The following is a 278,085-nucleotide window of genomic DNA, read 5'->3' on the forward strand; positions in this document are numbered from 1 at the left end:
CATAGGCAAGACACAACCAGTTGGCATGCACAGGGTATAGAAGAAAGCTACTTCCCTGGGTAAGGGAGATGAGAATTAGCTTGAGTTTGTCACTTTTCCTCTGTAAATGTTGAAGTACTCTCAAAAGAATCCATCCCATACCACAGCCCTTCTAATCATCATGACTGCCACAATGGTCAAGCGCAGTAGACACTCAAGTTTCAAGGCATGTGCTTTATCTGGCTTTTCATCACAATCAACCACAGCTGGATTAATTGTGATGCCACAGCATGTCATGGGTTACTAGCATCCCATTTTCCATCAGTGCTCAGCACTAGCGCTCAAGCCATTGATCAACCCAATCCCCAAATCCTGAATTTCTGGGACCATTCCCATTCTATATCAGTCTAAGCCCAATTAAGAGACAGAAACCAGGCCCTGATTTGAAAAGGGGAGGTTCAATATTAAGAATAATCAAGCTATGATAAAAGACTAAGTGTAAGATGTCAGTACCCTAGAGCTGAGGGAAGGTACGCAAGAACAGACAAACTGGTACAAAGGGAGTCCTCTCCTGAAGACTGGGCTTGGATCTTGTTGGAAAAGGTATAATGGCAACACACTCAATGGCAGAGACATGTGCTGATTTTCCCAAGCCAGAACTGGTCAAGTTTCTGGGCAAATGGGGACACAACCATTTGGAAGTGAGAGTGGCCTGTAAAGGGAGTCAGTGGAGGTGGGATGTCTGGAGACCACAGTATATCAGGAAAAGTCACACATTTTCAGGGATGTAGAAGACAAACATCTGGGGAAGGGGTAGAAGCCAGCAGGACTGAGAGGCTGGTGCAGGTAAGATGTTTGGAGGGCACAGTGTCTGTGTTGAGAGAGTTACAGGAAGAGCATCAGACTCTGCTGGCAGCATGACTGGGGCAAAGCAAGACACTGACCAATGTACAGCAGTTAGAACTAGTCAAAGAAGCCCTTTTCTCCTGCAGCGTCACTCTAACGCCCTCTACTGAGAAAACTTAGCAGTTTGCTCCCTTTATGTAAAGAACAAATGCTTAAAAGGAAGCTTTCCATCCAATCCCATAGAGTTCAGTTTAGTTCAGTCCAGTCACTCAGTCATGTCTGACTCTTTGTGACCCAATGGACTGCAGCACGCAAGGCTGTATAGAATAAGTACTAATGTGTAAATTTAGGGCTGAGAGGTAATAAATTGATAACTAGTACACCATTGAATGAAAAGGTGGCTATCTTCAGGAAGTAGGACCTGAAATACCACACAAAATACATACTCAAATTCCCCAGACCTTTCCCAAAGGGATCTTTGGCCATTTGCTTGAGTGACTGTATAGTGAGGAAAGAGAAATAGCAATACATTTTGAAAACTATTGGAATAGGATCTGACTTTTGGCATCAATACTGTAATATTTTATTTTATTTGTCAGCGTGGCAAAACTACAGTGCCCAGATATTTGGTCAAATATTAGTCAAGATGTTGCTCTGAAGGCATTTTTTCAAGTATGACTAACATTCAGATTAGAAGACCTTGAGCAAAGCAGATTACCTGAGTGAGCCTCAGCCAGTCAGTTGTAGGCCTTAAGAATAAAAAGAGGTGCCATCTGTAGGAAAAGGAATTTTGCCTCTAGACTGTCTTTGGGCTTGAGTTACAATATCAACCCTTGCCTAGGTCTCCAGCATGCCAGCCTGCCTTGCAGAATTCAGACTTGCCAGTCCCCATAATCACATGAGCCTATTCCTTAAAATCTTTTTCTATATATACACACACATACACACTATTGCTTTTATTTCTGGAAAATCCAGACTAATATGGATACCTAGAAACCCAGTATTATCACAACTTTCTGTAGAGTGGATGCAAAAGGTTAGTCAAGCAATAAATGGATTCTTGGCCAGGCATCCCATAGACAGGGAAGCCTGGTGTGCTGCAGCCCATGGGGTCGCAAAGAGTTGGACAAAACTGGGTGACCGAACTGAACTGAACTGAACTGGCCAAGTGAAAGTGTTAGTCACTCAGTCATGTCCGACTCTTTGTGATCACATGGACTGTAACCCATCATGCTCCTCTGTCTATGGGATTCTCCAGGCAAAAATACTGGAGTGAGTTGCCATTCCCTCTCCAGAGGATCTTCCCAACCCAGGGATTGAACCTAGGTCTCCTGAATTGCAGGCAGATACTTTACCATCTGAACCACCAGGGAAACCTTCTTGGCCACAGTCTGACATAAAATCTGTATACAAGGTCTGTGCACTCGCTCTGCAGTTATTTCCCCATTTCCTGAATGTATAATTCACATTGACATACTTGGCATTTGGAATAACACTTAGCATGTAGGGTAAGGAATATGACAGTAGGGAGGGCCAAGTGGAGGTCTCTAAAGTTCCCCCACTTCTAGCCACCAATCTAGATAGAAACAACACTGTATCCCAGGGAAGATGGAGTGGATTAGTACCACTCTGAAGTATCTCAAGGATACAGGGGTAGTAGTCCCTACCAGACCTCCATGTGTCTAGTCAGTCAGGTTCTGGAGAATGATAGCACACCACTGCAAGCTCAACCAAGTTATAACCCCAATTTCAGTTAGCATACTGAACATTTATGAGAGCAGATTAATTACGGCATTAAGGATATGGTACGTGATCATTCACTTAAAGGATGTATTCTTTTCTATTTCAGTCAAGAAAAGGGACTGGAATCAGTTCACATGGAATGGACAACTAGATACAGTCACAATTTTTCCCCAGGGTTATATTACCTCTTTTGCTTTTCAACATTAACACAGTCTTTGCAGTATATTCAGGAGTTTCTGGATGTTGGTTGTTCCACCAAACTCTATGAACTATTTAGACATGCTATCTCTTACATCATATTATTGGCTTCTTGGTGCCTAGGACAGAGTGTGCAATAGAAATTTGACTTCATTGGAAAGTCAAAGAATGCTTGCATTGAAAAGATGATACCTATACCTCAATACTGAATCAGTTCAGTTCAGTCACTCAGTCGTGTCTGACTCTTTGTGACCCCATGAACCACAGCACGCCAGGCCTCCCTGTCCATCACCAACTCCCGGAGTTCACTCAAACCCATGTCCATCGAATCGGTGATGCCATCCAACATCTCATCCTCTGTCATCCCCTTCTCCTCCTGCCCCCAATCCTTCCCAGCATCAGGGTCTTTTCACTGAATAGGCAATAGCTAGAGAAAGAGCAGGAAAGGGGATCCCATGCAGAGGGAAAGGCACATCCTAAGGTACTTGGTAGAGGACTGCATGAAGATTGGGAGGAACTAAAAGAAATCCAATGAGTTAGAAGCACAAAAAGCAAAAAAAAATAAACTGGAGAGGTAGGTAGAGGCCAGAACACGCAAAATCTGTAGACTAGATTATGGCCTCCTTGTTTCATCCTAAAACATATAGAAACCATTTAAAGATTTTAAGCAACTGAGTAACTCAATTGGATTTGGAGATTTAAAACATCATTCTGGCTGCTAGGTGAAAAAACTTGACGTAGACAGATTCAAGAAGCATTTTTAAATAGAATTAATGGAAATTAAATTCAGCAAATATAGAAGCAAGCTAAATGTACATCAACAGATTAATGGATAAAGAAAATGTGATACATATATACAATAGAACATTACTCGGTCATTAAAAAGAATGAAATAATGTCATTCACAGCAGTATGGATGGACTTAGAGATGATCATATTTAAAGAAGTAAGTCAGACAGAGAAAGAAATGTCATGTAATATTGCTTATATGCAGAATCTAAAAAAAAAAATGTTATAAATGATATTTACAAAGCAGAAACAGATTTACACTTAGAGAACAAACTTATGGCTACCGGGAGAGAAGACTTTGGGGGAAGATACACTGGGAGTTTGGGATTGACAGGTACACATTGCTACATTTAAAATAAATAACCAACAAGGACCTACTGTATAGCACAGAGGACTCTGCTCAATACTCTGTAATAACCTAAACTGGGCAGGAGGAGAAGGGAAAAACAGAAGATGAGGTGGCTGGATGGAATCACCGACTCAATGGACATGAGTCTGAGCAAACTCTGGGGGATAGTGAAAGACAAGGAAGCCTGGCATGCGGCAGTCCACTGGGTCCAAAGAGTCGGACATGACTGAGTGACTGAACAACAAAAACAATTGGGACAAGAATTTGAAGAAAAGAACAGATACATGTATGGGCTTCCCTGGTGGCTAAGCTGTAAAGAATAAGCCTGCCATTGCAGGAGATGCAGTTTCAGTCCCTGGTTTGAGAAAATCCCCTGGAGAAGAAAATGGCAACCTACTCCAGTAGTCCTGCCTGGGAAATCCCATGGACAGAGGAGACTTGTAGACCACAGTCCACGGGGTGGCAAAAGAGCTGGACACAACTCAGTGACCAAACAACAGCAACAGATACATATATGCATACAACTGAATCACTTGGCTGTATATCTGAAACTAACACAACCTTATAAACCAACTATACGCCAATATAAAATAAAAATTAAAACATATTTAAAACTCTACAAATAGACATGTCTAGTGATGAAATGGTTAAGTGGGTCCTTCCCCCTTAAGTGTGTTTCTGCTTAGACTTGATGTCAGTGATACCAATCATTGAAACAGGGACCACCAAAAGACAACCAGGTTGGGCAGAGTGCAAGGTGGGTTAGAAATAGTGAGTTGGTTTTTCAGACATACTGAGACTGCAGTGCATTTGAGACTCCAAGATAGTAAGCACAGAATCAAAATAAATGTCAGAAGAAAGGTCTTGGTTGATGAGACACATTTGTGAGTCATCTGCAAATAACATAATTTGCATCATGGGTGTATATGAGAATGTCTGAGAATGTCTAATAATGTAATGTGGAGAAGCCAATGGCAACCCACTCCAGTACTCTTGCCTGGAAAATTCCATGGACGAAGGAGCCTGGTAGGCTGCAGTCCATGGAATCGCTAAGAGTCGGACACAACTGAGCGACTTCATTTTCACTTCTCACTTTTCACTTTCATGCATTGGAGAAGGAAATGGCAACCCACTCCAGTGTTCTTGCCTGGAGAATCCCAGGGACGGGGGAGCCTGGTGGGCTGCCGTCTATGGGGTCGCACAGAGTCGGACACGACTGAAGCGACTTAGCAGCAGCAGCAAGAATGTAATGAGGAGGGAAGAGGCCTGGGCCAAATCTTGAGAACTAACAGCATTCACAGCCAGAAAGAGGAGGAGGAGCACACAAATGTAACAGAAAAATAGCAGCCTGTAAGTGGAATACACAGAAGAACTGTACAAAAAAGATCTTCACGACCAAGATAGTCACGATAATGTGATCACCGACCTAGAGCCAGACATCTTGGAATGTGAAGTCAAGTGGGCCTTAGAAAGCATCACTACGAACAAAGCTAGTGGAGGTGATGGAATTCCAGTGGAGCTATTTCAAGTCTTGAAAGATGATGCTGTGAAAGTGCTGCACTCAATATGCCAGCAGATTTGGAAAACTCAGCAGTGGCCACAGGACTGGAAGAGGTCAGTCTTCATTCCAATCCCAAAGAAAGGCAATGCCAAAGAATGTTCAAACTACCGCACAATTGCACTCATCTCACACGCTAGTAAAGTCATGCTCAAAATTCTCCAAGCCAGGCTTCAGCAGTATGTAAACCGTGAACTCCCAGATGTTCAAGCAGGTTTTAGAAAAGGCAGAGGCACCAGAGATCAAATTGCCAACATCCGCTGGATCATGGAGAAAGCAAGAGAGTTCCAGAAAAACATCTATTTCTGCTTCATTGACTATGCCAAAGCCTTTGACTGTGTGGATCACAATAAACTGTGGAACATTCTGAAAGAGATGGGAATCCCAGACCACCTGACCTGCCTCTTGAGAAACCTGTATGCAGGTCAGGAAGCAACAGTCAGAACTGGACATGGAACAACCGACTGGTTCCAAATAGGAAAAGGTGTACGTCAAGGTTGTATATTGTCACCTTGCTTATTTAACTTATATGCAGAGTACATCATGAGGAACGCTGGGCTGGAAGAAGCACAAGCTGGAATCAAGATTGCCGGGAGAAATATCAATAACCTCAGATATGCAGATGACACCACCCTTATGGCAGAAAGTGAAGAGGAACTCAAAGGCCTCTTGATGAAAGTGAAAGAGGAGAGTGAAAAGGTTGGCTTGAAGCTCAACATTCAGAAAACAAAGATCATGGCATCTGGTCCCATCACTTCATGGGAAATAGATGGAAAAACAGTGGAAACAGTGTCAGACTTTGTTTTTTTGGGCTCCAAAATCACTGCAGATGCTGATTGCAGCCATGAAATTAAAAGACGCTTGCTCCTTGGAAGGAAAGTTATGACCAACCTTGATAGTATATTAAAAAGCAGAGACATTACTTTGCCAACCAAGGTCCGTCTAGTCAAGGCAATGGTTTTTCCCGTGGTCATGTATGGATGTGAGAGTTGGACTGTAAAGAAAGCTGATCGCCGAAGAATCGATGCTTTTGAACTGTGGTGTTGGAGAAGACTCTTGAGAGTCCCTTATACTGCAAGGAGATCCAACCAGTCCATTCTAAAGGAGATCAATCCTGGGTGTTCATTGGAGGGACTGATGCTAAAGCTGAAACTCCAATACTTTGGCCACCTCATGAGACGAGTTGACTCACTGGAAAAGACTCTGATGCTGGGAAAGGTTGGGGGCGGGAGGAGAAGGGGACGATGGAGAATGAGATGGCTGGATGGCATCACCGACTCTGTGGACATGAGTTTGAGTGTACTCCGGGAGTTGGTGATGGACAGGGAGGCCTGGCGTGCTGTGATTCATGGGGTCGCGGAGAGTCGGACACGACTGAGCGACTGAACTGAACTGAACTGAACTGAAGTGGGGTGAAAGGGAGGCCAGGGAGAGAGTGTTTAAAGGACAGAAGGCTGAATTGTATTGATTGCTGCCTAAAAGGCTGAGTTAAAGTAAAGCCATAAAAAATAATCATTACACTGAGCAACAGAGAACTCCTTAGTAACTTCTACAAGGGCAGGTGCAGTGATGTGGTGGAGGTGGAAGCCCAATCAAAGTGAGTTGAGGAGTGGATGGAAGGTGAAAACTGGAGTCAGCTTTCTCTGTAGGCTGGGAAAGGAAGTACATTAACTGTGGGATTGGCTGAGGACAACGTACAGTAAGAAAGTGAAGTGAAAGTCGCTCAGTCGTGTCCGACTATTGACGACCGCATGGACTATACAGTCCATGGAATTCTCCGGGCCAGAATACTGGAGTGGGTAGCCTTTCCCTTCTCCAGGGATCTTCCCAACCCAGGGATGGAACCTAGGTCTTCTGCATTGCAGGCAGATTCTTTATCAGCTGAGCCACCAGGGAAAGGGAGGTCTTTTGAAGAGGGGAGGCGCTTCACTGGTGGCCCAGATGGTAAAGAATCCGCCTGCAATTCAGGAAAACAGGGTTTGATTCCTGGGTTGGGAAGATCTCCTGGAGAAGGGAATGGTTACCCATTCCAGTATTCTCACCTGGAGAATTCCACGGACAGAGGAGCCTGGTTGGCTACAGTCCACGGGGTCACAAAGAGTCCGACACAACTGAGTGACTAGTACTTTAAAGATGGAAGCACATTCTGAATGCAGTTGAGTGAGACAGGTGATCATTGCAAGGAGGAGGGAGAAATAACAAGGAACCAACCCTGGAGAAGTCCAGATGTGCTCTGAGGAAACAGCCACCGACAGAAGGGAGACTTCATCAAATGAAAGAGGAGAGAAAGAGGTGAGGTGGGCAAACACAGATGGGTTTCTTGATCTCGTGATAAGCTTATGAAGAGTGCCCATCTGATGGTTTCTACTTTCCCAATTCAAAATGAAGAGTGGTCATCAGTTGAAGATGACAGCGATGGGGATGAGAAGTTTGAAGGTAGTCTATGAAACAGATATCTCAGACAATACGAAAGAGAGCTTATGAGAGAAACATAGCCTGACGGTTGGACAGTGCTGACAGATCATTTTACTCATCAACTGGCAACATTACTGTTCTTCTGTATTTAATTTCCTAGCTTGTAAAATTAATCCAAATTGATCTCTGCAAGAGTTTGGTCTGAATTAACCAGATGATGGTTTCAATTTTCCCCTTTATTAATGTCCTAGCCTAAATCTTCCAGAAGCAGAGCCTGAAGCAGAGGACTTAAGTGCTCTTATTTTATTAAGGAGTACAATTCCAGGGAAGAAGAGTGAAGGCAGGCAGACTGCAGCAAGGAAGACAAGAAAGCCAATGTGAGTATGTTGTATGTTACTTATTGCAAAGTATGATTGATGGCTAGTTTCAAAAGACTGTGCTCTTAAGAATCAAGACACAGTGTATCTCAGGACTGTCTACTTAGGAAAGAATCTGGTAGAAGAGAGAAAGATTTTGGCCATTGACTATAATCTGTGAGATCCTTGGTTCACCATTATGCTTCCAGGTTACTATGTCTTGGTGTCAGCCCTTGGAATTTCCTGGATGGCACAGTGGTAAAGAATCCTCCTGCCAGTGCAGGAGACATAGGAGACCTGGGTTCAATCCTTGGGTCAGCAAGTTATCTGGAGTAGAAACTGGCAACCCACTCCAGTATTCTAGCCTGGAAAATTTCATGGACAGAGGAGCCTGGCAGGCTACAGTACATGGGGTCACAAAGAGTTGGGCACGACTGAGCAACTGAGCACATACACATGCGTATGTCTGGATGTCAGTCCCCAGTAGGGGCCAGAAGGGGCTGTAATACAAGGAAACCCTGGGATGGGAAGAGAGAAGCGCAGCAAGTCCAGGAGGCAAAGTGCTTTCCACTTCGGCTTTTTTGAAGTTTGCCAGAGCCATGCAGAGCTGGCTGACCCCACAGCAACTAGAATGAGAGACAAGTACCTCCAAAGAAGGAAATGATACAACTTACAACTAAGAATACAGCTTCCTTGATTTGACTAAACTCGCCTAATACTTCAGAATCACAGACAAAATGAAAATCAACTAGTCTGCCTCTAATGTCATACTGAAATCCTCTAATCTGGATGGTGAGCCAATTAAAGATTTTTATAGGAAAAGGAGTATGTCAAGGCTGTATATTGTCACCCTGCTTATTTAACTTACATGCAGAGTACATCATGAGAAACGCTGGGCTGGAGGAAGCACAAGCTGGAATCAAGATTGCCGGGAGAAATATCAATCACCTCAGATATGCAGATGACACCACCCTTATGGCAGAAAGTGAAGAAGAATTAAAGAGCCTCTTGATGAAAGTGAAAAGAGAAGAGTGAAAACGCTGGCTTAAAGCTCAACATTCAGAAAACTAAGATCATGGCATCTGGTCCCATCACTTCATGGCAGATAGATGGGGAAACAGTGGAAACAGTGACCGACTTTATTTTTCTGGGCTCCAAAATCACTACAGATGCTGATTGCAGCCAGGAAATTAAAAGACGCTTACTCCTTGGAAGGAAACTTATGACCAACCTAGACAGTATATTCAAAAGCAGAATATACATTACTTTGTCAACCAAGGTCCGTCTAGTCAAGGCTATGGTTTTTCCAGTGGTCATGTATGGATGTGAGAGTTGGACTGTGAAGGAAGCTGATCACTGAAGAATTGATGCTTTTGAACTGTGGTGCTGGAGAAGACTCTTGAGAGTCCCTTGGACTGCAAGGAGATCCAACCAGTCCATTCTAGAGGAGATCAGTCCTGGGTGTTCATTGGAAGGACTGATGCTAAAGCTGAAACTCCAATCCTTTGGCCACCTGATGTGAAGAGCTGACTCATTGGAAAAGACCCTGATGCTGGGAGGGATTGAGGGCAGGAGGAGAAGGGGACGACAGAGGATGAGATGGTTGGATGGCATCACTGACTCGATGGACGTGGGTTTAGGTGGACTCCAGGAGTTGGTAATGGATGGTGGGGCCTGGTGTGCTGTGACCCACAGGGTCACAAGGAGTCGGACACAACTGAGCGACTGAGTGACTGAACTGAAGATGCTTTCATAGCAGGAGGATTTCAGGTTTGTGTTGCGCAGGCTCATGCAGGAGACAACTTTATAACTATTATTTTAATAGAGCAGAAGAGTCTTGCGTATTCTGCTGCTGCTGCTGCTGCTGCGTCACTTCAGTCGTGTCCGACTCTGTGTGACCCCATAGACAGTATTCTGAAGGCCCCCTTAATCGTAAACACTCTGTTCTGCCATCTAGTGTTCACTAGTTTATCAGATTTGTAAGGACTGGCTTTATCTGTTTCTCAAAGGCAGTACAAACAACATTTTGTGTCAGGACAGTTTCTAGTTATGAGGAGTCATCCACAATTGTGAATATCCATGTCCCTGACCCCCATCCCACCCCCTTATTAATAGCAGTAACCACCCCCAGTTTCTGTGAGGACTAAAAGCACTCCCCCACAGTTTCAAATGTGCCCTGGGACCTCAACCATTGAGAATCACTACAGGAGGTGTTGATGGTGAGTCCCCACTTTTCAGATGAGGAAATCAGGGCTTAGAGAAGCTAAATGACAAGGTCACGTTACAGAAAAGCAAGTACTCAGTACACACGAGTCTTTTCTAACTCCTACATTTCCCTTTGCAGAGGGTAACTTAAGCATTCTTGTTGTTTAGTCACTCAGTCGTGTCCGACTCTTTGCAACCCCATGGACCATAGCCCGTCAGGCTCCTCTATCCATAGGATTTCCCAGGCAAGAATACTGTAGTGTATTGCTGTTTCCTTCTCCAGGAGACCTTTCTGATCCAGGGATCAAACCCAAGCCTCCTGCATCTTTACTGACTGAACCACCAGGGAAGCATTCTTAGTGCATTTGTAAAATGACACAATCTATTAAAAAAATTATTTTCGCATGGTTGTATTTTATAAGGTAAAGTTCAATTGTAAGATCATCAGGGTAACAAAAATAGAACAGTTGAGAGATCAAAGTGACAAAATACAAAGATCACTGAAAGTTTGAGAAAGAGTTTGTGGGAGGGAATTTTAAACAAACATAGTTATTGGGCCTAAAAATCAGAATGAGGATTTGATGATGAAACACCTTCTAGCATGTGAAGGGTGTTCACACAGAAAATGGTGTGTTTATGTGACTATATAGTCTGAGACAAAACGAGTTCATGGTGACTGTATTGGAGTATCACTTGTACAGCACTTGAAATCTTACCAAGCACTTTTGTATATGTTACCTCATTTTAATAATTTTTATAGTACTGAGTCAAGGTAAAAATGTCAATGTCAGATATACTTTGTTATATACATATGTAAAAGACTAGAAGAAAACATTACTGATAAAAATGAGGAAGAAAGTCACTGAATACAAACATATCCAGTGACCAAATTTTAACTAGGTAGGAAGATGGGCATTCACATGGGCCCATACCTGACCACCTAACATCTGGGCTCTTTGGAGAACTGATTAATCAAAGGCAGAGGTATGTATTACAAGACTTAGCTGGCTGAACAAACAAACAAAACAGCCATCAGAGTGAAATCAAGTTCAAAAATAAAGTATACATTCCTGACACATTGCAGAGAATCTGTGAAAATAAACCAGACAACAGTGAAGTTAGAGACACAGGGTTATAGAGAATGCATGAGGTACACAAAGACAGAACAAAAAAGATAATACTTGAGAAAAGCCTGAAAAAAACAAGTTTTGAAAACTCCTTGAGAACAAAACTACTACTAATTCATTATCTGTGAAGAATTGTCCATCCAATTACCCACATTTGTTAGTCTGAATAACTAGAAATGGCCATCTGATATAAGAGATAAGAATGATTCACTATGCATTGTGCATGAATATCTGTTTTCATAGTCATAGTATTGATCAGTTTTTTACATCAGGAATTACCTTTTGTGATGGTGTTCCTATACTTTCCTCTTTGACATTATTTATTCAACAAATAGAGCACCCACTATGTGCCAGGCAGCATTCCAGGCACTGGTGATACAGCAGAGAACAAAATAAATATATTCTTACCCTCATGGAGGTTACTTTCTCATGTGTATACGAGGCAGGGGAGAGGAGGAAGAGAAGATAGACACACAAAATAAAGAGGTAAAAAAAAGTGCAGTGTGTTAATAGTGTTGTGTTACTGAGTTAGTTAAGCAGGAAAGGAGGTAGACACTGCTGGGCATCAAAGGAAAAAATAACATTTGCTGCTTAGGCTAAATATTAGGTGAAAAGAGCAGGACTGAAAACCACATATAAGCATATTGCCTATTTTATGCAAAAAATACATTTATAAAATACACGTAGAAAACAGAATCAGAGGAAATATTAAATACTAAAGTGGCTATCTTTTTTGTTGGTGAATCTAGGAGTAATTTTTTTTTTGGTAATTAATTTATTTTTTATTGGAGGCAAATTATTTTACAATATTATATTGGTTGGTTTTGCCATACATTGACATGAATTCGCCCCGGGTTTACATAAGTTCCCCCTCCTGAATCCCCCTCCCACCTCCCTCCTCCCTTTATCCTCCCTCTGGGTCATCCCCGCATGCCAGCCCCGAGCATCCTATAACATGCATTGACCCTGAACTAGTGATTCATTTCACATATGACAACATACGTGTTTCAATGCCATTCTCCCAAATCATCCCACCCTCACCCTCTCCCATAGAGTCCCAAAGACTGTTCTATACATCTGTGTCTCTTTTGCTGTCTCGTATACAGGGTTATCATTTGCATCTTTCTAAATTCCATATATATACGTTAGTATACTGTATTGGTGTTTTTCTTTCTGGCTTACTTCACTCTGTATAATAGGCTCCAGTTTCATCCACCTCATTAGAACTGATTCGAATGTATTCTTTTTAATGGCTGAGTAATACTCCATTGTGTATATGTACCAAAGCTTTCTTATCCATTCGTCTGCAGATGGACATCTAGGTTGCTTCCATGTCCTGGCTATTATAAACAGTGCTGCAATGAACATTGGAGTACTTGTGTCTCTTTCAATTCTGGTTTCCTATGTGTGTATGCCCAGGAGTGCGATTGCTGGATCATATGGCAGTTCTATTTCCAGTTTTTTGAGGAATCTCCACACTGTTCTCCATAGTGGCTGTACTAGTTTGCATTCCCACCAACAGTGTAAGAGGGTTCCTTTCTCTCCACATCCTCTCCAGCATTTATTGTATGTAGACTTTTGGATAGCAGCCATTCTGACTGGTGTGAAATGGTATCTCATTGTGGTTTTGATTTGCATTTCCCTGATTATGAGGGATGTTGAGCATTTTTTCATCTGTTTGTTAGCCATCTTTATGTCTTCTTTGGAGAAATGTCTGTTTAGTTCTTCGGCCCATTTTTTGATTGGGTCATTTATTTTTCTGGAATTGAGCTGCAGGAGCTGCTTGTATATTTTTGAGATTAATCCTTTATCAGTTGCTTCATTTGCTATTATTTTCTCCCATTCTGAAGGCTGTCTTTTCACATTGCTTATAGTTTCCTTTGCTGTGCAGAAGCTTTTGGTTTTAATTAGGTCCCATTTGTTTATTTTTGCTTTTATTTCCAATATTCTGGGAGGTGGTCATGGAGGATCCTGCTATGATTTATGTCGGAGAGTGTTTTGCCTATCTTCTCCTCTAGGAGTTTTATAGTTTCTGGTCTTACATTTAGCTCTCTAATCCATTTTGAATTTATTTTGGTGTATGGTGTTAGGAAGTGTTCTAGTTTCATTCTTTTACAGGTGGCTGACCAGTTTTCCCAGCACCACTTGTTAAAGAGACTGTCTTTTCTCCATTTTATATTCTTGCCTCCTTTGTCAAAGATGAGGTGTCCATAGGTGCGTGGATTTATCTCTGGGCTTTCTATTTTGTTCCATTGATCTATATTTCTGTCTTTATGCCAGTACCATACTGTCTTGATGATTGTGACTTTGTAGTAGAGCCTGAAGTCCGGCAGGTTAATTCCCCCAGTTCCATTTTTCTTCCTCAAGATTGCTTTGGCTATTCGAGGTTTTTTGTATTTCCATATAAATTGTGAGATTATGTGTTCTAGTTCTGTGAAAAATATCGTTGGTAGCTTGATAGGGATTGCATTGAATGTATAAATTACTTTGGGTAGTATACTCATTTTGACAATATTTATTCTTCCAGTCCATGAACATGGTATATTTCTCCATCTATTAGTGTCCTCTTTGATTGCTTTCAGTAGTGTTTTATAGTTTTCTATGTACAAGTCCTTTGTTTCCTTAGGTAGATATATTCCTAAGTATTTAATTCTTTTCGTTGCACCAGTGAATGGAATAGTTTCCTTAATTTCTCTTTCTATTTTCTCATTATTAGTGTATAGGAATGCAAGGGATTTCTGTGTGTTGATTTTATATCCTACAACATTACTGTAATCATTGATTAGCTCTAGTAGTTTTCTGGTAGAGTCTCTAGGGTTTTCTGTGTAGAGAATCATGTCATCAGCGAACAGTGAAAGTTTTACTTCTTCTTTTCCAATTTGGATTCCTTTTATGTCTTTTTCTGCTCTGATTGCTATGGCCAAAACTTCCAGAACTATGTTGAATAGTAGTGGTGAGAGTCGGCACCCGTGTCTTGTTCCTGACTTTAGGGGAAATGCTTTCAGTTTTTCACCATTGAGGATAATGTTTGCTGTGGGTTTGTCATATATAGCTTTTATTATGTTGAGGTATGTCCCTCCTATTCCCACTTTCTGGAGGGTTTTTATCATAAATGGATGTTGAATTTTGTCGAAGGCTTTCTCTGCATCTATTGAGATAATCATATGATTTTTATTTTTCAGTTTGTTAATGTGGTGTATTACGTTGATTGATTTGCGGATATTGAAGAATCCTTGCATTCCTGGGATAAAGCCCACTTGGTCATGATTTATGATCTTCTTAATATGTTGTTGGATTCTGATTGCTAGAATTTTATTAAGGATTTTTGCATCTATGTTCATCAGTGATATTGGCCTGTAGTTTTCTTTTTTTGTGGGGTCTTCACCAGGTTTTGGGATTAGGGTGATGGTGGCCTCATAGAATGAGTTTGGAAGTTTCCCTTCCTCAGCAATTTTCTGGAAGAGTTTGAGTAGAATAGGTGTTAACTAGTCTCTAAATTTTTGGTAGAATTCGGCTGTGAAGCCATCTGGACCTGGGCTTTTGTTTGCTGGAAGATTCTTGATTACAGCCTCTAGTTCCGTGCTTGTGATGGGTCTGATCAGATTTTCTATTTCTTCCTGGTTCAGTTTTGGAAAGTTGTACTTTTCTAGGAATTTGTCCATTTCTTCCAGGTTATTCATTAGGAGTAATTTTTAAAGAGCTTTTCTTTATGCATTGCTATTTTTATTAGTTTTTCTATGATTAGCATATATTTTAAAAATCAAAAACAATAAACATTTTGTTATTTTTCTCAATGTTTTTCATCACAGCTAATTACAGTGGCTTAATCACCAGCATAATATATTTGTGTTAGATGTATAGAAGAATCATTTTTCAAGAGATAAAATAAACCCTCCTGAAATATCCTGTATTCTCTCTTTAACACTATTAATGCTTCTGTTAATATGTTATCGGTGTTTACAGTTCTGGACCATATACGCCTGACTTCTTTTCCCCATTCACTTATTGCTTAAACCACTCATAAGATGCTTATCATTTATTTTCTTGTATCAGTAGCCTCCCCTTGAGAGGTAGTGTGATAGTCTCGAGATCCCTTATGTTGCCACAATTGGCATTATTTCATTCTTTTTTATGGCTGAGTAAAAAACATCTATTTCTGCTTCATTGACTATGCCAAAGCCTTTGACTGTGTGGATCACAATAAACTGTGGAACATTCTGAAAGAGATGGGAATCCCAGACCACCTGACCTGCCTCTTGAGAAACCTGTATGCAGGTCAGGAAGCAACAGTTAGAACTGGACATGGAACAACAGACTGGTTCCAAATAGGAAAAGGAGTATGTAAAGGCTGTATATTGTCACCTTGCTTATTTAACTTATATGCAGAGTACATCATGAGGAACGCTGCGCTGGAAGAAGCACAAGCTGGAATCAAGATTGCCGGGAGAAATATTCATAACCTCAGATATGCAGATGACACCACCTTTATGGCAGAAAGTGAAGAGGAACTCAAAGGCCTCTTGATGAAAGTGAAAGAGGAGAGTGAAAAGGTTGGCTTGAAGCTCAACATTCAGAAAACAAAGATCATGGTATCTGGTCCCATCACTTCATGGGAAATAGATGGAAAAACAGTGGAAACAGTGTCAGACTTTATTTTTTTGGGCTCCAAAATCACTGCAGATACTGATTGCAGCCATGAAATTAAAAGACACTTGCTCCTTGGAAGGAAAGTTATGACCAACCTTGATAGTATATTAAAAAGCAGAGACATTACTTTGCCAACCAAGGTCCGTCTAGTCAAGGCAATGGTTTTTCCCGTGGTCGTGTATGGATGTGAGAGTTGGACTGTAAAGAAAGCTGATCACCGAAGAATCGATGCTTTTGAACTGTGGTGTTGGAGAAGACTCTTGAGAGTCCCTTATACTGCAAGGAGATCCAACCAGTCCATTCTAAAGGAGATCAATCCTGGATGTTCATTGGAAGGACTGATGCTAAAGCTGAAACTGCAATACTTTGGCCACCTCATGCGACGAGTTGACTCACTGGAAAAGACTCTGATACTGGGAAAGGTTGGGGGCGGGAGGAGAAGGGGACGACGGAGAATGAGATGGCTGGATGGCATCACCGACTCTGTGGACATGAGTTTGAGTGAACTCCGGAAGTTGGTGATGGACAGGGAGGCCTGGCGTGCTGTGATTCATGGGGTCGCGGAGAGTCGGACACGACTGAGCGACTGAACTGAACTGAACTGAACTGAATATTGCCAAAGCCTTTGACTGTGTGGATCACAATAAACTGTGGAAAATTCTGAAAGAGATGGGAATACCAGACCACCTGACCTGCCTCTTGAGAAACCTGTATTCAGGTCAGGAAGAAACAGTTAGAACTGGACATGGAACAACAGACTGGTTCCAAATGGGAAAAGGAGTACGTCAAGGTTGTATATTGTCACCTTGCTTATTTAACTTATATGCAGAGTACATCATGAGGAACGCTGCGCTGGAAGAAGCACAAGCTGGAATCAAGATTGCTGGGAGAAATATCCATAACCTCAGATATGCAGATGACACCACCTTTATGGCAGAAAGTGAAGAGGAACTCAAAGGCCTCTTGATGAAAGTGAAAGAGGAGAGTGAAAAGGTTGGCTTGAAGCTCAACATTCAGAAAACAAAGATCATGGCATCTGGTCCCATCACTTCATGGGAAATAGATGGAAAAACAGTGGAAACAGTGTCAGACTTTATTTTTTTGGGCTCCAAAATCACTGCAGATACTGATTGCAGCCATGAAATTAAAAGACGCTTGCTCCTTGGAAGGAAAGTTATGACCAACCTTGATAGTATATTAAAAAGCAGAGACATTACTTTGCCACCAAGGTCCTTCTAGTCAAGGCAATGGTTTTTCCCGTGGTCGTGTATGGATGTGAGAGTTGGACTGTGAAGAAAGCTGATCGCCGAAGAATTGATGCTTTTGAACTGTGGTGCTGGAGAAGACTCTTGAGAATCCCTTGGACTGCAAGGAGATCCAGCCAGTTCATTCTAAAGGAGATCAATCCTGGGTGTTCATTGGAAGGACTGATGCTAAAGCTGAAACTCCAATACTTTGGCCACCTCATGCGATGAGTTGACTCACTGGAAAAGAGTCTGATGCTAGGAAGGATTGGGGGTGGGAGGAGAAGGGGACGACAGAGAATGAGATGGCTGGATGGCATCACCGACTCGATGGACATGAGTTTGAGTGAACTCCAGGAGTTGGTGATGGACAGGGAGGCCTGGTGTGCTGTGATTCATGGGGTCACAAAGAGTCAGACACGACTGAGCGACTGAACTGAACTGAACTGAATATTGCGTGTGTGTGTGTATTTCACATCTTGTGTATTTATGCATCTGTCAGTGGTCACTTAGGTTGCTTCCATACCCTGGCTATTGTAAATAATGTTGCTATAAACATTGGAGTGCAGGTATCTTTTTAAATTAGAATTTTTGTCTTTTCTGATATATGCCCAGGACTGGAATTGCTGGATCACATGGTAGTTCTATTTTTAGTTTTTATCAGGAACCGCCACACTGTTTTCCATAGTGACTGCACCAATATACATACCAACAACAGTGTAAGAGGGTTCCCTTTTCTCTACACCCTCTCCATCATTTATCACTTGTAGACCTAAAATTTTTTATTTTTTGGGGGGGGCTGCCCTGGGTCTTCATTGCTGCATGTAGGCTTTCTCTAGTTACAGAGAGTGGGGGCTACTCTCTAGATGCAACGCACAAACTTCTCTTTGCAGTGGCTTCTCTTTTTAAGAAGCACAGGATCTAGGCACAAGGGCTGTAGTAGTTGCAGCTCAAGCACTCCAGATGTGGCACAGGGGTTACATTGCCCTGAGGCATGTGGGATCTTCTGGGATCAGGGATCAAACCAGCATCCCCTGCATTACAAGCCAGATTCTTAACCACTGGATCACCAGAGAAGTCCCTGTAGACTTTTTGATGATGGTCATTGTGATCAGTGTGAGGTTGATACTTCAACGTGGTTTTGACTTGCATTTCTCTAATAATTATATGCTGAGCATCTTTTCATGTGATTGTTGGCTATCTATATGCCTTCTTTGGAGAAATACAAAGAATATTCTTCTTTGGAGAATTCTGTTTAGATATTCTGCACATTTTTTTGGCTGGGTTGTTTGGTTGTTGTTTTTGTTTTTTTTTTCCCTATATTGAGTTGTTTGTATATTTTGGAAACTAAGCCCTTGTCGATTGCATTGTTTACAGATACTTTCTCCTAATCCTCAGTGTATATTTTTGTTTTGTTGATAAATATTAATCATTATTATTCTAAATTTAATTTTCTAAAAGGCAGGGGTCACATTTTATATTTTTCTTTATTTTAGCTACAGATAAGCACATAGGAAACTCACCCACCCATTTTTTGTAACCATTCAGTTTATTTCCCTAGGACCTAACATGACGGCAACTGGTGAGATTTGGTGTGGGAGTGGGGGAAAATAAAATGTCAAGCAGTTTTGTGTGTTATGCTTGTAAACCACCCTATCTTTCTGTGAGATAGATAGCAGATACGAAAACTGAGTCTCTGAGAATTTAAATAACTTGCTCGAGATCACCCAGCTGTTAAGTGTAAATTAAATCCATGTTTGTTTGTTCCATTGTACTGTGTGTTGGAAATAAATATGAATAAATGGGTGAGTGAATTTGAGAAGGATCTGGAATTGTATTTTGAGCTCCTTCTGTGTTTATTTACCACTGTATTCCCAGAACTTCCCACAGTGACTGCTTCACAGGAAGAGCTCAATAAATATTTATTGTTAAATGAATGAACAAATAAATGAAGAAAAGGACAAAAGAACGAATCAGGGAATGAATTGACAAATGACTGCTCAGAAAGTAGTTTTCAGCCTTGCTATCCAGTCTCCTACATTCAGAATGTGACACGTTTATGATACATGCTCCCACTCGGAACCTAGAGAAAGAGGAGGAAGTGATACATTACCAACTTGCTACACGTACGATTTCAGACCAATGATACACAATCACCTTTGGTTTTATTTTATGAAATGAGGAGGTAATATGTCTCCAGCTGTGCAACCATAAGCTTCATTTGTTTGGCTATGGGTTCACTTGGAATGGGCAAAGGAATTCAAATAAATCTGTGAGGTGTATCCCAAACATATTTTCCTTTCTGGTTCAAGGAACTTTGGGAAAACCCATTTGTTTGTATTTTACATAATTGTGTTCAACTCCCCCCATCCCTCACTCTAAAAAAAAAAAAAAAAAAAAAATCAGCCTAAAGCTGGCAAGGGTCTTTAGGGACTCCTGGAAGGACCATATCAGATACTTCTTTGGATTCAAACTATTCCCCTACTTCCTCTTAACATAAGCATAAGGGAAACACCATAAGCTTAACTTAAAATGGATTTGTTTATAATAAGATGTCAACATGATAAAAACACATTAAAACATCTGCAGGGTACAATGAAAAACTACTGCAAAAATCAGCTGTAAAAATAATCTTCATTTAGATGAAAAATACCAGATAGCTCAGGAATGAGACAATATGTGTCTTTGTGAAGGAAGTTTGTATCCCACTGGTGCTTATAAAACATTTCTCAAGTTTTAAAAATATGCTTTCTTGCATGATTTTAGAGGATATAAAATACTCATACTGGAAATGGCATAATATCATTATGTTTTATATGGTTACATTATCTCTACTCATGCATATTAATTGTCAACTTTATAATTAACTTTGGAACAGGGAGATTGCTTTGAGATAGCCACATAACTAAGATACACAAATACTTTGTAGTGAGAACAGCAGAAATATAAATGAGTGCCATAAGTGAGCAGTAGATGATTTTCAAGTTTTCTAATGCACAGCATTGAAGAATTCTTTTTCAGTGTTAGAACTAGAACCTCATTCCAAATGAGAAAATTGCTAATGTTTAGTATGATTATTATTGATATTTTTATTATCACACATATACAAGTGTATAATTATATGACATTATATTCATAAACATAGCTTCTTTGCTTCCTGTGATCATGGGTGGATAGTGAAATAGAAGCATTTAATAAATTCAAAGTTCTATTTTAGTAGGGTGAAGCTCCCTTTGTTGTTGTTCAGTTCTTAAGTCATGTCTGACTCTTTGTGACTCCCTGGACTATAGCCTGCTAGGCTCCTTTGTCCATGGAATTCTCTAGGCAGGAATACTGGAGTGGGTTGCCATTTGCCTCTCTAGAGGCTCTTCCTGACTCAGGGATTGAACCTGGATCTTCTGTATTGCTGGCAGATCCTTTACCATCCGAGCCACCAGGGAAGCCCTGAAGCTCCCTTAGCTCGCTTAATTTTCTGCATTGCTTAGATTAATGGCAATAAACTTCATTGTAAAAATGAACCACTGTCCTTTAGAATTTTATAATCTAAGAATTGTGACAGAAACATAGCTATTAATTATTTACGCAGTCATACAGATACACAGATATACCTGTAGAATATTTCCTGGCTCCTAAAATTTGCAACTCATACATATACTTTGGTACTAAAAGGGAGACACTGTATTAAGGTTGAACAAATGGAGCACATTACACAATCAGTGTACAACTTTAACTTCTTGTATTGAATGTCCCTTCAAACAGTCTGCCTTTTGTTTATATTGCTTAAAGTTTTTCATGAATATGTGCTTATAAAGTTTATTCTTGCATTAATCTTATTTGCTGCACAACAAAATATTTACTTCATACTCATAGGCCTATGAATTGCCTACAGCTTTTTAAAACAATTTATTTTTAATTGGAGGATAATTGCTTTACAATATTGTGTTGGTTTCTGCCATAAATCAACATGAATCAGTCACAGGTATACATATTTCCCTTCCGTCTTGAACTTCCTTCCCACCTCCAACCACTCTAGGTTGTCACCAGATCTGAGCTCTCTGCGTCACACAGCAAATTCCCACTGGCAATCTATTTTAGATTCGGTAATGTATATGTTTCAGTGCTGCTCTCTCAGTCCGCCCCACCCTCTCCTTTCCCCACTGTGCCCACAAATCCGTTCTTTATGTCTGCATCTCCATTGAAAGTAAGTGAAAATGTTAGTCACTCGGTTGTGTCCAACTCTTTGCAACCCCAATGACTAGCCCACTAGGCTCCTCTGTCCATGGAATTCTCCAGGCAAAAATACCGGAGTGGGTAGCCATTCCCTTCTCCAGGAGATCTTTCGGACCCAGGGATCAAACCCAGGTGTCCTGCATTGCAGGCAGCTTCTTTACCGTCTGAGCCACCAACATTGCCAGCCCATTGCTGCCCTGCAAATAGGTTCATCAGTACCATCTTTCTAGATTCTCTCATTTAAATTAATACACAATATTTGTTTTTATCTTTCTGACTTATTTCACTCTGTATAATAGGCTCTACATTCATCCACCTCATTGGAACTGACTTAAATGCATTCCTTCTTAGAGGTGAGTAATAACATTCCATTGTATACATGTACCACAACTTTTTTTATTCATTCATCTTTCGAGAGACATCCAGGTTGCTGCTCCAACCAAAAGACACAGATTGGCTGAATGGATACAAAATGAGATCCCTATATACGCTGTTTTAAAGAGACACACCTCACACCTAGAGACACACAGACTGAAAGTGAGGGGCTGGAAAAAGATATTCCATGCAAACAGAAGTCAAAAGAAAGCAGGAGTAGCAAGACTCATATAAAATAGACCTTAAAATAAAGACCATTACAAGAGACAAGGAAGGACACTACATAATGCCTTCAGCTTTGACAGGCTCTGTATTTTTTCAGTCTAGGGATATCTGAGGACAACTCTTCTTTTGGCAGAGGTAAGAAATTCAAGAGGCCTTGCCAAACTGTGCAAGTATATTTAATACCTCTGCAAAGATGGGGTGTAGGTCACATCTGCCCACGTTCCATTGGCCAAAGCAAGTCCCAGGGGAAGTACATTCCTCCCATTGTGGGGGAAGGGGAACCGGAGGAGAGTTATAATAATATTAACACACTTTATCATGACTACAGATTATAAAGTTAAATCATATCCCTGAGCTACAAAAAGAGGTAAATACTAAAATATCATCACAAATGTGAGTAAGAGTTTAATATCTCTTTTAACAGCTACTTACCAGAGACATTATTGTTTGGGAGCCAGAGTGGAAGGTGAGAGAAAAAAGTCCAATAACTAATTAAATCTATTAAAGTACAAAATGAAACACATTCTTTCCTCTTCGGGGCTTCCTTAGTACCTGTGCTTCTCTCTATCATGTTGCTTATCACTCTGCTTTCTGATTGTTCATTTCTAAGACAGAGCATTATTGATTATCTTTGTATACCTACTAAAATCCCTGGCATAGAGTAAGCACTCAATGACTATTTGTTGAATGAGTAAATGAATTCATGCATACATAACCCAGACTGTGTTGTTCTATTGTTTCTTTTTTTAATGTGAAATTATTTACATTTTATAACATTGTAGAACTAACATAATTTTTTTTCTGCTCCCTGTTTTCTTTTCCTACCTGGGACTTTTTATTTTTCCTTCTCTCAAGGAGGTTATTTTAAATAAAATAAGTTGAACATGCCTGGTTTGATATATCTCAAGTGTTTTCTTGCCGACAAACATGTGTGCACCTGGGTGTGGGTGAGTGTGTTTGTATGTGTGTGAGGGAGAGAGAGATCTGTGAAGTTTTTACACAATCAGGATATTAACTTTAGAGTATTCACTATACTATCAATGAAAATCAATTCTTGAACCAAGTTCTTGCCACATTTATTTCTTGTGTGATTTGCTTATTGGGAAAACCTCATAACCGTCACATTATGTTGTTATGAGCCTGTCAGGTGGACAATTACCATACTAGAACAGATAAAAAGATTTCAAACAGGTTGTATAATGCAGTGCCTTCATAGTAAATAGCAGACAACATAAAGAAATGAGAAAGCTGATGATAATTCAAAAAAAAGTGAAAATGGAAATAGCAGAATGTCAACTGGTTTCTATTACCATTCAACACAAACAATAAAACTTTAAATCTCTTTAAAAGTATTGTTAAATTCACTTGGCTAAACTGTGTACTTTTCATGATTTAACTTCACATGGAAGTATTTTCAACTGAAGTTCATAAAATTCCCATCTTTGCAAGCCATCCAGAAATAATACAGATATCATTTCTATAGTTCTCCCAAACTACAACATTCCAATTCTGTAGCTGGTTTTAGATAGACTATGTATGTGACGAGAGTGTAAAATATTATTTTAATGTAGCTACACAACAGGAAACAGAATTTGCTCATGATTTTTACAAATGTATATCTATAGAAAACTTTATTGCTCATGACAAAACTTTTGAGGACTCAAAAGGATGTGATTTCTCAGTTCAAGTGATCTTGTCCTTTTTCCCTCATAAGTTAAAATGTGATAACAGTTTAGAGACTAGATGAATTATCCAAAATCACACAGCAAAGCCAGCTTGCCCCATGAAATATCAGATTTGTCATGAACATTCAGAAGGAGACGTTAACTTTGGAACTTGGACATATTGTGTCAGGAATAGTAAAGTGATTAAAAATCGTTAACATTTGAAATCTCAAAATTCTTTGCTGGGTGTTGAGAAATATTTGCAATACAGTAAGATTGTAAACAAGAAAGATTTGTTTTTATTTGATGATTGACTATTCTAAGGATGTTATCAAATATAAACTCAGCTAAGATTCATGACATAAACTCATGATAAAGAATTCCCAACAGTAAAGGAGTGAGAACATACAAATTCCTGAAGGAACTTATTAATTTATATTTGAAAAATGTTTCTAACAGATGGGAAAAAGTAAGGAGCTATTCACAAATCTTTGGCTTATTCCCATTAAAATGCTCCATTTATTGAATAGGAAATAAGGTATCCAATGTACTTTTAACCAAACTAAGAATTAATTTCTCCAATTTATAAAAGCTGTTCATTGCTTCTACTAACGGTCCAAACATTTTCTCATCTGATATCTCTCAGTAGGCTGGACTCTTTAACCAAGCTCAAAAATAAATGTTTTTGGCATCTTCTTGCATGAAGAAGAGAGAAAAAGCCATCTCTTTTCCAAGCTGATAGATTCTAGTGAGTGACAAGGTTGGGGGTCATTTAGTGTGACAAGAAACTTGCCAGACTGGCATGTTTCTGGTTTATTCGATACTATGGCAACCTTTTATTCAGGTGAAAACCTGGAGTTTGCTAGGGTGCACCCAATGTTTTTAGAATGAATTTTGAACCTGTGAAGATAAGCCAGAAACCTTTAAACTCTTGAAACTGTTCTTGAAACCTTTAGACTCTGGATTAAATAGGAATGGAAAACAGGGGTAAACATAAAAAATGTAGAATTTACTGGCAAACTAAGAGGGAAAGTAAGGAACCACTGGTGAGCCTTGATTTATGACTAACGCAGAGAGCACTTCCAGCAATAACTCAGCGTTGAAACTGAATTTTGGATTCAAGGAACATAATCAATGTTGTGACTTAGAAACAGATTTATTACAGACAGATTTGATTGATTCTGTCTCAAAAAGTGTCTTTGCCTTCCAGCTTGTTTTCACTAAGCAATCATCATACCAGTTAGCTTTGTTCTGTGGGCATCATAAAACTATCATTAGATTTTAAATTGAAGAAGTAAAGATAAGGTCAGGAAAAAATGCATAATCACAGTCTTCTTTTTTTTTTTTACAAGTCTATGTTTCTGAGGGCATTTATATTAGATCTAACAAAAGTAGGTACCAAAATCATGTTACTTCTCTCCTATGTAACTAAAGAGAGTTTGGTGAAAGAAATATAATAAGCTTCTGTTTCATCCATGAGCAGTTTTAATCCATGAGTTAAAAAACAAGTTACTGGTCTCTAAATTGTTTCCAGAGTACAAATTTCCTTGAGAAGGTAGGAGCCTTCAGGGCATTATTCATGAGATAGTTCTTTTATATCTAGCAGGGCAGGCATTCAAAAATCCTTGAAGCTTGAATTATATTCTGAAAAATAGCATTTAACTTACTCCAGTTCAGTTCAGTTCAGTTGCTCAGTCGTGTCCGACTCTCTGCGACCCCATGAATCACAGCACGCCAGGCCTCCCTGTCCATCACAAAACTTACTCCAAAAGGTCCTCTAATGATTCAATTTTATAATAAGCCAAAAAACAATTAACTGGAAAAAAAGTCATGTTAAAAGTAGTTGTAAATTTGAGACAAGTGAATTGTATCAGTTAAAAAAAATCCCTCCAGTTTAAAAAATCTTCATTGTTCCTCAAACCTTTGAAATAGTTTGTAAAGGGCTTGAAATGTACTTTTTAAAAAGAGAAAGTGAAAGTTGCTCAGTTGTGTCTGACTCTTTGCGACACCATGGACTGTAGTCCATGGAATTCTCCAGGAGAGAAGAATGGAGTGGGTAGCCTTTCCCCTCTCCAGGGGATCTTACTGACCCAGTAATCGAACTGGGGTCTCCTGCATTGCAGGCAGATTCTTTATCAACTGAACTATCAGGAAGATACTTAAAGTGCTTTATTTTAATTCCTTATGAGGATAAACTCAAAGCCATATTTCTAAGAATATGGTTTAAGATAGCTTCAAATTCTTTTTTTTTTTTTTCTGGAAAAATTCATGAGAGATGCTGTGATGTTTTCCATTGTACATCATAATTGTTAGGATTTCCCTATGTCTGTAGCTAAGTATGTCTGAAATTCTACACAACTTATTACATAATCTATGTGAGATATCAGGTAGATCAAGTAATGAAAGAGTAAAGGAGCAGAATCATTGTGGAGATGCCAACCACACGCTCACTTTTAGAATTCTGGCAAGGGCACCAAAGTGTCCAATTTGCAGACAGTCCTTCCCCCAACATGCCTTATTCTCCCTTCTCCCTTTATCCCAATAACAGGAGAATTCTAGAAAGCCTTCTAGAATGATGACACAAAAAGAAAACACAAAGTGGATGTATCACTGATCCTGTTCGTGACACCAATTGACCTGTGCTGTTCACACTGTCCGCACTGTCCACTGAACCCAGGGTAGGCAAGGTGTGAGCTAAGAGGCTCGAAGGAGACTCGAGGAGCCGTAGGAATTGCAGACACTTTTATTCTCTCCTGGCTGGCATGGCAGCCATAACACAGCCTCTCTCATGGCTGATGTAACAGCCATAGCAGCAGCCATAACATAACCTCATATAACCATGATGTCACTCCAATGTAGCCCCAATGCCATAGCAGCCAGGGCTTTCATGGTGGAACTCTTATAGGCATACCGCACAAAGCAGCTTGTGAGCAGCTCATAACCGTTTGGGTTACCTTCACCAGGGACATCCTCCACTTTTTCAAAGAGCAAGAGGCTGTGGGGTGAGAGAGCCTGACCACACAGGCCATCGTGGCTAATTTGCTCTTTTCCTATAGAGGGGGAAATTAAAGCTGCCTCCAATCTTTGGAAAAGTGGAAGATGTCCCCGATGAAGGTAACTCAAATGGTAGAAGAAAGCAGAAAAGACACATACAATTGACTTGAGCTACTCGGTTATGGGGTATTCCAGTGGCTCAGTGATAAGGAATCTGCCTGCCAATACAAGAGACTCAGGAGAGGCAAGTTCAACCCCTGCATCAGGAAGATGCCCTGGAGGAGGAAACGGCAACCCACTTACAGTGTTCTTGCCTGGAGAACCCCACGGACAGAGGAGTCTAGCGGGCTGCAGCCCGTGGGGTCACACAGAGCTGGGCACGGCTGAGCCACTGAGCACACACACGCACACTCAGTCCCTGTGTGCAGGGAGCAGGGACGTGGCTTACGACTGCATGTGGCTGATGTCCTCAGAGTGTTGCTCAGTCCTTTCCCTGAGAAATCCATTGCAAGCTCTGCACTGTAACAAGGGCCCAAAGACTAAGAGAACAAAGTCACCTTCTCAACTATTAGAGCTGTTGCTGGGAAGAGCAAGAAAACAAAACAAAACCCTTCCTCCTTAATTTTGAGGATCAGGATGGCAGTAGAGGGCGCCAGGTGGGCAAACTGTGCTGAGTATCACTGGGAAGTGGAAACAAGTGTGGGTCAGCTGGGCGCCACAGAGGTCAGAACTCAATAAAACCTCAGGGGGTTCCTGAAATAGTTCTGTTTGCTTCCAAGACAAGCATGACCTGAGGAAATAAGCCTCATTTTAAAAGTAAAACTATTATTTTCTTTAGAATTTAGTTTATGAACGACATTATTGTATCCCTCTAGCTCACACAAATAATTATTTCTGGCTCTAAACAGTAACAGATTAAATGAGTGTACTTACTTTGAACAAAAGGCCAAGTCTGAATTCCCTTTGGACTTGGTAGTGGAAGCAATGCTCCTTCCTTCCTTCTTTTATTCATTCATGAAATATTTAAAGAATACCTGCTGCTGCTGCTGCTAAGTCACTTCAGTAGTGTCCGACTCTGTGTGACCCCATAGACGGAAGCCCACCAGGCTCCCCCGTCCCTGGGGTTCTCCAGGCAAGAACACGAGTGGGTTGCCATTTCCTTCTCCAATGTGTGAAAGTGGAAAGTGGAAAGTGAAATTGAAGTCGCTCAGTCGTGTCCGACCCTTAGCGACCCCACGGACTGCAGCCTACCAGGCTCCTCCATCCATGGGATTTTCTAGGCAATAGTACTGGAGTGGCTTGCCATAGTGGATGGTAAAGCTGAAACTGCAATACTTTGGCCACCTCATGCGACGAGTTGACTCACTGGAAAAGACTCTGATGCTGGGAAAGGTTGGGGGCGGGAGGAGAAGGGGACGACAGAGAATGAGATGGCTGGATGGCATCACTGACTCTGCGGACATGAGTTTGAGTGAACTCCGGGAGTTGGTGATGGATAGGGAGGCCTGGCGTGCTGTGATTCATGGGGTCGTGGAGAGTCGGACACGACTGAGCGACTGAACTGAACTGAACTGAACTGAGTGAATGAGACTCAGTGGAGCAAAAGATGATCATAAGTAGTTACTAATTTATGCAAATACTATGCAAATACAGTAGATTAATCGTTTAACAAAATAAACCGTAACAAATAGAAGAGTGTTCTTGACGGCTCTCGCCAGTGGGAAAGGGTAGAATTATGCCACGTGATCTAGGAACAGGTGGTGCTGTGTGCTACCCAGGGGTAGCTGGTTCACAGAAAAGGTGAGAATCACAACACACAGGCAATCAATGAAGAATAAAAGCTTTCTTATTCTCAGGCTTTTGTTGATACCCTATATCAATAACATCCCCCAAAGTGATAATTACACAGAAGAGATATATTAATAGCCCTAGTAAGAGAACGCCAGAGTGAAAGATTAATTCTAGCCAAGAGTGATTAGGGAATTCTTTGCGAAGGTGGAAAAAGATGGGCATGATTACATGATATAAGACTTTAAAAGGTAAGAGAACTCTTTAATTATTGAGCAATACATTCTTAAAACATTTATTGAGAATCTAGGTACTTGGGATACAAAGATAAGCAGGATAAAACCCACACCCTTGACTATTTCAGGCAGGGAGAAATGTTTTTCTGCCTGAAAACGGAAAAAAAGCAAACAGTGCCACAAAACAATGTTATAGTATAACTCAGTGCCAGAAAAGAAATGACAGAGGGCCTTATAGGAATAAACAAAAAGAAGCCTTTAGTGCTTCTAGGAGGGAATAGGTAAACTGAGATAAAGTTTTGCCGGAACTAAGATGTCATTCATATATTACTTGTTCAATTAATATGCATGAAGCACCTATGGTTTTCACAGTGCTTGCTCTCAAGGAATTAATAGTCAAATAGTGGCCCAGACATATAGGTAAGTACAGTGATGGATCTAATTAAGTGTGATTTAGCATTATTATTAATAGATGCAGGATGGTCAAATGCATCCGGGAAGTTGAAGAAAGCCTACCAAGAGAAGATGAATTTTGAATAGAGGAAGTGAATGTGTTACTGATACAGAGTCCAAGCTCACTTGCTCTGCTTCCCACACAACAGGCCAATGAACCCAAGAGAAGAGGGGTTGAGGTGAGGAAGAGACTAATTGGGGAGCCGGCTGACTGAGAAAATGGCAGGATACCGCCTCAAAATAACCATCTTATGGGAGCTGAATGCCAGACTTTTTTATAGATCAGAGATGGGGCCAGGTGAGGAAGCAAAGCAAAAAGATCATTAATTTTGCAAGCATCTCCCAGAATGGCAAGCCTCAGGCAGGGAATGTGTTAATTTCATCCTTCCTGCCATCCACTGGTGGACAGGGTTCTGAACAAAGTCACTTTAAACAGTTAGGCAGAGGGGCAGGATTCTCTGAGGCCAGGCCATTCTGTATGATTACAATAACAAAAGCAACCCAACGCAAGTCAAATAAACAGTTCCAATATGGAGTCAGAATTGGCTTCTTCTCTGCAACAAATGTTGAAACTATGTCTGTTAGGCAGACTATGATTTAGAGTACCAAGGATTAAAGAGGTTCCAGACAATGAGAACAAAGGGAGCACGGGTACAGTCTTACCACAGTTTGGTGTGCACAAAGAACAGAAGGAAATCTGATATGAATACAGCTTTGGATAAGGAACATGAGGTTGTCAGGGATCAGATAGAGGGCCTTGAATGCAGACTTAAAGACTTGGAATTTGATGCTGTAGACCAGAACTTTTTAAACTGGATTTCACAAAGTCCTTGAGTTCCAAGGACATATCTCAGGAAGATGAAGGTACTTCCCCTAAGGGGCAGATTTTAGGGGTCCATGAATTCTAGTATAGAGTTTTAAACATTTAGTCTTTAGAAAATGTAAAGTGTTTGAATATTCTGAAGGAAGTGATAAGCTAAGAAAGTTTTTAGAAGATTCAGCCATCACAATTTCATCATCCAGAATTGTCCCATTTCTCTAATTTATAAATAACCATACTAAATCCTATTCATTCTTTTTCTTAAATATCTCTAAATTTCATCCATTCCTCTCCTTTCCTACTGGAACTGTCACTGCCATTTTTTCTTCTGGTTAAACACAAAAACCTTTAACTGTCCTACACTCTTCAGTCAATCCTATCCACAACTTTTTTATTACTTATTGCACCATTTTTGCAGCCATGAAATTAAAAGGTGCTTGCTCCTTGGAAGAAAAGCCATGACCAACCTAGACAGCATATTAAAAAGCAGAGACATTACTTTGCTGACAAAGGTCCATCTAATCAAAAATACAGTTTTTCCAGTAGTCATGTATAGATGTCAGAGTTGGACTATAAAGAAACCTGAGCACCAAGGAATTGATGATTTTGAACTGTGGTGTTGAAGAAGACTCTTGAGAGTCCTTTGAACAGCAAGGAGATCAAACAAGTCAATCCTAAAGGAAATCAGTCCTGAATATTCATTGGAAGGACTGATGCTGAAGCTGAAACTCCAATACTTTGGCCACTTGACGTGAAGAACTGACTCATTGGAAAAGACTTTGATGCTGGGAAAGATCGAAGGCAGAAGGAGAAGGGGGCAACAGAGGATGAGATGGCTGAATGGCATCACTGACTCAATGGACATAAGTTTGAGCAGGCTCTGGGAGTTGGTGATGGACAGGGAAACTTGGTGTGCTGCAGTTCATGGGGTTGCAAAGAGTCAGAGACAACTGAGCGACTGAACTGAACTGATTTCACCATTTTGAAATTTACTAATTTAAGTGTATATGTTTTCCATTTGAGTATAAGTTCCTGAAAGCAGGTATGGAAGTTCCTTAAGGACTGCCAACATGGGATCCACTAATAAACATTCTACACTTCACTTTATCATACACCATCATTTTTTCCTTTTCTACATGATCATTGCTATCAACATATAGCATGTTGTATTTTTCTTCACCCTAAAAAAACCCACCCTTGTATCCAAATTCGACTTTGCTATGGCCCCTTCATAGCAAAACTCAAAAATTTCTCTGCTCCCTTTCATGACAAAAGATAAAAGAATTGTATATAATCACTTTCTCCACTTCTTCAACTTTCTCATAAGCTTACTCCATTCTTTAATCTTCAGCATTCTGCTGCAAAGTCACTTGTCAACAAATCCAACCAGCAGCTCTTCACTCTCATTTCATCTCTTGGTATCATCAGACATGGTTGATAAGTTTGTTGAAATGGTTAATGATAGTTTTTTAAATTTCTTCCCGTTTTATTTTTTGATCACATGGCATGTGGGATCTTAGTTCCGTGACTAGGGATCGAACCCATGCCTTCTGCATTGGAAGCACAGAATTTTAACCACCAGACTGCCTGGGAAGTCCCTTCCTTCCTCTTTTCAGCATCTTTTGCTAACGTCTCTTCCTTTTACATATCTCTCAAGGAGATCCAACCAGTCCATTCTAAAGGAGATCAATCCTGGGTGTTCATTGGAAGGACTGATGCTGAAGCTGAAACTGCAATACTTTGGCCACCTCATGCGACGAGTTGACTCACTGGAAAAGACTCTGATGCTGGGAAAGGTTGGGGGCAGGAGGAGAAGGGGACGACAGAGAATGAGATGGCTGGATAGCATCACCGACTCTGTGGACATGAGTTTGAGTGAACTCCGAGAGTTGGTGATGGACAGGGAGGCCTGGCGTGCTGTAATTCATGGGGTCACAGAGAGTCAGACACGACTGAGCGACTGAACTGAACTGAAAACCTGGGATATCTCAGTCTGAGAACCTCTTCCTTTTGCTGTTTATATTTATTTCCTAAGTGATCTCCAGCTGACTATTTTGAAACATTTTCAGACTGGACTTGTCCCTGGAAGTTCAGTCTTGTGGTCAGCTACCTACTTGACCACCTCATGTGAAGATTTGACTCACTGGAAAAGACTCTGATGCTGGGAGGGATTGGGGGCCGGAGGAGAAGGGGGCAACAGAGAATGAGATGGCTGGACGGCATCACCAACTTGATGGACATGAGTTTGAGTGAACTCCGGGAGTTAGTGATGGACAGGGAGGCCTGGCGTGCTGTGATTCATGGGGTCGCAAAGAGTCAGACACGACTGAGCGACTGAACTGAACTGACTGCCCTACTTGACATATTCTTTAGAATTTATGTTAAACATCTCATGTTCACCATGATCAGAACAGAATTTTGTCTGTCATCCTTCCCTTCTTCCCAACTAATTTCTCATGAAGTCTTCCGCACATCAGTCTATGGCACCCTTGTTCGCCTAGTTGCGTGGACCCCCAAACCTAAGTCTTCGGTCCCTCTTTTGTGATTTTTCTTACATCTCTCATCCAACTATTAGCAAATTCTCTTGGTGCTAATATAAAAATATATGCCCAATCTGAATGCTTGTCACCATTTTCATTGTTACTACCATTGTGTCAACTACTATAAGCACTCATCTGTTCTACTACAATGGCCTCTTAATTAGCTGCTTTCTTCCACTTTGTCCCCTTAGACCCTTTCCCACACAGCCATCTAAAGAGATCCTTTACATTTATAATTTATATCACATCACTCTTCTGTTCAAAAACCTTCCCAAAATATGTGATTACACTGTGAAAGAAAATTCAAATTTTTTAACATAGCCTACACCAGATGACCTGGCTCCAGCATTCTAACTGCAAACCCCACCATTCTCATTCTTGTACTTACCACTTTGGACACACTATTCCTCCAATATGCTATTTGAACTTCTCAGGGCCTTTGGGCTTGTTTTTCCTTCTGTCTGGAATGCTCTTATCCCAGATATTTCAATGACCCCTTTCTTCCTTATGAGGTCCCTGCTCTACACATTCTCAGTAAGACTTTCTCTGACAATCTATATGAAATGCGTACTCAATCTTCCCACTTCCCCATTTTCATCTTTGTATCTATTTATTCTGCTTATTTTCCTCTACAGCTCTTGTCACTAACAGTATATTATATGATACATCTGTTTGCTTGTTTATTGTCTGCCTCTTCCACTAGAATGTGAAAAAGACTCTCTTTGACCTAACTCTTGTCAGGCTCCTCTGAACCCAATTAGGTCCAATCATTGGACATGTCCTCAAGAGCCCAGGTTTAGCAAGAATCCTGTTAAGCTGGTGGCACTAGTCATAAATAACCCACCTGCAATGCAGGAGACCAGAGTTTAATACCTGGGTTGGTAAGATCCCCTGGAGAAGTACATGGCTACCCACTTCGGTATTCTTGCCTGGAGAATCCCATGAACAGAGGAGCCTGGCAGGCTACAGTCCATGGGGTTGCAAAGATCTGGACAGGACTGAGCGACTAAGCATATACACCTTCACACACTGTTAAGTTTGGTTTAGCCAATCACCCTCAATATCCAATAAAATTCCTTATCTCACTATCACCTTGGTCTTCTTTCAGCAAGGATTCCGTTTGTTTAGTCGAACAAAGAATTACCCGAGCTTCCCAGGAACTTTCTACTCACTGATATTCCCATGCAGCTCCTTGGCTACAAATCCCCACTTTTCTTTGCTGCATTCAGAGTGGAGCCCAAGCCAATCTCTCTCATCTCCTGTAACAACCCATTACAGTAGCCCCTACAGATAGAGTCAACTTAGCTTCTTTAAAACTGCTGTGAATAGCTTTTCTTTAACAAATGATAACACTGTGAGTTGTAAATGAGACAAGCAGCAGATGTCTTGTTCACTACTATATCCCCAGTGCCTAAAATAGCATCTAGCACACAGTCGGCACTTAGTACATCATTTTTTCAATGAATGCATATATTTAGAACAAGGAGCAATATACCCAAAGAATCTGGGAATCTTTACTTGGTAAGATCACTAGTTTTATACCACTTTAAAAACTGTTCAACATTTACAAAAATAAAGGGTGAAAAGTTTATTAATGAATGCATATGCGCTCAGTCACTTCAGTTGTGTCCAACTCTATGTGACCCCACGGACTGTAGCTCACCAGGCTTCTTTGTCCATGTGATTCTCCAGGCAAGAATTCTTGAGTGGGCTGCCATTTCCCTCCTCTAGGGGATCTTCCCAACCTAGGGATTGAACCCACATCTCCTAAGTCTCCTGCATTGCAGGCAGATTCTTTACCACTGAGCCACCACGGAAGCCCCTTAATGAATGAAACACAGTTAATCTCATAGAATCAGAACCTCAAAGTTAAGAGCCCTTGAAGGGCACCTAGTACTTGCCCACAGAAAAGAAATAGAAATCTCTATTTTTTTTTTAGGTCTTTAATCTTGGAGGGAGAGTTACTTTAATATATATGGAGCATTAGGAAATTATTTTTTATTGAGATATAATTGACATATGACATTATATTAACTCTAGGTGTACAGCATAATGATTCAATAGTTGTATACATTGTGGAATGATCACTACAGTCACTCTAGTTAACTTCCATCACCACATAGAATTTTTTTCTTGTAATGAGAATTTTTTTTTTTTAAATTAACTAATTGGTCTTAAGTTTGCACTAATTAATCATGTTAAAGCTTTGCAGTTAATGTTCACAGGATTGAACCAAAAAGCCAAAGCATTAACAACCACTGGGGGTCATTAAAAGTGTTTCATAAAAGACTTCAGATAATGTGTATACTAGTTTTGTCTAGGGTTGTTTAATTCCAACACACAGCTATAATATAGATGATAATCATGCCAAGGTGACATTGGTATCACTTTATTCAAACCTCACTAGTTTAAAAGCACAGTATAGCTAGGCACTGAATCCATGCTAGGAGGGAAATAATTGACTTAATTGATCTAAAAGTATGTTTGAGGTTGTTTTTTTTTTTCAGACAAGCTGTCAACCACACATGAAAGCAAGATTCTAAAAATGCTGTTGGATCCATAATGTTTATACAGCAAAGTAAACAACCTTTGTTATTCCAATTAATGCATCTGGCCATGGAGAAAACCTGATCCAAAATGTTATATTTTTCTTAACTACACTGAAAAAATGTTGACTCATATTGAAGCAATTTAGAAACATACTCAGATGAAAATGAAAATGGATTACATTAAATTTAATATTTGTTATTAGAATACCTGCTAAAAATAACATCACAAAGTTTTACACTTCCTTTAAAGGGTTTTAACGGTTGTCACATGTATTGTATCTACTTATTTTTTGGAAGACTGTTGGGCCAGGTAATATTATCCTCTCAACCTTATACACCAATAATAATAAATGTCAAGAGGTAAAACATGTGTAGGGAAAATAATGTACCAAGATCAATTTGTTGAGATACCTTGGACTATAGCCTATAGTACTTCATAGTAATCTCCCTTTTTCCTTTGATAGTTTCATTCTAAAATGGGCAGTAGATTTGGGAATTGAATTTCCTAACACTACTAGTTTTACCAATGAGATGTAAATCGATCTGTTTAAGGACACACTAAGTGATTAAGCTGAGACATGAACTCAGGATTTTTGTTTCTAAATACTATGCTTCCTACAACACCATACTACCTTTGATGATCAAGAATAATTGTTAAACTAAATCCAACAGGGTTTAGAATATTCAACAGGTAAAATGACCTACTTATTAAACAACAAATGACACGTTTTAAAGAGGGAGGAAAAAAGTCACAGATTAAAAGAAACATAAGATGCATCTCAATAAAATGCTATTCAAAAATCTTGATTATAATAAACCAAATGTACAGTTATTCTGAAGACAATCAAGAGAAATTGAGCACAGAATGGGTGGTTTATAATAGTAAGGAATTATTGTTAATTTTGTTAGATATGATAATGGTAGTATCGTTATGCTAAAAAGAAGTCCTTATCTGTTAGCAGTGTATACTGAAGTATTTACCAGTGAAACAGCAAACAAATAATTTTAATAAAACACCCTATGAAACAGAAAAAAAGTGGAAAAATAGATTGGTAAATGAAATAATACTGATAATCATTAAGGGTGGGAGTTATCCTACTTTGGTGTATATATGAAATTTTTCATAATAAAAATAAAAAAGAAGCAATTACTGAACTAATACTATCTATAAGACACCATCAGCACATTTTATTAATCAGTGAGTATTCAACTTTCTTCTTATTTTAAATTGGAGAATAATAATAGGAAAGAATACCTTATCATGAATCTCTAAGGTCCTATATGTTCTGGGTTCTGCCCGTCTCCAATCTCACTAATGACTGCTATACCAAAAATTCTGCTTTGTATTTAATATCAATTTGATTTCACACACACATGTATATTAAGTTTGACTTATTTTTCAAATGCTCTTCCCTGTATTCTTGTTACTTGGTTCTGCATTTTGGTAATATTTTTCTTTAATCCAATTCAATAAATATTTTGGGAATGATATACTAGGTTCTGTCAAGCCCCAGGAGCAACAGAATGGGAATGCTATTTTCACATGTATATGAAATATTAGTTTGTATATGAAATGTGAAAGGTATATGAAATATTCACATATATAATAACAGAATTGATAGATGCTACATTAATTCTATGGAAAAAGTGCTATGTGGATCCTGAAGAGGAAAATGTGAACAAAAGTTTGATCAATCATGTTAGAGGAAGAACAGAATTATCTTTCTAGTCTCTCTATAAAAATATAAAATATGAAGAGGCAATCAAAGAATACACAGCCAAAATATGTAGAAAGCAAGTATTATAGAGATAGGTGGAATAGTTAATTTATAAAAATGTTATTTTTCTGGATTTGGAAAGTTTGTGTTATTTGTTAACTTCAAAATTTTGTAGATTTAATTTCAAATATTTACTTACATCCCCAACTTTGTATTTTTTCATTAACGAGGTTCTGCCTCATTGTATAAACTTCAGGCGCCACACAAGCTTAATCCACTGAAAAAAGAGCGTGTGACTTATTAGGGTACATCTGTGCTGAGGGTATATCCATCAGTGAATAAAAAGAGAGGGGAAGAAACTCTTTTGTGAAGCTTACCTTCTAGTTGCAAGAGACAGACAAAATAAAAATGTAATAAAGAAGTAAATTAAACAGTATGTCAGAAGGTTAGTGCCATGGAAAAAGCAGAGAAGGGCTAGGGGAATGGAGAATGCAGAATAGAGACTGCAGGTGCGTGGTCAGAGGAGGTAAGCCTCAAGGAGAAGCAAAGAATCGAAGAAAGTGGTTACTGATAATAGCAATGGAATCTAGTTAAGTGTATTTGTATTGTTCTCTCATTCAGGTCCCCAGTGTAGAGGATTTGAAGTCAAGCAACTCCAAAGTTACTGTAGTAAGAGGGTAAAGCAGTAATAGCTGGACCTGGTGAAGAACTGAATAGCTTCCCAGGGAACAGTAATCTTAGAGACAGGTACTGAACAACAAATGGACACTAAAACATCACTGGAAAACAATAAAAGGGGGTCTATTGTATTTACTAGAACTTCTTGGGGGGTGGTGAGACTCTCCCCAAGTGGCATGGCTCTTTAAGGAGATTCAATCTGATGAATTCTCATCTTGTACTGTTGGGTAGGAGAGGTAAATATGGAATCACAATTGAAATTATTCAGGCAACAGAAGGCTGAGTGATGCCACCAAGAATTGTCCTTTCCCATTGTCATCACCCACTTAGCATTCCATCTATCCTCTAAACGAAAGTCATGAAAAAAATACAAGTTTAAAGTACATATTGTTGACATTCCCTAAAAATAATAACAATGGAACTATAATTGTAAAAATTTTATGTTTTTAGAGCAGCACATACTCTTTTTTATATGGGTAGCTGTTTCATAGTAGAAACACAAAAGGACAGGTCAGAACTCGATATGAGTTCTGAGTCTGCCACTTAGCTGATTAGCGTTGGGCAAATCAGAAAAGGGAAAATCTAGGTTTTATCATCATAAAATAGGGAAAATAATAAGTTTCTTTTATGACACCTTACTGAGATAATTGCATTTAAATGAGCTTTTTAATCTATGAAAGATCATCTACTTGTTTGGTATAATAATAAAACTACAAAGTAGTTCATAGTTGCTAGGTAAGGATCATAGTTATGTGGCATATAATAATTAAAGTTTAATTATCCACCAATAGTTAAGACAGTAGAGAATACTTTAAAATTTCTTTATAGGCTGTCTTCATAAAGTGTCAAGAAAGCAATCTAATAGTCTTTAATATCTTTTACTGGGATGCTAAAACAAGTGACACATTCATCTTATTTCTCAAAAGCAGAACAGATATATTTTCTTACTTTAATAAATACTGAAGGAGTGATCCTTAACCAAATACCAGTATCAAAATAACTGGCTATTTTCCTCCAATTGCCAGCTAGGTAGGGTGATTCTTAAATGATACTTCTTGTCAGCAAGAAAGATGATCCCAAGAATGAACAGAAATAGCCTCTGTTCAACAGCTGTGATGTCTATAATTTATAAACCATGATCATCTCTCATCAGATTGGCTTGGTGTGCAGAATAGGTGGAAGTTTGCCATTTGCATAGTCATCACTTTTCAGACAAGGAACTTTTGTTACATCTTATCCTTTTTAATACATTTTTCTCTTTACCTATAAATAATGCAATGAGACTTACTATTTGAGGAATGTGACCTTGAAACTCTACTTGTGATACACAAAGGTAAAAGATGTTCAAGTAATCCTTAAACATTTATTCCCAATAGGCAAATGATTTTTAAGCACTGCGACAGGCAACCCTGGAAACTAGGAGACTGAAGGAAGGAAAGAAGAAAAGAGAGGGGAAGGGAGGGCGGGAGGAGGAAGCGATAATCACTGTACTTACTATATCTTGGCGGTTTTTAAGGCTCTGCCTGCTTCTAGTTTCCTCTTACCGTTTCCTCACTCCCCCTTCAATCTTTACCTTTAATTTGTGCCCTTACATTGCCCTTGTCCCTTAGGTAGTTTACTCCCCAAGCTCACGACGTTGTTTCCCTCTTCAATTTCTTTCACTATTTCCCTCTTGTGCAGCCACAATTTCTGTGCTATATACACTTGATTAGTCGTGTCTGACTCTTTTGCGACCCCATGGACTGCAGCCCGCCAGGCTCCTCTGTCTGTGGGAATTCCCAGGCAACACTGCCGTAGTGGATTGCCATTTCCTTTTCCCTGGGATCTTCTCAACCCAGGGATCGAACCCCTGTCTCCTAGGCGGATTCTTCACCACTGAGCCGCCTAGAAAGCCCATATATTCATATTACTGTATGTCTAAAATACAGTTGAGCAAATATTGGGACTGACTGGAGCACTCTGTGCAAACTAGTTAGAACCGAGAGCTCTAGAGAGGGTCTGTCCTCCGTAACTGAGAATTAGACAGTACGTGGAGCCAGCACAGACTTGGCTTGTTTTGTTTGTGCCGTGGTGACCTGTATGAAAACAGTGCATGACTCCAAAAACTTCCTTGAGACTCTCCTCCGACTGACCTTCGATCAAGGCCCTTGCCCACTGCCGCCAGCCCTGAGTTCCCTCGGACCCACACGCTGCTTTTCACGCCACTCTCTCCCCTCACTTCAGGCCTGTTTCTCTTCTCCAGGTTCTATTAATACTTCATCTCTTTCCACTCGCCAAGATTCGGCCCAGATCTCACGCTCTCATTTGCACCGTCAGGCTCCGCTCGAGGGCCCCTTAACCCGGCGCCCACCCCGCCGGCCCCTCCTCCAGGTAGCGAGGCGACATCCTTCCCGCTCCCCGCTCCGCGCACACCTGTCGGCCTCCGACCTCGCCCGCAGCGAGCGCCCACCCTCCCTCCGCTGCGCCCCCAGGGCCCTGGCCCCGGCCCACGCCCGCCCCGGGGCCTCGGTGCGCCCCCGCCCCCACCTGCGCGCGCCCCCTGCCCCCGCCCAGCCCCGCCTGGTCCCCAAGTCTCGGCTCCCGCCCCCCGCGGCCCGCTGCACTGTGGGTAGGCGGCGGCGGCGGCGGCGGCCGCACGGAGGCTCCCGCGGCGGCGGAGCGAGGCTGCGCGCGCCGAACATGGCTGAGAAGCAGAAGCACGACGGGCGGGTGAAGATCGGCCACTACGTGCTGGGCGACACGCTGGGCGTCGGCACCTTCGGCAAAGTGAAGAGTTGAGTACGCCGCGCCTCGCGGGAGGCCGAGCCCCGGAGCCCGGGAGCGCCGGGCCGCGAGCGGGCAGCGGGTGGCGGGGCCTGGCGGCAGGTGGAGCGGCCGCGCCCGGGCCGCGCGGAACCTGGGGACCCAGGGGCGGCAGAGGGTTCCGCTTCGCCCCGCGGCCGCGGCGGGGGCCCGACGAGGGGGCTCGGGCGGGAGCGTCGCGAGGTCCTGGGACTGGCGTCCAGCGCGCTTCTACTGCCCGACCTCAGTGCCCCCCTCTGAAACCCGGAGACTGGGTTGTCGGGCGAGATGCCTTTCAGCTGGGAGGCTGTAAGGATAGGGTTGGGGAATGACCCACGGTCCTGATGGTGGAGTTCCCATTTCGTGCCAGGTATCCCGTTAGGTGCTTCACGTGTAATCTCCTGGAATCCTTACAGCAGGTGCAGGTGTTCTGTTCGCCTTTAACGTGAGAAAACGGGGACCCCCTAGGAGGGACGTGTTCAAGGTCACACCGAAATTGGCAGAACCGGGATGAAGGTCTAAAATGTCCTCCAGTTTTGGCCAGGCTGGGAAGTCCTGCTGACTGGATTCTTTCGTGCTCCCTGACTCTGGATTAGTGGGGCTGGTAGTTTATGGGGGGATCCCGGGGCGCGAGGTGGGTGGGTCTTTCTGCTGGCCGTGGGAAACGCTGGGATGCAGCTGGTTTGGGTTAGGGCTTAGTTAGAACTGGGAGGTCTGAAGGTTGCTTGGTAAAATGGTTCTAGGAAGGGTTCTAGGATGGAGGGAGAGGAAAAAGGGACTTTGGTGTTGGATGTTGGAGGATGTAGGGCTGAGGCCAGAACTGCTAAGACATACTCTGATGAGCTCTGTGTTCTTAGGTGATGGGATCCCATTTTGGGTGTAGAAAAACATGTTGTTTTGATTTTTTTTTTTTTTTTTTACTGGTTACTACTTAAGTATTGAACTTTACTGTTTTTCTTAAGAGTCATGTGGGATTAATTAACTTGTCCTCTCTTCAGAACTAGAAAAACTTATTAAAAATACTTCTTTTGGATGTTGCTTTTTTCTTTTTTTTTTTCGTTTTGCTGGAAAAATGTTGGGTAGGCAGCTTGAAGATTTTATTGCGGCCTCTATTTCCTTAAAAAATCATAATGAAAAAAATTTAAGTTTTTAAAATTAGAGTGAATTACTCTACAATTTTGTGTTAGTTTCTTCTCTGACATTGTGAATCAGTTGTAAGTATACATGTATTCCCTCCTTCTTGAGCCTCCATCCCACCCTGCTAGGTCATCACAGAACACCCAGCTGAGTTCCCTGTGCCATACCTTAGCTTTCCACTAGCTAGCTGTTTTACACATGGTAGTGTATAGATCAATACTACTCTTTCAGTTTGTCCAAAAATCCTATTTTAACCTTGAATCCGGGCTGTAAGTGGATAGAAGAGACTCGTTCATTCGTATGGCAGGAATCAGCTCTTATTGACTTGCACACATCTGATACCCTTTCTTTTGTTCAGTAAATACTTACTGAGTGCCTACAGCGTGCCAGGCACTGTTCTAGGTAATGAGGATACCTTAGGAACAAAATCATTAAAATCTTTCCTTTTGTGGTGCTTATATTCTAGTAGGGGAAGATAGTAATCACTATATATATTTATGTGTGTGTGTAGTATTTTTAGCACTGTGAAGAAAAATGAATCAGAGTTTTGTGCAGTTAGCAATTTTCAGTAAGATTGTCAGGCCTGGCCTTACAAATAGGGTAGTATTTGTGTAAAGACCTCAGGTTTGTAAAATTCTTTCAAGTCCTGTGAGGGCTGTGAAGTCCTGGCTTAGGTTTGCAAGACCTCATAAAGTGGTAAGTGAAAAGAATATGTTTAGAGTGAATATATCTAGATTCAGGAACTGGATTAATGCTGTGACATTACTAAGGACTATTGTGTTTTGATGTTATACACTTAAGTCTTCACCATCTAGGCATGTACACTTTCCAGGTTATATAATGTATACTGTTCCTTTTCAAATTGTGTTAAAAATTGCTTTTTAAAAAATTATTGTGTAATCTGATTGTTGGCTAAAATACCCATCAGGTAGATCATTTGGTCCATTGTCACAGGACAACTTAAATCTCTTTTTGTATATACCCTTGAACTGCTTCTAGGCACTGACTGAAAATATAAATCAACAGAAGGTACTTGGATTTATGAGAAATCCTTTTCCTGGAAGACTCCTTCCCAGTGAGCAACTAACTGGGAAGATTTCCTAACACTGTATGAGCACCTCTCCAGAGTTAGACAGTGCTCTCCCATCCAAAGTTAGAATTAGTACAAGTGCTTAATAAAAATTATATAAGTTGCAGCAGTCTAAAGTTACTTATTTACAGTGGACCCTTGAACAACATGAGTTTGAACTACAGAGGTCTACTTTTACAACAGATTATTTTTGTCCTCTGAATAAATACTACAGTATTATACAGTCCAGGTTGATTGAATCCTAAAATGTGGAACCATGAATACTGAGGGATGAATATAAGGTTATACACAAGTTTTCAACTTCCTGGGGTCCAGTGCCCCTGACTCCAGTGTTGTTCAAGGGTCCATTGTAATTCTTTAAGGGACTAGAAACAAAAGCACGTTTATTTTTAAACACAACTTTTTTTCAAGCATATTTAACATATCATAAAAGTTACCCATCTTAAATGTATTATGTGTAGTACAAGTCAGTGATTTTTAGTGACTTTACTGAATGGTGCAACCATTTTATAGATTGGTTTATAACATTTTCATCACCACAATAAAATTCCTCATGCCATTTATAGTTAAACCCTTAGCCCTAGGAAACTGTTACTGTGTTTTCTGTCTGAATAAATATGCTTTCTTTGGACATTTATTATAAATGAGTTAATTGAATATGAAGTTTCTCATGTCTGACTTCTTTAACAAGGCTTTTGATGTTCATGCATGACATAGCATTGTTCCTCTTCATTACTGAATAATATTCCACCTTGTGAAAATGCCACATTTTGCCTATGCAGTCATCTGTTGATGACCTGTTTTCAGTTTGGGTCTGTTACAGATAATGCCACCACAAACGTTGTATGCAAGTCTTTATTGTGGATATATGTTCTCATATGTGTTGGGTAGATACCTAAGAGTAGAAATGTTGGCTTGTATCATAATTTTGTTTTTATCTGTTGGAGAAACTGCACACTTTTCCAAAGTGGTTGTACCATTTTACAATCCCACCAATAATGTATATGTATGAGGGTTCCTATTTCTCCAAATCCTCACTGACATTTGTTTATTGTCTTCTTATAACTTTTCTAGTAGGTGTGAAATGGTAACTTGTTGGAGTTTCAATTTGTTCTTTCCTAGTGATGACACTGAACATCTTTTCATGTACTGAATAGCCATTTGTGTATCTTGGGTGAAATGTCTTTTCGTATTTGTTCATTTGTTGGATTGGTTAAGTTGAGTTTATAAGAATTTTTTTAATAAATTCTGGATACAATTTCCTTATTGCAAATATTTTCTTCATGTCAGTTGTCTGACATGTATAAGTGTTTTGAATTTTTATGAGGTCCTGCTTATTGACTTTTTCCTTTTATGGATGATGCTTTTGGTGTTATGTTTAAGAAATCTTTGCTTTGGGTTTCAAGGATTTCTTCACATTTTTAAAAAAAATAGATGTTATTGTTTTAGCTCTTATAGTTACATCTAGAACCCATTTTGAGTTAACATTTGAGTATGGAGTAAGTAAGTTGAGATTCTAAGGTCAACTTTTTGAATATGGATATCCAATTGTTCCAGGACCGTTTATTGAAAATACTTACATTTTGATTTGCTATTTATTTAGACTTTATAAATTTAATTTCTACTAAAAATTCATCTAAAAAACTAGATGGTTTAGTTTTATATGGCTCTAAAAACATGGAAATGGAGAAGTGCTGAATATTTTATGTGCCTGCTCTCTTTAGCTTTCTTTAGCTATTATGTTATTTATAGATATTGAAATTTTAACTTCAGTTAATGTATCAATTTACAGATCAAAGTTAGGTACAATGAACAAAAATGGAAATAACTAGTTTTCATTTAATAGCACTTGTTTAAAACTACTTTAAAAAACATATTGGAAATCCTTCTAATTGGTGATAAATAATTGAAACCTTATTTAAAAATTTTGAGTTGATTTTTCTCCATTGTTGTAGTGTAAGAGTACTAGGGGGGTGCTTATGGAAACAGATTATGTTGGCTGTCAGTTTGAAGTAGTGCATTTTATCTACTTAAATGTTTTTCTATGTATTGTTTTGGTTCTTACTCTTTCCCAGGTAAGGTATAACTGCTGTTTAAGAGCTCTTGTAATTAGACTTGCTCAGTTCTTACCTAAGTAATGAAGGTCATAGAAATTCTAGAAGAATAGATCTTGTGTATGTGTTTTACACAGACCAGTTGAAGAAAAAAAGTGTTTTAAATATAATGGTAATTATATTTTAAAAAGAAGCTTGTATTTTCAGGGTGAGAACTGATAGATTTGATTTATGAAATCATTTTTCTTCATCAGAATTGTACACCATAGGATCAGTTCAGTTCAGTCGCTCAGTCGTGTCTGACTCTTTGCAACCCCATGGACTGCAGCACTCCAGGCTTCCCATCTATCACCAACTCCCAGAGCTTGCTCAAACTCATGTCCATCAAGTTGGTGATGCCATCCAGCCATCTCATAGGATGCTTTCAGTCAAAGTAGCCTTTTCTTGTCAGCAAGGTCTCATCAAGGCTTTGTTTTTTTGTTGTTTTTCAAATAGTTATGTGAATGGCTCACAGAATTGGCTTTCAAGAAATTAAGTAAATATTTTATTATATCTTCACTTCTGTGTAAGATAACAGGAAAGATAAACAAATGTAGAGCTTGTATTCAGTTGTTCAATTGTATCTGGCTCTTCACAACTCCATAGACTGTAGCCTGCCAGACTCTTCTGTCCATGGAAATTTTCAGGCAAGAATACTAGAGTCGGTTGCCATTTTATTCTCCAGGGGATCTTCCCAACCCAAGGACTGAACTCCTGTCTCCTGTGTTTCCTGCATTGGCTGGTGGATTCTTTACTACTGTGCCACTTGGGAAGCCCTAGAAATATAAATACCAAGTCCTAAGTGATAAATTAGATCTCAGACAACTACCTTGTCAGTTTGTGGACCTCAGAGTTATACCTGTGGTATTTCTGACCTACACTGGCATTGGTTTTGACTCTCATGTAGTGTCAAGTCCCTTGAACTGCAAGGAGATCAAACCAGTCCATCCTAAAGAAAATCAGTCCTGAATATTCATTGGAAGGAGTGATGCTGAAACTGAAGCTCCATTACTTTGGCCACCTGATGTGAAGAACTGACATTGGAAAAGACCCTGATGCTGGGAAAAATTGAAGGCAGGAGAAGAAGGGGACAACAGAGGAGGAGATGGTTGGATGGCATCACGGATTCGATGGCCATGAGTTTGAACAAGCTCCAGGAGTTGGTGATGGACAGGGAAACCTTTCTTGCTGCAGTTCATGGGGTCGCAAAGAGTTGGACGTGACTGAGCAACTGAACTGAACTGTAGTGTCAAGGCCCTAAAGAACACTTGAAACTTCTCTGGGCTTTGTTTTCTTCTTCTTCTTAGCAACAACGCTGGAATGTGAAATTTATTTGCATCCGATTTTTTGAAGATTTAATTTCAAAAAATGGATAAGTTTAATTGTTCCTTCTGGCTTGGGGGAAGTTTGAATTACTGAAGACCAGAGTTGAAATCACTGCAGATGTTGATTGCAGCCATGAAATTGAAAGACACTTACTCCTTGGAAGGAAAGTTATGACCAACCTAGGTAGTATATTAAAAAGCAGAGACATTACTTTGCCAACCAAGGTCCATCTAGTCAAGGCTATGGTTTTTCCCGTGGTCATGTATGGATGTGAGAGTTGGACTGTGAAGAAGGCTGATCGCCGAAGAATTGATGCTTTTGAACTCTGGTGCTGGAGAAGAATCCCAGGGACGGGAGACCCTGGTGGGCTTCCGTCTATGGGGTCACACAGAGTCGGACACGACTGAAGTGACTTAGCAGCAGCAGCAGCTGGAGAAGAATCTTGAGAGTCCCTGTACTGCAAGGAGACCCAACCAGTCCATTCTAAAGGAGATCAATCCTGGGTGTTCATTGGAAGGACTGATGCTAAAGCTGAAAATGCAATACTTTGGCCACCTCATGCGACGAGTTGACTCACTGGAAAAGACTCTGATACTGGGAAAGGTTGGGGGCGGGAGGAGAAGGGGACGACAGAGAATGAGATGGCTGGGTGGCATCACCGTCAATGGACATGAGTTTGAATGAACTCCAGGAATTGGTGATAGACAGGGAGGCCTGGCGTGCTGTGATTCATGGGGTCTCAGAGAGTCGGACACGACTGAGTGACTGAACTGAACTGAGAGCTGAAATAAAGATGTAATGTAAAACAAAAGAAAAGGGAAACATATTTGTGACAATTTAGTGATAAAAGCTACAAGTTGATTAAGTCGATACTATGTTTACTATATATGCACTTGGTTTTATTTATTCCCCAAAGTAATCCTGGATTTGGTATTATCTCCATTTTGCAAATGTAGATATTGAGAATTTGATACTTTAAGTTGCCTAAGGTCACAGTGCTAGTAAGTTGCAGAAGTGGCAAATTTAGGGTTCTCTGGCGTGCTGTGATTCATGGGGTCGCGGAGAGTCAGACACGACTGAGCGACTGAACTGATGCAAGTCTGTCCCACTCTTTGCAATCCTATGGACTGTAGCCTGCTAGGCTCCTCTGTCCATTGGGATTCTCCAGGCAAGAATACTGGAGTGGGTTGCCCTTTGCTCCTCCAGGGGATCGTCCCCATCCCTGGATCGAACCCCTGTCTCATAAGTCTCCTGCATTGGCAGGCAGGTAAATTACATATGGTTGATTAAAGATTATATTTTCGGATAAATTTTACTCTTGTGTCTCAATCCATTCCATTTTTTTATATGATAAGTTTACTGAATTCTGACACTATTAACCCAAATTTCTTTAAAATACCAGGTATTTCAGGGTTGCCCCATCCCCATTATGAAAATAACTTTGACTGAAGATTGCCAGTGGCATTTAGTAACCAGACTAAAGAGAATTTGTAAAAAAAAAAATATAATAATAACGATGTCCTAGGATGAAGGAACATTGGTTTTGGAAGGCATTAGCTGGGGATTTTCATTTCATTCTGCTGCCAGTTATATGAATTTGGGAAACCATTAAACTTCCTTGAGCTTGTTTCCTCTTTTGTAAAATGACAATAACAATACTTGGCAACCTACGTTCCAAGTTTTTTTTAAGGATTAAATGAATTGAGGCACATAAAATGGCTTAAGAGAAAATGAGTTACTTTACAGATAGATGGCTGTTGTGGAGATGACTAGATACATGGCCATTTTGAGTGAATCCTGTACCCTGTGTGAGGTATTATTAATCATAAATGTTTACTGATTGTGATTCTGATTGCAACCCTGATTGCAACATTGAGACTTAACTTTAATAATTTGCCCCAATTTTTTTTGTTGCCTGCATTGGAAAGTTCCTAATGATTAACTCATTTGTGCTATGTGATATTTAGTTTTTAGTGTTTATATTAAAAATCCAGTATCTTTTTGGGTAAAGTCATGAAATTTGTTTTTTCACAAATATGGAAAATGAAAAAAATAAGAATGAAATGGAAATAACTGTTGATGTTCATATAAATTGCTAACTGAACTGATTTTACTTCTGAAAATATGTTATTCTAAACAGCTGTTAAGCAATACTTCCAACTAATGAAGCTATATATTTTCTAAAATACTAGACCATTCATGTTGGAATGAAAATGAATTCATCATCTTTCTTAAATAATCAAGTAAATAGTGTTCTGTTTAGGGTTTTTCCCCCTGATTTATCATATTTTTATGATTTCAGTGTTTTGTCTTTAATGCTGAATGGATTTTGTTCATTTTGTGTAACGGATTGATTCTTGAAAGACACTTTTCCATAGGAAACAATGTTATAAATGATGGATAGATTCAGAGGAAGTCCACAAAGACAGCATGGTATACAGTATAGAAATACTGGATTTAGAAGGCCTCCTGTGTGGAAGTTTGCTGTTATAAGCCAAAGTCACTTGATCTCTGAAAAAGGGAATAAAACTTATAAGTTCTTTTATACTTTTGTGAGTAATACAGGAGAAAATGTAGGTGAAAATATAGAAGTACTTAACTTTTATGTACTTGTATACTTGGGCCCTATTATGGCCTTAAACCTGTAATTGGCTGAACTCTGAGAATAATCTCTGATCTGGTTCTGAGACCAGGATTTATTTGATGTTGAGAAGAAAGAGTTTGCTATATTCTATTTTTCTCTGGTCTTTTTTCATATTTCATTTGTGTATGTTTATTAATCTAATTCTCCAGACACCGCTCACTTATCACCCTCTTCTGTATACCATGTATATGTATGCAGTGTATATATGCAAGCATGTAACATATCTATTCCAGGTCTCATGGTAGTGATCATAGAACTTTTGGATAAAGGAGGCAAAGCTGGGAAAGGGAGGAGGATATGAGCGGCAGCTGGCAGTTTTTATGTGTGGTTTGTTGTTAAGGTTCTACTTGGAGTAGAACCAAAATAATACACACAGTTAATTTTTTTCAAACTTTGAAAAATGCAGACTCTGAGCTAAAAATGCCTTTCTATAATCTTTCTCCACACATGTCTATGTGAGTTAGAAAGGATTTTTGTAGTTGATCATATACTGAGGAACTTGCTTCAATTCTGTGGACTTTCTCCCTTTCCCATGCTGACACAGCACTGCTTTATCTAGTTGAAATGTGCCAAAATAGTCACTTACCTTGTAGTCCATGTTAGCTTTCCTTAAAGTGTTTGTACTGCTTTGTAGTGATTATACTGTCGCATTTACTCTTCTGAGATTCTTGTAGTTTCATTAATGATAGGGAAAGTACTTTATAGAGAAAGTAGTTAACATTTTGAAGCCAGGTAGATAATTTAATTGGATCTAACAGAAGATCTAATCTCAAATGAGAAAGTGGGTGGCAGAAGACCCCTAAAATATTGAATGTGTTATGAAAGTGGGATCTAGTCTCCCCAGTGTGTTTATTAGTTGCAAATGTAAGAGAAAACACTTTGAATCAGGTTAAATAGATTTTTATCTATTATTTAGACCATTGAAATGCATATGCAAAGCAATGTGTTTATTTTGAAATGTGGCAACCATTTTATTTTTAGTATAGTGTTATTAAGGAAAGAATTTGAGGCAGCTCTTATCTCTGCTAATAATAGAAACCTACACCCCTTCAAGGGAACAGTATTCTTGCTTAAGTGGTGTCTTATGGTTGACAGTGTTTGCCTCTGATAAATTTTACTGTATTTCTTTTGGTAGTGCTTTTATTTTTTAAGTGTTAATAATCCTGTTTTAAATTTGCCCTTAGTTTTTTAAAATGCCTTTTATAGAATCATCAAATCTTGCTATAACATCTCTTATCCTGAATGTTAGTGTATTAATTTATTGAAATACTTTTTTTTATCTTTATTCTTCATATTATTTTGTATTGACATTTTATGCACTATTAAAAACATAGTGAGCAATATATTCTCATTTAATCTCAATTTCTTAATTATAAATTAGTTATAAGATGGTTATATAGCTATCATAATTGAAAATAATGGAATTAAAGTTTTAAGTATGCCATAGTTTTTTTCTGAATTCTCACTTTACTTCATAAATACCATAAATATTATTTCATTGTTGTTTTTAATGTGTTGGGGCATAACTTGGTACCATATGTATTCCATAATTGACTTGAGTTCTGCCAGACTTAGTTCATGAGATAATAGAACCAATTATGTCTTAAGCACCTACCGTGTTTAATCATACAAGATTTTAAGCAAACTATTTATGTCATTGTCAAAAATGTGGCAATGATACTACAAATTGGGAGCATCTGGAAAAAGGGAAGAGGGAAATATTCAAAACAGAATTTACTTAAATGATTCTTCTCTCATGTTTGAATTCTATGTCAAATATGATATAATGAATCTACCTTTTACTCAGATTTATACCAGGCCTTCTCAGTGCTCTACTAATTCACAGTTAAGTAGTATAATAGTTATACTATATGCTATAAATTTGCTTTTAGTAAGAAATTTGGCTTTGTGTCTTATGATATCTTTTTGGTTAAGATAAAGAAATGTGCTTTGGAAGAACATTTTGCAGCTGAAGAACTATTCCCAAAGAACTTAGGTGTCATTCTAAGGGAAATCTTGGTCCTTTACTCTATTTAATATGTATAGTAAGATTCCTGTTTGGGATAGAACAAAGCCAGATGAGATAACTGATAGACAGATCACAGAATGAGAATTTAAATTTGCACTGACTCTGAATTGCTAGGTAGAATTAGATAGGGATAAGTGTCAAATCTAGGGTAAAAACAAAAATGAAAAGCAGGTATGTAAGAGAGTAGAACAGTTGACAGCAGTTCTAAGATATTGGAAGTTTTATCTGACCATGAATTTTGGAAGTATGAGTACTTAAGTGTAAAAGATTGTTATTGGGTAGAAAATAGACATATAGATTGATATTGATGAACCATGTTAGTAGATAGTTGTAGAAGTATTAATAGTATAGTTCTGTACTTTGTATTAAGCTAAATGTTGAATATTGACTTTAATTCTTGGTTCCACAGTTTGGAAAAAAAAAATCTTAGCCACATATATTTCATTCAGAGAATGATCATTATAACTAGGGGAGTTCAGAAAGTATGCCATGTGAGGTATGGTAAAGAATATTTTCCTAGATTTTATCTGGAATTTATCTAGATTTAATCTGGAAAAGAACCTGATGCTGGAAAAGATCTAAGGCAGAAGAAGAAGAGGACAACAGAGGATGAGATGGTTGGATGGCATCACCGACTCGATGAACATGAGTTTGAGCAAGCTCCGGGAGCGCGCACGCGCGCGCACACACAAACACACACACACATGCGGGCGCGCATACCCACACGCACACACACACACACTTACTTTAATGTGAGATTGTCTTCCCTATCTGGCTGTGATTCCTAACTTGCATCAAATCAACTTTCTAGTTAAGGTGGAATTGAAAATCTGGAGAAAATTAAAAATCTGAAGGCAGCCAGGACTTGAGTGGTTGATATCCCTGTGAGAAGAAAAAGTGAGTCTGACATTGGAGTGAGTCTGACATTTTGTTTGGCTTTTCTCTTTGAGTCATTTGCTAATTTGTAAAGATGGTAAATGTAAGAAGCCAAACAGAGAACAGTGGAAAAAGGCAGAAAACTTAGGCATAGTTTGAATCCTGGGGAGACAGCAGTTGGAGTTCATAACTTACCAAGGAGAAGAATTGCAGGTAAGCAGTTGGGTTTTTGGTTGCAAGCCCCTGAAGACTGAAATCCTTAGAATCAGCTTAATACTAGACATACTAAGATGGTTTGCCTCCTGTCTTTATTCTCTGGAGGAAAATAAAATCAAGTAGGTCCTCTATAGTTTTTCACACACAGTGTTCAACATTCTAGGAAACAAGGGCAAGACAATAGAAAAAAAAAACTCATAGGAATTCAGATATTAAAGCTATCAGACATGGACTTTAAAATAATTACGATTGAAGTGATGTCAGTATCATGATGGTATGAGTCACTTCTTTTTTTCCTTTCCCCTTCAATGTACATCTAATTGGACATGCATAACCAAAAAAAAAAAAAAAAAAGCTCTTCTGCATAGCATACCGGGACACTCGAGATCCATCCATCTTTGTACCTGAAAGTGGGTGGATTGGAATGCAGAAAAGGCTGAGGGAATGTTGCCAGAAGGTCTGCAGTGGGCCTCCTTTTTTGGCAAAGGAGGTGGAGGGTGATGGTGGTGAGTGGGGGTCTGCCCAGCTGTGCATGCCGCAGCTTGCGGGACCTGTTGCTCTCTCTGTAGAGAGTGCTCAGTGCCTGGAGAGAGGGAAAGGAAAGAGAAAAGGGCAAAGAGAATGGAAAAAAAGCATCTCCTGTGGATTGGTCCTATGGTTCTGGCCATAAGACTATCCATGGGCTGGTGGGACCCTCACCCCAAACTTGGGGATCCCTCTGCTAGGTTGTGGGCACACCCGAAGCCCAAAGATTAACATACATCTCCTTCAATGTGCCACCAGCTACCCTCTCCTCTTTTAATTTCTCTGCCAACTTATTTTTGTTGTTGATGCACATTCCCAATTCCCAACCTTGTACTGGTAAGAGAAATAGAAATAAAAATAAAAATAACCTGTGTTATAGCACCACCTTCTGGAAAACAAAAGGAAGACTTCTAATTACCAACCTACTGAATTGTTAAGAGTAAAGTGAACAAAGCCTTGCCTAAATAAAAATCTTTGCTACTTCAAATGTGAGAGCAAAGTCTCATTTCATCAAGCACCATGGGAAAATATCATTGTAATCTTGTTATCACAAGAAGAAAGTGACAGTTTTCCCACAACCAAACCCAAAGATCTGGAATATTGTGATCTAACTGATAAAGAGTTGAAAATAGCTATTAAGAGGAAATTCAGTGAGCTGCAGGAAAACTTAGGCAATACAGTGATCTCAGTAATAAAATTAATAAATGGAAGGAGTACTTTACCCAAGTGACTGAAAATCTAAAAAGAAACCAAACAAATTATGGAGCCGAAGAACTCAGTAAATGAGATTAAGAATTAGAATACAATGGAAATAGAGCAGGTCACATGGAAGAATTAGCAAGCTCAAGGGCAGGGGTATAGAGATTATTCAGATGGAAGAGAGAGAAAGAGAAATAAGATTTTTAAAAAGTGAAGAAACTGCAAAAACTCTCACTTCATCTGGTGAGCCAAAGGAACAAGAGAGGGAAAAGGGAGCAGAGAGTGTTAAAGAAATAATAGCTGAGAACTTTCCAAACCTGGAGAAGGAACTGGATATACACATCCACAAAGCTAATATAACCTCTACTTATTTAAACACAAAAGGACATTCTCCAAGACATATTAAAACTGACAAAAGTCGATGATAACTTTAAAGACTGCAAGGAAAAATAGTAACCTACAGAGTTACCTCATGAGGCTATCAGCAGATTTATTAGGAGAAGAGTGGAATGACATATTCAAAATGTTGAAAAATAAAAGCTGCCAACCAAGAATACTCAATCTGGCAAAATTATTCTTCATATATGAAGGAGAAATATGGGCTTTCCCAGACAAAAACTGAGTTAATCACCGCTAGACCCGCTTTGGAGAAGGAAATGGCAACCCACTCCAGTGTTCTTGCCTGGAGAATCCCAGGGACGGGGGAGCCTGGTGGGCTGCCATCTATGGGGTCACACAGAGTCGGACACGACTGAAGTGACTTAGCAGCAGCGGCAGCAGCTTATTTAGTTGGAGAAGGCAGTGGCACCCCACTCCAGTCCTCTTGCCTGGAGAATCCCATGGGCGGAGGAGCCTGATGGGCTGCAGTCCATGGGGTTGCGAAGAGTCGGACATGACTGAAGCGACTTGGCAGTAGACCCGCTTTACAGGAAATGTTGAAAAGAGCTCTTCAAGTTGAAAGTGCACAACAGATGAAAGTACACAACTCTGATTATGATGATAGAAAAGTAACTTTTTGCAGTAATATGTTTAAGTCCTAATTATAGCACAAAAGTTAAAGGAAATGAAGTAAAGGTAATTTGTGATGTCAGAAATGTAAAAAAGAGTTAAAGAATGGAACTTTTATAGCAAATGAAGATAAGTTGCTATCAGCAGAAAAATAACTGTTTCATCTATGAAAAGTTTTATATAAATTTCATGGTAACCATAAAAAAATGTAGAGTGGAATATGAAATATTTTTTTTAAGTGGGAGACTGTGAAAACCACCAGCTTACAAAGGTAGAAACAGAAGAAGAAATAGTAGAGCAATGAAATAACAAAAGATAAAGGACAATATGGCAGTAGTATGTTCTTACATGTCAGATAGTCACCCTAAATGTAAATGGATTGAATTCACCAATCCAAAGGCACAGAGTGGCTGGATGGATTGAAAAAAAGCGAGACCCAATTATATGTGATCTACTTTTTAGCTTTAAAGACACAGAATGGCTCAAAGGAAAGGATGAATGGTGATATTTCAAGTAATTGGAAACCAAAAGAAGGTGGGCATAACCACACTTATATCAGACAAAGTAGACTTCAAGTCAGAAAGTATAATGAGACAGAAAGAGGCCATTGTATAGTGATAAAGGGGTCAGTATATCAAGAGGTTGTGTGCTTAGTTACTTAGTCGTGTCTGACTCTTTGTGATCCCGTGAACTGTATGCTGCTAGGCTTCTCTGTCCATGGCATTTTCTAGGCAAGAACACTGGAGTGGGTTACCATTTCCTTACAATCATAAGTAGATAGGCTCCCAACACAGAGGCACCAAAATGCATTAAGCAAATCTGAACTGAACAGATATTAAAGGAGAAATAAACAGCATTGCAGTAATTGTAGGATATTTCAGCATTCCACTGTCAGGAGTGGATAGAACATACAAACCAATTCAACACGGAAACATTGGAATTGAATCACACTTGAAAACAAATTGTGCGGTAGTTTGAGCATTCTTTGGCATTGCCTTTCTTTGGGATTGGAATGAAGACTGACCTCTTCCAGTCCTGTGGCCACTGCTGAGTTTTCCAAATCTGCTGGCATATTGAGTGCAGCACTTTCACAGCATCAACTTTCAAGACTTGAAATAGCTCAACTGGAATTCCATCACCTCCACTAGCTTTGTTAGTAGTGATGCTTTCTAAGGCCCACTTGACTTCACATTCCAATATGTCTGGCTCTAGGTCAGTGATCACGTTATCGTGACTATCTGGGTCGTGAAGATCTTTTTTGTACAGTTCTTCTGTGTATTCCTGCCACCTCTTCTTAATATCTTCTGCTTCTGTTAGGTCCATACCATTTCTGTCCTTTATCGAGCCCATCTTTGCATGAAATGTTCCCTTGGAATCTCTAATTTTCTTGAAGAGGTCTCTTGTTTTTCCTATTCTGTTGTTTTTCTCTATTTCTTTGCATTGATCACTGAGGAAGTCTTTCTTATCTCTCCTTGCTATTCTTTGGAACTCTGCATTCAGATGCTTTTATCTTTCCTTTTCTCCTTTGCTTTTCACCTCTCTTCTTTTCACAATTGCCGAACAATTGCACTCATCTCACATGCTAGTAAAGTCATGCTCAAAATTCTCCAAGCCAGGCTTCAGCAGTATGTAAACCGTGAACTCCCAGATGTTCAAGCAGGTTTTAGAAAAGGCAGAGGCACCAGAGATCAAATTGCCAACGTCCGCTGGATCATGGAGAAAGCAAGAGAGTTTCAGAAAAACATCTATTTCTGCTTCATTGACTATGCCAAAGCCTTTGACTGTGTGGATCACAATAAACTGTGGAACATTCTGAAAGAGATGGGAATCCCAGACCACCTGACCTGCCTCTTGAGAAACCTGTATGCAGGTCAGGAAGCAACAGTTAGAACTGGACATGGAACAACAGACTGGTTCCAAATAGGAAAAGGTGTACGTCAAGGTTGTATATTGTCACCTTGCTTATTTAACTTATATGCAAAGTATATCATGAGGAACGCTGGGCTGGAAGAAGCACAAGCTGGAATCAAGACTGCTGGGAGAAATATCAATAACCTCACATATGCAGATGACACCACCCTTATGGCAGAAAGTGAAGAGGAACTCAAAAGCCTCTTGATGAAAGTGAAAGAGGAGAGTGAAAAGGTTGGCTTGAAGCTCAACATTCAGAAAACAAAGATCATGGCATCTGGTCCCATCACTTCATGGGAAATACATGGAAAAACAGTGGAAACAGTGTCAGACTTTATTTTTCTGGGCTCCAAAATCACTGCAGATGCTGAATGCAGCCATGAAATTAAAAGACGCTTGCTCCTTGGAAGGAAAGTCATGACCAACCTTGATAGTATATTAAAAAGCAGAGGCATTACTTTGCCAACCAAGGTTCGTCTAGTCAAGGCAATGGTTTTTCCCATGGTCATGTATGGATGTGAGAGTTGGACTGTGAAGAAGGCTGATCGCCGAAGAATCGATGCTTTTGAACTGTGGTGTTGGAGAAGACTCTTGAGAGTCCCTTATACTGCAAGGAGATCCAACCAGTCCATTCTAAAGGAGATCAATCCTGGATGTTCATTGGAGGGACTGATGCTAAAGCTTAAACTGCAATACTTTGGCCACCTCATGTGACGGGTTGACTCACTGGAAAAGACTCTGATGCTGGGAAAGGTTGGGGGCGGGAGGAGAAGGGGACGACGGAGAATGAGATGGCTGGATGGCATCACCGACTCTGTGGACATGGGTTTGAGTGTACTTCGGGAGTTGTTGATGGACAGGGAGGCCTGGCGTGCTGTGATTCATGGGGTCGCGGAGAGTCGGACACGACTGAGCGACTGAACTGAACTGAACTGAAAATAAATGAATATATGTAACATTCTGTCCAACAGAATGCACATTATTCTCAAGTACACATGGATCATTCTCCAGGATAGATCACATGATATTCTACAAAACAAGTCTTAGCAGATTTAAGGTTGAAATCATACCATCTTTTCTGATCACAATGGTTTGAAACTAGAAATCCACAACAAGAAAATAGTAAGATGTGAAAACTAAACCACACACTTATAAGAAACCATTGAGTCAAAAAAGAAAATGGAAATAAATTATCTTGAGACAAATGAAAGTGGAAATAGATATTGTGGGAGGCAACAAAATTACATCTGAGACGAAAGGTTATAGTAATATATACACATAACCTCAGACATGCAGGAAATACACCACCCTAGTGGTAGAAAGTGAAGAGGAACTAAAGAGCCTCTTGATGAAGGTTAAAGAGGAGAGTGAAAAAGTTGGCTTAAAACTCAACATTCAAAAACTACGGTCGTGGCATCCGGCCCCATCACTTCATGGCAAATAGATGGGGAAATAATAGAAGCAGAGACTTTATTTTCTTGGGCTCCAAAATTACTGCAGACAATGGCTGCAGCCATTAAATTAAAAGACACTTGTTCCTTGGAAGAAGAGCTATGATAAACCTAGCCACTGTATTAAAAAGCAGAGACATCACTTTGCCAACAAAGGTCCACCTAGTCAATGCTGTGGTTTTTCCAGTAGTCATGTGTGGAAGTGAGAGTTGGACCATAAAGAAGACTGAACACCAAAGAATTGACACTTGAACCGTGGTGCTGGAGAAGACTCTCGAGAGTCCCTTGGACTGCAAGGAGATCAAACCAGTCAATCCTAAAGGAAATCAGTCCTGAATATTTGTTGGAAGGACTGATGCTGAAACCGAAGCTCCAGTACTTTGGCCACCTGATGCGAACAGCCAACTCACTGGAAAAGATCCTGATGCTGGGAAAGATTGAGGGCAGGAGGAGAGGGGAGTGACAGAGGATGAGATGGTTGGATGACATCACTGACTCAATGAGCATGAGTTTGAGCAAGCTCTGAGAGGTAGTAACGGACAGGGAAACCTGGTGTGCTGCAGTTCATGGAGTCACAGAGTCAGACACGACTGAACAACAGTAACACGTGTATTAAGAAATTAGATCTCAAATAAGCAACCTAACTTAATACCTCAAGGAATTCAAAACAGGAGAGCAAATTAAGCCAAAGTTAGTAGAAGGAAGGAGATAATAAAAATCAGAATGCAAATCAATGAAATAGTGACCAGAAAAACAACAGAAAGGATCAATGGAACTAAGAGGTGGTTCTTTGAAAAAAAAAAAAAAATTGACAAACGTTTAGCTGAACTAAGAAAAAAAAAAAGACAAGTAAAATTAGAAAAGAAAGAGGAGACATTGCACCTGACTACAGAAATACAGACTCATAAGAGACTATTATGAATAACATGCCAACAGATTGTATAACCTAGAAGGAACCGATGCATTTCTAGAAACACAGAATGTACCAGGACTGAAAAGGACACCTTTTTCAGTTCTAAGAGGTCTTGTAGGTCTTCATAGAACTGTTCAATTTCAGCTTCAGCATTACTGGTCGGGGCATAGACTTGGATTACCACAATATTGAATGATTTGCCTTGGAAACGAACAGAGATCATTCTGCCATTTTTGAGACTGCATCCAAGTACTGCATTTCGGATTCTCTTGTTAACTATGATGGCTACTCCATTTCTTCTAAGGGATTCTTGCCCACAGTAGTAGATATAACAGTCATCTGAGTTAAATTCACCCATTCCAGTCCATTTTAGTTCAGTGATTGCTAAAATGTTGATGTTCACTCTTGCCATCTCCCGTTTGACCACTTCCAATTTGCCTTGATTCATGGACCTAACAGTCCAGGTTCCTGTGCAATATTGCTCTTTACAGCATTGGACCTTGCTTCCATCACCAGTCACATCCACAACTGGGTGTTGTTTTGCTTTGGCTCTGCCTCTTCATTCTTTCTGGAGTTATTTCTCAACTGATCTCCAGTAGCATATTGGGCACCTACTGACCTGGGGAGTTCATTGTTCAGTGTCTTAGCTTTGCCTTTTCATACTGTTCATGGGAAAAGTCCATCTAGTCAAGACTATGGTTTTTCCAGTAGTCATGTATGGATGTGAGAGTTGGAGCATAAAGAAAGCTGAGCGCTGAAGAATTGATTCTTATGAACTGTGGTGTTGGAGAAGACTCTTGAGAGTCCCTTGGACTGCAAGGAGATCCAACCAGTCCATCCCAAAGGAAATCAGTCCTGAATATTCATTGGAAGGGCTGATGTTGAAGCTGAAACTCCAATACTTTGGCCACCTGATGTGAAGAGCTGACTCATTTGAAAAGATCCCGATGCTGGGAAAGATTGAAGGAGGGAGAAGAAGGGGAAGATAGAGGATGAGATGGTTGGATGGCATCACCGACTCAATGGACATGAGTTTGAGTAACCTCTGAGAGTTGGTGATGGACAGGGAGGCCTGGCATGCTGCAGTCCATGGGGTCACAAAGAGTCTGACACGGCTGAGCAACTGAACTGACTGACTGACCAAGACTGAATCAGTCACTCAGTTGTATCCGATTCTTTGCGGCCCTATGGACTGTAGCCTGCCAGGCTCTTCTGTCCATGGGATTCTCCAGGCAAGAATACTGGAGTGTGTTGCCATTCCCTTCTCCAGGGATCTTCCCAACCCAGGGATTGAACGCAGGTCTCCTGCATTGCAGACAGATTCTATACCATCTGAGCCACCAGGCGTCTATTCCCTTCATTTTTTGTTCTCTTTCCTTGTGATTTGATATCTATCTTTAATGTTGTGTTTGCTTTTTCTTTTTTGTATGTGTATCTATTATAGAATTTTTGTTTGTGATTCCCAAGAGATTTTAGTATAGCAGTCTGTATATGTACAAAATTGTTTTAAGTTGCTGGTCTGTTCATTTCCCATACATTTTCAATATCCTGCGTTTGTACTCTTCACAATCCCTGGTTTTGATATCAGATTTATGTATGGGTAATTTCCTGCCTTTCTTTTATGTTTGCCTTTACCAGTGATCTTTCTAATTTGTATTGTTCTCATTTCTAGTTGTGGCATTTTATTTTTTGCCTAGAAAAGTACCTTTAGGATTTATTGTAATGCTGGTTTTGATGGTGCTGATGTCTCTTTTTAACTTTTGCTTGTCTGTAAAATCTGTTGATTTCTCTGTCAAATCTGAACAATAACCTTGAAGGGTAGAGTATTTTTGGTTTTAAGTTTTTACTCGTCTGCACTTTGAATATATTGTAGTCCTCTCTTCAGCCTGCAGAGTTTCTGCTGAAAAATCAGCTTATAACTTTATAGGGATTCTCTCGTATATTATTTGTTGCTTTTCCCTTATTATTTTTAATATTTTTTCTTTGTCTTTAATTCTTGTCAGTTTGATTAATATGTGTCTCAGCAGGTTCCTCCTTGTGTTTATCTTATAGGGGACTCTGTGCTTCCTGTATTTAAGTGAGTGTTTCTTTTCTCAGGTTAGGGAAGGTTTTGTCTGTAATAGCTTCAGATATTTTCTCAGGCCCTTTCTCTCTCTCTCCTCCTTCTGGGAGCGGTGAGAGCCCAGGATGGTAGTGATGGCTTGTGCCTGTCCCTGGAGCTCCTGTAGGTGGTGGTGGTGTGTGTGTGGTGGGGGGAGAAAATATGCACACTGTTCTTCTTTATGCGTTCATTCATTTGTTGATGGACACTTAGGTAGTTTTCATATCTTTGCTTTTGTGAATAATGCTGCGATGGACATGGTAGTGTAGAGACTTCTTTGATATCCTATTTTTATTTCCTTCTAATACCTACAAGGGTGTTGCAGAATCATATTGTAGTTCTATTTTTTAGCTTTTCAGGAACCTCTATACTGTTTTGCATAGTGGTTACACTAGTGTATATTTTTGCCAACAGTGCACAAGGGTTCCCCTTTCTCCACATCTTCACCAACATTGTTGTCTCTTCAGTTTTAATGACAGCTATTCTGGTAAGTGTGAGGTGATCACTCATTGTAGGTTTGATTTGCATTTACTTGATAATTAGTCATGATTTACCTGATGATTACCTGAAGGATTTGTGTATTTGGCTATTTGTATACCTTGTTTGGCAAAAAGTTTATTTATTCATTTTTCAAATCAGATTGGTTTCTTTGCTATTAAATTGTTAGATAATTTACGTAATTTGGAGATTAACCCCTTATCAGATGTGTAATTTGCAAATATTTTCTTCCATTCGGTAGGTTGCCTTTTCATTTTGTTGATGGTTTCTTTTGCCATGAAGAGGCTTTTTAGTTTGATTTAATCCTACTCAATTATATTTGCTTTTGTTGCCTTTGCTTTTGTTATCAAGTTCAAAAAATTATTGCTAAGGTCAATTCTAGGAGATTGCCTCTTATGTTTTTCTCTGGAAGTTTTATGGTTTTTTGTTTTAAATTTAAGTCTTTAATCAAGTTTGAGTTGATTTTTGTTTAATGTATGAGATGGGTCTATTTTCATTCTTTTGTATGTGGCTATCCAATATTCCTAGTGCCATTTATTGAAGAGATTATTTCTTCCCCATAGTATGTTTTTGAGTCATTTGTCATAAATTAATTGACCTTAATTATGCATGAGTTAATTTTGGGGCTGTCTATTCTATTCCATTGATCTCTGTGTCTGGTTTTATGCCAAGACTATGTGGTCATGTATGGACGTGAGAGTTGGACTGTGAAGAAAGCTGATCACCGAAGAATTGATGCTTTTGAACTGTGGTGCTGGAGAAGGCTCTTGAGAGTCCCTTGGACTGCAAGGAGATCCAACCAGTCCATTCTAGAGGAGATCAATCCTGGGTGTTCATTGGAAGGACTGATGCTAAAACTGAAACTCCAATACTTTGGCCACCTCATGTGATGAGTTGACTCACTGGAAAAGACTCTGATGCTGGGAAGGATTGGGGGCAGGAGGAGAAGGGGACGACAGAGAATGAGATGGCTGGATGGCATCACCGACTCTATGGACATGAGTTTGAGTGAACTTCGGGAGTTGGTGATGGACAGGGAGGACTGGCGTGCTGTGTTTCATGGGGTCGCAAAGAGTCAGACATAGCGACTGGACTAAACTGAACTGATGCTGTTTTGGTTATTATCCCTTCGTAAGATAGTTTGAAATAAAGAAGTGTGATACATCTAGTATGTGCAAAATACTGTGCTAGACACTTCCTAGCAGATTCAGATGAATACTGTCTTATTTGAGGAGGGTAAGAGCTGGTAACTCTTAAACCATATGATTTTTCAAGAACACAAATATATATAACAGCCTAAAAATGGTAAAGGAACATGAACATTGTCAGTATACTGTGAAGGTTTGAAAGAAATAAGAGATTCTGTCAAATGTGAGAAAACAGGAAACCTTTATAGAAAAGGTGAAAAAGGGCTACATGTGAATTTTCTGATGAAATGGTACTGAAACTAGTTATGAGTTTTAATTTATTACACCAATTATTTATTCTTCCATAATACAGTGATTGAATTAACCAGAGAAGAGGAAGAGAGGAACAAAACATAGTAACTCTGTTCTGTCCAAAAGATGTTTCAAATTCATGCCTATAGTTTTAGGTATGAAAACGGAATTCAGTAATCCTTTCCACAGATGCTTACTTAACATCTCTGTGCTGGGTGCTGAGGACACAGAGAAGATAAAGATACCGTTTCTACCCTTCCGGAGCACATACTCCAGAAGGGCAGACGGACGTGAGAAGAGGTCATTTTCTGTTCTACGCAATGTGATATCACAGTGGTAAATATGAGGGAAAAAACTTGGGGTTTCAGTGGAAGGAGTCATGAATAAATGATTACATTGCTATGATGCTAAAGTTATTTTCCTTTTTCTTTTCTCTAGTTGGAGAGCATCAATTAACAGGCCATAAAGTGGCAGTCAAAATTTTAAATAGACAGAAGATTCGCAGTTTAGATGTTGTTGGAAAAATAAAACGAGAAATTCAAAATCTAAAACTCTTTCGTCATCCTCATATTATCAAACTGTAAGTATTTCTACACCTGATTACATAAGAGAAACCATTTCAAAATATCATATTTGAATTTATAATTATTTATTTTTAGTTAAACTTTTATAAATATACAGTTTTTCATATTTATATTTAACAAATGTAATTCATTTAACCTCATTATCCTTTTTCTCATGCTTCTGGTTTAGAATTAAAAGTCTAATTGTAGATTGACTCTTATCTCTAGTATTCATGTTGAAGGTAATTTAGGACTTTGCTATTTCTAGATTTATTTTATAATTGTTTTCTAGCCACTTTTAATGAACAGGGTATTTTCTTTTTGGAAAAGGTAGAAAGTAACCATTAAAGATTATCTGCCATAATATTATTTGCAAAACTTCAATCATTACTTTAATTACTGAGAGTAAAGTCCTTAGGAAGGCAAATTAATTTTATTTTTTGGATAAAACAAGTTACAAAGTTAGAAGATAAATTAAGAGTTCAATAAATAATTAATTTGAAAGATAATTTAATATCATCTAGACCTATAGAAAATTTAGACATTAAGTATGCAGCATTATTCTTTTACATCATTTGAAGTTGTGTTTAAAGTGGCCGAAATAGCTCAGTTGGGAGAGCATTAGACTGAAGTTGTGTTTAATATTAATTGTGAAAATGTAATATGCTAAAACACTGAAGGCTATCTTTATTTTTTATCTTAAAGCTTGGACAGAGTTTAATAAAGTAAATATTAATCTTATTGAGTACCTGATAATGGCTAGAAACTGTATTGAGCATTTTACATATATAATTTCACTTCATCCTCTCAATAAGTGTATAAGGGATATTATTATCTTCATTATACAGATAAGAAAATCACATGTTTAAAGAGTATCAGCAACTTGACCAAGGTCAAATAGCTAGTAAGTTGCAGAGCTAGTCGTTAACTTCATATCTGATTTCAAATGCCATACTATTAATCTCTATTCCAGGACTGAAAAAACTGAGAAGAAAAGCAGTATTAATATCTTTGAGACTTTGCTAGTTCGTTAGAATCAGAGGTTATATTTAGTCTAAACTTTTTTAGTGAGCTGTCTTTAGGTATCAACATTGATGAGGAACAATCTGATAACCCTGTAGAGGTACTTTATTTACCCATAACAAGGTTGCATAACAGCTGTGGTAGACAATAGTGCCCCCCCAACACGCCCCACCCCCCCAAAAAAGGGAAGATGTCCTAATCTCCAGTGAGTATGTTGTATTACATGGCAAAGGAGAATTAAGGTTATGAATGGATTTAAGGTTGCTAATGCTAAAGCTGAAACTCCAATACTTTGGCCACCTCATGCGAAGAGTTGACTCACATAAAAGACTCTGATGCTGGGAGGGTTTGGGGGCAGGAGGAGAAGGGGACGACAGAGAATGAGATGGCTGGATGGCATCACTGACTCGATGGACATGAGTTTGAGTGAACTCCGGGAGTTGGTGATGGACAGGGAGGCCTGGTGTGCTGTGATTCATGGGGTCACAAAGAGTCGGACACGACTGAACTGAACTGAATCAGCTGACAAAATAGAAAGATTTTCCTTGGTTATCTGGGTGTTTCTAGGGTAATTCAGTGGTCCTTAAAAGTGGACAAGGGAGTCATAAGCCAGAGATAAAGATTTGAGATGGAAGCAAGGTCAGAGAGAAGGGATATGAAAAGGATTCAACTGGCTGTGCCTGGCTTTGAAGGTGGAGGAAGGGGGCCATGAGCCAAGGAACGCAGGTGATTTCTAAATACAAAGAACTAGATTTCCCCTAGAGCCCCCAGAAGGCAAAGCCCTGCTGTGCCTTGATTTTAGCCCAGAGAGGCATGTATCAGACTTTTCCCTTTAAAACTGTAACATAATACAGAATACATTTGTGTTTTTTTAAGCACACTAAGTTCTTAGTATGGCAGCAATAGAAAACCAATAGAGTAGCATTCTTGAAATCTTTAAGTGAATGGCTGATCCAGTTATTGCTAGGATTTGGGACACACATTTAGTCTTTTCTATAACTAGATGTATTTAGTGCTAGGGAACCAGTGCAAATTGGTATGTTAAATGAGGGGGCCCCCTCAGTGTATCTTACTAACAGCATAAATATGCCACTAACTGTTCAGAGGAGGCTTTTGCGGGGGTTTGGTGCGCCATTGGACGACCTGTGATGTCTCAGTTCTCTCATCATAATGATGAAGACTTCATTCTAACAAGCTTCAGTGTCATTTGATCTTCATTTGAAGTTCACTTGATCATAAGCATAAATAAGAAATGATGTCCCTGAAATTGCATGGCTGTACTTGATTTTAAGGTTATATTATCTAGGACCTGTGGTTTAGATGATCCAAAATTTGTATATACAGGTTTTTAAAGATATCACAGGAATTAAAATATCACCTATGATTCACTCATCTATTGTTTGTTTCCTTAACTTTAAAATGGGGATACTTCATGCTGCTGTTTGAGAATTACTGTGTTCTCATTGTTATAATGCCTGCTGGTTGAAGTGCATTGACCCAGAAGCAGGGTCAGTGATTTCACTCCTATCATGATTCCAAATGATTTTCAGTTAACTGAACCAGTTCATGTCTGACTTCAACTCCACATTAATAATTTTTTATTCAAGTTAATGAATAACTGAGTGGATGAGTTTAGCTTCTAAGATAAATCTCTTTGCTCTTCCTTAATGAGTGGTCACTTCCTATAAGAGGTGAAAGCTGCTAAACCAGGCTAAAACTGTCACATGCCAAAGTGAGAAGGGAGAGATCTCTGTATTCTTCGTTTCTTGACCTCATCACTTATATAATGCAAACCCTGAAAGATGCCACGGAAACTTTGTTCATTTAGAGCATGAGTTCTAGTTGCTATTTTGTTCCTATAAATAAATCTTTTTGTCAGTAAACAGTTGCAATTGTCAAAAGGACTTAAAAGCTTCTTTTTGATGTTATAGCTACTGGTGTTTTCTTGCTTCCATTTCTATAACTATAGTTGTCTGACTTTGGTTTGACTACTTACCCCATTCTGTTTCAGAATTATTTCATTATGTTCTGTTTTGTGAAGGAGTACTAGGATGTTCTCAGGATTGGTCAGAAGGTAACTGACAGAGGTGAATTTAATGTTTAAAGTTTCTGGCTACCAGCCTAAGTTTAGTCCGTTTAACCACATTGCCTCTTTAATTGTGGATTTGATTTTTTGTTGTAAAAAGGCACTCATGTATTCTTGCTTCAGAATAAACTTGCTGACACAGCCTTCTAACAGTGTTAGTGATTCAAACAGGGAGAAAGACCTGATCCTTTTAGTGGTTTTGTTTGTTTTCTGCAATCTTGGACTACACAAGTGAGCCAAGAATAGTTTCCTTGCTGGCTTCTAGAATAAGCAAGAAAGTTTGAAAACTAAATACTGAAAATGAAGGTTGTATGTTGCACAATTTCTCTATTAACTCAAAATTTAAAAACCCACAGGGAGAAAATTAAAAGGAATAAACAGGATTGAAAGGAAACTCCAAACTTCCCATGGACTAGAATTTGTTGAATTGATTTTTGTCCTGGTTTTTCATTTCCCCATGGTTCTTAGGGAAATTTCACTTTAACTGGTCAAAGGATCAATACTTTCTAATTTGGCAAAGATGGTTTTTGCCTACCAACTTTTAAATATCTTTATCTTATCCACCCCATGGATAGCTTTTAACAGTTTTCATGAGCACCACCTGAAAATGTAGTCCCTAGGTTTCTATGGCACCACGGTTTTCTGATTTTCTTTTTACCTTCTTGCCTTTTCTTGAAACTTTCTTTTATGGGCCCTTCATTATCTGCCTGGCCATTAGATACTGATATACTTCAGCATTCTAAGCTAGTGTAATCTTAGTGAATCCTTTTTGGGTGACCCCATCTGCTACCCGGAGAAGGCAATGGCAACCCACTCCAGTACTCTTGCCTGGAAACTCCCATGGACGGGAGGAGACTGGTAGGCTGCAGTCCATGGGGTCGGGAAGAGTCAGACACAACTGAAGCGGCTTAGCAGCAGCAGCAGCAGCATCTGCTACCATGGTGTGATTTGTCATCTCTATCCTAAAAATTTACAAATCTATGTTTCTGCTGAATTCTGAAGATATTCATTGAACTATTTATTGAGTGTTTCCATTCTAAAATCAAAGAGCCATTTGAAATTAAGTTGAATTTTTTCATATATATGTATATGAAAAATTCATATTAGTTTATTGAGTTCAGCTTAGTTTACATATGTATATAATTCAACTTAGTTTATATATATGTTTGTGTGCATGAATGAAATAAATTTGTGTGCATGAATATTAGTTTATATACATTTGTGTGCATGAATGACAATACCGATCACACAATTTCCAAAGCCTAAAATTTGAGCATCATATTTAATTTCTCTTCCCTTACCCCTTACATGCATTTGATCATTAAGTTCTACTACTTTTTTTTGAGTGTTTCCTAAATCTGCCCATTTCTCTCTGCTCTTATTGTTACCATATTCTTACTTTTTGTATTTCAAATGTTGTTTCTGCTTGGAAAACTTTACCTATATCTCCCTTCCCTAAGCTTCCAATTCCAACTTGTCCTTTAAATGCCAGCTTTTAAATGCAGTTACTTCTGGAAAAACTTGCCCTAGCCGTAACACACTGGGTCAAGTTTCATCCGCTCTGTTCCTAGAGCACCCAGAATGTCAGCTTTTCTAAAGCCTTGGACATTACATTGCAATTGCTCATTTTCTTTTTAGTATCTCCACAAGATTGAATTCTTTAGGTGCAAAAACAATATTTGTTTTCATCTTTTATTCAGCCAATTTTTATCGGGTACCTAGTATCTGATAGGTGCTGTTCTAAGGCTTTGGGGGTACAGTAGTAAAAGACAGGGTCGGTCTCTGCCCTTGCGATGTTTATGGCTGGCCTTATCTAGCAGTTCGCAATAGTAAGTAAACAAATTAGCCAGACTGTTTTAGGCATTGATAAGTGCTATATGGAGAGTGAAACATGGTGCTGTCCTAGGGTGTGACAAGGAAGGAGGAGGTGCTAATTTAGATTAGGCTGTTAAGAAAGCCTCATTGAGCAGAGATAGGGCTTGAGCTAAGACCTTAAGGATTATAAAGATTTAGCCATTTGAAAATCTGGGGACAGTATTTGTAAAGGAACCTCAGAGGGGTGAAAGAAAGATTGAGTATTATAGGAAAAAGAAGATGGCTATAATTTATAATGTTGAGAATGGAGTGAGTGATGGAACCCAGGTCTCCTGTATTACAGGCAGACTCTTTACCAACTGAGTCACCTTTTAATCTGTAATCTCTTCAATATCTACTTTGGAAGGTAAAGGCTGTATTTTAATAAAATAAGCACAGTTTAGTATCATCTAATATTTTATTTTCTTTCTTTTTTAAAAAAATGTATTTATTTTAATTGGAGGCTAATTACTTTACAGTATTGTATTGGTTTTGCCATACATTGACATGAATCCACCCCGGGTGTATATGTGTTCCCCATCTTGAACCCCCCTCCCACCCCCCTCCCCATATCCTCCCTCTGGGTCATCCCCGTGCACCAGCCCCGAGCATCCTGTGTCATGCATCGAACCTAGACTGGTGATTTGTTTAACATAGGATAATATACATGTTTCAATGCCATTCTCCCAAGTCATCCCACCCTCGCCCTCTCCCACAGAGTCCCAAAGACTGTTCTATACATCTGTGTCTCTTTTGTTGTCTCATATACAGGGTTATCATTACCATCTTTCTAAATTCCATATATATACGTTAGTATACTGTATTGGTATTTTTCTTTCTGGCTTATTTCACTCTGCATAATAGGCTCCAGTTTCATCCACCTCATTAGAACTGATGCAAATGCATTCTTTTTAATGGCTGAGTAATACTCCATTGTGTATATGTACCACAGCTTTCTTATCCATTCATCTGCAGATGGACATCTAGGTTGCTTCCATGTCCTGGCTATTATAAACAGTGCTTCAGTGAACATTGGAATACATGTGTCTCTCTCAATTCTGGTTTCCTCGGTGTATATGCCCAGGAGTGCGATTGCTGGATCATATGGCAGTTCTATTTCCAGTTTTTTAAGGAATCTCCACACTGTTCTCCATAGTGGCTGTACTAGTTTGCATTCCCACCAACAATGTAAGAGGGTTCCCTTCTCTCCACACCCTCTCCAGCATTTATTGCATGTAGACTTTTGGATAGCAGCCATTCTGACTGGTGTGAAATGGTATCTCATTGTGGTTTTGATTTGCATTTCTCTGATTATGAGGGATGTTGAACATTTTTTCATGTGTTTGTTAGCCATCTGTATGTCTTCTTTGGAGAAATGTCCATTTAGTTCTTTGGCCCATTTTTTGATTGGGTCGTTTATTTTTCTGGAATTGAGCTGCAGGAGTTGCTTGTATATTTTTGAGATTAATCCTTTATCAGTTGCTTCATTTGCTATTATTTTCTCCCATTCTGAAGGCTGTCTTTTCACCTTGCTTATAGTTTCCTTTGCTGTGCAGAAGCTTTTAATTTTAATTAGGTCCCATTTGTTTATTTTTGCTTTTATTTCCAATATTCTGGGAGGTGGGTCATGGAGGATCTTGCTGTGATTTATGTCGGAGAGTGTTTTGCCTATGTTCTCCTCTAGGAGTTTTATAGTTTCTGGTCTTACATTTAGATCTTTAATCCATTTTGAGTTTATTTTTGTGTATGGTGTTAGGAAGTGTTCTAGTTTCATTCTTTTATAAGTGGCTGACCAGTTTTCCCAGCACCACTTGTTAAAGATACTGTCTTTTCTCCATTTTATATTCTTGCCTCCTTTGTCAAAGATAAGGTGTCCATAGGTGCGTGGATTTATCTCTGGGCTTTCTATTTTGTTCCATTGATCTATATTTCTGTCTTTATGCCAGTACCATACTGTCTTGATGACTGTGGCTTTGTAATAGAGCCTGAAGTCCGGCAGGTTGATTCCCCCAGTTCCATTCTTCTTCCTCAAGATTGCTTTGGCTATTTGAGGTTTTTGTATTTCCATACAAATTGTGAGATTATTTGTTCTAGCTCTGTGAAAAATATCGTTGGTAGCTTGATAGGCATTGCATTGAATGTATAAATTACTTTGGGTAGTAGAAGCTTTTAGTTTTAATTAGGTCCCATTTGTTATTTTTGCTTTTATTTCCAATATTCTGGGAGGTGGGTCATGGAGGATCCTGCTGTGATTTATGTCGGCGAGTGTTTTGCCTATATTCTCCTCTAGGAGTTTTCTAGTTTCTGGTCTTACATTTAGATCTTTAATCCATTTCGAGTTTGTTTTTGTGTATGGTGTTAGAGAGTGCACTAGTTTCATTCTTTTACAAGTGGTTGACCAGTTTTCCCAGCACCACTTGTTAAAGAGATTGTCTTTTCTCCATTGAATATTCTTGTTTCCTTCGTCAAAGATAAGGTGTCCATAGGTGTGTGGATTCATCTCTGGGCTTTCTGTTTTGTTCCATTGATCCATATTTCTGTCTTTATGCCAGTACCATACTGTCTTGATGACTGTGGCTTTGTAGTAGAGCCTGAAGTCTGGCAGGTTGATTCCCCAGTTCCATTCTTCTTCTTCAAGATTGCTTTGGCTATTCGAGGTTTTTTGTATTTCCATACAAATTGTGAAATTATTTGTTCTAGCTCTGTGAAAAATACCATTGGTAGCTTGATAGGGATTGCATTGAACCTGTAAATTACTTTGGGTAATATACTCATTTTCACAATATTTATTGTTTCAATCCACGAACACGGTATATTTCTCTGTCTATTAATGTCCTTTCTGATTTCACAAGTGTTTTATAGTTGTCTATATATAGGTCTTTTGTTTCTTTAGGTAGATATATTCCTAAGTATTTTATTCTTTTCATTGCAACATTGAATGGAATTGTTTCCTTAATTTCTCTTTCTATTTTCTCATTATTGTGTATAGGACTGCAAGGGATTTCTGTGTGTTAATTTTATATCCTGCAGTTTTACTATATTCATTGATTAGCTCTAGTAATTTTCTGGTAGAGTCTGTAGGGTTTTCTGTGTGGAGGATCATGTCATCTGCAGTGAGAGTGAGAGTTTTACTTCTTCTTTTCCAATCTGGATTCGTTTTATGTCCTTTTCTGCTCTGATTGCTGTGGCCAAAACTTCCGAAACTATGTTGAATAGTAGTGGTGAGAGTGGGCATCCTTGTCTTGTTCCTGACTTTAGGGGAAACACTTTCAATTTTTCACCATTGAGGATAATGTTTGCTGTGGGCTTGTCATATATAGCTTTTATTTTTTGAGGTATGTTCCTTCTATTCCCACCTTCTGGAGGGTTTTTATCATAAATGGATGTTGAATTTTGTCAAAGGCTTTCTCTGCATCTATTGAGATAATCATATGGTTTTTATTGTTCATTTTGTTAATGTGGTGTATTACATTGATTGATTTGTGGGTATTGAAGAATCCTTTCTTTCTTTGCGATTGAAATGAAGACTGACCTTTTCTAGTCCTGTGGCCACTGCTGAGTTTTCCAAATTTGCTGGCATATTGAGTGCAGCACTTTCACAGCATCATCTTTTAGAATTTGAAATAGCTCAACTGGAATTCCATCACCTCCACTAGCTCTGTTCATCGTGATGCTCTCTAAGGCCCACTTGACTTCACATTCCAAGATGTCTGGCTCTAGGTCAGTGATCACACCATCGTGAATATCTTGGTCGTGAAGATCTTTTTTGTATAGTTCTTCTGTGTATTCTTGCCACCTCTTCTTAATATCTTCTGCTTCTGTTAGTTCCATACCATTTCTGTCCTTAATCGAGCCCATCTTTGCATGAAATGTTCCCTTGGTATCTCTAATTTTCTTGATGGGGTCGCAAAGAGTCAGACATGACTGAGTGACTGAACTGAACTGAACTGACTGAAGAATCCTTGCATCCCTGGGATAAAGCCCACTTGGTCATGATGTATGATGTTTTTAATGTGTTGTTGGATTCTGATTGCTAGAATTTTGTTAAGGATTTTTGCATCTATGTTCATCAGTGATATTGGCTGGTAGTTTTCTTTTTTGGGTGGCATCTTTGTCAAGTTTTGGTATTAGGGTGATGCTGGCCTCATAAAATGAGTTTGGAAGTTTACCTTCCTCTGCAATTTTCTGGAAGAGTTTGAGTAGGATAGGTGTTAGCTCTTCTCTAAATTTTTGTTAGAATTCAGGTATGAAGTCGTCTGGACCTGGGCTTTTGTTTGCTGGAAGATTTCTGATTACAGTTTCAATTTCTGTGCTTGTGATGGGTCTATTAAGATTTTCTATTTCTTCCTGGTTCAATTTTGGAAAGTTGTACTTTTCTAAGAATTTGTCCATTATCTTCCAAGTTGTCCATTTTATTGGCATATAATTTCTGATAGTAGTCTCTTATGATCCTTTGTATTTTTGTGTTGTCTGTCATGATCTCCATTTTCATTTCTAATTTTATTGATTTGGTTTTTCTCTCTTTGTTTATTGATGAGTCTGGCTAGTGGCTTGTCAATTTTATTTACCCTCTCAAAGAACCAGCTTTTGGTTTTGTTGATTTTTGCTATGGCCTCTTTTGTTTCTTTTGCATTTATTTCTGCCCTAATTTTTAAGATTTCTTTCCTTCTACTAACCCTGGGATTCTTCATTTCTTCCTTTTCTAGTTGCTTTAGGTGTAGAGTTAGGTTATTTAGTTGACTTTTTTCTTGTTTCTTGAGGTATGCCTATATTGCTATGAACCTTCCCCTTAGCACTGCTTTTACAGTGTCCCACAGGTTCTGGGTTGTTGTGTTTTCGTTTTCATTTTCATTCATTTCTATGCATATTTTGATTTCTTCTATGATTTGTTGGTTATTCAGGAATGTGTTGTTCAGCCTCCATATGTTGGAAAATTTAATAGTTTTTCTCCTGTAATTGAGATCTGGTCTTACTGCATTGTGGTCAGAAAAGATGCTTGGAATGATTTCAATTTTTTTGAATTTACCAAGGCTAGATTTATGTCCCAGGATGTGATCTATCCTGGAGAAGGTTCTGTGTGCGCTTGAGAAGAAGGTGAAAGTCATTGTTTTGGGGTGAAATGTCTACAGATATCAATTAGGTCTAACTGGTCTATTGTATCATTTAGCATTTGTGTTTCCTTGTTAATTTTCTGTTTAGTTGATCTGTCCATAGGTGTGAGTGGGGTATTAAAGTCTCACACTATTATTGTGTTATTGTTAATTTCCCCTTTCATACTTGTTAGCATTTGTCTTATATATTGCGGTGCTCCTATGTTGAGTGCATATATATTTATAATTGTTATATCTTCTTCTTGGATTGATCCTTTGATCATTATGTAGTGTTCTTCATCTAATATTTTAAACAATTAAATATTATCAACCAGTCATTCAGACTTTCTTTTCTTGTTTTATAGTTTTTAAAGTTGGTCTGTTTGAACTAGAATCAAAACTAGTCTATACAACATGTCTCTTAATTTACTTTTAATCTATACCTTCCTTCCCTTATTTTGCATTTTGTATTTTGAAGACAGGATCATTTGGCAACTTTAAGATTTTGCTGATTGTATCCATGTTGATAACATTTTCCTTTCCAAGAATATTTTTCACTGTCATTTAAATATAACACACCTCAACTCCATAGTTCAGTTCAGTCACTCAGTCATGTCTCTCTGTGACCCCATGGACTACAGCATGCAGGCTTCCCTATCACCAACTCCCAGAGCTTTCTCAAAGTCATGTCCATTGAGTTGGTGATTCCATCCAACTGTCTCAGCAGCCTCTGTTGTCCCCTTTTCCCCCTGCCTTCAATATTTCCCAGCATCAGGGTCTTTTCTAATGAGTCAGTTCTTCACATCAGGTGGCCAAAGTATTAGAGATTCAGCATCAATCCTTCCAATGAATATTCGGGACTGATTTCCTTTAGGATTGACTGGTTTGATCTCCTTGCTGACCAGGAGACTCTCAAGAGTCTTCTCCAACACCACAGTTCAAAAGCATCAATTCTTTGGCACTCAGCTTTCCTTATAGTCCAACTCTCACATCCATACGTGACTACTGGAAAAACCAGAGCTTTCACTAGACGGACCTTTGTCTGCAAAGTAATGTCTCTGCTTTTTAATATGCTGTCTAGGTTGGTCATAGGCCATCTCCATAGACTACAAACAAATTTTTGCTTAAATGGAAAAATTAATTCTTAATTTAGTTGTCGAGGAATAGATGATTTCCTAGATTTTGTAAACATGAAAGGTGGGATCTGGAGGGAAGTCTGTAAGCTCCAGAACCTACCTGAGTTTTATGAACCTCCATGTTTATAACTCTGATTATTTTGATAACACTATATAATTTGTTGACATCTTAAAGTATTATAAAATACAAGAGTATCAATTTATAGTAGGAATGAACATACTAGGCTGATTTTGGTTAAAGTAATATTTTTATTATTTTTTTCATTGGCAAAAAAAGATACCAGGTGATCAGCACTCCAACAGACTTTTTTATGGTAATGGAATATGTGTCTGGTGGTGAATTATTTGACTACATCTGTAAACATGGACGGGTGAGTAACATTCTATCTAGTACAATAAACCCTTAAGCAAAAAAAAAGAGGAAAGTAGTAAGAAATAGCAAACCACAAAGATATCTTCAAAGTCGAGATTGTTTCTGTAATAATGTCTAACTAAACATATTAGAGTATTAGATTTATTTTCTTTCTTAAAACATGCACTTTATGACATACTGATTTTAGGAAATATATTCCACTTAATTGCCAACATGAAAAGCCTATGCTTTTCAAAGTGCAAAATCAGTTCCATAACATCATGCTGAAGCTTCAGATATTTCCTTTTCTTAGCAGTTTCACTTAAATTCTGTTTTAGATTGTTTTACTTGTAAAACAGTGTAATGTGAAACATTAGTAATATTATTTGAAAATAAACTGTGACATCTAACAGCAAAGAAAAGCCTGTCGATTGATATGTTGAGCTTGAATGCAAGTTTTTGGCTTGTTTAATTTGTTGAGAATTCTAACACAATTCTAATTGCTTATTACTCAGTTATATTCAGGTTGATTGTGAAACTAAAACTTGCTATGTAGATGTCCCAAATGTTCTTGGTATACTTTTTTTTAATACCTGATAGGTTGAAGAGATGGAAGCTCGGCGGCTCTTTCAGCAGATTCTGTCTGCTGTGGATTACTGTCATAGGCATATGGTTGTTCATCGAGACCTGAAACCAGAGAATGTGCTATTGGACGCACAGATGAATGCCAAGATAGCTGATTTTGGTATGTAACTCTAGAGCTGTTCCGAAGTGTGCTAGCTGCCTTTGCAAGTGTGGCAGTACCAACTCTTAATGAGTTAAAACTTTCAGTTTCAAGGATGTAAATCCTATATTGTGAAAAGGGATTAGTCACACAGTCTGCACACTAGTTTGTTCTGTTCATTTAAACCACTGTCTAAAAATGCAAGTACATCTAGAGAAGTTAGAGAACTGGTATCAAGGTAAACCTACTCAATCTGCATTCCCTCCTGAGGAAATGAGACTTGACTGTTTTTTGTGAGTGTTAAAAGGTTTCAAACCCCCTTTGAAAATCTAATGAAAGTACGGGCTTTTTCCCTGATAAACGCACTTAAATGGAGGTTCGTGAAAATTCCCATGCAGTTGTGGAGGATTGTAATCCTTCTGAACTGATGGAGGAGGAATGTCAGTAGACTGCGGAGTAACATCTCACAGCTGTTGATGAAAGAATAGGAGTTTTTGTTAGGGATAAAATAAAGGATAAAACGTAATTTTTATGACCAAACATTTTCTGGGATCAACATACCTGGACAGGGTGCCATAGTAGGGGAAAGGGTTTAGGAAGTGAGAGATTATAGAAAGAGATGAAAAGGTACCAGAGTTCAGCATTATTTAGTTAACATCTTTGTCTGTACCTTGTCTTTAATATAAAAGTCAGGAAATTCCTTTTCCTACTTCTCTTCTCTAAATCATAAACCTCATTTAGTGCTATAGTTCAACTAGATTTTGGTTCAATAGAATATTTTTTATGTTGAATTAAAGCTTTCCAAATTAAAAACTTTTGGAACATAATCTTTATAAATTGGAGCCTATCTGATTTCTACCTAGAGATTTTTTTTTAAAGGCCTATGAAAGCAGAGGATAAAAAGGTAATAGTAATCTCTGTTTTCTTTCACTTGGAGAAATGGGTAAGTAAGATTTTGATGCTTTTATGTTTGAAAAAGTATGCATAATTTAGAATAACCTCATATTTATGAAGTGAATCAACATTCTTATTTAGGAAAGGAATTTCAGTCTTATGTGTGATGTGCTTTAGCTTTTTTTGTCATGTATAAGCACTCTGAAATGGTCTCTTTCTAGTCTAACAAATACCTTCTACTGCTTTTTAAAATAAGTAAACATTATGATATTTGAGGCACTACAGACTTGATGTTTTTCCTTTTGTATTAATCCATATTTACTTTAAATGTATTTAGTACCAGCTAAACATACTACTTTTATTTTTAGGATTATCTAACATGATGTCAGATGGTGAATTTCTGCGAACTAGCTGCGGATCCCCAAATTATGCAGCACCTGAAGTCATCTCAGGCAGGTAATATAGTATATCAGTGAAGAGTAAGCTTTTTGTAATGTTTTGTTCATTCTGATTACATTTAACTTTAATATATTCTCTTTGGAAGATAAGGATTTTAGTAGAAGCACATTGTCCCTTTAATTTTTCTGTCATTGAAGACAGAAGAGTTACATTAAACAGTTTTTAAAACATTTAATTTTGATTTTGTTATGAATATATTTAAGGAGTTTTTCCATTAAAATTGAATAAACTGTTGGTTTTTTTTTTTCTTTTCATTTTAGGCAATTGCAGCTAGGAAAGCAAGCATTTGCTTGTGTCATTATTTACTCATCAGACATAGTCTTTTAATCATACTTTATATACTCTTATAAAGCATGCACAGTATATTTATGTTGTCTTTGGAAGAATGAGGTTTTGAGGGGAGAGGTTATTGTCATTTCATGAAAGCAGACTGCACAAGAGAAGACTGTAATTATTCATGTAACTTACTCATTGATACATTTTTTAAATGTTTATACAGATTGCAGTGATAAACTCAAGTCTTCTTTGGTGACCAGTGTCTGATCTTAAGTTAACAGAATTCTGTGAGAGAAAATATAAAACAGTTATCACTGCATATATAGGAGCTTGGGCTACACAGCAAACACTATAAACATTGGATAGTGATTTTTATTGAAATGGATTATACTGTTTTAATTGGAATTGTAGAGATTTACTCTATTACCTGAGGCTCAGTTTGAGTTTGGTAATGTGCTGTCAGGGGAATTTTAACACTGTAGAAAGGTGAGAGAGAAAAGGAACAACATTCTAAGCATAGGTTTTCTGGATAAAGGTCATCTCAGCCCCATGAGTTACCTGGTGATTTGAATGAAAGTAATAGGTATGCAGGATAATATGATATAGCATGAATACCATGAAAGAGATTGCTATACTAGTTGGGTACTTTACTATTTCAAATATTCTTTACAATAGTCTGCCAGGCATAAACATTTTATTTTTTATGCATTGTCTTGTCTTTTGATTGCTTTATGTAAGAAGATTTAGCCTATACATTATATAGTATTGCTTTTCTTAAAGTTTATGGTGATGTACTTTGATGTTTCTATCAAAAATCAACCATAGAAAATTTTATACTTTTTAATTAGTAAGTTCAGTTTAGTTTGTGTCAAGTACACATAAGTACTATTTTCTCTTGGGAAATTTGAATAGCAATGGGTTAGACCAATTGTTCTCTCCGGGGAACAACCATTGAGTGTCGGGGAGTGGACATGGATTTCGTTCAAGAGCTTGGAAAGCAATACATTTGGAGTCTGCACTGTGTATACAGGTACATGGAGAAGAAGAAGGGTACATGCAGTTGAGAAGCGACACTTGCATTTCAGTTTTGTGTTGTCATCTTCCCCTAGGCTGTATGCAGGTCCTGAAGTTGATATCTGGAGCTGCGGTGTTATTTTGTATGCTCTCCTCTGTGGCACCCTCCCATTTGATGATGAGCATGTGCCTACACTGTTTAAGAAGATCCGAGGGGGTGTTTTTTACATCCCAGAATATCTCAATCGTTCTGTTGCCACTCTCCTGATGCATATGCTGCAGGTTGATCCCCTGAAACGAGCAACTATCAAAGACATAAGGTGAATATATTTTTGTGACTATTAAGTACATATTCTAGTATTAATATTAGTACCACTAACTGAATGCTTGCTTTATGTTAGGCACTGTAACACTTTATACGAATTTTACTTTCCTTATTATATAAACCTGGCCCTGTCATTCAACTTTTAATTATTTCAGATTGTGTCCCAAACTTTTCAGTTAAAGTAGCAAAGCATACAAGGCCTGTCATAGTAAGGCTGTGCTGACTTCTTCCTGCTGTTACCCCTTGTACCAGAACTCCAGCCACAGTGAACTTTTCCTTGTTCCTCAAATATAATGATGCATATTTTATGCCTTCATGTCTTTGTTTATATTATTCCTTTGCCTCTAATAACTTTTCTGCCCTTTTGGACCTGAAAGATTTACATTCATCCTTTAAAATTCTGCTCACTTATCACCTTCCTTGTGAAATCACTCCTGATTCTCCAGGGCATTGTCAGTTGCTTGCAGTTCTGTGATTTCCACTCTTGGTTCATGCTTTCATCCTCATTTTGTATCTAGCCGTTTTCAGTGTATCTCTCTCCTCTCTTGTAACTATAAAAGGGTAGAGAGAGTATCTTAGCACCTTTGTATATACAGCGCTAGAAGGCCTAGAAATACAGTAAACATTCAGAAAGTATTTGAATACATTTCAAATGGAAAAAAACAGGGTGAGAGTTATATATTTTACATAGAGTTGATGAAATAAACCATAAAGAGTTTTGCTGAGATTTTGAATCCAAAAATAGCCACTAGTGGATTTGCTGTGAAGGATTTCTTGTTATGTGAGAAACTTTGGAAAGTGCAGTTGCTGGTGCTACTGTGAATATGACCTTTATGTAGCACACACAAGTCAGGATGATTCATTGCCCTCTGTGTTTTATTTATCAGTCATATTTCTTAGAGGGTTTTTTGTTCTTACCTAACATTTCATCAGATATTTATTTGCAAATGCATTCTTTTAACATCTTTCCTGAATACTCTGCCTTGTCTTCATAAGTCAGATTATGACTCTTGAAATATTTAAATGATGGCTGAGGTGGGTGGTTGTGTGACTGCTGCTGATCTCTTTTGCATTCCTGTTGCATTTGTGTCTTCTTCCTTCAGCCTCTGTTAGTGTTCCAGGCCTCATACATAAAAATGTAAAATTGTAAATTAATACCATATTTAGATTGAATGGAAATGAACAACTTAGGGGAAAATTCTTTTGTGTTCATAGTTCTTTAGAGTAAATAGGTCACTTAGTTGGCTTTTCCTTAGAGCATTAAATATGCATATATGTATATATACTTGCGTCTGTTCACATCAGCACATATACTTAGAATAATAAAAGTACTGATTCTGTTATACTAAACAGGTACCTGTATATTCACAAGCTTTAGAAGAACAATGTCAATAAAAGCCTACTAGGATAAGTTAATTTACACACATGTGGGTGGCATAAAAGAGTGGCAGCCATCTCAGTACTTAAAATTGTTGTTGTTCAGTCGCTCAGTCACGTCCGATGCTTTGTAACCCCATGGACTGCAGCACGCCAGGCATCCCTGTCCTTCACCATCTCCTGGAGTTTGTACAAACTCATGTCCATTGAGTCGGTGATGCCATCCAACCTTCTCATCCTCTGTCATTCCCTTCTCCTTCTGCCTTCAATCTTTCCTAGCATCAGGGTCTTTTCTATTGAATCAGCTCTTCATATCAGGTGGTCAAAATATTGGCGCTTCAGCATCAGTCCTTCCAATGAATATTCAGGACTTATTTCCTTTAAGAATGACTGGTTTGATCTCCTTGCAGTCCAAGGGACTCTCAGGAGTCTTCTCCAACACCACAGTTCAAAAGCATCAATTTTTTGGTTCTCAGCCTTCTTTATGGTCCAGCTCTCTCATCCATACTTGGCTACTGGAAAACCATAGCTTTAACTTTAAACCATTGTCGGCAAAGTAATGTCTCTGCTTTTTAATATGCTGTCCAGGTTTGTCATAGCTTTTTTTCCAAGGAGCAAGTGTCTTTTAATTTCAGTAGTAACTTGAATTTATAATTTTCACCATTTTAAAATTTCTTCATATTCTGTATTTAATGTTTGGAAATTCTTCATTTGACAAAATACATTTCAACAGAAAGAGTTACTAATTTATTGAATGATTTTATATAACAGGCATTTTGCTAGATACTTGAAATATTTTCTTGCATTGATTCTTAATAGGTAGCTCTTATTTTTTTTAAATGCTTATAGTATTTCCATTAAAATATATATATATATATTTATTTCCTTTTTGGCTGCTTCGTGTCTTAGTTGTGGCACATGGGTTCTTCATCACGACATGCAGGATTCTGTCTAGTTGTAGCACAAGGGCTCAGTCGTTGCAGTACTCGGGTTTTCTAGTTGTCTGTGGACTCAGTTGCTCTGTGGCATGTGGGGCCTTAGTTCCCAGACCAAGGATTGAACCCATTACCCCTGCATTGGAAGGCAGATTCTTAATCACTGGACCACTAGGGAAGTTCCAAGTCTTAATAGGTAGCTATTGTTATTCTCATTTTACAAAAGTAGGGCTGAGAAATTGCCTGATTTCAGAATCTGTACTACTTCAACTAATCCTCATTGCTACAAAAGTCCTATGACATCCATCCTTTCTCTAACATACCGTGATAATGTTATATTTCTGTCATGCTGCGACATCCTCTTTTATAGTTACAGGAATACCTAGTTTTATTGTGCTTCACTTATTTTGCACTGTGTAGATACTGTGTTTGTTTTTTGTTTTTGTTTTTTTTTTACAAATTAAAGGTTTGTGGAATCCTCATCTTATCTGATGATGGTTAGCATTTTTTAGCAATAAAGTGTTTTTTGATTAAGGTACATAAATTGTTTTTTGGACATAATGTTTTTAAAAACTTAATAGTCTATAGATACTCTAAGCGTAATTTTTTATGACATTCATTTATTTCAGTAGAATAAAACTATAAGCAACATGAAAATGTAAAGTGCTACATAAAAACCCCATAGTAATAAAATTTGAAAGGTTTTATTGGCTTAAACAGTTACAGGTAAAAGAGGCTTTATATATATTTTCAAGCATGCTATTTTAACTACCTTGATATGTGCTATGTTAGTCAGAGAAAAGGCCAATGAGTTACCTAAATCTGAGGACTGAGGGAAGGAATCCTAAGCCTTTACCTACTAGATCACACATCAATTTTGGCCTTATCCTATAAATAAGCCCCACTATAAACATAACTTTTATATGTAGTGGGAAACCAAAATATTGGTGGCTTTCTTTATTGCAATGTTCTAGAACCAAGCCCTCAATATCTCTAAGGTATGCTTTTATTTTTGTACATATCTTTTTTTTTCTCTTAAGATGGTAGGCTATTGGAGGTTAGAAAATATATCTGTACTTATTTGTTCATTTAATCATTTTTATTTACTTTTTGATAGTATATTAAAAAGCAGAGACATTACTTTGCCAACAAAGGTCCGTCTAGTCAAGGCAATGGTTTTTCCTGTGGTCATGTATGAATGTGAGAGTTGGACTGTGAGGAAAGCTGATCGCCGAAGAATTGATGCTTTTGAACTGTGGCATTGGAGAAGACTCTTGAGAGTTCCTTGTACTACAAGGAGATCCAACCAGTCCATTCTAAAGGAGATCAATCCTGGGTGTTCATTGGAAGGAGTGATGCTAAAGCTGAAACTGCAATACTTTGGCCACCTCATGCGACAAGTTGACTCACTGGAAAAGGTTGGGGGTGGGAGGAGACGGGGATGACAGAGAATGAGATGGCTGGATGGCATCACCGACTCTGTGGACATGAGTTTGAGTGAACTCTGGGAGTTGGTGATGGACAGGGAGGCCTGGCGTGCTGTGATTCATGGGGTCGCGGAGAGTCGGACACGACTGAGCGACTGAACTGAACTGAACTGAACTGAACAGTTATTTAACATCTGCTTTGTTCAAGGTCCTATGCTAATTGCTGGGAATATTGGTAGGCAGGACAGACACTGTCTTCAGGAAACTCACATTTTTAGATGCTTTAAGCTTAGTATTGCTGTTAATGTTGTTATGGTTAAAATGAAAGATCTGAAGTTCAACTGTCTAATCACAAATTCTGATTCTTTGTTTCCTAGCTGTTGGCATATTTCCTGCCTCTTTGTCCTTTAGTTACATCATTTTAGTGGATTTGTTTGGAGGATAGTCTTAGGTTAAAAACATAAGAATTTACTATTTCTGTAGGTCTAGACACAGTTGAATGTTAGAAACTACAAATACTCATTCTAATATAATTCAAATTTTTAGAATAATGCCAAGCATATAATATTAGCCATTAATACTGTCCTAAAGTGAATAAATGGCAACCCACTCCAGTGTTCTTGCGTGGAGAATCCCAGGGACCGGGGAGCCTGGTGGGCTTCCGTCTATGGGGTCACACAGAGTCGGACACGACTGAAGTGACTTAGCAGCAGCAGCAGCAGCAAAGTGAATATATATATATTGGAGAAGGCAATCGCAAGCCACTCCAGTACTCTTGCCTAGAAAATCCCATGGATGGAGGAGCCTGGTAGGCTGCAGTCCTTGGGGTCGCTAAGGGTCGGACACGACTGAGTGACTTCACTTTCACTTTTCACTTTCACACATTGGAGAAGGAAATGGCAACCTACTCCAGTGTTCTTGCCTGGAGAATCCCAGGGACAGGGGAGCCTGGTGGGCTTCCGTCTATGGGGTCACACAGAGTCGGACACGACTGAAGTGACTTAGCAGCAGCAGCAGCAAAATGAATATATAAGGACCTTTCAGTTGCATTTAAAGAAGTTTGCACACATTGTGAAATTTATACAATTTGATTGGAGTCATTATAGCTCATTTAGTCTTAAGTCTTATATGAAAATCAGGTATTAGGCAGCAGTGACAGAAAGATGGTTTCTGGAGGCTGTGTAGTAACCCATCTGAAATGAATTGATTTTGTTTCAAGTGAACCTTCATAAACATCCTGGTTACTACTTACCTTGTTTAGAAATTGACTCCTTAAAATTAAAAGCTGGGTGTATGACTTTTTTTTTTTTTTAACATGCTCGGAGTTGCTTCCTTATTATTTAAATTTTTAAAAAATTTTTATTGAAATAGGTTTACAATGTTGTGTTACTTTCACATATATAGCACAGTGACTCAGTTACACACACACACACACAGACATATACATACACACATGTATATATCTTCCTTTTCAGATTCTTTCCCCTTACAGGTTACTTCAAAATATTGAATATAGTTCCCTGTGCTGTACAGTAGGTTCTTGTTGGTTATCTATTTTATATATAGTACTGTGTATATGATAATCCCAATCACCTAATTTATCCTACCCCCATCTCAAAGTATGGCTTTTTAATTGGCACTGTTATTATTATGAAGAACTATGGTTCTTTTCCTGAAATAATTAGAAATGAATTTAGATTATTTCTGTTGTTTTTTTAAAACATTTATTTTATTGATATAATTCACATACCATAATTTTGTTTCTTTAAATTGTGTGATTCAGTGGTTTTTAGTATGTTCACAAAGTTGTATAATCATCACCACTCTCTGATCCCAGAATAGTTTTCTCATCCCCCAAAGAAGCTCTGTACTCACTTCCTCCTCCTTGCAGCCCCTGACAACGACTCATCTACTTTCTCTCTTTATGGATTTGCCTATTCTGGACATTTCATATAAATAGAATCACAGCATGTGACCTTTTGAGTCTGGCTTCTTTCACTTAGCATGTTTTCAAGGTTCTTTCATGGTGTAGAATATCAGTACTTAACTAATGTTTTGCTTGAAAATATTCCGTTGTTTAGATAAACTACATTTTGTTTATCCATTTATCTTAATGGATATTTGAGTTGTTTCTAATTTTGGTTTATATAACGTTGCCATGAACATTTATGTATACATTTTTAAATGGTCATATGTTTTTATTTCTCTTGCATAGATGCCTGGAATTTATAACTGTTGTACACTGTTGTTGCTGTGATTTACTTAGTGAATTTACTTAACTAATTCTGTTAAGTCTGTACTCTTTGTCAAGGGTGGCCACTGAAGTCTCTGCTTCGTTAGCTTAATGGTCAGCTAATTGCTAGAGAAAGATTTCCTTAAAGTCCTTGATCTCATCAGTCTCCCAGCCTTTGCCATAGGATTCTGTGTCCATGTTTGGGTGTGTCTTCAGCATTTTAATGAGAAGTTTATAACTCTGCATTAGTCTTGATTCCTTCTAGCTTAGAGCCTCAGTCAATCAGTGATAAGAAATCAGGGGCTTTCTTGGGCATGAACAACAGTCCTGCATTTGTGAATTCTAGAATTTTAAGAGTATTTTAAGGACTCCTATGGAACTTAGTCCCTAACTTTTCCTTTCAAGGTTTTTGATCAGCTTCTTGTTTGCTCCAGTTCTTTTTGCTGCTTTGGCAGCTGGGATGTTAGACAGTTGCCACTGATTGTTTCTGACAAGTGTTCTGGTCAAAAGGCTGTTTGCACATGGAACTCTCAGTCAGGTCAGATGAAGACAGGGCTTGACAGAAGAGCTTTCCAGAGATCTGCCAGCCCTGTCTAATAATGACAGTTCTCTGGGGATAGGACTTTGGAGAACTCTGAGCCTGTTCTCCCCACTCGCCTCCCAGTGGTTCTAGGTGCTGGTTTTGGGGGTTAAAAAGATTGTGAGGCTGTTGGTTTGCAAGGCCACCATAGAAATGGGGAAGAGGAAATGGATACTGGGTAACTGAAAGTGTCACAAATCTCACTCTTCTTCCTGAGACACAACCATTTTTTAAAAAACAAACACTCCTCAGATTATTACAAGCCTTTGGTTAATTTCCAGAGTTCTGAAAAAAGTTAATATTGACAGTTTCCACTAGGAATCTCATTGCTTTAATAGAAGAATGAATTTTTGGAGTTTATTCAAAAGTGTTTATCTACCCTATTTTAAAATTTGATGTTTTAAAAATGCTGGATATGTAGCAATTTATTTTTTATATTATTTCTTTTCAAAAAATTAGTACTTACCGCAAGGAGATCCAACCAGTCCATTCTAAAGGAGATCAGTCCTGGGTGTTCATTGGAAGGACTGATGCTAAAGCTGAAGCTCCAATACTTTGGCCACCTCATGCAAAGAGTTGACTCACTGGAAAATACTCTGATGCTGGGAGGAATTGGGGGCAGGAGGAGAAGGGGACGACAGAGGATGAGGTGATTGGATGGCATCACCGACTCAATGGACATGAGTTTGAGTGAACTCCGGGAGTTGGTGATGGACAGGGAGGCCTGGCGTGCTATGATTCATGGGGTCGCAAAGAGTCGGACAAGATTGAGCGACTGAACTGAACTGAGTCATTTTATTACTAAATGTTTATTTGTGCTAGTACTGTTCAGTCACTTCAGTCATGTCTGACTCTCTGTGAACCAAGGAATGTAGTCTGCCAGGCTTCTCTGTCCATGGGATTTTCCAAGCAAGAATACTGGAGTAGGTTGCCATATCTTTCTCCAGGGGATCTTCCCAACCCAGGGATTGAAATTGCATCTCTTATATCTCCTGCGTTGGCAGGCGGGTTCTTTACTGCTGGCACCACCTGGAAAGTCCAAATGTTTATTTAGGTGCTATAGCAATTAAATACTTTAATGAATTCATTTTTTACTTTGTCTGTTCATCATTCTGCATTTATTGAGTATTTGCTCTGTACTGGCTACTGAAATGCAGGTGAATAAGGCATGGTCCCTGTTTCAGGGAGCTCTCAGTTTAGTATAAAAATCTGTAACAACTGTGAGGAGGTATGAGTGTTATAACAGCATCATTTACTAGCTGTAGAAGTTTCACCTCTATATATATCCACAAGACATGGCACACCATATTTCTTACTTGGACTATCGCACTAGCGTCCTCCTCCTCCTCCTCATTATTAGTTTTATCTTTTCAATTCAGTTACTTTATCACGAGCAGAATGATCTTCACAGAATGCAAATTAGATCATGTCACCCCTGCCTCTTTAACAACTTTGTTACTATCATCAACCATAGGTTCAGTCCCAAAACCATTTTTATAGCCTGCCGCTGTCAGAAAAACCTGATATCTTTTGCCACTCCAACCAGGAACTTAGTATGATTTCATGATTCTGGCCTCAGTTCAGTTCCTTGAACATAGGAAAACATTTTTTTAACCTCAGAATCTTTGCATATATTGTTTGTTTTGCTGGGAATATCTATTCCCCAGCTCTGCTTAGCTGACTTCTAATCACTCTGATTTCTGCTTAAATATTACTGAGAGTGGCTTGCTTAAGCACTCACCTCCCATTCTGAGTTATACACTCTTATTTTACCTTGTGCTTTTTACTCATAATTTTTATCACAGGGTTTTTGTATTTGTGTATTTGTAATTCTGTGTTTATTTTTGAGAATATTTGTTTAGTCTGTTTTCAGCTAGAATGTAATCTCTGTGTGAATGAGTGTGCATTTTTACCATAGTATGTCCTTAGTAAATATTCATAAATGGATTAATCATTCAGTAGAAGGTATTTAGGTAAAATATATACTGATCTGAATTTAGCTTGGGGGTGCCCAGTTTACCCTGTAGCAGTGGTTACACAGTCTTGAAGAAATAGTATATGTTAGTTAAATGAAAAGGGATGGGATATTCTAGGGTGTCAGTAGTAAACATCATGTGTAAAGACCTGGAATAGTGTGAAAATAAGATCTAGGAGACTAGGTTCTCAAATGTTTTGGTTTGAATACTGCCCCCGCCCCACCACAGTCTTAAAATCGAGGACTCCAGAGGGTCCTTTTTTTAATGCAGGTGATTTTTATCAATTTCATATTAGAAATCAAAAGTGAAAAATTTTTTAAATAGTTAATTCACTTAAAAATAATAGTAAACCTACTACATGCTATTCCGAATAATATGTCTCCTATGAAAAATAACCTTATTTTCCAAAACAAAATATGATGACAAGAGTACCGTTATTTTACATTTTTCAAATCCTTTTAATCAGAAATAGCAGCTAGATTTTCATACCTACTTCTTCATTCATCTGTTACAGTATGTTGTATTAGTTGAAGTCTAGGAAACATATCTGACCTCAGATATTGCTAGAAAAGGGAGGAACATTCTCATAACCTTTCAGATAGTTACAGATATTTTTCTTTGATATTAAATCAAAGTTTAATATGTTAATTGCAATATGAAATCAGAAAACATACCAGTGAACTTTTGTACTTTATTACATTGAAATCCACAGGGTGTTTTGCATTTTGAGTAGAGCTTCTGCCCGTGTGTGATTATGTAACATCTTGCATTGGTCATATGGAAAATATTGGGTTAGTGGGATAGCCTAGTGTTCAGAGTGGTAACACATTTCATTATATACTATCGAATCATAGTCATTATCCTCTTCACTCTAAAAGTAGAAAAGTCTCTTAAATATTGAGAAGCTGTCAAACTTATGGAAACATACATATTCTGTTATATACAATTCTATATATAGAGAGAGAATTCTGTTATAAGCAGAATTCTAACATTTTACTTGAAAGCTTGAATTTCATCACTGGCACCAAATACTTTGAAGTGACAGACTTCTTTTATTTCTTTTTGTGAAAATGTCAGCAAAATACCCAAGTCTGAATAATCATAGTTACTCTTAAGCAAGGGTTAATGGACTTACTCAGGGTCCCATAGTTAGTAAGTGACTTAGAGACCCAGGTCTTTCTGATTCTGATATATTGTATTGCCCCCTGTCTAAATTATTTGGGACTTGCCAAAGCATGTTCTTACAATAGTGTATTGTGGTATCTTTCCTAGAGAGCATGAATGGTTTAAACAAGATTTGCCCAGTTACTTATTTCCTGAAGACCCCTCCTATGATGCTAACGTCATTGATGATGAGGCTGTGAAAGAAGTGTGTGAAAAATTTGAGTGTACAGAATCAGAAGTAATGAACAGTTTATATAGTGGTGACCCTCAAGACCAGCTTGCAGTGGCTTATCATCTTATCATTGACAATCGGAGAATAATGAACCAAGCCAGTGAGTTCTACCTCGCCTCTAGTCCCCCAACTGGTTCTTTTATGGATGATAGTACCATGCATATTCCCCCAGGCCTGAAACCTCATCCGGAAAGGATGCCACCTCTTATAGCAGACAGCCCTAAAGCACGATGTCCACTGGATGCACTGAATACAACTAAGCCCAAATCTTTAGCTGTGAAAAAAGCCAAGTGGCATCTTGGAATCCGAAGTCAAAGCAAACCATATGACATCATGGCTGAAGTTTACCGAGCTATGAAGCAGCTGGATTTTGAATGGAAGGTAGGAAATTGTAGTATATGAAGATCATTTGTAGAAGCCATTTTCTGTATAGTAAGCCTGTCTGAGCTGCTGAATTGAGTACTAAGATCAATAAAAAGTTGGTTTTGATATGAATTTAGTGGTCTCAATAAATAAATGGGCTGATAAATCCTATTCTTTCCAATAATGTACCATGTGCATTCAAAACAAAACAGATCTTCGTAAGGATGAAGAACTGTTGATGTTGGGGACCTATATATTTTTGAATTAGAGAATAGCATTCTTGGCTGAGAAACATGGTTTTAATCAACTTGAAATCCCTTGAGAAAATAGTCCACCTGTTTTAGCCTGCATCATAACAGTAACAAGTCATATGTCTTCAAAGATAGTATATTTTTACCTTTCTCTGTCTTTTTAAGGGCAGGGTTTTTTTTTTTTTTCTTTTCTTTTTCCCAGTAGCTGTAGCACAAGTGGTTGATATACATTATACCATCAGGGCATGTTTATTTAGTAAACAAATACTTTTCTGTAAGTTGAGAAAATTTCTTATTTGGCTAGTATTTTTAGTCGTTAGTTGTGATGTATTTTTGTTACTCTCAGCCCACATTTTGCTTTGTTAGTATTTTTTTGTTTTTTATTAGTACTCAAATTCATTTCAATTCTATTTGACTATATGTGGGGGGATCTGTTTTTCAAGTATCTTTTACTCTTGTTCCTTTCTTGAGGACTGTGAATGTACTTTTAAGGGAAGAAAAACATATTCAAACATACCATGTAAATATTCATTTGACATGTTTTTATTTCATTATTTGTATATGGAATGAATAAACAATAGTGAAAGTGAAAGTTGCTCAGTCATGTCTGACTCTTTGTGAGCCCATGGACTATACAGTCCATGGAATTCTCCAGGCCAGAATAGTGGAGAGGGTAGCCTTTCCCTTCTCCAGGAGATCTTCCCAATCCAGGGATCAAACCCAGGTCTCCCACATTGCAGATGGATTCTTTACCAGCTGAGACACAAGGGAAGTCCAAGAAGACTGGAGTGGGAAGCCTGTCCCTTCTCCAGCAGATCTTCCTGACCCAGGAATCAAACCAGGGTCTCCTGCATCGCAGGCAGATTCTTTACCAACTGAGCAATGAGGGAATAAACAATAATATTTCCTTAATACCATTTAAGAAAGATCTCCCTTTTCTGAGCAGTTTTATTTAGTTAGTTAAAAAAGACATGTTAGTGTCTTTAAAAGTCCTTATTGAGAAATGTTTGGAACTAATTTGATAAGGTATTTTGAAAACTAGAATCTTCTTTATCTGAGTTGCAGTTTTATTATCCTCAAAAGGCAAATAATACCTTCCTCACAAGATGACTATGATATTAAACTTTGCGACAGTACCTATTAACAGTGCCTGATTCAAACCATTAACAAGTTATATCTCCTTCTTCTGTCTGTTCTATATTCATAGTTAAAGGTATTCAAATTGAGACAGGGAAACCAAAATACTTTGGCAGCCAAAATATGGTTTAGAGTGGAGGCATGTCTGGAAAGAAGGCTAGACTCTTAGAGTCTCTGAGTTCCCTTTCAATTTAATTGTTGTACATAGTACTGTTGAAAGTGAAAGTCAGTCAGTCATGTCTGACCCTTTGCGACCCCATGAACTGTAGCCTGCCAGGCTCCTCTGTTCATGGAATTCTCCAGGCAAGAATACTGCAGTGGGTAGCAGTTCCCCACACAGTACTGTTAGTAGGGATTAAATAAATACTAAAGTACTATGTAACATAAAAAACAATCATTCAGAAACTTGTTCTCTACCCCACCCCTTCCAATTATTTGTTTATATATTATTCTTTGCAATAAAAATAATGGAAATATTTTATAGTTTTTTATTTTGAATGTTTTTCCATAAAGAAGATTTTTCATTTTAGGTAGTGAATGCATACCATCTACGTGTAAGAAGAAGAAATCCAGTGACTGGCAATTATGTGAAAATGAGCTTACAGCTGTACCTGGTTGACAATAGAAGCTATCTTTTGGACTTTAAAAGCATTGATGGTAAGGAAGCCATGCAAGCATGAGCTCTGAGAAGATAAAACTTGGCACTAGTTGACAAGATGTTAAATCATCTCAAAGACATGGTGGGTAGTCTTCCGTACTGATTTTTAGTACTCTAGATTTAACTAAGAATGTAAGTGAAACAAAAAGGATTGAAGATAAGGAAAATCTCTAATCTAGCACTTCTTCTGGAGAAGTGCTTCCTTGTTTAAGAAAAATGTCATTTGAAGTGTTGACTGTGGAGGAAAATAAGGAATAATAGGGAGATAATTTTTACCTACAATTAGCTGAATTAGGTTCTTTGTCACACTTCTCCTTTCATATTTTATCAGTAAACATTATAATATCTAAAATTCCCTGTTGATTAGCTTCTTTTATCTTGGGTGGCCATGGTGTCCAGATAGGCCTCTCCTGGGATTTAGGTTGGATTTTATGCCCATGGCCATCCAAGAGGCAAAGGAGTCAGGGGAGGTGGTCATGTCCAAGGATCTAGTATGAGTCGAGAGTCATACTTGGCTGAGCAAATGTGCTTATTCTGCTCAGAGGCCCAAGTGGGATGTGAGCAGAATAAACCAAGGGTCCTCTGCTGGATGGAATCAGAGGAAAACTGAGTTCAGAGTTAAGGAAGCTGTTTTCAGCTGTTTAAACTTTATTCTTAAACTGCCATCAACTATAGCTGTGTCTATATGGTCCCTAGAACACCTTTATCAAAATTACCCAGGGTTCTTATTAAAATGCAGATTCTTGGGAACTCTCCCAAACTTAGCAAATCTGACTCTCTGGAGATGGGTCCTTGAGAAACTGGGAATCAGCATTTTTAACAAGATTTCCTTTGCCCCTTCCCCCAGGCAATTGCAGTGTGCTCTGAAAAATCAGTGCAATTGTAATTTCTGTTTTTATCTTAATTATTTTTTTTTGTTGTTGATATACTGTAAGAAAATAATTCTCCAAAGGTGTGCTTTCTTCAGATAAAAGGGTATTAGGAAGCTTTGGCTTCAAGGTTGCTGTCAAACAGTATGTTGAAAAGGATTTAGTCATCACATTTTGACTGTGTGGCAGTGTTACGGTTGGTTAGTGATGTCCTTCACAGTTGTGGGAGGGAAAAGTTTTTGTCACCCCTACTCCTAAAACACTGCAACATGACATTGGCTCCCAGGATGCCCTAGCTCAGATGTGTTCACTTAATATTCTGAATAAGATACCTTCATGGGAAGGGCTGGGGTGAATACACTGTTCATGTAAATTGCTCTTCTTTGGTCCATTTCAGATGAGGTGGTGGAGCAGAGGTCTGGTTCCTCAACGCCTCAGCGGTCCTGTTCTGCTGCTGGCTTACACAGACCACGGTCCAGTTTGGATTCTGTAACTGCAGAGGGCCACTCACTCTCTGGCTCTCTCACGGGCTCCTTGACCGGAAGCATGTCGTCCTCTGTCTCACCTCGCCTGGGCAGTCACACCATGGATTTTTTTGAAATGTGTGCCAGTCTGATCACTACTTTAGCACGCTGATGATCTTTCCCTAGTTTTTTTCTTTCTGTCATTGCACTGTGAAAATCAGATATATTCTTTAAATTATTATTTTACTTATGGATATCACATACTCTGAAGTACTGGTTGAGAGCCGTGACTGTCTTCAGGGGACACAGTACCATTGAAATTTACTGAAAAGGAAAAGTCTGACATTTATTTACTGTAGACATCTGTAAATCTGTTTTGCCTATTATAAATTCACATAGGCAGTATCTTTAATATGTGAACACTGATGAAGATTATTGTTAACCTAAAATTGTGGATTCACTACAGATGATTAATATACCTTTACTGGTGAACCATCTCAGTCAACAGGTAGTTTGGCAACATCTTGCTTTACTGTTTAGTGTAGATAAATCCAGTTTGCTTCCTAAATTTCAGCAGGCTTTAAAATGTGCTTATGCCCAAGATTTAAAAATAACATAAATATTAGTAAGATAGTATTTAAATGTTGAAATCTTAAGAGCCAGCTCCCCCTCCCCCAAATTCTAGAACCAAATTCTACTAGCAGTTTCTGCAGATATTGCCCAGTGTTCAACAGAAGGGCTGTGGTCCTGAAATGGTAATGGTCATTTCCAGGTTCCTTCAAAACAGCTATAACCAACCAGAGGTTTTATCTTGAGATTTTCCTGAATAACATATATAAGAGCCTTCAAGGTTCTACTCAGTACTGGAACATCTGGAATTACAACTTTTGTCTTTTTCATAAACTTGTATCATTTTACAACATGCCTTCAAAATCTACCTTTCTCAATTTCTTTTTCACTGTATTTATTTTTGTACTCCACTGAGCATGATAAAATAGTTAAATGAAACAAAGCAAAATGTCAACAGTCCCTTAAAGAGAACTCTTGTCTTTGGTCTCTTACTGTGTGTGGTGGTGAGGAGTGTGTGTGTACCTGTCCTTTTGCATCCTGTAATGCTCATTACTCATCAGAAGTTTGTTATTGTAGTCACCCCACTCCCTCACCTTCCCTCGTCACCTTTGTCTTTCTTTATTGTTTGATCCCTAGTGGCTGATGGACTTAGTGTTGAAATCTTCTCTGGTTCTCTTTCTTTGTTCTACATCTTGGTTGCTAGCCATCCAATTTGAAACACTGTTCTGGCCCTAAGGGCTTTTGTGTACTTCCAAAGCTTGGTAGGCTTGTGACCTTCACTGTTGAACCTGTTAGGGCAGGGAAGCCTTAAACATTCAAAAAAATTCTCTCTTGAATAAATATATATGTTGTTTACATATATACATATATGTATTTGTATACCAGTGCTTTTAAAGGAAAACCAAACTTTTTTTTTGGCTTTATGCAAGTTTTTTTATGGCTTTAAAAAAAAAAACACCCTATATAAAAAGCAGGGTAGATAATAGCCCGTTGATTATATTATGTTTTAGTAAAAAATATTTAATTTTTAAATTGTGTGTAATTTATCTAATTTGTATTTATTCATCTTGTTCAATATGTTGTAATTAACAATCTCATTCACCTGACTTATCCTCGAAATGATTAAGTGATTAAGTTCTTGAAAACAAAAAGTGAACACTTCCTTGACAGGTTTCTCTCTCTTTGCCAAAAATAATGTGTTTTCTACCAAGAAGCGAATGAGAATGTTAAACCAAATTTCTCTTGTGTTTGGGAAAGACAAGTATGTCTGTCTTTAAAGAGTTTTGAGTCAGGAGTTTGCAGTGTGTCACATAATATTGTTTAGCAGAACTTTAAAAAATGGTATTACATAACTTTTAAGTATGACTTAATATCAAAATACAAGGAATCCGTGTTTGGCAATTTGAGAAAGAGAGTGGGGTTGCAGTTAAGGTGTTTTAAAAATTTAAACCTTTGAAAGATTGCCATCTAGTGGCATCAAAATATACTTTTTTGTGTATATTTGTATAGGGATAAGCAATCCTGCTGCATTAATCTTGATGTGTATATACATCTGGCAAAATTTTGGCCCCAACAAATGTGTAAATACCTCTTTTGGGAAACACAGGGCCACCTCATAATATTTGCCTGTTAATGGGATGACCTTCAAAATAAATTAATCTGACTCCTTACTCCCAATGACAAAATCCCTAATAATTTTGAAGGCAGAGAAACAGTAGGAAGAAATCCAGTGGCATTTTAACTTCCTTAGTGTAATGAATCAGATGTTAGAAACATATTAAAATTGCTTTATATGGTTATTATGTTTTTTAAAGTTAAAGAATTATTTACTATTTTTTCATTCTTGCCAGTATTTATGAATATCTACTTTTTGATAGCTGCGTGTTTTCAGAGAACCAAGGGTCACAGTTTGGGTTCTTATGTGCTGAAGTTTTTAGAGACAGCTCTTCTGTGAATGTAGATGGTGTAATACATTGGTCTGCAGAGAGAAGATTACAGGAGGCTCAGTCCAGCATAATAGGTCTAGAACATTTTCATAGGAGTCTCTTTGCTGCTCATGCAGGGCGAGGGAAAGAATCAGTTGCTAAATTTCCATATTTCAGTCTTGTAACCTGGGTGAGTGTGGATGTGGTATGTGGTAGACAGACTGGGGGTAGAAACACTTTCTTCATGTTATGATTTTGAAGGAAAACTCTATTATTAGGCTACAGATAAAGTCTTAGCTATATCATGCAAATGGAGTCCATAGTGATTCTAGAACAGCATTTCTGAAACTGCATTCTGTGAGATGCTCTGCAGAAAGGGGTTTTCATTGAGCAAGTCTGATAAATAAAACATGTTACTCTCCTGCTTGAAGATGACAAAGGATGTGACCATTAAAGACTTTGACCAGTCCTTCTATGGAAAAAGAAAATCATTTAAATTTGTTTAATCCTGCTTTGTCCAAATTAATTTAAACATTGCTTTCAACTTACTATCCCCTGGGGGGAAAAGCATATTCAGAAAATATGATTTTAAGAAAATTATTTACCAGGTTGCCATAATTAGGTAGATAAAAATAAAACTAAGATTTCATTTGCCCTTATCAGTTGTTGGAGAGAATCTGATTCAAAATCAGAATTATTTTAACCTGTATACATATTCATCTTGAGCGAACACTGGATTAGTGGAATTTTGCATGCCTACAACTTATTTCATAGCACTTTGTCTTAATCAGGTTTGGTATTTTGTGGAGAGCAAAATTTATTCTTTTTTGTGTTGAATGGATAGCTGAAAAACCTTAAATAAGATTACTTCTAAAAATGGTGTAAGAGACTAGTGACTAATGCTTTGGCTCAATGGGGAATGAGTCAATAGCTTTGATTCCTTCTTTCAGAAAGTGTAATCAGTGAACATCTTCTGAACACTTTTATATAAGAAGACACCAAATTTATATCTAATTCTGGTTATTCTTCAGTGAAGGAACAAACAGCATCCCAAATTACATATGTAGGGTGGGAGGCAAGACTATTACAAGTTGGGCTTTTGTTTTGATAAAGAGACTTTTGAGAAACTTTTGTAACCTCTGGTGTTTGCATTCCTTGATCCTTGCTAGCCTTAAAGAGAATACAGGAGCCTAAATTATACGGAAGTAACAGTATTCTATGTCAGGCAATTGGCTATATGTAGTACAGACAGTTCTCCCCTTGCCTTTCTGCAAATAGGTTTCCTGTGACAGTTACATAATCCTGGGCTTGCTTTCTCTTATTCCCTAGCCAGTTTGTATTCAGGGAATACAATTGATTTTTATATTAGATGAGACATAATTGAGAAAATAATCATAGACACTTACAGATTCTTTGACTATTTGGATTTATCTGAAAATTACATTTTATTGAATAATCTAAGCAATGTACCTTCGATTTTATAAACTAAATGATCTTGGAATCTGCCTGCCATAGGCACTGCATCTTTGTCTCTTCACTGATTAATAATTTAAAATCTTGTTAATGACTGAAATCTAAGTATCTAAATGCTAGACATATTCACAGTTTTGTCTGCTTTTATTTCTTTTTAAAAGACCTCCATGTTTTCAGTTTGGCATTTCTTTACCTGATACTTTTGTCACTCTGTGACTTTTTAAATAGAGAATGTACTTTTTTAAAATAATAGATCTCAGAGACTCTAAAATTCTGGATGAGGGATCTGTGCAATTTGTTTGTAAGTCACATCCTGTGTTGGGCCTCATTTTTATAACCTCTGAAGTAGAAGGGATAGATTGAAAGACCTCTGGGTTACCTCTGAGCTTTAAAATTGTCTCTTCTCTGCCTTTTCATATGATTTGTATTAGCGTTGACTTTTTACATGCTGAGAGATTGTATACTAATGTGAATGGTCTATATTTGCTTGGCGAGGTGTTTTGAAGATACATACTTGAATGTTTTTCTAAACACAGCTGCCCCCCTGGAATACAAATGACAAAACCATCCAGAAAACCAAACATGTTAAAATATTAATATCATGTGTCTATACTTTCCATAAAGCAAAAGATGACAAGTTTGGAGTGATGGAGGTGTTCCATACATTTTAATAGTTATTGTGGCTCAGCTGATAAAGAATCCGCCTGCAATGCAGGAGACCTGGGTTCGATCCCTGGATTGGGAAGATCCCCTGGAGAAGGAAAAGGCTACCCACTCCAGTATTCTGGCCTGGAGAATTTCATGGACAGTATAGTCCATGGGGTCGCAAAGAGTCGGACAGGACTGAGCGACTTTCATGTCACTTTAGATCCAGATACCCTCCATATCTATTAACTTATTTAATACATTACAGTCACCTTGTGTGTTAATGATTTTCCAAATGAGAAAGCAGGACCAGAAAGCTTTTCACAAGCTTTAATGCCATATAATGTTCAATGATGATCACTGTTCTTTATGTGCCCCCTTCCCTTGGGGGAAACAGTCTGAATCACTGAAACATCTTAGTAGCTAAGTAGTAAAAATAAACACAGATGCATTGCTTTCAAGTCTTAGAGTGACATGAAGTAGTCTTAATATTTTTTAGTTTATTTGAATGAGTTGATTGTACTAACTAAATGTATTTATGGTTATATATTAATTTTTGTTAAGTACTTCTAAGTTATTGAGGGTGCTTAAAACTACTGAAGAAACTTTTTTAGGCCATGATTCTTCCTTTATTTATGTGATTCTTATAGCACAGTGCTTTTTAAAAAAGTAAAACCAGCCCCAACTCCTATCTTAAATTATCATAATTTTTTTACTATTAATCTAAATTAGGCTTATCTAAATTTCATATACAAATTGGTAATTTTTCATTTCATATGCATATTATATAATAAAATACTAGTCTCATAGAGTATATTTCTATTCACAAACTACCAAGTATTATCAACTTGATACAGATTCTTCCAGACCTTATAGAAATTTGAAATGTAATTTATGTTTGCGGTTTTAAGAGTATATCTCATTTACACAAGTTGCTGGCATCCTTACCAGCCTTTTCCATATACAATTATAATGCATTTGATGCCACTGAACAGAAGAACAGGACCCACAGTTGTAGACTGGATTAAGTTTTAATTCAGCTTCTTCAGCCATAACCTGGTAAGAATCAGGCTGGGTCTAGAAGTGATCAGACTGTGGGACTGTATTATTTTGTGAGTCAGTGTTTACTGCCTGCCTTGCACAGCGGTGCCAGTTTGCAGCCATGGTTGTGTATGTGACTTTCTGTAACTGCTGTTTATGTGTAAAGCAGTTCAGATGTTATGGAAGTAGCTCATGATTTTATCTGGACAAACAGGGTAGGTAAATTTAAGTTACATTCGAAAAAGTGCAATTAAGGAAATCCTAGCGTAGAAAGCTCTTTGGAGGAAAAAGTGAAGTGTTTATAGAACATTCTAGCATGACAGCACTTTGAAACATACATAGAATTTTGACAAGGTTCATACAGTGTGAATTTTTTAATTCAAAGTTTGCTACTTTGTGTTGATTTATAATTTCAAGGAAGGAATAGGAACATTCTACCCAAGGAGAACTGCACAGTTAATTTTTTGCTGTTAATTTAAGCTTGCATTTTTCACAAGTAAAAGTCCTTTTTAAATTTTGTTACAAAGAAAAACCATTTTTCTAGACAGGTTAATGATTTCCTAAGGTGGAAAAGAGAAATAGATCCCACTAAAAAAGCAAAACACCTTAATTAATTGTGCCTTCTCTCTTAAATTGTAGGAATAATAATTAGTTAAAAACTTATTTAAACACTTGTCTGCCTTCCACAGTCACCTTGTTTGTTTTTGCCTGTTTGTTTTTGGGTTCCTTTGGCCAGACCTCACTGTCATTGTCAGAAATTGTTCACTAGATGTGTCTGTTTATGTCGCTTCACTTTTTAAGTCACCTTGGTAAAAGTTTGGCTGCCTTCCCATGGTTTTAAAATGAAAGCAATGAATAGCAATCTTTATATTTCAACCCTTTAAAAAGTTTGTAAAGGAAAGAAATAATACAGAGCAAAGAACAAAATCAAATTTGGAATCTGATTCTCAGTTTGACTGCTGTGGCAGCAGCAGGTCATTTAACCTCATTTAATGTTTTCATCTATAAAATATGGGTAATAACCTACCTCACAGATATGTGTGAGAAACTGTTTGGAGGCCCTTGTTTAAATACAGGGTTTATCATATTTAATGTAAATCCCCTTTTTTTTCCAATAGATATCTTTGATACTGATAGGATGTATATCTTGATTTTAGATAAGTTATGTGGTAAGAATGTAGAAGAATGCTTAGGAACACAATTTCACAAATTATGGTATTCTTAAGTGACTTAAAATTTCTTGAAAATATCAAATATTAAATTTGTATTTTGTTGCAAGAGATATTCAGAACTTCTTAATATGTTGGCTGAAGATGCCTTAACATACCAAATTACAGCTTTTTTCTCCAGACTACTCACAAATATCTATGATTGTACAATGTTTTGAGTGTTTAATGTAAAATTGTTATAGAACTGTGAACTCTGAGCATAGTAATCTTAATACTGTTTTAGGAAGAATGCTTGTGTTCTGTATCATATATACTTAAGTATCATACAGTGACTTTGGAGTGCAACAAACAAAACTGAAAGTTGACAGCCGTTAGGTTGTTGTGTCCGTGACAATCATAAGAAAATATAAGATTGGGAATTGTTCAAAAAATTTTCAAGAACATCTTTGAGAAAAAAATTCCATAGGCTGATATATTTACCCATCAAAGCACTTGATTACATATCTCGTAAGATAATTTTTTTAACTGTTAAAACTGGGATCATGTTTTATAATTCATTTAAGAAACGGGAAAAAAAAAAGACCAGACTCTTAGTGCTTTTGTGTTTTAAACCATAGATGCAAGTTTCAGTTTTGTTATATATATATATATATTTTGTGAATGTTAAATGATCAGCGGAAGGATCTGTCTTCCAGCAACTGTGTGCTATGGATGTCCTCTTGAATTACACAGCATTTCATAGTTACAGGTTCTCCCTAGTTAATATTTGCACTGTACAAGCTCACAGGTAACACAAAAGAGAAATGATTGCTTCCAAGCTTTTTTCACAAAATCAAATTAAAGTCTCTGGTTAATTCGAAAGCTCTTTTGTTTCTATTCAGTCATTGATACTGTGCACGTCAATTAATAGTCGCAGACAAAGCTGTTGTAGAACTTGGTTGCCTCTGACCCCTTGGCGATTCCATACCATCTTTTCCACTTTTGTCTTCCTTGTTGTGCACTGTAGTTTCTAACTTTAGCCACTGTATTAGTTTCCTATGGCTGCCATAAGAAGTTACTATGAACTTAGTGACTTAACACAAATTTATTATCTTACAGTTCTGTAAGTCAGAATTTCGGTGGGCTTAGCTGCTGTTTCTGCATCAAGTCAACACAGGCTGACAAATCACAGCAGCAGTAGGGAAAAGCTCTGGGCAGAATCTGTTTCAAGGCTTATTCAAGTTGGTGGCGAATTCAGTTCCATGCTGCTATGGGACTGCAGGCCTGTTTCCCTTCTGGCTCTTCGCTGGGAATCACTTGCAGTTTCTAGAGACCAGCATCATTGCCTGGTCCATGGCTCCTTTGATCCTCAAAGCGAGTAACAGAGGGCTCATGCTTCAGACATTTCCTGCCTCTTCTTCACTACATCTCTGACTGGCTGACTGTTCTGGTTGTCAGGGTCCATGCTATTAAATAGGGCTCACTTGAATAATCTCCCTATTTTAAGGTCAACTGGTGAGCAAACTTCAGTTCATGTAAAAAGTTCCTTTTTCCCAAGTCACATAACACATTTATAGGTATTAAAGTCAGGATAAGAAGATCACTGAAGCCAAAATTCTGCTTATCATAGGAGAAGAAGGGAAAGGCTTAGATGACTTCAGGCTTACAACAGAGTTTTACACTGAAAGCTGCTGAGAATAGAGAACAATGTAGATGTGGTCCTATGTGCTTATGACGGTCACCTCCTATATACTTTCGGAAAAACATCCAAGTTGAGATTTATAAGATTTCTATTTGCTTCCTCAAACGTCTTATACTTTTCTGATTTACTACAATAAGCATCTATTACCTATACAATTTAGGAAATAAAGGGAAAAGGTATTCAGTAACAAAAACAAATATATTCTCTTCAAATTTTGGATAAGGAAAATAGAACTTATAAATCTCAAATTGGATGTTTTTCAGAAAGTATATGGGAGGTGACCATCATAAGCACATAGGACCACAGAAACAACCACTTCTTAGCAATTTGTCTTTATGTATTGACTTTTTTCTCTTATCTTCTTCCCTCTAGAATCCTATGTTTTAAAAGTTCTGAACATATGTGGGAGAGGCCCTGCTGGAGAGAATGCTATGGAGGCTTGGAAGACCAGGTGTGTCGGAGGTACTGGAAAGGAGGATGGACGGCTCTATCGGTACATGTTAGCAGGTTGCTGGTGGCCTGGCCTATACATGAATGAGGGTGTCGTTAACCTCTGTTAGGTTCACGTCCCTTTGCAAGCTATCTTTTTCTCTGACAGAGTGTTGTCATCTCTAATGATTATCTTTTGATACAAAATTAAAAAGTTAAATAGAAACTCAGTCTTTCCATTGAAATGTTTTGCTAGATTAGGGTTTCTAGGAGACGGATGACATCTGCTTGAGACATCACTGAAATTATAGTTATAATGTTTGCATTAAGGATAGTAATGAAACTGAACTTCAGAAGGAATGTGGCTGATGGATGAAATAGAAATAACTACTATGATGTAGATGGAATGTTTTTCCTAAAAATGTGTTCCATATCAGTAGTTATTAGGTATTTGTTTGTATTAGACCAAATGGTTTATACTTTAAAAACATAGGAAAGTGTTGTTTCAAAAACCTGTTAGGTATATCTATGTAGAATATTTATATCCTAGCCATTCTTGTTTTTAAAGCCTGGATTATTTAATTAACATCTTAGTATCATCCAATTTTAACAGAATTGACTGAAGCCAACATGCTTCTTTTTCATTATATGATTTTCATCCTCTTTTCTTGGCTAGTAGGTTTACTAGCATGAAAGATTTCTTACTAAATTATAGTGACTCTCTTGCTGTCCCATGGACTGCAGCCCACCAGGCTCCTCTCTGTACATGGGATTTCCCAAGCAAGAATACTGGAGTGGGTTGTCATTTCCTTCTCTGGGGAGTAACGATGACAGTTTTTCCCTAACAATGTTTCCGGTAGCCCTGGGGTCCATCAGAAGTGGCTGCACTTCTTAGGAAATAGAGCAGATAGCCTGATGCACCCAAGGACACCTTGAATTGATTACGAGGCCATATCACACTCACAGGGTTTATGCAGTGATGTACACATCAGCCTTTTTGCCTTGATCTCCCTTACAGATGATTTTCTGAATTTGAGAGTTTGAGATATCCTAGCCATTCTTCGAAGAATAATTTCAGAAACCCTGTTTTTGTGTTCAACATCTTCCAACTTCACAAAAGCCCAGGTACTAAAATAACCACACTTATACAGTATTTTGTATTAAGGGATTTAGGACACTTATTTATTTATATTATTACATTACAGCCTGACAACAATCCTGAGAAGCAGACAAGGTGAGTGCTATTAGCGCTGCTTTACTGATGAGGAAATGAGAGACTCAGAGCTAAGTCACGGACTCAGAAAACAAGGCCATGCCATGAGACAGAACGTGAATGGGACAGAGCTGTCAGGTAAAATTGAGTCCCACTGTCACCTCAGGATCTAAGGTCAGGTTTTGGTGAGGTGGCAAGCGTGATGTGGAGGTTTTGGTCCTCTTTTGAATAGGATTCTTGCACGAATGGTCTCTGCGTGGCACAGCCTTGCACCCCCTCACTCAGCTTGGGCCACACCTGCCCTCGTCTCCTACAGTGCCCATAATGTGGGAGAGGGCTGCAGCGGCCCGGCTGCCCTGCCTCTCATAGTAGTACATGTAACTCGGGGGGCTGGGGGGGTCCAAGCAGAAATATATTCCCAGTCTTTGGTGTCAGTCTTAATCTCATCTCCCAAAAAAGAAATTTCATCATCACATCTCAGTTCTGTTTCTCTTACCCCTCCCTCTAATGGGGCTCCTGTACTATATATACTTCTCTTGTGGCTGTCTTAAATTAAGGTCTAGTGCTCTTTCGCCTTGAATATTGCAAAGATGACTAGTCTCTCCTTGTTCTTATCTGTCATCCATAATCAGTCACCCATATTGCGTGATATTTTTTTCCTTTTCTCTCTAGACATCTGGTGCTGTCTTCCTGCTTAAGACCTCTGGATGGTTCCTCCTCTCTAGAGGAAGAAGTCCAAGTGACCTCTGTTACATTCTAGCCCTGGCCTACCCCAGGGCTTTCAGCTCCTGCTACTTCCTACCAGATACACTAGACTCCTTCTACTTTGAATTTCTTCCTGATCACCAGGGAGAGCATCGACTTCTGTGTGTCTTGTCCAGCAAATATATTATGTTTAAAGACCAAGTTTCGGTGTTACCTATATGTTATAACTATTATTTGTAATAATCTCTCCACATATTTTACTCTCTAAGCCCTATGAATACTTTTGATCCTTTTCATTTGGAATAAGCTTGGCCTTTCTTGGCACATGCCATTTGGAACAAGAAAAAAAAAAAAAGATAAAAGAACCTAGAAGCTTAAAAAATAGTGTCACAGTATAGAGGATGAGGCAATGGATCATACCCTTGAAGGGCAGAGTCACCCTGCCTAACACGCCGTGTACATCATTTGAAAAATAGAATGTTATTTAAGCTCAGCTTATTTTTACTCTCTGTAAGTAAAAATACTTATAAGTTATTTTAATACATATTAAGGCATAAACAAAATAATATCCTGTTGTCTAAAGTAAAAAATGGTTATTTTAAACTGATACAGTATATAATTTAAATGTTATTAAACATATTTAGGCAATTCTCAAAATGTTGGGTGAATTTAGGAAAAAACTACTTTTCAGCATCCTATTCCCAAATAAACCAATTTTTGGCAACATTTGTTAGATTGTTAGTTTTATGATAAAAATCAATGTAGAAATGTCTTCCTGCTTTAGGATTATACCTGAAATTGGAATATTTGAAAGATGTTGGTAACACTACTTACTTTTCAGAATTAAATTACACCCAATTTAAATGCACAACATCTTCTTGAAATTATAAACACTCATGTACTAATATTAGAAGCATTAGAAGCAAACTAACCATCTGCACAACTAACTAGGTGCCATAAGGCGTGATTTCTAACTTTGGACATGGCTCATTAAACAAGTGCTCAAATGCCAACACACACTGTTTCACATTTTGAGCCAGCAGTGAAATACATACTGAAATAGACATTGAAAGATAACTGTTTAGTAGTAAAACCAACATCTAAATGTGGAGGATTTTTCTTTTCTAAGTTGTTAAGGAAAATTTCCACAGATTCCACCGTCTCATGCTGGCAACGTAAACTAATGTAAAGCAGGGCTGAGACCTTAGAACTAGTTCACACTTGAGCAGACCATACCATTTGATCTTGATCTCTCTAAGGTGACCAAACTTGTTGCCTGAGGGAAAAAAGGAGAAATAAACAAACACTTAGAAATACAAGCCCGTGGAAGAGTAAGAGATTTGGGGGGAATTTCTTATTCAGTTTAATAGTCTTATACTCCTTTAAAATGTTTACAAATATGCTCTTTAGAAAAGTCTGATAACATACTCAGAAGTGGCAGACAAAAAAAAATTACTCTTCCAAGTAATTTTTATAGAAGAAAGAAAGAATTAGTTGCTCAGTTGTGTCCAACTCTTTGTGACCCCATGGACTGTTGTAGCCTGCCAGGCTCCTCTGTCCATGGGATTCTCTAGGTAAGAATACTGGAGTGGGTTGCCGTTTCTTTCTGCAGAGGATCTTCCTGACACAGGAATTGAACCTGGGTCTCCCACGTTGCAGGCAGATTCTTTACCATCTGAGCCACCAGGGAAGTCCTCCTTATAGAACAGAGCATTGCATATTTACAAACTTTTCCTAAAGTGTATATATATGCAGTAGTCTTTCCTTGAGACTCATGTACACAGTAATGTATTAAGTATTCAGAATTTGATTTAAAGTATAAAGTCAAACCACTTACTTGAAATCTAGATGTTCAATTAGCACATATCCATCTATAGAAATAAAAATCACTATTACTAATATGAAAGTTATAATGCTTTGTGTTTTTTTCAAAAGCAGTGATTGAAATCTTACGGGCAATAATCTAGTAACTTACATTTGCCTTCAGAATTGCGGCATATTACTAAATTTTCTTCAGTGATATCAATAACGTCCACTTCTTCTCCAGGGCTTATTGGCAAGTCAGATATTCCATTTCTTGAATTATTGGAACACACCACTGCTGTGTTGATGACGGTAATCTCTTTGTCATACTGAAAGAAAAAATTGCTAATCAGAATATGCTTGCATAGATTTATTCTTTTTCATTGTAACAACATTAATGGAGGACATACTATGGTAACCTCAAAATAAACTCAAGAGGCCAGGTACTTGTTAACTAATGTCTAAGGAAAAAGAAAATAGCAAGATATTGAGGGAAAAAAGGTTATTTAAAGAAATAATAGTACATTTGTTTATTATCACAACCTTTACATGTGTTTGGTAAGATCATATTTTCAAACTGCTTTCATACCCATTATCTAATTGTAGTAGAAGGAATTCTGGGAGGTGAGAAGGTGGTAACATTGGTGTAAAGTAAGTATTGTGAGTGATATATTAATTGTTCCAGTAATGAAGTCAATCAGTAAACCCAGGACAAGTTATAAAAAGAGGGAAACAAAAAACCTCTTTGTGCAGTAGTGCTTTAGAGTTTATAATGTTCTTATATATGTAGCATTTCTAGATGGCACTCTTTCCACCCTTCCTGTCTAGTGGGCTCATATATTCTTACATACATGTATTAATAGCTGCAGCACACATATTTTAAAGAGGTAGGAATGGTGTGGGCTTCCCTGGTGGCTCAGTTGGTAAAGAATCCACCTGCAATGCCGGAGACCCCGGTTTGATTCCTGAGTCTGGAAGATCCTCTGGAGAAGGGATAGGCTACCCACTGCAGTGTTCTTGGGTTTCCCTTGTGGCTCAGCTGGTAAAGAATCAGCCTCCAATGTGGGAGATCTGGGTTCAATCCCTGGGTTGGGAAGATCCCCTGGAGAAGGGAAAGGCTACCCAATCCAGTATTCTGCCCTGAAGAATTCCATAGACTAAGTCCATGGGGTCGCAAAGAGTCACACACGACTGAGCGACTTTCACTTTAGGAATGGTGTGTGGGAGCAGGTCCCACTATCCCTTTATGGTTAAAGACAAGCACTTGTGGAACAACTGAGGGTTCGAATTCTGGCCTTAGGAGAGTTTTTTTGTTTTTGTTTTTTCTGTGTTATAAACTTGCCAACCTATCCATGTACAGGTACACCACCTTTTAATGTATTGAAATCCACTTATTGGAAAAAGTTCTAGAATATGTAGCTTATACTTGCAGATGTCTGCTTCACTAAATTAGGGTAGGCACACATCTTCCTTTGCTCAGGATAGTCTCTGTTTATATTTAATGTCTCTAGTTGTAAATACTTACTATGATTAAGTGTGCCTCCTTCCCCTCAGAAGTGTCCTGGATTTGGATGATGGATGATGAATTATGACGGGTACCAAATGCAGTCTAATCCACAAGATAGGTTTTTCTTTTGCCTCGCAGAGTAATCGCTTCCTAACTGATCTTACCCTTTCCAGATCACTGTTCACAATGATTTCTTAAAATGCAAATCTGATTTTTTAAAATAAAATTCTAAAAACTCTTCATTCAAACTCATATTTCTTAGTTTGACATTTAGGTTCCTTTGCACAACATCATTCTCCATCCCCCTCTCTTTCTTTTCCCTTCATTGAAGCCTCATCAAGCTATATGATAATCCTGAATGCACTGTGAACCTTCCATATTTCCATGCCGTTGAACTTACTGGTTCCTCTGCCTGAAATGCTTTTCTTTCTCTTAAGCACTATTCATGAAGGCTTTCATGACTGCCGTGTATAATTAACTGTTTTAACTACACTTTGTATATACCTCATGATGGCATTTAATCAAAATATTATCTCATAAAATAAAAATGGGAAGCAGTTTTATCCATCCTTGCACCCTCAATGCCTGACACAAATGAAGCACCCAATATTTTGGTTGGGTGTGATTTGAGATGAGTAAAAATTATTGAAACTGTATAGTTTTTCTAATGATATATCAAGGAGACTCATCACAGGTGATTGGGAAGAATGGACTCAAGAGAATGGGATTTTCTGCTGTCCATGAGAGCTTCACAAATACAGTGGGGAATAAAAGCACTAGATGTAACATAGGGTCCTTTCAACAAATAACTGTTATATACTTGTTTTTCAACTAATCAAATAACATCATGGTTTACAGTAAGTAATTTCATATTACAATTTATAGATCTAGTAACCCGAATTAGCTGGGTTCAAGCAGAAGTTATTAATGATTAAGAAGTATTTGTGTTTATTCCTGAGTCCAAAACCATTTTTATACAGTGTTCAGTTTAGTCGCTCAGTCGTGTCCGACTCTCCGCGACCCCATGAATCACAGCTCGCCAGGCCTCCCTGTCCCTCACCAACTCTCGGAGTTCACTCAAACTCATGTCCACAGAGTCGGTGATGCCATCCAGCCATCTCATTCTCTGTCGTCCCCTTCTCCTCCTGCCCCCAACATTTCCCAGGATCAGAGTCTTTTCCAGTGAGTCAACTCGTCGCATGAGGTGGCCAGAGTATTGCAGTTTCAGCTTTAGCATCAGTCCTTCCAGTGAACACCCAGGATTGATCTCCTTTAGAATGGACTGGTTGGATCTCCTTGCAGTACAGGGACTCTCAAGAGTCTTCTCCAACACCACAGTCCAAAAGCATCAATTCTTCAGCGATCAGCCTTCTTCACAGTCCAACTCTCACATCCATACATGACCATGGGAAAAACCATAACCTTGACTAGACGGACCTTGGTTGGCAAAGTAATGTCTCTGCTTTTTAATATACTATCAAGGTTGGTCATAACTTTCCTTCCAAGGAGCAAGCATCTTTTAATTTCATGGCTGCAATCAGCATCTGCAGTGATTTTGGAGCCCAGAAAAATAAAGTCTGACACTGTTTCCACTGTTTTTCCATCTATTTCCCATCAAGTGATGGGACCAGATGCCATGATCTTTGTTTTCTGAATGTTGAGCTTCAAGTCAACCTTTTCACTCTCCTCTTTCACTTTCATCAAGAGGCTTTTGAGTTCCTCTTCACTTTCTGCCATAAGGGTGGTGTCATCTGCATATCTGAGGTTATTGATATTTCTCCCAGCAGTCTTGATTCCAGCTTGTGCTTCTTCCAGCCCAGCGTTCCTCATTATGTACTCTGCATATAAGTTAAATAAGCAGGGTGACAATATACAGCTTTGACGTACTCCTTTTCCTATTTGGAACCAGTCTGTTGTTCCATGTCCAGTTCTGACTGTTGCTTCCTGACCTGCGTACAGGTTTCTCAAGAGGCAGGTCAGGTGGTCTGGTATTCCCATCTCTTTCAGAATATTCCACAGTTTATTGTGATCCACACAGTCAAAGGCTTTGGCATAGTCAATGAAGCAGAAATAGATGTTTTTCTGGAACTCTCTTGTTTTCTCCATGATCCAGCGGATGTTGGCAATTTGATCTCTGGTGCCTCTGCCTTTTCTAAAACCTGCTTGAACATCTGGGAGCTACACGGTTCACGTGTAGCTGAAGCCTGGCTTGGAGAATTTTGAGCATGACTTTACTAGCATGTGAGGTGAGTGCAATTGTGCGATAGTTTGAGCATTCTTTGCCATTCCCTTTCTTTGGGATTGGGATGAAGACTGACCTTTTTCCAGTCCTGTGGCCACTGCTAAGTTTTCTAAATTTGCTGGCATATTGAGTGCAGCACTTTCACAGCATCTTCTTTCAAGATTTGAAATAGTTCAACTGGAATTCCATCACCACCACTAGCTTTGTTCGTAGTGATGCTTTCTAAGGCCCACTTGACTTCACATTCCAAGATGTCTGGCTCTAGGTCAGTGATCACGTTATCGTGACTATCTTGGTCGTGAAGATCTTTTTTGTTAGGTACTATTATTATGCTTGCTACATGACATGATACATAATATAAACCCTGTCCTCCAGGAATTCATAGTTTAACTGATGAACATGTATTGCAATAATGCTAATGTTTTGTGATAGGCTTGAGGTTTGCTCAGGTATAAAGTATTGTAGAGGAAGAGTAATTTCTTTAATCAGCAAGTGTGAGTTCCTAGAGGAGATGCCTCGACTAGGTCATCACAGATGAACAGGTGCTAGTCAGATGGAGAAGTAGCAAGGGTATACCTGACAGTGGAACGGATCAGGTCAATGTCTAGAGGAAGGAATCAGCAGGACAAGGATGGAGGTGGATGTTCATTCAAGAAACAGAACGATGAACAATTTGTTGCTGAAGGCACAAAGTGCAAGGTGGAAAAATGGCAAGAAATAAAACCAGAAAGACGAAGGTCATGACATGAAGAGCTTTATATAACTCTCTCTCAATCCAATGTCTGGTATGTGGGAGGTGTTCAATATATGTTTCATAATAATTCTCACTGTGACAGTACATGAAATCAAAAGGGAAGAGTGTCTGAACCTTGAAATTACAGAAAAATGCTCCATGGACTCAAGGACAGAGTTGTTTAATCATTCCGGGTATCCATTTTTATGTTGGGAGCCAAGGGGGAACTTGAACAAGACAAAAATCTGTCCTTTAAAAGGGACTCAAGACTTTAGTTCAGACTACACAAACACACACACTCTTTGGCTCAAGAAGTTAGGAAAGAGTAGATGACATTTGAACAGTCTTAAAGAACAACTTAGCAGTTTTTCCAGGCAGAGAAAATAGCATGTCCAAAGGCATGATAATATAGAAATGTATCGGGAAAAATTAACCTACCACATGTTTAATCAAAGGTCATGACAGTCCCAGAGAGGCAGATGTGCACCACACTTAACAGAATCTTTAAAAAAATTTTTAATTCCTCTGTTAATGTTTACCTTCAGAGAAGAACATACCTTGAATCTTTCTCTAAAAAGTCTTTCTTCTCTTCTCATCCTGTCCTTTTCTAAATTTTTCTTCTTGGTTTTGAAGAAACTCCTAGAGGATGGCAAGAAATGTGCAGTGAGGGTTAAGTATTACTATATATAAAAAACTCTCTAAGCTTCCAAAGCTGTAAACTCATTCTACTTCAGGATAAATTCAGGTATAATTCTGTGTATAATTTTATATCTTATTGTTGCCTCTTCTTTCTCAAATCCATCTGCATACCTGCCTCCAGAGCCACCTTTCTAAAATTTAATTGATCATATCACTCTCTTGCTTAAAACCTTCCGGTCTGTCTCTGCTGCCTCTACTGTAAGATAAAGTCAGATCCCATTGTGTTGTACACAGGATATTTTATAATCTGACCCAACCCACCTTTCCAGCTGTCCTTTTCCATATAACATTCAAAGTGTCCGGGGCAGATTCATGTCAATGTATGGCAAAACCAATACAACAATGTAAAGTAATTAGCCTCCAATTAAAATAAATTTAAAAAAATAAAAAATTAAAAAAAAATTCAAAGTCTACATGGAACATCTTAGAAGGTGGGCTGTCATTTCCATGCCTTTATACCAAGAAACTGCCCTTAAACTTCTCTGAGAACTGGCCATCATCCTGATTAATAAAGGGATAATAAAAGGGTTGCACTAAAATTACACTAAAAAAGTAATCCTTACTTATTGCTAGAATAAGTTATGGTAAAAAAAAATCATTTAAAAAGGAACAAAGAATGCATAGAAATTGATGCATCAATCTACACGAATAATGTTAAACTCAGTATTTGCATTTTCAAATTACTCAGTTGAGGAAAACAACTATAATATCAGTTTGTTTTAAGAAATAAAGCACTTGAATATTGTTTTACAATAGGATTTATGCATAGTCATTAAAATAGTTTTACAATAGGATTTACATATAGTCATTAAAATAGTGGGTTTCCCCAATGGCTCAGAGGGTAAAGAATCCGCCTGCAATGCAGGAGACATAGGGCATGCAGGTTCGATCCTTGGGTTGGGAAGATCCCCTGGAGTAGGAAATAGCAACCCACTCTAGCATTCTTGCCTGGAGAATCCCATGGACTGAGGAAAGCTTTTTGGGGGGCAGGAGATGGGGAAAGTAAAAAAATTTCACTGATATTTCATTTCTTGGAATTTTGTTTTGCTATGCTATGCAAAATTAAAAGATGCTTGCTCCTTGGAAGAAAAGCTATGACAGACCTAGACAGTGTATTAAAAAGCAGAGATATCACTTTGCCAACAAAGGTCTGTATAGTCAAAGCTATGGTTTCTCCAATAGTCGTGTACAGATATGAGAGTTGGACCATAATGAAGGCTGAGTGCTGATGAATCAATGGTTTCAAAGTGTGGTGCTGGAGATGATGGTTAAGAGTCCCCTTGGGCAGCAAGGAGATCAAACCAGTCAATCCTAAAGGAAATCAACCCTGAATATTCATTGGAAGGACTGATGCTGAAGCTGAAGCTCCAATACTTTGGCCGCCTGATGTGAAGAGCAGACTTATTGGAAAAGACCCTGATGCTGGGAAGGGCGGAGGGCAGGAGGAGAAGTGGGTGACAGAGGATAAGATGGTTGGACAGCATCACTGACTCAATGGACATGAGTTTGAGCAAACTCTGGGGGATGGTGAAGGATGGAGAAGCCTGGTGTGCTGCAGTCCATGGTGTTGCAAAAAGTTGGACACGACTGAGTGACTGAACAACAAAATGCAAAAGCAGAAGTGTGATGTTTCAGGCAGAAAGATGCTTTTCTAGTCTTGAATACATCTTTCCAGCTTGGGAAAAGTAAATTACATCAAGTCTGAACTTAAAAACTTAGAGAAGGACCATCCTCACCCTATGCCATCCTCTGAGCTTAAATTTGGTATAGACTGATGTCTGATTTCTTCTGGGGTGCCCCTTTAGGACTTTTCTAGACAGATTTCCCAGAGCAGACAGACCATACAGTGTTTTCAGCTCAGTGACTGTTTAGACAAGGATTTCCCCAAGACATTAGTTAAAGTGCCGCAGCCCCTGCCCTAGATCCCAGCAGCTGAGAAGCACAGAGCACTAGTAAAAAAAAAAATCACCTCCCCCACAGCCACCCAGGAATTTGAATCACATGAATAAAGGATAGATCTTGAGTCAATAAAACATTCTTCTACTTCTAACACTCATGATCACTAGAATTACATTGTATCAATATGTTAGGGAAACCAACCTTGCTATATGATACCCAGTTTCTCTTCTCAAGGCATCATTCAAGTTCTAAATGGTATATTTAAGTTCATTCTTACAGGGAAAAAGTTCCTACAGCCTAGAGGAAAACGGGAAATATTTCATCCTTTGATGAAAAATGATGGCTAGAAATCTTTTCTTGCCCCCTATCTACCAAAAACAGGAATGATAAATGTGTGTGACACTTTACATTTTCATATTCTCTTTCTCTTTCAATCCTCTCTGTTGTACTGTAATATAGATGTTACTATTCTCATTCAGTAGATGAGGAATCCAAATATCAAACTTAATAACCGGACAAGATCACACACCTAGTAAGAGGTATAAACTGCAACAGAAAACCTGTAGTGTGAGTGCACTTGTGTGCTTACCTTTCTGATTCTTTAGCACCGTTTTTCTTTTTTTCTTTCAATGTCAAAAACTTGGGCTTCCAAGATTTTCCTTTATGTTCATCACTGAGAAGAAAAATATTTTGTGCAAGTAAATTAAGATTGAACTAAAGTCTTCATGGAATCATGACTACTTTTTGGGCAACTGTGTTTTACCAAAAAATTAGAAAGTCATCTAGAAGTATGTTTTGATAATCTATGGCAAGGCCAGAGAGTAAATACTTTAGGCTTTGCAAGCCATGCTATCTATCATAACAATTTGACATTGCTGTTGTGACTATATTCACAGAAACAAGTAGCTGGCCATATCTGACTCCCAGGCCATAGCTTGCTAATGCCTGATCTGTGGCAGTCCAAATTTGAAGCCAGAATCTGAAAAATAATAGATATACTATATTCCTTTGCTATACACCCAGAACTAACACATTGTAATTCAACTGTACTCTGATATAAAAAAAAAAACAAAAAGCAAATTTGAAGCCAGAAGCAAGAGATCAACTTGTTTATAATCATACTTTCTCTCCTTTCTCTTAGTTTCTTCACCTACAGAACATGAATGATAAAACGGACCCTCACTGTGAGACAGGACTATACCAATTAGTGTTCAGCAGAAAAGGATGCAGAGTGGAGAGGGTATTACAGAAGAAACAATATTTTTGAGTACCTGTGTATCAAGTCTTATGCCTGGCATTTTACATATGTTAACTAATGTGTTTTTTACAGGAAGCACGGTAACAATCAGTGTTTCATAAAGTTTTACAAAGGGGGAAATAGATGATCTTCATAACTTATCATGGTCACAGAAACAGTGCTTTGAACCCAGTGGCTTTGTATCCAAGTGTGCTTGACAACAAAGTCTACAGTCTTTAATTATGCCTGCTGCTTCAAAATGTTTCTTCACTTGTTCAGTTCAGTCACTCAGTCGTGTCCAACTCTTTGGGACCCCCATGGACTGTAGCACGCCAGGCCTCATTTTCCGTCACCAACTCCTGGAGTTTAACCAAACTCATGTCCATTGAGTCAGTGATGCCATCCAACTATCTCATCCTCTGTCATCCCCTACTCCCACCTTCTATCTTTCCCAGCATCAGGGTCTTTTCCAATGAGTCAGCTCTTCGCATCAGGTGACCAAAGTATTGGAGTTTCAGCTTCAACATCAGTCCTTCCAATGAACACTCAGGACTGATCTCCTTTAGGATGGACTGGTTGGATCTCCTTGCAGTCCAAGGGACTCGCAAGAGTCTTCTCCAACACCACAGTTCAAAAGCATCAATTCTTCGGTGCTCAGCTTTCTTTATACCCAACTCTCACATCCACACATGACTACTGGAAGAACCATAGCCTTGACTAGACGGACCTTTGTTGACAAAGTAATGTCTCTGCTTTTTAATATGCTGTCTAGGCTGGTCATAACTTTCCTGCCAAGGAATAAGCATCTTTTAATTTCATGGCTGCAGTCACCATCTGCAGTGATTTTGGAGCCCCCAAAAATAAAGTCTGCCACTGTTTCCACTGTTTCCCCATCTATTTCCCATGAAGTGATGGGACTGGATGCCATGATCTTAGTTTTCTGAATGTTGAGCTTCAAGCCAACCTTTTCACTCTCCTCTTTCACTTTCATCAAGAGGCTTTTTAGTTCCTCTTCACTTTCTGCCATAAGGGTGGTGTCGTCTGCATCTCTGAAGTTATTGATATTTCTCCCGGCAATCTGGATTCCAGCTTGTGCTTCCTCCAGCCCAGCATTTCTCATGATGTACTCTGCATATAAGTTAAATAAGCAGGGTGACAATATACAGCCTTGACGTACTCCTTTTCCTATTTGGAACCAGTCTGTTGTTCCATGTCCAGTTCTCACTGTTGCTTCCTGACCTGCATACAGGTTTCTCAAGAGGCAGGTCAGGTGGTCTGGGATTCCCATCTCTTTCAGAATTTTCCACAGTTTATGGTGATCCACACAGTCAAAGGCTTTGGCATAGTCAATGAAGCAGAAATAGATGTTTTTTTCTGAAACTGTTGCTTTTCGATGATCCAGCGGATGTTGGCAATTCATATGTTCATCATTGAAGTGAGCAAAACTGACCCTTCCTCTGTCAATCATTTGTATGTATGTGGTGTCTGCACATCAGAACACAGTAACTCTTCACTGGGTAAATTATAACCACAAAGATACTATGTCAGAGGAATTTAAAAAGTTCTCAGTGACACTGTGTCACCATTCCCTTCAGATTATGGTCCAAGTGTCTAACAGAATACCAAGGATACAGCATCTAACCAGCATTAAAGATGCAGCCTAGGAATATTAGATTAACAGATATAGACTACTATATGTAAAACAGATAAGCAACAAGGATATACTATATAGCATAGGGAATTATATTCCGTATAATACCCTGAAATGGAACATAATCAGAAAAAACTAAACTGAATCACTGTGTTGTACACTTGAAACTAATACAATATTGTAAGTCAACTATAGTTGAATAAAATAGATGTAGCTTAGCCAAGGCTTTCAAGAACTTGCTTAGGGATCTTGCCTACAAGGCTTTCCAGGACTTGCCTAGGGATCTCCTATCACTCTTTGCTCAACGTCCATTGCCTTTGGAGTCTATAACAAGGAGCTCAGCAGTTACTTTTCTACCTGTCTGATGTTCACTCATTTATCTCTCCATTTTAGGTTTGCAAAAGATGGGATCCAGACAAGCTTTCCAGATGCATCTACTACAAGCTTATCACAATGTTAGGCAGAGAGGAAGTGTTCAGTGAGAAAACATGCATGGACTTGTTAGGAAGGAGCTATAGCTATGTGGGAGAAGGCAATGGCAACCCACTCCAGTACTCTTGCCTGGAAAATCCCATGGACGGAGGAGCCTGTGCAGTCCATGGGATTGCTAAGAGTCGGACACGACTGAGCGACTTCACTTTCACTTTTCACTTTCATGCATTGGAGAAGGAAATGGCAACCCACTCCAGTGTTCTTGCCTGGAGAATCCCAGGGAAGGGGAAGCCTGGTGGGCTGCCATCTATGGGGTCACAGAGTTGGACACGACTGAAGCGACTTAGCAGCAGTAGCAGCAGCATAGCTATGTGGGCAGGGAAGAGACAAAGCAAATGCCTACTGAACAGTTTATTTTCTTTACCGATTATAAAGCAGTGTATCCTGAGTATTTAAAAAACTGGAAGCAGAACTAGAAGAGAGACACATTAAGCATAATCTGACCTCTCAAAGGTCCAAATTTCCTTCTAAACATTTTCTAAGTACTTTTAGAAACTGAATTGCGATCAAAACTGTATATATAATTTTGCATTCTGCTATTTTTCAATTATAGTGAAAGCATTTACCCATGTCACTGGAAACTGTTCTACATACACTGAAGTGGTAATGTTGACTAATATTCCTAGTGAATTTGGGTTGTATTAAACATTTCCTTTTATATACAGCCTTGAGATAGACATTTTATATATAATTTTAATGTTTCCTTTATTTTTTACTAGAGCTAATTGCTTGTAGCAGAATTACAGAAAGGGTTTGGGCATTGTAGATACATAGTACCATATTGTTCTTTTGGAAGAGTCGTAACAATTTTTACCCCTGCTAACCATGTGACCATTATGGTCAACTCTTTGCCTCTCTGCAACTTGTTTTACCTTTTATAGGAATCTAGTTAGAGAGCTTAATGAATCTGACAGGACATGGATTGCTTTTTTGTCATATCACAGGTTAAGAAACTAAGATTCAGAGAAGTAAGATGACATGCCATAGGCCCTACTAGTACCAGATTGTAGAAGTTATTCCAGTGTCCTTTTCAAGATCCCCCTCTTCTTCCTTTGCTTGGTGACTCTCTAGGAGAAATTCTAATAAACAAAAGGAGATGAAAAGCAGAGGTCTGGATTATCTAGCAACAATTTAATCCAGAGTTGTTTAGGCATCTCTTCAATCTAATACGTATCAGGACATGATATACAAACTATCCAAGCTTACAAGAACTCAGATATCATCTTCCATCTCCCTTTTCATCCCAGATTGTGCTGTTTTCCATCAGTGTTCCACCTGCTACAAATGTCTTTAATAACTGATTCATCTGAGGCCATACTACAGAAGATATACTCCATCATATGAAATAGAAATTAGGTTTCGATAGGCTTAAGTGACTTGGTAAGTATCGTTTAATCATAAAATGTCTTCATTTTTTTCACCATCTGAGAACACATTTTGATCACTTTTTCATCTGAGCAACTTTAATAATATTCTAATAAATATTTTGCATCCAACCTTCCCTCCAAGGCTTTCTGCAGAAGGGTCTAGGTCGAGTTACTCTTCCTAAAGTGTGACTCTGATTATATTGTCCTCTTGCCCATAGTTCTGGACTCCCTTATTCAGCAGAGAAAGTGTTAGTCACTCAGTCATGTCTGACTCTTTATGACCCCATGGACTACAACCTGCCAGACTCCTGTCCATGGAATTCTCTAGGCAAGAATACTGGGGTGGGTTGCCATGCCCTCCTTCAGGGGATCTTCCCAATCCAGGGATTAAACCAGCATCTCCTGCAGCAGGGGGATTCTTTACCCACTGAGCCACCTGGGAAGCCCTGTTTGGCAGTTGGGCAAAAGAATTTTCTATAAATAGGGCTCTCCCAATACAAAACTACTGGGTCTTGGATAAAGGTTGTTTGTGTGTGTTTGTTTTTAACAAATTGCTATACTTTGCTCTTGTATTAAGTCCTGCATACTATATTCTAATAACCCCCAGCAAATAAATTGAAACTAGACAGAGCAGTAAGCAATATGCAAGCACAGAAGACAAGTCTCTCCTGAGGAAAATGCTATCAGCACCATGATATTTCAGAAGATTAAACTTTACATCAAGGGCAAGGTAGGAGTTAAGACAGGTCATTATATTAGATTTTTTTTTAAAAGCCAATTCAGCTATATTTTATTTATACAAGACACGGTGAGCAAGAATATGGAAATCAGAAAAAAGATTTAAAAATGTATACTAGGGAAATACTAACTAAAAGAAAGATCAAGATAAAGATCATGAAAGATCAAGAAAAAGTATCACTAGGAAATTAGCTTAGTGTTGCAGTGAAGAGAATGGATTGGGAGTCCAGTTGCCAGGGTTTGAATCCTTATTGGCTATATGAGCTTGGGCAAATAACCTAACCTCTGTGTTTCAGCCTCTTTTATTTATTTATTTTTTTTTGGTAAGGATGGACTTCTATTTTTTGTTGAAAGTCTTAAGGACTTCAAACTACAAGCTAAAAGTAGATCACTATGTTGAAATGTAATGAGTATATTTTGCCAGTGTATAAAAGCTTTATCAAAGTCATCCCTTTAATAATTTCACCCCATTCACAATGTATCAGTTATAAAATGCTCTTCTTCATAAGGTTATTATACCTTTATTTCAAAGTATATTACATGCTATTCCCTCAAGATAAACTTTTAAACACCAAATTCTTGGCTCATAAGAATGGCGCCTGTGAAAGGGCAGTTCCCACTCAGTCTGTGCTGGCATTATTCCAAGTTGGTTTCTTTCACCAATCAAAAAAGCTTTCAAAATGTTCACTTTTAATATGAAGTCTTTCCACCAAAAAGTATGGCCACATTTTGTTTTCTTAGAACTCCAATTTTATATTCCAGGGCTCTCCTCCATCTCCTGCCAAGTAAACATTTCCTGCTCATAACACCACTTTCCTGATCACGTGCCTCATGGTCCAGTGAAGCTTCCCAAACACACGTCTTCCATTTACACAGCTGTCCACCTCTCTCCCACAGCAAATCATCCACACTTCTCTCTCTCAATCCCCAGTCTCCACTGACAAAAGATTTCCTATCCTTGCTTGCTTGCTTCAACTTGACACAGGCTTTCTGGATCCCCTAAAAATGGAAACGTCTGCCTATTTTGACCTGAAATCATTTTGCAAAATTTTTGAAAGCAGGTCTTTCTTCATTAACCAATTTAACAAACTATCTTTTGGTATGAGGCCACATGATACATTGGATTAGAAAGCCAAGGCCCCACCTCAGGAAGTTTCCATCTAGAGGAGGAGACAGGGAAGAAATAAGACCAATACAACTGTTAAAAGAATGTTCTGATAAAAAGGGGTACATAACCCCAAATAGGTAAGCTCAGAGAGCTTTTGCTTCCTGGGGAAAGCAAAATTTGAATTCAGGTTTAAATAATAAAGGATAAAGTACTCAGCCAAGCAAAAAGCATGGCAAAGTGTGTTATGGGCAGGACAGTTCTTTCGTTCTTAAATTCTAACCTCCTTGGAAAACCTTTTCCCAGATATCTACCCTAAAATGACTATCAGCCTCCTCCCAACACACATAGCATATGCCCAGTCTCTTTCAGAATATCCAAAGAAATCAAATTCCTATGTTTAATGATCCATCATTTATTTATCTATCTCTCCAATCAGAAAGGAATACGAATAATAACTGTTTTGTTCACTGCATTATACCTAACACTTAGCACAGTGCCTGGCATGTAGTACCTGCTCAGTAAATATTTGTTGGATGAATTGAAGAAGTTGGAGCAAACATGAAAGTTTAGACATGCTGGGTAGCTTGATGAGTTCAAGGACTACCCAGATAATACAGTATGGATGGAACTCAGGAATAATGGGTGAGTGGCAAGCACAGCTGACGCTGAGAGTTTGCCAGGGCTGTATCAAGAATGCATTTTATGTCTTCTTAAGCAGTTTGGATTTCATTCTGCCATGGCAGTAATCCAGCTGAGAAACAATAGGTGCCTGCATGTGACTGGTTGAGGATGGGAAGCAGGCACACTTTGACAGATTTAAGTTATTTAGGCTTTGAGAACATTGGTTCTGCCAGTGGTGCTTGCCATCCTCATAGGAGGTTATTAAATAAGTGTTGTATTGAAATGAATTTCAAGTCTATAGATTCAAAGGTAAGAAACAAAGCTCCAGTGAGTTTTGAAACACCTACCACTATTCAGTTCAGTTCAGTTCAGTCGCTCAGTCGTGTCCGACTCTTTGCGACCCCATGAACCACAGCATGCCAGGCCTCCCTGTCCATCACCAACTCCTGGAGTTCACTCAAACTCATGTCCATTGAGTCGGTGATGCCATCCAGCCATCTCATTTTCTATCGTCCCTGTCTCCTCCCACCCCCAATCCCTCCCAGCATGAGACTCTTTTCCAGAGAGTCAACTCGTCGCATGAGGTGGCCAAAGTATTGGAGTTTCAACTTTAGCATCAGTCCTTCCAATGAACACCCAGGATTGATCTCCTTTAGAATGGACTGGTTGGATCTCCTTGCAGTCCAAGGGACTCTCAAGAGTCTTCTCCAGCACCACAGTTCAAAAGCATCAATTCTTCGGCGATCAGCTTCCTTCACAGTCCAACTCTCACATCCATACATGACCACGGGAAAAACCATAGCCTTGACTAGACGGACCTTTGTTGGCAAAGTAATGTCTCTGCTTTTTAATATACTATCTAGGCTGGTCATAACTTTCCTTCCAAGGAGTAAGCGTCTTTTAATTTCATGGCGGCAATCAGCATCTGCAGTGATTTTGGAGCCCAAAAAAATAAAGTCTGACACTGTTTCTACTGTTTCCCCATCTATTTCCCATGAAGTGATGGGACCAGATGCCATAATCTTCGTTTTCTGAATGTTGAGCTTCAAGCCAACCTTTTCACTCTCCTCTTTCACTTTCATCAAGAGGCCTTTGAGTTCCTCTTCACTTTCTGCCATAAGGGTGGTGTCATCTGCATATCTGAGGTTATTGATATTTCTCCCGGCAATCTTGATTCCAGCTTGTGCTTCTTCCAGCCCAAAGAATGCTCAAACTACCGCACAATTGCACTCATCTCACACTAGTAAAGTCATGCTCAAAATTCTCCAAGCCAGGCTTAAGCAGTATGTGAACTGTGAACTTCCAGATGTTCAAGCAGGTTTTAGAACAGGCAGAGGCACCAGAGATCAAATTGCCAACATCCGCTGGATCATGGAGAAAGCAAGAGAGCTCCAGAAAAACATCTATTTCTGCTTCATTGACTATGCCAAAGCCTTTGACTGTGTGGATCACAATAAACTGTGGAAAGTTCTGAAAGAGATGGGAATCCCAGACCACCTGACCTGCCTCTTGAGAAACCTGTATGCAGGTCAGGAAGCAACAGTTAGAACTGGACATGGAACAACAGACTGGTTCCAAATAGGAAAAGGAGTACGTCAAGGTTGTATATTGTCACCCTGTTTATTTAACTTCTATGCAGAGTACTACCACTATTAGGTCATCTTTATTATTCACTGTTCCCCCTTCCTGCTGCTGCTGCTGCTAAGTCACTTCAGTCGTGTCCGACTCTGTGCGACCCCATAGACGGCAGCCCACCAGGCTCCCCCGGGATTCTCCAGGCAAGAACACTGGAGTGGGTTGCCATTTCCTTCTCCATCCCCCTTCCTAGTGGAAGCAATATATTACAACTTGACTTTTCACCCAAGGATCTAAAGAGATGGTCCTCTGACCATAACAAAACATCAGGAAATGAGTTAAACACCAGCAGAGGTGACCAATGCAGTAAATTGACTTACTTTGGCTGTTTTCCATTTATGGCCACATCATCGTAGATAATAACTTCCTGAGACCTAAGTTCTAGCGTCAAGATAGGATAAAAATAGTCTGTTATTTGATATGGTTTATACAATCCCTGACTTTCCAAATTATACACAATTCATTATCCACATGTATCTCTGAGCCTGTTTTATCAAAATTTGATCATAGACTATAGATAGGCTGAAAGGATCAAGGAACAAAAAAACAATCCATTTGGGAAAAATTCAACTGAGGATTATAAAAGAGGTGTCCTGGTATCTCAAACACATGCATAAATATTTATATCAATTTGATTTCATGCAGCTTTCTAAAAACTATGAGTTGTTGAAGGAATCATTTTAGACTGGGTTCCCATCAACCTGGAACTGGACAAAGATGTTATACTGCTAGAACAAGAGGGCTGAATTTCAAGGGGAAATCACCAACTTAACAGACATTAATGTTGACTTTTCTTCCATGATTTTAATTTCAAACCATTCACAACTACTTCTCTATAATAATCTTGTGTAAAACTGAATCTAACTTAGTACATAATCATAATTAGACATTTTCAGTTTAGGATATTCACATTCCTTGGTGCTCTATATAGAACTCCATAACATTCAAGTGACTCACCACTTGAACTAGTTAGAAACCTTTTGGCATAATTATTCACAATTCATGTTCAATTATTCATAAATTTGGATGGAGGTAAAATGCATGCCTGCTCTAAGTAGACTTTAAAAAAAAATAGACCAAGAATTATTTTGGGAGATGTAATTATACCAGGTTTATATAATTATTTGTTATTTAGTGCAGCAAACTCATATTTGTGGAATGTAAAATACACTCTAATTGCCAAGTCAGAGTAAAATCAAAGGAGCCACAATCACTGGAGCCCATAAACTAAACCTAACAAACAACAAAACACATGGCCCGCTCTCACTGACACATTCAACTTACAGAATGTGATTGAGTGAGCACACTGTATGCCAGGCATTGTGCTAATCTGTGCACTATTGCTTTCAGAGCAAAGCAAACAATATTCTAGTGACTCACCCTCGATTCAGTTAGTCTGTATACTGGAAAGTGTTCACGTTCAAATTACTGTGTCTTAATTCAGGTGGGCTGACTGTGGTAAAGTGTAAAACACACACACTTTGTGTATTCAGAGACTTGAGTACAAATCCTAGGTCACTGAAATATGAATGTTAGTCCGAGAGTCTTCCTACAAAGAGATAATGCATCTATTTCTTAGATATTATGGGGCGCTTGGTCTATAGGAGGCACTTGAGAAATGTCACCCATCTTCCCCAAAGTAAGTAATACTATGATGTAAAATATCTTCCTTGATTTTAATGTATCAGTTTTTCATTACATGTGGAATTCAGGGAGGATTACTACTTCTTTCTTAGACTGAAAATGTCAGTGCTGAGTAATTTTGTTCCAGCAATAAGTGAATGTCACTTACTTAAATCAGGCAGCGAAAGGGAAAATGCCCTGTTAATTGACAAAAGACACAAAGGGTTAAGGGAAAAGCCATATTCAGAAATGTTCATTGATAACATCTCAAACAACATAGTGATGACTAGGTTTCTTGATTTGGATGCTTTTGGGGGAAAAAAATGTCAATATGAAGCAAACCTTCCCTGCAGCTTTATTCTGATCACTTCTCCCCCTCCTGTAAATGAGCTTATTTATCCCCAGTGACTGTCCTTACCCACTTTCCTAATGGGACAGTCTTAGGCTCTCCCACAGCTCTTCTCTGTCCACAGGATCCTGTTTCTCCTTTCTAACCTTCCAGGATGTCAATCAGATATATCCAGTGTGTGGGACACAAGGTGACAGAGATGACCCTCTGGAGACGCTGGACCCTGACTATGTACAGGTTTAACCAGAGAGGTACTTAAGGGGAGAATGCCAGGCCAGATGGAGATGGAAGATGGTAAATGTGCCAAGTAGGAGAGGACACTTGGCTAAGTAGATGGTCCGGTTTTCCTCAAATCTCATAGTTAAGGAGATCACATGGAAGGAAGTATGATGTGGCAGAAAAAAAACTCATGTGTTTTAACCAATTAATTTAAGCTCAGTCCTATAGGCCTGGGGACAAAAGGTAAATAAAGTTCTGTATTATCTTGGTATGTCTCCATGGCAATAATTGAAAAATTAAGGTAAAGAGGCAAATTTTGGCAAAATTTAAGGGGAAAATATCTTTTCAGACCTTACTAAAAATGGCAGATTTTCCCCTGAACGTAGTGAATTTATCCTTATAGAGGTATACAGACATAGAGATTTGGCCTCTTAGGAACAGCTGCAGAGAAGCTTGTGTAGTGGGTTGGACTAGGTAATATGGACCCTTCTTACCCTGAGATTCTCTGACTGTAAGGAAAAGGATTTCTTCTAATAGATCTTACAAAATTTGCACAGGATGTTTCAGAAACACAGAAGAGAAACCAGTAACACAGGTTTGGGATTCACGGAATGCATCCCAGAAGAGAGAACATTTGACTAAATTTTAAGAGAAGGCTGCTGCTGCTGCTAAATTGCTTCAGTCATGTCCAACTCTGTGCGACCCCATAGACGTCAGCCCACCAGGCTCCCCCGTCCCTGGGATTCTCCAGGCAAGAACACTGGAGTGGGTTGCCATTCCCTTCTCCAATGCATGAAAGTGAAAAGTGAAAGTGAAGTCGCTCAGTCATGCCTGACTCTTCGCGACCCCATGGACTGCAGCCCACCAGGCTCCTCCGCCAATGGGAGTTTCCAGGCAAGAGGGCTGGAGTGGGTTGCCATTACCTTCTCTGAAGAGAAGGCTAGAACTCTGATAATCGAAGGAAGATAGAAAAGCTCAGAACTTCAGACCTATGGATATCATGGTTAAAAGCACGGAGGCATGACACACCATGGTGTCCACATAGGGCCTGTGTTATGGGGTGGAGCTGAGAGCAAATCTGAGTAAGGTGGAGCTGGACACGTAGGAAAGGGACTGCCATAATACTATTTACTTGCAGTGAAAAAGGATTGGATATTTGTTCTAAAAGCCATAAACAGTCACTGAATAGTTCTAAGGAAAAGGAAATCACATTTACATGTAGAAAACATCAGCATTCTTACCTGGATTAAATTTTTAAGGGGCTGCAGGCACCATGCTAATAATTTTTGTCAGAAACATCTAACCTGCTAAGGTCAGGGTATGCCTTTAAGGGTCTCACCGGCCACTAGAACTAGACTCTGTCTTCCATGTTTAGGATTGCAACTTGCAAACCTCATATACTGTATAAATCTCTTGGTAGATCTAGATACAACATACAATTAGACTTAAATTCATGTTAATTTAAGGTTTTATAATTGAAAAGAACTTAAAGATAAAATAACAGCTTCCATGTCAATATATATAGTGACCTGGGGCGAATTATTTTACCATCCCCTACCCTCATAAAATACAGATCTATGTTTCTCTCCCTCCCTCTCTGAAGTGCCTTCAGAGACCACACAGTCTCCTATTATATGCTAAAAGAAACATGGTCCCTATGGATGCAAATGGAAGTGACTTGCCCATGGTTGCATACGGAATAAATGGAAGAGCTGAAACTAGCATCCGGAATCGGGGCATTGAGTCTCTTTCCCCTACCCATGAACTGTAACCTTCCCAATTCCCATCGGTAATTAGCTACGGTTAACTTGGAGGGTCCCTTCCAGAGCTAAGACTGAGATACATGGACCATTCAGCTGAAAAGTTCATCTCCCCTCTCCACACACTACCTCTCCCAAGAGAGGCAAACTAGAATATGAAAGTGTAGACAGAAACCACTGGAGCCTGTAGGACTGAGAAAGCATAAAAGAACGTAATTAATAACGTAACGCTCAGTAGTAACAACAGGAAAAGGTGCCAAGGATGATGAGGAAGTTCCTCTCCCGGACTTTCTAAGGCTCGCCCTCTACCTTTGTTCACAATCCTCCCTCGTCAGTTTCCCAAAAAGGTCATTGTCACTTTCTCACTAGCGTGTGTGTGTGTGAGTCACTCGATACTGGCAAGGAGGAAGCAGGTGATAACCAGGGCTTGGTTTTAGCTTCTGGTACCCCTTTCACTAGAAGAACAGGATGGAGACCATCAGCTGCGTAACTACCAGGCTGGCACTGCTAATCCTCTCCTAGAAACAGAAATAAAAAGGGACTTTTTACCTTATATTTTCTTTTGAATTGATCTTCTTCACTTTAAGTCTATCCTTTTCTTTCTTGAAGAACCTCTGCAGTCTTTTAAATGATGCTTTTCCATCTGAACTAAGAGGAATCCGAGAATATAAATAACGCATAAACATAAACACATAAACATATTTACAAACATAAATACTGTTTGAGAGAGTACTGGGGATGGGAAGCTGCTGTAGTAAAAAAGATCAGAGACTTCAGTCTCATTACTATTAACAAAACACACCGACTCAAGGAAGAGCAGGAAAATGCCTTGTCAACCCCTATGTTCTTCTTTTTTTAGATGCTGATAGAAATTAGCACATACCAGCTATGAAGGAAGTTATTATATTTCAATACAAACTTTCACCTACTCCAAGTGGTCTTTATTTTACAGAGTTTATGGAGCAGAGTCTTCCTTTTATAGACCATGACTCAGGGACCCATACGTTAGTGAAATTCCGGGCTCCTGAGATTCATATCACTGATCTTTAACTTACAGGATAATAATATAACAGTGATGCTACCCTGACTGCCTGCCTGATGATTAAAATTTTTCCAAATACGCCCTGATTTTCTGGGGTGGGGGAAAGATTAGGGAAAGTAGATGATACACCCACCTCATCCCACCCAGCATAAATGCCCTATTTTCCTTTCAAGCTTCTTTGGACTGCTGCTATTTTCCTTCCCACAGTGTGCCCCTAATCACTGAATTTGACTAATAATCCCCATTTGAGCAAATATTGATAACACAATTATTACATATTAAATTAAGCCCCAATCCCAGAGATAGCCTCATTAGCTTGAAAAGACACAGGTAAATTAAAAGACACAGGTAAATCATAAACATTGATTTCTTCCTGAAAAAAACTGAAGCATTTTATTGCTATTTATTTCTTCTTTCTCACTCCCTAATGCAATATCAAAGTCTTCTACCTGGGGAGACGGACATTTTCTCAAAAAGCAGCATGCTTAAAAATTACAAGATATGATTATATACAATTACAATACCCTACTGATAACAGTATTTTATTACAACAGCTTATCTCCACTCTCTATGAAAATCTTCCCTAAAGATGGGGTGGGTAGTGATGGAGGTCATTTCTTAAACTTCGGTTTTCCTAGACTAGCAGGAAATACCGTTAGGTATGAAGCCAAGAAAAAGAGAAACTTGCTCTATCTTTGGGTGGTTGCTCTTTGTTTTGTAGACATCTTCATACATTTCTTCACTACTTTCTTTTGAAATTAAAATATATCTAAAATGGTAGTGATACAGATTCATATTTGACACAAAATTATGGAAACCTACCAGGTGCTAGGTACTTTGATCTTTTGTTTGTGAAATAGTTTTTATGGCAACATATGCACATGTTTTTACAAGCAGGTGGTAAAATTAAGTAAACTTTATAAAACTATGTACAAACAAAAATTAATATTTGCTTCTACCCTGTTTCCAAGTTTGTTCTCATGTAGTGAGAGAAAGTTAATTTATTAACAGATTCCTTCCTTGACCCTCCCCCTTTGCATATTTTACATTTAACAATCAGTCTACTAAACACCAGACATTGTGCTGAATGCTGGAGAAGTAAAGGAGACAACCAAACACATCTTGAACAATCCTCCTCATAGCATGGCTTTCACCTAATCCAACACATAGGCTTAAAATACACAGATATACTTTGAATCTACCCTGGCAATGGAGGATTTTCAAGTTCAGAACTTGATTCACATTGAGTTTAGGAGAGTCACTTAACTTCTCTATGTCTCAATTTCCTTTTTTAAAAATGAGGGTACTGTGTTAATGATCTCTAGACTGCTTCTCCATCTCTGACATTCTAAGAAGGACAAAACAGAAACAAAAAACAGTAGCATTTGATTATCCCTCCTCCGTTACCTTTTCATTCATTCAAAAGATATTTTTTGAATATCTTAACATGTGCCTGGCATTATGACATGGGTCAGGAAAAATGGTAAGTGTGAAGAAGAAAAACATCTAAGAGGGAAGACTAATAAAGCTAATTAAGAATCACATAAATATAGAATTACTAATAACTGTGACAAGTGCTATTAAAGAAAGGGTAATGGTAATACTATAAGACTACATACTTAGGAGAATATTCCCTAGGGAATAGTGATTGAGCTGAGGTCAGAAGAAATATTAAGAGTTGCTTAAACAAAGGGGCACAGAAGAGGAAAGAACATTTCAGGAAGAGGGGGTAGCATATGCAAACACTCTGCAGTGGGAGCTTAGCAAGTCAGAGCAGTTAAAAGGTCACCATGACTGCATCTCAAAGATGAAGATTAAGCATGTGTGAGAAGAGGGTGGAGGGTAGATAGGGACACTCAAGTCCTCTATACCATGTTAAGGTCAATTGTAAAAGTATTGGGAATATACTACAAAGCTACAGTAATCAAAAGAATATGGTACTGGCACAAAAATAGACACATAGAGCAATGGAACAGAATAGAAAGCTGAAAAACAAACCCACACACTTACGGTCCATTAATTGATGATGAAGAAGGCAAGAATATACAATGGAGAAAAGACAGTCTTTTCAATAAGTGGTGGGAAAAGTAGAAGAAAACATAGGCTCTTTGACATAAGTCTTGGCAATGCATTTTTGGATCTGTCTCCTCAGGCAAGGAAAACAAAAGCAAAAACAAACAAATGGGAGCTAATCAAACTTAAAAACTTTTGCATGGCAAAGAAAAACATTAACAAGACAAAAAGACCACCTACTAAATAGGAGAAGATATTTGCAAATGATATGTCTGATAAGGGATTAACATCCAAAATATATAACAAGCACTTACAACTCAATTAAAAAAAAAAAAACAAACAAGCAACTTAATTAAAAACAGACAGAAGGCCTAAATAGACATCTTTTCAAAAGAGACAAACAGATAGCCAATAGGCACAAGAAAAGATGCTCAGTATCACTGATCATCGAGGAAACACAAATCAAAAGCACAGTGAGATATCACCTCACATCTGTCAGAATGGCTATTAAAAAGATGGCAAAAGATGTTGGTGAGGATGTGGAGGAAAGGGAACCTCACACTGTTGGTGGGAATGTAAATTGCTACCACTACTATGGAAAACAGTATGGAGTTTCCTCAAAAAATTAAAACTGTTGTATAATCCAGCAATTCCACTCTTGGGTTTATCTGAAGAAGATGAAGACACCTAATTCAAAGAGATACAGACCCTAATGTTCATAGCAACATTATTGACAATGGCCAAGATAAGGAAGCAACCTCAGTATCCATAAACAGATGAATGGATAAAGAAGATGTAGTGTACACATACACACATAAGAATACTAAGCCATTAAAAAATGAAATTTTTACCATTTTCAGCAACATGGATGAACTTGGAGAATAGTATGCTTAAACAGAGAAAGACAAATATCGTTTTCACTTACATGTGAAATCTCTGAAATAAATAAGTAAAAGAATGAAACACTTGCAGATACAGAGAATCAATGGTTACCAACCTGTAAGTGTTTGAGGGTCTCCTGTAGAGGTGTGAGTCAGCAATGGCCTGCCACAGGGCCAGGGCCACTGGCAGCAGCAGTCTTGGGAGGCACAATGTGTGGCATAAATTCTCTTGGAGAAGGTCACCATTAGCCCTACCATAGAGCTGCTGGATGGGTGACCCACAAACTGGAGAACAATCATAACAAGTTCTCTTACTGTTGAAGGTTCTAGGTTCCACATCATACTCCCCCACCTGGGGATCTGGAAAAGGGACTGGAAATCCCCAGGGACTCTGAAGGTCAGCAGGATTTGATTATAGGACTTCCACACTGAACTGAACTGAGACGCTTGGAGGGCACAAACAAAACCTTGTGTGCACCAGGACCCAAGGGAAACTCAGTGGCCCATAAGAGACTGAGCCAGACCTGCCTGTGAGCATCTGGGGGTCTCCTGCAGAGGCGTGACCTGCGATGGGGTCGGGCATCAGCAGTACTGGGAGGTGCGGCGTGTTGGCAGAAGTCCTTCTGGAGGAGGTCGCCATTATTCCTACCATAGAACCTTTAGCTCTAACATAGAGACTGCAGACTCCCAGGACCAGGTCACCTCAGGCCAGACAACTAACAGGGAAGGAGCACAGCCCCACCCATCAGCAGAAAACTGGATTAAAGATTTACTGAGGGCAGGTGGTTCAGAGGTTAAAGCATCTGACTCCAATGCGGGAGACCCGGGTTCGATCCCTGGGTCAGAAGATCCCCTGGAGAAGGAAACGGTAACCCACTCCAGTATTCTTGCCTGGAGAATCCCATGGACGGAGAAGCCTGGTAGGCTACAGTCCACGGGGTCGCAAAGAGTCGGACACTACTGAGAGATGGAAGGGAAGGGAGGGCAGACAGAAAAAGAACTATAATCCCATGGTCTCCAGAACAAAAACCACAATCACAGAAAACTAACCAAAACAATCACATAGATCACAGACTTGTGTAACTCAATGAAACTATGAGACATGCCATTTAGGGCCACCCAAGACAGACAGGTCATGGTGGAAAGTTCTGACAAAATGTGGTCAATTGGAGAAGGGAATGGCAAACCAGTATTCTTGCCTTGAGAACCCCCACGAACAGTATGAAAAGGCAAAATGATATGACAGCAGAAGATGAGTCCCCCAGGTCGGTAGGTGTACAATATGCTACTGGGGAATAGTGGAGAAATAGCTCCAGAAAGAACGAAGAGGCTGAGCCACAAAGTGGAAATGATGCCCAGTTGTGGATGTGTCTAGTGGTGAAATAAAGCCCAATGCTGTGAAGAACACTTTGCATAGGAACCTGGAATGTTAGGTCCATGAATCAAGGTAAATTGGTTGTGGTCAAATAGGCTATGGCAAGAGTGAACATTGATGTTTTAGGAATCAGTGAACTAAAATGGATGGGAATGGGTGAATTTAATTCAGATGACCATTATATCTACTACTGTGGGCAAGAATTATCGAGAAGAAATGGAGTACCCCTCATAGTCAACAAAAAGAGTCCAAAATGCATTACTTGCTCCTTGCAAGACAAGTTATGACAAATCTAGACAGCATATTAAAAAGCATAGACCTCACTTTGCTGACAAAGGTCAGTACAGTCAAAGCTATGACTTTCCAGTAGTTATGTATGGATGTGAGAAAAGTGAAGTTGCTCAGTTGTGTCTGACTCTTTGCGACCCCATGGACGCCAGGCTCCTCCATCCATGGGATCTTCTAGGCAAGAGTACTGGAGTGGGTTGCCATTTCCTTCTCCAGGGAATCTTCCCAACCCAGGGATCAAACCCAGGTCTCCCACATTGTAGACAGCCACCAGGGATGTGAGAGTTGGACCATAAAGAAGGCTGAATGTCAAAGAATTGATGGTTTCAAATTGTGGTGTTGGAGAAGACTCTTGAGAGTCCCTTGGACAGCAAGGAGATCAAACCAGTCAATCCTAAAGGAAACCAACCTTGAATATTCATTGCAAGGACTGATGCTGAAGCTCCAATACTTTGACCACCTGATGCAAAGAGTTGACTCATTGGGAAAGACCCTGATGCTGGGAAAGATTGAGGGCAGGAGGAGAAGGGGGTGACAGAGGATGAGATGGTTAGATGGCATCACTGACTCAATGGACATGAGTTGGGGCAAACTCTGGGAGACAGTGAAGGACAGAGAAGCCTGATGTGCTGAGGTCCATGGTGTTGCAAAGAGTCGGACACAACATAGTGACTGAGCAACAATAACAGTGGTTACCAGAGGGGAGAAGAGAGGAGGAAGGGGCAGGTTGGGGAGGACTGGGAGGGCATTAAGGTATACAAACTGCTGCCTATAAAATAAGGTCCAGGATATAAGGGTGTAATGTACAGCACAGGGACTATGGCCAGTATTTTATAGTAACTTTAAGTGGAGCATAATCTTTTAAAATGTTGAATGTTCTGTGTTGTACACTTGAAACTAATGTTGTGAATCAACTATACTTCAATTAAAAACATACTGAGAATCCATAGAAGTGTTTTAAGTAAAACACATTCTATCATCAGTCTTGGATTGTGAGGAGATCAGGAAGTTTCATACCAAAGTTGCTTCCTCTTCACAAAAGACCCATTACCAGGATCTTCCTGATTCTAAACGCATCTGTTCACACATACCTTGAACCACTTATATTAGTTTATCATCACTTCACCCAAATGGCATTAATACAAATATATAAATATAAGATACCTTATTACTAATGTGCCACAGAAACTCAGCAATTCCTACTGACAGTTTCAAATATCTTCTTACACTTACCATTATGTGAGATAAATGAGTTAGAGAAATCTGACTTTGCTTTATGGGGAGAAAAGATACAAAGGCCATTGACCTATTGTGTTGTACTTTTTTTTGGTCATGCCAGCATTTGTGATCTTAGTTCCCTGACCAGGAATCAAATCCATGTCCCTTGCATTGGAAGCATAGAGTCTTACCCACTTGACCACCAGAGAAGTCCATGTATTTGGAAGTCTCAGCATATTCATCTCACTGCAAGGCTGAAATGCTTACCTCCTACTCCCAGAGCACTCAACATCATCGTAGTTCTCTGAAATGGAATTTGGCTTAATGGCTCCTTGGCCTTGGGTTTCTTTAGTCATCTCCAAGGCCTTCACATAACCACCTGCAAGGAAAACAGAGAACCCCCTGAGAATATTTCATCAACCACTCTCCTAAATGCATTCACGCACATCAATAGGAAAAGGCAGATTAAATAGGCTAACACTGGGTTATAGCTTTGGTTTGGCTGACCCTGTGGCAAACCACTTCACCTTTCTGAGCCTCAGTTATGGTTCTCAAGCTGGGATAATGATGGTAACCCCTACTCTTAGATGGCTGTGGCAAGGATTAATGCATCTTTATGAAGGGCGCCAATTACCCAGTAAGCCAATGACCCCTCCTTCTCGGAGGGTTCTTCCTCTAATCCCCAACCTCAAATGTTGAAGTCTGCCAAGGTACAGCCCCTGGGGTTTCTCTTCCTACATTTAGGTGCCTTTATCATGAGTTTGAGTGAACTCCGGGAGTTGGTGATGGACAGGGAGGCCTGGCGTGCTGTGATTCATGGGGTCGCGGAGAGTCGGACACGACTGAGCGACTGAACTGAACTGAACTGAACTGATCCAGTTATGTAGCATTTTTTTTCCTTAAAGTAAAATATCTTAGGTTGACTGAGTACATGCCAACATTTATTATTCATTAATGAGAGCATCAGCGAGATAGTATGCCAGGTTGAAAAACGTCTAGGGATTGTTTGCACAAGTAGCTAGCCTGTTAACTGCAGAAGTTGGTTTATTTCACAGGGCTATAAACTTGTCATAGCCATAAAACTGCCACCATTTTATCAGTTGGCATAGGTTAATATTTAGAACATTGGTGATTCAGAACCATTTTCAGATATGAACTATTAATCAGAAATAAGTAATTAATATATCTGATAAATAGCAACAGGCACATTGAATTTTGTCTATTAATTAAAAGCACTAGATAACAAGATTTTATCTTCTGATAAGTCAATTAGCACATCAGCCCCAAACCATCTCAGTGAATGTCAGCTCCCAGAGGCACAAAGGTCCTGCTTTTCCTTACAGAGTTATCAGTAAGCTTCTCTAGCACAGATATTTTTTAAAAATGAAGAATGCCATTTATTTTTTTAACTTTTTATTTTATAAGCAAAGATGCTCATATTTCAGGATATTTCTTTTCTTTCTTAATCTTTCCTTTTGGCTGAAGCAAAATTTTATGGTTTTGTTTTAAAAACATAAAGAAGAAAGTGAAGTCACTCAGTCATGTCCCACTCTTTGCAACCCCATGGACTGTAGCCTACCAGGTTTCTCTGTCCATGGCATTTTCCAGGCAAGAGTACTGGAGTGGGTTGCGATTTCCTTCTCCAGGGGATCTTCCTGACCCAGGGATCGAACCCGGGTCTGGTCTCCCACATTGCAGGCAGACGCTTTACCGTCTGAGCCACCAGGGAAGCCTTAAAAAAACATAGACAACTTAAAAACATAGACAGCTCCCAAATTTACATCTCTAACCTAGACATCTCTCTCATGAGTTCTAGATACTTCGTCAGCCTTCACACGGCTTCCATTTGGCTGGCTCAACATATTACATTTCAAACCAAACTCTTTACTTTCTGCAAATGTGCTCTTCCTGAAGTCGGCCTCAGCTCAATGATGAGTGGCAACCCACCTTTCTAGTTGCTTAGGTCCAAAACCTTGAAGACATTCTTGACTCCTGTATTATACCCACCTCCAATCACAGCCATCCATCAGCTTGACTTTCACACTATATCCTGAATCCAAACATACATGTCTCAACTCGACCATGGTACCCTCCTCCAAGCTACCATTGTCTTTCACTTAAATCATTGCAACAAAGTTGTAACAGGTCCTAGGTTCTTCCTCTACATTCTTCTTTCAAGACAGCAGTCAAGATGATTCTTTAAAATACAAGTCAGATCATTTCTGTTCTTGTGCTCAAAACCTTTCTCTGTTTTTTTGTTTTTAATATTACTTAGAATAAATGCCAATGTTCTTCCAATGGTCTACAAAAGTCCCTGGTCCTTTGTTATATCTCTGACCTCATCTCCTTCCACAAGTCTCCTTCATCACTGCTCCAGCCTCCTAGCTATTCTACCAGCACATCTAATAGGCTCTTGCCCAGGATAGCTGCTTTCCTTCCGCCCTCTCCCTAGAATATACTGGATAGATATGGCTGTCTTCTTCATCTGCTTTGTGTCTTTGAGGTCATCTGTCAGCCCTTTAAAACTACAACGTCCACTTCCTTTACCTATTTCCCTAATTCTTTTTTGCTTTATTATTTTTTTCTATATTTATTACAATTCCACAGTGAATATTTTATTGTTTGTATATTTATCATCTGTCTCCTCTGATCAGAATGCAACCTTCATAATTTTTGTCTGGTTTGTTTACTGCTATACTCCCCAACACCTAGAACAATTCTGGGGGCATAAAAGGCCCTTATATATTTTTAATATTGAATGATTTGAAGGCATATGTCCTCTAATTAGAGAGTTTTATGTTTATAGTGTTTACTGATATTTTGAAATGTATATTTAGTGTTTCATTACATACATTTCATTTGTTTTGTTTTCCCCTCATTTTCCTTGTGTTTGACTGACTGAGGTTTCTTCTCTTTTTCTTCATTCTGTTTGTTTGGAAAGTACACATTCTACGTCTGTCTTTTGACAATTACTTTAGTAAAATTACAATAAGACAGGAAAGGGCACAAATCATGAGTAGAGCTCAATAAATTTTCCCAAAGTGAGTATGAGGATCAGCTATGGTAACAGATTTTTTTTCCTTTACCTAGCACCAGGAGCAAATGAGCAAATTTCCTTCTGCTCCCTGGGATTTGTCTTTAATGTTTTTTTTTTTTTTATGGAAGGAAGGAGTTCATTTTTTTTCAAAAGAGACCTATTTAGAAGGAATTAGAAAAACAACTGTATTTTTTTTTCTCAAAACTTTCCTGTTTTCATGCCCACTTCCCTTGACTAAGCATTTTGTGCCTCTCATCACAGGTATTGCAGAGAACTATTCAGGGGGATTAGCACAAGTTTATTACAGACTCCCTTTGTGCATTAACAGTATGTCAGATTACTCAGAAGAATTTTCTTCAGACTGTTTTCAACATAGTGTAATCCCGAAATCGGTAGTGACTCTTCAAGGACAATACATAATTGCTTGAAAATGGCTTTCAGCCCCATGTTTAGGCCTCTCCTTTAACTCTTACCTACTTCAGCTTGTTTTCCTCCCTTTCCGCCCTTCCATTTTTTCCTATAGTCAAATTAGTCTATCCATTTTTCATCTAAAGATGTGGTTTAATTCAGTACTGCCTCTGTGCTTTCTCGTGTGTCATTTATCTCATTAGAAATATTTGTCCTATTCCTTAATTTAAAAAAAAACTTTTATGGTTTAAGAGCACGTGAGGTCTACTCTTGTAAATTTATAAGTACATCATATAGTATTGTTAACAACAGGCATAGTGCTATCCATTCTGTGTGGACATAATTCTTTGAGGTCACAACTTTATACAGGACTCTCCTATTGTATGGGCTTCCCTGGTGGCTCAGTGTTAACGAATCCACCTGCCAATGCAGGAGACACAGGTTTGATCCCTGGGTCAGGAAGATCCCCTGAAGGAGGAAAAGGCAACCCACTCCAGTATTCTTGCCTGGAAAATCCCATGGACAGAGGAGCCTGGCAAGCTGCACTCCAGGGGGTCACAGAAGAGTCGGATTTGACTGGGTATGCACACATGCACGCTCCTATTATACACTCACTTTGGGCAGGCCCTGGGATATAGCTCCTGTCCTAGCTCCTGTCCTCGGCGCACCACGCAGTCAAAACAGGAGAACAAAGGAGTCAGAGCACAGTGAAAGGCCTCAGGGCAAGAGCAGTTTTGGTGCTCACTCATTTCTCAGGGTTCCTGGTTCCTGCAGGCATGTGGATACTTCCTTTTAAGTCAATTCTGTGATGCTTTAATGAATTGTCCCCCAACTCCCAATTTTCTTCTTCACTTTAGTTGTTTTCATCAGAAGAATCCTTAAGACTGTCAAATCTACCATACTGTCTCACTGAAGTCTGATTTATTATTTCATTCTTTTCTTTAACAAAGTTTTGTTAGTTGCAGGTTGCAGAGATACAGAGAAAAATGTCAAATGGTCTCTGACCCCAAGGAGTTCACAGAGAACCACGGGAAACAAACGTGTACACCATGAGTTATAAAGTAAAGCATGCTGTAATTGTTTTAGAAAGCAAATGAGCAAAGAGAGCGGACAGTTATTTAGCAATGAACCAGATACTTTATATGCACTGACAAAGAGCCCTGGAAAAGAAACAGTACTGTCCCCGTGTGTGCATAAAAGTAAGTGAACTTCCCAGGGTTGTAGGAGCAATACACAGTGGTTTGGGGTTTCAGAAATGCTTGAATCTAAAAAAAACCAAATACATCACTTCTCTGACAAAGGTCATTTCCGGTAGTCATGTACAGATGTGAGAGCTGGATCTTATAAAGAAGGCTGAATGCAGAAGAATTGATGCTTTTGAATTATGCTGGAGAAGACTCTTGAGAGTCCCTTGGAAAGCAAAAAGATCAAATCAGTCAATCCTAAAGGAAATCAACCCTAAATATTCATTGGAAGGACTGATGCTGAAGCTCCAATACTTTGGCCACCTTGCAAAGAGACAATTCACTGGAAAAGACCCTGATGCTGGGAAAGATTGAGGGCAGGAGGAGAAGGGGATGACACAGAGGATGAGATAGTTGGATGGCATCACTGACTCAATGGATGTGAGTTCGAGCAAACTGTGGGAGATAATGAAGGACAGGGAAGGCTGGCATGCTGCATTCCATGGGGTCATAAAAGAGTCAGAAACGACTTAGTGACTGAAGAATGAAAACCTAATATGGAAAACCGGTCATTCCATTGCTGTTTTGTTGTCCTGGAAACAGAGAGGAGTGAGCAATTATGGTCCCTGGAGAGTGGGAAAGTGGAGTACAGATGTAAGGAAGGTAAGGAGGGCCTCAGAAGAACTGACTTTGGAGATAGATCCTGAAAGATGGCTAAGACATCAGCAGGTAGAGGGTGAGCAGAAAGGCATTTCAGACACAGGAAAGAGTTCAGGCAAAGTGATGGGGCACTTAAACACATGACACAGTCAGTTAACTTAGAATTAACAGTGTGTTTCAAGGAGGTGCATGGCAGGGATGCAGTCAACTAGCCTAGAGGCAGATTTTATGGGGCCTGAGTCAATCTTATGATTGTAATATACTCCTATAACTTTGATTGTAACACGTTATGACATGTCAGTGGTTTGCCGTGGCTTATTGGACTGGAGTAGACATCTGTTTTGTCTATCCAGTGTCTACTTTTTCCCCCATGATAACAGTTCTTAACTTGGGAAATCCTTCAATATGAAATGATACTGTTTTGGTAGAACTAATTCTGCCTCCAGCTATGGATATGAATTTATGACATAGGCCTTGGTCAGTCAGAGCACCCTATCACACATTCATGATTATTGGATCAAGATTGGCATGTGACACAATCAAGCCAGTAAGACTCAAATCTGGGCCTTTTCTTAAAACTGTTGCTAGCATAACCATTTCCAGCTTTCTGTTAGGGTTCCTAAGAGGATAGATAGCATGCAAATCTGTCACTGCCAGGTGCCAACTTGTCTCCACAAGGGTAGAGTTTGCTTGAAGATGGAGCCAAGAGGGAGGGGGACAAAGCGAGGAGCAAAATAAAGTAATACTGCATCCCTGGGATACTGTTTGTGTCCCTGAGTCCAGCCATGTCCAGACCTTCTGCTAGGTGAGCCTCCTTCTCCTCTTGTGCTTAACACAGTATGATTTTATTACAGTTTCTTGCAATCAAGAGTTTTGACTCTCATGAAGATAAGATTCAACCTGAATAAAGTCAAATAATAGTATCATACTATGTCATCAATGTGTCAATGTCTTGAGTCTACAAAAAACAAGGTTCTGGGAGATATAAGAAGAAATGAGTAAACATTCAACTGTGTACCTATTATGCAACATACTGTCAGATTTGGTCTGTGCCAAACCCCAGTGAGATCTATATATTATGATCCCTTTTTATAAATGAAGAAATTGAGGAATAGATTATGTTACACAGCTAATAAGTATAAGAGCCTTGATTTGAACTCAGGCCTTCTAACTCTAAATCTAGTACAGCTTCCTCACTCAGGCAAGTGACTTGATGTATAATAGATGCTAGGTGAATATTTATAAAATCAATTAAAATCTTGGTCACACACAGCTTTAAAATAATTCAGTAATGGTAAAAAGAACCAGGAGAAAATGAAACTCACAGTAGCCTATGGAGTGCCTGGCTGGCTGGAAGTCCTCAGGGCAAGCCTCCACCTGGATGATGTCCATCGCAGCATCCTGCTTTCTGGCCGGCATGGTTCTCCCATCTCTGTGGTCTTCTGCCATCTGGGTTTTCCCAGGTATCTCTTCATAGATATCCACCTAAACCCATACAGCAAGGACAGTCCTGCACTGTTTTGACTGTAGGTTTTTCACTTACTAATGCTATTCTGTATTCATTCATTCCTCCCAGCTAGCCATTGTTTGTTGTTTAATTTAACACAGTCTCATTTCTCTTAAGTTTCACAAGGGCACATACAATGTCTTTTGTTCCTCTCTGAATAGCCATCAGATGTCTGGCTTGGAGGCAGGCCCACAGGATGCAATCAGGCTATAATGGCAGGCTGACCATGGAATAGGTTCTTGATATATCTTATCTTAATTGATCTTCATGACATCTCATTCAAAAAATACCATGATTTCTCTTGATAAAGAATTTAGAAAGGTTAAATAACTGGCCTTTGGTCTCACAGCTAGTCATCTGCCCAGGCAGGACTGGATCCCAGAGCCCTGTGCTCTTGGCTACCAGGGATACACTGAAAAAGGGCGCATCCGTGCTTTTGCTCTTTCATGGTCAGTATCCTCAATCATATCAGATTTCTCTGGTGGTTCAGTGGTCAAGAATCTACCTGCAATGCAGAAGCTGCAGGAGATGTGGGTTTAATCACTGAGTCAAAAAGATTCCCTAGAGGAGGACATGGCAACCCACTATATTCTTGCCTAGAGGATCCCATGGACAGAAGAACCTGACGGGCTACAGTCCACAGGGTTGCACAGAGTCGGATACAGCTGACCGACTGAGCATGCATACCTCCTTACTCATGCTCCTCTGCTGCCTTTCTCATCATGGAACGTTCCTGATGAACCCCTTCCTGATCTCTGGTCTCACCACCTATCTTAACACATCAAGCCACTCCCCTGTCTCTGGTCCCTATCTTTTATTATTAATGACTTCTCTGAATTATGCTGCTTTTTTATATTCTGTAAACACTCAAACTATTCCAGTGGGGCCTCTGGGCCTACACTTCAGTTCAGGCCCATACCACTAAGATGCCTGATTTACCCAAGCCCTGCATGTGGGACTGGAATAATTTGATGTGATGTGATAGGCACATCTCAAACAGGCATCCTAGATGTTTTGAACCCTGGTAACAGCCCCAGTGGTATCTATTGTTTAAGTCTCTGTTTTGAAGGAGATAGTGTCCATTGGATGTGGATATACAGTGTTTCCTATCAACAAACAGTGTTAACTGATCAGTTAATTAACAACAATATACTTCATTTTCATGGTAGCTTACAGCTTACAAAGCACCTTCATCTACATTATTTCATTATCAAAAATAAGACAATTCGGATGGGAGCGGGGATGGTAATCAGGTAGGGGTTATTTATTCTCATTTTACACATGAGATGCCTAAGCTCAGAGATTACATCCCTCTTAAGCAGAGCCTCAGAGCACAGAACTTCAGGAGGCCCTCCCATCAGGTTCCACAAGAGCAGGGTGGGCACCTGAGTTGTCTCTGAATTTCCCTCCGGGTGTCTGAACTCATACTAATCTCAGCCCAGTTTATGAGACCTGCTTCACAGCTAATAAGTAAGAAATTGGAGGCTAGAGTTCAGTGTTCTTGTCCTGTCAATTTCTTTTCTAAGACACCCAACGCCCACTCCATCTTCTGTCTTTCTGGAGAGTTGCATGGTTCAGCCTCTATAAAAAGTCCGTGAAGTGAACCTATTATATGGTGACCTGGACTGTTTGATCTGGAACCCTAGAATTACAGATACCTTGAAAAGATGGTCTAAGTGTAGATCTTCTGTGTTTTGAAGTTTCAATTGGTATGGTTCTTTTTCATTCATTTGTTTATCTTCATCTTCGTGTTGGGGTCTGAAATGTGAAGCAATACCAGGGAAAAAGTGAAGATGAGAGTTTTGATGATAATGCACCCCTCAATCCTAAATGAAATGAATGAGGGAAATGAATTTAAACAGAGCTGAATCCTCCTCTTCCCTTTCCCCCTTCTCCTTCCCTTTCTCCTCCTTTTCTTCTTCTTTAAAGATGAGAGGACCAGGATCAAGTCAACATTGAAAATTTCTCTGCATTTCTGGCTGTTCCAATTAATGCCAGGTGAATTCCTGCTTAAAATCTAACTTTCCATTGGCTGATGGATAAAGTATCAGCCCACTGTGAGTTGGCCCCCACCCTTCTTTCCAACTCCATCCTCTCTGCTTCTTCTCTCCATGTTTATGCTAATCTACGCTCTAATTCCCCAAACTTTTCCTATTTTGAGCAACTCTTCCTTCAAATTTGCTAGTTCCTTTTCCAGTCACGCCTTCCACTTCTTACACTGCAGAGAAACAGAGCACCCTTTCCAGTCTGTCTAAATCAGCTCCCCTCTGAGAAGTGCTGCCCAATTCTCACAAGCAAGTGTTGCCTGACTCTGTATTAAAATGTACAGTCTACAGATCTGCTTCTGGCTCTTCCATTCTTCCTTGACACGAACTAAAAATCAGAGCTCTGTTAATTCATGCGTGTACCCCCAGCACTAATGCTTCGTAACCCGCAGTAGCAAAGTCTTCCAGCTAGTATTCCCTCATGAAAGGCATGACTGCCACACACCTGCATACTGACAGCAGCTGCAGAGGAGTAGAGGAGGGGAGTCAGGGTGAAGAGCAGGGTCAACAAGCTGAGGGCCGGGGACGGAACACTGAGGAGCATCAGCGTCCAGAGGGAACGTCTGCTTCTGGCAACACAGTGAAGCAGATAGTTCTTCAACCACTTCCCCATGGAAGGCAGAGACAGAGAGCCCTCAAAGCCAAGCAGAAGAGGTGGTCATGCAGGAAGGAGACACATCAGGAGAGAAAAATACTCTGTGACAATGGGAAGAATTTGAAAGAGCTTCATTCATCCAATGACTGGTGACTTATCCACCATTAAGGCCACTAGTTATAGAACAGGGGCTGTGTAGGGAGGGCTGGGATCCAGCCCCTATTCTGCCTCTAAGAACCCGAGATGAACCTTTCTAAAAGTCAAATGTTTCCATCTATAAATGAAAAGTCATAATGCTAGTCTCCACAGTTGCCGTGAAAGTGAAATGTGATAAAAATGTTGAAAGCCTAACTCTGCTTACAGCGTGTAATTGGCTCTCATAACTGTCAGTGTCCTTTTCTTCATCACAGCATCTGCTGAGTTAGAATTACCCAAGGCTTCTCTTCCCACTGCTGACATTTTTCCTAAGGCATTTACCTGCCTTGCTGATGTACACGTCCTTTGTAATCCATCTTTCTATCCCCCGGGTTTTGTCCAGTAGTTTCTACATGGCTGGATCTCCATAAATAACTGTCAAATTACATTTAATGTTGTGACTCCTAGGAATGCTAGGGGTATATTATGTCTGCTTTAAAACTCTTTTGTGGCTTCTGCTGACTTATAGAATAAGGTTTAAAACTGTGCCATCCAAGAGGTCACTGTTCACATGTGACTTTTGAACATCCGAAATGTGTATGGTCCAAACTGAAGCTGTTCGTGTAAAAACACATCTGGATCTTTAAGATTTGGTGTGAATAAAAGGATCTAAAATATTTCAGTAAAAACTTTAATACTGATTACATGGTGAAATGATAATGTTTGGGATATATTAGGATCATTTTTTTTTTTTTTTTTGCTTTTTAGAAGATAGCTACTAGAGACATTTTAAGTGACATATGTGGTTTGCACTGTATTTCCACTGGACAGGATTGGTCTGAATGATTAACTGAGGAATGCAGGTCCTCCTGGATCTTGCTCTGTATATGACCCCCGGCCTCATTCCTGCTGTTCCACACCGCACTTTATGCGCAAGCATCATCCAGCTCTTTGTGGACACCTGTGCTGGCCTCACTGTGCAATACTACGTCTTTGCCCCCCACCTTATTCTCTGCCTGGAACATGCATCCTGCCATTTTCACCCGGCCAGCTCCTACATGTATTCATGATTCAACTCAGCTGTCACTCTTGCAGAAAGCATGCCTACCACCTCACCTCTGTGTTTTCATAACTTTTTAACAGTGATTATCTGATATTGTAAATTCCTACTTCCATGGTCATTTTCCCCTCCAAGTGACCCCCTCATCCCTACCACTCTGTTCTTCATTCTTAAGCTGAACTAAGTATAGAGAATACATTCTATTCATTTCTGTACCTGAGAATCTAGAAGTGTCTGAACAGAGAAAAAGCTCAATAAATGTTGAACTAAGTTGCTAATCATCTGATATGTATTTACTCTGTGCCCAGCACTGTGTTAGGTGCCAAAGGGTAATCACAGTACTCATGAATTCAAGGTCAGGCAGGAGCTCAAGGAGAGAGATAAAGCAGGGTTTTCCTCCATGATCCAGCTTATGTGATTTTAGCCTCATCCAGGAAATGGTGATACATGTTCCTCCAGAGCTCACAGTCCATGTTTATTTTAATGCATTATAAATAAATTCCACAGGCAGGTGGTGAAAAGGACAGGCAGACTCTGAAGGATCAGGCAAAAGCACTGTTACATGCCAAGCCCATGTCTGGATCAAGACGAGAAAAATGGGCCCTGCCCACAAGGAGCTCAGAGAAGGGGAGAGTGAGGATGAACTGGCATCTTAGCAAACAAAGAATGGACATGATGTTAGTGCAAATGTGTGCGTGTGTTACAGCAGCACCACAGGGAAGGGACTAGAGGAGGAGAACGAGGAAGGCTTCTTACAGAAGGGGTCATTTGATGGTTAGAAGTCTGCCAGATCATTAAGTTGGGCTGAGTGAAATAAATGAGCAAAGGCAAAGAGACCTGAAACAGCATGGTGCATTTTGGAAATTGTCAATTCTTTGGGACCCATGTGATTTTCATATGCCTGTTTGACTATATTTCTCTCACTGGGGAACCCCCAAGGGTAGTGGCTAGCTCTCTGTCACTGCCCCAGCCCTTGAAAGTCGCTCAGTCGTGTCCGACTCATTGTGACCCCATGGACTATACAGTCCATGGAATTCTCCAGACCAGAATACTGGATTGAGTATCTGTTCCCTTCTCCAGGAGATCTTCCCAACACAGGGATTGAACCCAGGTCTCCTATACTGCAGGTGGATTCTTTACCAGCTGAGCCACCAGGGAAGCCCAAGAATACTGGAGTGGGTAACCTATCCCTTCTCCAGCGGATCTTCCTGACCCAGGAATCAAACTGGGATCTCCTGCATTGCAGGCGGATTCTTTACCAGCTGAGTCACCAGGGAACCCCCAGCCCTTGTGGTTAGCAAATGGCCAGCATGCTGGGGACTCACAAGCCTTTGCTGAGTGAGTGTAGAATGAGCTAGAACGAGGTGAACCCATAAGGCCAGGCAGGACCCTTGAGCACCTTCTCTGTACCAGACACCTTGCAGGGTACTAGGGGTGCTGAACCAGGTCAGGCACTAGATTCAACTGGCCCATTAAGGAAAAACAGTTCTGTCATCAGAGGGTCAGTGGCTAATTAATGCTTTTCCTTTTGAAGATAAAACTCACCTAAGTTCTTGATGATAAAAACTCTTCCAAGCCTGAAAGTAAAGAGAAAGATGGTCATTTTCATAAATCTACCCACGTCAAGCCCCAACCAGGCCTCTGTTGTTTGGTTACAGATCATTAGAGACATGACCAAAGGGTGAGGCAAGTGAGGTCTCAGTACAGAGCAAAGTGGATGCTGATGACAGAATGCTTTATGAACTGTTGCCAGTGGAGTTGAAGATCAATCAAAAAAAAAAACAAAACAAAACAGGCATTTCTAAAGTCATGGTACATGCCAGAGGTAATGCATAATTTGACTTAGAAAATTAAATTGTTCTCTGCACACCCATCCAGGAATGCATCTGTAGAATAAAGAACTTTTAAACCTCACAAGCAAATAGGTATTGCAATATTTGAGTAATGTTCCAGTGAGCAAAATTGGTACAGGCAAGTATGCAAGCCATGCTGGGCATTCTTCCTTTCCTGATCACACACCACCTGATCAAAAATCAGCTCTTGTGTGATCTAGACTTGGCACCATTAAACTTAGGCCTCAGTGACCACAACCTAGCCCCTCATTTAGTCATTTGTCACATATCATTCACAATCTGGAATCTAGCCAAGAACCTGAAGAGAACAGAAAATAAGCATCCAATACGCTGCCACAGAGTCCATGCCCAAGAGCTCATATCCCTTCCTTTGAGGAGAGCCTCACAGTTTACATTCAAGGATAACTGGCTCTCATTTTCCACACAATTCTAACAGATTGGATGGCAACACTTGTAGAAAGATAAGTTAGATGGACCTTGCTTTATATCTCTGCTATATTCCTTACAGTTATTTAACTTCTCTGAGCCTTGAGTTCTCATCTGTAAAAAGCAGCAATGCCAGCTCACAGGGTGACTGTGAGGATTACATGATGCCATGCATACACAGGTGAAAAAGTGAAAGTGTTAGTCACTCAGTCGTGTCCGACTCTTCGTGACCTCATGGACTCTAGCTTGCCAGGCCCCTCTGTCCATGGGATTCTCCAGGCACGAATACTGGAGTGGGTGGCCATTCCCTTCTCCAGGGGATCTTCCCCACCCAGGGATCAAACATGGGTCTCCCACATTCCAGGCGGATTCTCTGCATCTGAGTCACCATATACACAGGTACCTGCCCCCAGACAGGGACCTGGTGTGTGCTGGACCACGTGGAAACTCACTGCTAGACACAAAGAGGTGGACAGGAGAAGGAAATAACAATCGATAGAAATAATAAAACAACTACAGTATATAGACAATGGCAGTTTGGTGTGAAGGTAACTCATTCTGAACACCTACAAGGGCCTAAAAGCATCTCAAGAAAAACATGAACAGTGCCCATTCAGCCCTTTATGTTTCAGAGAACTCCAAGTCATCAAGAAATGGAGAAATCAGATTCCAGCCACCAAGCTCAAGAACATGAGATGACCATAATACATACCTGAAGGTTGAAAGAAAAATACTTTCATGCTTTTTAAATTTTGAAGGGGATAAAATTGTGGTCACTTGGAAAGCTCCATTGTGCAGAAAAGTTTGTCATTTGCTGATACTGCCAGGTAAGTGAAGCATCTTTCTGCTTTCATTCATAGGAATAATAATCATTTCTAGTTTTCTATCTCTAAAGTGTATCACAAATGAACAATCCTTTTAATTAATCATAAGATAAACAAAGCAGAAAGATGAAGGACCTCGAGTAAAGGCACCCAGTGAGGAAGGAGTAGTCCTTAACTGACCCAGTTAAAACAGTAAGTAAGTACCTACTGTGTGCTGAGTGCTAGACTAGGTGCTCACCTGCTTCATCTTGCTTAGTTCACTCAGCAATTCAGTGAAACAACTGTTAGTCTCATTACTTACTGAGCATCTATTACTGCACAAGGCTTATGCTTCCTGCCATTCCAGAGAACACACCATTTTACAGAAGACACAGCTGAAGCTCAGAGAGGTGAAGTGCTTGGGGTAGATTCCGGCACTTACTATTAAACTGTTTGCCTGAATTTACCTCTTTTCATTCTCACAATGACTTCTGATGGGGGTGTTCCTATGACCACATGTGAGGAAATGGAGGTTCCAGGTCACATAGCCAGAAGCCAGAACCAAAGCCTGTGATTCTGCTTGGGCCCTAATCAAGTTGCTAGCACTATGCCCACCAGAAGTCCAAAAAATATGCCTTCAAGGGTCTGGTCATTCTCATGGAAGCACATGATATACAAATTTGGCATGTGATGAGGAACTCTTCTCTCCTGAAGGGACAGTTACTAAAGGCTAGTTGGTACTGACCACCTTACATCAGGTGCCAGGAATATGTTACTACCACCTTCTCCCATCCTAACACGTTTTCTGTCTCTGATCATACTGGGCTCAGACTTCAGAATCTTAGCAGGTGAAGTCTAAAAATGCCTCTGAAATTGCAGGGAAACACAAAACAAAGAGCTCTCCTCTCTCATGAAAGAAACTACTTAAGAATCAACTCTGTACGCTTGCTTTAGCTATGAAGCTGATAAGAAGAAAAGAAACTGTACCTTTTGGAGTTCTTCAATTCTGACTTCATAAGTTGCTAAAATAAACATGAAACAATTATTTCAAGACAATTTCTCATAGCATCCATTTCTTATACAGGACCCTGGACTAAAGCAATTATGGACGGTGGCAGAGTTCAGTTTTCTCAACCCTCAGAACAATCAATGTATGGGAAACTGGTCCACAAGGTTTAGGAAATCTCAGGTCATTGATCATGGTATCTTTCCTTTGGAGATTTCTAGGATGGAAAGTACAGTCAATGAAAACATTTGAAACAGTTGTCAGTTTCCTTTTTGTTAAACAGATTCATACTTCATTATGAAGAGAAAGTACTGCAATTGAGTGGTAGCAATCAGAAGGCAGACTTGAAAGGAAAAGGAAAGGAAATAAGGTCACAAAAGCCCAGGTCCCACTTCATCAAATACAACTATACAGTGTGCCTAAAAGTGGCTCCATAAGCATTTTGTTTCCATGGTACAGCTAGCTGTCAACTAAGGCTCAAATGCCTTTCAATTTTTCCAAAAGTTTTGTGGATTTTATTTAATGACATGACGCCAAATTTAATCATTAATTAATACAAGTAGTAGCAAGAATTGGGGTTCAGAGCTCAGTCCTGCCACTTCCTACCTGTGGAATTACAGACAAATTACTTCCTTTTTTGAACCTCAGATGGCTTATCGGTGAAATGGGGCCAATGGTATCTGCCTTCCAGAATTCATGGGAAGATTAAAGCAGATGATGTAAGAAATGTAAACCTAGAAAAGCACCAGACATTGTACAGAAAATGATATTTTTAAAATAAAATTGCTAATTGAATTTTTCTTTGCTTAAAAGTTTTCTATAAACATTTCACCTACTGATATTGAATACACATACATAATAAATAAGACTTTCCCTGTTCCTTTTCTCTTTCTTGCTGCTGGAGTGCTAAAGGTTTAGTTTACAGAACTGACCAAACAACAACACACATTTCTAAGCCACTTTTACTCTACATATACAATTGACTCATAAGTTACTTAAATGAAATCAGTTTCTCTTTAGGGACTATCTGCATGCGATTGTTGACACAAGGACCTAAAATTCTCTGTGGCAGATTAACAGCCTGTACTTCAACTTTGGTTATTTTCACCAATTTCTGAATCAACATATTTTATTCTACTACTTGCTTTAAAAACATTTAAGAATATCTGTTTATGATGCAGTTGGCCTCATCCTTTTCAAGTATGGATTTATTTTCCACTTTTAAAAATTGATAATCTCCTTTCTCTCCCTCCTTCAATTTATTCACCCTTCTGTGTTTTTGAAAGAATTAACAAATCATGATATCTTTGCTTCTAAATGTCACCTGATGGGGAGGGAAATATTATTCTTTGAGAAAACCAAGGCCCAGAGAGAGCTTACTTGCTAAGGCTAATAAACAAAGATAATACACATACAATTAATAATGCATTCATTACTTGATACTTTTTTATTTTTTATTTAAACAAAGTAGAGGTTCTCTCACAGTAAGTGTTGCCATCAAAACTTGCTCCCAAGGTAGGAATATAAAGTACAAATGATCATACCTCAGGGGGTCAGGAAAGGACTAGGAATTATAATAGGAGGATATAACCCAAAGCATCAGAGCCCTCACTTAGTTTCCACAGGGTATTCTATAACTCTTTCCACTGAATAGCTCTGTCCCAGCTGGGAGAAAAATGGGAGTCGGCAACCCTTCACCTGTACTCCAATATGGTACTAGTACCGCATCATGGTCATGTCTTCCAGACCCTCAGCTCTTTGTCCAGACTAACCAACCAGGAAACTCCCTGTGTGAGTTTCTCATTCCCTGTGTCACTTTGGAAAAGTCCCTTTCCCATGTTTTACACCAGGAGGTGAGACAATTATTACTAATAATAGAACAATAATAATAATAAAAATAGCTGACAGTTTTTGTTTTTTTTTTCGCGATAATCACTGCTATATCTGATATACTGATGAGGAACAGACACTCAGAAAAGTGAAGTAACTTGCCCAGGGTTGCTCAGTTAGGAAATAGCTTTCAACCTGTCTCCTAACCAAGGAATCATTCATTCATTTAAACACAATATTACAGGAGCATAAACGAAACTTCTCTGGTTGAAGTTATCCCCAGGGGTTTCTAGGACACCGCCCTCCCGCCCCCGGCCTTAGGACAGCCCTTGGCTCTAGGAAGCAGTCTGAAAGGCACTGTCTAGATGAGCTCTGAGGACAATTCCATAGAGCTTCCAGAACAGCCTAAATCCTGCTTACCTGTCACCCAGTTGGTATGAAAGGGTGACGTTTCAGAAAGTCACCTCTGCTGAGTTAGGCACCCTGAGGGGGTGACCTTCTGTTTTTCTTGGCATTGTTCAAGAGACAGACTCACCCAAAGGTGATGGCAAAAGGCTTCTCCTCCTTTCCTTTTTTTTTTTCCCTCCTTTCCTTTCTTTCCTTCTCCCTCTTTTCTTCCTAGAAAGGCAGTATTTAAAGATTCCTCACCTTTGGTGAGCAGTTCAGTTCAGTTCAGTCGCTCAGTCGTGTCTGACTCTCCACGACAAGGAAGAAATCCATTCTGAGCTAATTTTTTCTCCAAGTTTACTGATTCTTCTGTTCCCTCCATTCTGCTGTTGAGCTTTTTTTCTTTACTGTAGTTTTTAGTTCTAAAATTTCCATTTGTGTTTCCTTTACATCTCCCATTTCTCTACAGAGACATCCCCTATTTTTGGATAAGACTTTTTCCTCAATTTGCTTCAATCATATTTATAATGCTCACTGAAGCATGTTTATAATAGCTGCTTTAAAGTCTTTGTCAGATCATTCTAACACTTCAGTTATCCCAATGTTGGCATCTGTCAATCATCTCTTTTTGTTTAAGTTGAGACTTTCCTGGCTGTTGATATGATGAGTGATTTTCGACTGAACCGTGACCTTTTAGAGTATTATGTTGTGAGACTCTGGATACTATTTAAGCCTTCTGTTTTAGCTAGCATGGTAGCAGAAGTGGAGAGGACTGCCTTTTTCCTGCCAGGTGGGGGTAGAAGTGTAGGTTCCCCACTTCTTGGTCTTGCTGATATCCAAGTAAGGCAAGGGTTCCTCATCACTTCTGAGCAGGAGTGGGTGCTCTGGCTCCTTGCTAAGACTCTGCTGTTAACACTTTGGCTGGGAGGGGTGGGAGTGCTTGTTATCACTCCCAACCTAGCCTCTACTGATACCACAGGGAGAGGGTGCCTTATTGCTGAGAGAGTGTGAAAGTCTTGACTCTCCACAAGGTCTGCTCTGGTACTATCCTGATAGGGAGGGGAAGGGACACCTTGTTTTTGCTGGGTGGAGGGCTGGAGTCCGTGCCCCTATGTGGTCTTCACTGACCTTCACTGTAGATGGAATTTGTTACCCTGGCAGGAATGAAAGTCCCAGCTCCCTACTTAACCTTCTTGACCAGCAGAAGGGTTGGGGTGCATCATCACAGCCTGATAAGGGTGGATGTCCAGGCTCCCCACTCAGCCTTGGCTGGTGGTGGTGAGGCCAGTTTGTTATTTTCTGTGACATTTAGCTGGGATAAAGTAGTTGTTGTCTAGAAGCTTTCTGTTTTTCTAGGCTTCCCTTTTACTAGTCCTTTGGCTAGAAAGAGTAGGCTTCTGTTGGAGCTGCTTTGTCTGTGCCCTGTGGTGTTTCTGGGTTGCCAGCTTCTTCATCTCCAAGGCTGGGATATATGAAGCAAGAAGAAAACCCAGGGAATCCACCACTTATCCTTCCTTGGGTCCAGAGGTGCCTAGCTCTTCTACCTTCTTTCTACCTTTTCACAGTGTTCTAGTTTTCCTATGTTTGTATATAAAAATATACAATATAAATATATATGTATATATTTGTTTTAAATATATAATATCCAGGGGTTTTAGTTGTACTTAGCAGGAGGACTAGGGAAAAGTATATGTGCTTCATCCTCTCAGAGCAGAGTTCTCTTGACTTTACATGTATTACCTTCTCAAACACATGGAACAGTTAAACAAAGAAGATATTATACCCATTTAGTAGATGAAGAAACTGAGATTTGTACATCTTTCAAACAGTACGTGTAAAGAGGATGAAACGCATGGGGGAAAGTCAAATGAACATGGACAAGTGGGGATGAAATAGCCTACTGCCTTCCCTTTTGCTGCCTATAGGGTAACCATCCCTTGCCTCTTTAGAGAGGAGCAGTGAAAGGCATGTGGGCTAAATCTTTCCATCCCAGATTAGGGGTCTCTGGCTTCCGCAGAGAATCTCCTGGCAGTCTTCTATCCCATCCCCCACAGGACGCCATCCTGACTGGGGAAGCCCTCACTATCCGTGCCTTTCTCCCTCCCTCCCCGCTTCCAAGTGTCCTTTTCACAGTTACCTCTCAATTACATCAGTGGCTTATTTTCTGAGCGCTTTCTCTTTTCAGTCATAAGCACTCGTCTCTTCAGCAGCACTGAGGGACATAAAGGATTCCTCATTGAAAGACTGAGGAAAGGCCTGGGTTAGCAGCTCCTTCGTTAGGTACCCCAAATGATACCCCCAACAGACCCACCTTGATCATCTGTGGCCTGCAGAGAACACATGCAGGCCTCTGGTCCAGCTTCCTTCCTTCCAATCCTCAGCTTCACCCTACACACGAAGGACCTTGCCTATGTCACCCTCATCCTCTCCTGCCCCACCACAAACAGATCTCTCTGCAGCTCCATCTGTCCTGAGATGGAAGGACCCAGGGAAGAGACCCAAGCAGCATCTTAGAGACCCACCTGCGTGAGGGCACTCTGGGGGTCTCATGAAGTCCAGAGGGAAGCTGCAGGGGAGCATCCCCTTGACCCTGTGAGCACTTAGCTTTGTAGGAAAACATGCAGCTGGAATGCAGTCCAAATGGGGCTCACAACCTTTCTATTCAAAGTGTAGTCTGTGGACCAGTGGCATCAGGGCATCTTTAGAAATGCAGAATCTCTAGCCCAAACCAGATCAATTGACCCAGAATTTACGTTACAACAAGACGCCCAGAAGATTCATGTGAACATTAGAGTTTAAGAACCCTTGCTTTTAAGGCAGGGGCCCAGGCACCCCAACTACGAGGCAGCACTGCCTTCTGGGTTGATGCAGACAGGAGTTCCACTTCTTAAGCTAGTATTTTACAAGCCAGTTTGGAGAATCTAGAGCTTATTCAGTCTAGGAGAAAGTTCTTCCAGTAGTTTTTGACCCCTTATTTCTTGGGGGGAGAATGGAAATTTCAATGGGTTCTAACTCTTACCCATGAACTTCCTAAGCACGTGTTCCCAGGCAAATGACTTCCTCTCCCAGAGCCCTGGGCTTCTTGTCTGTACAATAAAGAGGTTGAAGCAGGGGATCTCTAACTCTCCTTTCAGGGATGTCAAATACTCTTGAATGAGAAGCAGCATAAAACTGTGGGACAAGCATGGATCTTAGAGGCAATCTGGGCCGTTGCACAGTATAGCCCTTCCACATATTACTTGTGTGACCTTATGCAACTCGGTCTAACTTTCAGTTTCCTGTCTCTAAAAGTGGGTGAATACAATGGCTATATCAAAAGGCATGTGCACAGAGGACCTTTAACAGGACTGTGGTCCACAGCACAGCTCAGTAAATACTAGTGTTTATTCTAGCACTAATATTTATGCCTTTTGTAGAGAACTGGTTGATTCTATTGATATAGGCAGAACAAAGACACAGAAACCTGAAGAAATGCTATGAGTTTCTGATTCTTCATCATCTTGCCTGAGATAGTCTCTTTTTTTCACGGAAAGGTCTGAGCTTTGTCAGTAATACCAGAGGCAGTAAGACCCAGCTCCGAACCAGTGGTCAGATCCATTTAATGAATTCTCTGCTCCTATTCAGGTTAAACATGAGGACCTCATTCCCCTAGACTGTTATCTCCCTTCTCCACACACAGAGTTACCAGGGGACTTCAAGACAGACACCAAGAGAAGAGAGATGAAGTTTCTGTGGGAGGAGAAGGAAGAAAACTGAATCACCATAACTTGATTTTCCCTCCCGTATATCTAAAAGGCAAAGTGTCTAAGTAGATTGGTGAAGGAAAGAAGAAAGTAAAGAGCAGGCAGCACTAGGAGCTGGGAGCTAGCACTGATGCACAGCTGGGTTTATTTATATAGTTAAGAGGCTAGAAGAGCAGAAAAAAGAGAACTGTGACAGTAAAGCAGCATGGCTGTTAACATTTAAACCTAGAGTTAACTGGGGGAAATACCATTTTGGAAATATTTTCATTCCATACAGGGCTACAATATTAATTGGCTTAGCACACTTACAATCAGCAAAGTTTTTTGCGGTGCACAGGTTAATGGAGTTGCTGGAGTGTCTCAGATAGGAAATTGTTGCCTCATAATTATGTGGTTCTTCAAATTCAGCACTGAGAAGTGTGGAGAAAAAAAGGTTACTTAAAGCAAAACATTTTTAAAACACATTTTCAAACTCTGGGTATTTTTTTTCCTCATTAGAGAAGTAATATAAGTCAGTCTGGCCAATGTGGTGACCTATGGCCAATATGGAAGGCACACCACCCCCACTTTAAATACAGAAGATTTCTGAATGAAATATAACAATGTAAAGAATTATATCAAGAGCCCATAATTTACCTAGAAATCAGTAAGGTAAAAACCCCCAGGTGCCAGACATAGGAAATTCGCAATTAAAGTGTCAGTGAGAATTGCAGCCAAGGGACTCCATGGGAAATTGGGATCAAATGAAAAAAAAAGGTCCCAGTGACTGGATGGCTGGGGATTAAAACTGTCTGAGCCTCAGGCCTCAACTGAATGGGAAGCTGGAACTGAGCTAAAAGAATAAGGTCCAGGGTCACAAAACGCCATCCCATCTGTAAAACTAATCGTAATAACCATGCACTCTCCCAAGGAACAAGCAGGAAAGCCTCCTATCTGAGGAGGGCAGTTGTAGCTCCAAGAGTCAACCAGGAGAAGGCAGAAACCCTGCAGCCCAGCACCGAGGGGACGGGCTTCTCAATGCAACACTACCTGTGTGTTCCTGAGACACGAAGCCAACCTGCTGTGAGAAGCCAAATCCCCACCACCACCACCACCAGCAGCTCCCCTGTAAAGGAGACCTGAAGTCATTCTGTAAAGACGCTCTCACGCCCATAGCACCTGTGGTTTCCCAAGGGAAGAATCCCCACTCAAAACAGGCTTATAATGGAAAACTGCTAATCACACAAGAAGATGAGCCACTATAGGTAGTCAAATGATCGAATGAAGAGCCCGTTGTTCAGAGTGAAGTAAGCCAGAAAGAGAAAAACAAATATCATACATTGACGCATATATATGGAAACTAGAAAAATAGTACTGATGAAAATATTTGCAGGGAAGGAATGGAAATGCAGACATAAGGAACAGACTTATGGACACAGCAGCAGCAGGGGACGGTAGAACGAACTGAGCAAGCAGCACTGACATGCATACCCTACCACGTGTAGAACAGATAGCTGGTGGGAAAGTGAAAGTTGCTCACTCATGTCCGACTCTTTGTGACCTCACGGACTATACAGTCTATGGAATTCTCCAGGCCAGAATACTGGACTGGGTGGCCTTTCCCTTCTTCAGGGGGTCTTCCCAACCCAGGGATTGAACCTAAGTCTCCCACATTGCAGGCAGACTCTTTACCAGCTGAACACAAGGAAAGCCCAAGTATACTGGAGTGGATAGCCTATCCCATCTCCAGCAGCTCTTTTCTGATTTATTTGACAAATTTCCCTAAAATGTGGCAAATTCTGACCTTGGAATCGAACCAGGGTCTCCTGCATTGCAGGTGGATTCTTTACCAACTGGGCTATCAGGGGCAACAGCTAGTGGAAAGCTGCTGTTTGATACAGGGAACCCAGGCAGGCACTCTGTGGTGATCAAGAGGGGCTGAAGGGGAGAAGGGAGGAAAGTTCACAAGGGAGGGGATACATATAAATAGCTATGACTGATTCACGTTGTTTTACAGCAGGAACCAACACAACACTGTAAAGCAATTACCTTCCAAATAAAAAATAAATTAAAAAAGAATAAAGTAGAATTAAAATGCTAAATAATAATTATTGAAGATCGTGAAACAGGGCTATTGGAATTATTCTCAGCTACTATTCAGGAACAGGATAGAGATTTTGATTATCATTAGACTTAGTTAACTGTGGATGTCAAATTTTGTCACCATAAAAAAGAATAGAAATAGAATATTTAACTTCTTAAGTGGTAGAAGTTCAGTTCGGTCACTCAGTCATGTCCGACTCTTTGCAACCCCATGGACTGCAGCATGCCAGGCCTCCCTATCCATCACTAACTCCTGGAGTTCACCCAAACTCATGTTCATTGAGTCGGTGATGCCAGCCAACCATCTCATCCTCTGTCATCCCCTTCTTCTCCTGCCTTCAATCTTTCCCAGCATCGGGGCCTTTTCAAATGAGTCAGCTCTTCGCATAAGGTGGCCAAAGTATTGGAGTTTCAGCTTCAGCATCAGTCCCTCCAATGAATATTCAGGACTGATTTCCTTTAGGATGAACTAGTTGGATCTCCTCGCAGTCCAAGGGACTCTCAAGAGTCTTCTCCAACACCACAGTTCAAAAGCATCAATTCTTCGGCGATCAGCTTTCTTCACCGTCCAACTCTCACATCCACACATGACCATGGGAAAAACCATAGCCTTGACTAGACAGACCTTGGTTGGCAAAACACTATTTCTGCTTTTTAATATGCTGTCTAGATTGGTCATAACTTTCCTTCCAAGGAGCAAGCATCTTTTAATTTCATGGCTGCAATCAACCATCTACAGTGATTTTGGAGCCCCCAAAAATAAAGTCTGCCACTGTTTCCCCATCTATTTGCCATGAAGTGATAGGACCGGATGCCATGATCTTAGTTTTCTGAATGTTGAGCTTCAAACCAACTTTTTCACTCTCCTCTTTCACTTTCATCAAGAGGCTTTTGAGTTCCTCTTCACTTTCTGCCATCAGGGTGGTGTCATCTTCATATCTGAGGTTATTGATATTTCTCCCGGCAATCTTGACTCCAGCTTGTGCTTCCTCCAGCCCAGCATTTCTCATGATGTACTCTGCATATAAGTTAAATAAGCAGGGTGACGATATACAGCCTTGACGTATTCCTTTTCCTATTTGGAATCAGTCTGTTGTTCCATGTCCAGTTCTAACTGTTGCTTCTTGACCTGCATACAGATTTCTCAAGAGGCAGGTCAGGTGGTCTGGTATTCCCATCTCTTTCAGAATTTTCCACAGTTTGTGGTGATCCACAGAAAGGTTTTGGCATAGTCAATAAAGCAGAAATAGATGTTTTTCTGGAACTCTCTTGCTTTTGCGATGATCCAGTGGATGTTGGCAATTTGATCTCTGGTCCCTCTGCCTTTCTTAAAACCAGCTTGGACATCTGGCAGTTCACGGTTCACATATTGCTGAAGCCTGGCTTGGAGAATTTTGAGCATTACTTTACTAGTATGTGAGATAAGCGCAATTATGCAGTAGTTTGAGTATTCTTTGGCATTGCCTTTCTTTGGGATTGGAATGAAAACTGACCATTTCCAGTCCTGTGGCCACTGCTGAGTTTTCCAAATTGGCTGGCATATTGAGTGAACCACTTTCACAGCATCATCTTTTAGGATTTTAAATAACTTAACTATTATATTTTAAATAGCTAACTATTATGAGCTAATTCCATTACCTTCTCTAGCTTTGTTCATAGTGATACTTCCTAAGGCCCACTTGACTTCACATTCCAGGATGTCTGGCTCTAGGTGAGTGATCACACCATCATGATTATCTGGGTCGAGAAGATCTTTTTTGTACAGTTTTTCTGCGTATTCTTGCCACCTCTTCTTAATATCTTCTGCTTCTGTTAGGTCCATACCATTTCTGTCCTTTATCATGCCCATCTTTGCATGAAATGTTCCCTTAGTATCTCTAATATTCTTGAAGAAATCTCTAGTCTTTCCCATTCTATTGTTTTCCTCTAAGTGGTAGAAGGAAAATACTAAATGAGAAAACTCAAATATTAAGAAGTCAGGAAAGGAAAAGTGCACATAAGGAATTGTATGGTAAGTCTAAAATATAAAGTATAATAGGAAAAAGTCCAGACTGATCAAGAATCACAAAAAATGCACATAGATTAGTCTACTGTTAGGAAAATGGAGAGTATCTGACTTGATGTTGCAAAAATCTTGCTAATGCTGATAAAAATTGCCAGATAAACCAAAGTGCCCATATCAATGGAGAAAGAGTGTAAAGCAAACTTTCCAAAAGAAAGCTTCAGTTCAGCTCAGTTCAGTCGCTAAGTCCTGTCCGACTCTTTGCGACCCCATGAATCACAGCACGCCAGGCCTCCCTGTCCATCACCTACTCCTGGAGTTCACTCAAACTCATGTTCATCAAGTCGGTGATGCCATCCAGCCATCTCATTCTCTGTCGTCCCCTTCTCCTCCCGCCCCCAACCTTTCCCAGCATCAGAGTCTTTTCCAGTGAGTCAACTCGTCGCATGAGGTGGCCAAAGTATTGCAATTTCAGCTTTAGCATCAGTCCTTCCAATGAACACCCAGGATTGATCTCCTCTAGAATGGACTGGTTGGATCTCCTTGCAGTCCAAGGGACTCTCAAGAGTCTTCTCCAGCACCACAGTTCAAAAGCATCAATCCTTCGGCGATCAGCTTTCTTCACAGTCCAACTCTCACATCCATACATGACCACGGGAAAAACCATAGCCTTGACTAGACAGACCTTTGTTGGCAAAGTAATGTCTCTGCTTTTTAATATACTATCAAGGTTGGTCATAACTTTCCTGCCAAGGAGTAAGCGTCTTTTAATTTCATGGCTGCAATCAGCATCTGCAGTGATTTTGGAGCCCAAAAAATAAAGTCTGACACTGTTTCCCCATCTATTTCCCATGAAGTGATGGGACCAGATGCCATGATCTTTGTTTTCTGAATGTTGAGCTTCAAGCCAACCTTTTCACTCTCCTCTTTCACTTTCATCAAGAGACTTTTGAGTCCCTCTTCACTTTCTGCCATAAGGGTGGTGTCATCTGCATACCTGAGGTTATTGATATTTCTCCCAGCAGTCTTGATTCCAGCTCATGCTTCTTCCAGCCCAGCATTCCTCATGATATACTCTGCATATAAGTTAAATAAGCAAGGTGACAATATACAACCTTGACATACTCCTTTTCCTATTTGGAACCAGTCTGTTGTTCCATGTACAGTTCTGACTGTTGCTTCCTGACCTGCATACAGGTTTCTCAAGAGGCAGCTCAGGTGGTCTGGGATTCCCATCTCTTTCAGAATGTTCCACAGTTTATTGTGATCCACACAGTCAAAGGCTTTGGCATAGTCAATGAAGCAGAAATAGATGTTTTTCTGGAACTCTCTTGCTTTCTCCATGATCCAGCAGATGTTGGCAATTTGATCTCTGGTGCCTCTGCCTTTTCTAAAACCTGCTTGAACATCTGGGAGTTCACAGTTCACATATTGCTGAAGCCTGGCTTGGAGAATTTTGAGCATGACTTTACTAGCGTGTGAGATGAGTACAATTGTGTGGTAGTTTGAGTATTCTTTGGCATTGCCTTTCTTTGGGATTGGAATGAAGACTGACCTTTTCCAGTCCTGTGGCCACTGCTGAGTTTTCCAAATCTGCTGGCATATTGATTGCAGCACTTTCACAGCATCTTCTTTCAAGATTTGAAATAGCTCAACTGGAATTCTATCACCTCCACTAGCTTTGTTCGTAGTGATGCTTTTTAAGGCCCATTTGACTTCACATTCCAAGATGTCTGGCTCTAGGTCAGTGATCACGTTATCATGATTATCTTGGTCGTGAAGATCTTTTTTGTACAGTCCTTCTGTGTATTCTTGCCACCTCTTCTTAATATCTTCTGCTTCTGTTAGGTCCATACCATTTCTGTCCTTTATCGAGCCCATCTTTGAATGAAAATTTCCCTTGGAATCTCTAATTTTCTTGAAGAGATCTCTTGTTTTTCCTATTCTGTTGTTTTCCTCTATTTCTTTGCATTGATCGCTGAGGAAGGCTTTCTTATCTCTCCTTGCTATTCTTTGGAACTCTGCATTCAGTTGCTTATATCTTTCCTTTTCTCCTTTGCTTTTCACTTCTCTTCTTTTCACAGCTATTTGTAAGGCCTCCTCAGACAGCCATTTTGCTTTTTTGCATTTCTTTTCCATTGGGATGGTCTTGGTCCCTGTCTCCTGTATAGTGTCACGAAACTAATATCAGATCACACTTTAGCATGACTGATCAAGACAATGAGGGAAGGCACACGCATATCTGTACACACACAAATTACAGATACGAAAGGGGACAAAACTACAGTTTGCTTCAGATTTTCAGAAGTCTAAGAAAATATCAAGATCAGCTCTCTGCCAATAAATTTGAAATTTTAGGGAAATTTGGCAAATTAGTAGGGAAATATAAAATTACCACAGTGACTGAAGAAGAACCTGAGAGACTAGAAGGCCAACAAACCATTAAAGGGTTGGAGTCAACAGCACTCACCCCACCTCCACATTCAATGCATCTCTCTCCTTTTCATCCACTATGTTTTATGAGAAAATCTTAGCAAAGTTTCAGAGGACAGAAAAAAAGAAAAACTACTTTACTCATTTTCAGAGGACAGTGTAATTTTGATATGAAAATCACAAAAAGTTCAAACAATGAAATAAAAATAAAGCCCAGTTTCATGTAAGAAAATATAGCCCAAACTCATTAAGTACTAAATAAATGAATTAGTATTAAAATCAATTTAAGAATAACTAAAGTTTATTCCAACTTCAGGCATGGCTCAACATCATAAAATCGATCACTGCAATGAATCACATTGAAACAACAAGAGAGAAAAACTCATAACTATTTTAATAGATATAAAATTTCAATGTAGATAAATTCTCTCAATAGGTTAAATGCCAACAAATAGCACCCTTAATAATGAAGTCTAATAAACTTCAGTTGATATCTAAACTCTATTGGGAATGCCTGAAATAGGAAAAAGTCAAATCCATAGAAAATTGAACAAAAGGATATGACAGACATCATAGAAGAAACAAATTGATCATTTACAAAAGTAAATTTGAAGTCTTATGGTTAACAGGAAGATGGAGTCAAGACAATGAGAATTTCATTTACATCCATCAACTTAGCAAGAATCCCCCAATTGGAAAAGCACACCACATTTGGCAAGAACACAGAGAAACTCTTTATACTGGTTTAAAGGACAGCCATTTTGAGAGATAAGTTTTCAATACCTATTATAGTAAAACTGAAGTTTCTTATTTACTATTATTTAGCAATTTCTACTTTAAGTAAATAACCTAGAGAAACTTGCTTATATTCACCTGGAAATACATGAGGATGATCACTGCAATATCATTGGAAAATGTGAGGATAAGAAACAATTTCAATGTCCCTCAGTCAGAAAATACATGAATTATGATACATTCAGAGGTTAAAGCGTCTGCCCGCAGTACGGGAGATGCGGGTTCGATCCCTGGGTAGGGAAGATCCCCCCTGGAGAAGGAAATGGCAACCCACTCCAGTATTCTTGCCTGGAAAATCCCATGGAGGGAGGAGGCTGGTAGGCTACAATCCACGGGGTCGTAAAGAGTCAGACACGACTGAGTGACTTCACTTTCACTTTCTTTCACATGATGAAATATATATATAGCATGCAATTAAAAAGAATAAACTATGTACATGCATCAGCATAGACAGACTATGAAAACAGCTTTGAAAAAATTCAAGTTTCAGAAGGATAAACAAGATGCTGTTCATACAAAAATGTAAAATTCTGTATCTTTCACAGATATCTTAGATTGTAGCTGAAGAATAAGAAATACAAATGGATACACTCTAATATTCATAGTTGGAGTTGCTCTTGGAAGAAAGAAACAGGACTAGGGAGTGAAAGGAAGAGGGCTTCCTATAATTGCATCAACAGCAAACGGAAAACCACTTCTTCACCCTGGACTGTGGATAGGAGAGAGACAAACAAATCACCCATAATCCTTCCACCATCACACAATGAGCTCTTTTCATCTTGGTATTCTTCCAGATTTCCGCCCTATTTCTACAGCTATAGACAATGAAAAGCCTGGATTTCCTCCTTTGTTTCCCTACATTTTGTTTTATATTGTAAGCATATTCCACTCGATTCCCTATCTATATTTGACCACTTTGGTTATTTCAGGTTTTTCTTTCATAATCTCTGTAATATTTTAAGATATGTATGAACAGTCATTTTGCTGAAGAGGAAAAATTATGAACTCTAATGCATCAGTAATTTCTCCCCTCACTCTTTTGTCCCCCCCCGCCGCATAAAATAATCAAGAGAAATGTTCTTAAATTATAGACTATGCCATGCATCTTATGCTCCAGTGACCTAACAATCTCCATGGGTCTATGGTAAATTAACTTTATTAATTAGAAACAATTTGTGGAGATGTTGAAAGAAGATGTCTAATCAATTTCTTGAACTACTTTTGTCAGAAATGAATAAATGTCTGACTTCAGATAATCAGAGAAAATTTCAACAGAGCATAAAAAGTCATCTTTCAGATCACTTGTCTTTATAGAGCGGCAGTCCTAGGATTTATGTTAAAAAGGAAAAAAGACACTATACATGTATTTAAACTTCCTTTTCTGCCATCTGAGAATGTCTTTCATCTTTTTCCTGGTCCATTAAAACAAGATCTGAGATACACCTTGATTTAATATGACATGGGTCAATATAATGAACCTGGATTTCTGGGAATAAATAATTCTATAATTTAAATATATCTATATTTCAATTTCTTTGTTTCCACATTTATTAAAATAATTGCATGCAGTCTGTATCTAGGACTTTAGACATCACTGAGAGGCAACACAGAATTACTGACAGACTCGGAGCTTGGGGTCAGACGAATTTGAATTTGAATCATCTCTCTTCCATTTTCTAGTTTTAAAAGTATTGAATAAATACCTTAAATCTTCAGTTTCCTACTCCACAAAACAGTAATAATAAAATCTACTTGAAAGGTATACTATAGATATTTAATGAAATATCTGCCCTCTGCATATAGGCATTCCACCAAAATTGTGCTACAAATTTATTATATTATTAAAATTCCAGTATTTTAAAAAAGAAGTGTTGAGTTTTGCATTTTGGAAAGTTCCCTTTATTACTTGCATATAGCATCAGGTTTTTATCTTTTCTCCCTTTCTTATAGAAAACCTCTAGTAATTTAAATATTACATAATAAAACATGAATGTTTCTTAATGATACCTTCAACATTATGTTCCTGGAGAAATAAGAACTCTGTAAATGCAGTGGAAATGTTAAAGATGACTTATAAAAGCAAATATTTTCTAACTGTATTTGGACCCTTAGAAACCTATCTTCTAAACAGATTTTTGGACTCTCTGGATGAAACACAGACTTGTGACTTCCTCTCATGGTTGTTTCCACTCGCCACATCCACCCCTGGGCCACCACCCTCCTTTGAAGAAAATAATTAATCAACCTCTGTATCAGACTGTACATGCTTGGGAAGCAGCTAGCTTCATATTCAAACACCTATTCACTTGGTCAAACAGTGAAGTTTTCCACGACAGGATCAGCTGCTAATTGTTGAGGGTACTACATGCTGGACACTGTACCTAGATTCATCCCATCTACCTCTCACTGGTCGTGTGATCTCACTGGTTGGGTCATCAGCAGTTCAGTGGTGGAATAACTGAGTTAACAGGTGGGAAATGCCTGACAGGTACATTTCCATGCTCATCTTCTCCTATGCTACACTGCTTGCTGCTGCTGCTAAGTCACTTCAGTCGTGTCCGACTCTGTGTGACCCCATAGACGGCAGCCCACCAGGCTCCCCCGTCCCTGGGATTCTCCAGGTAAGAACACTGGAGTGGGTTGCCATTTCCTTCTCCAATGAGTGAGAGTGAAAGTGAAAGTGAAGTCGCTCAGTCGTGTCTGACCCTTAGCGACCCCACGGACTGCAGCCTACCAGGCTCCTCCATCCATGGGATTTTCTAGGCAACAGTACTGGAGTGGCTTGCCATTGCCTTCTCCGACACTGCATGAGGAAGAGTCAAAAAGTTTCGCTGCAAGACAGTTCTGGAAAATCTAAAGAACCTGAATTAAAAAAGAAAAGACAGACTTACACAACAAAACCAGTGTGCTCTACTTCTCATCTGTTTTATTAGGGGTGTGGACCTAAGTTGAAAATCCAACTTATTCCATTTTTTTCATTGGTCCACCAGTTCTAGAAATAGGAAGAAGAGTTGTAGCTTAACCAGCAGCTGCTCCCTGTGACATTCTACAGGTTCCTGGTGACAAGGAAGGATGAGACCATCTGATCTCTCAATTACCCTAAGTCCCAAAGTGGAAAAGTTTCTATCTCCAATAAATACTTCTTGTAAGATTAACCTCCCCATAGGCTTTTACCCTAAGAAATTCCTGAATGAAAGAATTAATTCTTGAATCAAATGACTGGTAATTACACTACAAATAATGGCATCCATTCTTTCTAAACTGGATCTCAAAATACATTTGTGCGAGGTTTACAAAACTGCATGGAAAAATTTTATTTATATTTTTCCTCATAAGCTATTCCAACCTCTGTCTTCTAAATATTAGATAATGGTTAAAGATGAAGTAGTTGACCAGAATGGCTATAAGGAGAGACACACTTCTGGAAATAGAGGCTTTTAGGGTGTCATCTCCACACCTCTAGCCAGCTTTACCTGGCTGTGACCCTCATACATAGTTGGATCCAAGTCTCTTCTTCCTTTAATCCTGTTTCTGTTGAGGATGAGATGATTGTCATTATGCTGCGTTTAGCACAGTGCTTGGCACAAAGAGTTCACTACTTCCATTGTCAGTGATATTTACTACCATTTCCCCCTCTACACACATCAACCACTTGGACTTTTGCTTCTACTGCCTCTGCCACCAGTTCTTCCACTTCTACCATTTTTACAGACACATACACATACCTCTACATATACATCTTTGTATATGATTTTACCATCATTTTATATATGATTTTATGTATCCTATATATGTTTATGTACATACACATGTATACACGTGTGTGTATGCATGCCCAATTTCTACTCCTGCATGTTTCATAACTTTAAAGATTCTACTACGACTCTACAATAGCATCAACAACAAACAATGTCATTCAGCCCTGGACACTAGGTATTTGTTTCTAACTCATGAGTGGGTAAGTCAACTCTCTGTATATAAGAGCTACAAAACTACAATGACTAAAGGGATGGTTAATTTTATGTGTCAACTTGACTGGTCACAGAGTGTCCTGATAAATATTATTTCTAGAACTGTTTAGAGGGTGTTTCTGAATGAAGTTAGCATTTGAGTCAGTGGGTTCAGTAGAGCAGACTGCCCTCCCTAATACAAGTAGGCATCATGCAATCCACTGAGGGTCTGAACAGAACCAAAGGAGGAGGAAAGAGGAATTCACCCAATTTGTCCTGGCTCATCTGTTGATCTGGATCATGTCAACTCATCTTCTCCTGCCCTTAGACTGGTATTTATACCATTGGCTACCCTGTTCTCAGGCTGTTGGACTTGGAATTATACCACTGACTTTTCTGCTTATAGATGGCACATCATGGGACTTCTTGGCCTCTATAACTGTGTGAGCCAATTCCTCATACTTAATAAATGATGAAATATTATATATGTAATATATGCAATCTAATATGTAATACATAAATACATAAAATACATATCCTACTGGTTCTGTTCCTCTGGAGAACCCTGACTAATACAATGACCAGATTAATGTTATTAGAGCAATCTCAGTTTCAGGAGTAATATTATTAACTTTGAAACTACTTTGTCAAACCACTGATCTCATTCATAAGGAGGGCATGTTAACAATAATAATAGCTAATAACTTTTATTCCCTTACTTCGTGCTAGGCACTGTTCCAAGTATATTTCTCAATTTATTTGATTCTCAAGTGACCCTATGAACAAACTTTCACTTTTTCCATGTTCAAATGAGAAAACTGAGGCACAATCCAGGTCACAGAGTAGTAAGCAACAGAGCAGAGATTAGAAACTAGATATTTGAGTGCAGAATCTTGGGTCCCAATCACTCTGTTATAGAATTTCTCAGAAAAATGGAAGCACCAGCTGAGGTCCAACAGAGCATGAACAGCTCCCACAGCAATGGAAGGCATTACAGGAGGAGGTCATTGGCACACACCGCAGAGAGGACCCAAGAGGACCAAACAAACTATGAAGCAAAGCCATGACGAGAGACCATCATGTGTGCTGAAGATGGGGAGGTACGGAAGCTCTGAGATTTTTCACTCATTAACTCACTTGCCCTCATTCCCTCTTTGACCAAAATCTGCTCATGCTAATGTTATATATGTTCCCTCCCTGAATCCTCTCAGTAGCACATGTGGAAACTGAGGCTTGGAGAGCTTCAGTAACTCACTCAAGACAGCACTACTGTGGGTCAGGAAAACAGGCCTTCTAATTCCTAGTCCATTGCTCTTTTCCTTCAAACTACAGCTGGTTTTAGAAAAGGCAGAGGAACCAGAGATCTAATTGCCAACATCCGCTGGATCATCGAGAAAGCAAGAGAGTTCCAGAAAAACATCTATTTCTGCTTTATTGACTATGCCAAAGCCGTTGACTGTGTGGATCACAATAAACTGTGGAAAATTCTGAAAGAGATGGGAATACCAGACCACCTGACCTGCCTCTTGAGAAATCTGTATGCAGGTCAGGAAGCAACAGTTAGAACTGGACATGGAACAACAGACTGATTCTAAATAGGGAAAGGAGTACGTCAAGGCTGTATACTGTCACCCTGCTTATTTAACTTATATGCAGAGTACATCATGAGGAACACTGGGCTGGAAGAAGCACAGGCTGGAATCAAGATTGCCGGGAGAAAGATCAATAACCTCAGATATGCAGATGACACCACCCTTATGGCAGAAAGTGATGAACTAAAGAGTCTCTTGATGAAAGTGAAAGAGGAGAGTGAAAAAGTTGGCTTAAAGCTCAACATTCAGAAAACTAAGATCATGGCATCCTCCTATCACTTCATGGCAAATAGATGGGGAAACAGTGGCTGACTTTATTTTGGGGGGCTCCAAAATCACTGCAGATGGTGAAATTAAAAGATGCTTACTCCTTGGAAGGAAAGTTATGACCAACCTAGATAGCATATTAAAAAGCAGAGACATTACTTTGTCAACAAAAGTCCATCTAGTCAAGGCTATGGTTTTTCCAGTGGTCATGTATGGATATGAGAGTTGGAGTATGAAGAAAGCTGAGCGCCAAAGAATTGATGCTTTTGATCTGTGGTGTTGGAGAAGACTCTTGAGAGTCCCTTGGACTGCCTCGTATGCAGGGTTATCATTATCATCTTTCTAAATCCTATATATATGCGTTAGTATACTGTATTGGTGTTTTTCTTTCTGGCTTACTTCACTCTATATAATAGACTCCAGTTTCATCCACCTCATTAGAACTGATTCAAATGCATTCTTTTTAATTGCTGAGTAATACTCCATTGTGTAAATGTACCACAGCTTTCTTATCCATTCGTCTGCAGATGGACATCTAGGTTGCTTCCATGTCCTGGCTATTATAAACAGTACAGCGATGAACATTGGTATACATGTATCTCTTTCAATTCTGGTTTCCTCGGTGTGTCTGCCCAGCAGTGGGATTGCTGGGTCGTATGGCAGTTCTATTTCCAGTCTTTTAAGGAATCTCCACACTGTTCTCCATAGTGGTTGTCCTAGTTTGCAGTCCCACCAACAGTTTAAGAGGGTTCCCCTTTCTCCACACCCTCTCCAGCATTTATTGCTTGTAGACTTTTGGATAGCAGCCATTCTGACTGGTGTGAAATGGTACCTCATTGTGGTTTTGATTTGCATTTCTCTGATTATGAGTGATGTTGAGCATCTTTTCATGTGTTTGTTAGCTATCTGTATGTCTTTTTTGGAGAAATGTCTGTTTAGTTCTTTGGCCCAAAAGAGACACAGGTGTATAGAACAGTCTTTTGGACTCTGTGGGAGAGGGCGAGGGTGGGATGATTTGGGAGAATGTCATTGAAACATGTATATTATCATATGTGAAATGAATCGCCAGTCCAGGTTTGATGCATGAGACAGGATGCTCAGGGCTGAACCAGACAGATGGGATGGGGAGGGAGGTTAGAGGGGGTTCAAGATGGGGAACACATGTACACCCGGGGCAGATTCATGTCAATGTATGGCAAAACCAATACAATATTGTAAAGTAATCAGCCTCCAATTAAAATAAATAAATTAAAAAAAGAAAAAAGAGAGTCCCTTGGACTGCAAGGAGATCCAACCAGTCCATCCTAAAGGAGATCAGTCCTGGGTGTTCATTGGAAGGACTGATGCTGAAGCTGAAACTCCAATACTTCGGCCACCTGATGTGAAGAGCTGACTGATTTCAAAAGACCCTGATGCTGGGAAAGACTGAGGGCAGGAGGAGACGGGGACGACAGAGAATGAGATGGCTGGATGGCATCACCGACTCGATGGACATGGGTTTGAGTGAACTCCGGGAGTTGGTGATGGACAGGGAGGCCTGGTGTGCTGCAATTCAGGGGGTCACAAAGAGTTGAACACGACTGAGCGACTGAACTGAACAGGAACAAGGGAAAATAAGAAATGAAAATGATGAAGCCCAGAGTGATGGTGAAGGTCACGGAGCTTAAAAGTGGGTTTTAGATGATATTTTTCAAAATTTCGTTAGGCTAATCCAATGGTTTCACAGATCAATTCTTCTATATAGCAATCATTATATGGGGAACATGTGACAAGGCAGTTACTATATTTCTCTATGCCTGATATTATCACTTATAAGAATAGCATTACTTAACCTTAATAGTATTACTTAACAGAATCAATGAAATCACTGATGAACTTAGAAATGACTCTTTAAACGGACCCTGACTTCTACTAATGCAACCACTAAGCAATTTCTCAATAATCCAGTGGCAACTTTTACCACATGAATAAAAGATGACCCCACACCCTCATTTTTATTATTAAGGCCAACCTTTAAAATACCTGAATTTCAAATTTCAGGGTGTCTGCTTTGAGGTGGGATATCATATCTGAGAACATTTGTTTTAAGAAGTGAAAGGCAGGGTCATCCTCTGAGCTACTGGCAGGCTTTCCTAGGAAACAGACCTCCTGAAACCAGCCACTGCCTGCAGCCCTAGACCTTGTTACAGACAAACCCTGCTACTCCAAACACACAACAAATCGCTGCCATTTATCAAGTGTTTACAACACTGCTGGGCACTTTGTGGAATTATAGATACATATCTTGATCCTCACAGCGACCCAAAAAGGTAGGATTTATTGATTTCTCCATTTTCCCATGTGAGGAAATCGGAGGCCCAGAGATATTAAATAACTCTTCTAAGATCACACAGCTAGTGTGGAGCTCAAAATATAAATCTAAGGCTATCTGACTGCAAAGTCTATGCTCTTAACTCCTTATAACACATTCCTTTGATCTTATCTTCAAGTATTGTTGTGTTGTTCAATTTAAACAAATCACAAAATTATGCAGCTGGTAAGAAAGAAGTATTTGATTCTCTCCCTGTTTTCAAAGAATTTATAATTTAGACAGGGAGCTGAACTACACCCAAGAATCTAGAAAATAACAAAAACAGACTGTATATAACTGAGTCTCACGCTAAGAACCATCTAAGTCCATTGTATTATTCAGCCAGTATTGGCTGAACTATTGTTACATGCTACACAGACTGCCACTATGCATTCTAATTATGTCAAGTTACCTTGGTTCCTCAACACACCAGGATGTTTCTTGCCTCTGGGCTTTTGTATGTGTGGTTCCTCTGCTTGTAACTACCTTACCTCCAATGTCCTTTCCACAAACATTCACTTATTCTTTTTTTTTTTTCCAGTTTGGTAATTTCCTTTATTATGATGACTAACAAGTGACTAGGTCTTTTTTTACATTACTTTTTTTATTGGAGTACAGTTGCTTTACAATGTTGTGTTAGTTCCTACTGTACAGCAAAGTGAATCAGCCATACATATACATGTATCCTCTTTTTTTTGAATTTCTTTCCCATTTAGGTTACCACAGAGTATTGCGTAGAGTTCTCTGTGCTATACAGTAGCTCTTACTTATTCTTTAAGACACTAATTAAGTATCATTTTTCTCTAGTCCTTCAACAGTTTATTCTCCACACAGCAGCCAGGACGATCTTTTAAAAAGATAGCTTAGACCTTGTCACAATCTTGCTTATGTTATTTAATTTAAAAACAACAAAACAATGTTAATTCACATTGATGTATGGCAAAAATCATCACAATATCATAAAGTAGCTATATTCTAATTAAAAACAAAACAAAACATCGAATGCCTCACCTGTATGATCTCAGCCCTAGCCACCTCTCCAAACTCCTTCCTCTGACCCTCTTTCTCCCTCGTTAGTACTCTAACCACACTGGCCTCCTCTCTGTTTTACAAGGATGCTATCCACTTGCCTACATCAAGGACTTTGCAAATGCTGTTCCTGCTTCCTGGAATGTTCCTGTATGGCCAGCTACCTCTCAACCACTAGGATTCACCTTAGCAGTGTGGCCATGTCAAGTTATTTAGCCTGTGACTCAAGTTTTCTCATTTATAAAATCTATAATAGTTGTGTCTACTTCTTAAAGATTGTCACAAATGAAATCATTTACAACTTAGAATGGACACTATGTCAGCATTAACTGCTATTTCTAATACTGTCATTGTTTCATTGTTGTCACAATGGCTCCCTAGGCTATCTGACTATTTCTACCTGCTTCTCCACTATATGTTATTTATACAGCATCCAGATTGATCTTCCCCAAATAAATGTAAGCTCACTACCTGGATTAAAACTCCTCTGGCTTCCCAATGCATTTAGAGCAAAATCCAAACTCAGTCCATGGCTTCTAAGAATCACCACTGCCACTGCCCTAGCACACTGTGTTTTAGCTCTACTCCTTGCCTTTTTGGTTCTTGAAACTCATCAAGAGTGGTTCTTCCTTGAGAACGCACCCCAGCTGTCTCTCCCTTGGAACATCTTCTGGACCCTCCATGACGGGGTCCTCACCATTGAGGTCTCAGCCCAAATGTCACCACCTCAGGAAGGCTTTTCCTGATGGTCCTCTAACTCCTTGGTTTCATTTCCAATCCCATTTTGTTATTCTAATATGCTTTAATTTTTTTTTTTTTATAAAAGTAGACTCACAGATACAGAAAACAAACTAGAGGTTACCAGTTGTAGGGGGAGGGTCAATATATGGGTGGGGAAGAAGGAGGTATAAACTATTGGATGTAAGGTAGGCTACAATGATATATTACACAACGGAGGGAATATAGCCAATATTTGTAATAACTAAGTGGAGTGTAGGGCTTCCCTGGTGGCTCAGAGGTTAACACGTCTGCCTCCAATGCAGGAGACCCGGGTTCGATCCCTGGGTCGGGAAGATCCCCTGGAGAAGGAAATGGTAACCCACTCCAGTATTCTTGCCTGGAGAATCCCATGGACGGAGAAGCCTGGTAGGCTACAGTCCACGGGGTCTCAAAGAGTCGGACATGACTGAGTGACTGAACAGAACAAAAGTGGAGTGTAACCTTTAAAACTTATATATATTTTTTCTCATAGCATTTACCACTGTTCAAGTAAGAACTACAGCCATATCTTATTTGACCACGTCATTTCTCTGTTATCATTATTTTACTTGAGTGAGTTAGGAAAGGCATTCATTCCCTGGGATCTATTCTTGCTAGGCATAACATAGGTCCTAGACACGATCACATAATCTGCTCAACCCTAGAAGACACTTGTATTCCCCACTCTGTGTTGGGTAGAAATACCAAAAACAAAACACAAAAGTATGTTCCAAAGTACTAGGTTGAAGGAGGCCATCCAGACATTGAAAACAGGCTTCTATTATCTTTTAAAGACTACTGTCAAAATGAAAATCAAAATTAAATGTTTGGGAGAGAATATGGTGTGGACTCTTAAGATCTACCCACAGACCCTCACATGAGAGAAGCATTGTACTGTCTAAATCTATTCTCCTGAAATAAAGAGCTTCTCTCTGTTAGTGTCTGAATCAGAGATTTCCTGACTCAGGACTCCCCTCTGACTCTTAATAGGAAAACACCCATAGTTATAGCTAATGAATAAAATATTAGCCAACAGTCAACTCTGCTAAGTCCTGACATAGACCCAGGGCTGATTGCTGCCCTGGGACTAACCTGCTTTGCTCACACACACAAATAGAAGCTGCTTATTCAAGAGGCATGCCAACTAGCTTGGTTTGCGTGAAAGAGTGATGACAAAGGATAAACTCCAAAGAGTCATTTCATTAATGTGATATTAATATTCTAGAGAGAAGAAAAAAGGGGAGAGGCCAAGGGTTGAAAAAGCTAAGACTCACTGATCATCTTCTGTGTACTCCCGAGCTTTATATAATCTATATCATTAGTCTTTGTGACAATCAGTGAAGTAAATATTACTATGTTCACTTTAGAGACATGCATTTCAAAGTTCTGAGCTGTTCAATGACTTGTATTAGGGGCGGGGTTGAACCCATGCTAATTTGACTCTGGGCCTGTACTTGGCTCCATTACACAATGCCGCTTATATGTAATACACAGTATAAAAGGGCTTAGAAGTAAAAATGGCTATTGTAAATGCACTGAGTTCCTAAAAAGAGGATTACAAAATATATCCGCAGAGATACAGCAAAAACACAGACACCTGTTTTGTGAATAATGGTTAAAAACAATGAGAGTTTGAGATTAGGGAAGAATGTAGCCCTTAAGATATTTTAAAAAACATCATGTAAAGAAAAATGACCCAGAGGGAGGATAAGGGGAAGAGGGAGGAGGGAGGTTCAGGAAGGGGACCTCATGTACACCCAGGGCGGATTCATGTCAATGTATGGCAAAACCAACCAATATAATATTGTAAAAAAAAAAAAAATAATAATCAGCCTCCAATAAGAAATTAAAAATAAATAAAGAAAAAAAAGAAAAAAAGAAAGGGACTTCCCTGTTGATTCAGTGGTTATGAATAACTACAGTTATAGTTCAGTTCAGTTCAGTCACTCAGTCGTGTCTGACTCTTTGCGACCCCGTGAATCACAGCACGCCAGGCCTCCCTGACCATCACCAAATCCCGGAGTTCACTCAAACCCATCTCCATCGAGTCGGTGATGCCATCCAGCCATCTCATTCTCTGTCGTCCCCGTCTCCTCCTGCCCCAATCCCTCCCAGCATCAGAGTTTTTTCCAATGAGTCAACTCTTCCAATGAGGTGGCCAGAGTATTGGAGTTTCAGCTTCAGCGTCAGTCCTTCCAATGAACACCCAGGACTGATCTCCTTTAGAATGGACTGGTTGGATCTCCTTGCAGTCCAAGGGACTCTCAAGAGTCTTCTCCAGCACCACAGTTCAAAAGCATCAGTTCTTCGGCGATCAGCTTTCTTCACCATCCAACTCTCACATCTATGCATGACCACTGGAAAAACCATAGCCTTGACTAGACAGACCTTGGTTGGCAAAGTAATGTCTCTGCTTTTTAATATGCTGTCTAGGTTGGTCATAACTTTCCTTCCAAGGAGTAAGCGTCTTTTAATTTCATGGCTGCAATCACCATCTGCAGTGATTTTGGAGCCTAAAATAATAAAGTCTGACACTGTTTCCCCATCTATTTCCCATGAAGTGATGGGACCAAATGCCACAATCTTAGTTTTCTGAATGTTGAGCTTTAAGCCAACTTTTTTCACTCTCCTCTTTCACTTTCATCAAGAGGCTTTTGAGTTCCTCCTCACTTTCTGCCATAAGGGTGGTGTCATCTGCATATCTGAGGTTATTGATATTTCTCCTGGCAATCTTGACTCCAGCTTGTGCTTCTTCAGCCCAGTGTTCCTCATGATGTACTCTGTATATAAGTTAAATAAGCAGAGTGACAATATGCAGCCTTGACATACTCCTTTTCCTATTTGGAATCAGCCTGTTGTTCCATGTCCAGTTCTAACTTCCCTACCTGCATATAGGTTTCTCAAGAGGCAGGTCAGGTGGTCTGGTATTCCCATCTCTTTCAGAATTTTCCACAGTTTATTGTGAACCACACAGTCAAAGGCTTTGGCATAGTCAATAAAGCAGAAATAGATGTTTTTCTGGAACTCTCTTGCTTTTTCCATGATCCAGCGGATGTTGGCAATTTGATCTCTGGTGCCTCTGCCTTTTCTAAAACCTGCTTGAACATCTGGAAGTTCACGGTTCACATATTGCTGAAGCCTGGCTTGGAGAATTTTGAGCATGACTTTACTAGTGTGTGAGATGAGTGCAATTGTGAGGTAGTTTGAGCATTCTTTGGCATTGCCTTTCTTTGGGATTGGAATGAAAACTGACCTTTTCCAGTCCTGTGGCCACTGCTGAGTTTTCCAAATTTGCTGGCATATTGAGTACAGCACTTTCACAGCATCATCTTTCAAGATTTGAAATAGCTCAACTGGAATTCCATCACCTCCACTAGCTTGGTTCGTAGTGATGCTTTTTAAGGCCCACTTGACTTCACATTCCAGGATGTCTGGCTCTAGGTGAGTGATCACACCATCGTGATTATCTGGGTCGTGAAGATCTTTATTGTACAGTTCTTCTGTGTATTCTTGCCACCTCTTCCTAATATCTTCTGCTTCTGTTAGGTCCATACCATTTCTGTCTTTTATCGAGCCCATCTTTGCATGAAATGCTCCCTTCGTATCTCTAATTTTCTTGAAGAGATCTCTAGTCTTTCCTATTCTATTGTTTTCCTCTATTTCTTTGCATTGATTGTTTAGGAAGGCTTTCTTATCTCTCCTTGCTAGTTATAACTAATCCTCGTTGGCTATAACTATGGTTTTTTTCCTATTAAGAACAGTCAGAGGGTAGTCCTGAGTCAGGGAATCTCTGATTCAGACACTAAAACAGAGAGAAGCTCTTTATTTCAGGGGATGCAGGTTCGATACCTGGTCAGGGAACAAAGGTTCCACATACCTCTGAGCAACTAAGCCCTTGCGCCAAAACTAGAGAAGTCGTCCACTGACATGAAAGATCTGCATGATGCAATGAAGATCCAATCTGTTGCAACTTAAGACCCAACATGACCAAACAGATAAATGCTTTTTTTAAAAGAAAGGAGTAGAGACGACATCCATTGCATCAATCAGTAGATCCAGGATGGACGATTGAGAGTGTAGAATAAGGAAGCCATTTCTTTTTCCAGCCCAACTTCAAGGACTTTCGAATAAACAAACAATTGTGTTTAGGCACATGTAAGATATTTTTTATACACTGCTGTATTCTTAATATAAGAGGACTTGGCATATGGGAGATGCTCAACAAATATGTGTTAAATGAATAAAATCTGCCCCCCAAAAGAAAAACACTGAATTCTCCAGGCAATGAGCTCCCCATCAAAGGATTTTTGAAGAGAATAAGGTTCTGAACATGAACCCCTGCCCTTGGTGACAGGTTATATATCAGCTAAGCAAACTTTACTGAACACTCTCTAGACACTTGGTAATGCACTAAACACTTTACAACTATTATTTCATTTAACCCATACCACAGTTGCATGTGTTAGGAACTATAAATATCCCATTTTATGTAAGTAAAACTGAGGTTTGCAGAAGTTAAGGCATTTGTCCAAGACTACATAAATGTTAAGTGGCAAGACAGATTAAAAGCTCAGATTTTTGTTGATATTATGCTATATTGCCTGTTGCATCAGATAATTGCCAGGTCTCCTTTCAGTAATGAGATCTGACATATTCTATTTCTAATCTAATATCTTTATTGAAGATTAATACCATGAACATGGAAGATGTTCTTCCCAAACAAGCAGCAGTTTCCATGGAAGTTGTATCTAAGAATGCTTAGCATCATGGCATTTACTTGTTCAAAGAATTTTCTTAGCATTACAAGATAAAATTCAAAACCCTTAGCATGGCACTTAATGTATTTCAGAATTCTATGTCATGTCTTACTTTTCCACACCAGCATCCTTCTTCTGTATATTACATCCTTTTCTCTACCACCTTGCTTTCAATCATGTTCTAGCTCTATAGTGAACATCCATTGGTCTGTCCTTCAGTCTGTCCAGCCATCCATTCATCCACTTACCTACTATAAGTCAAGACTGTTATTATTTCTGGGAATAATACTCTACCCTCACCTACCTTAGAAAGTGAAAGTGTTAGCAGCTCAGTCATGTCTGACCCTTTGGCACCCCATGGACGATAGCCCACCAGGCTCCCTGTCCATGGAATCCTTCAGGCAAGAATACTGGAGGGGGTAGCCATTCCCTTTTCCAGGGGATCTTCCTGACTCAGGAGTCAAACCCAGGTCTCCTGCATTGCAGGCAGGTTCTTTACTGTCTGAGCTACACAGTCTCACAAAAGGGAACAAATAAGTAAACCTATGTAACCCTGTCATTACAGGATACATTTCACGCTCTTTTTACTTCCATGAAGCCACACCTAAGTATTCTGGCCCCTCTTCATCTCTTGTCTTTCACTCTCACAGCACTATGGCCCATCTCGTCACTGAGATATACATGTCTCATTTTAAATGAGGTTAACTTCACTCTGTATAATAGGCTCCAATTTCATCCACCTCATTAGAACTGATTCAAATGCATTCTTTTTGATGGCTGATCAATACAGTATCCGTTCCATTCCGTTCCATTGCTCAGTCGTGTCCAACTCTTTGCGACCCCGTGGACTGTAGCCTACCAGGTTTCTCTGTCCATGGGATTCTCCAGGCAAGAATACTGGAGTGGGTTACCGTTTCCTTCTCCAGGGGTCAATACAGTATACTAACACATATATATGGAATTTAGAAAGATGGTAACCTTAACCCTGTATACGAGACTGCAAAAGAGACATAGGTATATAGAACAGTCTTTGGGACTCTGTGGGAGAGGGTGAAGGTGGGATGATTGGGGAGAACGGCATTGTAGCATGTATATTATCATATGTGAAATGAATCACCAGCCCAGGTTCGACGCATGATACAGGATGCTTGGGGCTGGTGCATGGGCATGACATGGAGGGAGGATATGGGGAAGAGGGAGGTGGGAGGGGGGTTCAAGAAAGGGAACACATGTACACCCGGGGCGGACTCGTGTCAATGTATGGCAAAACCAACCAATATATTAACATAAGGTAATTTGCCTCCAATAAAATAAAGAAAAGAAAAATAAAATAAATGAGGTTAAGTTCTAAAGTCAAAGGTGTCACAGAGACTGACTACAGTTTCCCAACACTCTCCTATCACAGTAAGCTTGCCCCACTGCCCCGAACGTTGGAATGGATGATTAAAATGCCAGAGAAGAAGTCAGCTTAGCTCAGAGCCAAGATGTAGAGAAAAATGCATATCGAGCTGAACACTACTATCATAGCACACTCACAGTCACACTGAAGATGCTCACAGTATTCAAGGCAGGAGGGAATCCAGACTGACTTAGAGCACAGCAGAAGTATATTGTACCCTCAACTGTGACACTGGGGCCCATGTTCATAGAGTAAATAGTACAGATAATCTCCTGGGCTGTCTAATTTTTTCTCTCTTTCACATAAATGCACATAGAAGGCAGCTGACTTACCCTGTGTCATCACTGAACTCTTTCAAATAGGCAATTGAACTAGGGGTTCCTAAAGCACATGAATTTTATCTAGTTCCATGCAGTTTGTTCCTTGTTGAACCAGATCATCTCATCCAATCCTTGGTGTACAGAATCCTCCATTATTTGGTTCCTATCTCCCTCTAACAACACATTTTTTCCCATTTCTTACTATACTTTCTACACTCTAACTCAACTAGTTCATTTTCCAAAAGAAGACAGGATACTCCACACTTTTTGGTTCTGCTTATGATGTCTTTTCCTGTGTTTTCTGACAGATGTTTATCCTTAATACTTATTTCAAATGTTGCATCTTCACTGTTAGGTTGATTGGATTAATGCCTCTGTTCTTCATCCCTTCCTGGATCCCTGGCCGATGCACGTAAAGTTTCAGTGTTCTACTCTAACTCAGTATTTGCAAAATTACCTGGATAGTCTGCAACATATGAGCCAGTCAGTTGAGCCTAGCCCAGATCAACTGAACCCATACTCACTGTGTATACTATTGGTGTTATATTGTTATTATGTAGTATTACTGTAGTAATAGCTAACTGATATGTTTTCTATAAAAAACTTCCCTGACCCTCCCAAGGAAGTGATCTCTCCACATTTTTGCAACCTCTGAAACTTGTACCTTTCTCTGTTATAAAATGTAATACATTCTACTATTATAAACATTTAATGAGTGGATAGGTAGTATAATCATTTTTAGGTTTAGTTTTCCTTCTAAGACTGACCTTCTTGAGAACAGGAGCATCTTTGTGAAGGAGTTCAGGTGATACACTCAAAACAGTTTGGGCATACCTATTAGTACAGCCATTATGGAATACTGCATGGTGGTTCCTCAAAAAATTAAAAATTGAAGTGCCATATGATCCAGAAATCCTACTCCTCAGTATACACCCAAAGGAAACGAAAACAGGATCTCAAACAGATACCTGCACTCCTATGTAGACTGCAGTATTACTCACAATGGCCAAGATATGGAAACAACCCAAATGCCTATCAAAAGAAGAATGGGTACAGAAGATGTGAGACATATATATATAATGTATATGTGTATATGGTAGATATATATCTGTGCAAATGTGATAGATAACAAATGTTAAAGAGATATGAATGTAATATATTATAAATGTGATATATGTGTGTGTATATATAAAGATATATATATATATGTATATGGAATATTATTTAGCCTTGGAAAAGAAGGCCATCTTGCCATTTGCAATATGGATGAACCTCAAGGGCATTATGCTAAATAAGTCAGAGGAAAGACAAATACTATGTGATATCACTTATACGTGGAATCTTAAAAAAATAAAATATCTGAACTTGTAAAAGCAGAAAGCGGAATGGTGGTTACCAGAGACTGAGGAGTGGGGAAACTGGAGATGTTAAGAGTACAAACTTGCAACATAAATTCTGGAGACTCAATGCACAACATAGGGATTATAGTAGAAAAAAAAAAAAAGCTGTATTATAAACTTAAACTTGCTGAGAGACTAGAATTTTAACTGTTTTCAAAAGAAATGATAATTATGTAAAGTGATAAAGGTGTTAGCTAGTGTTAGTTAATGCTACCACAGTAACAATATTGTGAAATGTGTGTATTGAACCAATATATTGTGCATTTCAAACTTACACAGTTGTACATATCCATTATATCTCAGCTTAAAAAAAATAGTTTGGGAACACATGGGTTAGAATCGTGGCTCTCTGCAAGTGGCAAATTTTCTGAGCCCAAGTATCTCTAGCTATAAAATGAAAACAGAGCCAGCAACTTTGCAGCCTTCTTGAGAAGAGGACGTGAGAACCTCGGTATAAAGTGGTCAGCTCAACGCAAGACACATCAGGGGGCGCAATGCATAGACTGACACTTCCATGGCAAAAGTACTACAGTGAGTGCACAAAGCCAGAAAGTCCCTTGTCCCATTGCCGATCCCTAATATCATACTAGCTGCCCACAGCACTCTGTAGCCTCTAATCCGATTTATTACTAGGAGGCTGATGTTTCAATTTACTGAGCCCAACTGTACCGTAAATAAAAGGCCCTCAGAGACCCATCTTTGCAACTTAACATCAGTACGGTTGTTAAATGCAGTTTATTTAATCTCTCATTTAATCGAAAGTTGCAATTGGTTGCAGTTTGTTATCTCTTCTTCCCCCAACTCTTCTGAGAAATACAGATACCTGACCTGTGCTTATTGCCTGCTTTGGTGCAGGCTAAGCAGCCTCGTTGATGGGCTGCATTGTTGAATAATTAAGAAATGGGTACTCACCTCGCTGGAGGCAGGTTGCCTTCTTTCACAGCTTCTGCAAGAGCAGGGTAAAAAAAAAAAGACATGTTAGTGGCAGTCTGTTTAAGTGAACTGTTTGTACAATGACCTGACCCCCTCCCACCACCAGAGAAAATGTAAAGGGGCAGTTCACCTGTAGGGCCCCAACCCGCCCTACCCCAGCACCCAGGAACTGTCAGGAACTGAAAGCAGCCTTCACACATACTTTATGGTGCTTATTTATGGCTGCAGTCTCTTTATACTAGACTTTGACTTCCTTGGGCCCCGAAACTCCTATGGGATTTATCTCTTAATCTCTTGTTTCTTTAAATTTTTTTTTAAAACTTTCCACTCTGAGGTAATTGTAGGTTTACATGCAATAGTAAGAAATAATACAGAGGGACCCCATATACTCTTTACCCAGTTTCCTCAATGGTAAGAGACCTAGGTTGATGTTCTTGTTTTCCCTTTGCCTGTGGATGTCCACTAGCTCTAACAGCACTTGTGGTAACTAATCTCTTGTTTCTGTCAAAACTAATCTGTTTCTTTGTCCGGCAAAGAAGAGTGCAGCTGCTCGACACATGCTTGAGGTAACAGTAAGAGTGCCTTTACTGAGTGCTTACTGTTGTGCTGGGCGCTTTCAGTCTTCCCAGGCCTCATCTCATTTCTCCTTACAATCATCCTACAAGAGGAGTGTTACTATCATCCCCATTTTAAAGATAAGGACAATGAAGCTCAGTGGGTCCCACAACCAAACCTAAATAGCCAGTGATGAGGGATCTGAGATTTAATAAAATTTAATAAAATGGGGAGTCCATTTTATTCCCAAAAACATAGTTCTCTGTTCTCTAACAACTTTTTTGTCTTTCAGAGAGATGGTTTGAGGCCTGAATTATTTAATGTTTATAAAAATCAAACTTCACCCTCTTCAATATGGAGATAGCCATATTATCAAAGTATACTTAGAAGAGCTCGATTTCTTATTACAGAATTTCCTTTTAGGATATGACTTAAGGTAACTTTTAGCAGTGGTTCTCAAAATATGACCCCCAGACCAGCAACATCAGTGTCTCCCAGTGAACTTGCTAAAAATGCAAATTCTCAAACGCTCCAAACCCAGACCGGACTTCCCCAATGGCTCAGCGGGTAAAGAAGCCACCTGGAATGCAGGAGACAAAGGTGATGAAGGTTTGATCCCTGGGTCAGGAAGATCCCCCGGAGGAGGAAATGGCAACCCACTCCAGTATTCATGCCAGAGAAATCCCATGGACAGAGTCTGACAGGCTACAGTCCAAAGAGTTGCAGAGTCAAACATGACTGAGCGACTAAGCACAAATCCAGACCAACTGACTCAGAACTCTGGGTTTGGGCTGAGAAAGCTGTATTTTAACAAGTCCTCCAGTTGATTTCTGATGCATGCTAATGTTTGAGAACCACTGAGTTAAAGAAATTTCACCCTGAGGTTGCCCATAGCAGTCAAATGAGCAATCAGTAAGCTAAGAAGAAACGAATGAAGAATTAGCTATTTTAGTGTACTGTTCACTGGTGCTCATGGCCACAATAAGAAAAATGCTAGCACCGCACTACACATCACCCCAAAGAGTATGTTCACCTCGTGTTTCATTAGAGCAAATGTAAGCAAAGGTGTTTACAGTGTCAGTGGGATCAGGCTATGGTCGGTGGAAGCGGGTGAGAAGGTTCCCTTACATAGCAGAGGAAAACACATAAGAGCACAGAAAGAAGGCTGCCAACCAAGGATGCTGCAGTTTATGGAAGGGAGGACTAGTGGGGGCAGGGGTGGGGGCCCTTCAATTCATTCCTGAACGCAATCACAGTGGCCCAGGGGACTCCCATCACTATCCCAGGTCAAGTTCACATTGAGTTTCCTCTCTCCGCTCCCTCCCCCTCTCCTACTCCACTTGGTTGTGTTGACAACACAGGCTTTGTAGGAAAACAAAGACTCCCTGCCTCCCTCTTCAGCTACTTTTCTTTTTCTTCCTCTTGGACAGATTCCCAGTGATCAAACGCGAAGCTCTCAGGGGAAGCAGGCTGGCCCAGGAGCGATAAGGGGCCAATTCCCACAGATTTGTCATTTCACGGGCAAACTGCCACAGCCTCTATATGAGAATAAGCAGTGATGGATGTCCAGCCCCACAGAAAAGCAGTTTGGCACTGTCCCCTGGGAGCTGATGCAGTGGGGAGAGGTGACAGGGAGATGGGGCATGGGAGCCATGACTCCCCTTGGCTGGCTGTGCATTGGCCCTGTGTGTTTTCTTACCTTCCCCATCGGGCTTGGAAAGACCAGCTGTTTGCCTCTGGAAGGCCTGGAGGGTCACGAATGGGGGCCTTGGTGGCTTTGGGGGAGGAGGACCCAGGGACTCGACGGAAGGCAGTGGCTTGGTATTGGGGAGTTGCAGATGCCTGACATCTAGCTGTTCCTCTGGGCACAAAGAGTTCAAAATATAGGTTATTATTTCCATTTCATGGTTGGCCTCAGTCTCACTCCCCTCCCACCTATTCTCCACCCAGTAGCCAGAGTGTCCTGATCAACATGTGAACCCAAGCTTGCCACCATCCAGCTGCCCAGAGAATGAAACCCCATCTCCTCAGCTGCCATCCACTCACTCCATCCTCTGGTGTTAAAACACCACACAGCCTTAATCTGTACATTTTTTTCTTACCACACTTTACCATCCAGCTTCCCCAACCTTCAGTCCCAACATCTTTCACTCACACCACTGGCTTCTCAGTTTTCCAGATTTCATAAATATTTTTCGCAGGTTCTTTTTTTTCTCCTTTTTACATTTTATTCTATTTTTAATTCACTTTTTTATTTGAAGTATAGTTATTTTACAAAGTTGTGTTTGTACAGCATAGTGAGTCATACATTTGCGTGTGTGTGTGTGTGTGTATATGTGTATAAAGTTGTGTTGTTTCAGGTATACAGCTCAGTTTTTATATGTATATAAGATCCTTTTCTGATTCTTTTCTAGGTTATTACAAGTCCAGATTTGATTTCAAAAGCCTTAAATAGCTCTCAAATATCCAAGAATTTGCTCATGCCACCTGATGTGAAGAGCCTATCATTTGAAAAGACCCTGATGCTGGGAAAGATTGAGGGCAGGAGGAGAAGGGGACGACAGAGGATGAGCTGGTTGGATGGCATCACTGACTCAATGGACATGGGTTTGGGTGGACTCCAGAAGTTGGTGATAGACAGGGAGGCCTGGCGTGCTGTGGTTCATGGGGTTGCAAAGAGTCGGACACGACTGGAGCGACTGAACTGAACCGTTCACGCCATTCTTGTTCTGGTATGCTGTTCCCTTACTCCTCCCTTGGTGAACTTTGACTCATTCTGGAAGACCTTCCTCCAATGATACCTTTCCTGATTTCTACCAGAAAACCAGCTCATAATCAACCACTCGTTGTACAGTATCACCTAGCACCTTGTTACCACCTCTCCATCAGTGTTGTGACATATGAGCAGGGCTGGTCTATCTTCCCCTGAATGTCAGTTCCTAGAGGGAAGGGACTAGGCCCTAGCGATCTCCTCTCAGTGCCAAGCACAGGACTAGCATCAGCAGAAATGCACATGACAATGGCAGATGGACAATGACCATTCCCTGAAAGGATTCTTCAAGCACTCATGATGAGCAAATAATATGGGGGACACGAAGAGGAGTAACAACTGGTCTCTTGATTTCCAGGGCTCCAACATCTAGAACAGGTTTCAAGGCCGGCTTTGCGGTACCTGGGCACCTGTGGATTCTATATCCTGTAATTTTCCAGGACAGTCCCAATTTTATGTATTTTATTCTTCTGCACTGATGAGCTAACCAACAGATATTCCAACATTATATATAAATATTGCATATGCTTTTTACACTGAAAAAAGCACAAAATCTTATATTATTCAAGTGCTTTGACTTTTGGTTAACATAATACAGTGGCTGACCACATGGTAAAACTAAAGAAAGTTGGCTAGTGTTTTACAAAAACATCAGTGCAACCTTCTCAAAGCCCTGCTATCCTCTGCAGTCAAGGAGCAGGGGTCCTTCTAGCCCTACTAGCAGGGGTTACATAGTTAGGGCCAAAGTTTCTTTCTTCTAAGACTTGAAGTATAAGCTTCAAAGTCAGAGATTTTAGTCTTCATCAGATAATAGAGAAGACAGTAAAAGTGAATGATCAGTTACTTACTAACTGAGCTCCTAATTTTTATCAGGCACTGTGCTGAGCAATTTACATGGGTTATCCCATTTGATCCTCCCAACAGCTCTGTCAGGTAGGTTATCTAGTCCTTTCTTTCCTCCCATCTCTCCTTGCTCCCATTCATCCTTTCTTCCTACCTATCCCTTCATCAACAATAATTTACTATATTCCAAGCATTATTCTAGGGGCTGGAACTAGAGTTAAGGACAAGAAAAGATTGAGTTCTGCTCTCAAGAATTTTCATTCCAATAGGAGGAGGCTGATGATAAACATGCAAACAAATAAACAGATAAGAAAACCATAACAGGGCAGTGTTAGGGGACAAATAAGGATTTGGGGATTAACATGTACACATTACCATACATAACATAGATAACCAACAAGGACCTACTGAAAAGCACAGGGAATTAAACTCAGTATCTTGCATTAACCTGTACAGGAAAAGAATCTTAAAAAGAAGAGAAGCATATATATATATAACTGAATCATTTGCTGTATATCTGAAACTAATACAACATTGTAAATCAACTATAGTTCAATTTAAAAAAAGTAAAAAGAGAAAATCACAGCAATCTATTAATTCTATAAAGGAAGTGAAACAGGATGATATGAAAGAATGTGAATTCTTGGTGGTGAGGTAATGGACTTTAGATAGAGATCTTTGGCTAGAGAAGGCTTATCTGGGAAAGTGTCATTTGAACTTAGACCTAAAGGTAACAAAGGAAAGATCAAAGAAGAGTATTATATAGGAAGGGGGAACAAAAATCGTAAGGTCCTGAGTCATAATGAAGTCTGTTCACAAGACAGCAAGGAAATCCAGGATGTTGTCTATAGGCGAGTGAGCCAGGGAAAGACAGCAGGAAGTAAGTCAGAGACATAAGCAGGGACCAAAAGAAGCAGAGCTATGAAGTCAGGAGTAAGTAGTTTAGATGCTATTCTGAGTGAAGGAGAAACCAAATAGGATTGTAAGCAAGAGAGCAAGCGAGCCAGCCAGCCAGCCAGTCATTTATTCAAAAAGTACTTTCTTGAGAACTCATTGAAACTGGCCTTATTCTTTTAGGTTCTGGGGATACAATGGTGAAGAACACAGGTTGTATTCTCACTTAACTTATACTTTACTGAGGTAAACAAATACATAACAAACTAGATAGGGGTAAGTGAGAGAAAACTAAAGCAGTGTAAGAAAAAGACTGCTGGAGGTGGGTGGCTATTTCAGATAGAGGGATCCACAAGGTCCACACACAGCAGGTGGTACTGAGCAGAGACCTTGATAAAGTGAAGGAGTGAGATGTCAAAGTCCCATAGGAAAAGTGTTCCAGACAGACAGAGCAGCAAGTACAAAGGCCCTGGGGTGGAACTAGCTTGGTCTATCTAAGGAATAGAAAGGAGGTCAATGTGGTAAGAGAAGAGAGAGTACAAGATGTTGGCAAGGAGCAAACTGTATAAGCCACAGTAAGACAGCTAAAGTTGAAATGAGCAGAGGGGCTGATATGATTGGATCAATGCTTCAGAGCATCACTGTACCTGTGAGGAGGAGCATAGAATACAAGAGGGCAAGAGTGTGAAAGCAGGGAGGCCAGCCGGACCTTGCAGTGGTCCAAGCAAGAGATGATCCATAGTGGTATAGACTTGAGCAGAAGGCAAAAATGGAAGAAAGTCAGGAGATTCAGAACATATTTTGGATGCAGAACCAGGAGCTTGCTGCCAACAATGATTAGTTACAAACAAAGAGGCAGGGGGGTGGGGTGGGTGAGAGGAATACAGCATGATTCCTAGATTTTTGGCCTGAGCAAATAGGAGGGTGGTTGTGCTACTTTCTAAGACAAGGAAGACTGGCAATGGATTGATTGATAGGAAAGGAAACCAGGCTTTGTGAAGTTAAGCAGACTGCTCTAGTTCAGGCATCTTGCAAGAAGCAGAACTAAAGGATTCAAATCCGGGTTTGTCCCACCTGTCTCTCTGTATAATTCCAGGAGATTAATCACTTAATCCAAACCTGAAATTATAATCTAGCAGATGGGCTTAGATTATCTGTGGGACAAACACTGCCCAGGCCACATATGAGACCACCCATGCCAGTAAGCTCTAACTTAGAAAAATACAGTGATCCCTCCCCCTAGGCCCGTGGGAATTTGATTTCTCACCTGGGGTCTGGCTGGTGAGCTCATTGTCATAGACAGGGTGACAGATGCTCCCTGTCAGGCTCCCCTCAGGACTGGAGTTTGCTCCGCTGTCCCTGCTACATTGAGAAAGTCCAATGATGGGATCTTCAGAGATGGCACACAATCTTCCTTGGGAAGGTAGGGACTGGGCTTCTTTTATTTCTTTTATTTCCATCTTTTCCCTGGGCTCCTCTGGAGTCAGCTTGATACTTTTCTGCTCTTTTAGATGGAAGGCCCTGCTTCCACAACTGGCAGGGAGAAAGACGGATGGTGTCTCACTTTTCTGAGATAAAACCTCCCAGCTCCAGAGCTTGTTTCTGAAGCTATCATTCACTGTGACTTTCCTCTTATTGGCTATCTCACCATTTGACTGATACACATCTAACAGCAGAGAAGCCTTCTGTGGATTTACTGCAGAACCAGGAAAACTTGGAGGTTCCAGGTAATTAGAACATTTCTGAGTCTCACTCTTCTGAGTCACCCTCACTTCCTGGGGTTTAAGAGGCTGGGGATCACCATCAGCACAGTTGGGTGGGTGCTGACTGTGCCTGGATGAGGGGGGTTTCCCACTGGCCAAAGTCTTTGTGGACTGTCTGCTTCCAAAGTCTCCCTTTTGAGAAACACCTGCTGGGAATTTAATAGGTCCTGAAAGAGATGATGCACCAAGATTTTGAAATTTGGCTCGAAGTTCCTTGAAGTTTCTTAATCCTTCCTAGAGCATAAAAGAAAAGAAAAAAGCAGCACCATTAGCTGACTTCACTGTGCTTGATAAGAGGCTCTAGGTACTGATACAATGCCATTGCTCATCTATAGTACCAGTAATGTTATTGTCTATGTGAGGCAGAGTGAAAACTGTGTGCTCTTTGAAACACTGCAGGTGTGCTTGATTTCTTCACAACATACAAAGAATGCTTATCAAGTATATAGCACTAACAATTACTAATAAACCCCTTGATATAAACTTTTGGTGACTCTCTGTTGCCTGTCCAAATAAACCCCTTCGTGTGGCATTTAAGAACAAAAGTTGCGGAATTACGATCTCAGTCACAGATCAACATGTATGTGTGTGCTTAGTAACTCAGTTGTGTCTGACTCTGCGACCTCATGGACTGTAGCCCTCCAGGCTCTTCTGCCCATGGGATTTTCCTGACAAAAATACTGGAGTAGATTGCCATTTTCTCCTCCAGGGGATCTTCTCAACCCAGGGATTGAACCCACATCTCTGGCATCTCCTGCACTGGCAGATGGATTCTTTACCACCACTTAACCCTGATGCTGGGAGAGATTGAAGGTGGGAGGAGAAGGGGAAAACAGAGGATGAGATGGTTGGATGGCATCACCAAATCAATGGACATGAGTTTGAGTAACTCTGGGAATTGGTGATGGACAGGGACACCTGGTGTGCTGCAGTCCATGGGGTCTCAAAGAGTTGGACACGACTGAGCAACTGAACTGAACTGAAGCCAAAAGGATAACTGACAAGTTTCTAGAAACTTTGTACTCTCTGCCACCCTGACTCTGCTTGTGTGTTCCTGCTCCCCCAATGCATCCCTGCATTTACTTACCAACTGCTTTCTTGCAACAATAACGCCCACCTTCTCCACAAGATTTGCCCTGTGGCTGACAAGTAGGCTAACTCCTTCCCTGGCTCCATGTTGTCTGGCTATTGAGCTTAACATCATAGGGTGGAGACAAGAGCAATCTTTGGAACCTGACAGGTACGTGTTCCATTTCTGACTCTACTCTTTATCATCTAGGCAAATACTTTGGGAAACTTGGTATCATCAGTGCAGTCTCATCATAAAAAATTACTTGTAAGCGGTAGAAGGATGAGGGCTGCCATATGTAAAGGGTCCATCACAGTGTCTGGCACATAGTAAATAAAAACTACTCAAAAGGGACAAGATGATGCTCTTGTATTTTTTACTCTCCTTGGGAGATTGTGTTCTACTTTAAATTCCACTCAAATTCAGTGAATGAAAATGGTGGTGGTAGTAACAGCAGGCCAACCCTTGGAGCAGAGGAAGGGGCATGCACAGGATCATACAGTAAGTGGTGGTCTATGTAGGTGGATTGGGCTCGATGCCTGTGCAGTGCTCTTCCCAGTCCCCTCCCCCTTCCCTCACTAAATTTACTTTTGTAAATGCATTTTGTTGTTTTCTGTCTTCAGAGGAGGAGGTGGGTGGATAGAGCACAGGAGGACATCTAATGGAGCCATTTCCAAAGTGAGAGCCACCAACTTCTTCCGATCATCTTAAGGGTCTTAATTTTAGGTATACAGACAATCTCCATGCAGGTAACTTCAGATTTTGCCTGCTGAAGGAATAACTGTTGGGTGATCTTTTCTCACTGTGTTTACAGTTGACTCACACCTGCTATCTGAAGATTTAGGAAGGGAGGAATATTGAACCAGAAGTATGAAGCAGGTGTCTGGAAGCATGCTTGCATGCTCTTCCCTCTTTCTTCAACCCTCCCCGCATCCCCTTCCTTCTCTTCCTCCTCTCTCTCTCACACACACATACGCACCCCTACACACATTTATAGCTTTCTTCACAAACTGTCAAGGGTTAATTTCTTATATTTCAACCAGCAGTCGAGTTGATTCCATTGACCTTCCTCTCCCCTTATGTGATAGCAGCCAGCACTGGGCATGGAACCAGGAGATCTGAGTAAGAGGTTCAGCTTTGCCATTCTCCAGTCATGTGCCTTGGACAATTTACTTCACTTTTCTGAGCCTTAAGCTCCTCACTATAAAATGGAGATATCCTACTAACAGTTCAGGGTTATTGCAAGGCTCACATGAGATGACAGATGTATATACCTCAGGGGTTAATATTTTTTAAATTGTGGCAAAATACACTTAACTTTAAATTTACCACTATAGCCATTTTTAAGTGTACAGTACAGTACAGTCACGTTCAGTACACTCACACTGTAGTGAATGTCTGGGACTCTGCCCATCTTGAAAATTGGACCACTATATTCATTAAACAATAGCTTCTCACTCCCCTTCCCCCAGGGAGAGCTGGGACAGAGAGGAAAGACAGTACAGAAACTGGTCTGTGGCAGGCAGGACAGTGTAAGACCTACATGAATGGTCTGTGCTGCAGCTCTGCATGCCCCAGCCTGAGTCATATTCACTGCTGCGGAAGGGGTTGGGTGCTGGAATGTGGGGTTTGGAGAGTGGGCTCAGGAAGAGAACACCTACTGGCTGCAAACTGACAGATCTGAAGGGGCAGGAATAAGGAGTTCCACAATCAGGAATGTTTGTGGAAGAAATCTGGGTCACCAGAGAAGCAAAATGCCACTGTTGAGTTGTACACAAGAGGCAGAGCCACCACTGTGCCCGCTTCCCCTGTCCCCTGCCTTGGTGGGCACTAGGAGGAGCACCCACCTGAGCAGGCTTCCACTTCCCTCCTGCCAATACCTCCTCTGGCCCTGCTGGCTCCAGTGGGCTTGCACACCTTGCCATTGCTGCCTCCACCCCCACTGGCCTTAGAGGAGTCTCAGGTACAGGTGCTGGTGGGAGGAATACATGCAGAGGTGGGACTGAAACCACAGTTAAGCCCCTGGGGTCACGCAACAAAGGAAGAAGAGCTGGATTCTCTTGTCATGGCTGCAAGAGCCATAGATTTACACCACTGCTGCTGGCTTTGAAAACTTAGCACCTGCAGAACATCTGAATGGATGAGTGCTCCTGCATCTGAGATGGGTCTAGCTTTAGCAGCTGTGGGCTTTGTGGGCACATACACAAGGGGCCTGGAGCAGGTCAGAATCTGAGCTGTCTCCATTAACTCCCACAGTGGACCCAGGCACATGAGTCCTGGGATGACTCTGGTGGATCTGCACTGGTGGCTTGCTGAAAACAATGCCTGAGAAACACCAGGAACAATTGCCACTATAACCATGGTTAAGGTGGGACTGAGAGGGGTTCCAACAACAGTGTAATTTGTGAGTCAGCACAAGAGGTGAAAAATGACACAACGGAATACACACACAGGTAAATAGCTCCAGAAGAGGAAAACTCAGTGACTTTTCTCCCAGTGGGAGTGAGCCAACTCTGCCTCTCTCACTGCAGATCAGAAACACAGCTCAGAGACAGATCTGGGGACCACTACTCCAATAACTAGGGAGCAGACTTGCCCCTGACAGGGCAGTAACAACACAGAGAAAGTGGGGGTGTGGAGCTTTGCTCAGTATCCATCGCAGGCTCAGGTCACCACAACATCAGTCACATCTCCTATCAAGGGGATAATGGCTAGCAGACACTGAGGAAAGGGGTAGTAGACATCCGTACTAAAAACAGTCCTCACATCAAGAAATATAAAACACACAGAGACTACCCAGGGACATTCCCATATAAAAAACAGCCTTCCATGGCAGTGTGAGGGTCAGGAATTGAAAAGAAAAACCCTCAGAGCATTTGGCTTTGAAGGCCATCAGGGCCTGCATGCAGGAGCTCCGCAGGGCTGGGAGAAACAGAGACTTCTCTCTTGGAGGTTGCACACAAGGTCTCACATGCACTGGGAATCAGCACAAAGCAGTACCTCTTCATGAACTGGGGCTAGACCTAACTAGGGGTCTGGGAGGTGGGGTTTGGCTATTGCTCACTGTGAGGGCAAGGACACTGGTGGAAGAGGCCCCAGAGAATAGTGATTGGCTTGAACTCCCCCAGAGGTACCCATTTTGGCACCACAACCTGGCCCCACCCAACAACCTAGAGGTTCCCAGCTGTAATGCCTCAGGCCAAAGAACCAGCAAGACAGGAACACAGTTGCACCCATCAGCAGACAGGCTGCCTAAAGCCATACTGAGCTAATAGCTACGCCAAAACACACCACTTGACACAGCCCTGCCCATTAGAGGGACAAGATCCAGCTCCATCTACTAGAGGGCAGGCATCAGTCCCTCCCGCCGGGAAGCCTGCATAAGCCCCTGGACCAACCTCACCCACTAGGGGGCAGACACCAGAAGCAAGAAGTACTGCGATCCTGCAACATGTAGAAAGGTGACCACAAACACAGAAAGGCTGACATAAGACATGTTGCAAATGAAGGAACATGACCAGATAAGAACAACTAAATGAAATGGAGACAGGCAACCTACCTGAAAAAATTTAGAGTAATGATAGTAAAGACGATCCAAAATCTTGGGGAAAAGCACAGAGACACAGACTGAGAAGCCGTGAGAAATGTTTCACGTGAAGCTAAAGGGTTTAAAGAACATAGAAACAAACAATACAACAATTGGAATGAAGAACACACGAGAAAGAATCAAGAGCAGAATAACTGAAGCAGCAGCATGAATAAGCAATCTGGAAGTGAGAGTGATGGAAATCATTGCCACAGAACAAAACAAAGGAAAAACAGACAGAATCAATGAAGACAGTCTCAGAGACCTCTGGAACAACATTTAATGCACCAGCACTTGCATAATAGGGGCTCCAGAAAAAGAAGAAAAAGAGAAAGGACCTGAGAAAATATTCGAAGAGATGACAGTCAAAAACTTTCCTAGGAAATAGTCACTCAAGCCCCAGGAAGCTCAGAGAGTCCCATACATGATGAACCCAAGGAGGAACATACCAAGACACATATTAATCAATCTGACAAAAATTAAAGGCAAAGAAAAATTATTAAGAGCAACAAGAGAAAAGCAACAAATAACATACAAGGGAAGCCCCTTAAGGTTATCAGCTGATTTTTCAGCAGAAATTATGCAGACCAGAAGGGAGTGGCACAATATATTTCAAGTGATGAAAGGGAAATATCTACAACCAAGAATATGCTAACCAGCAAGGGTCTCATTCAGATTTGACAGAGGCATCAAAAGGTTTACAGATAAGCAAAAGTTAAGAGAATTCAGCACCACCAAAACATCTTTACAACAAATGCGAAAGGAACTTCTCTAGGTGGGAAAGAGACCAGCAACTTAAAACAATGTTTGTACATATACTGTTATATCAAAACCTCATGGGAATACCAAATCAAAAAAAAACTATAGATACATACACATACAAAAGAAAAACCCAAATACAACACTAAAGATAGTCATCAAATCACAAGAGAGCAAAAGCGGAAGGTAAGAAAAAAGACCTAGAAAAACAAATCCAAAACAATTAAGAGAATGTCAATAGGAACATATATATTGATAATTACTTTAAGTATAAATGGATTAAATGCTCCAACCAAAAGACAAAGTCTAACTGAATGCATACATAAACAAGACCTGCATATACTGTCTTCAAGAGACCCACTTCAGATCTAGGGACATATACAGATTGAAAGTAAGAGGATGTAAAAAGGTATCCCATACAAATTAAAATGAAAACAAAGCTGGAGCAGCAATACTTATATCAAACAAAATAGACCATTACAAGAGATAAGGAAGGACACTACATAATGATCAAGGGATCAATCCAAGAAGAAAATGTTACAGTTGTAAATATATAGGCACCCAACATAATAGCATCACAAATATAAGCCAAATACTAACAGCCATAAAAGGGGAAATTGACAGAACACAACTATAGTGGGGGATATTAAAATTCCACTTACACCAATGGACAGATCATCCAGACAGAAAATCAATAAGGAAACATAGGCCTTAAATAACACATTAGGCCATGTGAACTTAATTGATATTTATAGAACTTTCCATCCAAAATCAGCAGAATACACTTTCTTTTCAAGAGCACATGGAACCTTCTCCAGGATGGATCACATACTGGACCACAAATCAAACCTCATTAAAAGTTAAGAAAAATGAAATCATATCAAACCTCTTTTCTGACCACAATGATGTGAGATTAGAAATAAATTACAGGAAAAAAAACCCTATAAAGTGAAAAACAACAAATACACATGGAGACTAAAAAATATGCTACTAAACAACCAATGGATTACTGAAGAAATCAAGGAGGAAATAAATAATAATAACCTTACCTCAGGAAACAAGAAAAACTGCCAACCTTATACCTAAAGCAACTAAAGAGAAAGAACAAACAAAACCCAAGGTTAGTAGAAGGAAATAAATCATAAAGATCAGAGTAGAAATAAATGCAATAGATACAAAGAAAACAACAAAGATCAATGAAATTAAAAATCTGGTTAATTGAGAAGATAAACAGAATAGATAAAACTTTAGCAAGACTCATGAAAATAAAAGAGAGGAGATTCAAATCAGTGAAATTAAAAAATTTAAAAGTTACAATTGAAACAAGAGAAATACAAAAGATTGTAAGAGGCAACTATAAGCAATTGTATGCCAATAAAATGGAAAACCTAGAAGAAATGGACAAATTCTTAGAAAGGTACAACTTTACAAGAATGAAGCAGGAACAAATAGAAAATATGAACAGGCCAATCACAAGTACTGAAATTGAAACTGTGGTTAAATACTTCCAACAAACCAAAGTCCAGGACCAGGTGGCTTCACAGGTGATTCTATCGAACATTTAGAAACTGTTTCAAAAATTTACAGAGAACACTCCCAGGCTCATTCTATGAGACCACCATTACCTTGATCCCAAAGTCAGACAATGCTAGCACAGAAGAAGACAATTATAGGTCAATATCACTGATAAACAAAGACACAGGAATCCTCAAAACAATGCTAGCAAATAGAATCCAACAGTACATTAAAAGGATCATACACCATGATCAAGTGGGATTTATCCCAAGAATGGAAGGATTATTCAATATAAGAAAACCAATCAGCGTGATATACCATACTAACAAACTGAAGAATAAAAATCATATAAATTTCAAGAGATTCAGAAAACGTTTTTGACAAAATTCAACATCCATCTATGATAAAAAAAAAATCCCTCCAAAAGTGGGCATAATAAGGTCCATATACAACAAACCACAGCAAATATCATTCTCAACAGTGAAAAACAAAGTTTTTCCTCTACAATTAGGAATAAAACAAGGGTGTCCGCTCTATTTCCACTTCTATTCAACATGTGGAAGTCCTAGCCACAACAATCAGAGAAGTTAAATAAATATAATGACTCCAAAATGGAAAAGAAGTAAAACTGTCCCTGCAGATGACCCAATACTTCACATAGAAAGTCCTGAAGATACCACCAGAAAACGACTAGAGCTCAGTGAAACTGAACTGAACTGTCCATAGTTTAGTAATGAGGATGAAAATTCATCAAATAAGCTCGATATGTTGGTTACCTATGTACCTGTCACCACTTTTAAAAATCTACAGAGAGTTAATGTGAATGAGAACTAACTACTGATTGTCAAAGAAAGTTACAGAACCATAAAAAGAGATACTGATGAAATAAATCAAAGTTCATACAAAGAGATGGAGAGATATATCATGTTCTTTTATTGGAAGAATCAATTTATCAAAATAGGTACACTATCCAAAGCAATCTATAGATTCAAGGTAATCCCTATCAGATTACCAATGGGATTACCAAATTACCAAATTTCTTACAGAATTTCTTACAAATGTCTTACAGAAAATAATTGCATGGTTTGTATGGAAACACAAAAGACTCCAAAGAACCAAAGCAGTCTTGAGAGAGAAAAAGAAAGCTACAGAAATCAGGCTCCTGACGTCAGACAATAATACAAAGTTAAAGTAATTAAAACAATATAATATTGACACAAAAACAGAAACATAGATCAATGTAACAAGACAGAAAGTCCAGAGAGAAAACCATGCTCCTATGGTCAACTAATCTATAACAAAAGAGGCAAGAATATATAATGGAGCAAAGATAGTCTCTTCAATACGTGGTGCTGGGAAAACTGGACAGCTACACGTAAAAGAATGAAATTGGAACACTCCCTAACACCATTTACAAAAATAAACTCAAAATGGATTAAAAACCAATATGAAAATCTGGACACCGTAAAACTCTTAGAGGAAAACACAAGCAGAACACTCTGACATAAATTACAGCAAGATCTTTTTTGATCTACCTTCTAGAGTAATAAAAATAAAAACAAAAAGAAACAAATGGGACCTAATTAAAAGCTTTTCCACACCAAAGGAAACCACAAAAAATGAAAAAACAACCTTCAGAAGGCAAGAAAATATTTGCAAAAAAGTGACCAACAGGGGATTCATCTCCAGAATATACAAACAGCCCATGAAGCTCAATAACAAAATCCAAACAACCCAATCAAAAATTTGGTGTAAGATATAAATAGACAGTTCTCCAAAGAAGACATACAGATGGTCAAAAAGCACATGAAAAAGTGCTCAGCAACACTAATTATCAGAGAAATGTAAATCAAAACTAAAATGGGTATGACCTCACACCAGTCAGAATGGCCATCATTAAAAAATTTACAGACAATAAATAGAAGCTGTAGAAGGTGTGGAGAAAAAGAAACCCTTCTACACTATTGGTGGAGATGTAAATTGGTAGACCCCTATGGAGAACAGTATGGAGGTTCTTTAAACAACTAATGATAGAACTACCATATTACCCAGCAATCCCACTCCTGGGCATATATCTGGAGAAAACCATAATTCAAACAGATACATGCACCCCAATGTTCACTGAAGCACCATTTACAATAGCTAAGATATGGAATCAACATTAATGTCCAATGACAGAGGAATGGATAAATAAAATGTGGTACATATATACAATGGAATATTACTCAGCTATAAAGAACAAAATAATGCAATTTTCAGAAACATGAATGGACCTAGAGCTTGTCATACTGAGCAAAGTCAGACAGAGAAGAACAAATATTGTATGATACCACTTACACATGGAATCCAAAAAAATGGTAAAATGAACTTACTTACAAAATAAAGTCATAGATGTAGAAAACAATCTTATGTTTAATAGGGGGAAAAGAGGGGGATGGATAAATTAGGAGACTGGGGGCTTCCTGGTGCTCAGTGGTAAGGAATCTGCCTGCTGATGCAGGAGACGCAGGTCTGATCCCCGGTTTGGGAGTACCCACATGGCATGGAGCAACTAAGTCTGTGGACGACAACTACTGAGCCTGTGCTCTAGAGCCCAGGAGCCACAGCTACTAAAGTCCACATGCCCTAGACTTCATGCTCCACAACAAGAGAAGCCACTGCGATGAGAAGCCTGTATTCTACAACTAGAGAGTAGCTCCTGCTCTCCACAACTAGAGAAAAGCCTGTGCAGCAACAAAGACCCAGCACAGCCAAAACTAAATACATTTTAAAGAATTATTTTAATTTGGAGATTGGAACTGACATATACACACTGCTGCTGCTGCTGCTAAGTCACTTCAGTCGTGTCCAACTCTGTGTGACCCCATAGACGGCAGCCCACCAGGCTCCCCCGTCCCTGGGATTCTCCAGGCAAGAACACTGGAGTGGGCTGCCATTTCCTTCTCCAATGTGTGAAAGTGAAAACTGAAAGTGAAGGCGCTCAGTCGTGTCCGATCCTTAGCGACCCCACGGACTGCAGCCCACCAGGCTCCTCCATCCATGGGATTTTCTAGGCAAGAGTACTGGAGTGGCTTGCCACACTAATATAGATAAAATAAATAACTTAAAGGAAACTACTGTATAGTGCAGGGAATTGTAGTCAACCCTCAGTAATGGCCTATATGGGAAAAGACTCTAAAAAAGAATAGATATATGTATAACTGATTGACTTTGCTGATTCACTTTTTTGTGTTAGCAGAAACTAAACACAACACTATAAATCAACTATATTCCAATAAAATTTTTTGAAAAGAATTAAGGTTTTAAAAAACATTAATAATGAAAGAAATTGAAGAAGACACAAATAAATGGAAAGAATTCCAAAGAAATCTACAAATTCAATGTAATCCCTATAAAAATTTCAACAAACTCTAAAGATTGTATAGAACCATAAAAGACTCGAAATAGCTAAAGTAAACTTGAGAAATAACAACAAAGCTGGAGTATCATACTTCCTAATTTTAAATAACATTAAAAAGCTACAGTAGTCAAAGCAGTATGGTACTGGCGTAAGAACATAGATTTCAATCAGCAGAACAGAACAGAGAACCCAGAAATAAATCCACACATAGATACCTAGAATATACAACAGGGAAAGAGCAGTCTCTTTGATAAATGGTATTGGGAAAACTGGACAACCACATGCAAAAGAATGAAATCAAACTACTGTCTTACACAATACATAAAAATCAATTCAAAATGGATTAAAGACTTGAATATAAGACCTGAAACCATAAAACTGACAGAAGAAAACACAGGTGGTAGGCTCCTTGATATCAGTCTTGGTGACGGCCTTTTTGGATCTGACTCCCAAAGCAAAGGCAAATGGTACCACATCAATCTAAAAAGCTTCTGCACAGTCAAGGAAATAACAAAATTAAAAGACAATGAACTGAATGGAAACACTTGCAAATCATATACTTGAGGGTTTAATATCCAAAATATATAAAAACTCATACAATTCAACTGTAATATAACAGAGAAACCAATTTTTAAATGGGTAAAAGATCTGAATAGATCTTTTTCTGAAGATGACATATAGATGGCCAACAGGTACACAAAAAGGTGCTCAACATTTTTAATAAACAGGAAATGTAAATCAAAACCACAGTGATATATTACCTCACAGCTGTTAGAATGGCTATTATCTGAAAGATAGGAAATAACAAGTGGCAGAACAGATGTGGAGAAAAGGGAACCCTGTGTACTGCTGATGGGAATGTTGTTGGTACAGCCAGTATGCAAAACAGTATGGCGATACCTCAAAAAAGTAAAAATAGAACTACCATATGATCTCCAGCAATTTCACTTCTGATTATTTCTCTAAATAAAAGGAAAACAGTACCTCAAAAAGACAAGCGCCTCCATGCTCACTGTAGGATTATTTATAATAGCCAACATATGGAAACAACTTAAATGCCTGTTGATAGATGAATGGATAAACAAAATGTTATATACACATATACAATGGAGTGTTATTCATCCATAGAAGAAGAAAATATTAACACTTTGACAATGTGGATAGCCCTTAAGGGTATTATGCTAAGTGAAATAAGTCAGAGAAAGAAAAATACTGTATGATCTCACTTGATGTGGAATCTAAAAACGAAACAAAAACTCCATCAAGTCTGTAGATACAGAGAACAGATTGGTGGTTGCCAGAGGTGGGGGCTGGGAGATAGGAGAAATTGGTGAAGAAAGTCAAAAGGTATAAACATCGAGTTATAGAGTAAATAAGTCATGGGTATGTAATGTACCACATAGTGACTACAGTTAATAACACTGTATTGCATATTTGAAAGTTGCCAGGGGAGTAAAAGGGCTTCCCTGGTGGCTCAGAGGTTATAGCGTCTGCCTCCAATGCGGGAGACCTGGGTTCGATCCCTGGGTCGGGAATATCCCCTGGAGAAGGAAATGGTAACCCACTCCAGTATTCTTGCCTGGAGAATCCCATGGACGGAGAAGCCTGGTAGGCTACAGTCCACGGGGTCGCAAAGAGTCGGACATGACTGAGCGACTGAACGGAACGGAGGGGAGTAAACCTTAAAAGTTCTTATTACAAGAAAAGTATTTTGTATCTATGCATGGTGGTGGATGTTTCCAGACTTATTGAAGTGACCATTTTCCAGTGTATAAACTGTATACAGTGGATATAATTATCAAATCATTATGTTGCATACCTAAAACTAATATAATGTTTTATGTCAATTGTACTACAATTTAAAAAAAAACAACAGTCCCTGACCTTTCAGAGCTTGCTGAATGAGGGAAGCAGGCACAAACTGATCATTCTAGCATAAAGCAAAGTTATTAGATACAAGGTATAAAGTCTGCTCTGAAAACATAGAGATCAGGAGGCCAGTTGGGTGGGGGAGGGTACAAAGAAGGCTTCCTAGAGTTGACTCCTCAGATAAAACAGGCAGTCAAGCAAAGAACAGTGGGAATGGCAGTTAATATGAGAGAAGGACATCAACAAAGGAGGCCCAGCATGTGAAATAAGAGGACATAAATGAAAAGAATTCCCTATTATTGGAGTCCCAGTGTTCAGTATGTAAGGCTGGAGAAGGAAGTAGAGGTCAAGTCTCCTTTAAGTAGTTGGGCTTAATTTTCAGAGCAGATGAAGAGTTTTACACAGTAACTGGAGCTACTGATGAGTTTTACACAGGGCAATGACAGGGTGAGGCTTATATTTCATGCTGATTATAGAGCAGAAACCAATTAGGAGGCCACTACAATGGTCAAGTAAAAATGATGAGAAGCTGGACTTGGGCAGTGTTGGTGAGCATGGAAGAATGGGATAGATAAGAAAAATATGCAGAAAGTGGTATGAACTGGGCCTGGAGATCCACTGGGTCTGAAGGAAATGGGAAGAAGGACTGCAGGATGATGCCCAGGTTCTGAACTGGGTTAGAGATGAATGCTAGTACCTGACACTAAGACTGAGGACTGGAGATACAGATACTGGGGGAGTGGATGAGCCCAGTTTCGGATGTGATGGTTTGCATTTTTAGGGAAGCCATCTAACAGGCAATTATGTCTGTGAAATTTACAGGAGACAGAAACTTAGATTTGGAGTTACTGGCTTATTGGTTCACATGGAGCTTAAAAGCACGGACCCTGAAGTCCAAATAAGCTCAAATGTCAGCTCTGCCAATGATTAGCTTTATGACTCAGAGCAAATTACTTAATTACACTGTATTTTTTGCTTTATCTGAGATAATAATTGCATTCTTCAAAGGGTGGATGTCATAGCTAAGATAAACTGAAAGAAAAAGTGAAAGTGTTAGTCACTCAGTCGTATCCAACTCTTTGCAACCCCATGAACTGTAGCCCACCAAGCTCCTCTGTCCATGTAATTCTCCAGGCAAGAATACTGGAGTGGGTTGCCATTCCCTTCTCCAGGGGATCTTTCTGACTCAGGGATCAAACCTGAGTTTCCTGCATTGCAGGTGGACTACTTACCATCTGAGACACCAGGGTAGCCAATGGTACCTCAAAAATGTCCACATCCTAGTTTCTGGAACCTGTGACTATGTTACCTTGTGACTTTATAGATGTGATTAAGGTAAGGACCTTCAGATGGGAAGATTATCCTGGATTATCCAGACGGGTCTAATGTAATAACAAGGGTTCTTATAAGAAGGAAGGAGGAGAGTCAGAAAAGAAGTAGACATAAGGAGGTAGGGGTTGAAGATGCTATGTATGGCCATAAAAATGGAGGAAGGGTCCATGAGTCAAGGAAAGCAGGTAGTCTCCAGAAGTGGAAAAGGTAAGGAAACAAAGTCTTCTCTAGAGCCTCCAGAAAGAATGCCACTGGCAAACACTTAGCACTCACAGATGATTTTAGGCATCTCATGTCCAAAACTGTAAGATAATCACTCTGTGTTACTGCAAACTACTAAACTCATGGTAATCCCTAGGAAATTAACATACCTGTTATGTGGATTAAATTGTTAAATACATACAAAGCATTTAGAAGGCATAATGAGTGCTCACTGAGTGTTTATTCTTGCTGATACTATTAGAAGTGGTTGTTGAGGCCATGAAACTGGAGGGGATTATGGAGGAGAATGTGCAGTGAGATCAGAGTCAAGGGACAATGGCAGAGGCCAAGAAGCAGAGAGGTGGGAGTTTAGGAGAGAAGGGCTGGGCAGTATTAGTGGGGAAAGAGCGCCTGCAGTGGCAAGTGCAGCAGATAAATTCTGTAAGATAAAGATGAAAAAGCCTCTGGTGGAATCTGTCAAGATGGAAACCACTGCATGGACACTGCAAAAGAATATCATGGCAGAAGCAAAGCTGCTGTGGCTTCCAGAATGAATGGGAGGTGAGGGAGTAAAATAAATGACTGTAACTTTTCTTTTAGGAAGCAGGCATGGCAAAGAAAGGAGAGGGGGATACTTAGAAAAGGATTCAATATCCACCAAAGGTTTTAAATTAATTTTTCTTCCTACTGAGCCTTACCCTAGTACGGATCCTGGAAAGCAAAGAACTCTACTTCCCAGGCACTCTTTCAGCTAGAATTCTGCCAAGCACAGACATCCACAGGGCAAGGGAAACAAGTACATGAGAGTACATCTACTTAGGGTGACAGTGAATCTCCTGTGGAGGAGCTGTGACAGATGTTCCGATGCTGTGCACTGGGCAGCAGTTATTGATGGGTTCCCATTGGAACGGTCCCATGTTGGACATTTCGCTTAGATATACCATACAAGCCCATCCTCAGCCCTTCTGGAGATTCCTAACATAACCCATTATAAATCTTTTCTGCTTGGATTGGCAACAAGAGATTTGGTTGTCTATAATGAAAACCACTAACCAGTACGTCTTAGTTTTTTGCTTCTTCATAGTGCCAATCAATGCCCAATATACCATCTGTCTCCCTCTGTAATGCGTGAGTGCTAAGTGGCTTCAGTTGTGTCTGACACTTTGCAACCCTATGGACTGAAGCACACCAGGCTCCTCTGTCCATGGGATTCTCCAGGCAAGGCTGGAGTGGACTGTCATGCCCTCCTCCAGGGGATCTCCCCAACCCAGAGATCAAACCCGCATCTCTTATATTTCCTGCATTGGCAGGCAGGTTCTTTACCACTAGTGCCTCCTGGGAAGCCCAATAACTCCCTCTGTCAGAATGTAAACTCTCTGAGAACAGGCATTATAGTGCGCGTGTGTACACACACACACACACACACACACTTGGTCAGCATGTGTTCACTGGGATAGCACCAGTGGCTAAAAGCATATTTGACCCATAGTAGGTGCTCAATAAAAATGAGGTGAATGAATGAATTCTTGATTTACAAGTCTTTCAGCATCCTTTCAAGAGAAGGTGTCTCATTTATTTTGGTACCCCTAGTACCAGACTCGGGGAGCACCAAACACTTGTTGGACGAATGCAAGTGAAAGTTGCTCAGTCATGTTCAACTCTTTGCAAGTCCATGGACTACACAGTCCATGGAATTCTCTAGGCCAGAGTACTAGAGTGGGTAGCCTTTCCCTTCTCCAAGGGATCTTCCCAATCCAAGAATGGAACCAGGGTCTCCTGCATTGCAGACAGATTCTTTACCAGCTGAGCTACCAGGGAAGCCCTGTTGAATGAATAAATTAGTTTGTTTTTTTTTTTTAAAAAAAAGAACATTTAGAAAAATTAGTGGGTTCACATAATTCATGCGCTGTAACTTTACAGAATTTTATTTTTTCCCACAGACAGCTTAGAATGCACACAGAAATAAATTATCTATATGCTATAATGTTAGAAGACAACCCTGAAAATAGCCATCAAAGACAGCCTTGGCGCTTCTGATCTGGATGGAGCAAGACTCAAATACCTCACCGGGGAAGCAAAGCCAAAGCAATTCCAGATATTGTAGGAACAACCTAAGATAAAAGACAGTGGTGTCCTCTAAACACAAGGGATTTATTCCTTTGATATGGAAATTAACCAAGGAACCAAGGACATAGCCACCAGCCAAGAAAAACAAAGACCCTGGTGGCTCGGACAGTAAAGCATCTGCCTATAATGAGGGAGACCCAGGTTCAATCCCTGGGTCGGGAAGATCTCCTAGAGAAGGAAACGGCAACCGACTCCGGTGTTCTTGCCTGGAAAATTCCATAGACAGAGGAGCCTGGTAGGCTACAGTCCATGGGGTCACAAAGAGTTGGACACGACTGAGCCACTTCACTTCACTTGCTATTCTAGAAGAATAGGGAGAACAGAGTGAGATGGTTATAAGTCAGAACCCTAGTTCTCTATGTGTGGTATTATTATATCTACAAGAATATGTATAGCCAAACTAGGGGGGAAACTCCAAACAGACCTCTCTCACTCACTAATTATTTTACAGGAATCTAAGGAAGAATAATGATAATAACAATGACCAAGATAGCCATTAAATGCCTGTTTGATGCATACATGCTTTACGTGACAACACTATGGACCAGGCACTGTTTAGACACTTAACTAAACAACAACACACCAAACAGCCCAACCGAAAAATGAGCAGAAGACCTAAATATATATTTCTCCAAAACAACATACAGAAGACCAACAGGCACATGAAAAGATGCTCAACATCACAAATTACTTGAGACATGCAAATCAAAACTACAATGAGGTACCACCTCACACCAGTCAGAATGGCCATCATTAAAAAGTCTACAAACAACAATTTGGGAGAGGGTGTAAAGAAAAGGCAACCCTCCTATACTATTGGTGGAAATATAAACTAGTGCAGCCATTATAGAAAACAGTATGGAGGTTCCTCAAAAAACTAAAAATAGAGTTGCTGTGTGATCCAGAAATCCCACTCCTGGGTACACACCCAGACAAAACTATACTTCAAAAAGATACAGGCACCCCTATGCTCACCATAGAACTATTCATAATAGCCAAGACGTGGAAACAACTTACATGTCCACTGACAGATGAATGGATAGAAAAGACATGAGATATATGTATATATCTTAACATGGATGGATCTAGAGATTACTAAGTATTGATAAGCCTGAAAGAGAAAGACAAATATCATATGATACTATTTAAGTGTGGAATCTAAAATACAATACAAATCAACAATACACTTAGAGAGAACAGACTTCTTATTGCCAATGGGAAAGGGGCGGAGAGGAGGGAAGAAATGGGAGTTTGGGATTAGCAGAGGTCAACTATTACATTCAGGATGGTTAAACAAGGTCCTACTATATAGTACAGGGAACTATACTCAGTATCCTGTGCAAACCATAAGGGAAAAGAATATGAAAAAGAATATACATTCAAATTTTACATATATATATATGAATCACTTTGCTGTACAGAAGTAAAACATTATAAATCAACTATATTTCAGTGAAATAAAAAACTACTTAACTATATTACACCATGTCCATGTATCTTGCATTTTCAAGGCAGTGCTGACTTAACATAATTTAAAAGGTGATAAGAAAATGCAGAACCAGATAACAAAATACAATTTAAATACCCTTTCAAAAGAGATCTGCAAATGAGAATAAATTCTGTGTCAAGTCACATGTCCTGACTTCTGATTTATAAAATATGGTATAGAGAGCTGCTCCACCCTCTCTGGAGTTTGCCCTGCTATGGCAGGCTGCTTGGTAACCCACTCCTGCATCATAGCTCCCCGAGTTTCATCTACAATGACATACATTCCAGAAAACTGCAGTGAACAAGGACTGCAGGTGCCCAGTGAATTCACAGTGACTCAGAAAGTGCAAGTCACCATCAGATACACATACAATAAGTTCCCAAAGGAGAAGACAGGTGTGTTTTTTTTTTAAATTTATTTTGTATTGGGGTATAGCTGATTAACAACATTGTGACAGTTTCAGGCGGACAGCAAAGGGATTCAACCATTCAAATATGTTATCCCCCAAACCCCTCTCTCATCCAGGCTGCTACATAACACTGAGAAGAGTTCCATGTGCTATACAGTCCTTGTTGGTTATCCATTTTAAATACAGCAGTGTTTACATGATGATCCCAAACTCCCTAACTATTCCTTCCCCCCTTCCTTCCCTAGGGCAACCAAGAGCTCCTTCTCAAAGTCTGTGAGTCTGTTTCTGTTTTGTAACTAGGTATCACTACAAATCACTAGTGTATTTGTATCACTTCTTTTTTGATTCCACACATAAGGGATGTCATAGGATATTCAGTTCAGTTCAGTCGCTCAGTCGTGTCCGACTCTCCGCGACCCCATGAATCACAGCATTCCAGGCCTCCCTGTCCATCACCAACTCCCGGAGTACATTCAAACTCATGTCCACAGAGTCGGTGATGCCATCCAGCCATCTCATTCTCTGTCGTCCCCTTCTCCTCCCGCCCCCAACCTTTCCCAGCATCAGAGTCTTTTCCAGTGAGTCAACTCATCGCATGAGGTGGCCGAAGTATTGCAGTTTCAGCTTTAGCATCAGTCCTTCCAATGAACACCCAGGATTGATCTCCTCCAGAATGGACTGGTTGGATCTCCTTGCAGTACAAGGGACTCTCAAGAGAAGAAGACAATTTTGATGCTGGTTTAAAAACAAAAGCGAACTCATTCCTCAATTTTTGCAAATTGCTGAATAGTGCCTTCCACAGGGAGAAACAGTGACCAGAATCAATGGCAACAGTTTATAGTGAACATTCTTCTGGTAAGAAAGTGCAAGATGCTTAAGGAGAACACAAACTCAAAATTTGAAGCACAGGGAAGGCAGTGGAAGTCAAGAAATTATAGGCCCAAGAAAAGAGCTGTCAAATCATCCCTAACAAGTAAAGAAACAAAAGTTGATTAATATTAGCACCTGAGTCATCCTTCACAAATAAAAGGGCTTCAATTCAATATTCAACACTACAAGAGCTGTTAATAATAGGGAAAACTGGCCAGTGTTCTTGATATCAATGACTGATTCTAAAACCCCAGAGGAAGGGGTAGGGATAACAGAGCATGAAAGTGCTGTTTAAAGTCCTCCCACCTACTTTCTGAACAGACCCAGGATAGACAGGTTAAAAACTTCTATCATAGTCAGTGGACATCTAGGTTGCTTCCACGTCCAAGCTATTGTAAATAGTGCTGCTGTGGACAATGGGGTACATGTGTCTTTTTCAACTACAGTTTTCTCAGGGTATATGCCTACTACCATGTGTCAAACAGATAGCTAGTGAGAAGTTGCTAAACAACACAGGAAGCCCAGTTCGGTGCTCTGTGATGACCTAAAGGGATGGGGTGTGGGGAGGGTGGAGAGGTTCAAGAGGAAGGGAGATATATGTATACTTAGAGCTGATAAGCCACTCCAGTACTCTTGCCTAGAAAATCCCATGGATGGAGGAGCCTGGTAGGCTACAGTCCATGGGGTCGCTAAGGGTTGGACACGACTGAGCGACTTCACTTTCACTTTTCGCTTTCACACATTGGAGAAGGAAATGGCAACCCACTCCAGTGTTCTTGCCTGGAGAATCCCAGGGACGGGGCAGCCTGGTGGGCTGCAGTCTATGGGGTCACACAGAGTCGGACACGACTGAAGTGACTTAGCAGCAGCAGAGCTGATTCATGTTGTTGCACAACAGAAACCAACACAACATTGTAAAGCAATTTTCCTTCAGTTGAAAAATAAAAATTTTTTAAAAATTCCATCATAAAGACACAAGAACCAATAACGGCACAAACCCTCTCTCATTATCCAATAGGTAATGTCAGTACTTTTCATCCTTCAGGTTAAATACGGGCAAGCAGTCCAGCTCTGCTAGATGTGTGATCTTGATTAAGCTACTAAATCTCTCAGCATCTGTAAAATGGGGCTAATAATGCCTGTGACACGGGGCTATTGTAAGCTTTCAGTCAAGTGGAAACAAAGCCTGCTAAGTGTCTACCCCAGGCCGGTGCTTTTGGTAAGACTGCCCCTCCTCTGGTTGCAACCCCATATGCTGCATGTTGAAAAGGAGGCATCTGGAGCTCCCCCAGGCTACCTGTAAAACCTCTCCTCCTTCAGCCTACTGTTGCCTTTAAAAGCAGTCCACAGGGTCCCATGGGGTCCGAATAAGACTGCTTTGCTTCCTTCACCACTATACCCCACGCATCACCCTGAAAGCTGTAGTGGGCAATAGTTAGCCAATGACTCAGCTTCTCCTATAACAACAGGCCATCATGGCTTATATCCCCATTTACCTTGGTCATTATCAGAAAGCCAAGCTAGTCCATTAACACAGGGACTTATCTCCCACAGACCTTTATATTAATAATGTCCCCAGTTGAATCCCATTTCTCACCCTTCCCTCACCTCCCCAGTCCTTTCATTAAGCAATCTGGGGACATTGCAGTCAGTGGTTAGGAAAATTCCTCAGGTTCTCAATCTCATTTATGAACCTGCTGTCTGCCTCCTCTCTCTAATTCAAACTGCCGTCTCCCTTGGACACACAGTTTCCCCTGACGCCCTCCCAAGTGTGGCTGTTTTTTGCCACCCTCTTCTTCTCCTGAGCCAGGAGGTGGGTAAATGTTCTCTTAGCTCTTCATGCTGCTTCCAGATCATTATTCTTCCTTAGAGATACCAACTCCACCTAACAGGATACCAAACTAAACCCACAGCTTCTTATGGAAGTCATCTACAATGCTCTGGCCATTCCTCTTCTTTACTGAAGATTTTAGCAGCTGGCTTACTCCTCTCTCTCTTCCCTATGACAGCCATGACAACAAGCAAATTTAAAATCCATACAGATAATCCTTTCAACACCCTAGATTCATTGCTGATGACCTTGTCCTCCACCCAACCTCAGCCACTGGTTTCCAAGGATACACTCGAGGCTTCATTCGTCTTTACCAATAACTGGGCCATCTCTAACACATCAATTTCAAGTATCCTATTCTTGCATCATCACCTCCTATTTCAGCCACTTGCCTATTCTGGTACCTCAACTCCAGCAATTCTTTGACCCCAGCACATTAGTCCTCAGGCCCCAATATTTCTTCCCTGTTTACTCTTTCCTGCTGTTTTCATTTTCCCCATATACCCAAATTAGATCCCATGCATGGGCACTGTAATCCCTCTAGAGTATATTATATTATCTCTCTTACCTCCCTCCCATTTCGCATTACTTGTGCCTAGAATTCCTGAGTTAAACTCTCTTTCTACTCTTTATCTTTATCTAGAGTTACCCAGGGTAGCTCCTACCTTGCAGTGTATAAAAACTGGAATTCTCTATTAGAGTGGGTGCATGCAGAAACTTGGAGTTAAGGATTTAGGATTTTATTCAGTAGGTACTGGAAAGTCTCTAAAGACTGCAAGCAGGAAACAGACACAGTAGGTAACCCCTATGCACTCAAGTCACATTCGTGGCACTGTTTTCCCAAACTTCCTGTCCTCTCCCAGTTCCAAGCCAAATGCCTCCCTCTGCTGACGTCCGTCTCAGTGCTTATCACACTCCAGCTTATCATAATTGCTTACTGGTCTGTTTTTCCCACCAAATTCGATCTTTTCCCAGGGCAAAGACCATGTCATTCCAACACTGTATCTTCTGCTGATAGCTAGGCTAGTTAAACAGACCAATTCAAAACATTCGATCAACCCTTGGCTAGTGAAGACACTAAACAGTAACCTAACAAAGTCTATGGGATTCATGCAAATACAGTGAAGTGAAAAATTAGTTTGGACTGGTCTGTTCAAGGAGTCCTTCCCAAGAAGGTAAGATTTAAGGGTATAAGTGGGTGTTCATTGGAGAGAAGTGGGGCTCTGGAGACATTCAAGGCTAAAGGAACAGCATAGGCAGAGGCGGGAGGCATGTGGGCCCACTGAATTTTCAAGCAAGTAGATAGAGCAGGTGAAGTGGAAGGAGAAAGTCATCATTTGTCCTGAAGTCCTTCTCATTTAGTGCTGCAAAGTTTTCAAAGATGTAAGCAAGTTAAGTTGCATTTGGTGGACAATAAAAGAGAGATGATGTGTTGGTGCAGAGAGCCTTTTGGTGGATTTAATATCCAATCCCCTTGCTGCTTTCCTGTCTTTATCTGCCTACATGCTTTTCTTCATGAGACCCTGTCTGCTCAACCATCACTAATTACAGAGCCATTTGACCTTTCTTTCCAGAATCCCAATTGTACTTTGGCACAAACACAAATAATGATCTCCCTTGTGTTCAACGTGAAATCTTGTAGGTTAGCTCTACCTCTGCAAAGGCCCTTCCATCTGTACCTTCCCCTTTATAGGAGCTCAGGCCCCTTTCTTTTTCTTTCCTTGGAAAATTACTTGGGTTCTTTCAGCTTTAGTTTCCACCTTTACAAAACAATACTAATTTGGTCTACAATCCCTCTGCAACAAAACCCTTGGTCCAGGTATACTTTGGAATCCATAAAATTTGCAATTTTAGAAAGGTTTTATGTTACAAATTTATACATGTGGTCTGAGGCAGCAGGCTATGATCAAACATCATGGTACTATTTCTGTGGTAAGACATATTAGTGCTCATCTAATATAGCAAAAATAAAGACTGTAAAATGATTTGTGTTGGTTCATGTAGGTTTCTGACACCAAAAGAGTTTAAAAAAAAGAAAAACAAAAACACTGGGTTTTAGTGTTTAGGGTTAAGAAACCATGGACTGGTTCCTATTCATTTCTGAGGGTTTTTCAAGGCTTAGAGAAGAAGAAGAAAAACACAACAATTATCCTGACTCTAAGCATAGTGAATGGAAGCCGTTACTATAATCATCCCTTGTCTAGCCGGTTATCATCTACTTGCTGCTGCTGCTTAGTCACTCAGCCGTGTCCAACACTTTTCGACCCCACGGACTGTAGACTGCCAGACTCCTCTGTCCACAGGGATTCTCCAGGCAAGAATATTGAGCCACCAACTATCTGAGCCACCAATTATCCCTTGTCTAGCTGGTCATCTTTATCTACTTAGATTTTTGCAATCACTTTCTAACAGGTGATCTGGCCTCTTTAGACATTTTTTCAGTAACCTGAGAGATCTAAAATATAGTTCTGGTTATGCCTTTCCATTTTTGAAAAATTAGTAATATTTTATAATTATCTAGCAATTAAAGTATTAACTCCTTTGCCTCCTTAATCTGGTTCCAAACAACCATCGTACCTCTTTACATTAGAGTTGTGCAGAACTCTTGGGGTTCTCCCAACAGGGACTTTCTTTTCCTGAATCCCACCATAACCTGTGCTTCATTTACCACTTGGAATGGCCTTGCCAGACATCTACTGTCCAAATTTTACTCATCTGTCTAGGAAGGGATAAGCTCGCTCAGTTGTGCCCAACTTTTTGAGACCTATGGACCATAGCCCACCAGGCTCCACTGTCCATGGGATTCTCCAGATAAGAATGCTGGAATGGGTTGCCATTTCCTCCTCCAGGGGATCGTCCCAACCCAGGGATCAAACCCACATCTCCTTGTTCTCTGACACAGCTCAAACACTTCCAATGCCATGAAACCCTCATCACTGGCCCCCTTTAAAATGTAACCACTCCTTCATCAGATCCCTTCTGGCAATGGTTCTCAAATCTTGCAGTGCACTGGAATGTCCTGAGGAATCCTAAATCTACCCCACTAAAACAATTTCTGGAGAGCCCATATATCATGAATTATCACAAGAGGCTTATTATGAAGCCTACATGTGGTCCAAGGAATAGACTGGGAAACATATCTATACAATTTTACCTTCATATCTCTTTTGGTCTCATGCCTCTTACTACATTCCATGTCCTACTACACAATTACTCAAGTAGATGCCTCAACTTCCCCGAAAGTCTGTGAACTCCACAGCAGGTAGAAAACCATATGTACCTCTATAGAGTCCACAGGAATAAAGCATAATGCTTTATTCCTAGTAAGTACTCAATAAGTACTTACCAAATGACTACTGAATGAAAAAAAAAAAAAAGGGTTTCAGGGGTAATGACCTAGAGGGGATGCTCTTTAAAAAGTCTTTCTTAGAGACTTATAAATCAAGTTCAAGCTAATGATGCATCTAAAATGCAATTCTGATTATATCTCTCCCTCCTAAATCCTTTAGTGGTTCCCCACTGTCCTCAAGATAAATCAGACCTTCCTTAGCCATCCACATACTCTGTTCTTTTCCTGCCTCCATCACCAACTTCATTTCCTACTTCCTGTCTTTATCTAACCCCTCCAGCAATCTTTTGAACTTCCCTGGTGGCTCAGACTGTAAAGCGTCTGCCTACAATGAGGGAGATCCAGCTTCAATCCCTGGGTCGGGAAGATCCCCTGGAGAAGGAAATGGCAAACCATTCCAGTACTCTTGCCTGGAAAAATCCCGTGGACAGAGGAGCCTGGTGGGCTACAGACCATGGGGTTGCAAAGAGTCTGACACGACTGAGCGACTTCACTTTCTTTCACTTTCCAGCAAATCTTAACTTGCCCTGTGCACTTGTTCATGCTGTTCCCTCTGCTTGGAATGCCTTCTAAATACTTATTCATCTGGCTAAAATTATTCATCTTTTGAGATTTAGCCAAGTTATCAATCTATCCCAAAAGCTCCTTCCAGTTCTTAGGTTAGGCTAGAAATTGTTGTTGTTCAGTTGCTAAGTCATGTTTGATTCTTTGAGACCCCATGGATGGTAGCCTATCAGACCCCTCTGTCCATGGGGTTTTCCAGGCAAGAATCCTGGAGTAGGTTGTCATTTCCTCCTCCAGGGCATCTTCCTGACCCAGGGATCGAACCCATATCTCCTGTATTAGCAGACGGGTTCTTTACCACTGAGCCACCAGGGAAGCCCTAGCAGTACCTGATCCATATTCTGTGGCACATTTGGCTTACTGCTATTTTCCCATTTAATTTTATTAAGAGCTTCTAAAACATTCTAGAAAGGGAGTAATAAAATCACAGATATTTTACTTGTGAATCAGAAGTTTATTTACTAAAACAACTTCAAGAAGGAATACACAATTCTGGAATTATTAAAAACAAAACAAAACTTCCATATTCATGTCTGCTTTACTTACACCCCATTCACAATGTGAGGTCCACAAGGTCATAGACCAGACTGCACGTATTCTTTTCTACGCATTCTTGCACACTGAATTTAGATGGACAATACGTTTTATTTGAACTGAACTGAGCTGATTAGAAAGCGATGCCGGGTGCAGACGCGAAAGACGCCGGCTCCAGCAGAACTGACCACGTGCAGAAGCATGGCCGAGAGGAGCTACCCCACGCATGAGGTCAGGGGTAGAGGCCCAGAGGAGCTGCCCCACGTCCAAGAGGCGGTGGCTGCGTGGGCGCAGGAGGGCCGAGAGGAGCTACTCCACCTTTATGGTCAGGAGGGGCAGCCTTGAGGAGATACCCCTTGTCCAAGGTAAGGTGTAGCGGCTGTGCTCTGCTGGAGCAGCCGTTAAGAGATACCCCACGACCAAGGTAAGAGAAACCCAAATAAGACGGTAGGTATTGCGAGGGGGCATCAGAAGGCAGACACACTAAAGTCATAATCACAGAAAACTAGTCAGTCTGATCACATGGACCACAGTCCTGTCTAACTCACTGAAACTAAGCCATGCCGTGTGGGGCCACCCGAGACGGGCGGGTCATGGTGGAGAAGTCTGACAGCATGTGGTCCACTGGAGAAGGGAATGGCAAACCACTTCAGTATACTTGCCTTGAGAACCCCATGAACAGTATCAAAAGGCAAAATGATAGGATACTGAATGAGGAAGTCCCCAGGTCGGTAGGTGCCCAGTATGCTGCTGGAGATCAGCGGAGAAATAACTCCAGAAAGAATGAAAGGATGGAGCCAAAGCAAAACCAATACCCAGTTGTAGATGTGACTGGTGATAGAAGCAAGGTACAATGCTGTAAAGAGCAATATTGCATAGGAACCTGGAATGTTAGGTCCATGAATCAAGGCAAATTGGAAGTGGTCAAACAGGAGATGAAAAGAGTGAACGTCGACATTCTAGGAATCACTGAACTAAGATGGACTGGAATGGGTGAATTTAACTCAGATGAACATTATATCTACTACTGTGAGAAGGGAATGGTAAACCACTTCAGTATACTTGCCTTGAGAACCCCATGAACAGTATCAAAGGGCAAAATGATAGGATACTGAATGAGGAATTCCCCAGGTCGGTAGGTGCCCAGTATGCTACTGGAGATCAGTGGAGAAATAACTCTAGAAGGGAGATGGCTGGATGGCATCACCGACTCTGTGGACATGAGTCTGAGTGAACTCCAGGAGTTGGTGATGGACAGGGAGGCCTGGGGAGCTGTGATAAATGGGGTCGCAGAGAGTCGGACACGACTGAGCGACTGAACTGAACTGAACTGAGCTGTGGGCAGGAATCCCTTAGAAGAAATGGAGTAGCCATCATGGTCAACAAAAGAGTCCGAAATGCAGTACTTGGATGCAATCTTAAAAACAACAGAATGATTTCTGTACATTTCCAAGGCAAACCATTCAATATTATAGTAATCCAAGCCTATGCCCCAACCAGTAACGCTGAAGAAGCCGAAGTTGAATGGTTCTATGAAGACCTAAAAGACCTTTTTGAACTAACACCCAAGAAAGATGTCCTTTTCATTACAGGGGACTGGAATGCAAAAGTAGGAAGTCAAGAAACACCTGGAGTAACAGGCAAATTTGGCCTTGGAGCACGAAATGAAGCAGGGCAAAGGCTAATAGAGTTTTACCAAGAGAACGCACTGGTCATAGCAAACACTATCTTCCAACAACACAAGAGAAGACTCTACACATGGACATCACCAGATGGTCAACACTGAATTCAGATTGATTATATTCTTTGCAGCCAAAGATGGAGAAGCTCTATACAGTTAGCAAAAACAAGTCCAGGAGCTGACTGTGGCTCAGACCATGAACTCCTTATTGCCAAATTCAGACTTAAATTGAAGAAAGTAAGGAAAAGCACTAGACCATTCAGACATGACCTAAATCAAATCCCTTATGATTATACAGTGGAAGTAAGAAATAGATTTAAGGGACTAGATCTGATAGAATGCCAGATAAACTATGGACAGAGGTTCGTTACATTGTACAGGAGACAGGGACCAAGACCATCCCCATGGAAAAGAAATGCAAAAAAGCAAAATAGCTGTCTGGGGAGGCCTTACAAATAGCCGTGAAAAGAACAGAAGCAAAAAGCAAAGGAGAAAAGGAAAGATATAAGCATCTGAATGCAGAGTTCCAAAGAATAGCAAGGAGAGATAAGAAAGCCTTCCTCAGTGATCAATGCAAAGAAATAGAGGAAAACAATAGAATATGAAAGACTAGAGATCTCTTCAAGAAAATTAGAGATACCAAGGGAACATTTCGTGCAAAGATGGGCTCGATAAAGGACAGAAATGGTGTGGACCTAACAGAAGCAGAAGATATTAAGAAGAGGTGGCAAGAATACACAGAAGAACTGTACAAAAAAGATCTTCATGACCAAGATAATCACTATGGCATGATCACTAGTCTAGAGCCAGACATCTTGGAATGTGAAGTCAAGTGGGCCTTAGAGAGCATCTCTACGAACAAAGCTAGTGGAGGTGATGGAATTCCAGTGGAGCTATTTCAAATTCTGAAAGATGATGCTGTGAAAGTGCTGCATTCAGTGTGCCAGCAAATTTGGAAAACTCAGCAGTGGCCACAGGACTGGAAAAGGTCAGTCTTCATTCCAATCCCAAAGAAAGGCAATGCCAAAGAATGCTCAAACTACCGCACAATTGCACTCATCTCACACGCTAGTAAAGTCATGCTCAAAATTCTCCAAGCCAGGTTTCAACAATATGTGAACCGTGAACTTCCAGATGTTCAAGCAGGTTTTAGAAAAGGCAGAGGCACCAGAGATCAAATTGCCAACATCCGCTGGATCATGGAGAAAGCAAGAGAGTTCCAGAAAAACATCTATTTCTACTTCATTGACTATGCCAAAGCCTTTAACGGTGTGGATCACGATAAACTGTGGAACATTCTGAAAGAGATGGGAGTACCAGACCACCTGACCTGCCTCTTGAGAAACCTGTATGCAGGTCAGGAAGCAACAGTTAGAACTGGACATGGAACAACAGACTGGTTCCAAATAGGAAAAGGAGTATGTCAAGGTTGTATATTGTCACCCTGCTTATTTAACTTATATGCAGAGTACATCATGAGGAACGCTGGGCTGGAAGAAGCATAAGCTGGAATCAAGATTGCCGGGAGAAATATCAATAACCTCAGATATGCAGATGACACCACCCTTATGGCAGAAAGTGAAGAGGAACTCAAAGGCCTTTTGATGAAAGTGAAAGAGGAGAGTGAAAAGGTTGGCTTGAAGCTCAACATTCAGAAAACAAAGATCATGGCATCTGGTCCCATCCCTTCATGGGAAATAGATGGGAAAACAGTGGAAACAGTGTCAGACTTTATATTTTTGGGTTCCAAAATCACTGCGGATGCTGATTGCAGCCATGAAATTAAAAGACGCTTACTTCTTGGAAGGAAAGTTATGACCAACCTTGATAGTATATTAAAAAGCAGAGACATTACTTTGCCAACCAAGGTCCGTGTAGTCAAGGCTATGGTTTTTCCCGTGGTCATGTATGGATGTGAGAGTTGGACTGTGAAGAAAGCTGATCGCAGAAGAATTGATGCTTTTGAACTGTGGTGCTGGAGAGGACTATGGACTGCAAGGAGATCCAACCAGTCCATTCTAAAGGAGATCGATCCTGGATGTTCATTGGAAGGACTGATGCTAAAGCTGAAACTCCAATACTTTGGCCACCTCATGAGACGAGTTGACTCACTGGGAAAGACTCTGATGCTGGGAAGGATTGGGGGCAGGAGGAGAAGGGGACGACAGAGAATGAGATGGCTGGATGGCATCACCGACTTGATCGACATGAGTTTGAGTGAACTCCGGGAATTGGTGATGGACAGGGAGGCCTGGCGTGCTGTGATTGATGGGCTCACAAAGAATCGGACACGACTGAGTGATTGAACTGAACTGATTAGAAAGCATTTAAATTTATTTACGGATAGAGGAAACTGAGGGAAAGTTAGTAATTCCAGATAAAAGGATATGAGAAGATGTACTGAATCCTTATTATGTTATTATGCTTTCAGGCACGGTGCACACAACATGTATTCCTCTCAATTATTTTAATCCTTATCATGGGCTTCTGAGCTGTGCTTCTGACAATGAGGAAAAACTCAAAGATCACGGTCTTCTGTAGCTTGCTCGGGTCACATAGCTAATGAGTACCTTAGGCAATGGCAGAACCCAGCCCAGACATTAAAGCCTATGATATTTCATTATTATTAATTTTATTGAACTGTATTTGGTTTACAATGTTGTGTTAATTTCTGTAGTACATGATGAACCTATTTTCAGGTCTGAATAGAGGTACAGATGTAGAGAACAGCCAGGTGGACGCAGGAGGGGAAGGAGAGGGTGGGACGAACTGGGACACCAGCACTGACATGTATATGTGTAAAACAGCTAGCTAACAGGAAGCCGCTGCACAGCATAGGGAACTCAATTTGGTGCTCTGTGATGACCTGTAGAGCTGGGATGGGGGTAGCTGGTGGGAAGAAGGCCCAGGAGGGATCGGATATATGTATACTTATAGCTGATTCATGCTGTTGTACAGCAGAGACAACACAACGTTGTAAAGAAACTATCCTTCAATTTCTTAAAAACTCAATACCTTATTAAAAAAGGTTCTGCTCTACAGCAAAGTGATTCAGTTTATACATATACATAAAACTGAAAGTGTTAGTCACTCAGTCATGTCCAGCTCTTTGTGACCTCATGGACTATAGCCCACCAGGCTCCTCTGTTAACGGAATTCTCCAGGCAGGAATACTAGAATTGGTAGCTATTCCCTTCTCCAGGGGATCTTCCTGACTCAGGGATCAAAGCCAGGTCTCCCGTACTGCAGGCAGATTCTTTACCGTTTAAGCCACCAGGGAAAAGAGAGAGAGAGTGTGTGTCTGTATTCAGTCTTTTCCATTACAGTTTATCATAGGATATAGAATATAGTTCCCTAGGTTATACAGTAGAACCTTGTTTTCTATCCATCTTATATATAATAACTTGCATCTGCTAATCCCAAACTCCCAGTTCTTCCCTCTCCACTCTCTGCTCTGTTCACTATATCTGTGGATCTGTTTCTGTTTTGTAGATATGTTCATCTGCGTCATATTTTAGATTCCCACATATAAGTGATAACCTATAATACTTGTCTTTGTGTGGCCTACTTTATTGAGTATGATAATCTCTAGATCCATCCATGTTGCTGCAAATAGAATTCATTCATTCATTTTTTATGACTAATATTCGTGTGTGTGTGTGTTTGCATACACATATTCTTTATTCATTCATCTGTTGATAGACATTTGTTCCCATGTCTTATCTACTGTAAAGAGTTAAACCTTGTGATGTTTTCAAATGAACTCAATGCTATAGCATGCCTTTTCTCTGTGACAGGCTTTCATTTGTCTTTCCCCAAATTCATTCGGCAATTACTTGTTGCATTTCTACAAAGGTTAACATAAATGAGTCAGACAGACACAGGACTTGCCTTCATGATGTTCACAGTCTTATGGAAAAGACAGACAAGTAAACAATGGTAATAACAGCACCCGATGGTCACTGTGACCAGGCAGTACCAGGGCAGACAGAAGGATAAGCAAACCAGGTTTGATGAGTACAAAGTCTTTCCTGGAGAAACCCAGGAAATGCAATAAACAAACAGGAGCATGACTATCAGAAGGGTGGCGGGCATTCTAGATAGAGGACACATTTATAAGACCTGAAGCATGAGAAGGGCTTTTTCCTAGCAGTAAAGAATCTGCCTGCAATGTAGGAGACACAAGTTATATATCTGGGTTGGGAAGAAACCCTAGAAGAGGGCATGGCAATCCACTCCAGTATTCTTGCCTGGGAAATTCCATGGACAGAGGAGCTTGGAAGGCTACAGTCCTTAGGGTCGCAAAGAGTCGGACACAACTGAAATAACTGAGCAGGTACACACGCATGATGCATAAGAGAGTCTGGCATGTGTGGGTTTCCAAAGTGGGGAACATGGCTGAAATGTGAGGCCAAGAGGGCTAAGAAATGGGGCTGAGGCTTCATCCTGAAAGGCCCTGAAAGCCATTAGAAACAAACTTATCAACATACGTTTGCATTGGTATGGTTCGAAATACCTTCACAAGCTATACAAGCAAAGAGTGAGTTAGAGGTCAGTTTTGCAAGTTACACATCTTCATTCAAGGCACAGCTGTACAGAAACCCTCAAGATGAAGGAAACGGAGACAGCTATTCATTTCAAGCCAATAAGGTTGTGATGCCTTTTAGGAAATCAGGAAAAGAAGAAAAACAAAAAACTAATAACCTAAACCAAAACAGAAAAATGGCAATGGGCTAGGAATTGCTTTAAGATACCAAAATGGTGCTGGTTAATGGCATTTTGTGGTGGGGGTGAGGGTCTCAGGGGATAACTTGGGTCATACGTCCTCAGATGCCTAATTCAAAGTGCAGCTCCCAGCAGAAAGGCTAACGTATGACTGAGTTAATAGTCTGGATATAAGGGCCTGAAGTCAAAATTTATGACCCTGCCAGCAGACCAGTCCTAGAACTACCCCCATTACAGCCTCCTCCTCACACTCTCCATGTTTGTTTGGCACTGAAACTTGGGGCAAGAACAGGGAAAGTTCCCTAGGAACTGACTGCTGGCGATTTGGAAAACTCAACCACAGAGGGTCCTTATTTGAGGGCACCACCTTCTCTCCATGCTGCCCTCTCAAGCCCCAGGTAGAACAGTCATTCGGTGTCCTTTGGGTTGTGATGGTTTTACTTAAAGAGCAACTTACTGAACACTGAAAAGAGAAGGGCTGAATAACTTCTTTGAGTCATTTTATAAGCTTTCACCCTACAGCATGTGATGTAAACTCCTTAGCCAACGCAGCCATTTTTAGTTCCTAGGTTGCTTTTCATATTAGAGTCCCAGCTGCACAAAGAAATAGTAAAAGAAATCAAAGACAGCATTCTATATGCAACGGAGGCAGGGGGGCGGGTCAGGGAGCAATTTTACAGGTATTTGGTGATTTTGTTTCATTTTTTAAAGAAGAGATAGCAGCTCCTATCTGGTTTTCTGTCTATCCAGTATCTTCTCTCTCCAATAACAACCAGAGAAGTCACCTGGAAGATCTGCAGCACCAGTAATCCTCATAGATATCACCATCCCCTCTACCATGGCCCCATCACCATTCCACATGTTAAACTACTTGGACCCCTGCAACAGGGGCTTTCCAGATGTCACCTTCTACTAACCAGGCTGGGCAGGTGCTACTATCCCTATTTTATGGAAAAGAAAACTGAGGTTTGGAGAGAAAGGACAGTTTAGAGATTAAAAACCATGCTGTGATCACCAATTATTAGAGAGATGCAAATCAAAACCACAGTGAAGTATCACCTCATATCAGGTAAAATAGCCATCATCAAAAAGTCTACGAATAATAAACACTGGAGTAGGTGTGAAGAAAAGGGAACCCTCTTACACTGTTGGTGGGAATGTAAATTCATGCAGCCACTATGGAGAATAGTATGGAGGTTCCTTGAGAAACGAGAGTTTCCATATGATCCTGTAATCCCACTCCTGGGTATATATCCAGAACGGATGAAAACTTGAATTTGAAAATGTACGTGCACAGCAATTATTATAGCAGCACTATTTATAGTAGTCAAGACATGGAAACAATCTAAGTGTCCATCAACATACGATTGGTTTAAGATGATGTGATATGTATGTACAATGGAATATAGAATGATATATTGTCATTTGCAGCAACATGGATGGACCTAGGACTTCCCCAGTGGCTCAGACGGTAAAGCGTCTGCCTACAGTGCAGGAGACCTGGGTTCAATCCCTGGGTCAGGAAGATCTCCTGGAGAAGGATGGACCTAGAAATGATCATTCTAAGTAAAGTCAGTCAGACAGAAAACGACAAATAGTATACGGTATCACTTATAGGTCGGTCTTCAATTCAGTCCCAAAGAAGGGCAATGCCAAAGAATTTTCAAACTACCGCACAATTGTACTCATCTCACACGCTAGCAAAGTAGTGCTCAAAATTCTCCAAGACAAGTTTCAACAGTATGTGACTGAGAACTTCCAGATGTTCAAGCTGGATTTAGAAAAGGCAGAGAAACTAGAGATGAAATTGCCAACATCTGTTGGGTCATGGAAAAAGCAAGAGAATTCCAGAAAAACATCTACTTCTGCTTTCTTGACTATGCTAAACCTTGACAGCATGAATCACAACAAACTGGAAAATTCTTCAAGAGATGGAAATACCAGACCACCTTACCTGCCTCCTGTGAAGGCAGGTCAAGAAGTAGCAGTTAGAACCAGACATGGAACAATGGACTGGTTAAAAATTGGGAAAGGAGAATGTCAGGGTTGTATATTGTCACCTTGCTTATTTAATTTATATGCAGAGTACATCATTAAAATTGCCAGGCTAGATGAAGCACAAGCTGTAATGAAGATTGCCAGGAGAAATATCAGTAACCTCAGATATGCAGATGACACCACCTTTACGGCAGAAAGTGAAGAAGAACTAAAGAGCCTCTTGATGAAAGTGAAAGAGGAGAGTGAAAAAGTTGGCTTAAAACTCAACATTCAAAAAACTAAGATCATGGCACCTGGTCCCATCACTTCATGGCAAATAGATGGGAAACAATGGAAACGGTAACAGACTTTATTTTGGGGGGCTCCAAAATCCCTGCAGATAACGACTGCAGCCATGAAATTAAAAGACGTTTGCTCCTTGGAAGAAAAGCTATGACCAAACTAGACAGCATATTAAAAAGCAGAGACATTACCTTGCTGAAAAAGGTCCATCTAGTCAAAACTATGGTTTTTCCAGTAGTCATATATGGATGTGAAAGTTGGACCATAAAGAAGGCAGAGTGCCGAAGAACAGATGCTTTTGAACTGAAGCATTGGAGAAGACTCTTTGAGAGTCCTTCGGACAGCAAGGAGAGCAAACCAGTCAATCCTAAAGGAAATCAATCCTGAATATTCATTGGGAGGACTGATACTGAAGCTCCAATACTTTGGCCACCTGATGCGAAGAACTGACTCATTGAAAAAGACCCTGATGCTGGGAAAGATTGAAGGTAGGAGGAGAAAGGGATGATAGTGGATGAGATGGTTGGATGGCATCACTGACATGATGGACATGAGTTTGAGCAGGCTCTGGAAGTTGGTGATGGACAGGGAAGCCTGGTGTGCTGCAGTCCATGGGGATGCAAAGAGTCGGACATGACTGATTGACTGAACTGAACTCACTTATATGTAGAGTCTAAAAAATAATACAAATGAATTCATACATAAAACATAAACTCACAGACATAGAAAATATGGTTACCAAAGGGGTGAGGGAGGGCTGACAGATAAATTAGGAGTATGGGCTTAATAGATACAAACTACTGCACATAAAATATATAAGCAACAAGGATTTACTGTATAACACAGATAATTATACCCAACATCTTATAATAACCTATAATGGAATAAATTTGCAAAAGAACCACTATGCCGTATACCTGAAGCTAATGTACTATTTATTGTAAATCAACTATACTTCAATAAAAAGCCGCATTGTGGACTTTAGCATCAGGTAATCTATTTTGGATTGTGCCCTTTTACTCTCAGTGAGGCCATGTCCAACTTTATCACCTGAGTTCTCATCAATAAAATGGAGACAATAATAGAGCTTACTTTATTGTTGCCTATTAATTTAGACCATCCTTGTTAACAGGTTATCACAGGGCCTGGTGCCTAGCATGTTTTCTACAAATGCTAGCTATTATCATGATTGCTATTACTATTACTGATGTTGATAAAGTCTGTATCATTATTAAGAGGTAAATGTGGATTTAAAAATCAAGTCTTGATTCCAAAACTCAAGTCCTTTTCACTCCACTACATTGGGTTAGACCCTCTTCATATATTATTTTGTTTAGTTTCCCACCATACTGCAGTGGAGAAATGGTTAACTTCATTTTACAGATGAAGAAACTAAACTGGAGGGGCCAAGTACATCAAAGATCTAATAAAAGACTGATTTAGACCTTTAGACCTCAACCCCCAGTTCCTTCTAGCATACTACTGCAGCCTCAATTTTTGTCTGAAAACAGTTAAGATAAATGCAACTGAAGAGTGCTTGCAAGGCCCTTCATCTGAGGCAGAATTTCTTCATCCAAACTGATGCTCAGCAGTCTTTATGCTTTCTAAATATGTATTCTACTAATCTGCTCACTAAACCTCAGGATCGTCTTTACTCAAAGAGCTAGTGAAGTCAGAGCCTATTGTGAGAGGTTTACAGCAGCAATTAGTTACACACTGATCCCTGACACAGCTCCCAATTTCCTTTACATTGGGAGGGGGCCAATGGACACTCTCTGTAACCCAGCTGTTTCCCAGGAAAGAGGCATCCTTGGAGGAAACCATGAACTGACGGATTCACAGAGAAACTGCACACTGTAGTAGAAAAACACTGACTAAGGGAAGCCTGGGTTCCTCTTTCGGCTCTTACACTCCCTAAATATGTCTTTAGAGACAGGCTTTCTGTATCTCTTCTCCACCTGTGGAATAAGACATGCTGATTTACAGCACAAGAGTTAACTAATACCTTCTACATGACTAAGAGGCCGAAGAACACTAACCTCTGTTGAGCCTGCTTTTTTCATATGTTAGCTAATTCAATCAATAATTATGAATCCCCTGGAGCAGAAGTGAACCCAGGCTGCCAAGCTGCACACTCCCAGAGGCATTTGTCACATTATGATCACACAGACCATTCACAAAGGCTACCCTGTGGACAGAGTCTCCTGGAGATGTGCAACTTGGTGGTTCCACTGCAGACACAAGTGGTGATCGTGGTGAACAAATGTTCTTTCTCCTCATAGGACGTATTATAAGCAACTGGATTGTGGTCAAGGTCAACAGAGATCATTCGGTCATTCACTAGTCAAGTGCCTAGTATGTACTAGGTAGTGTCGTACGCATCATCATATAGGATATTATCAACAGCTTGTTTCCTCCTCATTTCCCCTATAAATTCTTACTGTCCTTGAAGCATCCAGACTTATCCTCTCCAGTGCATCCATTGCACCGGATACATGTCTCTCTTTTTAAATTCACCCTTGAGTTTCCTAACAGTACCTGAAGCAGAGAAGGCAGTAAATATATGCTGGAAGAATGAAGGCAACCATGCTTTTGCACACATTTCATCCTCTTCCTGGAATTCTCTTCTCCCCTTTCCTTGTCTGGAACATATGTATTGCTTGACTCAGATCACTTGCAACTCTGTGAGGAAGCCTTCCAACAAATATGCAGTGAGAGTGCTGACTCCTCTCTGCTCCAAGAAACCCCGTACTTCTCTCAATTGCAGTGTTCATTACAATTACTGTCTTCTGCATTTCCCCTTTCTTTCCTAGACTAAGAGCTACCTTAAGTGCAGCAATAGGGATAAGCACGTGGGCCTTGGGGTGGAGTCTTAAGTTAAAACCCTATCTCTATGAATTATGGCTCTGTCACTTTGACAAAGCTATCTCAGTTCTTTGTTCCCTATTTCTGGATGAGTAAGTTGAAGATACAACTATTCACATCATAGAACTGCCACAGACATCAAGACTGGCCCAGGGCCTGACACAAAGGAGGCCTCCAGTAATGACACTGTGATGAGAAGGGTTGTGATGTGAATAAAGAGAATCATGATGATGAAGAGAAGGAGGAAGAGGACAGTGATGTTGATGACTATGATTAGAGTGGTGATTTTTACAATGATCTCACGGCGACTGGAGAAAGCACAAGCTGGAATTAAGACTGCCAGGAGAAATGTCAATAACCTCAGATATGCAGATGACACCACCCTTATGGCAGAAAGTGAAGAGGAACTAAAAAGCCCCTTGATGACAATGAAAGAGGAGAGTGAAAAAGTTGGCTTAAAGCTCAACATTCAGAAAACGAAGATCATGGCATCCAGTCCCATCACTTCATGGGAAATAGATGCGGAAACAGTGGAAACAGTGTCAGACTTTATTTTTCTGGGCTCCAAAATCACTGCAGATGGTGACTGCAGCCATGAAACTAAAAGACGCTTGCTCCTGGGAAGGAAAGTTATGACCAACCTAGACAGCATATTAAAAAGCAGAGGCATTATTTTGTCAACAAAGGTCCATCTAGTCAAGGCTATGGTTTTTCCAGTGGTCATGTATGGATGTGAGAGTTGGACTATAAAGAAAGCTGAATGCCAAAGAATTGATGCTTTTGAATTGTGCTGTTGGAAAAGACTCTTGAGAGTCCCTTGAACTGCAAGGAGATACAACCAGTCCATCCTAAAGGAGCTCAGTCCTGGGTGTTCATTGGAAGGGCTGATATTGAAGCTGAAACTCCAATACTTTGGCCACCTGATGTGAAGAAATGACTCATTTTAAAAGACCCTGATGCTGGGAAAGATTGAGGGCAGGAGAAGAAGGGGACAACAGAGGATGAGATGGTTTGATGGCATCACTGACTCGATGGACATGAGTTTGAGTGAACTCTGGGAGTTGGTGATGGACAGGGAGGCCTGGCGTGCTGAGTGGGGTCGCAAAGAGTCGGACTCGACTAAGCGGCTGAACTGAACCGAGCCTTACAATGATGAAACGAATGTCTGTGGCAAAAAGCACACGCTTAAGAAATACATACAGAATTAATTGGCCTGATGGTTTCAGATGAAAGATCGCATTATTTCTGATCGGTGGTATTCTAATTTCCAGTAATGCTTCCATTTTGACCTTCCTCTTCTTCTGCATCCACTGAGCTGCAGTATCCATGGATTTTACCCCGTGGTTCTCGTTGTCCTCATCTGTGCAGTCTCCATGTATGTGTCAGGTAAGTCACTTCAGTTGTACCCAACTCTCTGCAACCCTATGGACCACAGCCCTCCAGGCTCCTCTGTCCACGGGATTCTCCAGTCTCCTTATCCCTCACAGTTCTTCACCTCTGCTCCAGCCCAGCCAGCGAAACTAGTTCAGAACAATGGACAACACAGGACTCACCCTTCAAACATTCAGTTTGGCTTTACTTATGCTCAATCCACATTTGCACTCTGTCCTGAAGGTTTCTCTAGTAAGTAAGTGTGTGCTCAGTCCTGTCCATCTCTCTGCAACCCCACGGATTGTAGCGTGCCAGGTTCCTCTGTCCATCCATGGGATTTTCTAGGCACTGGAGAATACTGGAGTGTGTTGCCATGCCCTCCTCCAGGGGATCTTCCCAACCCAGGGATGGAACCTGCACCTCTTAAGTCTCTTGTATTGGCAGTCTCTTGCCAGCTGGCACTTCTTTACCACTAGTGCCAGCTGGCAAGGAAAAAAATGACAAGGCAACTAGATGGAGATGGCCTTGTACTGGTTTCATGATTTCTGGGTCAGACTGTCACTTAGTTCAGGGATACTATCTTGAGAAACAGGCAGAATAACTGCAAGGCAAAATGATGCGAATATAACACTTAACGGAATATTAACTGAGATTTTTCTTTGGGTTATTGACAAGAGAACATAATAAGGTTTTAATAACAAATGATGCTGGCAAACAAAAAATAATCATTGACAATTGCTTAACTTCAAGAAAAGAAATATGATAACTGGAAGAGAAGTGGTCTAGCTGATTTTTAAGGTGTAACACCCAGGATCCTTATGAAGAATGTGTGAGCTTTTGACTTGTTGAAGTCAAACTGAATAGAAAAATACTATCTGAATCAGCCCAGGATTCAATCTGTCACTCTGTGATTTTTGAGAAGTTCCTTAGTTTCTCAGAGTTTCAATTTGTTCATCTACAGAATGGGACCCTTGATTCTGAAAGTTTGTTGTAAGGGTTAGAAAACCCTGAGTCTAACATTTGATGCTGATCACACAGTAAGCAGTTAATAAATTTATATTGACTAAAGGAATATGCATACATGAGCTTTGTTAATCATAATCTTATTCAACCATATAGAAACTTTTTCTCACAAGTACTTCTCATGGCTTGAGGAAGTTAGTTAAAACACTTATTGACCAATTAAAGATATAAAATCGCATCTTTTTTGGGTGGTACTTAAAATATAAATAATTATATTTATCCTATTCGCCCTGTGAAGTTCTTATAAATATCATATAAAATGAATTATAAGGACACTTTGAATAAAGTAAAAAATAAATGGAATGCAACACAGATTTAAGACATTAAATATTTATAAATGCCATAGATCTGACACAAAAGGATTTTCCACATAGAAAGAGCAGTCAACCCTTGGAATGGGCTTACCAAAGAGAAGAAGCAATTAACTTGGGATTCCATTGTTCAACACAGCACCTGCCACATGGTGGATACTCAAAACTAGATACTAAATTAATGAACAGATGAATAAACCTCATGGTGGGGGAGATGGGGTAAAAAGAGGGGAATGGCTTAAAGCAGGACTCTTTATAATGATTCTCTGAAGCTCTATCTGAAACCTTGAAACAAGCAGTTCTCTAGCCACATACCCACTGGGTCATAAGCAACTTGAGGAAGGGGAGAAGGACTTATTAATTCAGCAACTGCTCTATTCTTCCTGCCACCTACTCCCCACCCTACTCTTCACCCAGTATTTATCCAGTGCTGTGTGGAGGATGTGGTCACACAAGTCTCCATGTTTTCCTTTGCCTCATGTCTCTTTGTTCCCAAATATGCCCCTTTTCTGCCTCAGTTCCTTCATATATGCTATTCCCCATGCCTGGAATAGGGCTTCCCAGTGGTCAAGAATCCACCTGCCAGTGCAAGAGATGTGGGTTCAATAAATGGGTCAGAAGATCCCCTGGAGTAGGAAATGGCAAACCACTCTAATATTCTTGCCTGGAAAATTCTATGGATAGAGGAGCCTGGTGGCCTATAGTCCATGGGGTTGCAGACTCAGACATGACTGAGCACGCACACACGCCTGAAATGCCTTTCCCTCTCCCATATCCCACTGTCTGGTGGATGCTTTTCATCTTTTAAAACCAAAATCAGAAGTTACCTCCTTGGGAGAGGCTTTTCTGCCCCATCCAAGTCGAGTTAAAAGATTCTCTCTCTTTTCCCTTGGTTATTTGAACATAATGTCATTGTTTATATTATAACTGTCACACTGTATTAAAAACATGCTGTTTTTATAGATCTTCTCTACTAAACTCAGAGCAATTTGAAGAAGGTCTAAATTGTGTTTGAGTTTTTGGTCCCTCGGGCTTCCCTCATAGCTCAATTGGTAAAGAATCTGCCTGCACTGCATCAGACCCCGGTTCAATTCCTGGATTGGGAAGACCCACTGGAGAAGGGATAGGTTACCCACTACAGTATTCTTGGGCTTCCCTGGTGCCTCAGCTGGTAAAGAATCTGCCCGCAATGCGGGATACCTGGGTTCGATCCCTGGGTTGGGAAGACCCCCTGGAGAAGGGAAAGGCTACCCATTCCAGTATTCTGGCCTGGAGAATTCCATGGACTATACAGTCCTTGGGCTCACAAAGAGTAGTATATGACTGAGCAACTTTCTTTTTTGGTCCACAGTACCTTCTGTGTTAAATTAAGGATCTCTGGGGTCAGATGGATTCAGCACTGGGATCAGCTTAACAGTTTTGTGGTTTTGGGGGCTAGTCACTTAAACCCACTGAAGCCCACTCTCCCCAACTGAACACAGAAACAGTAATGGTACTCATCTTTGCCAGATTGCTGTGCGGATTAAACTATATTATTCAAAGGAAGGGCTTCCCTGGTGCCTCAGACAGTGAAGAATCCACCTACAATGTAGGACTGCTGGGTTCAATTCTGGTGGGGGGAAGATCCCCTGGAGAAGGGCATGGCAACCCACTCCAGTATTCTAACCTGAAAAACCCCACAGACAGAAGGGCATGGCAGGCTCAGTCCATAGCGCTGCAAAGAGTTGGACACGACTAAAGCAAGTTAGCACAGAACATCCAAAGGAAGAGCTTGACACAGCGTGGCTGGGTTAGTCACTCAATCATGTTCATGCTTATCTCCCAAAGTGTTATCAACTGGAAACCCACATACATGCTCTGAAATAAGACTTTTGGGGTATACGGTACTTAGGATAGACTAGGTTTTTTTGTAACCAAGCAGCTCCTCAATCTCAGGGGCTTAACCTAGAGGTCAGGGTGGGTCGGTTCGTCTCTCACTCATACATACACATATACACACACACTGTATGCGTGTTCGGCATGAGCTGGTAATGACTCTGCTCCTCTCACTCACTGAGGGACACACCACTAGTGACGTCACCCTCTCAACACGTGACTTGAAAGTCAGAGAGCCAGAATTTGAACCAAATGTTTGACTTGAAGCTATTAGATGCTCAGTATTGACTACAATCCTATATTTGGAGTTCATTAGCCAGAGAAGCATAAAGAAATGCATAAAGCATATGTAAAAGCATAAAGATGCATAAACAACATTAAGTTGCTTCAGACTCTACCTGGGGCAAAACAGTGGGTTTACCAATAAAGAAGAAGAAGAACATCACTAATCCTCTTAACCTCCCCCACAAACCAGAAATTCTTCGCATGTCTCAAAGTGGTAACTGAAGACTCTGATTCCACCCATCGTTTTACAGATGAAGATACTGAAGACTTGTCCAAAGTCACACAGATTTCCTCTCAAGGCCAAGCCTGTTTCTCAGAACAACATGTTTCCTAACATTTTGAGTGGGAGAACTGAAGCAGAGAAAGACATTTCATGTACGTGTGTGAATCATTTTCATAAGATATAGAAAGAAAAAGAAAGTGACGTCACTCAGTTGTGTCCGATTCTTTGCAACCCCATGGACTGTAGCCTACCAGGCTCCTCCCTTCATGGGATTTTCTAGGCAAGAGTACTGGAGTGGGTTGCCATTTCCTTCTCCAGGGGATCTTCCCAACCCAGGGATCGAACCCAAATCTCCCACATTGCATGCAGACGCTTTACCATCTGAGCCACCAGGGAAGCCCAAACTGAGTGAAGGTTGTGATGTATTCAGATAGTATTCCAACTTTTTTGATTGAAGAGAAACAGGTCCATGGAGTTAATGTCCCAAGGAGCAGAGCTTAACCTTGAGCCTCTGGAACCCTGCCCAGGTTCCTAACCTAGAATACGCCACCTCCTCTGGGAGGATGCAGCCCTCTCTTCATGAGAGCTGGTGGCATGGAAAGGCAATAATGGAATTCCTTATCCTTTACAGTCCCCAGTTTCACACTGCATTCCTGGATTGGAGGAAAGCGCGGGAAATGTTCCCAACAGTCTAAAAGTTGAATATTCTCTCCTAAATCAGACTTGTGAAGCCAAAAGTCGATACAAATTTATCTTTGGCACTAGTAAAGATATAGGAGATGTATACCCCATGAAGCAAAGATGAACGAACGCCTTCACCAGTTGATATTTTAAGGAGTTAACTGGAAAGCACTCAGAACAATATATTCAGAAACAACTTTTCAGATGAAGGGTGTAGCCAGGATCTATTTTTCTGCTAGGAGATTTCTTACTGGTTTCCATTGTGAATGCATGCTATGAAGAGATGTCTTGCCTGAAACAGAGGCACGGGGAATGGGAAGAATGTTTCAACTATGCCATTTCCCCTAGGGGTTGTATACTGCCAAAAATGCTTTTGTTTTTCTAAGCAGAGAATGTGGCTAGTTGTGTCCTTGGGTTTCCTGGTGTTGGTTTTGGGATGCCTTCCCGTTTTCAGTCAGCTCTGTACTTTTCACACCCGACACCACTATTTTATAGAGTTTCTGGGAGAGAGGAACTCTTACAGAATGTGTTCTTCAAAGCTTCAGCTTCTGGTTTGAATCCCAGTGCCACCATAACTGGCTGTGTGACTTTCAGCAAGTTGTCCACCCTCTCTGGGTCTTTCATAATACTGGAGACCTCCAGGGAGTGCCTACTTGCCTAAGGACAGTGCCTGTCCTAGAGTGGCTGAGAGGGAGCACATACGAGCACTGAGTCATGGCTGATGCATCTCAGTGTCAGCGTTAGCCACTACTGTTAATCATGACAAGAGTGAAACCACATAACCCCAGAGAACTTCTGTGTCCTCATCTGTAAAATGGGCATAATATTCCTCACAGACGATTTGTAAGGTTTGAACAAAACAATGCACCTAGATGCAAGGAGTGGCACAGGGTGAGTGCTCCACCTGTATTATCTTTCTTCCTTCCTGGAATATAGGTCAACAAATAGTCACTAAGCAAGGGATGGGGGTGGGCACTAAGAGGGAATTAAGAGCTCAGAGCTGGTTAGTACAGAACTGGTAATTCCTTTGTTTCTGAAAACTATAGATCCAGACATTAGGGTCCTTGTCCATGACGTGTGTACACCAGAATGAAGCAGAAATATCTTAAATTCTTCCCAGGGTCTCCACCACCCAGTTTAAAAGTGAATAGCAGGTTAGACTAAGAGTACATGGATATTGGGCTTCCAATAAAAGAATGGTAAATAATCTGCCTGCAATGTGGGAGACCCAGGTTTGATCCCTGGGTTGGGAAGATCCCCTGGAGTAGGAAATGGCAACCCACTCCAGTATTTTTGCCTGGAGAATTCTGTGGACAGAGGAACCTGGCGGGCTACACAGTCCATGGGATCACAAAGAGTCAGAAGTGACGAAGCAGCTAACACTTTCACTTTTCACATGGATATATTTGATGCTAGATTTTTTTTTTTTCCCCATATGTCATCTCACTCATTTAATCCTGGTTAGTGAGGATGGTGACTGCAGTCATGAAATTAAAAGACGCTTGCTTCTTGGAAGAGAAGTTATGACCAACCTAGACAGCATATTTAAAAAGCTGATATTATTTTGCCAACAAAGGTCTGTCTAGTCGAAGTTATGGTTTTTCCAGTGGTCATGTATGGATGTGAGAGTTGTACTATAAAGAAAGCTGAGTGCCGAAGAATTGATGCTTTTGAACTGTGGTGTTGGAGGAGACTCTTGAGAGTCCCTTGGACTGCAAGGAAATTCAACCAGTCCATCCTAAAGGAAACCAATGCTGAATATTTATTGGAAGGACTGATGCTGAAGCTGAAACTCCAATACTTTGGCCACCTGATGCGAAGAACTGACTCATTTAAAAAGACCCTGATGCTGGGAAAGATTGAAGGAGGGAGGAGAAGTGGACAACAGAGGATGAGATGTTTGGATGGTATCACCGACTCAATGGACATGAGTTTGAGTAGACTCCAGGAGTTGGTGATGAACAGGGAGGCCTGTCGTGCTGCAGTCCATGGGGTCGCAGAGTCAGACACGACTGAGCAACTGAGCTGAATGAGTGAGGACACTGTCCCATCCCCCACAGGCAGGAGTGGCAGAGAATAAATTCAGATCATGATCTTCAGACTCCCAATTCAGTGCCCTTTCCTGGGTACCGCAGCTTGGGGGAACATCCCTAGGCATGTACTCAGAAACAGCATTGGGTAAAAAATAAAACATTTTTATTTTTTAAATATTTTAAGGTAAAATATTTTTAAGGATATGGAAGGTGGCACCTCTGTCTGATCCTTTAAGCGCTTAAAGGAAAATGCTGGTTTGTTCTTGTATATCAACTTTGAATTGTTAAACACTGTTCCCAAGTATGATTTCCTTATTCCTACCGAAGATCACACACTGATCTTTAAGGTGAGCTCTTGACTGGCTCACACAAAGTAGAGAGTGCTTTGAATTCTATTGTCTCCTGTGCTCAAATTTTGGAATGGGGAATTGTGATAATATCAACAATTCTGAATATTTTTATGGCATCCTATTATTTACAGTAGTACTTAACATACATTATCTTACATAATCCTCATGGACAAAAGATCAAATAGGTATTATTAGACACAGAGATAAGAACACTGAGTCTCAGAGAAGTAGAGTGATTGGGATGATAGACCTAGACACTAATTCAGGTGTACTTTTTTTTTTATTGCTTTATAGAATTTTGTTGGTTTCTGCTAAACATCAACATGAATCGGTCAGGTGTTCTGTTTTAAAAATTTCTAAATATCTCTGTCCAAAAAACCACTCAGTATGATCATACTTGAACCAAAGCAAGGGTCTAGATGGGGGCTCTGAGTCAAATATATCTGAGTTTGAATCTTGAGTCTGCCTTATCTGTAAAATGGAGAAGATGAAAACAGTAAGAGTGAAAAATAAGAAATAAAAACTATCTTTTTCCAGTATTATAATCCAAAACTGCTTATTCTGGACTCCCCTGGTGGTGCAGTGGAAAACAATCTGCCTCCCAATGCAGGGGACATGGGTTCAATTCCCGGTCTGAGAAGATTCCACATGCCTCAAAGCAACTAAGGCCATATACCACAATTACTGAGCCCCTGTGCCACAAATTACTGAAGTCCGTGTAACTCTAGAGCCTGTGCCCCACAGCAAGAGAACCTACCACAAGGAGAAGCCTGTTTACCATGACAAAGAGTAGTCCCTGCTCCCTGCAGCTAGATAAAGCCTGAGCACAGTGAAGATCTAGCAATTAAAAAAAAATAAAAACAAAAACTGCTTATTCTTTCTGAAGCACATCATTTGTAACTTGCCTGTATTTAGTATGTCCTAACAAAATATGAGTATTTATTTTAAAAATCATTTGGGTATTTTAGAGTTTTACAGATGAGAAAAACCAAACCCAGGGTTCAGTGATCAGAAAGGAATACTGACCACGATCCTGAGATCATTTCACTCCATTTCCCAAGCCAGGTGCTAATAAATACTTCTCAGATTTCTTCTTTGAAAAGCTAAGCACAGCTGTCTTTTTTGATCATCAGAACAATAACATGGCACAAAATCCTTTCCAGGTTGATGGAGGAAGGGCACTGTATTGAATATTTAAGTGGATTCTCTTAATTTCCCAGTCAGGTCCATGTAAGAGCTTGCTAGGCCTGCTCTGAAAAGGTACCCCAGACCGTGTGACTCAAACAACAGAAATGTGTTGCCCTACGGTTCTGGAGGCTGGAAGTCAAAGATCAAGGGTCATCGGTTTGGTGCCTTCTTAGGGCTACGAGGGAAGGGTCTGTTTCCTTCTCCCTGGCCTGTGGATGGCCATCTCCATGTTCACGAGATGTTCTCATTTTATCTTCACACTGTTCTCCCTTTGTGTGTATCTCCATCCCTCCTTTTTATAAGGACATCAGTCATACTGGATTAAACCTGCCCTAATGACCTCACTTTATCTTGGTGACCTCTGTAAAGACTCTATCTCCAAATAAGGTCAGCTTCTGAGGCAGTGGGAGTTAAGACTTCAACATATGGGACTGGGGGAGGGGACAGAGTTCAATTCATAATGGTCCGCATATTATTACTGTAAAGTGAAGTGAAAGTCACTAAGTCATGTCCGACTCTTTGCGACCCCATGGACTACACAGTTCATAGAATTCTCCAGGCCAGAATACTGGAATGGGTAGCCTTTCCCTTCTCCAGGGGATCTTTCCAACCCAGGGATTGAACCCAGGTCCCCTGCATTGCAGGCGGATTCTTTTACTGTACCATATCACTATTTTAGCTTGTAGAATTACCTGCCCTGTGACCTCACTGAGCTGACCTAAGCTCTTTATATAAAACTCAGCTGACTGCCAAGAGGTAGATGCCATTCTCCCCTTTACTGATAGGGTAACTGGGCACAGAGAGGTAGGTAACTTGCTCAAAAACAAACAGCTAGTAAATGGTTGAGCCAGAAACTGAAATCAGTTGGGCTGCCCCAGAGCCCACGCCTTTAAGCCCCAGGCTGTGCTACCTTTGGGATCTCACAGTCCAGACCTGGGGCTGGTCAAAGGGCTGGGAACTTGCAAGCTGGAGGAAAACCAATCATGACCACCCAGGAGCAAGAGAAGGCTTCTCAGGAAGGTGACAGCTGAGCTGAGTATTAATGAAGTGACAAGTAAGATTCTAGCGAGAGGAATGTGCATGGTGCAGAACAGGCGGGAGCATAAGGGATGCAGGAGCAGGAGGCTGGAGCGGGAACACCTTGACCTTGTCAGCCAGGTGAAGCCCCTGGGCTCTACTGCACAGGCAATGGGGGACAATTTGAGGGGATCTGGCAGGGGTGTCACATGATCAAACTTGCCTGTTAGAACCACTTCTCCAGTGGAGAAATGTGGGTGTCTAGTTTGGGGAAGAGAAAGCTTGACTCAATGTCAAGGGAACAGTGGGTAACTCCAGGGTACAAGCTGCTGGTTAAGCCTGAACATCAGCCCTGCAGCTGTGCAGGTCACTTCACGTTTCATGGTCAAGGACTAAGCAACATTGATCAAGAGGCCTCTGCAACACAGCTTCTCTGCAAAGATAGAAGGGAGGTGACAAGTGTTAAGGCCACCTCTTGGAACGCCCAAGAAGCTTCACCCAAGCATCTGATCTGAATCCCTGTGCACTCCACTCGTCCAAGGACAAGCTCATTAACAATAGACCATCTTCACAGCAGTATCTTTCTCAGTGGGCCCATCCCTTTCCAGACGTTACCCTGCCTCATGACCTATTTATTAAGAATCAGAATATTCAGGAAAAACCCCTGAAATCATACTTGAGGGCTTGCTAAGTGGTCTCACTTAGCATTCAGAACCTGGGTTCTAGACAGAACTGTCAAAAATAAGTCACTTATGACCTTAGGACAGTCCTGTGACGTCAGAGCGTGACAAGGCTACAGGGGTGTGTTCAGTCCCGTCCGGGAGATGCTGGCCCTCAGTGGCTCCCTTGGTCTCCAGCATGAAGTACATTTGTGTTCAAGGGCTTCAGTTGTTGTGCAGCCACTAAGTCATGTCCGACTCCCTGTGACCCCATGGACTGTAGCACACCAAGCTTCCCTGTTCTTCACTATCTCCCAGCATTTGCTCAGACTCGTGTCCATTGAGTTGGTGATGCTATCCAGATACTGATGCTTTCAGTATCTGGCTCCGATTTACTTCCTGGGACTTGGCTCTTCCCTCGTCCCTTCTCCCTCACCTTTCTGTCCTTCCTCTGACATGCATCTCAGATACCAGCTCCTCCAACAGACCCTGGACGGTCCCACTTAGAGTCAGGTCTCCATTCTTGGTGCTCCTGGTGAAACCTGAGCCTTTCTTCATTATCCTACTTTTCATTAATACTGCAACTGTCTGTTTTCTAAACATGCTCCCCTGCCAGACTGAGCAACTGGAGGACATGTATGATAGACCCCCCTCAGAAATTCTAAGCTAGGGTCTGACTCAGAGATGTTTGGTGATTTTCTGCTGAACAAAGCTAGAAGAGAGCCTGGTGATCTGATGCTAGAGTTTACTCTCAAAAAATAACAAGATCATTTAAGAGCATCCACTATGTACGAGGCACAGCGGAGGAGTAGTTTCAAAGTGCGTGACCTTTCCCTCCTAGGGTCCAAGTTTCCCATCTCTAAAACGGGAGTCATTAGACTGGCTGGTCTTTGAGAAATCTCCCAACTCCTACATTTTATTGTTCAATGGTTGGCTCAAATCACTTGGCTAGTAAGAGGCAAAAGCAAACATAAATACAGGTATTTGGACTCCAATGCCAATGCTCATTCATCAAGAATTCAAGTACCACTTTCTAAGCTCCCCTACTGACAAGCAATCTCAGCTTAAAAATGCTAGGATTCTCTCTTGCCAAGACTGGGGAACTACTCAGCTGAGGGAAGGCACCAAGGTAGAACTTCATCAACCTCTGAACTATGTGAAGTGAAGTGAAGTGAAGTCACTCAGTCATGTCCGACTCTTTGCGACCCCATGGACTGTAGCCTACCAGGCTCTTCTGTCCATGGAATTTTCCAGGCAAGAATACTGGAGTGGATTGCCATTTCCTTCTCCAGGAGATCTTCCCGACCCAGGGATTGACCCCGCCACCCCGCATTGTAGGCAGACACTTTACCATCTGAGACACCAGGGAAGTGAACTATGTAACAAAGTATATTTTTACAGAACTCCCTAGAGCCTTATATCCATGGGGGAGAATGATACTTTTATAACTAAAAGAACGAAAGAATTAATAGTTATGGTATCTACTGTTGCAAAACAGACCACCTCACAACTGAGTGGCCTAAAACAATAACTATTTTTCCTTATCTCACAATCTAGCTGGGATAGGAATTTGGGCTAGGTTCAGTAGGGTGACCCTTTTGTTCCACAGGATGGTGATAAAATTGCCCCAGTGGTATGTCACCCGTAAATGGGCTGGTGTGCAGAACCCTGGTTCTTTGTCATGCAGGAATGCTGGAAGGCTAGGTTTAGCTGGTTGACAGATGTCCCCATAGACTTCTTACATGGGGGTAAAGGGCTGCAAGGGTAAGGGTTCTCACAAACCAGGTAGAAGCTGCATAGTCCTTTATGACACAGCTCTAAAGTCACATAATGTGACTTGTGTCACCGTCTATCGGCCAAACCAGTCATGATTCCGCCAAGATTCAAGGCAAGGGAACACAGACTCCACATCTTGACGGGAGGAATGTCAGAGAATGTGTAGCCAAGTTTGAAAACCACCACAGTAACATATACTAAATGCTGCTATGCACCCAGCATTATGCCAAGCAAAAAAAAATTTTTATGTTAATCATATTCCTGCCTGGGCCTCCCCCTCAAACTCTAAACTCAATATCTGTCTACTCCGGCCCTCAACCTATAATTTACTAAATTTACTAAAACTGACCCCCTGGTCTCCTTGCAAACCTGTTCCACCTTAAATCATCTCATTCAATGTCAACTACATTCTTCAGGGTGCTTAGGCTTCACACCCTGGCGTCACTTTCTTTCACATTTTTTGTTTCATCCATCAGTTAATCGTTAAATCCACCTTTAATACATATCAAGAACCTAAACATTTCTAGTCACCTTTATTGCTAAGACTCTGGCCTGAGCCTCCATATTCTCTTGCTTGAATTCAGGCAAGAGTCTCCTAACTGTCAGCCAGCTTCTAATCCTGGTTCTTCTACCATCTAGTTTCTAAACAACAGCCAGGTGATCCTTTTAAGAAGCAAGTTGAATCATTCTCTCCTGCCACTGATTACACTCAGGTGCTCTCCATCTCACTCAGAGAACACCTGGAATTCCGACGATGGCCTCCAGCATCCTACGTGACCTGACCTCTGCTTCTCACCACTCTATCCTTTGATCTCTCCATGCTGGGCATCTTACTGACCCCTTGAACACATCAGACAAGCTTCTGCCCCAGGGCCTTTTTGCACTTGTTTTTTTATCCCTCTGCAGAGTGCTCTTCCCTAAAAGATCCACAGCGCCAGCGTCCTCACCTGCTTCAAGCTTCTGCTCAAATGGCACCTTGTATTGATGCCTTTCTTGAAACTATCCCATTTAAAATAATCAGCCTTTCCTGCTTACTGCCTCAAAGTCCTTAAACTCTGCCTTACTCTGTGGCTCTACATTGAATTCACCACCATTTGACCTAATGAGTGTGTGTCTTCACCAGTAGAACACAAGTTGTCTGAAGGCAGGCATTTCTGGCTGGGTCACTGCTGCACGTGCAGCCCCTGAAAGAGGCCTAACAACACAATGCAGGTGCTTAGTTATGCATATGGAGGGGTATTTTGTTAGCTTTACAAAAAACAAATCCTCCTTTCAAAATGAGAAATAACCCATATTTCTCTTTTGATCTTTTTTCCCCCCTCTTTCTCTGAGCAGAAACCATTGCATAACCACATCAGCTTATCCCGTAACTGCATTATCTTATCCCATAAAAATGCCATGAGCTAACACGCCCTTTGGTACATTTTTCTCTCCAATTACCTAACATTCCACCCGTTTTCCAGTTGTCATCCTTGCCAGCAGTGCCTGGCTTATAGTTGGCACTCAATATTTGTTATTGACAAATCACAGCCTGTGCTTTGGCTCTGCTGCTTACCAGCTGTGTGATAATGAGTAACCAACAACATTGTTTCCTCCGTGTAAGAACTGGGGCAGAAAGCACTGACCTGGACCTCACTGTGTTGTTATCTAGATACACTGAAACAATGGAAGCTAGTGCATACCCTGGCTTATCAGAGAGGGCAAAATATAAGTTTCTTTTTTTTTCACAACCACACTGGATCTATTCACCCTGACATTTTCCCATCAATTAGGAGTTTCTCAGAAATTGCTAAACTGTAGGATAGGGAGAGAATTTAGAGGAGGGGAGACAGAAACCATACCAGCATGCCTTTGCTGTCTCTTCCAAAACTCAGCTAGCTGGAATGGAGGGTCAGCCACAGGGACATGTGTCCACTGCCCTGGGACCAAGGGGAGCTTCTTCTGATTGGTGACAGCTAAAATGGGTCCTCTGTCCCCACGTACAACCAACCTCTGGGAAGGAAGTGCCTGACTCACAGAAGAAAATGACTTGACTCCAGATGTATAATAAAGAAGACAGCGAAGGTGAAACACACCATTGCCCCGCCCCCTTGCAGAGAAACTGACTTAGAGAGGCAGGGAGGCGGTGGGAAATCAGAAAAGAAAGGAGGAAAATATGGTCAGTCAGGTGAAAAAACTCTCCAACTAGGCAAACAGGACGTGGCCATCCATCCAAGCAGAAGGGAAGTTCACCTGCTCGGTGCAGGGCACTTCCCTAACTTTTTTTTTTTTTTTTTACAAACACCTCCAATCATCTCACTAGTTATTCTAGTAGTAATCCTATTTTACCAGTGAAGAACCAGAGGCTAAGGAAAATGAACTTACTGGCCCCAGGCCACACAGCTTATAAGCAGCAGAGCCCGCAGGAAAACCACAGGCCACAGAAGAGCCCCTGCAGCCTCCGACCAGGAACTGGCAAAAGGACAAGCAGACAGAGGCCAACACTCACTGACACCCGGGCTGGGGGGCTGAGTCGGGGGAGGGGAGGTTAGAGGCCCAGCTCACAGCGCTGGAGGTAGAGTCCTCTCCTGAGACCCTTGCCCTTCAGCCTCCAAGGTGGCACAGGACAGGTAAACACACCCCTCTTCCGTCTCCCCACCCCACCTCCTCCAGGCCAGGCCAGTGTGAGCTGGACGGCGTGCAAGTTTGCTCCTCTCCAGGAGGCGGGGTGCACAGGCAGCCTCCCCCCACGCTTTCTCCCGGGAGGAGCTGGACGCGCAAGGAAGCCCACGTCCAAACCCACCACGACTTACCGCTTCCATGACTTTCTTCCGAGGGAGAGTCTGGAAGACAAAACCGGCTTCCCAGAGCTGGATGCTAAGGCCCAGGGTCCGTCTGGCTCTGCCGGCGCCTGCCAGGGAGCAGTCGCTTCCCCCGGCCGCCGCCGCGGAAACACCTGCGCTCAGGCTCCGCACCTGTCCCGCCTGGGCGGCGGCTCCTCCCTCCGCTGGGGCTGGAGCGCTCTCGCCCGCGGCGGGGCGCGCGCCGCCCTCCATCCCCCGAGGCCGCGGGACCCGCACCTGCAGCGGGCGAGGATCTTTCCGCCCAAAGATCCGCAGACGCTGGCCCTGTCAGCCAGCGGCTCTGCCCGCTGTTCTCTCCCGGGCTGGTCCGCCCGGCGCCCTGCAGGGAGTTCACGTTGTGCCCTCGTGGGAGTAGCGGGTGAACAAGCGGGCTGGCGGGGCTCCGGTTAGGGCAGAAGGGTCAGGCCATACAATGTAATTTTTCTCGGGCACAGTTTCGGCCCCATTCCAGCCCTGCGGATGGCTGCTTTCCCTCTTGTTAACAACGGGGAAACCAAAGCCCAAAGGGGACAGAGCCCGCCCAAGCTCACGGGGGATTTCAGGGAGCCAGAAAGAAAGCTGTTTGAGCGGGGCACCTGTTTTGGTCAGGCCCTATCTAAGCATGTGGATACATTGCTGCTGCTACTGCTGCGAAGTCGCTTCAGTCGTGTCCGACTCTATGTGACCCCATAGACGGCAGCCCACCAGGCTCCCCCGTCCCTGGGATTCTCTAGGCAAGAACACTGGAGTGGGTTGCCATTTCCTTCTCCAATGCGTGAAAGTGAAAAGTGAAAGTGAGGTCGCTCAGTCGTGTCCGACTTAGTGACCCCATGGACTGCAGCCTACCAGGCTCCTCCATCCATGGGATTTTCTAGGCAAGAGTACTGGAGTGGCTTGCCATTGCCTTCTCCGTGGATACATTATTCTACTCAAATCTTCCGTTCCCCCTGGGAAGGCTTATAATCCCATTTAAAATGAGGGAAGGAAACAGGATCCAATAACCTGCCCCATAGTCACATAGGTGGTAAGTAGAAGGCTCAGGGTTTCAACACAGGTCTGGCTAATTCTAAAAGGATTTTGTTTTTCTGGCTTCTTGTGTGTGTGCATGCTTTTGTTTTTTTTCTGACAGAGCTGGTGCTGGAAACCCAATCTCTAGTTGTTCAGAGCTCACAGCTGTCCTGGGGTTGGGGGAGCCAGCCAGCAGCTTGTTCTCTGTTTCAAGTACAGTCAGTGTGACTTTTCTTGCTTTGCTAGGCCAAGTTTACAAGAAATGAAAAGCGTGCCCTACCCTGTCCAGGGGAAAGGGGGGTGGGGGGGAAGCAGGTGAGAAAACTCAGTTAAGTGCCCTTTCTTCTAACAGGTGGCTCCCATGCAGAGCTGATCATCCCAGCTCCCAGGGAATGTGTTAAAACTATAGGCTTCAAGGCCCCAGGGCAGACAGGAAGACAGGAGCACCTTCTTCTGGTCTAGGGTGTGGGAATCTGAATTTTAATCAGATTTTTAGTCAAGGTGTTTTAATAATAAATGACTCACAGATCTACCTTTTATCTCATGAGTCAGCACACAGACACATACACACTCCAATTAAAATTTTTCAAAACAATAATTGCTCGTTCTGTGTGTGATCACACTGATATTTTCTATTTTCTGAGCTCGATGTACTATTTAATTTAAAAAATCAATGGTCAGCCCACCCACTCCATTGATTTCGTAACTCACAGTTTGCTCCACACTGTAGTGGTGTGGGCTCTGCCCACCAACAGATGGGGGTGCCACTCCTCCAAGCTACATGAGGCACAAGCCCAAGATTCTCTGTAACTTTCCCTCCAAGCCTGGCCTTCACTCAGGTCAAAGGCAAGGATGGTTTGCATACTTGTTTACAACATATGATGAGAAATCATGGGCAGAAGCTCCCAGGAAGGGAACCCTCCTCCCAACCCCAGGTGATAATTAGGCTGTCAAACACCTTTTGCTCTTAATGCTAGGGCACCCCCTGGTGGCTTCAGGCCAGCCTACAAAGACAGAGGGATGGAGTAGGTAGGTCAGAAGGGCTTTCATCTTTCTGGACCTGGCAGGACTGACAGCTCTGTACTTCTGGTTTGGTTTAGGACAAGTTACAGTGGTAGGTCGAAGGACGTTGTGGGCATCACTTATTGGTAGCTTTTAGGAGTGTTGTACAAGTGGGCCAAGAACTGTGACTCTTGGACCTCTGTGGGATCCCTTGTTATTACCTTATGATCCTCTAGGTGCTGAAGTCAGTTTCACCACTAGATGTTGGCCTTGGGATTCTCAGCAATCCCTGGGATGTATGTTCCTGGTGTGGACAACTAGATAAGAAGGCTGACAGTGTTGGCTTGAGGATTACTGAGCCAGGCAAAAATCTCTACAGTGCCTACTGCTAAATAACCAGCAGAAAGTTCCACTCTTTCTTGTTTCTTTTCTCCTCAATTCATGGTGGCTATGTCACTGTCAAAATGCACATGCTACATTTGGATGTACTGATGAAAGAACTCTGTTTTATTTCCCTATAATGATCCAGTTTGCTCGGGAGCCCTCATCCCATGAGTAAGCAGGCCCTTGCATTCAGCTTGGTAGGAGAACCCACACATGCTTACGTGGGAGAGGAGAGGCAGAAAAGAAGGTTGGAGACACTGTGGGTAGGGGGATTGGGAATGTGAAGTTTGAGGTTTGATCTAAGCTTTGATCTCAACACTTCATGGCAAATAGATGGGAAAACAATGGAAACAGTGACAGACTTTATTTTGGGGGGCTCCAAAATCACTGCAGATGGTGACTGCAGCCATGAAATTAAATGGTGTTTGCTCCTTGGAAGAAAAGCTATGACAAACCTAGACAGCACATTAAAAAGCAGAAACATTACTTTGCCAACAAAGGTCCATTTAGTCAAGGCTATGGTTTTTCCAGTAGTCATGTAGGAATGTGAGAGTTGAACTATAAAGAAAGCTGAGTGCCGAAGAATTGATGCTTTTGAACTATGCTGTTGGAGAAGACTCTTGAGAGTCCCTTGGACTGCAAGGAGATCCAACCTGTCCATCCTAAAGGAAATCATTCCTGAATATTCATTGGAAGGACTGATGCTGAAGCTGAAACTCCAATACTTTGGCCACCTGATGTAAAGAACTGACTAATTGGAAAAGACCTTGATTGGGAAACACTGAAGGCAGAAGAAGGGGACGACAGAGGATAAGGTGGTTGGATGGCATCACCATCTCGATGGACATGAGTTTGAGTGAGCTCCAGGAGTTGGTGATCGACAGGGAAGCCTGGCATGCTGCAGTCCATGGGGTCACAAAAAGTCGGACACGACTGAATGACTGAACACTTCAGGAAAAATGATTCAACTGAAGAAAGAACTGTGGGGTCCTCCTATACCAACAAGGTGGTTGGTGGCCCACTGTGATCTGCACTTAATCATGGAGCAGGAAATGACTGACCAAGTTCGGACTCTCTTGGGGAACAGTGCCCCAGACTTTACAAATATCACCTTATTTAGTTTTTATTGTGATTCTCATTTTCCAGTGGAGGAAAATGAGCCACAGACCAATGAAAGTCACTGATTCAAGCTAAGGCAGTTAACAAATGGGAAAGCAGACACTGCAATCCAGGCAGTCTGGCTCCGGAGCCCACACTCACCACCCCTCTGGTTGCTTCCACTTGCATTCTTGAGAAATAGAGACTCATAAACACAGAATCTGAGAGCTTGGAGCGTTATATGAACCCTCTTATCATTCACTGAGAAAGCTTAGCAGATCCTTGGGCTAAAGTTAGGCTCCATATCTTATAGGTATTGCTGTCTTTCAAGCTCCTAGCTTCAGTTTGCTCCTCCTTGTAGTGGGGATAATGGACCATACTCACCAATGAGGTCTTGTCCATTGTTGGGCATACTGAGCAGTAGAAATCAGTATTTCCAGCACGTTCTTCATGATTCTGAACCTTACTTTCAGTCCTGGACGCTGCTTGTAGCTTTTTAGTGTTTCCATTCATGTCTCAGTTTTTCATTTCTTGGCAAACATATTGCTTACACTTTGCACTGTAAGTAATGGTTTGGAGCAGAATACTGTGATAGTAAAAAAAAAAAAAAAAAAAGGAAGATTTAAGTAATATCCACAAATGGGAAATGCTGTGCATTCACCTCTTCCTAGGGTAAAACTCTGAGCAGTGTTCGTGATGTGAAGACAAAGCTGGAGCACGCTGATTGTCAGAATCAGGATGTGCTGCTGAAGCAACCCATTATTAATATTAAAATTATTATTGGTCACATTAATCATTTCTGAGGATTTCCAGTGCAATGTGTGATTTATTTATGTATAATTTATATCCTGACTACTTTCGAAAGGGAGAGAAGGGAAGATGAAGGGAACTTAAATTTATTGAGAATCCATTGTGTAACAAGCCACATGGTTTGCATCTATTCTGTTCCTCAGGACAATGGTGAGATAAGAGAGGTTATCTCTGGTGGACAAGTGAAGCACATGAGACTCAGGAAGGTCAAGGCAAATTCCCCAGCCATGCAAAGTCCAAGTCTGACTCTCTGTTTTGACTTGACTCTACCTTCACCCATGGCTTCTTCCTCCCCTCCACGATGCATCCAGAAGGACTTGAAGGACTGGGCAATACAGAGCCAAATAGGATGATTAAACAGAAAGATAAAAGCCATACAGAGGACAGGGTGGATGGGAAGGCAGAAAGGATCGATGAACAGTGTGGAAATATGATATGATTGCTACAAGGTATGCAGTTATCTAAATGGAAATCATTTAAGGATGAAATACCTCAAATTATGTTAGGAGATATGTGGGTTCAAGAAAGGGTCTGCTTCATTTCTACCAGTTTGTGAAAACTGTACAAGCCATATGGTTTGTCTTTTCTGGAAGGAAGCTCACATCTGAATTTTGTGCTTATCTAAGTCATCATCTTAATAGTATATTATAATTTAGTAAGAGTTTTTTTGAAGGTTGTTAACTAAATACGAATAGGCAAGTTGCTTTCCCTTTAACAAACATGACTAAGGCAAGTTGCTTTCCCTTTAACAGCCTTTTATCAAGAATCTGAGCATCTAGTTTATGGCGGGTTCTGCTTGGAGCTGGAGACATAGCAACCCTTTAGGCTCTTGTAAGGAAGCCATCTTCCTCTATTAACGCCTGTTACATTATGTATGCATCACTCAGATGAATTATTAATATGTTTTTCTGATCTGCTTATCTTGTAGAGATCAAAGGAATACCACTCCTCAGCAGGAAGGAGCTGGGCTTGCCTGGAAGTAGGGAATTGTTCCCAATATCAGTCACGCCCATATCCCATCATCCAGAAAAGGGGTTCTTCAGATGGGCAATTCTATCAGGAAACCCTCTGTCTCTCTTTGGTCATGTTTCCTTGGAAAACATAGGAATCCCACATGGAATACCACATGTGGCAGAGGATTACCACATGATTGCAACTCGGAGGCTCGGAGTACTGAGGTATAGGAGTGGCACAGGTCAATTGGCATATGACTCATGAATCCTAATTCAGGTGAGCTGATTTTACATGTATTTGAAAGCTCTCCCAAAGGGTAAGTGTTAGGTCTGCTTTCCTTGCGAGGAGTTACGGAGGAATAGCTTCTCTCCTCCACCCGTGCACCCATCCCCCTGCCTCTAATCACCCCCCACAAGCACCATGCTTATACTTCGTGGACTGGGGACACATGTATGGCATTCCTGGATGGGACGGGTCAGGTGGCCCCTGGCCTGTGGCTGCAGGACAGGAGTGTGGCAGGCAGGCGGCCCCATGGAAAACTCAGAAGAAGATGCATAAAATCCGTTTATAACAAGGCAGATTAGCAACTGTTGATTTCTCTGTATTTATTCTGCATATATCTATCATTCCCCAGTCTTTAGTAAAATCTAATATAATCTGATATTTAGCCTCAGCTCTGGAATAGTGAAAAAGGAAGCACCTTTGGGCTACATTTGGGATGAAATGTTAAATGAAGAGCAGTGTCCACTGAGGTCAGCATGGGTACAGTACTGATTCACAGTGCTGATGGGTGGAGAAGGCAATGGCAACCCACTCCAGTACTCTTGCCTGGAAGATCCCATGGACAGAGGAGCGTGGGAGGCTGCAGTCCATGGTGTCACACAGAGTCGGACACGACTGAAGCGACTGAGCAGCAGCAGCAGCACAGTGCTGATGAGCCTGGAGGAGGAGGGATACAAGACTCAGGGTTCTGAGATACAGCTCTCTCTTCTGGTAGCTAAATAATATGGAGGTTATCTTACTAAGGGAGTGAGATGAGCAGAGAAAATGCTTGTATTCATCAAATCCCAATTCTTTCTCCCTTTCTTGGGTATCTGAGAAGGCTATATTTTTCAACCTCCCTTGCAATTAGATTTGGGTGTATGACTAGGTTCTCACCGATGGGATGTGGGGAGAGTAGTGGATGTTACTTGGAGGGCTGCCTGCTCAGCGGTCCACTTTCTGTTTTCTCCTTTTGCAGTAATCTCAGAAGAGTGGAATCACAAGACAGCAGGAGCCTGGACCCCAAAGTCTGTTCTTTTAAGAGAGCTTCTAAGGAGACCTGTCTAGTAGTCATCAGATTTTGATATAAATAAACCTTTGCTGTATAAAGCTATTAAAATCGGGGGGTTATTTGTTAGTGCAGCATAACTTATCTTATTCTGACTAATGCAGTTATGAGAGAGCTGTAGTAAAACTGGCAGTGAGCTTGCAGGAAAAGAAGGGAACACAGCAAGAGTTAGGTCAGGAGAAAAGGAAACGAATCCTTAGGAGGATTTAGCCAGCTTCTTGACGATTGAATTGAAGACCAGATTTCTATGCTTAAATGTCATGATCTGGGCTGTTAAAAATAGCAACAGGCACCCTTAATGTATTGAGTACTTGCTTTGTATCAGGCACAATGACCACTACATATATCTAACTTCCTTTATACATTAAATATATATACCATTCAGTCTTTTCAATAATCTTAGGAGTTAGATGTCATTATCCCCTTTATATGGATGAAGAAACTGAGGCACAAAGATACGTGAGAGTTTTTCCTCTGTTTTCCACAGCCTAAAAGAGGCAGAATTAGGTTCAAATCCATCTGTTCTATTGGAGTCAAGTCAAGTGCTATTAATCACAATGCTATAGGCAGTAGCCTGGAGAAGGAAATGGCAACCCACTCCAGTATTCTTACCTGGAGAATCCCATGGATGGAGGAGCCTGGTGGGCTACAGTCCATGGGTTGCAAAGACTAGGACACGACTGAGTGACTTCTTCACTTCACTTCATAGGCAGTAGCCAAGCTAAAGCTCGCAGAGGTGACATCACTGTGATTCTCGGAGAGGGACTGTATCAGTTAGCTAAAGGATTATTGACAGCACCCTGAGATAGACTTCAGCACCTAGGGAAAGAAGTTGTAGCCTCTAGACAATTTATTAGGGCAGTGGGCAAGCAAACTAGGGTTTAAGGCCTTACAGAGGGGGAAAAATGAGCAAAAATCAAGATCAGAGGCAAATGTTTAATCAGTGGAGCAAGGTACACGCAGCAAAGGCTGGGTGGCAGCTGAAGCACAACAGCACACTGGTGACAGAAAGTTTATCCCAGGAGGCAGTGGACACGAGACCAGAGTAGCAGGATTAGCACCAGCCCTCCTTTTTCTGCCGGTGTGGATGCCCCTACCATCCTCCTACTTGATTAGGAGATGCTAAGGGTCTGAGCAGACCTGGGCCTGGTGGTCAAAGGCCTCTAGACCTGCTCAGTGTATAGCAGGGGCAGGAGGGAAGATGGATGAGAGGGGATTCTGGCCCTAGAAGCACTCACTTATGAACAGATCAACTAAGACCTTACAACTCGGGCTTCCCTGGTGGCTCAGTGGTAAAAAATCTACCTGCCAATACAGGAGACACGGATTCAATCCCTAATCCAGGAAGACCCCACATGCTGCAGAGCAGCCAAGTCTGTGTGCAACAACTACTGAGCTGCAATTACTGAGGCCTGCTCGCCCTAGAGCCCATGGTCCACAAGAGAAACCACTGCAATGAGAAGCCCACACACTGCAACCAGAGAGTAGTCCCCACTTGCCACAACTAGAGGAAAGCCCACACAGCAACAAGACCAAAATAGCCAAAAAATAAAATAAAAATAAATAAATATTTTAAAAACACAATTATATCCCATTAGAAATATGGAGAAAGCAAATATAATGGGTATTTGATTTTTGACCAATCCTGGCTCAGCCAATTACAAGCTTTCCTTCAACCAAATGACTCATGTCTTTGGCCCTCCGCTTTTTTATCTGTAATATGGGCTAACAAACTCAATCCCACAGATGGTTCTGGTACGAAATGATACACAGTAATATAAAGAATAACATAGAGTAGTTGATGCCTAACAGGCAGTCATTAAAGGCTGGTTCCCTCCCCTCTTCCCTCTCCATAGAGAAGGAGGTATCTATCTCTGCCCAGAGGTTGGAAAGAGACTTCAGGGTCGAAATAAGTCTTGATCTTAGGCCTAGAGTAGTCAACAAGGGGACATCTAGGGGGAGAGAGTGCCTTGTGCAAAGCCCTGGCTTCCAATCATCAAGCCTCCTAAGTAGGCCCTTTAGTGGGGAGAAAAGTCTTAAAGAACTTGGTCTCCACTTTCAGGAGTTGCTGTTCCTGACCCTTCATCATCCTGAAAGCAGCCCCATGATGGCGCATTCTTTTCTGCTCTAATGCTATTTTCTCACTCACTAACTACATTGTCAGAGTGGCCAGGACCTCAGGCTCCATGCTGCCAAAAGCTGGTGCAGCAGCTTGTAGGGAGGTGGGTTGCAGCCAGGGCCCCCTGCCTGCACAGCCCCGTGTGAAAGACCTCAATCAAGTCTAAACGAGGGTGTTGGATGGGACAGGCCATTTGGCCCCTGTTCAGGTTGCAAGATGAGAGTCTTTTGTGGTTAAAATGAAGGGCTTCCTGGGGAGGGGGTGTGACATGTGTCAAAGAGAACTTGTTTCCCACTTTTTCCCAGAGCAGAGGAAGCTGCTCCAAGCCAGGTGGAACAGAGCATGAAGGTCAGTGTGCTTATTCAAAGGCATTTCTCACCGTGGCATTTAATCACCTATACAAACATTTGTTGAGTTGAATTACCTCATTCAGCGCTCATAGCCAGGGCACATAATAAATCCCCATTATACAGATGAGGGAACAGAAGCTCAGAGAAGGACCTGAAAGGATTTGATCAGGATTAGATTGGGAGGGAGTGGCATGTGGAGAAGAGGAGGGAATTGAGAAGGTTGGAGAAAAATGCTACGAACAAGTAACTTTGAACCTGGAAGCTCCAGCTTACCAAGACCCATCCTTTCCCTTCGCTTCTGCCTACATCCTGTGTCCACATCCATATCCCCAGCCCTGCGTTCATTCAAAAAATACTGACCTCATCTTGACTCTGAGCTAGGGTTAGGCTAAGACGTTCAGTGGAGAAGAAAACACACAGTCTAGTGAGGGGGCATGCGTTTAACAAACCAGTGAATCGTCACCTGATGCTTCCCACCATAAGCGCTGTGAATGAAAACAACTGGGAGTGCAATAACAACTTCACAGAAGAGAGTCAAAGAGTCTAAGTCATAACTGAACCCCAGACCCATTCATTCCCTCCTTCATTCACCCCACAAGGGTTTTCTGAGCACCTCCTCAGTGTGTTGAGCTAGGCACTGTTCTATATATTGAGGACTCAACACTGATCCACTTACCCAACTATCTGCTGGACTGCTCACCTGGGCATTCCACAGACACCTCATACTCAACACAGCCATAACTAAGCCAATGACTTGATCCCCCCAAACCCACTCAAATGGCATCAAATTCATCTACTTTCCAAAGCAGAAGCCTAACTTTTTATTTTATATTGGAGTACAGCTGATTTACAATTATATATAGCTTCAAGTGTACAGCAAAGTGATTCAATTATACATATACCTCTTCTTTTTCAAATTATTTTCCATTCGGGTTATTACAGAATATTGGGTAGAGTTCCCTGTACTATACATTAGGTCCCTGTTGACTATTTTATATACAGCAGTGTGTACGTGTTAATCCCGATTCCCTAATCTATCCTTCTCCCCCTTTCCCTTTTGGTAACCATAGTTTGTTTTCCATGTCTGTGAGTCTGTTTCTGTTCTGTAAATAAGTTTGTATCAACTTTTAGATTCCCCATGTAAGTAATATAACATTTGTCTGTTTGGCTTATTTCACTTAGTATGATAAGCTCTAGGTCCATGCATGACGCTGCAGATGGCACTATTTCGTTCCTTTTGTGGCTAAGTGACATTCCATTGTATATAGATGTAATGTCTTCATCATTCATTCATCTGTCAATGGACATTTTGGTTGCTTCCATGTCTTGGCTATGATAAACAGTGCTGAACATTGAGGTACATGTATCTTTTCAAATTAGAGCTTTCTTGGGATATATGCCCGCGAGGAGGATTCCTGGGTCATATGGTAGCTCTGTTTTAGATTTTCAGGGACTCATGCTCAGTCATGTCTGATTCTCTGTGACAAAATGGGCTGTGGCCTGCCAGGCTCCTCTGTCCATGGGATTTTCCAGGCAATAATACTGGTGCGGGCTGCCATTTCCTCTGCCAGGGGATCTTCTTGACCCAGGGATGGAACCCACATCTCCTGTGTCTCCTGCATTGGCACGTGTATTCTTTACCACTGAGCCACCTGGGAAGCCTTAGTCTTTTTCAGGAATCTTCATACTATTCTACATAATGATTGTACCAATTTGTATTCCGTCTACACCCTCTCCAACACTATCGTTTGTAGGCTTTTTGATGAAGGTTATTCTGACCAGGGTGGGTGATACTTCGCTGTAGTTTTGATTTGCCTTTCTCTAATAACTGGTAATGGTGAGAATCTTTTCATGTGCGTTTTGGCCATCTGTATGTCTTCTTTGGTTTAATGTCTATTTAGATCTTCTGCCCATTTTTTGATTGGGTTATTTGGCTATTTTTTTTAATATGTTGAGCTACATGGGAGAAAATAGTTGCGAATGAAGCAACCAATAAGGGATTAATCTCCAGACTGTGCAAACAGCTCAGGAAACCTTGCCATTCCTGACTCCCATCAATCCTCACTTCTCAAGTGCATTGATTGTGCCTAATTCAACAACATTCACAGGTATTTACTCAGTGCTCATTTTGGTGTGAGGCAACTGAAGTTTTCCTACACAAAAGCGGACAGTCCTTTCCCTCAGGAGGCTTACAGTCTAGTTCCACCTAAGAAAATGACAAGACTACTCAGAAACATCTCTTCAACTAGTTTTCTTCTCTCCATCTCTCTCACTTCCCAGGTGGCTCAGATGGTAAAGAATCTGCCTGTAATGCAGGAAACCTGGGTTCAATCCCTGGGTTGGGAAGATCCCCTGGAGAAAGGAATGGCAACCCACTCCAATATTCTTGCCTGGAAATTCCATGGACAGAGGAGCCTGGCAGGCTACAGTCCATGGAGTCATAAAGAACCTTTGACTATATATATGGGTCACAACAAACTATGAAAAATCCTTAAAGAGATGGGAATACCAGACCACTTTGCGAGCCTCCTGAGAAATCTGTATGCAGGTCAAAAAGCAACAGTTAGAACCAGACATGGAACAACGGATTGGTTCCAAATTGGGAAAGGAGTACGTCAAGTATGTCACCCTGCTTATTTAACTTACATGCAGAGTTCAGTTCAGTTCAGTCGCTCAGTCATGTCAGACTCTTTCCCCCTCAATGGACTGCAGCACACCAGGCCTCCCTGTCCATCACCAACTCCCGGAGTTTACCCAAAATCATGTCCATTGAGTCAGTGATGCCGTCCAACGATCTCATCCTCTGTCGTCCCCTTCTCCTCCTGCCCTCAATCTTTCCCAGCATCAGGGTCTTTCCCAAGGAGTCAGTTCTTCCCATCAGGTGGCCAAAGTATTGGAGTTTCAGCTTCAATATCAGTCCTTCCAATGAACACCCAGGACTGGTCTCCTTTAGGATGGACTGGTTGGATCTCCTTGCAGTCCAAAGGACTCTCAGGAGCCTTCTCCAACACCACAGTTCAAAAGTATCAATTCTTCGGCATTCAGCTTTCTTTATAGTCGAACTCTCACACCCATACATGACCACTGGAAAAACCATAGCCTTGAGTAAATGGACCTTGTTGGCAAAGTAATGTCTCTGCTTTTTAATATGCTGTCTAGGTTGGTCATAACTTTCCTTCCCAGGAGCAAGCGTCTTTTAGTTTCATGGCTGCAGTCACCATCCGCAGTGATTTTGGAATGCAAAAAAATTAAGTCTGCCACCGTTTCCACTATTTCCCCATCTATTTGCCATGAAGTAATGGGACTGGATGCCATGATCTTAGTTTTCTGAATGTTGAGCTTTAAGCCAAACTTTTCACTCTCCTCTTTCACTTTCATCAAGAGGCTTTTGAGTTCCTCTTCACTTTCTGCCATCAGGGTGGTGTCATCTGCATATTTGAGGTTATTGATATTTCTCCCGGCAATCTTGATTCCAGCTTGTGCTTCTTCCAGCCCAGAATTTCTCATGATGTACTCTGCATATAAGTTAAATAAGCAGGATGACAATATACAGCCTTGACGTACTCCTTTTCCTATTTGGAATCAGTCTGTTGTTCCATGTCCAGTTCTAACTGTTGCTTCCTGACCTGCATATTGTTTTCTTAAGAGGCACGTCAGGCGGTCTGATATTCTCATGTCTTTCAGAATTTTCCACAGTTTATTGTGATCCACACAGTCAAAGACTTTGGCAGAGTACATCATGCAAAATGCTGGGCTGGATGAAGCACAAGCTGGAATCAAGATTCCCAAGAGAAATATCAATAACCTCAGATATGCAGATGACACCACACTTATGGCAGAAACCAAAAAGCTAAAGATCCTCTTGATGAAAGTGAAAGAGGAAAGTGAAAAACCTCGCTTAAAAATCAACATTCAAAAAATTAAGATCATGGCATCTGGTCCCATCACTTCATGGCAAATAGATGGGGAAACAATGGAAGCCGTGACAGACTTTATTTTCCTGGGCTCCAAAATCACTGCAGATGGTGACTGCAGCCATGAAATTTAAAAAAGCATTTGCTCCTTGGAAGAAAAGCTATGACCAACCTAGACAGCATATTAAAATGCAGGGACATTACTTTGCCGACAAGGGTTCATCTAGTCAGAGCTATGGTTTTTCCAAGTAGTCATGTATGGATGTGAGATTTGGACCCTAAAGAAAGCTGAGCACTGAAGAATTGATGCTTTTGAACTATGGTGCTGCAGAAGACTTGACAGTCCCTTGGACTGCAAGGAGATCAAACCAATCAATCCTAAAGAAAATGAGTCCTGAATATTCATTGAAAGGACTGATGTTGAAGCTGAGACTCCAATACTTTGGCCACCTGATGGGAAGAACTGACTCCTTGGGAAAGACCCTGATGTTGGAAAAGATTGAAGGCAGGAGGAGAAGGGGACGACAGAGGATGAGATCATTGGATGGCATCACCGACTCAATGGACATGAGTTTGAGCAAGCTCTGGGAGTTGGTGATGGCATGCTGCAGTCCATGGGGTCACAAAGAGTCAGACATAACTGAGCAACTGAACTGAACTGACTGATTCCCTATTATGGGAGGAGGGAGGCTTAGGCTGGTGGTCCCCCTGCTGTAGGATGCTTTTTGCATGAAATCTCTCTCCGTTGAAGCCCTTTTACCTGTCATTTTAGCAAAACAATATTGTAAGTAACTTTTAAACCAGGCTCTATTCATCTCCAGCCCAAGCACACCTTTCAAATCTTTTAACCACATAATACCTTGCCTAACAACAAAGGTCCGTCTAGTCAAGGCTATGGTTTTTCCCATGGTCATGTATGGATGTAAGAGTTGGACTGTGAAGAAAGCTGATCGCTGAAGAAGTGATGCTTTTGAACTGTGGTGTTGGAGAAGACTCTTGAGAGTCCCTTGGACTACAAGGAGATCCAACCAGTCCATTTTAAAGGAGATCAATCCTGGGTGTTCATTGGAAGGACTGATGCTAAAGCTGAAACTGCAATACTTTGGCCACCTCATGCGACGAGTTGACTCACTGGAAAAGACTCTGATGCTGGGAAAGGTTGGGGGCGGGAGGAGAAGGGGACGACCGAGAATGAGATGGCTGGATGGCATCACCGACTCTGTGGACATGAGTTTGAGTGTACTCCGGGAGTTGGTGATGGACAGAGAGGCCTGGCGTGCTGTGATTCATGGGGTCGCGGAGAGTCGGACACGACTGAGTGACTGAACTGAACTGAACTGAACAACTTATCAGTTCTTTCCATAGACTGAAAGAAGGAAGAATGAAGAATAAGTAATTAACAAATGACCAGATCGCTTCCCTAGCTTCCCCTCCAGCAATCTTCCAAACAAGCATCTAAAGATCACAAGGAGTCAACGAGCCTGCATGCAGACAGGGATGGTGACAAGTCTGACCCCCTATCCCAATGCTTAACCGAGATTACTTTCTCTTTCCCTATAAAAGTTTCATGATCAGGCAGAATCTCTGGAGGTAGTTTTTTGGGGACATTGAATCTGCCATCTCCCCACATTGCCAGCATTGTAATTAAAGGCACTTTTCCTTTGCTACCAACTTTTGTGAGTACAGCAAGTCCCCTACAAATGAAACTTAAAGTTTTAAAGCTGTGAACTTTAAAAGATGCTGTGAACTTTCATAGATGTGTTTGCATGTCCAATCATGTGAGTTAGTTGGCCTGTAGGTTTACTGTACCGTAACATTAAAAATGTTTTATTTTTTGTGCTTGCTTTGTTTTTTACGTGTTATTTGTGTGAAAAGTATTATAAACCTACTACAGTACAGTTTTATATAGCCGATTGTGTTATCTGGGTACCTAGGCTAACTTTGTTGGATTTATAACAAACTGGACTTATGAATGCACTCTCAGAACTCATTTGTATGTAGGGGACTTACTCTATTGATTTTGTAAGTAGTGAGCAACAAGAGGACTCTTAATCTAATGACACTGCCTCTAACATCACACCTCCCATCAGATAAGCTTTCTTAGTGGCACCTGAGTGGTCTTCCCCATCACAAATCTGACCACATAGTGAAAGTGTTAGTCACTCAGTCGTGTCCGACTCTTTGTGACCCCATGGACTGTAGCCTGCCGAGCTCCTCTGTTCATGGAATTCTCCAGGCAAGAATAATGGAGTGGATAGCCATTCCTTCTCCAGGGGATCTTCCCAACTTAGGGATCGAACCCAGGTCCCCTGCATTGCAGACAGATTCTTTACTATCTGAGCCACCAGAGAAGCCCCTCTGACCATGTATGCACTCCACCATCAAAAGCCTCCTCTGACTCCGATGCCACAGACGCTCTCCCAGGACACACAGGCTTCCGAATTGGCCTCGTGGAGCTTCTGCAGCCCCTGCCACTCGACTCCGCACACTGCCATACCGAGTTTATTCCTGCGCCCACGGTGCTATTTCTTGCTTCTGGATGTTTTCCTATTCCATTTCCTTTACCTGGAATGCCATCCTTGGCATCCCTGCCATTCACCTGGGCACCCCTCCACGTTAGCCTTACAGAGCTGGTGCATCTAGCCTTTCCTGATGAATTCAGGCAGGGTGATATACTCAACCCTCTGTTCCCACAGTTCCCTCATCACTTACTTTACAGCCCAGCTCTGACTACAGAACTGGTCCTGCAGAAACATGGGGTAACATCTCTGAGTCCACTGCAAACTCCCCACCCCTCTGGGATGTCTGAGAATCTTCAAAAAGGGCTTCTTAGGTGTCCACCAAGCAGGATGGAGTCAGCTGCAGTCACCACGTGGCATTTACCGAGGGCTCCCTTTCTGGCCCTGGCTCCTCCTTGCAAAGTCCAGGGCCTATAAAATGGGCAGAGGAACCGCCACCCAGGGTGACTACCCAGGAGGACACCAGTGTCCTGAGGCTGACCTTGAATCAGACAAGGTGGAAAGAACTTTCCACGTGTACACTCATTCTCCCAACTACACTAACTTCATTGTAAAAACGATGAGGAAGCTGAGACTCGGTGAAATTAGTCACAGATCAAGGTCACCAGGCTGGGAAGTGTGTGAGCTGGGATTAGCCTAGTCTCCTTACCCTGGGCATGTATTCCTCTGTGCTGAGCGTGGCCCCACACAGACTGTCGGGGTTCCAGCTCAGCCCATAAACTGCCTTTGGCACTTTCTCCCCAGGTGCGTCTCCACTGAGTAGACAGGAGCACCTTCGAGGGAAGGGATTACTTCTTATTCACTTTTATCCTCTGCATCCAACTGAATGCTGGGCCCACAGTACATGTTTCCTCCATAAATGTGTTAGCTTTCAGGGGAGATGTCATGAAATTGTATTATTTTCCATTTCTCCCTTGAGTGCTAAGCTTCTTCCCAACAGCTGGTCAGCCTCATTGACAGCCAAGTCACGTGGGGTCAAAGTGATTTGAGAGATGCTGTGTGGGGCAGGAAGGGGCAAGAAGTTGGGTGGCACGCCCCTCTTCCTGGAGCAGGATTAACCTGCCCCACTCCCACGTCCCTTCCAAATGCCTGGTTTGTAGTATTCACTTGGCCTCCAGGCCATGGCGATAAAATGATGGTCTGGGCAGCGCTGAGGAGACCATCGGCTGTGTGCTGGTCTCAGGCACAGGGGAGCATTTTAGCAGCCAGGCTAATACTTGAATCTTCCACTTTGGCCACAAATGTGCATCTACCGTTTTATCTGCAAATTGCACTGGGCTCTGGGAATCACTGTAAATTGGCCTGGCTCTGGCTGAAGTCACAGACAGACCTGAAGAGCGGAGAGATTATGAATCCTCCACCGTCGTCCTGTGGGTCCCGGCCAACAGCCTGGGCTTGCTGGATTCTGCAGCTGTTCTCAGCCTGATGATCCACTCTACACCCGATGTCTTCACCATCTGTCAGTGGCGCAGAGGCCATGCAGGACTCGAGTGTGGGCAAACTTGAACAAGGGGTTAGGGTGGGGGAATCCAGCTAGGAAAAGTGGATAGGGCTCGAAAACAAACACTAGGGGTGGCAGAAGGGAAAAGAGAGTGACAGGAAGAGTCGTAAAAGAGTCTCAGAAAGTGGAAACATAAACATTATACACAACAGGGAAGCTCGGTTGTCTGTCCATCCGTTCACTGATGTCATTCACTTCACCAGCCAACCTCAGTCGGGACCCCCTTAGGAAAAATGAAATCACTCTAAATGTTTGAAACAGAAGGGATTTAACACAAAGAACTGGTTACACCAGGGATAGAAGAACTAGGACCAAAATGAGGACCACAAGGAAACCCAGAGATTCTCAAAAGTTGGGAACCGCTAGGCTGACATAACCGGAGAAGCCAATGGCACCCACTCCAGTACTCTTGCCTGGATGGAGTATTCCATGGATGGAGGAGTCTGGTAGGCTGCAGTCCGTGGGGTCGCTAAGAGTCGGACACGGCTGAGCGACTTCACTTTCACTTTTCACTTTCATGCATTGGAGAAGGAAACGGCAACCCAGTCCAGTGTTCTTGCCTGGAGAATCCCAGGGACGGGGGAGACTGGTGGGCTGCCGTCTATGGGCTTGCACAGAGTCGGACATGACTGAAGTGATGCAGCAGCAGCAGCAGGCTGACATAACAAAGAGGAGGTGGTGTTATCAGGGCTCAGGGCTGGATCAGGCAGAGGAGATGAGAGAGAAATGGCCATTGGCGCATCCACCTCCTCCGGCTGCTATAGAAAAGAGCCTATTATACAGAGTGAAGTAAGCCAGAAAGAAAAACACCAATACAGTATACTAACGCATATATATGGAATTTAGAAAGATGCGAATGATAACCCTGTATACGAGACAGCAATAGAGACAGATGTATAGAACAGTCTTTGGGGCTCTGTGGGAGAGGCTGAGGGTGGGATGATTTGGGAGAATGGCATTGAAACATGTATGTTGTCATATGTGAAACGAATCACCAGTGCAGGGTTGATGCATGTTACAGGATGCTCGGGGCTGGTGTGTGGGGATGAACCAGAGGGAGGATAAAGGGAGGAGGGAGGTGGGAGGGTGGTTCAGGAAGGGGAACTCATGTACACCCGGGGCGGATTCATGTCAATGTATGGCAAAACCAACCAATATAATATTGTAAAATAATTAGCCTCCAATAAAAAAATTTAAAATAAAAATACAGAAATCAAAAAGAAAAGAAAAGAGGCAATTAGCCTGGTTTCTTCCTTCCTCCCTTCCTATCTCCCGGCATGCCTCCTACTGACCAAATGTTTTTTTCAAGATAAAAGAAGGAGGAACAAAGTGCCTTTTTTTGTGTACGGAAGGGGTTAGAAAACTTCTTGGAGGAGATGATGGGTGAGCCAGGGAAAGGACATTCAGGAGAGGTGATGGCAGGCACAGGGCCTCAGCTTTAGGAGAGGGGTCAGTGTTCCCAGGGAGCAGAGAGACTCTAAGAGGGTGGGCAGAAAAGCAGACCAGAGGGGGCCACAGCAGAACACAGACGCGGCTCGAGGCCTGAAGGGTCTGCTGAGCTCAGAGCAGCCTGGAGGCCTGGGGAATTCAGCTGTAGGGTGACTGAAAGAGAGTGGTAGTCAGATGATCTCCATTGTGGAGGGAGAGTCTAATACCCCACGATCCTCTCTCCTCCTACTAAGCCAGTGGGGAACTCCAGTGTCCTCCTGGGTGCTCATATTTTACATTTATTCAAAATAAGGTTGGAATTCTCTGGCCTGGTGATTGTCTTCAGAGCTCAAGATACATATTTGAAAAGGCACACCTCTGCTTTGGAGGATTGTGGTAGTCCAGTCACAACCGTGTCCCACCCGTTGTGACCCCATGGACTGCAGGACAGCAGTCTTCCCTGTCCTTCGCCATCTCCTGAAGCTTGCTCAAACTCATGTCCATTGAGTCAGTGATGCCATCCAACCCTCTCATCCTCTGTCATCCCCTTCTCCTCTTGCCTTCAATTTCCCCCAGCATCAGGATCTTTTCCAATGAGTCAGCTCTTTGCATCAGGTGACCAAAATATTGGACCTTCAACTTCAGCATCAGTCCTTTCAGTGAATATTCGGGGTTGATTTTCTTTAGGATTGAGTGGTTTGAGCTCCTTGCTGCCTAAGGGACTCTCAAGAGATTCACCTTTTTGAAAACTTGCAGGGGATTGGAATCCAATCAAAGGAAGAGTATGGTTAGACACATCACTGTGCTTTTGTGGCCAAAACTGAGGTGTAATTAATGCAATTTGAGCTACGGTTACATCACTGGAATGTGAAGATCACTTCTCTAGGTGACTGCTCAGAAGTACAGTACTCATTCTTACATCTAAGGAGTCTGTTTAAAAGTCAGTCTCATTATTTTATGATTGAGCATCATATGATTTAGTTTAGGCATGAGGAGCAGATGAAAAGGACAGCCCCTCCTACTGGTATAGCATCTTAGGCTTTTTAAAACACTTGCACAAAATCAAAGGAAAGTGCAAAGAAATAAATTATTCTTATGAGACTTTTTTTTTTAAACACTGCCCTGTCAAGAGAGACAGGAAGTCAATATCCAAGTATATTTCAAGAAGTCAATATCTGAGGATATTTTAGGGAACTCATTGTCAGAGGTTTGGAAGTTGAAAACCATAACATCCAGTTAACTTACAGATTTCTGAAAGTTTGTGTGATCACTTAGAGTGATCACAAAATAACATTTACTCCTACAACTATCTTCTTTTTATTTTGCTTCAAGGAAAATAAACATATCAATTTTAGCACATGCTTTTTGTAGCTAGCATTCATTTCCTCCTGCTTCCTCTTTTTCTGTGCTTGAAAATATACCTTCAAAAAATGTATGCACTCATTCTTCCCCCATAAGCCCAAGTGATGTAGGGAAAAGTAGAGGTGTTCCCACCTCTAGTTCCAGGTATGGGTCTTGATTGACAAGTCAACAGTACATGCCCTTAACCTCAACAACTGGTTCAGTGGTGATAACGTGATCTAAACCAGTCCAAACAGGGGAGTCAGATGATTCTCAGAATACTGGAATGAGACTTCTCCTTGCTCTCAAAGTACACTAGGATCATGGAGTACTGGGCACTACTGACAGCCATCTTTGACCATCAGGAGAGTCGGGTTTAGAACGCCTGAAACTAATACAACACTGTAAATCAACTGTAATTCAATAACAACAAATTAAGCTTACCAGGCAGAAGAAAGACCACAGGTTCTTGGAGTTGTTGGATAGATTAAATCAGCACTAAGGCTTAATCTACACTTGAAATTTCTAGCTCTGGGAGCCAATAAAATCCCCATTTGGCTTGCCAGTTGGAGTTGGGTCGTCTTTTCCCTGTGACAGAAATCTGTGTAATAACAATAAAAATTCTTTTGTAGAATGAAAATATTGCTTATGTGAGAAACAACTGCTTTTTAACCAGCATTTATTGAGCCCCAAGTCTGTGCCAAATGTTTTCATATACATTGTTTCATTGAATATTCACACATTATCTTTATTTTTAGTTGACAAAACTGTGGCTGAAAGAGGTGACTTGCTTTAGAAGGATAATTAACACTGGCTGTTGTAACAACTTTCAAATTGTGGTTGCTTAGCATATGTAAATTTATTTCTTGCTCATATCACAGTTTGAAGGCAATTGAGTGCTTTTCCTAAGTGAGTGTCCTTAAGTGATGACTCATGGTTCTGGCTTACTTATTCTGGAATGTTCTGTTCTGATGGTGTGGATACAGAGACAGTGTCAAAAGTCACTAGGGAGCTTCAGGAGTAAGGTCTAAATGGGCTTGTCATTCTGCCTGCATCCCATTGGCCAGAACTCAGTGTGTGGCTCCCAGCTGTAAGGTGAGCTAGGAAACAGTCTTCCTCCGTGCTGAAGGGAAGAGGGAGCCCGTCTGTCTGTTACCCAGTAGAGGGCCATCTCAGGACCCTGCTTACCACAGTTTGTAAGCAGAGGCGGGATTCTGAGCTTTTGCTCGGTCGTGTCCGACTCTTTTGTGACCCCATGGACTGTAGCCCATTAGGCTTCTTTGACCATGGGATTTCCCAGGCAAGATTACTGGAGTGGGTTGCCATTTAGCAGAGCCAGGATTCTAAGCTAAGCAATGCATTTTCACGGCCTTCTATTTCTCCAGTTTCTTCCTTATCCTCCTCCAACACCCACTCCCCGCTCAAAGGCTTTCACGTTTTTGTTAATTCCCTCAGTAAGCAGTTACATAAAGGTCAATTTGTATTTCTTTTCAGTATCTTCTTGAGGAAAGAAGAAACTCTCAGCTTCCCTGACATTTGGTAAAACCACAGAAGCTGTTACTACCTCAGAGACGTGTTCACTGCATGATAATGTATATGAGGGACTGATCATTTACTTATCCTCAAAGCAGATGGACTTTATAAGGAGAAGTGCTCTGTAATGCAGACATGACTGTGAAGAATAAATCAGATTTCTCTGTGTACTTACGGGGGAAATAATTATTCAAATGCCACTGTCTCCAGTTTTGGGTCCATTTACTGGGTCCGCAATCCCACACAGTGGCCACAAGGGGGAGCGCTAGACCCATCTCTGCACAGGCAGCTATTTTTGGAGGCTGCTTCTAGCCTCAAGGAAGAAGCCAAAGAAATAAAAGACCATGATTTTTTTTCTTTTTCAAATCGGACCAACTTATAAATTATTTGTGAGTCCAATAAAAGGCAATTATCAACATTTCCTACTATTTCAAGAGTAATATATTCTATGCTAGAAAAAGATTCAATTATTTCCACGGCTATGATTCAGACAATAGAAATAGGAAGCAACCACAATAAAAAAAAACAGATTGTAATCCTGTGTAAATCTCTGTCTTCAAAACTCAAATCAGAGGATGTGAATTCTGGCCCTGGTGGACATAAGATATTTGCCCTGAAGGCAGTGGAGTTTGATGGACTTGGGGGAGGTAGCTGGAAGTGTGTGTGGTTGTGTGTGGTTGTGTGTGTGTGTGTGCACATGTATGCCTACAGTGAATTTGACTTACTCTTCCCTAGCACATGGGGGGGCAGGGTAGAATAATCTCATCCAAACAATAATGAATATTATAGAATTATTTTAGGAAGTATGGTTTTATTATTTTCATACCAAGTAATGGAGCTCAGAAGATCCTGCTTTCATAAACCAGGTTGTTGTGTGAAAACAGGCCCTTCTGCCCTCTCCAGTCAATCCCCTGAGCAGCACTCTGGCTAAGCAGCAGGCTGGGTTAATGAGACAACCATGGTCCCTGGCTCCACAGAGACAGAGCATGAATCTTACATCTGTGGGCCAGCAAAGTGAGACTTTGGGCAAATTACTTAACCTTTCTGATCTGCAGTTTCTGCAAGGCCCATCTCACAGAATAACCATAAAGATGAAATGAAATGGGATACATAAGTACCTATCACATCATGAGTGGTCAGTGAATATCAGCTTTCTACTCTGATAAACCCCCTTGTTTTCCTAAGGATGGCAACGAATAAGTCGGAACAGAGCCTGGTTCTGCACTTCCACAAATTCTGAGTCTGTGGACCTGGATTCAGGAGAACTTACTTAGAAGGCACGGTGGGAGTCCTCTCCCCGAATTCCTCAGCTCTGGACCACGCAGCCTATTTGATGGGGAGTGCAGTCTTCAGGGCACCCAGGCCCTTAACTGAGCTGAGAAGGCTTTCTCAAGCACAGAGACCAAAGGAGGAGAAAGTGGGGATGAGAACAGGTAAAGCCCATGTTCCCCACCAGCTGCCACGGTTACTTAGACACGCTTTCCTCCATTGTGTGCAAAGCACAACAGCAGGACCTGGTGAAACTGAGAGCCTCAGCGAGCAAATAGGGAACTGGGGTGTGCCGAGTGTAGGCTTGGAAGGAGCGAGCATTGCAGGCCTCCTGCAATCACCAGGACTCTGGGGTGGGGTGGGGGTGGGTGGGGTCAGGTCAGCAGAGAAAACTGATGATCCTAAGGGGGAAGGTCCCCCATGCCACAGGGACTGCCAGCACACCTTGTGGAGAGCCCAGAGCCAGCTCCCCATCCTCAGAACTGGTTCTGAACACTCAGCTCTATTCCCTCCCACTCCTCCTGGTCTGATTCCTGTTTGTGAACTCATGTTCCTCATAGTTGCCTGGACTCAGTCCCCCTTCCCCTCTTCCACCTCCTTCAGTGCTTTTCTGGGCCCCCGGAGGCTGACCCACCCAGACTGAATCATCAGGGCGTAAAGCACCAGTGGGAACGCCAAGTGCAGGGTAAGGAGGAGGTTGGGCATTTCTCCCCTGCTTGGAGCATCATTGCACTCCACCACCCTCCTCCTGGCCCCATACCCTCTGTGTTCACCTTTCCTCCAGGCATCTGGGAGATAATGGCTTCCTGCGCTTGCACATCTCTAGGTGCCTCACTGCCCCTTGTCGGTTCCCTCAACTCTGTCCACCCCTCCCTGAGAGGCCCTGTCATCCAGATCTCTCTTTTTGAATGACCTGAGCTGAATCCTGACTTCCACAAGGGCCCTGATGTATATACCATCCATTTGTGAAGATTTATTTATACATTATCTTGTTTTATAAAGGAGCTTATCAGGATATATACACATGAAATCACCACAGTTAAAAGTGGAATTAAAAACCATGGGTACCAGGGCATGTGCTTCCCTGGTGGTTCAGACGGTAAAGGATCCACCTGCAATGCAGGAGGCCCAGGTTCGATCTCTGGATGGGGACGATTCCCCTGGAGAAGGGAATGGCTACCCACTCTAGTATTCTTGCCTGGAGAATCCCATGGACACAGATGGGACTGGCAGGCTACAGCCCACGGGGTCACAAAGAGTTGGACACAACTGAGCGACTAAGCACGTACCAGGGCATGCATTGGAATTAAAGATAAAACTAAGACAATTGCACGCATAATAATCTCTCCCCTTGATCAAGGAGGGCACACATGCAGCCCCTTGGTTTCCAAATGCCCACAGATTCTCACATCTATTAAGTTCCAAGTCTATAAAATACAAATAAGCCAATTACCCTACACACACACAAGTGTGTGGAGATGGGGGTTTTGGCAACTTTCTCTTAGCCGTAATGAAAAGAGGATTGTGCAGACAATGTCAAAAAGGGAAGGAAGCGGGCTGGGTGTCACTGTAAGGATGGGCTTGGCAGTAAGAGAGAGGTGGATATCCTGGGAATCTAAGAGCAGGAACCAGAGTGTGGCCAGGCCCCCCAGTCATGGCTGGGATCCAGGGCCCCTGCAGAACCTTCTGGAAGGAATGGTTGGCGTCCATACTATGTTCTGTTGTTAGCACAGCTAAGTTGTGTCCAAAGACTGGATTCTCTCTGCTTCTCTTTCTGCCAACAGTTCTCTCCCTCACTTTTCTACGGTCTTCCTCACAGCTTCTGCTTACCCAGACTTCCACATTGTCATGACTTTTGTCTGCACATCATATGGGTTTTTCAGGGTCTCTGTTCTACCTGACAGCCTTTCTCTTGGCTTCCCACCTGTCTTAGTTTCTGCTACTCATAACTGAATTTTCCTTGCACCTTTTAATTCAGCTTCCCCAGAGTGAAAATCTGATTGGTCAGCTCACTTCTCTCTGGGTGAAGTTCTCCATGTTTGGCCACATCAGAGATGGCCTTTGGTCAGGTGTCTGCTCTTAGTGCAGTCACAGGCTCCTAGGGTGCTGCGTGCTGAACAGGGCAGCTCAGGGGCTGGATGTCTGTTGGCAGAGCTGTGGACAAGGGCAATGCTGTCAATCATCTGTGCTTGTCATAAAGAGACTATGAATGATTTGCAAACATCTGTTGATTCTGGTAGCCTCGGGCCCCTGGGAGTCTCCGCTATGACTCCATCCTCTGTAAGGAATTCTTTTGCTGATCTACTCCAGCCTCAAGAGCAGGATGCATACAGCAGAGGGAACATAACCTGGGCCAAAACAGCAAGCACTGTGGTTTGGTGAGGTCATTGGTTCCCAACATGCCAGACAGTGACCTGGAGACTGCAGGAGAATTCCCAGACACCATCTGCTCATGAGGACAGAGCCAGTTCCAAAGTGACTCAGAACCTGGAGAAGGCGAGCTATGAATGCAGATCCCAGAGGGCTCTGGCTGGGGCAGTCAAGCACTGTCACTTAGCCAGCCTGGATGAGGAAGTCCTCTTTCCTGTGGACAGCCGTCAGAAGAGAACCCACCCCACAGGGTTTAGCAGTGTCAACGATGGCAGAATGGAAATCCCAGAGCTGCCACATATGAGCTGTGTGACCTTGAACAAATTACTTGATTATTGAACCCGTTTCTGCATGTATAAAATGCAGGCAATGAAATCTACCTTTTGGAGCGGAAGCAAGAAGCCCATGATAGAGTGGTTATTAAGTCCTTGGAGACTGAGCTCTCAGAAGTGGATAGTAATTTTTATGATTATGAGTATTAGTGAAACTACTGACCGATTTTCTAATATTTGCTCCCAAATATTAGACTGGACTTGGGCTCCCAAAGACTTCAGTTCAGTTCAGTTCAGTCGCTCAGTCGTGTCCGACTCTCCGCGACCCCATGAATCACAGCATGCCAGGCCTCCCTGTCCATCACCAACTCCCGGAGTTCACTCAGACTCATGTCCATCGAGTTGGTGATGCCATCCAGCCATCTCATTCTCTGTCGTCCCCGTCTCCTCCCACCCCCAATCCCTCCCAAAGACTTAGGAGGGAAATAATCTTTCCAAAGATTATTGGATAGTCTTGCTATTGATGATGAGGCAGATATAGCATCTTGAGTTACATAGGGCTGGCTGGGCACTTCATGCAGCCCACTTGGCTGTGAGTTGAATATTGGTGAAACTGAGCTCTGGAAATAAATTTTTTAAAAAGGCAGCAGTACAAGAAAAGATAACAGTTCTCCCTAGAGGCACAGCGGGCTAGAAAGCATATTCTTGCATGGAGTTGCAATGGAGGCTGGGTCCACCATAGCATCCCCCTGCCTCTGGAATCCAGGAGATTATGAGAGAAAGCACAGGCAAGCTTGACCTTGTAGTCCAGACACCTTTTCTCAAGATAGGCCTCCCTACCAGTATCAGAGATCCTTTGTTCAAGTGACAATGCAAGCCGGGAGTCACTGAACTCTACCTGTGCTGTCTGGGGATGGTGGCTAGAAGCAGGCACCTTATGGCCTCTCTCCTTCTGCCTCCTGGGAGAAGAGGCTGTTCCCCAGCAGCTCAGGGGGCCATTCCTCTAGTGAGAAGGGAGGGAGCCCTTCAATCTTGTTTCTGGGGCGGGGGGTGGGGGGGAGCGGAGGTCAGGCTGAATTATTTCACAAGAGCAATTGGCATCTACCTTGGCTGGAGTCAGTGAGCTTGTAAAATCACTTCCCTGAGGCACTCCAGCACCCAATTTGGAGATGAGTGGGGATTTACATGTTTCAACAGAATGTTTCTTTCCGGTATCGGGGCTCAGTCAGTCGTGAAGGAGGAATTTGTGAGCAAAGCTCACTGGCTGTGACTTGTGCTTCCTCCTTGTCCGGAGGGGCTGCAGGAGTGCAGGCATAAAGGGCTCAGTCTTTGAGGTGAAAATAAATGATGCTCAGGGGTGGGATGCATCTGTCTCATTGTGACCCTCGGGAGTCTGTCTCTGGGGTCAGGAGGGATGAGGGAAGAAAACTCTTCTGACTTTGAACTCTCAAGGTCAGGGATACTCAATGTATTGAATGTTTCTTTGCAGCCGGATACTGTGTCTGCCTGCAATGCAGGAGACCTGGGTTAGATCCCTGGGTGGGGAAGATCCCCTGGAGGAGGGCATGGCAACCCACTCCAGTATTCTTGCCTGTGAAATCCAGTGGACAGAGGAGTCTGGCAGGTTACAGTCCATGGGATAACACAGAGTTAGACACAGCTGAGTGACCAAGACACAAATGCTGTGTGAAGTCGTTCACCTAACATGTCCTTGTTAGGTCCTGACGACAACTCTGTGAGGTTGATGTGCTTGTCCTTATCTTATGGATGAGGAGAAACTGAGTCTCAGAGAAGGTAAATGTTAAGACCAAGGTCACATAGCCAGAAGCTGCTCATCTGCCCCCCTGCCCCCTGGAGTTGTACCTGGAATTTACACCTAAGCATCATGCGATGTAAAAACGGTTGTCTGATAGATTGGGAATTTGAGATTGACATATACGCACTGCTATATTTAAAATAAAGTGCCTTTCCATGGAAAGAAACAGAAAATACAAAGAGGTGTCTAGGATATTTGTTTTGCATTTACAGTCTACACAGGATCTTGCTAGAAAAAGGTAGGTCAGGCACAGGTGCCCAGTTGTGTCCTACTCTTTGCGACCCCATGGCCTGTAGCCCATCAGGCTCCTCTGTCCATGGGATTTCCCAGGCAAGAATACTGGAGTGAGTTGCCATTTCCTACTCCAGGGGATCTTCCCCACCCAGGGATCGAACTCGCGTCTCCTGCATTGCAGGTGGATTCTTTACCAACCAGTAGTCGGAGAGCTAGAGAGCAGCTGTCTCTGTTTCACTGCCCTGGGGTTGAGTGAACTGAGGGGGATTGGAAGCCTTATCCAGACTGAATCCAAATCCCTGCTGCTCCACATACAAATTCTGGGACCTCAAGAAAGCCATCTGTCCTTTCTGAGCCTTGGTTTCTCTGTTTCCGTGGGTTTCTCTAAGAAGTCAAAATGATCATCACTATAGCGACCTTGTCATATAATACAGGCTCAACAGACATCAGGTTCATTTACCTGTCATCCAATTACCTCTTGCTCTGCAACTGTGTATGTGTTCAGTCATTCACTTGTGTCTGACACAGTGACCCCATGGACTGTGGCCCCTCCAGGCTCCTTTGTCCATGGAATTCTCCAGGCAAGAATACTGTAGTGGGTTGCCATTTTCTTCTTCAAGGGATCTTGCCAACCCAGGGATAGAATCCTCGTCTCTCATGTCTCCTGCACTGGCAGGCAGATTCTTTATCACTGTGCCACCTGGGAAGCCTGCTTTGTAACTAACCACTCCCAAACTACAACAATCCTCTATTTTGCTTATGAATGCGCAATGCGGTCAGGGCTCTATAGAGACACCTCATCCCTGCTCCACACATCACTGACTGGGGTGGCTCAGCGGGGACCCTCCTCCAGGACGGCTTACCCATGTGGCCAGCAAAGCTACTTGGGGGTGCCTCTTGCCTGAGTCTCTCCACAGCATGGCGTGGGTCTCCTCACAGTGAGTGGTGAGGTTTGAAGAGTAGGTGTCCCAAGAGACAGGAAGTGAAAGCTGCCAATTTATTACATCTTGGACCTGGCAGTGTCACAGTGCCAATTCTATCATATTCTGTTAGCCAAGCCATCCTAGAGTCCAGATTCAAGGAGCAGTGACACAGAATCCTCTCTTGATAGGAAAAGCATATATGAGTCTCGGGATGTTCTAAAAACAACCCCGCCACAGTCTGTCCTGGGGCCACAAATTATTTGTATGTATTCCAAGTACAAACTATACCCAGCACCTCCTAATACCACTGAAAAGTCTCCTCTCATTATGGTGTTGGGTTCAGGCTCTTGTCATTTAATCAGGTCGAGGTGTCAGTGAGGCTCCTTGAATACCAACCTGAGCTACAGCTCCTTCTTGATCAGAAGTCCTGTCAGCTAAAGAGACAAGACATCTACTTCCTCCTACAACACTGAGACAGAGCATCAGACCATCAGAGCTCAGCAGAGGCCAGGCTGCTGTGTCAGAATCGAGGGGGTTCTGTAGCAGCCTAGTGCCGAGCACAGGTGTGATCACAGGCAACCTGGGTTCAAATCCAGACTCTAGCTCTGATCTGATGGTCAGTACTGAACATGTTATCCATTGCTCAGAGTCATCATTCCCTCTTCTTCAAGATGGGAAGAATAATTTCCACTTCATAGAGAATTTCTGAGATTTAAATGAGGTCCAGAAACAGTTCAGCACAGTTCCTAACATATATTAGGTCTTCAGTAAAGGAGAATTGAATTTGAAACTGGAGATATGCAAATAAACTGGGCATCATATCTATTTCACAGAGTGAATGCAGGATTCAAACTATATAAAAGGGAAGCTGAGAGCTGTAACATTTTATGAAAGGAAAATGTGTGTGTGTTCCCTTTGTTAGTCGGAGCCCCAACATCAGCAGGGTGTGGCCCCTCCATCCTGGGGCTGGTGACAGTTTGATCTCTGAGGCAGAGTGGACAGAAGGGAGCTGCTACTTGGATGTTAGCTAAAAGTCATTCCACTTTTTTTCTTTTGTGCTTGCCTGAAGTCACCAGATTTCAGCCACATGGGATCACACTTGAATCTTGTAATCCAGTTCTTTCTTTTTTTTGGTGCTAAGGGAGATTTCTGGAGCAAATGAGCCCCAGTCTAGACTGGGGCCACAAGGTCAGAGTAGCAAGATGGGTACATGGTCTCTGCTTCTGATAAATAATCCTGGAACAGCTGAATATGGATTTAGAAGCCTGAAGATCAAGGTTCAAATCCTGGCACTGCCTCTTCTTGACTGTGTGCCATGGGCAAGTCCCTTTATCCTCAGGACATATAGCTTTCTTATCTGACAAATGGGGAAATAATCACTCCAGCTGACAGGGCTGTTTGAGACGGTGGGTGGGGAGGGGGCAATGCATGGAATGGGCTCACTTCAATGCCTGGTGTGGAGGCAATGCTGACAGATGTTGCTTTACTATTATTAGAAGAACATGGACTAATAATATCCATCTAATCAACTGGCAGGAGTATTAAATAAATTACATGCAAAACACCTCCCCGGAGCTAGGCAAGTAGAAAGTGCCCAGGAAATGGTAGTTGCCATTGCTGCTGCCGTTAATAATTTTAATTTTTAGCATAACAGTGTTGATCACACTTGACTAAATTCCTAATATTCCTTGAAAGTGTCTATAAGCGTGGAGACAAGGTTTAAATTACGTATACATTGAAATATCTTTTGAAAGATTTCTCCTGCAAAAGCCAGGTATAGAAGGAATATATTGGCACAAAATGAGAAAATACAATACAAACAGAAAGGGAGACATACTGAGAGCAGTGTTGAGAATTTCACTGATGGCCCAGGTGACAGAGGGCACAGTGAAATTTTCACGTTGAAAGTGACACTGTATTTTTGAGGCAAGGTGACGTACCAGGTAGAGCAGATTTATTGAATAATTACAACGAGGGGTATAAACTGGATACAGTTTCACTTCTTTTCCAGCCATGGCCTTCAGCTAAGCTCCCTTGAAATCGGCTTTCTCATATTTTATTTGTAAATCTAGTTTTGTGGTTGCTGTCTGGAATTAGGATAGACTCAAGCCAGTATTTTAGCTTCCTTGTCCCAAGGAAGTTAAGAACAACTTGAGAACAACTTCCTTGCTCTGTTCCTCGGTCCCTACTTAACCTTGCTCACATGTGCTATGTCAGCAAGTCTCCGGTGTTCATAAACCTGGAGGACTCCTTGCATTTTCTCAAATTCCTAAACTCCAAGGGCACCTCTCTCAAGAACTTTCTTTACTCCCCTTCATTTCAGGGTGGTTCTGGGTTGAGACATCAAGTTTAGAAGCTCAGCTGATAGTAGCCTCGGGAATAACATAGTGCGTGGGTTAGCTATTGTCACATAGTGCTGCATAACAAGCTATCCCCAAACTCAGTGGCTTAAACCACATTCCTTCCTCGCAGATCTAGCTATGCCAGTTAAGCAGCTCTGCTTGAAGTGTGGCAGCTAGATTGAGTCTCGATCTAACTGAGCAACTCTTACTTCAAGCTGCAGGTCTGCATGCTTCTTGAGTTTTTGTTTCATGTGTCTTTATCCTCTGGGACTAGAGGGCTACCCAGAGCATATTCTTCTCATGGTGATCAGTTCAGTTCAGTTCAGTCGCTCAGTCGTGTCTGACTCTCCGCGACCCCATGAATCACAGCACGCCAGGCCTCCCTGTCCATCACCAACTCCCTGAGTTCACTCAGACTCATGTCCACAGAGCCGGTGATGCCATCCAGCCATCTCATTCTCTGTTGTCCCCTTCTCCTCCCTCCCCCAACCTTTCCCAGCATCAGAGTCTTTTCCAGTGAGTCAACTCGTCGCATGAGGTGGCCAAAGTATTGGAGTTTCAGCTTTAGCATCAGTCCTTCCAGTGAACACCCAGGATTGATCTCCTCTAGAATGGACTGGTTGGATCTCCTTGCAGTCCAAGGGACTCTCAAGAGTCTTCTCCAGCACCACAGTTCAAAAGCATCAATTCTTCGGCATTCAGCTTTCTTTATAGTCCAACTCTCACATCTGTACATGACTATTGGATAAACCATAGCATTGACTAGACGGACCTTTGTTGGCAAAGTAATGTCTCTGCTTTTTAATATACTATCTAGGTTGGTCATAACTTTCCTTCCAAGGAGTAAGCATCTTTTAATTTCACGGCTGCAATCACCATCTGCAGTGATTTTGGAGCCCCCAAAAATAAAGTCTGCCACTGTTTCCCCATCTATTTCCCATGAAGTGATGGGACCAGATGCCATGATCTCTGTTTTCTGAATGTTGAGCTTTAAGCCAACCTTTTCACTCTCCTCTTTCACTTTCATCAGGAGGCTTTTGAGTTCCTCTCCACTTTCTGCCATAAGGGTGGTGTCATCTGCATATCTGAGATTATTGATATTTCTCCCGGCAATCTTGATTCCAGCTTGTGCTTCTTCCAGCCCAGCATTCCTCATGATGTACTCTGCATATAAGTTAAATAAGCAGGGTGACAATAGACAACCTTGACGTACTCCTTTTCCTATTTGGAACCAGTGTGTTGTTCCATGTACAGTTCTGACTGTTGCTTCCTGACCTGCATACAGGTTTCTCAAGAGGCAGGTCAGGTGGTCTGGTATTCCCATCTCTTTCAGAATGTTCCACAGTTTATTGTGATCCACACAGTCAAAGGCTTTGGCATAGTCAATGAAGCAGAAATAGATGTTTTTCTGGAACTCTCTTGCTTTCTCCATGATCCAGTGGATGTTGGCAATTTGATCTCTGGTGCCTCTGCCTTTTCTAAAACCTGACATCACTTTTAGGAATAAGCGAAAAGCACACCCAAGTTAGGAAAGGTATGTAAAAAGGCATGAGTAGGGAAAGGATGAAACAAGTAGTCAGTTTCATATTTTCTGGCTGATGCAGATCTTCAGACACAGTTGTGTCATTTCAGTAACACGGTGACTACTATGCTCAGACTAAGAGGGATACACTAGTGTGTCCCTAGCATGGGAGCTCTTGTTCATTGTTGTTGTATAGTTGCTAAGTCATGTCAGACTCTTTTGAGACCCCAAGGACTGTGTCAGACTCTTTTGTGACCCCACCATGCTCCTCTGTCCCTGGGATTTTCGAGGCAAGAGTATTGGAGCAGATTGCCATTTTCTACTCCAGGGTATCTTCCCCACGCAGGGGTCGAAACTGCATCTTTTACATCTGCGTTGGCAGGCAGATTCTTTACCACTGAGCCATCTGGGAAGTCTTCTTATTTCATAGCCAATAAAATAAAGACAACTGCAGTGACTAACTTACTTATAGTAATTAGCTATTAACACTAAACAGCTATTACTAATGCTGAAATACTGTAAACTAAGTGTCAGGCCCATTTCTAACCACTTTACACACATAAATTCATGATTCTGTGCTGCTTGTGAAGATTGATGGGACCAATAGGTCTCTATGAACCAAACGTCCTGATATCCACACCCTGTGTGGTCTCCTCCCACAGTGATCCTGGGTTTAGTAATTCAACTTGCTTTGCCAATTGGACATTAACAGGCATGCTATTAGCAGAGCATTCTCTCTTGGAAGTCAGTTGCTCTGCTGGAAAGAAACCTCGGCTGGACTACTGCACGATGAGCAGACTTGTGAAGAAAAATCCAGAAGCCACTGAGGCCACTACAGGTATTCCAGCTCTAGGTAAGCTCTCAGCTGAGTGCAGTCCCATCAGTGACCTTCCACAGGATCCCATGAAATAATAAATCAATGTTGTTTCCAGCCACTGAACTGTGGGATAGTTTGTTATACAGCAATAGAAATGGAAACAATTGGAGGAAGGAAGGTGTATCAATTCCTTGGACAATTTCTGTGATGCACTTTCTATCTGTGATCAGCCAGAAAAGCTAAAGGGGTGACTACGAGCCTCATGGGGTTCATTCGCTCATTCGTTCAGCAAATGTTTACTGAGTGCCTGCTCCATCCCAGGCTGTGTTCCAGGTATGGGGGGCATCGTGATGAACACAGTCACTGCCTGCCTGACGCTTATAGTTTATGACATAGATTCATCCTCCTAGATTCCCTGAGAAAAGATTAGTAGTTCTCCACCTAACACAACCTTTGTTTTCTTCATAACCTACTATGGATTTCGCAGGTGGCGCTAGTGGTGAAGAACCTGACTGCCAATGCAGGAGACACAGAGGTGAGCCTGGGTCAGGAAGATCCCTGTAGGAAGGCGTGGCAATCCGTTCCAGTATTCTTGCCTGGAGAATCCCATGGACAGAAGAGCCTGGCAGGCTACGGTCCACAGGGTCACAAAGAATTGGACATGACTGAAATGACTTACCACACACTATATATCTGTCTCACATCTAAATCTGACTTTCACTTGCTTCTAATTCCAAAGACAGTGAGTGGAGATAGACTTTAATGTCAGACTGACTAATGTGGCCTCAAATCCTATCTCCCTCTCTGGTCTGTTTCTCCATCTTTGGACTGGGCATAAAAATTCTCATCTGAAGCTGTCATAAAGATCCCAAGAAGAACACAATTAAATAAATTCAATAAATGTTATTCAATAAATGTTACTACTATTCTTCTTGTAGATTGAAAATCTACATCCACTTTCCAGGCAATTTCGGTCAGAGGGCAGTTCATGGGGTATCAGGTTTGCTCTCCTCCTGTTTTCTAGGACTCTGATGCTATTGAGGTTGTTGAACCTCACATTCCCACATGCTCTATGCCTGCATTGACTCACCCATCCTTTGCACAGGAAAGCTGAGCCTGTGATCCTCAATGCTGGCCCCTTGCCCACAAAGCTTTACCAAAGGCTCTCACGTCCATTACCTCAATTACCCTTTTCAGCAGGCTTGCGAGGCAGGTGTTCTCAGACTCATTTTACAGTTGAGATACCTGAGGCTCAGGGAACTGAAGTGACTTTTGCAAGGTTACAAAGAAAATTAGTGGCTGAGCTTGCCTTGAAAGCTAGGTGCCCCAGCTCCTGCCTGAGGCTCTTTCGAATGTCTTTTCACTGTCTCCCTGCCCCCTCCCACACCCCTGCCCCACGCTGTGTCACAGAGATGTTTGAGAAGCGAAACCCACAGCATCTCAAGAAGGAGAGGCACACGTGATAATTTTCTTGCAACCGTGTACGTTGGAGGCATTAACATTCACCCAGGAGCTGCTGAAATCTGCTCACCTGGAACGGAGGCTGGCGAGAAGGGGACTGACCAAATTTGTTTACAGTGGGTTAATCCGGCTTCAGCAACCGTGCTGCACGCCTGGCTGTACGAGTGTGGAGAGAGTCTAATTACAGACTGACAGCCCCGAGTGTCTCCCGGGAAGACAGGTCCTGAATAAAAGTATTAAGAGAGACTTGACGGGTTTGGAAATAGATAGAGATTTGTTTCCTAGTCCTGTAGTCTAAGGGGAAGGTCTCAGATCAGAATCACAGAAGCCTAAGATTTCAGACCAGAGGAGGCTGTAGAGAAGAGCCAGCCCTCAGGTGTGGACACTGATGTGACTGTCCCAAGGTTATGCAATGTCACCCTGCATATGCATCCTGAGGCCTGACTCCCAGGCTTCTGAGTTCCAAGTATCCTCTCTTGCCACCCCCCAAGCATTTCCTCTTGTGTGTCAGGTGCATGGGGTTTCACCCCCCAGGCGTCTGTCTCTAAGCTGGTTCCTCTGCCTCAGCTTCAGCACGTGTCCCCAGAGTGCAAAGGACTGTGATCATGGGGCTCTGTTGCATCAGTTTATGCAGTAGCCCCTCCATGCACTTAGGGGTAAAATCTACATCTTAGTCTTGGCAAAAGAAAGGAGCCCTTTGATGTGGTCTTTACCTATGTGTCTGCCTGTGCCACCAGGTAGCTGTTGGTCCTCAAACTGGTCATGTCCCTTTGCATCCTCATGATTTTGCTCATGTTGTTTCTTCCACCTGGAATGCCGTTCATCGCCCCTTTGTCTAAAGTAACTTCTCCCTCCCACCCATCCCCCACTGCCTTCTTCAAAGCCCAAACCACGTATAAGCAGCTGTTCATGATGCTCCCAGCTTGGCCCCCTGCAGGTCCCCATGGCACAGTGAATCTGGGCAGGGCACTGTGATGGCAGGGACTGTGTTCCCTTCACCCACCCCTGAGTATTTAGTGCCTGCCATAGTACTGAGTGCCAACCTGTGACAGAATGAAGGTAATGAGCTGATTGGTTATAATCCGCAACTACTTGGTGGTACAACAAGGAACAAAACATGCCTGGGAAGGCCTCCTGGAGCTTATGGTCTGACTGATCAATCCCCAGGGTTACTGTTGCTGGAGTTTTAAAGGTGCTACTGTCTTTAAGAAGCCTCATTTAAGCAGTAAATGCCTATGGCCTGATAACAGAGATGCCTGACATAGAGAAAAATGACACCTGCATAGGTCTACTCTATCAGTTTCTCGGTGACCCTCACTGCATCACTGAGTCCTCAGAAGACACGTGAACACCTGCTGCTCAGGTGAGGGCAGGCCCCGACCTGAGTGTCACAGAGGCGTGTTTCTGGAGCAGAGGGTCACAACAGAGAAGGCAAGAAGCAAGAGGATTGCAAAGAAAAACAGTATCCATCTTGATTTTGCCTGGAAATACCTGTTAATTTAGGTCAATTCAACAAATATTTATGAGGTGGTGGTGGTGATGGTTTACTCGCTAAGTCGTGTCTGATTCTTGCAACCCCGTGGACTGTAGCCCATCAGGCTCCTCTGTTCATGGGACTTTCCAGGCAAGAATACTGGAGTGGGTTGCCATTTCCTTCTCCGGGATTTATGAGGTACTGTGTGCATATATGTGTACCACAGATGAACTTACACCAATATTGATCAGTTGTCTCCTTCTCTGTGATGCCTTTACTCATAGCATGATGTTATCAAACCCATTACACAGGAGGGGCAATTAAGGCATAGGGGCAAGATATCTTGTCCAAATCTGCACAGTTGGTTCATGATGGTGCTGGGACTTCAATCTAGGTGTGTCGGACTTGAAAACTGCAGTCTTCCTACTGGGCTGCATGCTATGGAGCACCTACTCTGTGCCAGAGCTGGGGACACAAACGTGATTGAAACTTGGCCTCTGCCCTCAAGAAGACCCCAGTGTCCTGGGGGGGTATGGAAGGGAACCAGCTCTCTCAGGGTTCAGGCAGGGAACAGAGGATGGAAGGCTGTGGGGAAGGAAATTTCACCTCGGACATGGTTTGCTGCTAAGTCACTTCAGTCGTGTCCGACTCTGTGCGACCCCATAGATGGAAGCCCAACCAGGCTCCCCCGTCCCTGGGATTCTCCAGGCAAGAACACTGGAGTGGGCTGCCATTTCCTTCTCCAATGTGTGAAAGTGAAAAGTGAAAGTGAAGTCGCTCAGTCGTGTCCAACCCTTAGCGACCCCATGGACTGCAGCCTACCAGGCTCCTCCATCCATGGGATTTTCTAGGCAAGAGTACTGGAGTGGCTTGCCATTGCCTTCTCTGCAGACATGGTTTAGATTTGCCTATATATGGTAAGCGTCCAAAAGCTAGACTGACTTCTGGTGGGCTTTATTATTGTTCTTAATACCTGTGCACACTCTGTGGTCCCTTATTGTCTACTGTCTACTCATGGGGCACAGGAAATCAGTCTGGCTGTAGAAAGGCTAGTTCCACTCCCGAACTCTCACAAATCTGGTTCATGGAGACTGTGGGTCAGCACGGCCTTGTCTTCCTGCTGCTGCTGCTGCTAAGTCGCTTCAGTCGTGTCCGGCTCTGTGTGACCCCATAGACGGCAGCCCACCAGTCTCCCCCGTCCCTGGGATTCTCCAGGCAAGAACACTGGAATGGGTTGCCATTTCCTTCTCCAATGCGTGAAAGGTTGTTGCCGAATCACGCAAAGATGCCGGAAGTCTTGGCCTCCGGAGGAGAAGAATTCAATCTGGGGCCGGAGAGGAGGCTTGATCGCTCAGAGCTTTTGTGTAATAAAGTTTTATTAAAGTATAAAGGAGATAGAGAAAGCTTCTGACATACACACCTTGTCTTCCTAGAGTCACAGAATCATAAGTCCACCGTCTTTCAGAGAAGGGGATGAGGCCAGGGTATGGGGGAGGAGGGGAGAAGGATGCTGCACAGCGTGCTGTGAGTGAAGGTATCACACAGAAGACAATTAACTGATGCTGTCTGGAGAACTAGCTCAGGTGTAAAATGTACTCTGGGTTTTATTGCAGCCAAAGACCAAGAGGAACTTCCCAAAGTACCACCCTGATTTGGCCACAGCTGCTTAAGTACTCTGCACCTTCTTTGGGGAAAGGTCTTTAATTTCTATGCCAATGAGCCAGGCACTGAATCCCTCCCATCCTATCCCTTAAATGCAAAGGCAAAGCTTTACCAGGAAGCGAGAGCGTGGGAGCAGTAGGCATGCATTAGCCCTCCCTCTGTAAAGCCTCTGAGACCAATTACTCAAACCGGCCCCACTTCATTTCCAGCCAAAAACCCTCTACTGAAATCTGCTGGCTGCAACCCCAGGCTGATGAAGTAATCAGAAGGAAAAACAGATATCAGAGACACACAGTCTTGCAAAGGATTGAGAAAGGAGTGGGGGAAAGGCAATGCAGTGGATGTGGACTGCAAACTACGTGCAGAGTTTGTGCCAGGTCTTGGGATATTTTGGTAGTTTCTGCATGGAGTAGAAGGTCATCACCCAGCCCTAACACACACATAAACACACACACCCACACCCACACCCCCATAGACACCCAGGAGAGAGATGTCAGACAAACTAATAAAAAAATTTTTTGGCATCTGTGTGGACTGCCAACCAGTAAGCTGCTTGGGGAAGTTTCATTAGCTTCTAATCATCATGGGATTGGCCTTATCCCACCTGAATTTGCTACTTTGAATTGTTCCCCAAGTTTTCAACCCTTGAGATGCTGGAATGGTCCTGGAAACCGGACAGTGATAGGGTAACAGGCCCTCTGCCACGTGGTCACCCAGGCCCCACAGCTGAAATCATTCTATCAGCTTCTGCTGGTAGCAGTCTCCCTCCAGAAGGCTCAAAATCAGCCTGAGACAGGAGGGAAAGGGGCAGCACACAACTGGTAGAGAATGGCAGAGACAGTGGACGAAAGCTAATTAGAATCAACTATGTCAAAGATGGTGGAAGATTTGACTTCCAGTGGACCCGGAGCCTCATTATATGCTCCTTGTAGTATATTAGTATATTCCAGATGACACACTCACCAGGGCCATGACAGTTCGGAGACTGTCCATTTATTGTTGTTCAGTCACTCAGTCATGTCTGACTCTTTGTGACCCCATGACTGCAGTACACCAGGCTTCCCTGTCCTTCACCATCTCCCAGAGTTTGTTCAAACTCATGTGCATTGAGTCAGTGATGCCATCCAAACATCTCATCCTCTGTCGTCCCCTTCTCCTCCAGCTCTCAATCTCTCCCAGCATCAGGGTCTTTTCCAATGCTTTGCATCAGGCAGCCAAAGTACTGAAGCTTCAGCATCAGTCCTCCCAATGAATATTCAGGATTGATTTCCATTAGGATTGACTGGTTTTATCTCCTTGCATCCAAGGGACTCTCAAGAGTCTTCTCCAACACCACAGCTCAAAAGCAGCAATTCTTCGGTTCTCAGCTTTCTTTATGGTCCAACTCTCATATCCATACATGACAACTGGAAAAACCATAGATTTGGCTAGATGGACCTTTGTCAACAAAGTAATCTCTCTGCTTTTTTATTATGCTGCCTAGGTTTGTCACTGCTTTTCTTCCAAGGAGCAAGCATCTTTTAATTTCATGGCTGCAGTCACCATCTGCAGTGATTTTGGAGCCCAAGAAAATAAAATCTGTCATGGCTTCCATTGTTTCCCCACGGCTTCCATTGTTTCCCCATCTATTTCCCATGAAGTGATGGGACCAGATGCCATGATCTTCATTTTTTGAAAGTTGAGTTTTAAGCCAGCTTTTTCAGTCTCCTCTTTCACTTTCATCAAGAGGCTCTTTAGTTCCTCTTTGCTTTCTGCCATAAGAGTGTTGTCATCTGCATATCTGAGGTTATTGATATTTCTCCCAGCAATCTTGATTCCAGCTTGTGTTTCATCCAGCCCAGCATGTCACGTGATGTACTCTGCATATAAGTTAAATAAGCAGGGTGATAATATACAGCCTTGATGTACTCCTTGTCCAATTTAGAACCAGTTCATTGTTCCATTGTTCATTGTTCCAGGTTCTAACTGTTGCTTCTTGACCTGCATACAAGCTTCTCAGGAGGCGGGTAAGGTGGCCTGGTATTCCCATCTCTTGAAAAATTTTCCAGTTTGTTGTGATCCACACAGTCAAATGCTTTAGCATAGTCAATGAAGCAGAAGTAGGAGTTTTTCGGGAATTTTCTTGCTTTTTCTATATTCCAACAGATGTTGGCAATTTGATCTCTGGTTCCTCTGCCTTTTCTAAATCCAGCTTGAACATCTGGAAGTTCTCAGTTCACATACTGTTGAAGACTACCTTAGAGGATTTTGAGATTATTTTGCTAGTATGTGAAATGAGTGCAATTGTGTGGGAGTTTTAACATTCTTTGGCACTGCCCTTCTTTGGGACTGGAATAAAAGCTGACCTTTTCCAGTCCTGTGGCCACTGCTGAGTTTTCCAAATTTGCTGGCATATTGAATGAAGCACTTTCACAGCATCATCTTTTAGGATTTGAAATAGTTTAGCTGGAGGGCTTCCCTGATAGCTCAGCTGGTAAAGAATCCGCCTGCAATTCAGGAGACCCTGGTTTAATTCCTGGGTTGGGAAGATCCACTGGAGAAGGGATAGGCTACTCACTCCAGTATTCTTGGGCTTTCCTCATGGCTCAGCTGGTTAAGAATCTGCCTGCAATGTGGGGGACCTGGGTTTGATCCCTGGGTTGGGAAGATCCCCTAGAGAAGGGAAAGGCCACACACTTCAGTATTCTGGCCTAGAGAATTCCATGGACTATATAGGCCATGGATTCGCAAAGAGTCAGACAAGACTGAGTGACTTTCACTTTCAGCTGGAATTCCATCACTTCCACTAGCTTTGTTTGTACTGATGCTTCCGAAGGCCCACTTGGCTTCACACTCCAAGATGTCTGGCTCCAGGTGAGCAATCACACAATTGTTGTCATCTGGGTCATTAAGATCTTTTTTTGTGTAGTTCTTCCGTGTATTCTTGCCACCTCTTCTTAATATCTTCTGCTTCTAGGTCCATAAAGGACATTTCTGTCCTTTATTGTGCCCATCTTTGCATAAAATGTTCCCTTGGTACCTCTAATTTTCTTGAAGAGATCTCTAGTCATTCCCATTCTATTGTTTTCCTCTATTTCTTTGCACTGTACACTTAGGAAGGCTTTCTTATCTCTCTTTGCTGTTCTTTGGAATTCTGCATTCAGATGGGTATATCTTTCCTTTTCTCCTTTGCATTTTGCTTCTCTTCTTTTCTCAGCTATTTTTAAGGCCTCCTCAGACAACCATTTTGCTGTTTTGCATTTCTTTTTTCTTGGGGATGGTTTTGATCACCAGATGTTACAAACCTCTGTCCACAGTTCTTCAGGCACTCTGTCTATCAGATCTAATCTCTTTAATCTATTTGTCACTTCCACTGTAGAATTGTAAGGTATTTGATTTACGTTATACCTGAATGGTCTAGTAGTTTTTGCTACTTTCTTCAATGTAAGTCTGAATTTTGCAATACAGAGCTCATGATATGAGCCACAGTCAGCTCCCAGTCTTTTATTTTTTTGCTGACTGTATAGAGCTTCTCCATCTTCAACTGCAAAGAATATAATCAGTCTGATTTCCATACTGACCATCTGGTGATGTCCATGTGTGAAGTTGTCTCTTGTGCTGTTGGAAGAGGGTGTTTGCTGTGACCAGTGTGTTCTCTTGGCAAAACTCTGTTAGACTTTGTCCTGCTTCATTTTGTACTCCAAGGCCAAATTCGCCTGTTATCCCAGGTATCTCT

The 278,085-nt window shown here is 41.0% G+C and overlaps 2 protein-coding genes across 11 annotated transcripts; one reads left to right on the forward strand and one right to left on the reverse strand.

The window, feature by feature from the left end:
• Window positions 1-40,339: 40,339 nt before the first annotated feature.
• PRKAA2 (protein kinase AMP-activated catalytic subunit alpha 2) lies at window positions 40,340-102,977 on the forward strand. Of its 10 annotated transcripts, XM_055401469.2 has the most exons (12): window positions 40,340-40,499; window positions 62,902-63,043; window positions 74,493-74,586; window positions 75,168-75,312; window positions 76,554-76,641; window positions 78,030-78,254; window positions 88,060-88,564; window positions 90,465-90,591; window positions 100,802-100,922; window positions 101,877-101,983; window positions 102,064-102,092; window positions 102,744-102,977. In XM_055401469.2, the coding sequence occupies exons 1-10, from the start codon at window positions 40,406-40,408 to the stop codon at window positions 101,878-101,880; spliced, it is 1,545 nt and encodes a 514-aa protein (XP_055257444.1). In that variant the 5' UTR covers window positions 40,340-40,405; the 3' UTR covers window positions 101,881-101,983; window positions 102,064-102,092; window positions 102,744-102,977. The 10 variants fall into 10 exon arrangements, with proteins under 10 accessions (XP_055257444.1, XP_055257440.1, XP_055257441.1 ...); XM_055401465.2 differs by having other exon boundaries at window positions 91,859-100,891; window positions 101,877-102,209; XM_055401466.2 differs by having other exon boundaries at window positions 91,859-100,891; window positions 101,877-102,092.
• An 801-nt stretch (window positions 102,978-103,778) lies between these two features.
• Window positions 103,779-237,130, reverse strand: FYB2 (FYN binding protein 2). Its single transcript, XM_088834996.1, has 18 exons — window positions 236,888-237,130; window positions 184,353-185,082; window positions 180,278-180,439; window positions 178,003-178,036; window positions 152,265-152,365; window positions 145,977-146,011; window positions 143,453-143,484; window positions 139,731-139,830; window positions 137,891-138,050; window positions 131,544-131,655; window positions 125,009-125,107; window positions 122,301-122,329; window positions 120,829-120,889; window positions 112,249-112,332; window positions 109,619-109,700; window positions 104,752-104,908; window positions 104,614-104,647; window positions 103,779-103,956 (listed from the first exon to the last, which is right to left on the reverse strand). The coding sequence occupies exons 1-18, from the start codon at window positions 237,128-237,130 to the stop codon at window positions 103,779-103,781; spliced, it is 2,433 nt and encodes an 810-aa protein (XP_088691122.1).
• Between the last annotated feature and the right edge of the window lie 40,955 nt (window positions 237,131-278,085).

This window comes from Moschus berezovskii, chromosome 4 (genome assembly GCF_049115385.1).
Source record: "Moschus berezovskii isolate FMDL1 chromosome 4, NW_MosBer_1.0, whole genome shotgun sequence".
Taxonomy (NCBI): domain Eukaryota; kingdom Metazoa; phylum Chordata; class Mammalia; order Artiodactyla; family Moschidae; genus Moschus; species Moschus berezovskii.

Bases quoted from the DNA above. Each gene is read 5' to 3' on its own strand.
- PRKAA2 (XM_055401463.2), top strand. From the start codon at position 40,406: ATGGCTGAGAAGCAGAAGCACGACGGGCGGGTGAAGATCGGCCACTAC. The intron at 74,587-75,167 runs GTGAGTAACATT...AATACCTGATAG, and splicing joins ACATCTGTAAACATGGACGG to GTTGAAGAGATGGAAGCTCG. The intron at 76,642-78,029 runs GTAATATAGTAT...ATCTTCCCCTAG, and splicing joins CCTGAAGTCATCTCAGGCAG to GCTGTATGCAGGTCCTGAAG.
- FYB2 (XM_088834996.1), bottom strand. From the start codon at position 237,130: ATGGAGGGCGGCGCGCGCCCCGCCGCGGGCGAGAGCGCTCCAGCCCCA. The intron at 152,366-178,002 runs GTGAGTACCCAT...CACACTTCTCAG, and splicing joins GGCAACCTGCCTCCAGCGAG to TGCTGAATTTGAAGAACCAC. The intron at 125,108-131,543 runs GTAAGCATTTCA...GATTCCTCTTAG, and splicing joins GAGTGCTCTGGGAGTAGGAG to TTCAGATGGAAAAGCATCAT.